This window comes from Rhipicephalus sanguineus, chromosome 7 (genome assembly GCF_013339695.2).
Source record: "Rhipicephalus sanguineus isolate Rsan-2018 chromosome 7, BIME_Rsan_1.4, whole genome shotgun sequence".
NCBI lineage: Eukaryota > Metazoa > Arthropoda > Arachnida > Ixodida > Ixodidae > Rhipicephalus > Rhipicephalus sanguineus.
The window spans coordinates 138308888-138540045 of record NC_051182.1 but is presented as its reverse complement, the minus strand read 5'-3'; the positions used below and the strand labels follow the sequence as shown (position 1 = coordinate 138540045).

General features: G+C 46.7%; 7 protein-coding genes across 11 annotated transcripts; 5 read left to right on the top strand and 2 right to left on the bottom strand.

Moving 5' to 3' along the window:
• The first annotated feature begins 9233 nt into the window (after nucleotides 1-9233).
• LOC119400075 (mitochondrial glycine transporter A) lies at nucleotides 9234-32473 on the top strand. Of its 2 annotated transcripts, XM_049417956.1 has the most exons (11): nucleotides 9234-9545; nucleotides 10246-10358; nucleotides 11372-11459; nucleotides 11914-11984; nucleotides 16201-16306; nucleotides 21426-21495; nucleotides 23217-23315; nucleotides 24942-25108; nucleotides 28407-28499; nucleotides 29947-30003; nucleotides 30478-32473. In XM_049417956.1, the coding sequence occupies exons 1-10, from the start codon at nucleotides 9483-9485 to the stop codon at nucleotides 29959-29961; spliced, it is 885 nt and encodes a 294-aa protein (XP_049273913.1). In that variant the 5' UTR covers nucleotides 9234-9482; the 3' UTR covers nucleotides 29962-30003; nucleotides 30478-32473. The 2 variants fall into 2 exon arrangements, with proteins under 2 accessions (XP_049273913.1, XP_037522930.1); XM_037667002.2 differs by lacking the exon at nucleotides 29947-30003.
• A 7367-nt stretch (nucleotides 32474-39840) lies between these two features.
• Nucleotides 39841-41273, top strand: LOC119400074 (ER membrane protein complex subunit 8). The gene has a single exon (XM_037666999.2). The coding sequence runs from the start codon at nucleotides 39947-39949 to the stop codon at nucleotides 40556-40558; it is 612 nt and encodes a 203-aa protein (XP_037522927.1). The 5' UTR covers nucleotides 39841-39946; the 3' UTR covers nucleotides 40559-41273.
• A 944-nt stretch (nucleotides 41274-42217) lies between these two features.
• LOC119400073 (ATP-sensitive inward rectifier potassium channel 12) lies at nucleotides 42218-169259 on the top strand. Of its 3 annotated transcripts, XM_037666997.2 has the most exons (10): nucleotides 42218-42630; nucleotides 112577-112662; nucleotides 152747-153088; nucleotides 154856-155108; nucleotides 155367-155621; nucleotides 156366-156560; nucleotides 156964-157248; nucleotides 159261-159608; nucleotides 162162-162418; nucleotides 164187-169259. In XM_037666997.2, coding segments are annotated over exons 4-10 (1467 nt in total). In that variant the 5' UTR covers nucleotides 42218-42630; nucleotides 112577-112662; nucleotides 152747-153088; nucleotides 154856-154982; the 3' UTR covers nucleotides 164188-169259. The 3 variants fall into 3 exon arrangements, with proteins under 3 accessions (XP_037522925.1, XP_037522924.1, XP_037522926.1); XM_037666996.2 differs by lacking the exons at nucleotides 42218-42630; nucleotides 112577-112662 and adding an exon at nucleotides 118910-119213; XM_037666998.2 differs by lacking the exons at nucleotides 42218-42630; nucleotides 112577-112662 and adding an exon at nucleotides 149385-149402.
• Nucleotides 169260-171531: 2272 nt separating this feature from the next.
• On the bottom strand, nucleotides 171532-179653 carry LOC119400072 (ATP synthase subunit d, mitochondrial). The gene is made up of 5 exons (XM_037666994.1): nucleotides 179452-179653; nucleotides 178427-178523; nucleotides 175559-175630; nucleotides 172689-172751; nucleotides 171532-171829 (listed from the first exon to the last, which is right to left on the bottom strand). The coding sequence occupies exons 1-5, from the start codon at nucleotides 179571-179573 to the stop codon at nucleotides 171659-171661; spliced, it is 525 nt and encodes a 174-aa protein (XP_037522922.1). The 5' UTR covers nucleotides 179574-179653; the 3' UTR covers nucleotides 171532-171658.
• An 828-nt stretch (nucleotides 179654-180481) lies between these two features.
• Nucleotides 180482-220067, top strand: LOC119400071 (BTB/POZ domain-containing protein KCTD5). 2 transcript variants are annotated; one of them, XM_037666993.2, is made up of 5 exons: nucleotides 180482-180733; nucleotides 203696-203804; nucleotides 206539-206729; nucleotides 208209-208343; nucleotides 212423-220067. In XM_037666993.2, the coding sequence occupies exons 1-5, from the start codon at nucleotides 180506-180508 to the stop codon at nucleotides 212450-212452; spliced, it is 693 nt and encodes a 230-aa protein (XP_037522921.1). In that variant the 5' UTR covers nucleotides 180482-180505; the 3' UTR covers nucleotides 212453-220067. The 2 variants fall into 2 exon arrangements, with proteins under 2 accessions (XP_037522921.1, XP_037522920.1); XM_037666992.2 differs by lacking the exon at nucleotides 212423-220067 and adding an exon at nucleotides 211324-211489.
• Nucleotides 196765-198486, top strand: LOC119400069 (uncharacterized). Its single transcript, XM_037666991.2, has 3 exons — nucleotides 196765-197350; nucleotides 197435-197642; nucleotides 198009-198486. Exons 1-3 carry the CDS (start codon nucleotides 196883-196885, stop codon nucleotides 198395-198397), a joined length of 1065 nt encoding a protein of 354 aa, XP_037522919.1. The 5' UTR covers nucleotides 196765-196882; the 3' UTR covers nucleotides 198398-198486.
• Nucleotides 198420-201594, bottom strand: LOC119400068 (adenylate cyclase, terminal-differentiation specific). The gene is made up of 4 exons (XM_037666990.2): nucleotides 201132-201594; nucleotides 200381-200571; nucleotides 199466-199753; nucleotides 198420-198773 (listed from the first exon to the last, which is right to left on the bottom strand). The coding sequence occupies exons 1-4, from the start codon at nucleotides 201533-201535 to the stop codon at nucleotides 198484-198486; spliced, it is 1173 nt and encodes a 390-aa protein (XP_037522918.1). The 5' UTR covers nucleotides 201536-201594; the 3' UTR covers nucleotides 198420-198483.
• Nucleotides 220068-231158: the final 11091 nt, after the last annotated feature.

Genomic DNA, 231158 nt, shown 5'->3' with positions numbered 1-231158 from the left:
GGTCGTGACGTCGACGAGACAGCAGTCGGCGTTTGTAGGATGAAACTGTTTATGTGGGCCGAACTTGTGGCCGGAAAATGAGAACTAGAACTACAGCAATGCACGCTGTACAATGATAGCGGCGAACAGGGCGTCGTCCGTCTGATCAACTGACAAGCGGTCACGCGCGTAGGCTTTTTATACAGGCGCTATCGAACTTTCCAGCAATATCGCTGGTGGCGGCGTAATCTCTAGACAAAGCTGGAACATTCGCGTGCGGGGGCGCAATCTTAACAAAACCGATCTACTACAATCGCGACGCTTCTAGAACACTACTTCGCGGACAGCGTCGAGCGTTGATAACCGTCCTCTGCCGGTCAAACCCGAATACATCAAACAAGACAAGAAGTGGGCGTGGCAATGCCCCCTCTGAAAAAGCATCGTCCCGATGCTTGTGAAAGAACATAGAAGAGAAAAAAACAAGTGTATCACCAAATAAATTACAATAACAACGGAAAAAAATAGAGTCCCCAGGCTCGCTAACGCGCGAAAAACGGCTTAAGGCGCACGACATGGACGACTTCAGGGCGCGCACGGCGCCGCTGGGAGTTCGTAATGCCGTCTGGGACAACCTCATAGTCGAGTGTGCCCAGGCGTCGAAGTACCCTGTACGGTCCGAAGTATCGTCGAAGAAGCTTCTCACTAAGTCCTCGTCGGCGTATTGGCGTCCATACCCATACACGGTCACCGGGTTGATATTCCATGTGGCGTCGTCGAAGGTTGTAGCGGCGGCTGTCAGTCGTCTGCTGGTTCTTGATCCGTAGGCGGGCGAGCTGTCGTGCTTCTTCGGCGCGCTGTAGGTAGGTGGTCACGTCGATGTTTTCCTCGTCGGTCACGTTTGGTAGCATGGCGTCGAGCGTCGTTGCCGGGCTCCGTCCGTAGACCAACTTGTATGGCGTCATCTGCGTCGTTTCCTGTACGGCCGTGTTGTACGCGAAGGTCACGTACGGAAGGATGGCGTCCCACGTCTTGTGTTCGACGTCGACGTACATGGCCAGCATGTCGGCGATGGTCTTATTTAGACGCTCGGTGAGGCCGTTGGTCTGTGGGTGGTACGCGGTGGTTCGGCGGTGGCTTGTGTGGCTGTATTCCAAGATCGCCTGAGTCAGGTCAGCCGTGAACGCCGTACCTCTGTCGGTGATGAGAACCTCTGGGGCGCCGTGTCGAAGGACGATGTTCTCAACGAAGAACTTGGCTACCTCAGCGGCACTGCCTTTGGGCAGGGCTTTTGTTTCGGCGTAGCGGGTGAGGTAGTCGGTAGCCACGACGATCCATTTATTTCCGCAAGTCGACGTTGGGAACGGCCCTAGGAGGTCCATCCCGATCTGCTGGAATGGTCGCCGAGGAGGCTCGATCGGCTGAAGGAAGCCTGCTGGTCTTGTGGGCGGTGTCTTCCGTCGCTGACAGTCTCGGCACGTCCTTACGTAGCGAGTGACGTCGGCGGCAAGGCGCGGCCAGTAGTACTTTTTCTTGTACTCGTGCGAGCGTTCGGGAAAGTCCGAGATGTCCAGCCGTTCGGGTCGTCGTGCAGGGCATGCAAAATTTCTGGTCGCAGTCCCGAAGGTACAACGATAAGGTAGCTGGCTCGGGCCGGAGTGAAGTTCTTCTTTACGAGGACGTTGTTTTTCAAGGAAAATGATGCCAATCCTCGCCTGAATACTTTTGGGACAACGACGGTCCTGCCCTCCAGGTATTCCACTAGATCCTTCAGTTCCGGGTCGGCTCGCTGTCGTTCGGCGAAGTCTTCGGTACTTATGGCTCCCAAGAAGCTGTCATCATCCTGGTCGTCGGGCGTTGGTGGGTCGACGGGGGCACGAGACAAGCAGTCGGCGTCGGAGTGTTTCCTTCCGGACTTGTAGACGACAATAATGTCAAATTCTTGAAGTCTTAGGCTCCACCGTGCGAGGCGACCTGAAGGGTCCTTCAAGTTAGCTAGCCAACACAAGGCGTGATGGTCGCTCACAACTTTGAAGGGCCTGCCGTACAGGTAGGGGCGAAACTTTGACGTAGCCCAGATGATGGCGAGGGCACTCCTTTTCTGTTGTGGAATAGTTGACCTCTGCTTTAGACAGCGACCGGCTAGCATAACTGATAACCCTTTCCAGTCCGCCCGTCCGCTGCACAAGGACGGCGCCGAGTCCTATGCTGCTTGCATCGGTGTGAATCTCCGTATCGGCGTATTCGTCGAAATGCGCAAGTATCGGAGGTGTCTGCAGGCGTCGTTTCAGTTCATGAAATGCTTCGACTTGCGCTGTTTGCCACCTGAATTCGACGTCAGTCTTCGTGAGCTGCGTTAGTGGCTCGGCGATCCGTGAAAAGTCTTTGACAAAGCGTCTGTATAATAGGCGCACAAGCCGAGAAATCTGCGCACGGCCTTCTTGTCGGTGGGTGGCGGGAAAGCGGCGATGGCAGCTGTTTTCTGCGGGTCTGGGAGCACTCCAGTCTTGCTGATCACGTGACCCAAAAACAAGAGCTCCTCGTACGCGAAACGGCATTTTTCTGGCTTCAGGGTGAGCCCGGAGTTCTTGATTGCTTGAAGTACGGATTGAAGTCGCTGGAGGTGTTCGTCGAAGTTCGAGGAATACACAACGACGTCGTCCAAGTAAACAAGGCAAGTCTGCCACTTCAAGCCAGCTAACACAGTATCCATGACTCGTTGGAAAGTCGCAGGCGCCGAGCAAAGACCGAAAGGCATGACCTTGAACTCGAACAGGCCGTCCGGTGTTATAAAGGCGGTCTTTTCTCGGTCCCTCTCGTCGACTTCAATTTGCCAGTAGCCGGTCTTGAGGTCCATCGACGAAAAGTAATTCGCGTTGTGGAGTCGATCCAGGGTGTCGTCTATCCGTGGGAGAGGGTACACGTCCTTCTTTGTGATTTTGTTCAGGCGACGATAATCGACGCAGAAACGTAGGGTCCCATCCTTCTTCTTCACTAACACCACGGGAGACGCCCACGGGCTGTTGGACGGCTGGATGATGTCGTCGCGTAGCATTTCATCGACTTGTTTCTTAACGGCCTCCCGTTCCCGCGTCGAAACCCGGTAGGGACTCTGACGGAGTGGTCGAGCATTTTCTTCTGTTATGATGCGGTGCTTAGCAAGGGCGTTTGTCGGACCCGCGATGACGACGAGAAACAGTCCCTGTATTCCTGCAGAAGGCGTCGGAGCTGTTGCTGTTGGCGAGCGGGAAGACTTGGGTTTACGTCGAAGGGTGGCTCAGGGATCGTCGTCGTAGCTTCGTCAGAATCTGAAAAGGCAAACGCATCGCTGACGGCCAAGATTTCTTCGATGTATGCAATCGTCGTGCCCCTGCTCAGGTGTCTGTATTCCTGGCTGAAGTTCGTTAGCATCACGCTTCCTTTTCCTTCATGCAACCGAGCAATGCCCCTTGCGACGCAAATGTCACGGTCTAGCAGCAAACGCTGATCGCTCTCGATGACACCTTCGATGTCTTCAGCTTTTTCGGTGCCGACGGAAATAATGACGCTGGAACGCGGCGGAATGGTCACCTGCTCTTCTATCACATTCAATGCATGGTTCCCTGGCGTCGCGCGGGGCGGGAGCGCTTTATCTGAGGTTAGTGTTATCGACTCGGACCTCAGGTCGATGACGGCGCCGTGTTCACTTAGGAAGTCCATTCCAAGTATTGCATCCCTGGAGCAGTTTTGTAGGATTACAAAGCTCGCAGGATAAGTCCGGTTATTGATGGTGACTCTCGCCGTGCAGACACCAATCGGCGTTATCAGATGGCCTCCAGCGGTGCGGATTTCGGGGCCTTCCCAAGCGGTCTTAACTTTCTTCAACTTCGTGGCGAAGGGCCCACTGATGACGCAATAGTCGGCTCCAGTATCGACGAGAGCGGTGACGTTGTGGCCGTCGATGAGAACGTCGAGGTCGCTAGTTCGTCGTCTTGCGTTGCGGTTGGGTCTCGGCGTCGGGTCACGGCTGCGTCGGTTTGTTCCGCTGCTTCCATGTTGCGTCGTCGGGTCTTCTTTGGTCCGCAAGGTCTCGTCGTCAGGGGTCTGTCTGGTTCGCGTTGTGTTCTGAAGGTTTCGTCGCGACGTCGTCGTCGTCGGCGGAGGATCTTCGGTAATTCGTCGTACAGCAACCGCACCTCCATCGGTTGCTGTCCTTAGTTTTCCGGACACGGGCTAGGCGACCGGTTTGGGCCAGTGTACGGCCGGCGGTGCGGTGACATGTAGCGGCCGGGCGACGGCGAGCGTGAAGGACGTCGTTCTTGCCACTGCGTTCCGGTTAGGTAGTCGTCGATGTCGCGAGGCCATTCGCCTGGCTGCGGTCGCGGCGCGTTGATGGCGAATCCTCGCAGTCCCATCTGTCGGTACTGGCAGCGGCGGTACGTGTGGCCGGCCTCCCCGCAATGGTAGCAGAGCGGGCGGTTGTCAGGGGCGCGCCAGACATCGGTTTTCCTCGGGGTGTAGCGCTGGCCGACAGGTGGGCGGTAGGGCGTCGGTGGCGGCGGCGGCGTACGGCCGACAGGTGGACGGTAGGGCATCGGTGGCGGCGGCGGAGTCTGGCGACGGTACTGCGGCGGTGTATCGTCTTGGCGTGGGCGTGGAGGAGGAGCATGACGGCGGGCTGCAGCAGCATAGCTCATAGCTTGCGGCTGCGGCTCTACTAGCTGAGGAGCACCGAGTGAATGCTGGATCTCCTGGCGCACGAGGTCGGCGATGGAATCTACTTGAGGTTGCGACGAAGGTAGAAGTTTTCGCAGCTCCTCTTGCACGATTGCTCGAATCGTCTCACGCAGGTCGGCGGATCCTAGCGCTTGAACGTCGGCGTAGCTTGTGGTCGAGAGGCTGCGGTTGTATTGGCGTGTTCGCATCTCAAGCGTTTTCTCGATTGTTGTTGCTTCGGAGACAAATTCTTGGACGGTGTTCGGCGGATTCCTCATAAGGCCAGCGAAGAGCTGTTCCTTTACTCCTCGCATGAGGAAACGAACCTTCTTTTCTTCAGGCATGTTGGGGTCAGCGTGGCGGAACAGCCGGGTCATTTCTTCCGCGAAGATGCTCACGTTTTCGTTCGGGAGCTGAACCCGTGTCTCCAGCAAGGATGCGGCCCTTTCCTTTCGAACGACGCTCGTGAACGTCTCCAAAAAAGCACTACGAAAGAGATCCCAGGTTCGAAGCGTGGACTCCCGGTTCTCGAGCCATGTCCTTGCTGCTTCTTCCAGGTAGAAGTACACGTGGCGCAGCTTGTCGTCGGCGTTCCAGTTGTTAAATGTTGCGACCCTTTCGAACGTCTCCAGCCAGGTTTCGGGGTCTTCACATGGCGAACCACGAAATGTCGGCGGCTCCCTGGGCGGCTGCATCACTATCGCGGCAGGGTTCGCTGCGGCCGTCATCGTGCCTGTTGTTCTTGTCGCCGTGGCTTTTGGCTTATCCGGTAGGAGTCCGTATTGGGAGGGTAGTCCTTTCTGCCGGCGGCTGGTTCGAGGATCCGGGTTGTCCTTAGAGTCGTCTTCTTCGCGGCTTGGGCTTGGGTCAGCGCTCCGCGGTGGCGTCCGGATCATGAAGCAGCACCTCCACCAGATGTCACGTGGTCGTGACGTCGACGAAGACAGCAGTCGGCGTTTGTAGGATGAAACTGTTTATTTGGGCCGAACTTGTGGCCGGAAAATGACAACTAGAACTACAGCAATGCACGCTGTACAATGATAGCGGCGAACAGGGCGTCGTCCGTCGATCAACTGACAAGCGGTCACGCGCGTAGGCTTTTATACAGGCGCTATCGAACTTTCCAGCAATATCGCTGGTGGCGGCGTAATCTCTAGACAAAGCTGGAACATTCGCGTGCGGGGCGCAATCTTAACAAACCAATCTACTACAATCGCGACGCTTCTAGAACACTACTTCGCGGACAGCGTCGAGCGTTGATAACCGTCTCTGCCGGTCAAACCCGAATACATCAAAACAAGACAAGAAGTGGGCGTGGCAATAGTATGGCAAGGGGAGGGAAAGGGAAGTGAGAGTGAGGAGGAGGGGAGAGGGCAAAGCACAGCATTCTTGTATAGTATGGCAAGGGGAGGGAAAGGGAAGTGAGAGTGAGGAGGAGGGGAGAGGGCAAAGCACAGCATTCTTGTATAGTATGGCAAGGGGAGGGAAAGGGAAGTGAGAGTGAGGAGGAGGGGAGAGGGCAAAGCACAGCATTCTTGTATAGTATGGCAAGGGGAGGGAAAGGGAAGTGAGAGGGAGGAGGAGGGGAGATGGCAAAGCACAGCATTCTTGTATAGTATGGCAAGGGGAGGGAAAGGGAAGTGAGAGGGAGAAGGGGAGAGGGCAAAGCACAGCATTCTTGTATAGTATGGCAAGGGGAGGGAAAAGGAAGTGAGAGGGAGGAGAAGGGGAGAGGGCATAGCACGGCATTCTTGTGTAGTATGGCAAGGGGAGGGAAAGGGAAGTGAGAGGGAGGAGAAGGGGAGAGGGCAAAGCACAGCATTCTTGTATAGTATGGCAAGGGGAGGGAAAGGGAAGTGAGAGGGAGGAGGAGGGGAGAGGGCAAAGCACAGCATTCTTGTATAGTATGGCAAGGGGAGGGAAAGGGAAGTGAGAGTGAGGAGGAGGGGAGAGGGCAAAGCACAGCATTCTTGTATAGTATGGCAAGGGGAGGGAAAGGGAAGTGAGAGGGAGGAGAAGGGGAGAGGGCAAAGCACAGCATTCTTGTATAGTATGGCAAGGGGAGGGAAAGGGAAGTGAGAGGGAGGAGGAGGGGAGAGGGCAAAGCACAGCATTCTTGTATAGTATGGCAAGGGGAGGGAAAGGGAAGTGAGAGTGAGGAGGAGGGGAGATGGCAGAGCACAGCATTCTTGTATAGTATGGCAAGGGGAGGGAAAGGGAAGTGAGAGGCAGGAGAAGGGGAGAGGGCAAAGCACAGCATTCTTGTATAGTATGGCAAGGGGAGGGAAAGGGAAGTGAGAGTGAGGAGGAGGGGAGAGGGCAAAGCACAGCATTCTTGTATAGTATGGCAAGGGGAGGGAAAGGGAAGTGAGAGTGAGGAGAAGGGGAGAGGGCAAAGCACAGCATTCTTGTATAGTATGGCAAGGGGAGGGAAAGGGAAGTGAGAGGGAGGAGAAGGGGAGAGGGCAAAGCACGGCATTCTTGTATAGTATGGCAAGGGGAGGGAAAGGGAAGTGAGAGGGAGGAGAAGGGGAGAGGGCAAAGCACAGCATTCTTGTATAGTATGGCAAGGGGAGGGAAAGGGAAGTGAGAGGGAGAAGGGGAGAGGGCAAAGCACAGCATTCTTGTATAGTATGGCAAGGGGAGGGAAAGGGAAGTGAGAGGGAGGAAGGAGAGGCAAGGGAGGGGAGAGGGCAAAGCACGGCATTCTTGTATAGTATGGCAAGGGGAGGGAAAGGGAAGTGAGAGTGAGGAGGAGGGGAGAGGGCAAAGCAAAGCATTCTTGTATAGTATGGCAAGGGGAGGGAAAGGGAAGTGAGAGTGAGGAGGAGGGGAGAAAGCAAAGCACAGCATTCCTGTATAGTATGGCAAGGGGAGGGAAAGGGAAGTGAGAGTGAGGAGGAGGGGAGATGGCAAAGCACAGCATTCTTGTATAGTATGGCAAGGGGAGGGAAAGGGAAGTGAGAGGGAGGAGAAGGAGAGAGGGCAAAGCACAGCATTCTTGTATAGTATGGCAAGGGGAGGGAAAGGGAAGTGAGAGTGAGGAGGAGGGGAGAGGGCAAAGCACAGCATTCTTGTATAGTATGGCAAGGGGAGGGAAAGGGAAGTGAGAGTGAGGAGAAGGAGAGAGGGCAAAGCACAGCATTCTTGTATAGTATGGCAAGGGGAGGGAAAGGGAAGTGAGAGTGAGGAGGAGGGGAGAGGGCAAAGCACAGCATTCTTGTATAGTATGGCAAGGGGAGGAAAAGGGAAGTGAGAGGGAGGAGAAGGAGAGAGGGCAAAGCACAGCATTCTTGTATAGTATGGCAAGGGGAGGTAAAGGGAAGTGAGAGTGAGGAGGAGGGGAGAGGGCAAAGCACAGCATTCTTGTATAGTATGGCAAGGGGAGGGAAAGGGAAGTGAGAGGGAGGAGGAGGGGAGAGGGCAAAGCACAGCATTCTTGTATAGTATGGCAAGGGGAGGGAAAGGGAAGTGAGAGTGAGGAGGAGGGGAGAGGGCAAAGCACAGCATTCTTGTATAGTATGGCAAGGGGAGGGAAAGGGAAGTGAGAGTGAGGAGAAGGAGAGAGGGCAAAGCACAGCATTCTTGTATAGTATGGCAAGGGGAGGGAAAGGGAAGTGAGAGTGAGGAGGAGGGGAGATGGCAAAGCACAGCATTCTTGTATAGTATAGTATAGTATAACAAGGGGTGGGAAAGGGAAGTAAGAGTGAGGAGGAGGGAAAGGAGTAGGGCAATGCCACTAACTCCGCTGCTTCCGCAGTCTTCGCACAACTAGCGCAACTAGTGCGTATATCTGCCCCATTTTTTTCGTACTGTCTAACTTATGCTGTTTGTTGTAAAATTTCTAATATGAGAAAAAAATCTCGGGGCTTCAGTTTGTTGGAGCCTTGAAACTAAAGGCATTCGGGTGGTCGTTTGAGTGCTCTCTGACCGTCCTTGAAAGTGGTGAATTCAACATATTTACAGCTCTACAGCGAGAACGATATAGAAGTCATGTCCCTCCTTGCTTATCAAGTATTTGTCCACTTATTTTAATAGTAATGCGCTCCTTGGTTGCTCTTTTAAATAAACTGTTCAGAGCCTCTGAGCGCCCTGTAACAACCCGAATGTGCCATAACGCTTCGCGCGCTTTTCAGCAGTTTCGATTATGTATTGACTTTTTGTAGGCGAAACAGTACAAGTTGACGCTTTTTTATTTAATGCATGCAACATCTTTCTTTCTTTTTATTGGATTGGGGGGGGGGGGGGGGACTCGAACACATGCCTCGCTATAATGCTGTAGTTTTTATATGTTTTCTGCATTTAAGTTAGATTTCTTCCTCAGATATGCCCACTGACTGAATGCAATGAACTGATAAATAAATAAAAATAAATAAAGCGAGTTTTATACCACGGCTAAAGTCCCTAGATTTTTTTCTGCTCTTGGAAAAATCTATAACTTTAACCGTGGCGTCTGCGGATTTCTACAATGTAGGATTCAAGTCAACACGAGCCAACAATAGCCCAGCCACACCCGAATCCGCTGCCCTGTTTGTGCGATTTCCTCGGACGTCGCACGTAAATGGTGTGCTGCGCTGTGCCTCGAACGTCGTCGTTGCCGTCCGACTCGACCTACCTATCCTTTCTGCGGACGTCGCGAGCCTCCCTCGACGTCTGGGCAGCCGTCTGGCGCGTCTTATCGCTAACGCTGCGGCGTCTCCCCCGGGGAGTCGACCAATGGGCGTGCGACTCGGACGATGACGACTCGCTACGCGCCGATAAGCGCTCTTATCTCGCCTTGAAAAAACGCTTTTGACGGCCGGCGCGCCTTCATGCGCCAGTCTGGCACCGAGGAGCGCAGCGAAAGCAAGTCAATGGCAGACTTCGTCATCAGCGTGAGCTTATCGCGTTTATTTTTATAGCTGTCTCTCGCCCGGGCGATATTCGTTTTTGATCGGCCGATGCGTTCTCCTCTAAACTGACTCCCCTTATCTGCATGGCATTACATTGACTGTACTACTACGTGAACCGCGTTGCGTAACAAACAGAGGCGGCTGACCTCCGAGCAACGCGGCGTTCGTGAGCACAGCGCCTTTGCGCGCGTCGTCTGCTAGGATTTGCATGCTCGAATTCGTCTGCTAAAATCTCGTCCGTGTTGCATCGTTCCACAGGTTCCATTTCTATGCATGCTGTCTATCATGGCTGACCCACGCATCGCTTGTTCTGTAGCTGCATATTTTCACTTCGTGATTGGTCATAACATTCGCCTTGATTCGGTACCAGCCGTAGCCCAATCTCTGCAAAGATCGCTGTGCCGAGGTACTGATCACAGATCTGTGGGCTGTTTGAATACAGAATGTTGCACTGTAAGTCCTTAAAGTGATGGCAACTCACCTAATGGGGGATGCCGAAGTGCCAGCACTTTGACAAGGGTACATGTTGTAGTCAGGCCTGACAACAACAAGTCCCTGAGTTGAAACGTGGTGTCCAATGACATTCCTAAACGATTTGTCATGACTTGAAGCTTCTGTGTTCCCCTATCTTACTGTCTTGCTCAAGTTGTCGTATCACAGGGGACGTGTTCTTCCATTGCAGTCACCACTCGTCAAGTCATTCCTTGCCGGCTCACTCAGTGGAACATGCTCCACACTACTGTTCCAGCCATTAGACTTGCTCAAGACCAGACTACAGCAACCACAAATTCCTGGGTATGTGCAAGAGTACAACAACTTGGCCAGTCAGTGGGTTCTGTATTTTGTTTCCTATTAATCTCTGACAACAAGAATTTTTATAGATATCATCAGTGGACGTATACTAATAATGTGTGTTTGTCATGCATAAGACCTTTGCCTGTTATGTAGTCACAGTACAGTGTTTCTTCAGGCTATCATACACTTGATGATTAATCATTAATCTCTTGCATCATCTTCATTATCCGTGCATATTAAAAGAAAGTTCATTGTTTCTTTTCTTCTGATGCGAATTCCCTCACAAAACTTAACTCAAAGCAGTGGTTAAGCATTGAATCATTGCATGAAGATGAAGGCCTTAACAAAGACATAAAGATAAAAAATTCTTGAACACGGGGTGTTGCTGGAGCCAACATTTCGACAGCTGGTCTTGTCTTCTTCAAGGCTCTCACAAATACATATAGTATCACGGATGTTACGGAGACAACAGATACACTGCAATTAGTTCATTGAGCCAACCCTTTCTTTTTTGAAAGCAAAAACACAGCATGGTCATTGTGACAGCTATGAATAACATGGTTACATCAAATGGCGGTGCTTGCATCTGGCTGCTTTGGTCTACATAGCATCAAACCTTCTAGGTGTATTTTAATTTTGAGTATTTCTTGGTAGCATGTAATTTCTATTGACGTTACTATAGACGTTACTCGGCATGCTTGTGAACTGAATGATGGTCCCCATCTTTTTGGTGGAATAAAATACTGACATTTGTGCTGTAGCACATTATGTGATGTAGTCGCATTCCTGTGCGTCAGCAGAAACGCGAGAACAAAAGCACGCAGCAAAAGTGAGTGGGCAAGACTGAATGAGACTCTCATAACAATAATGTTAATGATTACGATGTTTACAGTTATCTTTTAAGTCTCTGGAGATATTTCAGTAGGCTTGTGAACATCTCATTCTGCGCTACCTTTCATGAAAGCCACGTCAAGGTTTAACAAGCTCAATCTTTTTTTTTGCTTTGCATGCAGGGAAACTTCAAGAGTGGGTATGCTGAAACATGTCGCCTATGTCATCAAAAACGAGAGAGTCTTCGGTCTGTGGAAAGGCACAGTTCCTGTAAGTGAGTGAAAACTATTTGGTCTCTCAAAGTCTGTTGATGCTAAAGTATAAATTAGCAGCCGCAGGAAACAACAACGAAAAATTTGCTACAGTGTGTTGTGTGGGAATTAAATTTGACCATGAACAATGCTTCACTGCAGTGGATTTACTGTTTGTGTGTGTTTGTGTGTGTGTGTGTCTTCCTGATATCCTATTTATCAGTTATTTTGTTGGTTATGCAGTAGTGATGATGTGTTTTACACGTGTATTTGGCTCTGAACATGTGTCATCTTATCCATGCAGTATTGCAAAGCTGTGCGAAGGCTTTGTTTCTTTTTCTTTCTTTCTTTTAATTAATGCGGCTACCTGTGAACTGCAAAGAAATCTGAAAAAAAAAGTTGAGAGATGTCTTAGATGGACAAAAATGAGTGTAGAATGTTGTCTAGCATAAAACGAACTTTTCTATTTTCAGTCCATTGTTCGCTGCGTTCCTGGAGTTGGATTGTACTTCTGCACCCTTCATTTTCTCAAAACAAGCCTCCAGTAAGTTATGAAAAAAAGTAATTTTTCTTGCTTTTCTATATAAGTTCAGATTTCAAATATTTTGCAAGCAATAAAAATTCATAGTGTATTGAAATACAAAAAAGCTTATCATCCTCACTAAAAGTAGTTCTAAACAATGCAAATAATCTGCAAATTTTTTTGTCACTGAACTTTTGTGTTCAGATCTTAATAAAGATTGACAAAAAATGTCAAGTTTTGACAGAATATTCTGCACATGTTCAGGCCAAAAGTTTGCAATTGACGCTATTGGGTGTCCTGTGGATGTGTTTATTGATAAATGGCACACAGTGTTAGAAAAAAAAATTTTGACTACTGCAAAACCCCGAGCAAGCGCCCCCCTCCCTTTTTCGGGAGATTTGAAATATGCACCAATGACCTAACAAGCATACCCCCTGCCTCCCGCCATTTTCGCTGTTTCATTCATTGTTTTTATTCATCCGACGAGGGCGAATGACAGTGAATGCATGCGTATTCAATAAAGCATTTCACTGGAAGCACGTGTGGCTCTTCTGCTGCCATATTGAATTTTGATCCGTGACCGAGCAAGGGCTTCCCTCGAAATCTTGTTGGATTGTCTGTCACAGTATGAGGGACGCTTGCTTGGGATTTTACGGTATAGCTAACTTGAAACATGCGCATACCTTAAGCACGCTTAACGTGTCTTCTACATGTTGTTTTGTGTCATATTTGTAAACAGCAGAGAATTAGTACATAAATCTAGGCATTCATCTTTATTGTAAAGATTTGCATTCTTTTGAGACACTTTGCGCGCAAGTGTACATCTCAAGATACATCAAAAACAGAAACACTTATAAAAACAATGTTGCTTTGAAACAGGTCAAATACATCTTGATTTCAATCCTGCACTGCAAATCTGAACACTATATTAATGTGAGTGTTTGGGCGAGTTGGCAGTTCATCGTGAAGAAAATTTCAACAGCGCGGGAATAAACGCGAAGCACGAAAAGAGAGCTATGTGTAGACACTATGCGTAAACACTATGCATAAAGTGTTTTAATAGATTGAGTTCGAAAGCAGATAGCTGGGCGGACGGTCTTAATGCCAGTACATCGTCTTGTTGCAGGATTGCTCTGTTCTTATTTTTTTGCAGTGTATTACATGAGCTGTATTTTTCATGTGGCTGAATAAGTGCTTTCTAACTGGGCTGCCAATTAAATAGTTTATGTTCTTATGTTTGACATTCCCGTAGAATGTTTTCCCTTGAAGTCCACATTCTGAAGCTTGACAAAACATCCTGGGTAATTCATAGTTCATAATTCATTCTGTTGTATGATATTCTTTAAGAAATTTAGTGAAAATAAATTTTCAGTGGACACAACTAATTGGTGCCTGTCCACGAAACATGAAACCTCTATAAAACGTTTTATAGAGGTTTTAAACGTTTTAAAGACGTTTTATAGATGTTTTGTGTTTCATGGGTGGTGGGGGATAGGGTCAGATTTATTACTGAAATAGTACTTATAGATAAAATTCTTAAACGTATCTGCATCATTGATCCAGCTTCATTATTTTGTGACAGAAGATTTTGCACAAATTGTGAACAGTTGAAATAATCTCTTTCTCTTCTGTGTTCGGGTAAAATCACTTTCTGTTAATGCGTTATTACAAAGCACAAATGTTCACCGGTCATTAACGTAGCCCTTTCAGCGCTCTCTCTGGCTCGGCGTTTGCGACATCTTGTGTTGTTTCTTGCCTTGTCAGAGTACTCCGTCTCTCGTAAACGAAAGGATGTGCAAGTCACCTCATGAGCTGTTTTCGCAATAGTGTTTGGCATCTCGCTACACGACATATGCTGGCTATCAGTCGCAAGCCTTGAATGACGTGTTATCTACGGCCATGCCGCCTTTGCGGAGATAGGCGATGGTCTCAAGAGACACGCTTGTTTGAGAGATTGCTGTAGTCCCTGCAGATGTGCTTTTAGATGGTTTGTCATGGAGCCACGCAGTTTGTTGTTTGACTGGTGAATGTTATTGAGGAAGTGGTTCGTAATACCCAAGTAATATAATTTTTTCTTTGCCGTAGTGTTTAGTCTTGTGGTATGAACATAAATGTGTTAATTAATGAAATGCTGTAATTCATGGTTTACGTTCGAGTAGCGTAGGTTTGCTACTGCTTGCGACATACATTATTGTTGCTGGTGCTAAACGTTAGGTCAAGGGTTCAATTCACAGTCCCACAAGCTGTGTTTCAATGGGTCTGAGGAAAAAGACTTCTTGTAATACTGCAGGGCAAAAAATTTTAAAAATGCTGATTACCTACGTCTTTGGTGCATGTTCAAGAACCCTAAGGAGGTCAAAAATTGCTAGAAAAATAGCTTTTTCTTTTCAGATCTTGCGATCCTTGCTGTATTAATTGAAAGTTGCAGCTGGTGTGGCAAATGCGCCATGCTCTCGTCACCTGCCTTTCCAGCTTCATTCTGTTAACTTTCAAGCTAAAGGTTGCGGGTTCTATTCCTACAGCCGTGGTGGCAATTCAAAGGGGATGCAATGCAAGAGATGCTCATTCAGTCAGTCTTAGATGCGTGTCAAAGACAGACCGAAGCAATACAAATTAATCTGGGATCGCCCCACTCCGGCATGCCTCATAATCGTATCGTGGTAATGGCAGGTAAATGTACAGAATGTGCTTAAGTTTGTATTCTGCATTTCAAGGGTAGCTTCGTATTACAACTCGCGAGGTTGGCTCAAGCAGAAGCTCCCTCTGAAGTATATTTTTTCTTACACTAATTTACTGTTCTTGCTGTAAAGGGGAGCTGCTTAAACGTAAGGCTTCACCTTTTGTGGCAACATGTTGTTTTTTCTTTTTTCCTTCTCTGTCCAATTCTGTTGAAGCTGCTATTTGTACAACAGTCCATCTGTGCTTACGGACCTCCTCCGTATTGTCCTGTAATCACGAGCTATCTTGCGCACGCGGCGGTCGCACAGCTTTTCTGAAAATTTCTTTCACTCGTCAGCGGGACAAAGTGGCAAAGTGTTCTCGGGTCTCAAGAGTTATCTCCTCAAGTGCTTTTTGTTTTTGTCCTTCAGGCTTTTGCAGGTCTCCAATATGAAACTCTGTCGCGCTGTCTAGAAGCTACAACTTCTTGTTTTCCTTTGACTTTGTGTAACAAAGCTTTACCCTGTTTGCTACCAAAATTGCATAGCGTTCCTTTATCTCTTCCAATGTACATATTTCCTTGTTCTGCCTTCTGTAAAGTCCCTCGTTATACCTTACTTGTTGTGATGGTGCCGTAACTCACCCCCCCTACTCAATGCTCCTCCGCGGTCTGTTTATAAATAATAAATAGATAAGCAAATAAATAAATAAGTTCTAGTGAGCAAGGGATGGCAATGGTACTGTGGAAGACGCTTGAACATAGTTTTGCCAACATGTACTGTATATTTGCGCGTATAGCCAACCTTGCCTGAACGATACTTTCATATCAAACTGCAACACCGAGAAAAAAGTGCGAGAACAAAATGTACGAGTATAACTGGATTGCAATAACAGTGCACAGCAGCTCTAAAATAGTATATGAAGAAATTCTGATGCAATGGTAAGCGCAGGGTAAAACTTCAAGAGCAATTTTGTTTGCCTCATTCACGCAATTTTGCTTTCCTGGATGCTTTTAGATAGAAGCGTAATGTGACTTTTCGGTAAAGTGGACCACCCGAAGATTGTCTTTAGGTTCAGCTTCATGGCAATGCCAGTCACAATTGAACACATTTTTTTGCTCTGGTCAAGCTTCATGGCAGCTATCTATATCATCAGTGTTGCCATGAAGCCTTATGTGGGTGCAAAATTTTCATGGAAGTTGCATTCTTGTTTCGTTTATCATTTTTTGTGAAGCTCTCTTTGGAGCACAGATCTACGTGAATTTCGGATATTCTCTTCTGTAAACTGTACACAGGAAGATGCTGATAGTAGCTGCAAAGCTGCACACGAAGGAAAAATTTGCACGCTACTTGCAACTTTTCAAAACTTCCTTGTTTGGGTGTTATTTACTGTGATGGGGCAATATAACAAGAAATTAGGATGGTAGCGTCATCCCGTAGCGTCAGCCTAATGCAGTGATGGGCAAACTTGTAAAGCTGATTCTGTAGCTGGTTCACGTCTCAACGAGAATGGCCAGTGGACTTGCAGTCTGGCTTAGTTTTGGTAACGGCTGGAATAACGGATTGCCTCGACATCGCAGCCTTGACAACCCGAGCTCGAGTGAAGCCATGTTCCTCGGTGCCAGCGCCCGGGCTATATGTGGTGTCGTGCTGCTGCCGGTCACAGTTATCAAGACAAGATTTGAGGTTAGTTTTGTTTCCTTTTTTTTTTCTGCAGCAAAAGATGTTGAGACCACAACAACAGCCGACTTTGGTGGCGTAGTTGTCCGCCGCTACCCAGTATCCGTAACCGCTATCGCACACAATGAGAAAAAAAGTCTAGCAGCGAGCAGGATTTGAGCCCGGGCCCACTGCATGGCAGTTGAGTATTCCACCGCAGAGCCACGCTGGGGCTTGAAACTCCTTTGCAAAAATACCCTATACAGGCGTCATGTCGGGCAAGGAATGATGTTAACAGATGTAATATAGTCTGCTAGAAGAGTAAAATAACACCACGTGTCACACAATGCAAATTGTGTAACAAGAGGCTGGCTTAAAGCTTCCCGCCCATTACGAAAGGCTCAGCCATAGTTCTTCGTCATCAGCTACAGCATCAACAAACAGCACACATTGCCTTACAGATGTGTAGCAAGTACCTTGCTTCTCAGGAGAATGATGAATACATAATGGCATCGTGGGTACTTCCCTCTTTGCACCAGTTATGATGATTTATAGTGTAGTTGGTACCTTGGAACTGTAATTGTTGCAGTCGCCCCAAGAGAGTTTATAACTGGCTTTAGAAAGGCCGCTCCTCCGGCTTTCGCTGTGACTGTGCTGCATGTGCCATGCAGGCGTGGCATTTTTTAAAATTTTACATTGTCGTCTAACCTCCTGTCGACAAAGTTATGACACAAAAATAGCTTCATCATGTGTGACACTCATTTCAAATGTATATCTTCATTTCAAATGTATATTTCAAATGTATATCTGTTACATCGCGATGTGTGTTTTGGCAATGTTGCGTCTGGTTCGTTATATCCGATAATTCATTATATCGAGGTTTTAGTAATTTTGCTAATAAGAATGTCGAACTGAGCAAGTTTGCAGATTGACACTACATTTGCGTTTAATTCACGATGCATTTCATTGCGCTGTAAATTTGCTTTCATTATGTATTGCATGTAATCTTGCATTTACTCAGTGATATCCTGTTATTCGTTACTTCCATGTTAATATTAAGATTGGACCTAATCTTGCATTCACTTCATTGTATCTGATAATTTGTGAAAGCCACATTTAATTGTATCAAGGATTAGACATCACTGGGTTTGCACATCGCCGTAGTGGCACTTGTTTGGTGACGAGGGGGGGGGGGAATAGGGAGCGGTGAATAAACAATTTACGTAATGAACGTAGCACAGGTGTGGGCTGTTACCTAGTGCAACTCAGTGGCTGTACAACATGGAGGCAGGAAGTAACGATTTGGCATTCCATCTTTTACAAAGCCATTTGAAAACTTTGTAGCCTGCTGTTTAGACCACTTATTGCAAAAGGAAGGATGGCGAGGCAGAAGGCATGGAGATTAACTGGGAGTTGGTCTGGTTGGCTGCCCTACACTCGGGGAATGTGAAAGGAGAATGCTATTGTTGAGAAGGAAATTGTGTAGTAGGAAATGTTGGTGAATTCCCTCACACACACGGGACTGCACTGCTTACTCATAGGTGTTTGCACTGGTTCATCGCCCTGTAAAAGCATAACAGTGCCTTCTTTGCTTTGTGAGCCAACTGGCGATAGTGACAGTGTTCAATTGGCACCCGCACAGAAAGAAATGGCCAATTGTCCAGTTTTCGCAGTGCATGAGATAGCGTTTGGCTTTCAAAAGCATATCAGGGACAGTGGCAAAGTACTATAAATGGTCAATGTTTTCTTCAGCACCGTGGACCTCGCACCCAGGACTCTCACTACATTCCAAGCGATGTAGTGTGATTTTTTGTGCATGAACGAAATATTTTCGAGGGGGCTTGTTTATATGTTAGACACAGCCAAATGAATCGAACAGACAGTTAGGCCAGGGAAGTGATAGAGGTTGTTTATTGTTGCCTTTAACTGTAGAGTACTAATTGTGACTCAAGTTGAAATGAATTGGATAAAAAATATCTCCCTTTCTGTTGCTCGGATCTTAGGGACACTTAATGCAAAAGCTCTTCCGTGGCCTCTGATGTGGATAGCATGCCGTACTCTACACAAAATGCAGTGTAGCACCTTTGGCAGCAATCAAGGTACACTTCTGTCGGGACAGCTGATGACAGGAACGAAATCAAAGTTTTACTGCAATCCGTACCTCTCGTCGATTGTTCATTTTTTTATCTGCACAAGTCGAGTCTGCAATTCTCAGAGCCAGCAAGGTAGAGTAATCTGCCGCTGACAATGCGGCACTGATAAGGGCGTGGGTGTGCGAGTTGGGGTGAGCCTCCCGCTATCTCGGAGAGCAAACTGTGCAGAGTTGATGAAGCTGGTACGACTGTGGGATTTTTTTTTTCTTTTAATCTTCCGTTCGCGAGCTTATCGTGGCAGTCGCACGATCTTCCTGCCATCAACAACTGCACTCGCTTCGCGACTCCCTCGCCTCCCTCTTCTGCCTCCACCACTTCTCGTACGGCAGTTGAGTGCATCCACTTTGTCAGCTTGCCATAAGCAATGTAATGCGGTTAGGAAAACTAGATAGCTGTATACCTTCCATCAGGTTTGCAGGAGCTGAGCTATTCATTTTGCATAATGGAGAAAGCTGCCCTTCAATGCTTTATCAAGCTGATTGGCTCTCACTCGTTCAGTTTGCTCTTCGAAGATTGATCAAACTTTGGAGAGGAGATTGAACGAGTGTGAAAGCCAGCTGACACCTACAGATAAAGCACTGCGCAGGAATTTTAAGCTGGGTTTGTGGGGTTATGTTCGACGAGGTGCAGACAACGGGCACGTCCTTGCCGTTATGAACTGATTCTTATTTGGATTCGTATGATATTTATAAGGCAAAGGGCACGATGAAGGCTTGGCAGTGTCTCATGAGTCGCTTGTCCTGCAACAACAGACTTATTCCTGTTTGTAGTCATGCAATATATGAAGCACATGCCATGCTTGCTGTTATTTTATTCAATGATGAATTATCATAAACTGTTGATGCTTAGAGACTGCACTGAGAGCAAGTCAGAATGGTAGGGTGATATTGCATGCATCTCCCAGCGAGTTATTGTAAATGAATTTCCATTTACTTATAGTAGGTTATACTGAATTTTTAAAAGTAGCTCAAAGCCCACGTGCTAGATATTTAGCAGCTGCAAGCTTTACAAAATCAGAAAAATTACTGCATTGTCACAGCAGAGCAAACGTGGCCTCAAGTGCCCTAAGAAAAGTGGCTGTCTCAAATGATACGCCATTCTCATAATTGAAACGAAGTCTCGCAATGTTCAGAGAAACATCTCCGTGTTTTCATAAAGCAACAATATCAGAGGAGGTCAACCGTACACTCGTACCCTCTGCTGAGTGCTCCCTCGTGGCAAAACCATGAGCCTTTATCCACGTGGCTGTCGTCACCCGGAAGCCCGTGCGGTGTAGTCTGTTGCCCGCCACACTTCGAGCGTGTGTTCCCGGTGGTCGTTCACCTTTGGCTTTGAGAAAGCACGAGGGTGCAAGCGCGTGGGTTTTGTGTTTGCGCGGGGCAGTTAGAAGCAGCAGTACGCTTGGCGCCGATATCTCCCCTTGTCGCTTATCCCCCATCTCGTCTCTGATGGCAAGATGCATGATAAGGTTTGTTGCACCCCGTGAAGTGCCACCGCACATGCGTACTTGCTGGGCTTTGAAGTCGATGTATACATTCATGCTTTAAAGCATGTTGATCTAGATTTATAAAAAAAAAGTGTTGCTGCTGTGTTGTGTGTGCGTGTTTTATGTTCAAGCCAAGGGACTGAAAGAGAGTTGGCTGTATTGCAATCTACATTTTATGTTTCCTTATCAACGTACTTATCTTTGGAGGTGGTGTTGTGCACACTACTCACTTGAGAACTCTAAAAATTTTATTGTGTCACTGATAACCCGGGGTCCAACCTGATAGGCACCCACCATTGTAGTTTAGCAGGCAAGGTGTCGTGCTGCTTAGCTTGAGGGCGCGTTCTTTTCTTGTGTGTACGGTATTTTTTGAACGCACCTTTTTCTCCAGTGCTTCACTTATGAAGTATATTTTACCAGTTTACTTCATACTCAACATGAAGTACTTTACCTCGCAGTCCCAGGACTGGAAAGCAGGCACAAAGGAGGGCTGTTGATGTCTACAATGCAGCATTGTCTCTTGACACCGGCTTCACTCCAGCTTCCTGAATCATCGCTTTCGATAGAACAGTCGAAGATAACAGTGTCATTATCCTCTCCACTCAAAGAATAACTTCAGTGTAGTCACTTTCTTATAATTCTCGCTTTTGGAGTTGGAGGTGACCTTCCTCTGTACGAGCAACCCATGTGCAAAACTGCTGCTGAGACCAGGACACCATCTTTCAAAATCTCCTGCCTTAGAGGGGGCCCGAAGAGCTTTGTAAATGTGACTTCCGAGCATTGACACCGTGCTGCCATCTATGTAGTACAAAAGAAACTATGTCATTTCACTACCTTTCTCATTTGAACAGCTTTGAACGTAAAACATTGCAATGAAAGGAATAGCTCATTTGAAGCAGTTTACGGGTTAATTGAGCAAAATCTGGAGGTGACCTTTATACTTGACTTGATAGGTGTCTGGTGGGGGCACTCTCATGTGGGTGTTCGTGTGCCCTGGTGTATTCCTTGGGTTGTGTTTCGCGTGGATCTCAGAGGCCACGTAGAAAGGAAGACGTGGTTGAGATCTGCTCCACCAGGTGCCGCAATGATCCCAGCTGCTCACAAGAAAGCTCACAGTGAACGAACTCGTTCAGTTAATTTCCAATAATTATTCTGACAGTTAATTGACCCTTATGTTAAGTACATTTATGCTCCAATATCGTATATATCCGATACAAGTCTTGACTTGAACCAGGACCATCGATTTCATGCCAGTTTTATTTTTTTAAAACAAATTTTCTGAATATTCGAAAAACTGGAAGTAAGTGCTCGACCGGAAATGCTTAGAAGAGAAACAGGAGTGTCACTTGTTGCTCGTGCCACTAATAATCATCGTGGTGCTTGAAGGAATACTAGTCTTTAATATTAATTGCTTCTGTAAACATGTAAACGTTCTGTTGGCTTGGCTTCCAAATAGTTCCAAGACTTTAAACACCTCAGTTTGCTTTTCCTTATCTCCTAATTTCAGAGCGAGGTGTACCACTACAGGACCATGAGTGAGGCCACCAGAGACATCTACAGAACAAGCGGCTTGCGAGGTAGGTGCTGTAGGCACTTGGGTACCATTCATGAAAATGTCTAAATTGGTTATAAGCCGATAGTTTTGTACAGCCGGAGCAATCCTCACAAAGTTGCAGGGCTGACGATTATGCTTATTAGTTAACTTAATAATAGCCTTCAAGTCCCTTTGTCTATTGATGATGTGTATCATATTGTGTAGAAAATATAATTGACAACTAGCACAGTTGCTGCAAAGCAGCATTGTTAAACATCAAAGATACATTTTCTGTGGTCTTTGTCATTCCCTATGGCGTAGAAGGGGTTTAAGTAGCCCCTAAATAGGCAATGTGGGCGCCTGGCTGGATTTGACCTATATACCAAGTTGTGGCTTCCAAGATTCGTGACCGCAACAAAGGCCTCACCATATCTCTGAGGCCTCACCATATCCCCAAGCTCTTTGCTGTTGAGCGATGTGCTGTTTCTCAATGTTTTGAGTTCTCTAAGGCAACAGTGGTCACATTTTGTTCTTTTAACAATGAAGCTGTTTAAGCTAGCTGTAATTTGTGTGGCCTATCAGAAAACTATCATCATCATGAATGGGTATGTGTCATAGAAATTGTGCATATCCCACTGCTCACCACTGGTTCACTAAGAGAGAGAGAAAGTTACAGAAAGAAAGAGAGAGAGAAAAATTCAGAGAAACAGGTGGGAATAAAGACATAAAAAGATAGAAAGACTGAGACAGATATAGAAGGAGAGAGACAGAGAAACACAGAAAGAGAGAAAAAAAAGATCAAGAAACAAATAAAAAGAGGGAGAGAGAGAAAAAAAGCAGAGATAAAGAAAGTGTCGTTCTATAAGAGGTGCAAATGCTTTGGACATCCATGTCTTGACTAACCTAGCTAAAGCCTAGGAACAACCTAGAATCAACCAGATAAGACTTCAGAATCGTCCAGTTTCGCTGTTTCAAGCCTTGTGCGACTTATGTAAGCTTCACCAGTTTTTTAGTTTGGTATCAAAAAAATTTTTTTTCCAACTTATTTCAGTGTGTGTATTTGAATCCTTAGTGTTGAGCTTAGCATGAACACTGTTGTGCATCTACACTATCGGAAACTTGGATTCTGACATGGTTCAAAATTTTGTCGCAGTTTAAAAAGAAAAAAATGAGCTAGCACATATTGTCTGTGTGCTTTGTTGTCTGTGTGACATCTGCATCGTCTGTGTTATAACGTCGCGTAGTAATTAATAGGCCAGCTTCCACACAAATGACAATACTTTTATTTGATGCTCGCTCATACAGCCAGTATCCGTCATGAGGATCAAAGAAAAAAAGACAAGAAAAAGAGAGAAACAGAAAGTGCACACCTTGTGCCTACTAACGAGAATGCAGGACACAGTGGCACATATGTTACTGCATGGCATTACACCATGTACACTTGCAACCTTTCGATTGCCCATTTAGCACTGAACTTGTGATGCTGACTAAGTACTAAGGGGTGGTGTAGTGGTTATGGTGCTCGGCCGCTGACTCAAAAGTCGCGGGTTTGATTCCGGCTACGGTGGTTGCGTTTTGATGGAGGCGAAGTGCAGAGGCCTGTGTACTGTGCAATGTCAGTGCACGTTAAAAAATACCAGATGGTAAAAATTTCCGGCGCCCTCCACTACAGCGTGCTTCATAATCATATCATGGTTTTGGCACGTAAGAATCCGGATATTATTATGTTGTTCTGACTCTTTGCCATATTGTTCTACATTACAGGTCTTTACTCCGGTCTCGTTCCGACTTTGGTTCGGGACGCTCCGTACTCGGGTATCTACCTCGTCTTCTACGTCCAGGCAAAGCACTTCGTCCCTGAAAGTGAGCTTTTCCCATGTGCACGAATTGTTCGCAACTTCACGTCCTTTATATTCACTGAATGCTGGCTGTATTGTTTGCAGTCATCACCCTTTGAAGTTGAAATGACTGGCGCATATACTCGGACAGGGGCGAGGAGCACGGGATGCAGACGAGCGCACCTGCGTCCTGTTAGTATTTGCACCAGTCAGTTCAACTTCAGCTATGTATCAACTAGCCCGGCAGCAGACACTACTAAGTCATCACCATTATGTGCAGTCTTTTTTTTCATGTCAGCTGTGTGCAAACACCTGCAAAGGATCACAAACTTGAGAAGTCAGAAACTGTGCACTGAGTGATGGAACAAAAAAATTTAAAAAAAAATGGGTGAAAAATTTGAGCCCCTTTAAAACGTTGAAACTTTCTATAAGAGAACTCTGTTGTGCTATAGTTAAAGTATAATGATTAATTATTATATGCAGCAGTATTTTTAGGGGGCTGTTTAAATAGCTGTGGGGGCAATGTCTTCATGCAACATGTTATGGACAATTTGTATACAGGACCCTTTCTATTCGTAATGTTGCCTAGCAGTGTTTTCTTCATCCTGTGTGTCATGTAAGAGAATTTTGTGGAAAAAAAGAAACGATAACCACTTTTGTGTGGCTGCCTTTTGCATTGTGCAGTGCACACTCATAGTTGCACTTAATGCAAATGCATTAAGACAACATATCCATGTGACATTAAGTGCACTTGATGCAACACAGCATCAGGCATTAAGATTCCCCCATTTATGTTAAGGTCACATGTGGGGTCTTGTCTTATTGTAAGTCCATTAGACAAAACCACCAAAGACAAACAGGGAAACATTATTACAGGAACGGAGAGAGGTCAGCCTGAGCTAGTATGTATTGTTACTCTGCACCCGGAACAATGAAAAGGGGGCAAAAAGGAGTAGCGTTCCTTGTGAGACATCGCTGTACCAAGGATGAAGATCCGGTACATCAAAAAATTATACTACTCTGGCAGCTAGAAGCCACTAAAGACAGGTTGAAACTTAGAGCGACAAAGAGTTGATCTAATTGGTATGGATTCATGACAGAAGAAGGTAGGCGCGCAAACATGGACACAAGAGAAGAGACCAAGATAATGCAAACGCTGACTACCAACTAAAAAGGCACACTGCAGTGGAAAAGAAAGTAGACACAAATCTTATCTACGTATGCGCGGGCATGGAGCGCACCTGTCAATTCGGCCCCTATGAGGGTCTACGTGAGAGATAACGAGGCATTTCAATTCTTTAATCTAGTTAATTGATGGCTGGCTGACGCATGCACTACCATTACTATTGATATGCTAAGCATCGACCATGTGAGCTGGATTGACAGGTGCGCTCCATGCCTGCGCATGTGCAGACAAGTTTTTGTGTCTACTTTCTTTTCCACTGCAGTGCACCTTTTGAGTTGATCGTCAGCGTTTGTGTTGTGTTGACCCTTCTCATGTGTCCGTATTTCAACGCTTACCTTCTTTAGTCATGAGCAGATTGAAAGAGGCATCCTTTATGTGTTTCCGTAGAAACGTTGTATGTTGTTTGTTGCAGTAGCAGCTACATTCCGCTAAGAGGCCATGTGCTACTAATCTTGTCCTGTCTAGGAGTGAGGGAAGGGAGCCACCTGGTGGCCGCCAACTTCACGTGCGGCGTGGTTGCAGGCCTTCTCGCCTCGGTGGTCACGCAGCCGGCCGACGTGATCAAGACCCACATGCAGTTGCAGCCGGCCAAGTTCCGAAGCATCCTCACCTCCATCCTCCTAATTGCCAAGGTATATAATAATTACTTAATTAATTGAATTACTAGATGTGCTTCAGCCTCCCTTTAGGCGAGAGCGAAAGGGGGAAAAAATGTATAGTCTCCCAAATTTTAGTAAAACGAATGCGTGATTTACAAAAAAGACATTTTAAGAAGACACCAACCGAAACAGAAACTTTTGAAGTATTTGAAGCATATAACTGGAACCTCGTTATAACGAACTAAATACAGTAGAACCCCGCTGTTACGTTCCTCACTGCTGCGTTTTCCCGGCTGTTACGTCGTTTTCCGCCGGTCCCGGCATAGCTCCCATAGGATACAATGTATTGGGAACCCCGCTGTTACGTCGTAACTTTCGGACCGTTCCCGTATGATACGTCGCGAAGTGCGCCCGGAGCCGACCGAGTGACTACCAAAGAGAGCGGCCATGGTGCATTTTCACGCAGCTTGGCCTCGTTTGACCGTAATATTAGCCGCATGAGAGGCGCAAGCAACAGAATCTTTCAATTGATGCAAACAAAAGCATGGCCTTCGAGATTCAAATTGCAAAGATGGCGTCTATGACGTAACTGCTCGCGAAAGCAAGGCCTTCGAGATTGGCATTCACTTCTGCCATCGCGTTGGCGTAGACTCATCATCATCGTTATTTGTCGGAGAACGGGAGGAGTTCGAGCTGGTCGGAGCTAGAGTCACTGGAAAATTTCAGAGTACCGCAAAGGTAGGCTGCACGCGGGCAACATTGGGCGGCGGCGGCCATATCCCTTCCGGACCGTCCGGCGCGTTGGTAGCGTGTGTTGAGAAGTGACCGATCTTTTCGCCTCGATGCCGTGTTACGCTCGGTGTAACTGCAATATGTGTGTGTGTGTTTCTTCAAAAGGATATCAGAAGTGATTTCGAGTCATCGACAGTCATGAATCGACTGCGCGGTAAGCTGTGCGGCGAATGTTGCCATGTGCTCGCGAACTCTCTTCGTGGCTTCATCGGTCTCTTTTCGTTTCACGGCCGGGTGTGTTCGCAAGGTCCGGAGCTGTATAGTTGCATTAGCGTAATGACTGTACGAGATGCCCTTTATTTCGACACTTGGTGAACGTTGACTCTTTGCGCTAGCTTTGCATTCGGTGTTGAGATTCACTTCATAGCGCATTCGAGAACATTATCGAACATCGAGAACATTCAGTATTGCGTCCTTCGACTGATCGCTGACGCATACCTTACTTGCACACCATGCTTGCTGTTCAGCTGGGTGTTATCTGTAATAGAAGTGGTGTGTGTACGGTAAGTGGAAGTTGTGCGTGAAGTATTTGTCTCAGTTCGGAACGCCAGCAGCCGAACGCACGGGCGAATCGGCGTGCGGTAGGTAAGGTGCATTTTATTTTGCGAATACATTGTCATTTCCTAACAGATACATAGAAAACAGGCCATCAAAAATGATTGACGTCACTGCTCAGTTGTTTCATTTCCTATTTTTTGTCTCCTTAATATTTCCAACGTTACAGTGCATTTGCAAATATTTTGCTGTGTTCCGACAAAGTTTTTTTTTTTTTTGGCGTTGCCAGCGCGTAAACAGCTAGGTTTCGGTTGCTGCACTGCTTTTAATTTCAACTTTTTTTTTTCGTAATGCACTCTTGTTAAAACTTCCTCGGCGCAGTGCTTTATCTTATTTTGATCAGAAATAGCACATCCCGAAAATTTTTAACGCGCATGCTACTGCAACACAGTATGTGTATACGAGCTAGGGCTCGCATGAAATCGATTCCCTCAATGCGTGGAAGGATAAGCCGTTTTTTTTTTCTTTTTTGCTGTGACCATTTCTCACCCACTAAACAGTATTGTAAGGGTGCGCTCGGCGCAATGCAGCATTAGCAACATTTAAAAAAAAATAAAATACGCTGAATAACATTGCCTTATATCAAGTTTATCAACAGAGTTCCACGCTTCAGTTTTGCGCAGTCGCAAATGATCACGCGACAACAATTGCCTTCAAGGTATACAGGAAACAGTTATTATTTTAATAAGTCTTCGATTTCGCTCTCATGCGTGACACATAACTCGAAATGCACGCACAATCTGTTCAACAGATCGAGATATAAACAGCCGAGCAAATAGAAAGGTATGGATGATGCGAGTATGTAGTTTTCAATATCGCTGAACATAGCGAACCGTAAAGGTGAAGTATCCTGTTGCATGACATCTTTTCCAGCAAGGTTTGTGTAGTTCACTGCAGAAAGGAGTGTTCTTCGAGGGGTGCGAATTCATTCCGCGGCCAACTATGCAGCCACGTACGACGCTCTTTGAGGTTAATGTTTTCCACACGGAATTAAAAAAATATACGAAATTCCCGGAGTAGCTCAGCAACGTTCGGTTACTGGTGAGCTACTCTGTCATCTGCATGACGCCTTTAAAAAAGCGACGAAGTACTTCTAGGGACCGTGGTACTGCTAAATGTCCGGCCGCGCTCTGCATTCAACGCGCCTGCACCCAAAGCGCTTGGAAGGGATATGGCGGCGAGAGGTCTCGTGATGCGAGTAAGCCAATCGCGTCGGCGGCGGCGCGCGGAAAACAGATGCGATACTCTGAAATTTTTCTAGTGACTTTAGTTGGAGCTCGCATGGTCGTGCGTGCGGTTCGCGGTCGGACTCGCCGCGCCGGTCGTGATTGCGTGTGCTTAGTTCTTTCATGCCTACAGCTGTTGGTGTTAAAAAGATCACATACGTTGATTACATTTCTGTGGATAAGGCCGTCCTAAGCTCCGCGTTTCTATCCATCGACTAGATCGCGGCTGAGCGCGCCAATTTTCGTGCTGCTCGTAAGAATTGAAATAAAATTCTGTACCACTAAATATTTTGCCGTTTTTCCCGTTTTTCGGCTCTTACGTTTCCCGTCTATTACGTTTATTTCCTACGCGGTCCCTTCAAAAACGTATCAGCGGGGTTCTACTGTAGTAGGTTTGAAGCCAAGAATATTTCGTTTGTGTATCTAGGGTTCTCGTGCGAGCCAGATAGCCAATTTTTCTGTCTCTACTGTTACAACAAATGTAGGATACACTGAAACCTCATTATAACAAAGTCGCATCTGCCACGAAAATACCTTCGTTATATCCGAAAATTCGTTATAACGTTTATTTGTGATACTGTATCTATGACAACACTGTTCTTCATTTATATCGTTATAACTGATAATTCGTTATATCACTGTTCGTTATATCGAGGTTCGAGTGTATAACGAACTAAATTATGGTCCCCAGGCTACTCTGTTACAGCAAGGTTCGACTGTAGTTATAGTCATAGCTAAGTCGCACTGTCACTTTGCAGGAGGAAGGCATGGTGGGATATTTCCGTGGACTGGTACCGAGGATGCTGCGAAGGACACTGGTTACCGCCATGGCCTGGTCATTCTACGAACAGGCAAGTCGTGGCCTCTCTCGGGGTATTCTTGGCATGGCAATAATTAAGAACCACCGTCTGAACAAATTCAACACCAAAGGGTATCGAAGACACGAGTGCAAAGCTTTCTTCTTCCTCATCTCTTATTTAGTGCCTCTCATATTTGAAATCAAATACCAACTTGCCCAAACGATGTGAACAAAAGACGTGGACAAAATCAGTATAGGCCACCAGATAAGTTTTCTCTTACCTATAGCTGTTGTGGGTCTTTGGGGAGTTTCCCAGCCATTAATTGCATATGCTGTGCCATGAAATTGCCATAGCTGTATGTATTTACAAATACTGCAGGCTAACAGGGGGCGGCTGGTGTGTTGACAGACCATGTTCGAGCTTATCAGCTGTAATGCCTTACAGCAGCATTAAGCGTAGTTCAAATTTCCAATAGAAAGTTGGGGAAAAAAATGTTTGGAAGTACTACTAGTGTGTTGTCTTGGCAGTCATAAAGTGAAATAGAATGCTCTAATAAATGAGAGACACAGGAGTCAAATTTAAAAGCAAAAGGGAATGAAAACGCAAGATTACAGCTTTCTTAATCATTGGTGCAAAACAGACCCAAGTACCTATGTGAAAGTACTATACCGAATTCACGACATCAGGGTGACATCAGAGTCTAGGATTGGGCACGAAATTTGAAATAAGTTTGGCGTGCGATCATCCTCTCTGCTAACATTTGACTTTTGGGCTTACAAAATTACTGATATCTGCATACCGTATACTCCCGAGCAAGCACCCCCCTACGGTGAAGGATAATTCGACAAGATATAGAGGGGGGGCCTTTGCTCAGTCATGGATCAAAATTCAAGATGGCGGCGAAAGAGCCGCTAGGAATAAAGAATGCACACCCATGCGTCTTATAAAATGCTTTATTGAATACGCATGCATTCATTGTTTTCATTCGCCCTCATCGGGTGAATAAAAACGATACACTGAATGAAACGGTGAAAATGGTGGGAGGGGAGGACAGGCCGTATATTTGAAATCTCCGAAGAAAGGAGGGGCGTGCTTGCCCAGGATTTTACTGTCATCATCATCATCATCATCAGCCTGTCTACGCCCACTGCAGGGCAAAGGCCTCTCCCATGTTCCGCCAATCAACCCGGTCCTGTGCTTTCTGCTGCCACGTTATACCTGCAAACTTCTTAATCTCATCTACCCACCTAATTTTCTGTCTCCTCCTCACGCGTTTACCATCTCTTGGAATCCAGTCAGTTACCCTTAATGACCACCGGTTATCCTGCCGACGTGCTGTATATATATTTATATATATATATATAATTTTGAAAGGCTAAACTGTGTGAACTTATGTTGCTCAGTAGCATACATAAGTTATAGCTATAATCCATAGAAAGGATGCGTTGAAAGTGGTACAGTTCTCTCATGGTGCTTTCTTGCGTTGTTCGCTTTTCAGGCTGTGACTACGTGACACCTGCTTACGCCATGGCATTGTTCTTGTCTGTGTTGTGTGGCAAGTAGCGTCTTTTGTCTGCTTTCAGCCTCATTTGTCTGTTTCGTGATGTGACGCCGTGTTTTGCTGTGCCGTCCTTACTGTCACATAAATAAGTGCTCTGTGGTGACGCGAGTGGCACTCTTTGAACTGTGTCGCGACGTGCTAGCAAACATAGCTTACTGTTAGTATTCATCTGACAGATAGTGCGATTTGACTCTAGATCTTTCATTAAGGCTATTGCTATAAAATCTTCCTTACAAGCATAAACTAAATGATGCAAACCTGGGGGGACAATACAGTATGCACATTTGTAAAAGCTCATCAACTTTGAAGTTCAAGAACTGAGAATTATTAAGTCCCATCTTAGTTTCTTGCAAGCGTTAAAAGCCACGTGGAATCTCTGTGATTCTAGCTTTTGTGGATATCACACAAACACTGTGTATATGCGTGTACAGTGCTAACACAGGCGCATTTTTTCCGTCTCTTTTGCAGGTTACCAAAGGATTCATCAAGAAGTGAACCAAGAAACGAGTCTTTCAGTGCGCCGTAAACAAAAAGAAAGATGGTCGTCTCACGATCTTTCGTCCAAGCGATGACAATCCCGTGCGACACCGCGGTGTATAGAAGGCCAGATTAGATTCCCTGTGGAATCCCCAATACACACTCGAATACCTTGCTGTACATACATCTCCCACTGTTTGTTACTCAGTCTAGTCATTTGTGCTTTAAGTTTCAGTCTAAAAGCCGTCACTTCATCCAAGCAGTGTTGAGTAGCATCTGTGATTCAATTTAACACTCTAAAAATGGCTGCACAGTTTGGGATGTCATTCTGTCACACAACAAAAAACGTTGCTCGCGTTTTCCTTTCTTGAAAACCCAGTGGTCGCTACTTTCCTTCTAATAATTCTACATGGTTCGAAAATAGACGTGCTGTTCGTCAATTAGAGCTGTGGCGTGCGTGGCATTAAGGCAAGGAAAGACGCAACATAGATGATTGTCATTATGTGATAGAAATACGTCCTAGAGCGTGCAACTCTTTTTAGAATAAACGCGGTTCATGGCGAGATGGCTTGTTAGTTCCTGAAGTGGTTTTTGAGAGTTTTGGTGGCTTGTATTGACGTGTTTCATGTTTGTTCGAATGACCTTGCCTCGTGTGTAACGAGTCCCTTCGCTTCTTTGTTTTCATGGCTTTGCTATGAAGCGGCCGACTTAATTGCTTGGTCATATGCAAATCACAGTGATGAATCGTTTGCCAGCCGTGAAAATTGCTGTTCCTGAAGCTATGGTTTTTGTACCGCCGTAGTGGCCACAATTATGCTTACACGGGCTTGATGGGGAACATGAACTGAGCGTTTTGTAATGGTTCCTTCGTCTGCTGAACACGAACGTGTTCAAGCAATGCTTTCCTTTCTTGTTCTCTACAACTAAGCACACCTTGATGCACGGGGGTTGAATTAGTCGTTAAAGTGTGATCTGTGCCTGTACTTTTGCTGTTTAAAAATGCCTTACTGCAAGAGCTTTTGGAATGCGGTGAAGTAAGAACCCAAATTTTACGTCGAGCTGAATCAAGTTCAGTATGTGTTGTTCTACATTACAGTCACGATTGCATGAGACTATCGGTAACTGATGTGTTTCATGAACATTCGTGGCGCTTAAAAACATAATGCTGCCCCAGCCATGATTTGCCATTTCAGCTACTATATCGTGCGTCGGCCACGTTTAGTGCGAGTCACTAGAGCACTTTCTTTTTTTCAAATCCTAGCAGGTTGTTTGTGTTCAGAGCATCACTGCTGCCTTGTTCGGGCTGCACTTCATCTATGAGTTTAGCCCATCGTAGACTAAATGATTTCTAAAAAAAGTTCCTTGATTTAGGAATCAGCAGGTTGTACCACTCTATGAATTGAGCCGGAAGGCAGGTTAGTGAAATGCATTCAGAGGAAAATGCAACATTGTTTCGCTCTTCAATTTATCTAAAAAGAAAAGAACCAAACATGGGTCGTTTGTAAGGTGCAATATCATTTCAATTTCATGTGAAAGTGCAGTTGTGCAAGAGTGGCCTGTGACGCAGTTTTGCAGCTTGCGCACTGCAGCCGTTTCTGGCGTCCTCTATGCAGTTGTTTTCATTGCATGTACCTAACTATATCAACACTCTTTTCTTTGTACAAAGTTTATTTTTTCACATCTTTTCATAACATTTTGTACAGGTGGAAGTATGATCTTTTCATAACATCAACTGGCTCTGAAGAAGTGGACGTGTCCGATTTGTTGCCTGAGTGGCTTGTTGTTAACTCGATATAATCGGCGGAGGTCGCGGAACTAGCGCTAAACTTGCATGTAGCAGAGATTACATCAAGCGCTCATTTTCTCTGATTAGCGGCCTGTGCCTTTGGACACTATTATCGGAGCTATTTTATGTATTGTTAGTGATACTGTCAAACGCGAATGTATTTTGTAGATATGTGTCAAAATAAATAGTTTTTTAATCGTACGATGCTTTTGTCACTGTCTGAAGAATCTCAAAAATGTTTCCGTTGGCGTACCTTTTCACGATTCTTGAATATGTTCTTCGCCGACCAGACGGGTTACCGTTAAACTGCGAATTTCTTGTCATCATCTGTTGACATGACTTCTGCACAGAATATCACGTCTAAATTTTTGTTTTCTACTGATGCTACATATATTCAAATGTGGAATGTCTTGTTGCTTTGTTGCAGGAGCTTGTTTATTGAAAATTTCATTGCTCAACTGCATCACTTAGAGGACTGGTCTCAAACTACTCATTTTCTCTTGCCACCTAACTTCAACTGTAAGAGTTAACATAATTTTGTTAATCAGGCATGAAACTGCTCAGTGTACTCTGTCTACAGGCAGCCATTGTGGACTTTTGAATGGCAGTAATGACTTCAGTTTAAAAATTACCAAAACAAGAAATACCAGTACAGGTGGCGTGTGGCAGCTACTGGGGTCCCTGTATTTCCAAAGGTAGTGCAAACTCCTCCTCTCAGCCGCCACTATTGAGTGAGACTCGCAAGGTGCGCCCGGCCTGCATGCAGCTTGTCAACGCCCTTGCTTGAAAACATGACAATTGCGGGCATAGATTCAGAAAGCTGTTCGTGTACAAGATGTGTAGCAAAAATAGTTTGTGGTTGGTCGGTACCTTAGCTATCATCTTGCGTTTTGTGGGGAGCAAATCGTACACTGACGCTGGCATATATAGCAAATCCCATTGCGGTACCTTACACGTGAACAGAATTCGCATTAGGCGCAGTATCGCAATTGTCGGTGAAATTTTTTTAATGTCTACAATTTGGCATCAGTATCGAGCCTTAGCTTCATCTCAAGGACAAATATACACGAAAGGGTTTAGTAGTGATCGAGTTACCTCACAAAGCCTCCCGTGGGGGCAATAAAAGTTCTTTCTCCCGATACGATGGAGCCATATCGCTCACCGTTTGATGTTTTCCTTTCCACGAGGAACACAAAAAAGCTTGCCACCCTTGGCAACGCTGTTTGAGCAGCCAACAGTGCAGCAAGTTCGCATCTTGCTGCAGCCGATGACGTCTTGCAAAAGGTGGAAAAAGCCTGTGCTCACATACAACGCAGACGTGCGTCAGTGTTTGAAAGGGGTACTGACAGCTTTTTTCGAAGGCATGATTACTCTGCCATACAAATCTCCTGTATGCAGAGACGACTCTGAGCAAGTGTGAAGCTCAGCGAATGCTGACAAGATATTTTAATTTGACATTAAAGTCAATTTTTCCATGGCGCACCTACTGACATCGACACTAGGTTGACGTCAGGCTACAGTACAAATTCTGGTGACTTCACACAGCAGTCTTGCTAGTTGTGATGACGTTATGTACCAAAACTTCCAAGATGACCGCTTGTGCGTCATCAAAACTTCCAAAATGGCCGCTTGAGCGTCACCAACGGAGCCACGGTGCGGAGCAGCTGTGGAAACGTCACTATATATTGTGCGATCACGTGACGAGAAGCTCATACTATGTTGTGACGTCAGGGCACAGTAGGAACCGAAACTACGTTTTAAAAACATACTGTTTTACTTTTTCAGGGCACTACCTTTTCTAGGCTCTTGAGAGCTTGACCTTCCATTTGACACAAAAAAAACAACTCAAAATATTCGTGCCAGTACCCCTTTAACACTCACTAATGGCGTCGTTTTTCGTCGAAAGGGACGTTGGGTGAGGGAGGAGCGTCATTGGAGGTTGCTGATCACGTGTCGAGCGTGCTCCAATAGGGGAGCACAAATGGCCGAAGAAACGAGGAGTGACGTATGACTGAGGGCAGCAGCTGAAGCGCACTGCACCGCAAATTTATAGTTTAAAATAAATAACACGGCTGACAATTGCCCTTTGACAGCAATAAACATTAAGCTTGCCGTAGTAGAAACCTCAATGCCACGCTTACGCATGTACAGCCGATTTGTGCAGAACCAAAACCCAGAATCGCAAGGCAAGTGTGTTTCTGGGAAATTAACCCACTTTTATTTGATTGTGGGTTTGTGGCTATGCTAAGGAAACTGTACTGACAAAAACAAGACTACAGTGTACAAGAAAGGCTTCTAGTACATCTCTAACAGGACCTTGCTTGTCCATCAAAAAATAGCTGCAGAAAAACTTATGTGGAAAACGACGACGATGATTGTAGATTGGAGCCGCATGCTTCAATTTGTTGCATTGAGAGTATACTGTCCTACTTATGTTTGTTTTTGCATAGTGTAATTTTGTAGAAAACAGAGTTGCAAGCACTTCCGCCATAGAGTTCATATGACTTCTGCCGCAGAAGCATATGTGCGACCAAAACTGCAACACTTTGCGTTCGGCGGCGAAAGCGCTCAAACGTGTGCGTTAAGTCGTGCAACTGCCAAATATGTCGTACTGTCACCGGGTTGAGTTTTCTTTGTATGTTATAGCACCATAATGATGTCCAGCAAGCTGATTATGGAAGGTTACATCCCAGCATAGAGTTTCTATGCATCCCAGCAACCACATAGCCAGCGACATGAGTTACAGTTGCACGTCTCAAAGGCTATGCTTTTGCACGCGGCAAAGCCAACGTTTTTAGATTATTTCAGTTTGCAAACTAGCTTCGAGAGGCGGCCAGGTTTTGTTGCCGTCGCGAGAGGTGGCGCTGGCGTAGCGTTGAGATTAAAGTTTCAGGGACTTTAGTTGAGATCGGTTGAGATGCAGTACAAAGGGCGATGCTTGCTTCAGCCGCGTGCTTTTGCTGCGTTTGGTTTGTGCTCGCGTGTTAATCGCTCATATATTCTGAGGTTTCACGCGTTCCACCAAGGCATGAGCTCATTGCAGGGATCGTGCATACGTATTTGAATAGATACCGCGAAGTGTCAGCGCAGCGCGCCTCGAGCTGTTGTTTGGGGTATGCTTCGGCTGTGGCAGTTCCGTACCGCGACGTTTCTTTATGGGAGTTTTTGTGTATGTTTAGAGGCATTGAAACCACGTTTTCAGTTGAGCTGCAAAGGAACCGGGTCTGTTTCGACACTTTTTTAGCCCTTCTTGGCGCTCTTCGGGACTGTGATGTGACAACTGTCGGTTGTCCCGTTCACAATTAAGGACACCACTGCTGCAATAATATCTGGGGTATTTACGTGCCAAAACCACGATGGATATGATTATGAAGCACGCCGTTGTATTGCCTCCGAAAATTTAGACCATCGGGTGTTTAACGTGCACCGACATCGCACAGTACACTGTTCTCTAGCACATCCATCGAAATGCGACCGCCGCGGCTAGGATCGAACCCGCGACCTTCCTGTCAGCAGTCGAGCAACCACTGCACCACCGAGGCGGACCACGTACCACTACTGCAGAGGTTCACTCGTACATAGTGTTCAGGATGCATTTTACTGCCAAAGACGCTTGCAAAAGCCTATGTGCTAAACGTCGCATCAGCAAAAAATAAAGCTAATGTGAAGGCTTCCCGTACAGTTCCGTCATCATGAGCAGCTCTCCGATGGTATTAGGGATGTGCGAATAGTGATTTTTGAGGCCCAATCGAATAGTGACAGAAGCGAATAGAATTGAATATGGTATACTTTTTGAATAAGTCACGAATCTGAAACAGCCATTCTTAGAACGAATTAATTATACAAATTGATGTTCACGTCCTCGTATTCATATGTTTAGTATTTATTTATTATACTCAGAGGAATCAAAACGGGACATTAGATGAGAAGTAACCCCAAAAAGAAAGGTCGGTTAGGACGATGTCAGATAGAAGTGTATTCCATATTTATTTCTTTTTTTTTTAAATATACTGCAGGCCCTTCACGGCCCGTGCTAGTGGGTACATGAATACATGAAAATATATACATTGCCGAAAATTCATGTTGAACATTTAGGTTTCGCCCGTACTCATTTACACCTTTGCTGTAAAAAAAGATCGATACGTATTAGAATGGGCGCATATGCCATAGGTACACAGTATTTGTAGGCTTATGGCGGGAGGAACGCACTGGAATAGTGATTTGTTTTCCTTCTTTGGTCAGTGAATGAAGACAACTAAAAATATTTAAAAATTGTTGCCCTTTCACGGCGGGATAGTTGAGCGAGGAAAGCAACTGGAGGGATTAAGTATAGGCGTATCCACATAATTGTTCAGAAAGCGCGAATGCTCCTTGTTAAAAAAAACGTGCTCCTCAAGCGAGGTATCGTGCCTCTAATATGCCCTACAGGAATGTCAGTTATCGTGCTTTTGCGCCAATTTTTACCTTACGCCGTTGCAAATGACATTTTGAAATATTCGTAAAATATTCGGGCTTACAAATGACGTTAAGTAGGATGGAATACAGGGCGAGTTGGTGCAGATTCATTGTGGCTAACAGCACGAAAAACACAGACGAAGACGAAAAGTGGACATGGCACAGCGCTGTGATGTGGCCTATTACAAATGACGGTTATTCGATTCGATGATAGAATCGAGGAAGGCACTGTTTCATTTGAATATCGAAATTTTCAAATACTCGCACACACCCCGTAAATACGTCACTGCAAATAAATGTACGTGTTGCATTCTGTTTCACGAAATCGAATGAAAATGGCAAGACGTGTTTTTCTGGCTGGTTTTTGATTTGGTAGGGTTTTCAGCAGCTGGCGCAATACATGTTCAGGTGAGGTTGGATTATGATTGAGCATTACGGGAGCCTGAGATGATTTGCGCATATACAGGGGAAAAATTAAAGCCGATTACAACGGGAAACAGAATGAAGGTAAGCGCACTGTGCAGTGTTTGCCTTATCTTTAACTTACTATTCATGCCCTGTCTTACGTGCTGTTTCTTGTTATAATGCTGAGATACAACTAAAACGCGCATTTCACTCAAGCCAAGTGAAATGAGAGTGACTACCACATCGAGTTAACCCCTGTTGTAGTCGCTTGTCGGCCCCTTTGAATCAGCAGCGCAGTAGCAGACGACGCGCCGAGACCAATCCTAACGCGACCGCAGCGCCCCCGCCTGGTTGGCGATCGCGGCGAGCCGCCCCGCGCCACTGGAAGGCCGCGGTCTTTGCCAACTGAAGTAATCTAAAAACGTTGGGCAAAGCTACAGTGTTCTAGAAGTTTATAGTGCGCTCACTGAGCGGCGGAGCGTGACGCACTTCATGTCGCCGCCGACAGGCGGCGCGGCTCACAGCGTCACCTGAAACTTTCCGGCGGGTTGCAGGGCGCGGATAGCGCGCGTTGTTGTTTTGCGCGCAAGAAAAGTCAATCTTACGGTGCGCAACTCACGGAAGTTCTTTTGATGCAAGTTTTCTGTGTGTTGTGAAATAAATTACTGTCGTTGTGACTGATTTACGGAGGGCGAGCGATGTTTTAAGCGGCTATTGCATAAATGAATGCTCCTCCACGCAGCCGCTGCAATAGGTGTGTAATTGGGGGCGTTCGGTTTTTTTTTTTTTTTTTTGTCCGGCTGATCGATACGATTTTCAATGCACTTTCGCCACTGTAGCTGTCATAGCGACTTCACTCCCGCCTTTCGAGCCCCACTATGCCGAATATAAACAACGCCTCATTAAAAAATTTTTTTCGCGTATATATGATCTAGCTGGTCTGTGTAACTAACCCACTTAATGTTCTCTTTTTTTTTCGCGAATCAATAATGGGCGGAATCACTCGGCTTCGTAATAAATGTATCCGCACCGTACGCTTAAAAATTTTTTTATTTACAGACGTAGATCGTACAAGGTTACCAAAACTGCAGTTGGACTCGTATACCCAATAAAAAATATTTATACATAGTTAATATGAGTACATAACAAGTAACATGTATCACGTGCGTACACATTTTTATTGCACCTTGGAATTGCACCAGCGCGGATAAAACAGGACACGAAGAAACACTCGACAGTGTCACGCACTGACATACTGATTTTATATACACAAAACCCTGCCTATGTATGCGCAAATGTTTGCCATATCACAATATGAATTATCAATGCCGAAAATGTCACTCGTGGTCGAACAATAAACAGATGCAACAAACGTGTATGAACATCTGCTAGTCGACTACGAAAATGAAAAATAAAGGACAGCAAGAAACGCCGGCGATGTTTGCAGTCGACAGCCGACGACAACGTCGACCTACCAGCAACTGGGGCATCCCAAAGAGAGCCCAATCCCTTTGGACCTCCCCCGCTTCCTAATGAGAGCTACTTCAGCCCCCATCTACATCTCCTTTTTCTGTACGTCACTATCCAGCCCGTTTCATCCGTCAGTATAGTTCTGTGCTAAGGACTTCGATAGCGAAACAAGCAACGACGTACCAGCATTCTTTATTATTTTTTTAGAAGTACCCCTAACCCCCCCCCCTTTTTTTTTTTACTAAAGCACGAGTATGGTTTTGTTGTCACCACCCTCGCGCGTTTTCTTGCTTTTATTGCTTTCACACTTGACTCTGCGGTCACTCCTAGCTTCGTTGGGTCCAGCTGTTTTTTGTTGTCAAACGCAGCCCCAGAAATTTCTCTGCACGTACGCTGCATGCTCTATGTGCACGACCGCCTGAGGCTGTAAAAAAGCGCGTCCCTCCCGTCCAGATGCAGCGGCGGGCCGTCTTTGAGACAGTTGCGATTTGCGGATAGACACAGATGCCGATCCTTCAGAAAAACAAGCATATATAAGTGCAGTAAAGCGGCACGCGGGGTGCCGACAAAGGTCCTTCAAGCGAATGAACGGAGTGAACATGCGCTGCAGGGCACACACAAATGGAAACAGCAGCTTCAACTACTTGGATCAGTTTAAAAAAAAAAGAATAAAATGCTCGACTCCCTCCCCTCCTCATTTTTTTTTTTTTGTGATCTCTTTTTGTGTCATTGTGGTGGCCCTCTCCCCGCCACCAAGCCCGCGTTTGTTGATACCCCCGCAACTACAGCGTAACCAGCCTAACCCCCACCGACCAAGGGGACGCGCTCCACACCCCGCAAGAGTTTTCAGGAGAAACTGGCGGCAGCGCCCCTGGCGGGCGCTCAAGCTGTCGACGCGGAGAGGGCCGCGGCGGCGCGGCGCAGGGATACGGCAGTGAGCCCACTGCCCCATTCTAGTACACTGTAGGCAAAGCCTATGCAAGAACACGTCATGGGCGCCATGTTTTTTAACCATTCTGCTCAACGTGTTTAATAAGATGTTAATAAGTGACGGCTGAAAACGCGCAACAAAACATGAGCATTCGCACTGTCACATTTTTCTCCGTTGGACTTTCCTTTGTAGCGCTTTATTATTAGAACTTCGCACAATTTTGGAGCTTTCATGTTTCTACACAAGACGTCAGTACTATCGCGAACGACAGCGCCCGGTGCTGCCACTGTATTTTGTCGCGGCCGCCCGACGAACTAATCCAAAACGCCGGCGATTCTCGACGACTTCCTGCCCATCCCGCTAATCGAACTCACTTCCGTTTTCCTCCGGGAACCACCGACGACGCGAGGAACATGGCTGGCGGTAGCGCGGACGTACAGTTCGGCGTCCGCGCCTTCAGCAAGATGATCATGCACTGCCTCAAGTACCCACAGAACTCCGTCAACGGAGTCCTACTAGCCGACGAGCGGCGCAGGGCGGGAGACCAGGCATCGTCTCAGCTACACATCGTAGACAGCGTGCCGCTGTTTCACCAGTGCCTAGGACTGACGCCGATGCTAGAAGTGGCGCTCGTTCAAATCGACCAGCACTGCAAGAACGCCGGCCTCGTGATTGCGGGTTACTACCAGGCTAACGAGCACCTCAGGGACTCGGCGCCCGACCAGATCGCGCTACGGGTCGCGGACAAGGTGGCCGAAAACTTTGCCGACGCCTGCCTGGTCATGATCGACAACCAGTTGGTATCGCTCGACTGCGACAAGGCTCCTGTCGTCGTGTACGCGAACCAGGACGGCCGCTGGCGCGAGAGGCCCTTTGCGCTCGCCGAGAAGACGTTGGACGTGACGTCGTCCCTGTGTCGGGCCAAGGCGTACCGTGCGCTCGCCGACTTCGACAACCACTTGGACGACATCCGAAGGGACTGGTGCAATTTGGAGATTAACGAGGAGATCGCCAGGTGTCTCTAGTTTTCCTCCTCGCGGAGTTGACGAAACGACCACCAGATGTCCCTAGTTGCCTGTTGCGTTGCGACTGTGCGGGTTTCGTACGAACATTTTTTTTTCTTTATTTCGTTGGTGGTGTTAGTGCAAGAAGGGGTCAAAGCACGGTATGTGATACCCCACGTTGGGTGTACGGTTTTTTGTTTATTTTGGAAAGGTTGACAGCTTGTGAAGGCGTCGCGTTCAAGGCGTGGTACCGCATTTGCTCGTGCTCAACTGCGGCTACGGCGTGAGTTGCCTCCGAATGGTGGTTTTCGAATCCGTCTGCAACTTGAAACCGTAGTTCCTTTGTCATCATTTTGCTTTTGCACTGGCATGTAGCGTAGTGATGACGCCTGAGCACGTAGGTTGCAAAAAATAAAAGAGCTCTACTTAAATTACTGGTTTGAACGCATTAAGTCAAAGATAACTTACACCTATTGGCGAATTCCGGCACTGAATACTACAGGCTTGATTGCAAATTTCGTTGTAGTTAAGCCAGCGCCGGGCAAAAGTTGCGGGCGAATGCGCATCTCGGACAGAATCAAAAGGACAAAACATTGCATTTCTCCTAAAAAAAAGACACGCCTTGTGGAATTTCATCTGTGCTTATGTACGCGCCGCATTGTCAGGTTGATTGTCAGTTGGACTTGTTTCCCCAAATAACTTTTGTTCCCAGATATTAAAATGAAAGGCACTGCTACGTATTGTGTGCATGTGTTCCTTATTGTGTACTTGTGTTTTGTGATCGGTGTGAACGCCTTTAGGGTGATGTCTATTTAAGGAGACCAGAACACCAGAAAACGCAGCTTCGCCTAGCAATAACCTTGAACGTTGAGTGACGTTGAATCCATTAGCGCAGTTTAGCCTGCCTACCTTGGGAAGGGCCAAGGTTTTGCGTCTAAATCGAGGCTTCGATTTTGGATGACGCCTCGCGAAGCGAAGTGCTTTTCGACGGTAGTTTCGTAACGCGGTCCGTAGCTTTTACTGTCACCCACTCAGTTCACTTAATAGCGATTAAAAAAAAAAAGAAAGAAACGAAATGACTACAAAAACAAAAGAACGAAGCAGGGGCGAAGAGCCTTGAAAATCTTTTCACGGAGTGGTGACAGTGAGTACGTTATAAAAGCTAATCCTCGTTAGTGGCGGCCTTACGTACTCGAAAGAGCGCAGCAAACACCCGAAAACGCGCTCATTTAGAATATTTGTCCCAATGGTTACTATATATGAAGTCGAATGTTCTCAGCAACATGTTGCTAAGTGTACCTGCAAGAATAACTGATGGGCCGTGTCAATTTGAAATATATTTAGCCGCTGTACAAGACAGCTCCTTGCACCTTCTTTCGCGAAGGAATAAATCTGCAGCCCTTTCGACATTCGCGCTATCTCTCATAAGCACTCAACGAAAGAAAGAAAAAAGGTCATGCAACCAAGTTAGCTGCCTCATCGCTCGAGAAAAAAAAAAAAAAAACGCAACAATCCCTCACACCGGACGGACCGCGTTTTTGTCGTCTGCTATCACACTTGTTGCTCGCAGACGACGGCCGATTGCGAGGCGGCTATGACGTCATAACCACTCTCGACCAATCGCGCGTCGGGGCGGCTTCCCAGTGTTGCTGCCTCGTTGCGAGTTGTTGCTGCTGGTGTAGTTGGTGGTGTAGTGGGGGTGAAAAAAGTTTTATCGTGACCAGCGGGCCGGAAGATGAGGGGTGCATGCTAGCGGACGAAAGTTTTTGTTGACTCCGTGGTGTTTGCTGAAGTGCTGGCTCGTTCGATGGGGCCTCGGAACTTCGTCGCCGTAACTGTGAGTGTGTGTGGGGCTTGTCCGTAAGCGTCGCGGACGTAAGTACCATCCCGTATCGCGGCGTGGCCTAGGCGCAGCTGTTTCAGGCTGGGCGCGGGTGAAACCGTCGTACTCGTTCGGAGGAAGCCTACGACCTCGAAGCGCGCACGGTGTCGTTTCGACGAATCGCGAGTGCGCATGTACAAGAAAACGCAGAAATACGAAGCCGTCTCCCCAAGCGAAAGCAACAACTCGCCGCCGTTGGCAGCTGTGTGAGGTGAGTGAATTTTTATTTATTTTTTTTCTCACGCGGACTTTCGGTTACAGCGAGGTTGGCGTTGCGGTCTGAGTTTTGAAAGATGAAGCGCGCATCATCGTCTGGACACCGGCTGTGTGTAACTGGAACCCTTACATGTCATTTGCGAAGCGCATACAATTTCAAACTTGGAACGCTGTCTACGATTTGTGCATGGTCACGCCAGGCAGCCTACAAATCATTTCGTCTGCTCGCCCAAAACGCTTAATTTCGTCTGCACTCGCAGAATCTCCGTGTGTTTTTCGCGAGCACCAGACGAACGTTGTCTGTATCTGACGATACACCGTGTACTGTTGTGTTCGTACTTACAAAAGTGTCGTCTGCCAGACGAACATTCAAAAGCGGTCCACAACGCGTGCTAGCGACTCAGTAATTTGCCGATCGTCTGTTTCTCACGAGTACCATATATTTCGTCGTCTGTTTCCAACGATGCGCCGCAGTTTTGTTACTTCCAGAAGTGTCGTCTGCTACCGAGTATTCTAGAACAGTTCCTTGCAATGTCCTAGCACACCTCAAAATGGTCCTGCTGCAGGGGTTTGCGATTACGAACAAACCGTTTCCGACGTTTTACTCAACTAATTGAAAAAGTTACGTCACTCTTCGTACGATCGCGCATGTTGTGAGACGTTCATGCGTCGACAGTATCGCAATACATGCCTCGTACGCTGCGCCGTTATCGCGTTACACAGCGAGTTGACTTGAGAGCGGCGCCATACCTTCTTCTTCGGGCGTCCCGCTGCTTGAGGAGTTTCATATCGCTCTGAGTGATCTGTCCTTGACGCGAGCGAGCCACAATATATAATGGTCGCGCGCGCTAACTATATATCTCGGGCCTGCGCGGCGTGTTGATGGCTGCGGGTCGGGTCGGGAACGAGAGATTCTTGCGTCGTCTATCTAGGACGCCTGATGGCGACACTTTTTTTTTGTTTTCTTGGTGCAGACACCCGAACAGAAAAGAAAAGAGCTGGGACATTACCGCTGAGTGCCGTGCCTTCACCGCGAACGTGTTTTACGTGTCATGAAGCGCAGACCCATTTCCCACAACCTTACCATCAGCGGAAGGAATTTGGCAAGCATGATACGCTGTTTGATTTCCGCAGAAATCGAAACCCTTCCCTCACGCTCTTTAAAACAGTTTGTGTTCACACCGTTGCGCATCAAATGGTCCAGTGTGGCGGCCATCTTGTTGCTCATTTGCATGACTTTTCTGACTTGGCACTCCTATTCTGCGCCCTTCGGCCTCTCTTGACCGTACGTTGCAACTCCCCCACTATCATTATGACGCTCGTAGTGGCACCCCATTCTCAAAGAGATTAGGAGACCCCCTTGAAGGAAGCTGGCGCGAACACAGGTCTTCGCGTCGTCTGCTCCAAGTACAGCAGACGATTTTTTTTTTTTTTCGTCTGCCTTTGTCGCTGAGCGTAGCAGACGACCTTTTTTCTTCTTTAAGCAGACGATCAGTCGTTCGGGGTATTCCCACGCACGCGTGGTGCGCAGACGACTCACAAAAGGCTGCAGCTAGCAGAACACGCGACTTTTTTCCTGATGTGGAACGCGTGTTGCTATATATTTCGACCAAATTACGCGCCAGCACGACGTTGTGTCTATCTCGGCGCGCCGTTATTCTTGTCGCAGCCATCGGTGGGTGACCCCTTCGTACAGTTGTATACGCGTAGACGAGGAAGAAGTACCGGAAGCAGAAGTTCGTGCGCTTCCGTGCGAGATGCACATGCAGACGACACCTTCAGCTGCACTGCCTTATATATGCTGTAACAATGCTGGAGATAGGGGGAATTTCAGGGCTCGTTTTCTTTGTTAGACACGACATTAAGGACAACCGACAGACAATAAAGGCAAGGAAAGTACAGGGGACGTTATTTGTAGTGATTATGATATTTATGTGAATAAACGACAACTTGCCGCCGCCAGGGACCGGACCTGTAATTAAAGTGGACGAAGAGTTGTCTTTAATTTCTTCACAATAATCTCACTTTAATTTCTTCACTTTCATATCATAATTACTACAGAAAACGTTCCCTATACTTTCCTTGCCTTGATTGTCTCTTGGTTGTCTGTAACAATGTTGTTTCTTTTGTTCGGGTGGGCACGAGCAAAACATTGCGGTGGGAACAGCAATGAGATCAAGCAAAGAAAATCTGCTGTCGAGCAACTATAAATCGGTTACAACCTAATCATAAATGTAGGCACCGCCCACTGAGCCACGGCGCGCCTGTCATTCGCCCGTGAAATACAGTTGGGCTAGCAACCGTAAGTACCTTTTCTCGGCTAATGTAGATACTACTCACACTAATGGTTAAAGGTTCGTCGTTACTACCTGAAACATTACTTTAGGCCGAGCAGCGATTTCAGAATCCCGGTCGAAATTTACGGAGACGTTCGAGTTTCCGACCTAAAACCAGCGACCCAAACGTGTGTCTGTGTGGTCAAGTGTGCTATCTGAAACATTTGAGAACTGCTTGACGTCATGAAAATGAATGAGACTATTGGATGGGGCATTTATGCAAAAAAAAAAAAAAATAGAGATGGCTGCGGGCGGAGCTTAAACTTTTTATTAGGTTGTAACTAAGATTTTTCACTTATGTATATAAATAGGTCGCTTTTTTTGGGGGGGGGGGGGGTGCAGAACAATGCGACAGCAGTTAGACGAAGAAAGGGAAAAGACCTGTGGTCGAGCAATTAGTTCGTATAATTGTGCGAACAGTGAGTTGAAGACGTTATACAAGAAACGTGGCATGCGTTTCGACACGCTCCGTGTAACGGCTACTTTGCAGTCATTGCGATGCGGTGCACCTCAGTAGGTGGAGATAAGAGACCACTCGAGCGCCGACGATAAGAAGCTTGCGGATGCGTTTTTCCTGAACAGCTGAGAGCTGTCGGGCGTGTTTTCACGGACGATCCGCCTCTTAAAGGAACACTAAAGAGAAAGACGATTTTGAACAGCGAAGCCGTTTAGGCTCGCCGTAATTTGTCCGTCGAAAACAGAAACCTATCTTCATCATGAACCAGACTTTTAAAAGGGTATGGGACTGAACTTGTTGACAGGAGCGTAGCCAGAAATTTCTTTCTGGGGGGTGGGGGGGGGAAGGGTTCAAACATACTTTATGTATGTTCGTGCGGGTGTTTGTATGTGTGCGTGCATATATACACATCCAAAGTTGAAACATTTCGGGAGGAAGGTTGAAACCTCCCCCCCCCTGGTGGTGGCGTAGCCAGGCGGGGGGGGGGGGGGGGCGAAATTTGTTTTGCCATGGCATACACAGCTCAAAATGACACTCGATCACATCTGCCTGCCCGACCCCCACTTCAGATCAAGGAAGTGCCCCCCCCCCCTCCCGAAAAAAATTTCTGGCTACGCCCCTGCTTGTAGGTATGGCTTCATGACTGCAAAACAGCCCGAAAAACGAGGGCACAGAAAGAAACAGACAGGACAGCGCTTGGTCCTGTCTGTCTCTTTCTATGCCCTCGTTATTTTCGCGCTGTTTTGCAGTCATGAAATCATGAACCGGCACGCGTTCTCTTCGTCCTCTTCTTCATATTCTGCTTCGCTCCCAGAACACGTGCGCCGATTCATCCGGCGCGGGACGCAATAACTCTAATGGGCAGAAAGTAGAAAAATAAATATAAAGAGAAAGAGAGAAATCTTAGGGGAAAGAAATTCTTCGCGAGGCGAGATTCGAAACTGCGTATTCACGATCCGAAGGCGAGCATCTTAACCACTCGGCTATCCAGGCACGCTAGCAGAGCATAACATAGCCTTGTATAGTGTAGTATAGCAAAGGGGTGGGAAAGGGAAGTGAGTGTGGGGAGCAGGGGAGAGAGTTAAGCATAGCATAGAAAGAAAAAAAGAATCGAAGAAATATAGAGAGCGAGAGAAAGAAACCGAAAGAAAGGAAACTGAACAGAAAGAAAGATAGAAAGACCGAGAAAGAAATAGAGAGGAAAACAAAGAAAGAAATAGAAATAAACAGAAAAAAGGACACACGAAAACCACCAAAAAAATTGACCGCGTATCTGCGTGCTTCGCTGCAAATGTCGTCTAAAGACGATAGAAGAGGCGCTGCGTGAGATATGAACGCCATCTGGCAATACGTCGGGAAACGTGAATGCTGTGTTGCGGGCTCGTAGTCCCGGCGCAGCAGCAGGCGAAGACCGGCGGTGACCAACGCGACCGGCGGGGACGCCAGCCAGCCCGAACACGCGGTTTGGCGCGAAGCGCCGTAGCAGAAGAAACGTCCGCACTCAACGAGTACTGTCCACACACTCTTTTATATTCACGTCGCCTGGGTAAAGCAGGAATGCCAGAGCGGCGCCCCATGGCATTCGTACAGTGCAATACTGAACCGAAACCGAAACACAACAATGAGCTCGTGCAGAGGGCACGGAGGAACCAAGTTTCGGCGCAGTCGCATTTTCAGCGCAGCTTAAGAAACTCTCTAGAATAACGTATCTATGTATTTTTCTATTAAAGGAACACACCGCCTAATACTTACCTAGTGATGTTGCGCCTCAGATATGCGTAATGTGTGCTTTTTGATCAACAATGTACACAAGTATGAACCTAGTCAGCCGTTCACCATGGCTGGCCCTTGGGCAAGTGGTTCAACTTTGGCCGAGTGGCTGAATCGAGGGACGTGCCGACCAGGGTTGCCAGGTTTGGCTACTTTGCGCCAATTTGGCTACTTTTTTAGGACGGTGGCGGCAGGAAAAGTGTGTTGGCTACTTGGCTACTTTTTGGCTAGTTTCTTGTTGCCTCAATTTGAGCCAAATTATCAATAGCTTGTGACGTCGCAGCCGCTGGCGTTCGAGTATGCGGTGTCAAGACATGGTTATCAAGACGTGTTACAATTGAGCTCCCGAAATTGAATTTGGCGCTCGCATTATACAAAAGAAAGGTCTTATGCATAAGTGGCTCGGACTTCGGAGAAAACTGTTGCATGGCGTCTCATTTCGCAGACCACCTATTGCTGAACGCGACTTTAAAACTAATTGAAAGTGAACAGGACAACAGAAAGCGCTCCGCATCCAAGGTGCTATGCACTTGTCGACATTAGAAATCGGATATCTGACGAACTGCTTGTGTCGTTTCCAAGAATTAGGGGCGGACTGCGACTCGAGAATATTATTTACTCGAACTTCGTCATCACGCGAGAAACGATTGCCGAAGTGAGTAAAATTTATGCTTCAATTACGGAAACTGACTTTGTGAACACTTACGCAGCACTAATTTTTATTGTCGGTGGTACTTGTAGCCCTTTCAAGAAAAGTCACGCAAGGCGCGCGAAGAGGACGTCATTTCTGCAACAGCGTAAGAAACTTCATCATCCGGCACGAAATGATTGCTAAAGTCAACAATTTATGCTTTATTCTCAGAAATGATGATTTTTAATGGTTTCTGGTGTACTTCTTTACGTTTCCACCAAAAGGCTACTGAATTTAGTCATTTGAATAACAAGGTCGCAGTCATTTTCACACACGTGTGGCTACTTTTGGCTACTTTTAGTGTCCTTGGCTCAAATGGGCTACTTTCTGGCTAGTTTTTCCGATTTATTGGCTATTTTTTGTCTTTTCGACCTGGCAACCCTGGTGCCGACAAACAAAAAGACAGACAGACAGACCAAAATTTCTGTGTTTAAGTTCCCCTAGAAAGACTATCGTCTTTAAAATGAGTAAGAAGGAAAATTGGCAAAACTTAGCAAAACTGCAACAGCCACTCATTAGCATTCTGCCCCCAGTGCAAGCTACGCTATTTTTTCATCTATCTATCTATCTATCTATCTATCTATCTATCTATCTATCTATCTATCTATCTATCTATCTATCTATCTATCTATCTATCTATCTATCTATCTATCTATCTATCTATCTGTCTGTCTGTCTGTCTGTCTGTCTGTCTGTCTGTCTGTCTGTCTATCTATCTATCTATCTATCTATCTATCTATCTATCTATCTATCTATCTATCTATCTATCTATCTATCTATCTATCTATCTATCTATCTATCTATCTATCTATCTGTCTGTCTGTCTGTCTGTCTGTCTGTCTGTCTGTCTGTCTGTCTGTCTGTCTATCTATCTATCTATCTATCTATCTATCTATCTATCTATCTGTCTATCTGTCTGTCTGTCTGTCTGTCTGTCTGTCTGTCTGTCTGTCTGTCTCATTTTTTTAGCAAGGCGCAGTACTATAGTACACTATAGGCAGGACAGACATCTGTCGCTCGTTAGAGAGTTGCAACGAGCCACGAATACGGCAGTGGATACGTATCAAGTCACGTGGGCACGAAGGGTGTCATCGTTCGCGTTTATAGGGAACTTCAGTGAACCGTTACTCTGTAACTTAGGAGGGTACTTGTTTGGACTAGTTGGTATTTATTCACTGCTACGTTATTGCGCGCCGCTGTAAAATGGTGCGCAATAACCTAGCAATACTTTGGAGCGCTGGGTCGGTAACCTTGACATTGCAACGGGGTAGTAATGACCTGTTCCGGATACGGCGTCCTCTGAAGCCTTCCGTTATCTCTGTTTGGCGTCGTGGAGGTAAAAATAATGAAGAAAGAAAAGATCTCTCTGGCGTAGTGCGACCAGTAGTCCGAAGCAACGATCCTTACAGTCTTAATCTCGTCTGCGCATGAGCACCTACGCCTTCTCTGTGCAACACTATACTTGCTCTTGTGGCAGCGTGCGGCGAAACACTTACGCAAGAGCTGCGTGAGAACTTTAACCCTTTGCGGTCAGTTGTCGGGCAGCGCCCGACAACGCAACACGGCCGTAGCGGTCCGCTGTCGGGCCCCGCCCGACAAGGGTGTTCGTGGTTTAAATTTTGCTGTTTTCTCACCGCGAGTCGCGCGCATTTTTTGTATACATGAAGGGCCATCTCTTGAGGAATAAGTGAGCTTTGTTTGTTGAGGTTTTACTTTTTTGACACTAGGGTGCAGCACTATGATCAGCACGGGGCGACGGGGCCTAGAGCGTACCCACTCGCGCGCGCGGTTCGCTGAGAAGCATGGCCACGTTTTCACCGCGTGCGTTTTACGGCGGTGCTTTTAGCGAAAGCGAGGATGACTTTAGTGAGGAAGAGAATTACGTGCCTCCACCAGACAGTGATGACAGTGATTCGACAGAAGTGAGTGACGAAGACGACGACGGCGGCGGTGGAAACCTGCAGTAATAACCCTGGCCTGCACACAGGGGAATGCTTTGAGCGGTATCATACGTTGCCCAAATATCACTAAAAGAGTTGCCTGCAGAATGCAGGAGCAAAAATAAATATCCTGTGCGTTTCTCTTCCACAGCTTGTGTTTTTATTCGCGGCGCCAGAAACTGGCGAAATAGTTTCGGACCGCTAGAGCCGGAAAGTGGGTAAAGGTTTTGGACCGCAAAGGGTTAAACATTTGGGTCCACTCGTCACACCTGTGTCTTCTCAATTGTCCTTAGGTTGACGCCATAAATGTGTACAGCGTGACGTCAGCGTCCTCTTGCAACCTGCAAGTTACGTGTCAGTTTACTGATAGCACTGCGCATGCGATGTGGCATACGTTCTCATCCTATCTTACCCGATTCTTATCCTATTTTTCTACGTGTCTGTACGAGGCGCTGCTGCTCCTTCACTAACTCGTATTAATACGAGTTAGTGAAACCTGCAACCTTCGGATCCGAAGGTTGCAGATTCGGTCCCTGCCGGCGGCAAGTTGTCTTTTCATCTACTTGACTTTCTTCACATCTGTATCGCAATTACTACAATGCACCTAAAACAGTACAATTAACGGCCCCTATAGCTTCCTTGGCTTCATTATCAGCTGGTTTTCATTAAAAACAAAGAAACGAGCCCTCAACATTCCCTTCCTTTATTCATAAAACTCTCTAATGTATCGCAACCGTGAGAATGTCAGCTATTCTCGCATTGCGAGGCCGCGCGTGGTATGTAATGCACCGTGGTCACTTCTACGGCTGCTTCAGCGAACGGAAAGCCGGTGAGTGTCCACGAAGTGATAGCGACACACTATAAAACTCTCTGACATCTATATCACAACTGGGAAGTATTATTTTTCTGAGGTTCGCATATATTTACTTTATAGCTTGACTCTACGCTCAGATGGATGGCAGTTTTTTTTTTCTGCCTTCAGCTTGTGGGATTCAGTAGAACTGATCTGCCACTTCGATGTACCGTTTGTTGCCTTCGTTGCCGCAAAAGGAAACAAGGGCTACAGCTTTGCAAAGCCGTTTAGGGCATCTTTTCCCAGAGGTCCTCCGTCCTCGTGTTTGTTTTGGTGACGGAAATATTAAATATTATTTGGTGTCTGTCATTGCTAGCCTGCCCCCCCTCCCCTCCCCGGTGGTTTAGTGGTTATTAGTGCTCGACTGCTGACCCGAAGGTCGCGGGATCGAATCCCGGCCGCGGCGGGCCGCATTTTCGATGGAGGCGAAAATGCTTGAGGCCCGTGTTCTTAGATTTAGGTCCGCGTTAAAGAACACCAGATGGTCGAAATTTCCGGAGCCCTCCACTACGGCGTCCCTCATAATCATATCATGGTTTTGGGACGTAAAACCCCAATAATCATTATTAAACTATGCGAAAACAAAAATTGTTATGTCTATTATCTTGAGCATGCATGTACTTATTGCGAAGCCACGTGCAGTACCTCACAACACACGCGATCACCTCTACCCTTATGAAAATGAGTCTTGAGTGTCTAGTGTCGACTAAGTGCGCTCCTAATGAGTCACTAGACAGACATTAGACATGCAAAGCCTAATGTCGTTTAACATTAAGTGTACATCGGAGAGTCAAATGACCATGTGCACTTTAATTTCTGGTGACTGAAGTGTTCAGACTTTCAGTTGCCGTTCCTAATGTCAAAACGCGCATCACAACAAAGAAGTTAAATAGCCTTAATCGCCACCGTAAAATCAGTTTATCACAATAGACAAGTTCGTCTTTCAGAGACTACAAGCAATAAACAATTTGTGTTGCAATGTACACAAATATCGTGTTTCAGTAGAATGCGTAAATATTTTACATATATCGCCCATGCACCGGCGATCGAAGAATTGCTGACGACCCCAGCAAGGTTCATTATATTACCTGCCGCATATATAGAAGCAAGCATTTCCTTATTTTTAAAAGGCATGAGCCGATCACATATGCAAATATGAACAGATATGATCAAGTGACACTGCGAACACTCGCTCAGGGGCCCGTGTTGCCCATTTGTCCAGTAGAAATTAACGGAGGAGAGTGGGGATTACCCGCACGGCGTCGCGAAGGATTTTGGGGGGCGGAGAAGACCTGGAACTGTGGACAATGGGTGACGTACAGAAAAAAAGTTCGTTATTGTTGTGATAAAAATTAGGGACTGTTCTTATGCATGGTGCACTTACATATATGTCCAAAACAGAATGTTGTTGGTTGCAAAGATACGCGGACAAGCGTTTTTCCCAACCTCAAACTACTGTCTCTATCTCTCCTCGCTGTTGCAACGCTGGTCAGAAGCAGCCGACAACCAAAGTTCGATTTGGCCCAACGTCGCGTACATCCTTCTCCCGCCCCGCCTCCTCGTAATGTCGTCTCCACGCGACTCTCTTCCGTTCTCCACGGCGTCAACTCCTCTCTCCCTTCACTCCTTCCTTGTCCCATTCACCTCCTCTGTGTGCAACGTTGGGTGTCGCCTATCACGCCCTACCCATTCCCTCCTCCTATCATAATCCCTACCTCTTTCTATCCACGGGAGAGGGCAGTAACTTGAAACAAAAAAGCGTTTCTTTTGACAAAACAAAATGTATAGTTGTATAACAAAATCGAACAGCCATAACACATTCCCAACATGCACACACGGGTTAAAAAAAGCCATAAATACACTTTTTTTTTATGTACAGTGACAAATAAAAACAACAACATTGCTTTATTTTCTACGGAGCGCTGTTTGAAGAGAGGGTCAGCGCGCACCAAGGAGATATTTATATTTGTTTTGATTTATGCAGCGTCATTTCGCGTTTTTGCACTTGTGAAAACGTCGCACCTTTTACGTGCACCTCACAGTCACAATAGCGCCTTCGTCTTCAAGTGAGCGCTCGTCACCCTCCACCTTTCCCGACGACTCGCCTAGGGAGCTTCTGACGAATTTCACTAGCAAATGGCTGTATAAGCCTGAGACGGCCGCTCGAACAATGAAATGGCCGTGACATGAGGTACGGAAGGTTCACAAACCAAAACTAAATTCGAAACGCGCGCCGAACCGGACTATTTCGCGGAGCAGTACATGTGCAGTAGCTCCGCCCCCGTAGCCTTCCCTTCATTGCCAAGAAAAGTTGTCCTTGGGGGCGCTTTAGTTGTTTGACGGGTGCCCGGTGCGCGCGGTTTGTGTGTGTGTGTGTGCCATGCTGTGTTCTGCAATGCTTCGTTACCACGTTTATCGATTATGCACGTTGGTTACTTGATTCAATGTCAAGTGTACCTTCCAAGACGATCTAGGTCCTAGTCTCGTGACTGAAGGCGAGTGCGGACGTACAGCAGCCTTTTGACAAGACTGTCGCCGAGTGTACGGTACATTGTGGACTGTAAAGCTGAAGAGTGCACAGTGGATGCCTGATTTTGGTAAGTTCTAGAATATTTCTGAATTACACAGCTAGGTTACTTCATTACATGACGTCTTTTACGCAGGAACCGAGTGTGATCGTCTGGGCGGTGTGTTCACTCTGCGGGGATGATGGCCAGAGGAAGGATGATAGACAGGTATGTTTTACGCTATGCTCATTGCTTTCTGTGCACTTTATACGGTTGTATGAAGCACTCACCATGTGCGTTCACTACCTACAACTGCAACGGGTGGATGAAGGCGCGTTGCTTTGCGCGATACTCCGCTCGCTTCTGTAACGCAAGCGTTTCTTGTCATGGCGCTCTTCTTCCTTGGCTGTTTTTCGATTCCAAGAATGCCTGTCGCTCGGCCCGCCCGCTTCCCGCTGCTGCTTCTCTACTCGGGAACTGGTTGACCTTGGGGACGCCTGCGCGATCTATGTGTCGCAGGGAGGGCAACACTCGCCCTTTTGGGCGTAGGGGACCGGAGGGGGGAGGTGAGGTAGGAGGGAAGGACTGAGAGCATGGCTCTTTCCCGGAGAGGGGACGGGTCGCGACCGAGGAGAGAGAGAAAGTGGCCCGCTCTTGGCATTCCGCCGCTCAGAAGCGATCGTAAACCGAAGGAAGAATAATTTGCAAGATTTTTTGTATCTGAGTTGTGATTCTGTAAATAAACTTCTTAGCGTCGTCGAAAGTTTTTGAAATCGACTACAGCTGTATACTGCACGAGATCATCGCCTGAAGCTACTTGTACGATGGCTTATCACTTCGAAAATAGAACTGCTTTAAACATAACGTTCATCGCCTAGCCTTCTCATGATGCAGGTACAAATGAAGTAACTTTTCAGGAAACTCAGTAATAATTGGCATGTAGTACGCGGGGAGGAAGATATAAAAACACGCTGCGGCTGCACATGCGCGCGCGGTGCTCTTCAGTGGCGTGTGTTTGTGGCTTTCTCCGCGACTACTGCACCGCGCTTGTTTTTGTTAGAAGTTAGTTGCACTATGGTTAGGATTTTAATCTGACTGTGCAAGGTCGTTGCTACGAGAAACGAACTTGCGTTGGGTGAACCCACTTGAAGATAATACAAGTCAGTGAATTACGTTATATTCTGGTACACACCATGTGTACAGTAATTTGAAAGAGCACAAGATGTATATAATTATCAATTCTAGACAAATATGCCAGTTGCGTTTGGCAAGGTGCCCTTTGTTGCAATATTTGTGTTTGAGAAAAATGATGTGAAATATTTTTCCCGTTGTTATATTGTTTCCTGAAGCATACTGGTTTATATTAACAGAAGTTGTTGTAATGGTTAAGCAGCACTGTTCCAAGAGCTTTTTATCCACTGTGCTGGGGTGGCAAAAGCACACCTCAATTATGTGCTTATCTAAAGTTCATGTTTCTTTTGTGAGCTTTTCTTAAGGCAGCATCAAACTGAAAAAGCGCTCTTATTTGCAGGTTGTGTGACTAAGACGTAGCATTCATTGTGAGAGTGCTACTTTAATTTTATGAAGTAATTATTATGGGAAACAAATCTAAATTCTCATATGTAACTATGTGTGCAGAAGTTTAGAGAAGGCTGACAATAGTGGTTAACGGTTTTTTTTTTATGGCTTGCAGCACTACAGATTCAAACCGATATTCCAGGCATTGATTGGCTTTAACACGACTAGAATTACTTTCCTAAACGGCTCAAATTCATCATATAATACAATATGTAAAGCTCGGCATTATGGAGTGTGCACATGGGCCACACATACTCTTACTTTATCAATTTATGCATTTTATATTGTGTAGCAGAGCTGATGTAATTTTCGTCATTTAAATGACCTATATCGTAATCTGCGTTCTCCAACCACGTAGTGTTTACTAAGTACATAAGTTTCTGAAAGTTCGGCTTGCAATGGCACCATTACAGTTGTCTGCCATGAGCCGTTGCTCAGGTTATACTTGTTCTTATAGCGCAATCTGAGTCCATCATTCAAGGCCCTTGCTGGTATATAAACATAGACTTGCCTGAATACATTGTATGTATTGTGTGTGAGCTGTAAGGTCTGTGTGGTGCGCCAACTCATGAATGTTTTCTGGTATCCTTAACATATGTACCCGGTGATCTCACCTGTTCGTGGAACTGAAGCAGACGACAGCTTGCAGACGAAGATGGTATCGTTCTACCTGTGAGCCTGGTCGAGCTTATATTTTATGGTAGGCATTTGTTTCAATCTTTACAAAAAGCTTCGACATGTTGCGCCTGCTCATGAACCTATTGCAACTTTTTTGAGGGAATTCTAAGATCAAAGAAACAAGACCCTAGACGTAACTCCATTAATGTATACTTGATGCTGGACTTGACCTTCTGTGTTGTTTTCCAGTTTTCTTACAGGATTTGCTGAAAGTTTCTATTGGAAATGCGATATAAGATGCAATTTTGACGAACTCTAACTTCACAAAAGTGCTTTTTGTCAACTACCTGCACGGGGCCTTGGCAGTACATCTAAGTGCTCTAAGGTGCACGACGTGTTGGATAAAGTTTTCTTTGCAACTCTTATATATTTACTGCGATCTTTCGTGCAGGATACACATGCATGGATACACATACATGGAATTCCTACAAGGACCCTGCGCATCAAAAGCAATCTGTCATCAATGTTAAGTAGACAGATTAAACGAAGCGAAGATATGACAGGTGTACACCATATTTTTCTTTCATTTAACCTCTGCATGTTTCCCAGTCAATAAATGTTTTTATCCATTTTCTTTTGTTGAGAAATGTCTTTGTACAGCACAAGTGTCGTAGAAGGTGCATACATGCACTTTTGTATGATGCTTGGCTGCATGTGTATCAACCAGCAAACACATTGTCAGGCACAACTAATATGTGATTCCGTACTATCATCCGGACATATCATAAATCTTATCATGCACTGTAATAGTTCTGTTTCAGGAATGTTATGAATGTCATTGGCCACGAAGCACAAGCTTGGCCGAGGGTCATTGCAAACAGGATGTTTCATACTCACAAGAAAGTCACTCATAAGGACACATTAGAATGACGGTGGCCAATATGTTTTTGAATGACATTATGAGTACATTAAAACAATTCTGAAGAAATACATTAGAGAATCAAATGAGTGTTGATGTCAAAGGTCGTTTCATGCTCATTAGACTATCACATGTTAATACGCATCGGACTATCACATGTTAATCCGCATCAGACTATCACATGTTAATACGCATCAGAATGATCGGCCAATATGTTTTTGAATGGCATTTCAAATACATTACAAAATTCTAAAGGGACACATTAGAGCGTCAAATGACTGAAATGTCAGAAGTCATTAGACTTTCTTTTTGAACTCGTCTCACATTTTCATAAGGGTACACCCTCCCTCCATAATGCTCCTCCAACGAAAGCCTGTGCAGCACTCATTTCCCCCACTTTCATTATTATTATTATATTATTTTTTTTCCTCATTGGCGAGCCCGCACGCACCTGTGTAATTGGCACGTTCAGCGAATTCCTCGTCTGAACGATGTAGCGCGCGTGCGCAGTCTTTTTTTTTTCCTCCGTCACTGAGCTATACACTTTCGCACCTGGGACGATAGTGTAAACACTTCGGGCGTTTTTATTTTTTTTTCTTCTCTTTCGTTTCCTCCGTTACTTACGTTCCCTGCGTTTTATTTCTCTCGCATTTGTGATTTGGAAAGTTTCAATCGCACATAATCGTGAGCGCACACGTTTGGCGAGATGCCAATGGATTCGCACTTTTGAAAGAAGATCTATGCTTAGAGACGTGTTTCGAAAACAAATAAAAGAAAAGGAAAGACTGCTCTCGCGAAGTAGCGAAAGTGAGGAGGGGGATAGCGGAATCGCCAGTGTGAACAGAATATGTGGACTGAGTGTGAAGGAGGAACGGTGGATTCCGTTGTCGATGTTTTTTTTTTCCCTCGAAACACGTACACATATACGTTAACGCATGACCGGCGATGTTGGAGAGGGGGTCGGGGGGGGGGGGGGGGGGGGCGATATAATGAGGTGTGAAGACAAATTGGTCCGGAAAGTGCGCGCGCGTGGTTGAGATAAACGACTTGTTTTTCGCGCGCTTTTTCCTTTTTCTTTTTACGCGAATATTGTATACGTACGGATTGTGTCAAGTTGCGGGTGCGTTGCACTTTCAAGCAGCAATAACTCTTCTTTTTCTTTGAGGTTGTGTTCCTTTGTTTTTCTTTCTTTTTTTTTTTTGTTGGGTGTAGAAACATGGCTTGTTTGGAGGAAGTACCGATGACCTCTGCCTCAGAGTTTTTCTTTGCAATGGAAATTACATAGGGGTGATACTCGAGCCGGGGCAGTCGTGACGTCGGCGTCACGTGGTCAGTACGGCGAAAGCAAACGGGAACTGGCCGTTTGATCCGCGCACGCCAAAAATGTTTGTCGATATTACACTACAGTGGCGTAGCCAGAAATTCTTTTCGTAGGAGAGGGGGGGCGGGGGGGAATGTCCAACCATACTTTTTGTGTTCCTGCGTGTTTGTATGTGTGCGTGCATATATTGTCACGCGGTCATGACGGGAAAGAAGGGAGTTGTCAGGCTATTAAAGGGGTACTGACACGAAAATTTTCAGTTGTCGTTTTTTGCGTCCGAAGAAAGGCCAAGTACTTAAGAGCCTAGAAAGAGTAGTGCTAAGCATGAGTGCACCTTGAAAAAGTAATTACAGCATGTTTTTTTTAAAAACTAGTTTCGGTTCCTACTGTACCCTGATGTCACAACACTGTATGAGCTTCTCGTCCCGCGCTCGCACAATATATAGTGACGTTTCCACGGCCGCTCCGCACCGTGACTCCGTCGGTGACGCACAAGCAGCCATTTTGGATGTTTTGGTGACGCACAAGCGGCCATCTTGGAAGTTCTGGTACCTGACGTCATCACAACTAGCCAGACTTCTGCGTGATGTCACCAGAATTAGTACTGTAGCCTGATTTCAAGCTAGTGTCGATGTCGTTAGGTGCGCCATGGAAATATTTACTTTAATATCAAGTTAAAATAAAATACCCTATCAGCATCTGCTGAGCTTCACACTTGCTCACAACCGTATCTGTACGCAGCAGATTTGTATGGCAGGGAATACCCGCCTTCGAAAAAAGGTGTCAGTGCTCCTTTAAAGGGGCCATGACACTCAGTTTTAGGTCATATTCTGTGTTATGCGGGTTAATCCTGATGTGTTAATAAATAAGCAGGAGGGGTTGGTGTAGCATACTGAATGAAAAAAAAAAAAAAACGATGCGACGAGAATGGTCCTTGTGTTTCTTGCGCATAGTTTTTTCATTCAGTTAGCAAATACACTGGCGTAATTTCAGCGCATTTAGTCGAGTACTTAATGTATAGCTGCATGTTTTTATAAACACTGCCTGCGAGTCGGGCAACGCTGGCGACCTCTCGAACCGTGACGTAACAAGCTGCTTGTTGAGCGAGCTTCTGCATTCCGTCGAATGATTGTGTTCTGTGGTCAGCTGCGCGTGCCATCGAGCCATTTCACCTTTGTTCAGCTTGACATTGAAATTGAGCTATTTGCAGCGGCTGAAACTTTGGTATAGAAGACGACGGCTCCGCTCCATGCAGCACATGACGTCACACACGACATGGCAAAATGGCGGTCGCTTGCGGTGGGCGGGATTTATAGCCGGCGACTTCTAGGGCTCATTTCGCACTTAAATATTATTTTGCAGTCCATTTATCATATGTGTATAGACACTATAGGCCCTCTACTTGTATTTTTCGCTGAAAATCGCAAATGTTTTTAAAGACGAAACTCTTTACTGGGCGAATTTGTGCCGAGGAAATGGATGACACTCAATGTGCAACGATATCGGCGCGCACAATCGTCGGTCGTCGAATAATCTGATGAGCAGTAAAGCGCGTGCATTTTATATACCTGTGGCATCGAAGACTCCAACGTTATCGTTGGTGGCCTGGTTAAATCCAGAATAAACTCTATTGTTCGCGTTGGGCACACAATCTTATCGGAAGATTCTGAAATAATCGGGAAGGTTTCCAGGCGTTCGGGCGTGCTTTGCGCGAGGTAATGGTCACGCGTGTGACGGGCCGCTTACTTAAAATAGAAACAATGCAAAATTTTCAAATGTTCGGGAGCGGGGGGATTGTACCCCTCGAACCCCCCCCCCCCCTTCTGGCTACGCCAGTGATACACTACGCAGTAGTACGTACGCTACAGATGTGCTTATTACACATAATCCTAGGTGCATACAGAGCGGAGGTTCGATGAGGAAAAGACAGGATACAAGTGTAGCTCAATCAGCCAGCCATTTAACGAACCACAACCAGACAATCAGCCCACTCAGCCGTCCTGATTGGCCACTGGCGTGCCATGTGAACTGGCTGTCGCTTGGCATTTAAAGCGTCTTCGGAAAAACTCACAGGGTCCCTTAGGCATTCGCCTGATATGACTCGAAGGCGAAAGCCATCGCCTTTTTCTTTTCATTCGATTGCATATAATGAGAAGCCCCCGATATCTTTCTGCACCTAGCGTGGTTTTGCACTGCCTCTGGGATCGGCCCTCCTATAACCAAGCGACGGTGTCATCATGTGACGTCAGGGTGACGTCACCATAACGTCACAAATTTTTGCAATCTATGGCATCATCCCATGATGATTTTTTTCATCGCTCGTGTTGACGCCGACAGCCACTTTTCGTGTTTAATAAGGCATCTAATGCTTTCTCCTTAATAACCAAATGTAATGAGACATGTGCCCTACTCGCAAGGGCATCGCGTAAACAGGCCTCGCCTGCCGAAACCGTCTGAAAGTGTTAACTATTACTTGTCAGCACCCGAAGCTTCTTCGTACCCTGCAAGCTGTGTTGCGACATTCGGTTGGCAACGAACAATGACTTGGCCAGCATCTAACTCATTCCCCTGTGACCTGTTAACCACAGTGTACAGCGTCAGTCACCACCTCACGTCAAGCGATCGCTCATCGTCAAACCTAGTCAACATTGCAAGCTGTTAACTATAAGGTGGATTGTGACGTACAACTAATAACCTAAACAATAGTAAGCTTGTTGTAGGCAGCTTTTCCGCGCGCGCGCGGAAAAGTGTGTCTGTGTGTGTGTGTGTGCGCGCGCGCGCACGCACGCACGCACGCACGCACACGCACACGCGCGCACACACACACACACACACACACACACACACACACACACACACACACACACACACACACACACACACACACACACACACACACACACACACACACACACACACACACACACACACACACACACACACACACACACACACACACACACACACACACACACACACACACACACACACACACACACACCAGGCCCGTAGCCAGGAATTTTTTTCGGGGGGGGGGGGACTACTTGCTGAAAACCTTGACTATTTGAGAAAAGCACCTATGTTTATTATTTTTGTTTTTGGTAAAAACACGTACTTCACCAAAATTTCGGCGGGAGGGGTGGCAGAGCACCCCCCCCCCCCTGGCTACATGCCTGACACACGCATACAGACGCAGACACACGCTCGCTCGCTCGCTCGCTCACTCACTCACTCACTCACTCACTCACTCACTCACTCACTCACTCACTCACTCACTCACTCACTCACTCACTCACTCACTCACTCACTCACTCACTCACTCACTCAGTTATATACCCTCATTAATTCACTCACTATTAATCACTCACGTACTTACTTTTTTGTTCCTCTGGCTGCGATGTTAATTCAATTTTTTTTTGTACAACTGACCAAAATGCGAAACTAAACGAACAGGTCGAGGTTCTGGGTACAGGGACTCAAGCCTCCCCCCCACCTTAAATTTTTAAATTTTGTATTTGCATATACACACACACATCGACACACACAAAGGGTACGAAGGCGTTGGACTGCGCTACTTGTTACGTTGTCAAAATGGATAAAAACCAGAGGGACACACAATACGCAGTAAAAAGAAAACGAAGGGACAGGCTGGCGTTTACAACTGAACAATACGCATACTTGAAAGGCTAACATATACCCGGCGGCAACCACCTAGCGCATGCGTGAACAACCATGCGTCGCAATACACAAAATCTTAGCTTGCTACCATGGCGTTTAGAAAACTCATCTCGTTAACAGACAGGTGCAACGACGTCGGCTTGTAATTTTTGTAAATTTGTAATTTAGATTTTTTTCTGGGTGAAGGGGCCAGTCAAGCTGTGAAATGCAGCTTTTTCCCCTTCGCACCAAACCACGTATACAGTGTATTTTCATGTACTTATCACGTGGTTGAATAAACTCAAACTCAAACGTGTCGCTGATGCAGTTGCTGCCCCGTTTCTTTATGTAGAACGCTTCCAAATTTTCCCTTTGAGTCTTCGCCCCACCCCCCCCCCCCTTCAGCGATCTAAAATACTAGTGTTGTCAAACACAGGAGTGCACCCGCGCTGCCTGCAATGGCTTGGCAGACGAGCACCGTCATTCGCGCGAAGGGAGGCCTTGTGTTCCCTGAAGCGATCATTAAAACACCGCCCAATTTAGCCGATGTATGCTTTGCCACACGATAAAGGGATGTGGTAAATCGCATGTGGTAGTTGAGATTAAGGTTACCTGACCCCAGCTTTATTTTTCGAAAAAAAAAAAAAACAAACAAACAAACAAACAAACAAAAAAACAATGGAGGTCCACTACTGTGAAACTTGAGGAAGTACGTATAGCACGGTCACCCAGCGATTCCCGTTCGTAGAGTCACCCACTGCTCCGTTTACCAAACTGTCGATGACGTCAATGTTTGAGGTAAGCATGTAGGGTTTCCCCGGCCCGAGTAGAATCTTATTAGGGAGATTGGCAAACTCGGTGTGCGACATGTGCGCTACTTTTTGCTACGCTTTAACGACTTCCAGCTTGTACCGGCAGTTGAGATACGTGTCGTCTGCAGCGAGTTCCGTCGGGTTGCACGACTGATGCAGCGCTAAAAGACGAAGTACGTAAAGAACAGAGTGCACAGGACGAGCGCTCGTCCTGTGCACTCTGTTATTTACGTCTTCGTGTTTTAGCGCTACATCATTCGTGCAAGTATTCCAACTGGCCCAACTTTCCATTCTGTCAGGTTGTTTGCCCCTTCAGATGTAGCGCCGTAGAGACCCGATGAGAGGAAGAGTCGCGTGTTGTGCGCGCCGGTGGCGCCCTCCCTTGCGCGGCGCGGGAGTCAGCCTCATGTTTCCGAAACGTTTTTAGCGATTTTAAGTTAATTATTGCGATTGCTTCTTGGTTATTTCTGTTAATTATATTATTTTAGACCTTGTATGTTCGTTCATTTTAACCCGGTTTTGAGCATTGCTAGCCTTTTTGTGGCCTGTAATGAGCGCTTAACTGTGCGCGTGACCACGCCACATGAGATCCATGAATGGACGCCAAGCCGGGTCACTAAAGTGCGATGCACTTTAAATTTCGGGCTACGCCCCTGGTAGGGCACAAGTGTTTTTGCACTGAAAGAATCCTTCCTCTGTTATATCCGTTCTTCGCCCCGCCTGACTCTACAAGCACTGCAGCGATCCTGTTGGAAGCACAGCAGCGGCTCTGACCACACCACGGGCGAGTGTACAACCAGATAACGGATGCGATAACGCCGAAAGCCTTATTATCTTGGAAATGACACCTTCTTGGCTGTCGTTTCTCCGCAATTAGCTGACGGCAGCCCTAACGATGGCGTTCTGCATGCTCGGCGGAGTGTCTCGATGGGGCTTTTGCAGTAGCCCTAAGAAGACGAGACAAGTAACAAAAGAAGGATGGAAGTGATAGAGGAAGCCGAGAGATGGTCAATGCAAACTGCTAATGGAGTTAGATAACGTCTCTTTAGGTGACATGCACGCTTCGTCAGCCGACCAGGTTGAGCGTCTGGTTTTTGCATGAGCATAGCATTTAACCATTTTTTTTCTCTTTTCCGTGTCCAATTTCAACGTGCCCTATATTTTGTCGCCCAGAGAGTGTAAGAACCGTCGTAACAGCTTTTCTAGCTTACCGTGAACTCCGTTATCCGTCGTTGACCTTATCAATCGTTTATCGGGTGATGTACGAATAGTGCTACGTAGCACGGAAAAAAAAGAGTTACTATCACTGAAAGCACCCGTTGTGTGGGTGTTTTTTTTTTTTGCGAAAATGCCCTTTGTCTGTGGACGTCAATCATAGAAAAGTAAGAAACACCCCTGAGGTAGTAGATTGCTCGAGAGCCCGAGGTTAATATGTTACCTCTCAAAATAGCTCTCTCAACCGATTTACTCCCTCAGGGGTGTTTCTTACTTTTCCTCGGACAAAGGGCATTTTCGCAAAACAAGACGGTCACACAACGGGTGTTTTCAGTGATGGTAACACCCTTTCCAGAAGGACTTATGCCATTGCTCCCCATTGTATATGAACGTTTTGTGCACGTGATGTTCATCGCTGCGCCTTGCTGTTTCAAAGAACGCAAGGTCACCTCACGCACACGCACATAACAAAGCAACACAGAGTACATACCACTGATCATTAATTAAGGATCAAACATACGCTGGCCGTACTTGTCCAGTGATATCACATCACCAATTCAAATAGAAAAGAATATTTACCCTCAGCTCTTTAAGGGGCCGCTGAAGATGCTGACGAACACTACAATAGAGAAGGACAAAATGCTGAAGCCGCCCGAAAACAGTTTTTCAGAGAAGGCTGTAATTTACAATAACACTCTACGCTTACGCAACGCTTAGATTATACTCCCATAGGAGAATTTCGCGCCCATCAGCTCCGCTGGTCACCCGCCTTCACCTAGTGGAATGGTCTATAATTTTTTTCTTAGAAGTATTGAAAGACATTGACCAATTACTGCTAGCTTCTCCGTAAAGCTAACGTATGGAATGGTTCTGTTACTTTTGTGTTCGCCTCCTGCAGTAGATCGCTGACCGTGGCGTACTCGGAGGCAACTATCGATACCACGATTGCGGAAAACACAATAAGACAAAGAAGAAAGAAAAAAAAAAGGCTGTAGAGCGATAAACAAATCGCTGGAACGCACCGCAAGAACCGGCGCGAACCGGTTTGCCCTGCGTTCAACGAAGCGAGCAGCCTGCATTGGGAAAGGCCCCCGCATTCAATGCAACTGCGTTATCTCTACGCCCCGCATCGGCTTGTGCGCCAGTGGATCAGCTGAGCTGCGTACACTGCTGCCGACTGGATCGCTGGCGCAGGTGTCTTCGTGCGCCTCATGTCGTTTGCGCGTGCGTGTGCGCGCATGCGTAAGCACGTGCACGTGTGCATGCACGCGTAGTGTCTACACGTGCGCGTCTGTACTTGCGTGCGCGTGTGTCTGTACATGCGCGTACGTGTTTCTTCAGGCAGCGTTCTCGCAGATTGTTGCGGGATCGAATCCCGGCTGCGGCGGCCGCATTTCGATGGCGGCAAAATGCTATAGGCCCGTGTGCATAGATTTAGGTGCACGTTAAAGAACCCCAGGTGGTCGAAATCCCCGGTGTCCCTCACTAAGGCGTGCCATTATAATCATATCGTCGTTTTGGCGCATAAAACGTGAGTAACACCCATCCTTAGATGCCTAATGAAACGTGAAAATTGACCGTGGGCGTCGGCGTCAACTAGAGCGATGCAGAAAATGGGCACCGCGTCATGACGTCACATTAACAAAATTGTGACGTCATTATGACGTCACACACCGTGACATCATCACATGAAATCGTCGTTTGATCAAAGATGGTCCGATCACGGAGGCCGTGCAAAACCACGTTAGGTGCAGAAAGCTTTCAGAGGGGAGCGGAGAGGATGAATACATGCACCGAGAAGAAAAAGATGGCTTTCGCCTTCGAGCCGTCTTGGGGGAATGCGTAAGGGACCCTGCGAGTTTTATTATATTAGAAGTCCGCTATAGGTAAGATCACGACCGAACTGGAGAAGCGCGCTGGCGTTAAGCGTCTGCTACAGTTCTAGTAACGGAAGTCCACTGTTGGACATCTACTAGTGGTCTACTAAGATTCAACAGAAGTCTGCTACGGTTCTACTAACAGAGTTATACTGCCAGAGATAGTGAACGGGATATAACAGCGTGGGAATCCGAAGGCGTTGCTTCTCACGATCGCTGCTGTTGCCCACGTCTCCCATGTCTTTATCTCGCTTCACTGCCAGCCAGAAAAAAAAAAAAATGCGCCACTCCCGTTCAGCATTTGCATTTAGAAGGGGCGCGCCCTGCGATAAGACTATCGCGCGACGGGTCCAAGAGACAACGCGCGCGACATAGGCTTCGACGTTATGAGATTAGAGTGTGCGTAATCGGCGCGCCGCTTGCATGCGGTTAAATATATACGCATGGCGCGCGCGTCGACGGTCAGCGAAGGGATCCGCGACCGCGTATACCTTATGAAGCCTTCAGCGATGTTTGTTCGTCCTGTTTTTGTCATGTTATTTGATACAAGTGAGTTCCTTCAGGGGGTGCAGGAAAACTGATAACTAATGCGTTATGTTTTGAATATGTTGGGAGTTGTAGCGGTTACGATGCTCGGCTGCTGACCAGAAGGTCGCAGTTTCGATCCCCGACGCGGCGGTCGCATTTCGACGGGGGCGAAATGCTAGAGGCACGTGTACTGTGCGATGTCAGTGCACGTTAAAAAAAAACACCAGGTGGTAAAAGTTTCCGGAGCCCTCCACTACGGCGTTTCTCATAATCATATCCTGGTTTTGGGACGTTAAACCCCGGATAGTATTTTCCGGCTCAGCAGCCGAGAACCTTAACCAGCTCCCACACAGGCGCTGTCTGACGTTATAACAGCCACCTGTCTCATTCATGGCTGCCCCTTTGCGTTGTTCAGTAAGAGCAAGTACCAACTACTATATGGTCTGGTGGCGTGGCCCTTCTGAGACTGTGCAACGTTTGGCTGCTCGTTCCGCAAGTTCGCGGTAAAGCCCGGCCAACGACACACGTATCTTTCGGACACTGCCGTTATAGAAGAGGCCTTCTTCCTTATTAACACAGCCGCAAGATGGCGCAGCGCTCAAGAGGCCCCTCGCGATTGATTGCTGTGTGTGTGGCACGAACGAAGATGATCGAGAACCAGTTCTAGCTAAGAGAGGGAGTATAGTGCAACGTCTCCGTACCCATGGACACTTCGTCTAGCTGTAATAAAGCAGCGGAGTCGCGTAGCAAAGAAACAACACTCGGTGCGAGCTCCGTACCAAGAACGCAGCCGTACTTGAGACGAAGGACGTCGGTATCACGACGTCGATCCAGGACTGGGGCGCATGCGCGTTCAGATTGAGAAAGAGAGACCATGCGGTTTCGGCCGGGCTAACAGAGCTCTAGCTGTGGCCGGCGTCGTCCGTTCACTGTATAGTTTGGTTGCTGCTGAGTGGCAGGCACTGTCACTCAAGCCCAATTCGGCAGTTGGCAGGCAACATGGTTCTCGTGCCGTTTTCATCAGATATGTGCAATAATTTTCGTACGCTTCGCGCATGTGCCTGCGTCTCGTGCCATTTACATGTGAACACGCGCCCATTATTTGATTGTTTGAATGACACATACATACATACATACATACATACATACATACATACATACATACATACATACATACCCGTAGATGGATGGACACATACGATAGATAGATAGATAGATAGATAGATAGATAGATAGATAGATAGATAGATAGATAGATAGATAGATAGATAGATAGATAGATAGATAGATAGATAGATAGATAGATAGATAGATAGATAGATAGATAGATAGATAGATAGATAGATAGATAGATAGATAGATAGATAGATAGATAGATAGATAGATAGATAGATAGCTGGGACAGCGTGGATGTTTGTAATAGCTGGACAAGTCCATGTGCAGCAAGTTGTGTACTTTTCTATAGGGGTGTGCGAATATTCGAAAATTTCGAATAACGAATCGAATAGCATTCTATTCGATTCGGTACTCGAATCGAATAGTACATACTCGAAATACCGAATATTTTTCGAATAGTTTTCGAATAATTAGCGCCGACGGGAGAACCCCAAAACAATGAAACTTTGGAATAGTTAAAGGCCATTTTTCTTCTTTTAGTCACTAAATTACCAGTATGCATGCAGCCCAAGCTTTTACGAAACTACCGACGCTATATTGATTACCGGATGAAGGCGTTTTTTTCATGAAAGCTCCATACTCGCTCAGTTTTTACTATGCTGCAGCTGCATCGTATTAATCAGTTCCTGACTTCATCTTGTAATAACTGAAGGTGCACCTGCATTCAGCTTCATGAATAGCAACAGATGCAAGGGTTGTGTTTGCGTAAATTGTTCTTGCAGATACAGCTTTCAACACCGATGTCTACATGCCTTCAGTGCCGAGGACCATGTTGCGATGGCAGGCTTATGTGTTTCATTACCGCCTTAGCTGTATGCATAGTCTTCGGTTCAAAATTGTTTAGATTTTATGTCTCAGTTTTATTTAAAAGCAGGCGACAAAGTATCTGCAGTCACTGTTGTATGTCAACCTACAGGTACAAAATATATCGACGGCCCTGGTCGTTGCTGTATACGAGCTTACCTCAGATTTCATAGCTGTGGTATTTTGAGTCAGTTAAAAGTAAGCGCGACGCTCTTTGGTGAAAGTTCGTGAATATTTGGTTCAAACAAAGAAAAAAAAAACGCTGCGGAGTTCTAGGACCGTTTTGAGAATGGTTGTCTTACTATTCGAAAACTATTCGAAAAGTATTCGATTAGTATTCGTATTCGATTCGGTGTCGTCACTATTCGATTCGTATTCGATTCGGTTCCAAAATTCACTATTCGCACACCCCTACAAGTTTTCTAGTATACCATCCGCCGTGGTGGTTTAGTGGTGATGGCGCTCGACTGCTTACCCGAAGGTCGCGGGATCGAATCCCGGCCGCGTCGGCCGCATTTTCGATGGAGGTGATGGTGCATGTTGCATGGTGCAACCCGGGTGGTCGAAATTTCCGGAGCCCTCGATCCACTGGCGGCCTTCATTATCATATCGTGGTTTTAGGACGTAAAACCCTAATACTAATTAATAATTTTCTAGTACATTGTATAGCCTGCGCTTAGTGTTAGTGAGAAGTTAACTAGGCCCGAGCCAGCCAGCACTGAATCGATTGTCGATAATGGTCAACCGATAACTATATCGATCGGCACTGGACAGCCGATAAGCGTGTGGTCCATATGTAGAGAGATAAGTGTATGCGTCCTTTTATGATACACTAGTCCATCTTAGTCGATAACAGAAAGTTGACTACGCCCGCATTAGAGTAATTATAACGTCACTGACATCGTGGCAAGTTGTGGCAGATAGAAGTTTGAACTGACAGCAACCTTTCGCTGTTACACCTTCTCAGGCTTCCCGTATGTGTCAGTGGTAAGAATGACCACTAACCACTTTTAAAGACGACAGTCTTTCTTGGGGAACTAAAACGCAGAAATTTTGGTTTGTCTGTCTGTCTTTCTGTCTGTCCGTCTGTCTGTCTGTCACACGATTCAGCCACCCGGCCAAAGTTTAAGCACGTGCTGAACGCCCAGCCATCTTGGACTGGTAGCTGCGTTCATACTTGCGAACATTGTCTATCAAAAAGCAGATATTACGAATATCTGAGGCGCAACATCAATACGTAAGTATCAAGTGGCGTGTTCCTTTACTAGAAAATACAGAGATACGTAATTCTAAAGACCCTAGTGTATCTTAGGCTGCGCCAAAAATGCTAGTGTTTCTTAGGCTGCGCTGAAAATGCGACGCTATGAGCCAAATGCGGCGATTCAATATAGAGGAGGACTCATGTAGTACGGCTGGCAGAAGACTATCGTCTTTCGACGACATTTGCAGCGGAGCACGCAGATACGCGGCCAATTTTTTGTGCTGCGCATGTGAAAGAGAGAGAGAGAAAGACAAGGAAGGGCAGGGAAGTTAGATGCACGTCTGGTTTGCTACCCTACACTGGGGGAAGAGATAAAGAAGTGGAAAAACAAGATAGGATGTAATAGAGAGAAAGATAGAGAGAGATAACACTAGTCACGTGTGCACTTGAAGGCGCGGGCCAAGACTACAAGCGATCGAAGTGGCCAGTCGACTTTAGTCTTTCCAGGAACAAATTGTGTTCAATGTACGTAACTGGTTTTTACAATTTGAGACACGCACGACCATCACGATCACTGTAGTTAAAAAAAGTGAAAAAAAGAAAATCTGTGCTCGCACTTTTCATTCAAGATTAATTAGCCATTGAATTAATTAATAATTAATTCAACTAATTAACGATTACTTATTAATATATCTAATATGTTTTATTAATTTATTACTTAATTTTTACGCGGTACAGAACACTATCCAATAGCCAAAATTCACGTTTTCTATGCAAAACTAAAAAAAAAAAACTTTGCAGGGTGAACGGAGGAGCTGCGTTAGCAAATGTGCGGGAACCGTGCGACCGCTTCTATAATTTCTTCGTTCACACGGAACCTCACTTTCTTGAGTCCACCAGGTTGGCAGCATATCCACAGCAGATGCTAAATATAAGTTGCAGCTGAATAACAACCTTTATTTTCTACCAGTTGGTTGCTGAATAACCTACAAAATTATGGATACAGCATTGACATCATGATTGGAAATGCTAATTATGCGCTGACGCACTCATGAGCCGACTCACTCGGGCTCAGATCAAGCCGTCGGTCTCAGTCTGAGTGAGTCCGCCAGTGTAATATTTTGGTGAGCTTGAGCCCGAGTGGGTCCGGTTAATAAAAATTTTGGTGAGTCAGAGTCCGAGTGAGCCATAAGCGCAATTTATTATTTCTTTTTTTGAGTAAGTCTGAGTGAGTTCCGCTTTTTTTTTTTTTGCCGACCTAAATGGTCAAGGGTACGTTGTTCTTAATAGTTCTCAGCTCTTCCGAGTCTCCACAATCCGTCACTCAAGTGGACACCATTAGAGCGTTTTACAAGGATCACGTTATCGGCAAGTGCCGAGAATTGCGCTGATCTTAACAGCTTCGCAGCTCTGCAAACGCATTGTCCTCGATCCATCAATTAATGACGCACCGATAAAACGTTTTACGAAGGATTACGCTATCGACGATGCCGTGAATGCGTTATTCTTAACAGCTCGCAGCTATTGTATGGTACACGCTGTGTCCTCAATCCGTCAACCAACGACTCACCAGTCGCGCGATTATTAAAGGCCACGCTGAAGTTGCCTTTTATGATCAAACATTCGTATCTGCACTTATCTGTGACCCGGTTAATGACTCGGAGCGAACGGATTCCAGCTGTCCGGGCAATGTTAAGGGAGTTCTGACACGAAATTTAAATATTTTCGGGTTGTTGCTCTAAATAAAAACACGGGTGTCAAGAACCCTAAAAAGAGTGCTTTAGTGCTTGAGAATCCATTAAATATATTTAATACCGCTACCTTAAAACAGCAATTTCGGTTTTGGTATCGAGGGGGTGGCTTCGCAGTGACGTGTCAACACGAGTCTGACGTCACGGGAAGACTGCAACACGCGACATATCAACAGGTGTCAGTTTGATATCAATCGCACGTGGTTCACGTAAATAACGACCAGTGAATTGTCGTCCAGAGGCTTTGACAGCGATTTCTGCGATTTAGGCTGCATGCAGGACGCAGATTTCGCAAACCCAGTGGACTGTGTTGACTTGTCGCGATAATGCCCATTGCAGTGGGGCTGGCTTGCAGATGCTCGGCGACAAAAAACTTTAAAATAGAAGTAAAATAATTTATATGTGTTATCTGGCTCCGGTGTGGGGAGAGCGTTGATAGTGCGCACCACGGAAACGAAAAATGTCCATTTTGGGGTGCCTTAAAATTGTGTCAGTACTCCTTTAAAGGACCAAGCATTCAGCAAGCACGCGTAAGCAAAATATGGTGCACAAAAATTCGCAGTAAAAATTCCTAACCTCCTCGACGACTACCCCTTAGCTACATATCTTCTAAATTCTGGAATTTCTAAGCAAGTTTTTAAGAAAACGTTAAGCGAATTAGTACTATCAGAAGACTAAAACTGATGTTAAACGACCAGGGATATTACTCCGCATCCATGTGTTTGTTTTTTTGTTTTGTTTTTTGCTTCAAGTGGTTTGCGAGCTTTATAAGGTTGCTTCTGGTTGCGTTTCATTTTTTTTTCGTGAACTATGTGTAATCTTTTTATATGTTTGTGCTTCAACTTTTGTCGTGCTTAGAAAACCGTATTACGTTGTTGTCTTTGTTTTCTTTTGTTGCCTTCGATTTTCATGAATAGTACATTCCATCCGCCTAAAATAAGTGCACTGGTCGATTTTTCACGTGTACTTTTATGTTTTGTAAATATTGTCGTTCTGCTGCTGCGGATGCATTGGCGGCACGGCCCTATCAGGCAATGTTTGCCTTTAGCGGTGTTTCCTAGGATAATTTCAATATTGTCCTACGTAAACCAATAAATAAAGAAATGTACCAACTAGCCCAGCGACAAGTTTTACGATGTTAAAGAACCCCGTTAGAACCTCCTTAAAGGGGCCATTGCGGTTTCACAACAATTCGCGGTTTTCAGGGAAAAATAGAAGTAGACTGGTCCCTTATGCCTCTGCATATGTAAAAAAAAAAGGAGTGCAAAAGAGTATTCCAGTACAAAATAAGCCCTAGCAGTCGCCGTCTATAAACCCCGCCCACCGCCGGCGATCGCCATTTTTCCATGGCGTGCGTGACGTCATGTGCTGCATGGATCGGATCCGTCGTCTGCTAACAAATCAGCCATCTTACCACACGCAGTTGGTATATTGCCGTTTTTTTTTTTTCATTTCGACAGAGATTAGCCCTTAAGCCAACCCGGCACGGTGGTCTAGTGGTTATGGTGCTCGAATGCTGACTCCGAGGGGGGCACTGTTTCAGCCGCTGTTGCGCCCGAGGTGGCATTGTTTCAGCCGCTGCAAATCGATCACTTCGAATAACAAGCCGAACAAAGCTTAAATAGCTCGATCTCACGCTCATCTTACCACGGAACAAAATCGTTCGCCGGAATGCAGGCGCTCCCACAGCAAGCAGCTTGTTACGTCACGCCTCGTGCCAATGTTGCCCGACTGACTTTCGGGCTGCCCGCGTGTTTTTAAAGATGTTCATAAGTTTTTCCCCAGCTTGCTTGTGAACGCACAAGAACTAAAGACACAACACAGATTATGTTCGAAAATTGGGTGTCATGGCGCCTTGAAAGAGCATGTGAAAGGCTATAGGCGGTTAAAAATTAATTCGGAATTCCCCACGACGGCATGACCCATAACCATATCGTGCTTTTTTATTTTTGCTTGTAAAACCACAGAATTTTTCGGGATAATTATAATAATATTATGCGCAATGCCTCGATCATTGATATATCAATCGGTCATGGGAACCTGTCTCTTAAATTGCCTCTCTTCAGGACCTCAATGAGGTTTTTTGTCTGTCTGTCAGTGTTGCTCGTAGCTTTGACGGAACATCGCTAAAAAAAACGTAGTACCTATATATTCTGCAGCCGCTTTTTCAGCGAAGGTCATTCGTATGTGTGATATGCGTGTGTCCTTTCTTTGCTATGGAAATCACCCTGTTTGCGCACCTGCGCGATAACCGCGCACTTCGGTACTTCACCTTTGAGCCTTTATATCTCGCTATATTTATGTACCTTCGAGCAACTTACCGCACACAGTATCTCGTGTAGATAACTGAAGGCCACGAGGTTTGCTGTTTACTGAAGCGTCGCCCATAGAAAGGCTTGCAATTACTTTTATTGAAAACCGTGCTTAGAATGAAGGATGGTTGAGCTTCTTGGTGCAAAAGCTGTGTAACAGTATTAACTGCCTTCCCATGTGACGTATCGCTTAAAAGTATAAATGTACTCCTTTGGTAATAAGGATAAAATATTGGCATAATAAAAGCGCGCTCTACTTATATTACGCGCGTACCCTTCACGAACTTCGCATAAAGCGGCCGGGGAACATATGAACGAACTTTTATGCGAACTAACTCACGCTGCTTGGATAACACGAATTATTACTCTTACACGTGTAAATGTGCGATATATACGCCTAATAGTTCACGCACAGGCCTTTCGTATTTCGAGAGAAACGTGCCGTAAGGTACATTCATTTACACGCCACGCAGTATAACGCATATGTGCACACATGCAAGCACGTGCACGCAATAACTCAGGCTGGCTAAGGCGGATTGTTACGCTTACAGATTGAAGTGCATACACTGAGCCCGGCTTAAATGTACGTGACCCTTTCGTCATCCGAGACAAAATGAAGGTGCACTAAAGTGCGCTGTAACTGATACTTGTGCGTGCCACGAATGCACCATGATGTTTGGGCGCACGTATATAGGAGTCTGTTAAAATGTACGAAGGAAAACACTTATCGTCACGCTTACGAAAACACGCTCACAGGTACGCAATATAAGGCACGTAATTAACACATGTACTATGCATGTATATGCATACGCACAAAACTTGGATCCTACGCACAAACCAAATCTATGGATCTACTACCCACCATTACCATGGAGGCTGAGTGGCTGAATGATCGCAGCGCCACAGTTCTCTCTATTGAATATTGTAGAAAACTCTTTGGGGTTTAAACATGGCCTCTGAGATTGCGCGCCGGCGTGTTTTTCTGCCCGCGCAATCTCGGAGGCCATGTTTTGAAGGCCTGCCGGTTCAAATTACTGCAGACTGCGTGCAAAGGGGTGTTTGTTGCTGCGGGAAATTTTGGTTATCGTCTCGCGCGCCGCCACCTTCGGTGTATAATCTGTCTTCCCTTGTCCGAGGAGTGGTCTATTATATATATCCGATACATACACCACGATAAACTGCAGCCTCGTCGAGTGCTTGCGTGTTGAGATGCGCTGTCGAGCCCCCCTGTTTTGTTTCTACGCGAATGTGCCCCCTTAGTATAGATATATACACTCTGCTATCGGTGGGAAAGGTGCAAAAGGGCAGCGAGTTTTGTTTTTCTTTCTTGCTTCTTTTTTGTAAAACGGGCACGTGTCATTCTGTGGCCTGGAGGTCCGCGCTCTGGCGAGGGATGCATTGTTTTTTTTTTCTTTAAGGCAGAGGCCTTAGATGCCTCATCAAACGCGAAAGGTGACCATCAGCGTCGGCGTCAGCTCGAGTGTTCCAAAAGGGTATCACGTGCTTGACATCACCCTATGATGCCATTATGACGTCACAACGTAGCGTCACGTGATGACTCCATCACATGACATCGTCGATTCTTGAGTGGTGGGCCGATCACGGTGGCATTGCAAAACCATGTGAGGTGAAGAAAGCTTGCAATGCCTCCGATCCTAGAGGCAGTGCAAAGCAATGTTAGGTGCAGAAAGCTTTTAGAGAGGCCCTGAGTTGCATAGCGTATGAAATTGAATCTCCCGAGCACTTCTTTGTAAGACCATTTGGGGTTCGAAAGCTGCTTTCACTTTCGGTGCGAGGTCATTGACGTGACGTATCTGTGGAATACGAAGTCATTTCCTTTGTCCGCTGTATGACCGCGGTGCCTTATGCTCGCCTTCTTAAAAGGGCCACGCAGAGGTCGAGAGAGTTTCGCACGTGTACCCATTCTGTCGAACGCTTCGTCCGCACTGCGCGTATATGAATGGCACTCTCCGTTCTCCCAAGCGGTCGACGATCGCGGGCGCCTCGAAATGTGCCTCAATAGAGTTGGTTGTTTACAGTGCGATACATTGCTAAAGAGAACGATCCCACGTGTAGCTATCTCCTTTCTTTAAAAAAATAAATGTGTTTTATGAGAGGTTAGTGCCTTCGTTTGGCGTCCACTGTGCTCCTATTCTCTGACGTGAGAGTCTGTCCTCGGCTACATAGAGGGATCTCCTGTTCCCTACCAACAGCCAGGTCTTCAAGGCTGTCCTTCGCTTCCTTGGAGACACTGGACTGGACAATGGGGCTGTAGAGGCCACACTACACGTTGTGGGTTACGGACGCCGTTATCCCCTCCTTATCCCCTCTTCTCCACTTGCCATCTATTTTGTCAACAGTCTGCTTCACCCATCCATATCCTATAGACCAGGGGACTCAAACTCCCCTCTGCTAGCGGGCTGCACTCACGAAATTTAGTTCCACAAGGGCCAAGACAGTGATGAAGGTTGGAGCGGAGGGGGGAGATGTGGGGGGAGATGTGGGGGGGGGGGGTATAGTTTGAACAAAATATCAGTTAACGTTGCCTTTTGTAAGAAGGCCTCCTCCATATCTCTTATATGGGTCATTTTTTTATATGCGTCGAGATTCGATAAAGATATCAATAGCGGGCGTTCTCATCTCGCCACTTCAGCCACTTCTCTCCTTTCTTTCTCCCGAAACCGGAGGGAGGTCAATCTGGCATTTCGGAGGGGGAGGCTTTGGGCCACTACGTAATCAACTCTTGAGCCCCCCCCCCCCCCAAAAAAAAAAAAAAAAACATTCGAACAGACCTTGCCTACGAAGTTCCTTCAGGGTGTGAAGAATGGGAATTACGAGGACCGCCATGTACGCGCCTGGTTACTAACGATAGTTCTGAAGGCCGCGTGTTTTAGACTAGTGATAGCTAGCACGTGAGGTCACGATTCACGAACTCGGGTTCTTCACGTACCAGTAATCCAACATGGCGGCTTTGATGAAGTAAAGGCTGCATACTCACATCACTATTAAGCTGGTTCAATGTGACAGCGACACCACTGAAATGTTTTTTTTGCCTCTGTGCATGCATAACAAAAAACCTGCATGCCGCGTACTGTTAGTATTAACACGACATCGCAAACCTCGCGTCCCGCCATGTTGGTGCTCCAACATGACGGATTCAGTGACGTCAGTGCAAGCCATCTGTAGACGCTGAGCCGTGCTCCCAACTTGGGCTGCGGCATAGGGTTTCCTAATATTAACTAGAGGGAACTGTGGCGCTGCGATCGTTCAGCCACCGTAGGAATGATGGGTATACCTATCATTTGCCTAATCTTCGTGCTTGCGGCTTCGAACGCACTTGTGGATTTGTTTATTGTTGTGTTTTGGCATTTGTTTCGGATAAAACAATGGATCGTTGTGAACTTCGTGAGCCGATTCGAATTGGTGAACCTAAAAAGGTTAAGGTGGTGAAGTGGAACTGCTGAACATTTGCTGAACTTCGTCTTGTGATAAAGCGGATGCAGGCCACACGGAGCCAAACATAGCCGAAAGAACGGAGTTTAGACAAAATCCGTGTACTACCCATCATTCCCATGCTGGCTGAAGCGCCATGCTTTGCTGCTTCCATAGACACTAGCGCCAGAGTTCCCTCTAGTGTATTTATAGGAAACTCTATGGGCCGCAGATGAAAAAGCATCTTCTGACCTCCAGTGGCGTACCAAGGGGGTAGTTTGGGATGTCTACGACTACCCGCAACTGTGGTGTAGCCACAAATTTTTTTTTCGGATGGGGTGGGGTGGGGGTTCAGTAATTTTCGATAAATTTAGGTACTGTTTCTTGGCGCGCTATCAGTCATGCATTTCCGTTGTGTACAGCTTCCGCAGCACTGTCTAGAAAATTTGTCCCCGAATATACCTATGTACAAAAAATTTCATTCCGACTGTATGCGCGTGGTACACTTCTTGGGGGGCAAGCATGCTGCTCCGTGACATCTCTCGAGTTCCTCTTAACAGCGGATGGAACTCTGCGCACGTTGTCGGGCAGTGCCTTACCACTGGCCACCACGCCGCTTTGTACGCTGCCGCCAACGTTGGCCTGTTATCAAAACCCCACATTGGAGACGCCGCGCCACCAACCACATAGCCACTGAGTGTAGTGTAACCGCCATGCGATGTCTGTGTGTCCTGCCAGTCGTCGCGTGTGCCAAAAAAAAAAAAAACTGAGAAGTGACCCGCGCTCGGTCTCATGATTCGCACAATCACAAATCGTCGCCGGTTTGTCTGTAGAGATGGCGGGGAAAATGGCCAACAACGGGCCTTCAGTAAAAAGCACTTGTCGCCTTCAAGAAGTTTCTCGAAGAGTCAAATAATTTATGGAGATATTAACATACACTTCATACTGAAAGCAAATACGTAACATTAATACTGACAGAATTTCGAGGCATCGCAAAAGGGGCATTTTTTGTTGCCTGGCATGTAGCGCTAACGCTCTGCAGACACCGGAGCCAGAAAACACATATAACATATTTTAGTTTGAGTTTAAAGTTTTCATCGCGCAGCATTTGCAAGAAAATCCCACCGCAATGGACATAATTATGACGAGTCAACAGAGTTCGCTGGATTTGCGAACTCTGCGTCCAGGATGCGGTCGAAATTCCTGTCGGAGCCCCGGGATGTCAATTCACCCTTCGTTGTTTACGTGCAACACATACAACAGCAAGCTACACAATGCTACGAGAACGTCAAGAGTTGCTGCCCCACGTGGCTGAGACCTACGTCACACTGTGTTTACACGTCACTGTAATACTACCCCCTACTACTACTAATAATAATAGTACCCCCACTGTAATACTACCCCCACTGTAATACTACCTCGACATCGAAACCGAAAGTGGTTTTTTAATGTCGTGGTATTAAAAAAATATATTGAATGTGATACACTTTTTAGTGTTCTTGACACCAGTACTTTTATTGCGAGCAACAATACTAAAATTTCTAAAATTTGGGTCAGTACTCCTTTAATCTTGGTATATGTTCAGAACTGTGTAATGTTGTGATCGCGTGTTTCGTATTATGTGTAATTATTTCTCTTTTGTGTGTTTTCCTGTGCATGTCAAGCCATAGAGAATATTTGAGTTTGGGAGTGTACATGTGAACTTTTTTTTTACCTACCTGAAAAATGTGCTCGACTACTCGAGACTCATGTGGGGTTCAACTGTACTGTATTCGAACGTCTTGTGTTCTACTGTGTAACAATTCGTGCCCTTGTTCTTCTTATTCTTTTATTGCGTATTTCATCTGCCAAGCGAGAATGAGTAGACGATGCCACCATGAAGGCATCAATCTCTCCTATTCATTATTTCAATAAAAAAAGGAGATGTTGAATATACGAAAATGTCGTCGGTCTCTCCGCGGCCATGATTCGGAGAAAAGTTGACCGTATCATGTCGGGGATCCTTTCGGTTCTAAAAGCCAAACCGAAACCGAACCGAAAAGATAACGGCACCTCGATCTCTATGATCTCGACTTCGTGGTGCGCTACTTAATATAGCCCGCGCGCACGTGCGCGTGCGACCATTTTGATGATGAACTGAGACGATTTTGATGATGGAGACGGGGAGCTAATTGGTCAAAGGAGGGGGTGCGAAAATTGGGGGCGGGGGGGAACGCACCCCTTCCCCCTTGCCCCCTCCTGGCGCCGCCCCTGTCCAAACTATGTAGCGCCAGGCAGGGGCTCGCTGTTCTCATTCGAAAACCAGGTGGATGCCCAGCGGTACTTAGGGTCGAACCCGCTCTTCCGTGAACACGTGTTTTCTCGCACGGCCGCCGCGGAGGTACAGTGGTTACCGTGCTCGTCTGCTGACCCGAAAGTCGCCGGTTCGATTCCGGCTGCGGCGGTCGCATTTCGATGAAGGCGAAAATGTCAGAGGCCCGTCTGCTTAGGTGCACGTTAATGAACCCCGGGTGGTCGAAATTTCCGGAGCCCTCTACGCCTCTACCACGGTGTCCCTCATAATTGTATCGTGGTACTGGCCCGTAAAACACGAGTTGTTATTAAGGCGAAAGCTTTAGACGCCTCATCAAACACGAAAATTGACCGTCGGCGTCCCGCGTTGACGGCGTCAACACGAGTGACGCAAGAAGTCATCACCACGTGATGACGTCACCATGACGTCACATATCACCAAAATTCGTGATGCCATCATGGTATCACATAACGTGACGTCACATGACGCCGTCATCAGGTGACATCATCGCTTAGTCAGAGGTGGGCTGATCACGGAGGCAGGTATAAAACCAGGTGACGTGCAGAAAGCTGGCAGTGCCTCCGATCCTGGAGGCAGTGCGAAACCACGTTAGGTGCAGACAGCCTTCGCAGGTGGGGTGATCAATACAATCGACTGAGAAGTAAAAGAAGATGGCTTTCGCATTCGAGTCGTCTTAGGCGAATGCATAAGGGACTCTGAGTTTCTTTCTTGATTTTTTTTAACATTTTTTTCGCAGTATGGTGCACTCATCTGCAGCCCAACTATTACACTTCGTCCACGCTCTGTCCACTTTCAAAAGCGAAAGCGACGACGACGACGACTTGATTGCAGCTGCAGTAGCAGCTGCTCCTGCCGCTGCTACCGGACACCCAGTCTCCGCCCGGCATGGCGCAACGCATATCGCCATCGCGTGGCCTTGCCACCTATGCGGACTGTCTCTCTTTCCCTCCTCCTCCTCCCCGTCGTCGTCTGTGTCACGTCGCGTCGTCCGTCGTCATAACCCGACCGAGCAAAAGCTTTGGCGGTGGAAGCCGTTGACTCTGTCGTGACCTGAGGCGTCGAGCCGGCGACTGATTAGCCTTATCTCATTAGCTGATGCCGTGGAACAGGCTTCGATACCAAGACAAGCTTGGCGAGGGTCTTGTTGTAATAGGAGCGCGGGACGGCTGCCCCTGGCAGCAGCTGACGGTAGCCGTTTTTCTTTCTTTTCTGGCTTGGCTCTTCGGGTCACGTCGGAGTGAATGCAGAGGCGACGGTGCGGAAGAAGGTTCTTTAGATGCGAAGCATCTTATGGCGGAGTTCAATCCGGTGGTGGTGGTGTGCGGCGTGACCATCCTTACTGCGCATGCGCAAACCCTCCCCACACTCCCCCTCGCCCTCTCCACTCCTCCTCTGAAACGCGGGCTCGACATGCCGAAACGCTGCTTCGCATCGCCTCATGGTCCCCTTTGGCGGGAGATGGATGGATGGATGAAAGAACTTTATTGAGGTCCAATAGGTCGTGCTAGTTTCCTAGCCCGAAGCGGGCCGCTCCCACGTTGGGACCGAAAGACCTAGCCTTTCGGCCGCTTCGCGGGCCCGTTGGACTGCCCATAATTGTCCCTCTAATGTCGGACTGCGCAGAGCTGCGTCCCACCGCTCTTCAGTGTTTTCCTTGTCGCTGCGTAACGCGGAGCAACGCCAGAGCATATGAGTGAGATCTATGGTTTCGTGGCATATTTGGCATGTTGTAGTAGTAGAGAACTCCGGTTAAATCTTGGTAATTAACAGCGGGTTCGGATAGGTTCTTGTTTGTAAGAGCCTTAGCGTAATGGCCTGTGCTCTATTTAGTTTACTGTGCGGAGGGGGGAAGACCCTGCGTCCTAGGTAAAAGTGTTTTGTTAGCGGGAGATGGTGTAATTTTTTTCCCTTTTCTTGCGTAAGTAGTGTAAGATGTCTTTTCTTCGTACGTCACTCCACTTTCGGTAGTGATGAGAAATCGTTCAACCGGCAATGACTGTTACTTAGATTAAGGTGCGCGTTAAAGAACCCTATCGGTGGACAAAATTTCCGGAGCCCTCCATTACGGCATCCCTCATAATCATATCGTGGTTTTGGGGGCATAAAACTTAATACCGGTGTCACACGGGAACTTTTGATCGCGATCAGGGCCGATCCGGATTAGGCTCAATCCGGATCAGGTGCAGCTACACGGTCACATTTAATCGGGATCAAGACGATCGCGATATGGCTTCGTGATCGCGGTCTGGATCGTCTGCGCCAAACTCTATCCGGGTTAGGTTGTACTGTGTAGCAGCAACAAACTTGTTGATCGCAATCAAGTCAAGAAGTCTGATCCGGATCGACGCTGATCGCTACCAAAAGTGCTCGTATGACACCGGTATAAGTAATTATTATTATTATTATTATTATTATTATTATTATTATTATTATTATTATTATTATTATTATTATTATTATTATTATTATTATTCCTACATCCGACAGAATTTTTATTGAGCAACGAGTAACACCCTTGTTTCTCTTCCAAGCACTTCCGGTCTAGCGCTTACTTCCGGTTCTCTCGATATTCAGGAAAAGTATTCTAAAACTTTAAAACTGTTATTAAAGCGGCGGTTCCGGTTCAAGTTAAGATTTATATTAGATGCATGTAATATCCGCACTGGCGTAGCCAAGGGGCGGGGGGGTTCAAACCCACGAAGTTAGTTTTTCAATTTTGCATGTGCATTTATACACTTATGTAGACATGTGCACGCACGCACGAACATACATAAATTATGGTTGTACCTCCCCCGAAAAAAATATTCTGGCTACGCCCCTGTTATCAAAGCATAATTTTTCTTGACATAAGGACCAATTAATTGTCCAGATAATTACCGAAAATTAATTGAATGAATTCATTGAAAGGGCAGACGCTTTTTCTGTGAGCAGATGAGATCCTTGCGGTACCTGCTCTGAGATACCCTTCCGCAAGCGGATCTCAAAGCGGTTCTCAAGCGGGTCTCAAGTAGAGTCAAGTGGGTCTCAAGCGGTTCTCAAGTGGTTCTCAAGCGGTTCTAAAGCGTTTCTCAAACAAGGTTAACCCAAGGAATACACACAGGGGCACACGAACGCCGAGATGCGAATGCCACTACCTGAACTGAGCAGGCCACCCACCTTCGGGCTCAAGCCTGGTCGCACAATAATGTTTATTTCTCTCTCTCTCTCTGCAACAGAGACCGTGTTTTCCGGCTACAATACACACGTCACGAGAACAAACGTTCGAAGGTCAATACACCGCATACCGTAATGAAAAAAACAAAACAAATGTCCCTCTCTGTTCCCGCGCAGCGGGGCCGGTCCTGCATGCGTGCGTGCAGTTTCGCGCGCCTCAGGTTTGCATAGCAGGTTGTTGAGCTGCCGTTGTGTTCTCGTACGCGCCGCGCGGGTGCGTTTGACAACCCGTATGCGTGGGAGAACGACAACCCAGGCTCTTTTTGTGTGTGAACTCCGGGGCGCGAACACCGCCGCGTCTAATGTTCCTGGCCTCGCTCGCTCGATCGCTCGTTTGGGCGTCCTTGACTGGACAGTTGAACAATTGGCATGAGCGCTCGCGTCCGCATTGGACATTGAGTCTCTGAAAAAAATACCCCGCACGGGGCAATTAGCGCTTCTATACGGCTTGACCTTCGCTGCTTGTCAGTGCGCGCGGGTTACGCAGTGTCACGCCGGCGGTGTGGGCCTCGAAATGTGCAGAAAAGTCATCCGTTGTATACACTCGGTTTAATGCATACAGCGTGCTATGCCGTGGGCAGGTACAGGAGAAGTTCACGGTCGTAGAAACGTGCATCCCGCCGCTTTCCGTTGTTCTGCAGCGTATAAGAAATAGGCCGAGGATCATGATAGTGATGATGTATACGTAATACGTAATTAGCTCAATCAGGCTAGGCTAGCTCTTGTGACCGTCCCGTTTCGAAGGTGGCACCCGGTGCGGATGCATACTTTTATGATTCTTTACGTGGCTCCAAGGAGTATCCGGTGCCGCCACAAAGGCACAAACCTCCCTGTATATCATTTCGATAATAATAATAATAATAATAATAATAATAATAATAATAATAATAATAATAATAATAATAATAATAATAATAATAATCAATCAATCAATCAGTGATTTATTTAACGTGCCCAGGAACAACCGTAAGGTCTTTGTGCTGGCGCACGCAAAAAAAAACAATAAAAATAAACAATACAATACAGACAGTTTTCAGAAATAAAAAGAGCAAAAACTCGTAGACAAAGAGAAATGAACACAAAAGGGGAGGAGTAAAATAAGACAACACGAGAAATATTGACGGGGCATAAAAAATTAGATTGCATATATACAACTATGTGGAAAGACTGAGAAGGGAAGACTTTGTACATTGTGCCACACTATGTCACAACAGTGCAAAGCTCGGATAAAAACAATGATTGTGGGCTATGAAAAACGTCAAGATCAAGAAAATTAACATTATAGAGACTTTGTATTCTGTGAACGGTAGAGTGTTGGAAGAAGCAGGCGGGTACATGAAACGGTCTGTTCTTTCTGGTTAACTTACGAGGAATTCGAAAATTTACACAATTGAGAAGTACAGGGCAGGATATGATACCGTGGACTAGCTTGTAAAGAAATAAGAGATCAGAGCGATTTCGTCGGCAGTGAAGTGATGGCAGTGATAATAATTCAGCAGTATTTGAACGAGATCCAGAGTCATTTTTAGCAAAGCGATGGTTATATATGCTGAGGAATTTTTTCTGGACTCGTTCAATGGTGTTACCGCTGGATTGAGCAATGCCATTCCATATCACGGACGCATACTCAAGTTGCGGAAGACTATAATAATAATAATAATAATAATAATAATAATAATAATAATAATAATAATAATAATAATAATAATAATAATAATAATAATAATAATAATAATAATAATGAGACAGACACTCTCATGAAGACGGAGATATAGCTTGAACATGAAAACTTACCTGGCAATGTCTTCTTGTCCAAACCGCATGGACAGAACCACTGACGCAGTTTGGGTGGGTGGGATGCGGGGTGGGAGGTTGGAGGGTGCAACACACCTCGACCTCCCTCCCCCCAATTTTTGAAGTTTGCATGTGCATATATACACGCACACATACAGACAAACGCTCGAACATCCATCAACTACAGTCGAGCCCCTAAGTAACGAAATCGCGGGGAATCGATCTTTGTTCGTTACTGTGAGAATTTCGTTTCATGAAGTTTCCGGAGCCCTCCACTACGGCGTCCCTCATAATCATATCGTTCTTGTGGTACGTAAAACCCCAATTATTATTATTATTATTATTATTATTATTATTATTATATTATTATTATTATTATTATTATTATTATTATTATTATTATTATTATTGTTGCTGTTTTTGTTGTTGTTGTTGTTGTTGTTGTTGTTGTTGTTGTTGTTATCCCTGTCTTCATGAAGCGCGTCCAAAAACACAGTATGCTATTCCAACTAGCCCAAGGAACAGCACTCCTCAAGGGAGGCGTTTCGTTCAAAAATCTCCATATGGGGTGTAAACGTGAGGTCGTTCAGCCGCTGCGGCAACGTGCCGGCCAGGCCGGTAGCGTGGCCAGGTGAAGGACAAGCGCCTGTCGATGGAAACAAAGGGCGCATAGTTAGTACAGTGTTGTCTATGTCAGCGGGACAAAGATAACGCAATCCGAGCCGCGCACCTCTGCTCCTCTTAACATTCTGACGGCCTCCATGGCTTGCAGAACTAGGCCGTAAAGGAGTTGTACATTTGCTGATGCTGTCCGTTTTCTTTTTTTCGCACCTCGATATCTAGTTGCTTAGGACGTATACGTCAATCAAGTTTAGTGAAGTGCGAAGAAAATTATTTCGGTCACTGACACAATTAAGAGAAGTCGTAAAACGCGGTACGAAAATTACCCAGAACTCCGCGCACGCTCCCCGGATATCAGTGCAGCTGAGCGGCGAGGATTGTTTTTTTTTTTTTTTTTCACGGACGCACGCAATTTGACTAGAACAGGTGGGCCAAAGGAGGTTTATGCCTGTACTATTAAACTATTAAGCTAGCCTGACTTACCTCTCTTACCATCAGCTTTGACTAGCATGATTTTTTTTTTCGCAATGTTAGCCAGGGGGGGGGGGGAGGGATTAGGGCCCCACCTATTCTGAAATTTTTGTGCAATCGGTGTTTTACTAATGAAAATAGGTACTTTTCTCAAATATAGTCAAGGTTTTCAGTAAGTGCCCCTCCCACCCGAAAAAAATTCCTGGCTACGGGCCTGGCCGACACCAATTTTCGGAGCTGAGTTTACCCCGTCACACTAATATCTTCTATACAGAGACGGCTCTGAGCAAGTGTGAAGCAAGTGTGAAGTACTTTCATTCATCGGCTCCGTGAGCAATCGTCTCAAGATAACAGGTACCCTTACTATGATGGAACTTAAAAACACAAGTATGGCTCCAATCCTCGCTGCGAAGGTGGTTGGACAGCACAAGTGAAAACGACACCCACAACGATTACCCATTGAGACAGCGCTTGAATGGTCTTCCGCATTGAAATCGTGCAAAAGTGCGATCGGCGTGTGACCTTCACCGGGAGCGATGGCCAAGAAGTGCGTCTGATTTTGCAGACCGGCCATGCATGTTTCATCGTACTCAGCCGTCTGACTCGACGCGTTCATAACTACGACGCATTGTTTCCGGTCGTCTGAGTCGCCGACGTCCGTCAGCCTCTCGACCTTGTCTTCGACTATCTCCCCTTCGTTCGGGAGACGTTCGAAAGTCGGTGGGTTGAAGCGAATGTTGTCGAACTTGTAGAGCGGACTCGGGAGAAGAACGTCAATTAAATCTAGAATCTGCACCGTTGAAACGGTTGATAGCGTTTTACCTTCGTCGCTTAAGGGGTATTCAGACGGGGGAGAAATGCTCGGGGGAGATGGGGGGATTGCGGATCACGTGACCGCGACGTCACGGATTAGCAAGTGGGCGTGATCCCCCCGCGCCTCCTCGGAGGAGACGGGGACCTTTTCCCCGAAAGGACAAACGATCCCCCGGCGTGGGGGATATGGCGGAATTTCGGGCTCTTGTTTGGCCACATTGTTGCACTTGCTCCTGCAGAGAGCGGCAGCGGGTGTACAGTCCGCAGCCGCATGGTCGTCTGCAGCTCGTCGTCAGCAGCTCATCAAACGGGTGGTGCAAGCCACCAGAGTAGTCCAGTAACACTGGTCTCCCCCTCCGTTCGCCTCGTCCGTGTGAGTGGGGGACATTTGTGGAGACTTCTCCTCGCGAGCTGACGTCACAGGCTCCGCCTTTATCCCCCGAGCATTTCTCCCTCGTCTGAATACCCCTTTACGCTGAGCGCATACGAGGAGCAGCGTTGAGAACGTCTATTAAATTTACAATCCGCACCCTTGAAACGGAGCGTCCGAGCACGACGCCGCTACTTTTTTTTTTTTTTTTTGCCCACGGAGACAAAACCTTTGCGTGCTAAAAGTATATAGCTTTGATGTAAAAAAGGACAGCGCACAGCTCTCTTATAGTGGAGTATGTAGTGATCTACATACTCTACTTATAGTAGAGTGTACTTAACTACTTGACGACATTATTAAGTTCCTTGCGGAGCACACCAGATTTGGGAGTTGTCCTTAAGTGCCGAGAAACCTCAAAGATAAAAACCTCAAAAATAAAACAATAAAAAATCCTGCAGATCCCACGCATTGTGGGAAATACTTTTAAGTGAATCAGTCAACAAATGGCAGTCTATGCCGTATTTTTTTTTTAGCACCGGAGCTGTTAGACCGTTAGTCCGTGCAGACCGAACGGAAAACTATCATCATCGTGAACCGGAACGCGCCCTGTTCGAAGACGATGTCTTCCGCTTCGCTCCCAGAACAGGTGCTCCGAATTGTCCGGCGTGGGATGCAATAACTCTAATGGGCGAGAGAACGAGTACGCACAGAGAGAGAGATAGAAAGAAAGGGAAGAAAGACGGAAAAAGATAGAGACACAGAAAGAAATAAAGAGAGGGAGAAAGATATAGAAACAGACACAAAAAATAGACAGAAAAAAGAGAGAACAAGACAGAAAGAGAAAGAGAATTAAAAAAAGAGAGAGAGAGACTGAGTGTGTGTGTGTGTGTGTGTGTGTGTGTGTGTGTGTGTGTGTGTGTGTGTGTGTGTGTGTGTGTGTGTGTGTGTGTGTGTGTGTGTGTGTGTGTGTGTGTGTGTGTGTGTGTGTGTGTGAGTGAGTGAGTGAGTGAGTGAGTGAGAGAGAGATATAGAGAAAGAAAGAAAGATAGAAAGAACGAGAAAGAGAGAGAAATAGAGAAAAACAGAAAAAAAAACAAACTGAGACAAAAAAAGTGATAAAAAAACACAGAGAAAGAGAGAAATAAAGAGAAACAAGGTAGTCCTTGCAGCTCTGCAGTTCCTTCACGCTTTGCATCACTAGTACGAAGCTGTCTTAATTTTTTTTTCTTTGAGCCAAGCGTTACGAAGTGGTTCGAGGTCTTCATGCAAATTGAGTGCGTATATCGCGGGCTTACCAGACACGACGACTACACTGGCGTGTAAAGGGTAGCTCATGGCTCGACGTAACGTATGGGCACTCACGTTAGAGCAGAGACGTCGGTTTTATCGCAACGAAGTGCACGCTACGGTGCGATGATATGCATATGATAAGTAGCAGTCGTGGGCGTATTCGAGCAAAGCTTGACTGTACCTTTTAGAGTCGTAGATATGGAATGTTTCTTATATATTGACATCAAAGCGGATAGCCGACACTGCCACCTCGATTGGTGTTGTCCTAACATGACACTTTTTAAGGGCCCTTTTCCGAAGCGGTTTGAAGCACTGGTGTGTCTCTGTGGTAGAATACTTGGCTGCCATGCAGAATGCCTGAGTTCGATTCCGGTTCGCACCGTTGCTTTTATTCTGTGCTTCCATCGGGATTTTTCACCCAATGACAACACCGCCAACGCCGGCCCCAGGCTTTCTGCGTGGCAGTCAGGTATTCTACCACACAGCCACGCCACGTTTTGAAACTGCTTTGGAAAGAGGCCCTATGCAGGCGTAATATCGGTGCAACGTCAATTGTGGTCGCAGTGCTGAGTATATAATTTCACAGCAAAGCAATAAACATTAAATATGTTATCCTATGATACTGGCTTCATGCCAGGTTAACATCAATTGTTGCCCCAGTGTTGGCTCCGTTGTTATAGGAGTCTAATAAATATTACATGCGTATTCCTATGATTCAGCAAGCTGTATTAAAGCGTTGCTCCACCCCGGATGCATACGCTAACCAAAGTTACGTATGATATTCGCATCATCGCACCGTGAAGTGCACTTCGTTTCGATAATACTGACGTCTGTGCTCTAAAGTGAATGCTGACGTTACGTCAGACCTTAAGTTACCCTTTAAACGCCAGTGTATAGTCGACGTGCCTGGTAAAGCCGCGATGTGTACACAACTACTACGCTTACAAAAACACGTCGATCCACCTCGTAACGATTGGCTCAAAGCCAAAAAATGCAGCATAGACGACTACTCGCTGACTGCTTCTCATGAAACCGATTCCCACAAGGCGTGGGATCCGCCGAATTTTTTATGCCTCCCCTGCCTGAGGAAACAGCACGCGCGGTCGCACACGTAATCACAATGAACACAGCTTCCTAAATAGGCTTCGCGCGCATTAGAAATAAATAACTGACAATGAAGCAAAAGTTTTTCTCCAATCCTACCGCCCTCCAAATTTTTCTGAAGCTGGCGTCCTTGTTTACATTCAATCAGCTTGCGCCATAACGAAACAACTTTTTTCGTTATACATAGCGTATGCTCGGAAAAGACACTTTGTGAAATAAATACCGCCATCGCCATACCCGGAAATAAATTGCATCCTGTCTTTGAACTCTGCTTGTTACCGCATTTGTGAGGAACGCAACTCGATATGCATAATGCAGGCACGAAGCTGGGTCCAAGGCGTGAAGACTTCACGCTTTTATTTAACGCCTGTAGGCTTTAAACATTGTTTGGCTTGAAACAACTGTCTCTTCCGGTCTGGCCAATTGAATCTTCCCGATACATGAGCCCAAGGCGCTTCCGTGTGCCGACCGTGAAGGGGTTCATCAAGGAGCGCCAGTCAATGGCGCCTGACTGTGTAAATCGACGATTCGATGTAAAGTAGATAAGGTGCAGTGAAATAAACTGCTGAAATAACGCGCAGTGCGGCAACAATGCCGTTTTTCGAACCATACATGTAGTAGAGAGAGAGAGAGAGAAATAATGCAGTCGTGTGAGGGCGCTGCTTGCACTTCAATTTTAGCAACATTCGGAGGTGCGGCTAGTTCAAAAGCAGCAGATGCTATCGACGAACAGCCTATTCTTGATACTGTCTCTTGCAACGCTTAGGACGACCTTGCGTTGTTCGGCTCGTAGAATACAGTAGATCCTATAAACTCTGGCACACACCCACGCTGGGGGATTGGCCAAGAACCGGATAGTTTTTCAAATATAATTCTTAAAGTAAAGCGTAAATTTTTCTATTTAAGAGGAAAGAAGTAAAAATAATTTTTTTTTTGTTAAAGGGGTCATGAAGCACCCCTTGGGCTTGTTGAAAAAACACATCCTGCGGAAAGCTGACACGCTATGAACTGCTCTGCCAAATATTACAGTCGTGCGCGCCGCGTAAAGGCCACAAGCGGAGCGCGAAGTTGCCGTTTCCCCAGGCACCCTCTTTTCAAACAGAGGCCGGTTCTCACTCTCGTCGGTGGGCGGGGCGTCTGTCCGCTGTACGTCGCAAGAGACATAGCATGCTTATTGGCCGATAGCCGACGTAAATCGAGAGCGGAGTTCGAATCAGATGCGCTTCTTGCCACGGGGTGCCGCCACTTGCCGGCGCCGCGCACTCCTCAGTACACGGTAGCCGCACTCGCGCACGCGAATCACAGCGGGAAAGCGATCGCGTTTAATGACGCGCGCTGACGTAACGTCTTTCCCCCGTGCCATCCCTCCCTGTCTAGCTTCCAGTGCGCTCGTCGGCACGGGAAAAGAGAGAAAGCGCTGAGAGCGTGCGCCAAACCCCCGTAACTCCGCTCATTCTTGACGGATTCGAGAAATTTTTGCGGCAATCGATGCGGGAGGCAGTAAACTCCGATACCGAGGTCATTAGATCATTACTTGGGAAAGTGGTTCATGACCCCTTTAAGAATAGAAAAATAGAATATAATATAAGCAAGGAAGCTCGTTGTTGTTGTTGTTTTCCTCCGAGCATGGCTCATACCCAACGTAGGCGATTGGCCGAGTAGGGGGTGAATTTTGCCAATATTTTTTTGAGGGTGTCATTCGTAGAAGCTATAATTAACTAATATAATGAATTGATGTATCAATTATTGGCAATGAAATATTTGAAGCAGGCAGAATTTAACTAGATATTCTTTTAGACTCTCTGATCAATTCCTCAATGGCGAAGAAAGCATCCCTGTGGCTGTATCCCAGAGTGGTGGCCCCAAAGGAAAGTATAACTAACTCTGATTCTTCCAGACCGATTGCTTAGCCAAAAAGCGACTCATTCCAATCTTCTTTGTTTTCTTTCACGCGCGGTTATCGGACACGAAGACCACGCGGTAATAGGTGGTAGTGGTTTGAAGAGGAAAAGGCGCCTAATTTCTGCAGCCCGGTCGGGAGCACGCTGCCTCGTCGATCCGTCTCTCCCCGCAGTTTCGTTATTCACTCGAGCGGCTTGGTCCACCTCTTGCTCGGTGCGCACGCACATTGGAAATCTAAACCGGACGCGCTGCTTCCATGCCGAGGCGTATCATACGTACTTCTCCGATATAGGCGCCGCAATATTAGTGGCTTACGTCCGCGTGACGTAATGCGAAGTCAAACACGTGCTGCTGCTTCTCTCTTCAGTGGGTTTTTCCAGAGAACCCCCAACGCGAGTGTCATTGCGTTCGGACCGAAAAAAAAGTTGCCCCGCCGCTGGTGTGGTTTCAAGAAGTTTACGCTGGTGCCCAGGCGTAGCAGTCTCACTCACCAAGAGTCGGGGTGGGAGACAGCTAGGCGATCTCCTTGATAGCGCCGAAAAAGAAACGTAACGAATATTTCTATATTAAAACCGCGTATTGTGTGATGTGTATTTTGTTCTAAATGGACAGGACCGCATACGTGCAATCTGCTGAAGCAAGTAATTTTTTTTTCCTCTTCAGAGTCTTAACAGATCGACCGACAGTATAAGAAGCGACTTCGGTAGGTGGTGTTCTCAGTACGATGTTGTGCAGTCTGAGGAGGCTATTATTATTATTATTATTATTATTATTATTATAATTATTATTATTATTATTAGTATTATTATTATTATTATTATTATTATTATTATTATTATTATTATTATTATTAAGTGATATGCGTACACAAATACACAAGGACACTGAGGAAAATAGGGAGATGTGCATGTGTCGTCCATGCATGGACACCTCTGACAAGGGCTCCCTGAGCGCCGTATGCATGTTTAACAGCCTAAGAATAAATGCAAGTCCTGCCCTGAGTCGCCATTGTCCCTTCAACGGATAATTTGCATAGATGTTTCAGGTAGTTCACCTTTTCCATCCAGAAACGCGTTCGTGTCACTGGCTATAGATCGAAAACTGAAAGGTCGTGGTAAATTTCACGAGGTGCTCTAACACTACTCCTCAGCGAAGCATAACACCCTATGTAGGAACGACGAACCTTTAGTTCGCTATATGTGTAGTGTTTACATTAGCGGAGAAAAAGTACTTATTGTTCGAACAGAAACAAGCTAGTACAACTGTCTCACGCAGTTGGATGGCAGGCGCGCGCCGTACAGTTCTGTGGGCGGAGGCCATATTTTTTTTCTTAGCTTGCAACCGATTATAGTCCATTGTGAATATGCGTCACCCCCAAGAAGTTCACTGCCGAGGCAGCAACGCCAGTCTTTGTACTCCCGAGCAAAACTCCAGAAAGCAGGTTCCGATGGAATGGTCTATAGACGATCGTGATTTCTTAGCGCTTCGCGTATACTGCGAGACGGGAAGGAGACAGGGTCAACAAGACAGGCGGTGCGCAATCTGTCTCGTTCCCGTCTCGTAGTTCGAAGCGCTAGAAGAAATCACGGATAATCAACAACTAAACCAATTCATCGCTCTGCTAAACTATAGGCGATCGCCTACAGATGAATCTATAAAACATGCCAGCGTATGAAGGAACCATAAGCACATAAAGCAGGCGTCTCAAACTCACCTCCTCTGGCGGGCCGCAGTCATGAAATTTAATGCCGTAAGGGCCTGGAGCGTGTAGGTTACAGCAAAAGGGGGGATCAGCAGAACGTTGCCACTTGAAAGAAGGCATTTATCTTCTCTCATATGCGGGTCAATTTCTGAGAGTGATTTGACGTCAGGATTTGAGATTCATAGCGATCTCCAGAATAACTCAAATCCGGACGCCGATTCAGAAATATAGAGCTTTTGTTCCACGGAAATGTTTCAACATGTGATGACCGTACGGGGGGTGCTTCACGAAGAAAATGCTTGAGATCATTCACGTCATGTAGCTTATATGAACAAAGCGTTATTATTCGCAATATGGGAGAAAATAATGCGACTACCAGTTAGCAAACTTGGATGCTCACGAACGCACTTATTAAGAAGGTTAAAAAGTATGGGACGAAGACACTCGCGTGCGGGCCGGGCCGCTAGCGAAAGGTTCGCGGGCCGCATGCTGCCAGCGTGTTTGAGATCCCTGACATAAAGGAACCGGAGAAGCATAGAGGAGCAGGATATGTATTTGAATGAACAAGAGGTTCATACAAAGGAGCAGAAAAAGCGTATAAACGAAAAATGTGCACATAGAGAAGCGGGAGTGATGTGTTTCTATATTCTTCAAAATGGACAATGTTTCGGTGTGGGCCGCCGCATGCCATCATGAGAATCGCTCTCGGTGTCGCAATTGCGGAAGTCCAGTGAAGGCGGTACGCTTCGGCGCGTGCCGCGCGCGTTGCAACCGGCCCATGCTGTTCGTTCGACCACGAGGAAAAAACGTGCAATCATTAGGCGGCCAGCGCTAGCAGGTTCTAGCTGTGCAGAAAAAAATAATCGTTAACAGAGCTTGCGCTAGGCAAGTACACGGGCCTTGCGCTAACAGGTACAACGTGATGACGGAACGGGGCTTCCCTGCTACTGGTATTGCCGCGTGCAAAGCGTAGGCGTTCGCAGGGTCCTGCTCAACGCAGCCTTGTGAGCAGCGTACTTATCTTGAAAACGGCTTAATGATTGGCGCTAGTCCGCCGTGGTGGTAGACGGAATCACACTTGTCTAGAGCGCCCAGCCGGCCGCTTCAGCTGCCGTTTTCTGCAGAAACATGCAAAGACCGACGCCGTCATGATACCTAATATAGTCAAACTGCATGCTATAGGTCCTTGTGCTATAATTCAAGCATATGCACGGAAGCTTGTAGCTAACGTGAGGTAGCATCTGCGGATAATAACAGCGTCCACAGCCACGCGCCACACAGCTCCAGACAAGTGATTCCGTCAGTACAGCACAGTTACGGTGCTCGTGCTGACCCGAAGATCGTTCAAGTCTGGTCTTGTGGAGCCATATGCTGGTGTACGCGCTGACGCCGTGCGGATGCTATAGATGTAGCAGAGAGGCCTCTGCCTCGGTTAGCCCTTTTCACACATGGCTGGTTAGGTGCGAAACATAGAAAAAAAAGTGACCTATTTGTAAGACTTATGGCGATATTGGAAATTATTTGCTGAAGTGCAATGAACTTGATAAAGATCGACAATGCTTCTCCGAAGCACTCCAAAGTTCAGGCTCGCCACACGATAGAGTGAATGATATGCATGGTGTTTCCGCGTGGACACTGGACATTCGGGAAGAAGGTGTCGCGACTACTCTTGAAGTTTTTCAACGTTAGAGACTCCGCATGTGGCTGGTGATGAGTGACGCCCATATTGGGGTGGGGTGTGGTGATATGATGATTCTTCTTCTTCTTCTTCTTCTTCTTCTTCTTATTATTATTATTATTATTATTATTATTATTATTGTTATTATTAATGCGAAGTCTTAAGATATGCCTCATCAGGCCGTCGGCGTCAGCAAGAGCGATGCAAAAAGATCTGTGACGTCATCATGGCGTCTCAGATCGCCGGAACTTGTGGGACGTCAACACATTACATCTTCGCTTGGTTATAGGTGGGCCGATCTCGGAGGCACGTGAGGTGAAGAAAGCTTGAAATGCCTCCGATCTCGGAGCCAGTGCAAAACCACGCTAGGTGCAGAAAGCTTTCGGGGGCGGGAGGATCAATCCAATCGAATAAAATGAAAAGGACGATTGGCTTTCGCCTTCGAGTCATCTTAGGCAAATGCATACGGAACCCTGTGAGTTCTTATGATTGGCGCTATGCCGCGATCGTTCTGTTTATTGAGTGAGCCGCTGAAGGCTACGCCACGACAGTGACGCGCAATAACACGGCCAGTGACCGAACGTGACGTCATTGGTTCCGCATGACTACCGTACATGCCCACGCCCGTCGTATAAGGCCCCCATACCCATCAATCCATCCGTCCGTGACATCACTGACTCCTCGGAGAGACGAGCCGCCGAACTTTCGTCAGTCTTCTCGACTTTCGAAAACAAAAGACCGAAGCCATGTTTTCTCGTATAGTCACGCTTTCCATCTCTGCCAGGCGCGCGGGTTCTTTTCCACTGCGAGTGTCGTTCACCTCCTCTCGGCGATTCTTATATTGGTAGTCGCGTCCTTACAGAGCTAACGAATGTTGTTTTAACCCGAGTCATTATTGGCCACCTGCCGCGCGTTTCGTTCGTAACCCATTGGGATTGTTAACGAGGCATCTTGACCCCCTTTAGAGTCATGTTTGTACCGGCGACGATGTCACAATTTTCGCATCGCCCAGTTCATACACGACTTAAGTCATTTGAGCGCAGGGAAGGAGAGAGAAGAACTGCGGGGAAGGAAGATATCGTGAAGCTTAATATAAGTATTCAACTGAACAGAAGTTAGTGAAAAAATAATTTTTTGGGTTTCACGTGCCAAAGCCACGATATGGTTCTTTGAGACACACCGTACAACAGCATAAATTTCGGTTACTTGGCTTTCTATAGTTATTTTTTTTTATACATATGGTGTTTAACGTCCCAAAACCACGATATGATTATGAGAGACGCCGTAGTGGAGGGCTCCGGAAATTTCGACCACCTGGGATTCTTTAACGTGCACATAAATCTATAAGTACACGGGCTTCAAACATTTTCGCCTCCACCGAAAATGCAGCCGCCGCGGCCGGGATTCGATCCCGCGACCTTCGGGTCAGCAGTCGAGCGCCATAACCACTAGACCACCATGGCGGGGAACTTTGTTTTCTGAACGGGCATCTAAGTTTAAAGGGACACTAAATTGAAACGGGCAAGTTGGTTAAGAACAATAAATTATTGTTTGGTAACTCCACTGTTTTTTAATTTCGTCGTCGTAAGTACGTTATTATGAGAGAAAAAGAATTTTGTGGTGCTGACCTGAAGGTCACGGGTTCGATTCCGGCCACGGCGGTCGCATTTCGATGGGCGCGAAATGCTATAGAGGCCCGTGTACTGCGCGATGTGAGTGCACGCGTTAAAGGACACCAGGTGGTCAAAATTTCCGGAGCCCTCCGCTATGACGTGCCTCGTAATGACATTGCGGTTTTGGCGCGTAAAACCTCAGATGTTATTATTGGGAGAGAAAAAAGAAGGTGAAATAATCGTTTTAAAGCGCTAGCGTTAGAGAGCTCGTTTCGCAGAAATTCTGGTGTCGGTGTCGGCGTCGGTGTGGGCGGCGTGGTCGTTGGTGGCGAGCGAAAAATCGATGTTGTCCATGCGCGAAAATTCGAGATAGATACAAATAAAAAAATAATACAAAATCTTCGGTCCGAGTGAGAATCCAACCCGGGCCTGTCGGCGTCGGTGTGGGCGGCGTGGCCGTTGGTGGCGAGCGAAAAATCGATGTTGTCCATGCGCTAAAATTCGAGATAGATACAAATAAAAAAATAATACAAAATCTTCGGTCCGAGTGAGAATCCAACCCGGGCCTTCTGGCGTTGCGAGCAGGTGTTCTACCACGGAGCCATGCCAGTGCTTGAAAACTGCTTCGCAAAAAAAACGCAAGGATGTCATGTTGTGAGAGGAATATCCTTAACGCATGTAATATTGCGTAGCAGAGGCGTAGAATCGCGCCAGGTGTCAAAGCATGTGATGTGCGAAACGAGTCGCTGCTTTAAAGGCCTACCCATTACAAAGCGCTCAGACATATTTAATCATCATCGGCTGCGAAAGCATCAACAAAGTGAGCAGCTGCGTATATAGGTTCGCGTGTTCCCTTACGGACGCGTAGTGGCCCTTCGCTTCTTCGCAAAAGGAAGAATTATGGCGTAGTGGGCACTTCGCAACTGTACTTTCAATAGGCATTCTAAGATAGTTTGAAACGGCCAATGTTACGCGCACAAACGTTCCTTTCCGTGCGGCTCGGTTGAAGGCGATGCGATGCGCACGGGGCCCGATTACGCTATCGCGTTCTGCTCTCGAAGGCGAAGCTCAAGTGTCCTCCAAGTTTCCTTTAATTTCGCGCCGGGAGTGTTGCATCTGAATGGCAGTAAACGCCGTCGAAATCAGTGACGTCATGGCGAGTTGCTGCGGGTACTCCAAGGCTGTGTTCGTGGTCATTTAAAGGGATTGTCGCACTGCCAGTAATGACCAGCTTCTCATGCATTCAGCAGGGGCGACGCTGACATTTTTACATGGGGAAGGGGTGGTGGTAGAATTATTGCTCTGTGTTTTGACTATGTTTGTTCTAGAACAAACATAGTCGAAACGCAAGCAAATATAGTCAAAACATAGTTTGTGCGTGCGTGTGAGTGTGTGTGTGTGTGGGGGGGGGGGGGGGGGTGTTGCGTGGAAAGGTTGGCTGGCTGGCGTGGTGACACGCAAAACGAGTTTTCTGTTTTCTCCGCGCTCGGGAAGCGCGTTTTGCTTTTCACGGTCCGAGGCGCGGCGCGGCCCGTGCATCAAGGACATCGTGATTTGTTTCCACAACCGGCATTGGGCAATTCGAACCACGGTGTAGGTAGGTTTAGCGCATTCACTGGCTCGTTGTTTTCTTTTTTTTTTTTCGTCCTTATTTCGACATCTCACCCGCAGTGAGAATACGTGACTGGCGCACTTGTTTACCGAGAGTGTTCGGTGGCATGTGAGATCCTTGGTTCCACGATGCGATCAGAACGGCGTGCGAGAAGTCTACAGGATACGAGTGCGGAATGTGACACTGAATATTTATTCCTTTATATTTATATTCCTCTATATATCTGTCTCTTTTGAAGCACATGAGAAGGAGGACGAGGTAAAACTTTGACCGAGAGATTCGGGCCCGTACGTCCCAGGGTCGCCACACGACCCCACCGCGCTATGCGTACATGAGTACGTGTAGTTCCACTGAAAAGAAAGGAATTGTAGCGTAGAGCTGTCGTCGAGACCCTTCAATTTTTTTTCTATGATTGCAGAGTGGAATCATGTATAGGCGTGCACACGGGGGGGGGGGGGGGGGGGCAAGGGGAGGCAGGCTGCCTCCCTAATCAGATGACGGGGGGAGCGGGGGGGGCGCAAAGTTTGCCTCCTACTTTCACTCACTCGGACCCCTGCCCCGTCATTGTTCAAAAAGCAGGGTTACGGCCACGCAGGTTTTTGACGATAATGGCGGCCGAAGACCCCTGATGTTGAATGAATGAATGAATGAATGAATCTTTATTTCCACTGAACAGTTGCACAATGGAGGAGGGTTAGAAAAAAAAAAGCCGTAGACGGCTTGAGAAGCCTCAATCCCCTTATGTACAAACAGCATTCTAAGAACGGTTTACTTTTCATCTTTGCTCCCCGATAGCCAGGGACCAAAGGCCGCGGCCATTGTTAGAAGCGCTTCATCTCTTCATTCTCATGTGTTCTTTTTTTCATCAATTGTGAAGCATGTCGCGTTTTGGACTCGACCAACGGGGGAGGGGGGTGGCGCTGCGATGCAACTTTGCCCCCCCCCCCCCTCACCCTTAATGGGGCACCCTGCGCACGCCTATTGCATGTAACCTATCTTAACCAATTTTGTCGACATTGGAGCTTCGACGCGTACAGTTAATTTGCATTATTCTGCAATTTACGCGAATAATTATTTCACATTGTTGTCTTTCTAGTTCTGTGCGCATTTGCGTCTTGTCTTTAGGTGGCTGTCCTGCTTGGCTCAATCTGGAGTCTGCAATAGTGTAATAAATAAATAAATAAATAAATAAATAAATAAATTGCTTGAGAGAAAGGGAGAGAGGAGAGAGAGAGAAACTCTTTACTGAAAGGCAGATATGATAGGGGGTGGGGGTAACCTTTATTATTTTACAAGCAGCACACGGAAGCTCATATGTCTCAGTTGAAGTTTTACCGAAAAGCCTTGGAAAAAGTAAAAAAGAAAAGCGCTCTCAATAATTGTACCAAAATGGCAAGTTGGGCTAGTTGGTGCGCATTCGTATTCTGAAGAAAATGAACGTCCTAAATAGAAATGCGCGAGCGGTACCGCAAGCGGGTAGACGTACTGCACATGTTGGTTGCTTTCGGGCAAACGATTCGACTGCGTGTTCAGCTGCATTACACACCAGCTGCGCTCGCTCGTAGTTCCTGTGTAGAGCGTTTGCGACTGCAGGTAAAATATGCGAGTTGAAATCCCTCTAAGCGCACACGCCACAATCGAGTCCCATCGGAGGGGCAGAGAGGTGGATAACTTATGCGTTGTGATTTGAAGACGGGAACAGCGCTGGACACATGACGTTGAAAGAACGACAGACGAGGGCGCTGACAGGAAATTTTTGACATATTTCAGTGTGAAATGAAACCACTAATCGTAACGCGTTGAGCATCCCTCCGACAAAAAGATAAGATTTTAGACCTAGACCAATCTTTTGACACTGACCATGTGTGCTGGCAATATAAACCCCCGCTCGAAAAAAAGCTGTCCTACCCTTCTCGTCTGCGCACTCTAAATTTGTTACGAGAGGTATTGCAGTCTCCCACCTAAAAGCGTCTCTGACCCGCTCGTGCCACCGCCAGCTAGCTGGTAGCTTCAAGCACCAGTTGCAATGGCTCAGCCATGCTGGTTATCCCAGCGCCTTTCTTCTGGTGTCGGTTTCGGAAAGGCTTTTGGTGAGCTCGGCAAGAGGGGGCGGCACGCGACAAAGAGGATAAAAGGCCTCATGCAAGCACAGCCGTTATACCTTATATCCATGCGGTTCGCGCAGATTGAAAAAGGTTGCTGGTAAGATTGGAGTATGCGTTTTCTTCCGAAGGGAGGGGGGGGGGGGGGGGAGGTTATGCGGTCGCCCCCGTCACACCACGGCCGCTGCTCCTGGCAAGAAAATCTGAATCGGATCGACTCTCAGCTGTTATATACCATCAGTGGCGTAGGCGGAACATTTTTTTTTTGGGGAGGGGGGGGGGGGGGCACCTCCTTGATCCGACGTGGGGTCTGGCTTCGGGTCGAGTGTCATATTGTGCTCTGTATCCCATGGGAAAAAAAATTCGAGGGGGGGGGGGGCACAGGCCCGGTGTACCACCCCCTAGCTACGCCACTGTATACCATAACCTTTCTCTCTTACGTATTACTGCCCCCCCCCTTTCCCCTCTTTGTTTTTGTTTCTGCTGGCTATCACGTCTCACTTGCTTTCATATACAGTCGGAAGTGTCCTCAAGGACTTGACTTGCGTACAACCTTCTGCCTTCAGAAATAAAGAAAAGGACAACTTAAGCATCAACAGCAGTAAGCAGTGGCTGGAGCCAGCACCAAAGAAAAAAAAAGCACTAGGTCGACACGTTTCGTTTTTCCCTTCTTCGACGACTCCGACTCAGAAAGAGGAATTCCTCCTCTTCTTCTTTTTTCCTTCCGTCTATGGAATGGTGGTGGTACCCTTCCGTGGAATAAAACCGCGGCAAGATCTGTAAAACATACACTGGCGTGCCGAGGAATTCGGGGTGTCAAAAAGGAGGGAGGGGAGGGGAGGGGGGGAGAGTTAAGTTGTTTTGCTGCATACGTAATTCAGCTGCGAGATAAGTTGGAGAAAAACAAACACGCTGCGCTTGCGCATACATTGGCAAATGCGCTGCCGAAGCCTATAGTTGGCAGTGCGACCCGTTTTCCAAATTGATGAGCCGCGTTTCTTTGAAGAAGTCGAAGCAATACGTCAATTTCAGTGATGTATATAATTATGTGCGACTTTTGGAGGACATATGCATTTCTGTTAGTTTTGCTGCGGTCTCTCGCGAGCCGTAAATAAATGCTCGCATAAGCGGAAAATGCCACAAAAACGGGGTCACCAACGGCATGCGGGACTGTTAGATGGAATTATTCATGCCTAAAGGAAAGCGTCTCTTTGTGAAGCAAGTATTACTGGCGTTCTTGAAGTCAGTGCCTTACAGGGTGTTAAAAGCAGCAGGATGGTATGTAATGCCATAGGCGTGCGCGGGGTTGTCGGTTCGAAGAGAGAGAGAGGGGATGGGGGCATGTTTCGCAGCAGGAACCCTCGTATTGTTCAAGACGGAAAGAAAATAGGCTTCACAGTGGATGCAAAAAAAAAAAAAATTCCACCGCCATATTCACGAAGTGAATGATGTTAGAGGAGCTTGCTCGGAGATGATCGGGTAACCCGCGAATGCTCCGTGCACATTCTTCTACCGTCATATATAGACGTGACAACGTTGTATACATACATTACATCCCAATGTTATTAATTTATGCTTGGGTGCACTATATACATTTGATGAAGTATATTACATTTGGATTAACTATAACGTTATATATACGCAAAGATGTTGTTTACCAGGTTCAAACACATTCCTCTACCATCGTATATAAAGTGACAACGTTGTTATATATGCATTACATACACAATGTTTATTAATGTAAGGCTGGATGCTCTATAGACATTTGATGAAGTATATATACATTTCGATGAACTATAAACATTATATATACACAATGAGATGTTGTTTTACCAAGTTCAAGAAGGGCGTCCCTCGATGAGTTCGGGGACTGGTTTCCCTTTAAAGATGAGTTCTTTATGATGGATGAACTATATGCATTACATATACACAAGAGATGTTCTTTTACAAAGTACAAGAAGGGGGCGTCCCTCGATGAGCTTGGGGACTCGTTTCCCTTTACAGATGATTGCTTTATGATCAGTAAAGTATGTTGCCAAGGATCATCGATGATGGGACGCAATGGAAAGTTCGAGAAGGCAACATCGATACAGGTGCCCCTGATGGTGGTGGGACGTTTGCAGTCGTACGATACGCATCGGAGAGCTTAACGTGACATCATGTGTTGGCTGGTTATTGGCAAGGCGAGATCTTCCCGAGCTGCTGCTGCGTTGCGAGCCCGTCGCGCTGCTGCCGTTCATGCTGCGGAGCGGCAACGAAGAGTGTTCACTTAGTGAGCTCCCGGCGAAGAGAAAGGAAGCGAGCCAAACGAGAGGTGCGGCCCTCGAGCAGTCACCTAACTAGCGCTTGCGCCGAGCGTGGTGTGTGCCGCCTTGAGCGGCGGCGCCATCTAGTGAGCATTCTTGAAATCACCGGAGAGAGCGCAGCTGCGCCGAGCGTGGTGTGTGCCGCCGACGGTCACGCAGGTGAGGACAAAGGCGCGAGCATAAGAAGCTTGGCGAGCAAGCTCCTAAAAGTCCACCGACGATTGCGATACTGCTTAATGCTAATTCTGAGCGCGGCATCGTTTTGGGGCAACGCCAAGTGCGTTTGAAGTTTTGGCTATCCGCAGTCGTAGCAGTGTAACATTCGTTACATATTGCCACAGGAACCGCCAGCGCTCGAGTGCTACGCACACCATTCTGTGCATTGCAGGCGTCGCGAACCAAGCGAAATGCCGACAGCCCCGTTACGACAAGCCAAGCCAACCTCAGTGCACGTGCCAGCCCTGCATGCGCACGAGCTCCGACCGAGGTGCCAGGGCGCGTCACGGAAGAAGAAAGCGAGGTTAGAGGCCAGTGGCTCGTGATATCGACAGACTCCGCGTTCGCTCTCTTTCGTCCTCGTTCGCTCTATCGGTTACGCCGCCGCCAGGCAACAACGGCGGCGCCGCTCAACGCAGGAACGGGCGCACAAGAGCTGCGCTCTAAAATGAAGATTAAGCGATGACGTACTCCTCACAAAGGCCTGCCTTTGGTCCCCGGCTTTCCGGGGGTATGGGTGGCAAGTTAACAGTTCTTGGAGTGTACAGGCGCGCCCAACATGAGTTGTAACTTGCTGCCTGTGGTCAAATCGGCGCTACATAGAATGTCGGCGCCTATGTCGGCGCCACATGTGGCGCCGACATAGAAAACAATGAGTGACGTAAACACTGCTTCGACTACTCGTATTTGCAAAGCCAATTTCACATTTGCCAGTGTTACACTGTAGGCTTTAGGCTCTTTCAACTATGACGACCATGTTGCGACTGATATTGAGCGTCACTGTACCATCAGGGGGTCCCCTGCTGCCATCGCCGCCGAAAACCTGTTTAGCCTTAACTCTGCACTTTAACCGATGACGGAACAGGTCCGACTGATTAATAATTGTTGGGGTTTAATGTCCCCAAACCACCACGATTGTGAGGGACGCCGTAGTGGAGGGCTCCAGAACGTTCCACCACCTGGGTTTTTAGCGTGCACCTAAATTGAAGTACACGGGCCTCAAGCAATTTCGCCTCTATCGAAAATGCGGCCGCCGCAGCCAGGATTCGATCCCGAGAGTTGCGGGTCATCAGTAGACCACCATAACCACTATACCACCGATGCGGGCACAGATCCGACTCATTACAGGTATGGGGCAAACATGGCGCCCCCCTTAGATAATGGGGGGAGGTCTCGCTCCCCTGCTCCCTCTGTCAGAACACCTATGCGTCGAGCTACAAGCGTTTGGTTGTCAGTTTTCCGACTTCGCAGCCGAGGTGTGTACACACAGTATACACCCCGGTGCATGCCAGCTGGCTCTGGTTTGTCATCGATGCCGGCGTCTGGATGGGGGACTCCTACAAGTGGACCCCGTCCAAGCAATTGGCAGTCCGATTGCGCCCAATCGTCGCATCCGCTTGCTTTTGGGAAGACCTTATAGGGCGCTCGACACTACGACGCCGCCAGTCGATACTCGATGCCGGCGGCAAAGGTGTGCGAGCTGTTTTCTCTCGACATAACGAAACTCGCCGCGTCGAGCTGGTCGATATAACGAAATGAGCATTTCTTCCATGTACCTAGCCGGACACAGGGATGTGTGAGAAGGCTGTGTGTACCCTTGTTACAGTTACAATCGCGACCATTCTGGCCACAAGGTGTGCGAAGTGTCTCCCGCTTTATAACGAACATTGAGTAGGTCGAGTTGATCGATGTAACGAAAATTAGCTATTCTGCGTGTCCTGCGTTTCAGGCAACAAGGATATCTATCCCTGTTACAATATAACCGCGGTCATTTGGCTGCAACGTGTGCGAACTGTTTCTCGCGTTAGAACGGATGTAAGTTATAACGAACCGATGGGTGCAACGGAATGAGTGTTGTCGCATGCCCCTACTCTGTCCCATGGATGTTTGGTTTGTGATACGTGTTCCCGGAGGGGTCATGACCAGTCGGTTTTGATGCCAGCTACAAGGTGCGCGGTGTATTCACTGAAACCGTTGCTGCGCGCAGTGTCACGTACCGTAGCGACAGCCGCTGATCTTCAAGCATGTAACGCATAGCCGTGCGCACGAAGGGGGCAAGGGGAAACTCCATAAGGTTGCCGTTAGTCCACAGGCAGGGCAGTCCGCACTGGGATACTTATCTCTATATTTCTCAAGTCATGTCTTGTTTGCGCTAAGATGTAACCATCTCTCCCAGCGAAAAGTGCTACTGGTCTACGATTGCAATGCGCTCGAGGGATTCTCGTAAGCCTATTTCAGGTCATTGTTCAGGTCGTTGTTCAGATCTTCAGGTCATTGTTAGAGGGGTACTGACACCAATTTTCGAAGCGGAGTTTATTCCACCATACAAATCCCCTGAGCACAAAGACGGCTCTGACCAAGCGTGAAGCTCGGTAAATGCTGTGTATTTTATTTTCACCTTAATGTCGTTTATCACACGGCGACCTACTGACATCAACAGTAGCGTGACGTCAGACTACAGTATAAATTCTGGTGACTTCAAGTACCAGTTGTGATGACGTCAGGTACCAAAAACATGTAAAATGGCCGCTCGTCCGCTTGTGCGTTACCAACGGAGCGTAGCAGCCCTGGAAACGTCACGATATATTGCACGAGCACGTGACGAGAAGCTCATACCGTGTCCTGACGTCAGGGAACCGAAACTAGCTCTTAAAAACATGTTGTAATTAATTTTTCAGGACGCACTAACGCCTATACCAGTAGATATTCCGTGCTCTTGAGGACTTGGCATTTCATTTGACGCAAAAAATAACTGGAAATTTTTGGGTCAGTACCTTTTAATTATGTGTAGAAGCCGTTCGTTCAACTTGGAAGTTGTGAGCGGCGCGTCTTGATGTTTCAAATAGCTACTGGTGACGTCGAGGTTCGCTGGCGTGTTTCGTAGAGCTCCTCTGGGGGAGTGACCCAGCAGGACACCCTTGTAGGCTTTTTGATAAGTGCAGCAGCCCTACTTCATGAATGTCTAATTCAAGGAGATTCTGATATGGCGTGCTGTATGACCTTGCTCTGACGACCTGGCCACGCACCAATCACAAGAGTTGCAAACAATGGAAGAGGGGAAAAGTACGAAATATGTGCCGAGAAGCTAAGGTATTTGCTCATTAATTCAAGGAGGAAGGATATTAATTCAGGAGTAAACGGTAGGCGCTGCATCAGAATACCTCAGCGAGTCACAACTTTCTTTCTTCCTTTCTTTCTTTCTTTAGTTTAAATCCTAGTGTGGGAGGTTGATCTACATTCAGGAATCTTAACGAAGTCGCCATAGTTCATGACTTTTTATTTTTACTTTCGATGCTACGATTCTTAAAACGCATCCGAGCTATTCCCGAATCGTCAGTGAATACATAACTCTCGTCGTAACGCCATAATCGAATAAATTTCCCGGAAAGACCGCGTGAGGATGATCAGATACGCGATTGATAAGCGTTATCGGTCTTGTGCGGAATGCGGATAGATATCTTTTCGATCGTTCCGTCTCTTATCCTCTTATCTCAGCTTTCATCGCTATTTATTTTATACGGAACGTGTTGATATCAAAGGGTATGACAAACCTGATTGGCATTCGAGCGACGGTCACGTTTCTAGCGCAATTTGTGCGATCGGCGATGCTATGTAGTAGGTGTGGTTGGCTTAGTGGTTAGTGACCTACGGTCCCAAATATAGTATATTCGGTTGCAACCTAATAACGGAGCAAGCGGCGATTGCTTTGGCCTTGCTGGACAACAGGAGGTCCGCGATTTACAGCGACTCCAGATCGGCGATCAGAGTATTTGCCAAGGGCACCATCTCGGAACCGGCCTTGCGGATCCTCCGGGACAAGAACATTGAGCCACACACGCTCGTCTGGTTCCCAGCTCACATGGGACAGATCGAGGGAGCCCGGCCAAATCTAAACGAGTCGGCCCACATAGCTGCGCGAGGACTAGTAGGCCGCGTACCGGAGGGCGCGGCGCTGAGTTTTTGGAGAATCGGGACCCTCCCACCTCGTATAACGAACTCGCCAAACATTTTTACCTGGGGCGGAGACAATACCCTCCACCACACAGATAATTGAGCAGACCACAGGCTCTGCTACTCAGGCTACTTCAGGTCGGGGCGTATCCTAACCCCGCGCTATTGCACAAGAAATACAGCCAACTAATGCATGCTCATTATGCGCTGATATAGCGAATCTAGAACATATGCTTTGGTGGTGCCCCGCGTTACGCGGCGGCGAAGTTATCACGCCGTCAAAATGGGTGGCTGCTATTACCAGCTCCGGGCTCGAAGAACATCTATGGGCAGTGCAACGGGCCCGCGACGCAGCAGCGAGACTTGGTGTTTCTGTTCCGACGTGGGAGCGGCCCGTAACGTGCTAGGGCGCGTTCCGAGGGACCAAAATAAAGTTTGTTCATCCATCCATCCGCCCACAGCCATCACTGTGCCTCCCACAGAGAACTGTGGAGGGACTGTGGAGAGAACTGTGGAGGGGCCCGTTGTATACGGGTATGTGCCGCACGTGTCTGGAGGAAAGGGTTTGACGACGTACGCGAAAGGATTTTCACGTTGTTCACGTCATGACCAGACAGTCATATTCGTCAGACCCTCTTTGTCTCCGATGCCAATTTTGGTCTACACCAAGTTAAGGGGGCTATCACGAGAGCACCCAGACGTAGGCGGATAGATAGATAGATAGATAGATAGATAGATAGATAGATAGATAGATAGATAGATAGATAGATAGATAGATAGATAGATAGATAGATAGATAGATAGATAGATAGATAGATAGATAGATAGATAGATAGATAGATGGATAGATAGATAGATGGATAGATAGATAGATAGATAGATAGATAGATAGATAGATAGATAGATAGATAGATAGATAGATAGATAGATAGATAGATAGATAGATAGATAGATAGATAGATAGATAGATAGATAGATAGATAGATAGATAGATAGATAGATAGATAGATAGATAGATAGATAGATAGATAGATAGATAGATAGATAGATAGGAACGCTCCAGATGCCTGGGGTCGCTAAGAAATGCTTCGCATTTAAAAGTGCTTCACGTCACGGAAATGAGCAAGTGGGATTGCATGGAACGTCTGCGTAGATTTTCTCTGGGTAGGTCAGTGATGGCTGAGGGTGTATCTTGTATTTATTCTTATGTTGTAACCGACAATAGGCCATGGGCATGGCCTTTGGTTATGTTGAAGGGAAACAAATGAGCTAAATTGCAGAGGATAGCAGCGCAGAGAAAGCAATTCGAACGACAAAGGGTTGAGCGAGTTGGAAGACTCACTACGGACGATAATAATAATAATAATAATAATAATAATAATAATAATAATAATAATAATAATAATAATAATAATAATAATAATAATAATAAATTATTGGCATTTAACGTTCCAAAACCGCGACATGGTTATGAGGGACGCCGTAGTGGAGGGTTTCGGAAATTTCGACCTATATCTAAACACACGGACCTCAAGCATTTCGCCTACATTGAAATATTCGACCGCCGCGGCCGGGATCGTACCCGCGACCTTCGGGTTCAGCAGTCGAGCACCATAGCCATCAGCACGAAGGAGGGCAAGGCGCACAGACGCGGACGCGTGAGAGGAGAACCACGGAACACAAACGCCGACTTCTCTCTCTCTCTTTCTTTATCTATCTATCTATCTATCTATCTATCTATCTATCTATCTATCTATCTATCTATCTATCTATCTATCTATCTATCTATCTATCTATCTATCTATCTATCTATCTATCTATCTATCTATCTATCTATCTATCTACAGTAAAACCTCGGTGATACGATCACGGCTCGTACGAATTTCGGGGTGATACGAAATTTTCTGTGGTCCCGGCCAAGGCCCATTAGCCTGCAATGTATTGGAGTACGGTTGTTGCGAACCGAGTTGCACCCCGCGACGTTTGATACGAACGTACGCTAGCGCGCAGGTACGAACAGGTGCTGCCCGCGCTGTCGCGGAAGACCCGGCAATCACGCGCGGGCGCGGGCATGCGCGCTGCGCGACCATCAGCGGTGCGTCGTTGCCTACGAGATAGTGCGCGCGAATTTTGGAGGCCTTTAGGCGCCTTCGCTTTTAGATTACAGATGACGTTGACGTCGCGCTTTTTTTTTTCCGACGCGTTGCACGCGTGCTCCTGTGCTCGATGCAGCAGCGTCTTTGTACTGTGTTAACACGTGCCTGCCACGTCGATGCAAGTCATGTACCCGCAATCAGACATTCTATGAAACAAGACTGAAACTTGGGCTGCGGGTCCGTCCTGAAGTCGCATTAAAGGCGGACGAAGACCCCAAGAGACGAAGCGGACGGTCTTGGCGAAGGAGCTTGACCTCTGTCGTGTGCAAAGCGCTTCTTAAGTCACTTTGGCCGCAATATCCTGTTGTCATGCAGAAAAGCGTGGTAAGATTAGGAAGGGGCTACTAGCCGTCACGGGGCACAACACATCTCGTTCATTAATTACACACGCGCGCATGCACCGTATATTTACGAGTACAAGTATGATCGCTGACGTCTAAAAACTTTACCGGCAATCATTCAGAGCTGTTCATGACGTCGCTGCGGCCCTGAGGAACACTAAATCAAAACGTATGCCAACTTTCTTTTGTCGTATACTACTTTTCCATGTTTTCTGGTGATACTAATTTCGGATGATACGAATATTTTTGGTAAACCCGTGAGATTCGTATCACCGAGGTTTTACTGTATCTATCTATCTATCTATCTATCTATCTATCTATCTATCTATCTATCTATCTATCTATCTATCTATCTATCTATCTATCTATCTATCTATCTATCTATCTATCTATCTATCTATCTATCTATCTATCTATCTATCTATCTATCTATCTATCTATCTATCTATCTATCTATCTATCTATCTATCTATCTATCTTTCTTTCTTTCTTTCTTTCTTTCTTTCTTTCTGTCGCATTGCGCAATGGTCCCTCCTAACTGTTTCATTCTTCCATGCCGAGAATTGAGCCTCCATCCACGTGCTTAGCAGCACAACACTGCAGTTGCTACCGGCAACAACGACGGTTATGCGTTCACTTCCCGGCAACAACGAAATGTGGCAACATGAAATGACAAGTCACTTCGATAAAGGATCACATTTCCACATCAGAAACTTCTGCACGGTGGTATAGTGGTTATGGCACTCGACTGCTGACCCGAAGGTCGCGGGATCGAATCCCGGCCGCGGCGGCTGCATTTTCGATGAAGGCGAAAATGTTTGAGGCCCGTGTGCTTAGATTTAGGTGCACGTTAAAGAACCCCAGGTGGTCGAAATTTCCGGAGCCCTCCACTACGGCGTCTCTCATAATCATATCGTGGTTTTGGGACGTTAAACCCCAGATATTATTATTATTATCAGAAACTTCTGATCGCCGACAGGCCCACGATCGAGAGAGCGTCAATTATTGGTAAATCGAGCACACGATGACGCATGTCACCGGGGCAACTTCGATGGGCGCGTTTCTGCACGCTCGCCGACTCCGGGTCTTTCGCCCGCGACGCCGCCACTAGACTGTGAGTTATAAAAGCTTCGCTTAATAATCGAGAGAGAGAATAAACGCCGAAGCGCACATTGCGTCACAACCCGCGAGCTCGCAGCATTTTTATTCCCCTCTCCCCTCTTTCATCAGCGCATTGTCTCGACGTAAACAGAAGCAAGTAACAAGGTGGGCGAATTCTCATCCCTCCCAGTGCCCCCCCCCCTCCCTCTTCCTTCCCCGAAACCCTCGGCCGTCTAAGACGTCCGCGAACTGTAGAGGAGACGCATTCTTTTTAGTCAGAGAAAGAATCTTCTTAAAAGGCTGGCGTTAAAGCAAGAAATAAAGCCTCGAGCCGTCGGCAACCGTCGCCGGTTGTCTTCCGTTCCGCGTGAGTGGAGATGAACTGTTGCCCGGCCTGGCCCATCCCGGGTCGCCCTGCCGCAGCGGATGACAAGAGGCAGCAGCAGGCGACGTTGGTGGCGCCGTCTACATTGAGTGATGGATTACCCATTCGTTAGCGCACTGCCCGACGCGCTTCCCTTTTAAGTGACGGGGCAATTTGCGCTGCGTAAACAGACGGCTCAATCTCGCCGACTCGCTCTTTCACTTCGCTTGCCTTTTTGTGCCTGTGTATTCCGTCCCGGTTAAAAAATGTCTACGTAACCTGTCAATGGGCGTTACAATTTCAAATGCGAGAGCATTACATTGGCTTCCGCTACTGAGTGTGGCCTGACTTGGGTGTCTGGCCTCGGCATGACACCACTTTGATCTATCTATCTATCTATCTATCTATCTATCTATCTATCTATCTATCTATCTATCTATCTATCTATCTATCTATCTATCTATCTATCTATCTATCTATCTATCTATCTATCTATCTATCTATCTATCTATCTATCTATCTATCTATCTATCTATCTATCTATCTATCTATCTATCTATCTATCTATCTATCTATCTATCTATCTATCTATGTGTATGTATACGTTTATCTTTGTCGGTATCTGCCAATCTGTGTGTCTGTATGTCTGTCTTGAATTGGTGGTAAGCAACCTAATAATTGTTCTGGGTTTGAATAAAGAGTATGCTGCCGTTATAAAAGTACACAGCAATTAGCCAACGCAATCCGTCATTCAGCCATCGTCAGCCAAATCTGGTTGCATATTCGTCAGCATGGTACCTGGCTAAGGAAGATATCTCACTCGAGCCATGAAGTTTGGTCAGAAATTGCCTTTTTACTAAGTTATCGCTGAGTTCGCGAACATGTGTGTCCATTGTTCATGTGTCCGTCCACCATGTGTTTTTCGATGTCTGATGCAACCAATCAAGCCACGTGGTGTCACGTGGTAGTTACAGGGCAGTCACGTATAGCCTTTGGACAGTGACGTCACGCTTTCGGTTAGTCTTATTGTCTTCATGTAGTTGATGGGGGAGTGATGCGACAGGACAAGGACTCGTTGACGATTTAGCGGTTAAGGGCAAGCATGTGTGTGTTAGCATAACCCTTAATCGCATCTAGTTACCTACACTTAGCTCGATAGGCAACAACGCGAATCAACAGCAAATAGCCAACATCGGGCCAATACTGGCGAACCTAAGCCAGCACTAGCCGACGGTAGTCTGCTATGCTAACGCTGTGCGAGTAAGTACACAAGATCAGCCACAAAAAAATCCGGTCGAATCCACACAAACTCTGACACCCCTTCTCTCCGACCCGCCCCCTCCCCCAATTTCAAATGATATGATATTAAGTCGAAAGCCTTAAGTGCCTCATTGAACACGAAAAGCGACCGCCTTCGTCCACGCGCAGGGATGCAAAAAAAAATCGTCACGTGATGACGTCGTCATGTGACGTCATCGTGATGTCACTTTATGATACAATCCACTGAGAAAAAAGCAGATGGCGTTCGCCTTACAGTCACCTTAGGCGACTTAAGGAATGCTTAAGGAACCGTGTGACCTTGTTTAAGAGATCTAACTCTGAGCAACACCTAGGTGTCCAGATTCAGATTCGGAACCACGCTAGATTTAGGTGTCCGCGTCACGGAAAGCCTGCCACTGAGTGGACGGGCAGATCACGAGTTCGAGGTCATCTGGTGACGTACTCGCAGTGTCGTCGTCTGTGGGGTTAGAAGCTCGCCGTTGATGTCACTGTTTTTGTTGACCGTGTTTTGGCAACGTCGCAAATTGGCTCGGTTGCTCGCTTTTGGCATCGCGAGCGGCCTTTTTTAACGAAGGCCGACTATTACGTATATGCAATGCTGTCGGTATATCCGATTGGGCTCATTAATGTCCGACATGGCGTTAACGTCAGGGAACGCTTTTTTGTTTGCATCTCGCATAAAATAATTCGCCGACATCGCTCGCTCCGCAGGTGTATTCGCGCTCATGTTTGGAATTCGCTGACGGAAGTACGATTCCTGAAGAGATCGTGAAGACAGTTCAGTATCATTTGCTGCAGATGATAAGACTTCTGAAATGACCAAGGAGACATCGAAACAACAACAAATGTCTTCAAATGGTATTCCAGAACGTGGCTTACCTGACTTTGAAAAGACATCTATTTCTTCGTGTAAACTTCATTGTTGATATTACCATACTCTTGTATATATTACGGCAACTCAATATGCAACTTGTGTTTGCTTTTTCTTCATTTGCATAAGAGTCACTGCAAATTTTTGTACAAAATTTTCTACAAATGCATATTTAATCATGTTTGTTAGTCTACTTGTATTCCAGTAATAATGCTTACTATAATTTGTTGTGTAACTTGTTCAATTTAATTCGCTACGTTCCTCATTCTTCTTTGCCCCTCTTAGTCTTCAAAGGGCAGCATATACTAAATAAAAAATACTAAATAAATCGCGGAAAACAAGTCATTCGGGAGCGAGAAATTTGTTATTTGCATCGATGAATATGAGGGAATCAACAGAAAAAAAAAAACAGAGTCCACGAAGTCACTAAACGTGAATCTATACATTGCCAGCCTGTAACCGTCACAGTGATTGATGTTCATTGTGTCGTGGGACGCTCAGTTCTACCGTCTATAGTTTCTGTTTCTGTTACGGACACGCACCGTGAAAACCGGTCTTACATAAACCGTGAAAACCGGCCTTGCAATACTGGTCCTGCAAGGCTATGATATACAGAATATATAGAGTATAAATAAGGTACTAAAGGTAACGTTAGCCAACCTGTTGTTCGTTATATTTTCGAACTTTTTCTCCCCTACGCGAAAATATATGGTGTTGTTAGTAGAAGGTCTCAGAGCCGCACATTGCACAAGTGGTTTTCTTCTTTAATTTTGGCTCACGCTAGTTTGGGCGCCTTTTATATCTAAACAACATAACCACATATTAGGCGATATTTTTTTCCCGAAAAAGTCGTTCTGTTTTCCAAAGATGGCACAAAATACTTGCAGAAAATCTCCACTTGCGTAAAGAATGTTAATCAAGTTAGACTAAATCCGTAATGTACGTATCTACAGAGTGTGTCAATAAAAAGCATTTGTTTTCTTTTATTTTTTTTCTTTAGGCACGACCACCTGTTTCCCCTGCTTGTTCCACAGAAAGGACCGCAGCCTTGGATTGAACACCGCCGTTCACAGACCGCGCAAACAGGTACGACTCAGAATAGAACATGCATGGAAGTGTAACATGCTACTACATATCCGCTACGTGGAACAGCCGTGTACCGTGCACTGGCGCCGAAAAAAACAACGTGATCATTCACCTCTGTGTGCCAGGAAGCGGGCCAAAAATGTACCATCTGCTACCGCTCTATCTCTAGCGGCTGACTGTTCGTGGTACTAAAAAAATTCGCGTTGTTTACCCTGCGTCGACTTTGTGGTCGAATCGGACTTGACTGCTTGTTAAATATGGGTAAGCATTTTAGGGCTACTTCCGCCAGAAAATCATGCATCCGTTCATAACGTAACGCGTTGCGCCAACGGCCCCTTCCTTTGCGCTCTAGCCACTATGCCAACAAATCTTCATATACAACGATTAGTTGTATAGTGGCTATTTTACGGGTGGGTTTCGGTGCCGCCATATTGGGCTGTTAACCTCGCCGATTTGTATCGTTTAACAACTATACGAACAGTGAAACGATCATAAGTCGGCAAAAAGCGTGGAGCTCACTCAGACTCCCTCGTGAAATATATCTTGCCCTTAGGGCTGACTCGGACTCAGACTCACCAAAGTTTTTATTAACCGGACTCACTCAAACTCAGACTCAGTAATTTTTTTTTTCATCGGGACTCATTCCGACTCAAACTTATCAAATCTTACTCACTCATACTCACCGGTCGAACTGAGTCTGAGTGAGCCTGAGTGAGTCGACTCATGAGTGAGTTTGCCGACCTATGGAAACGATAGACGCATACACATGAAAGCACCTGGGTTGCTGCATTCGATGTTTCATGATCTTCTTAATTTACGTTATGACATAAAAAAATAGCGCTTATTTGGAGTGATCTGTACTCTTCTCAGGGAGAGTTATGTGCAGGTGTCCAGGTGTACCCTACACCAATTCAACGAGATCACAACTGTCCTGTTCGGAGCCGAAAGGAATTTAGCAAGGCGGCGTAATTCCTGCCATCCAGCCCTTAAATGTCGTCCTAATTATGGCGGCAGCTTTTGTGCGGTACTTAGCATATAGGTAGCAATAAGGGAAATTGCTTTCGCCGAAAATAAAAGGCCTTCACATTAGTCCAGTGTCCCTTATTCTGGCCTATCTGTGGCGGAAGAGGAAACGGCAGTTTGCCACATATTGTATCACCAAGTTTATGTCACACTTGTGCGATGGTTACGCCGAACGCTATTCGCGTAGGAGAGCCCAGCGAAGGTGCGCACTGGCTATGACGGAAAGGTACGTTAGGAACGAGGATTTAAAAAAATCACAGCATATCCACGGAGTGAATGATAATGAGTGGGCGAAGCTGCGGAGGTTCATCGGTAAACCGTGAATCTTCCGTGAATTCTGCCCAGTACATCATCACCGACGTGAGATCGGGCGCGTTTATACTAAAGGTTCGATGAGTTATGACCACTTGCAGCTCACTTTAATTTTACATGTACGCTGTGAATTTTCATTGTTTAGAAAACCATTGCTTTAGAAAACATCTGGCGTCTTTCGTTAAGCAGCTGGCGTCTTTTCGTTTTGCTTTAGAAACATCTGGCGTTCTTTCGTTTTGCTTTTAGAAAACATCTGGCGTCTTTCGTTGGTTTATTTCATCAATCAACGGCGTTTTGAACAAAATTTTTATTGTTTAATCACGCACAGGAGAAATCTCACCAGGCACTACCTTGGAGGTAAACAATGGCTGCTAATGGGAATGAGAGACAGAAGAAGTCGGCTTTTAGCTAACACTTACACTTCTACTTCTACTAACGTTTCCTACTGGAACATGCCAATGGCTGCTAATGGGGAATGAGAGACAGAAGAATTCGGCTTTTAGTTAACGCGCACGCTGCGAATTTTTTATTGTTCAACAACGCACAGGAAAAATGTCCCACCGGCACCACCTTGGAGGTCAAGATCTGGTACTAGCGTTACGACTGGTTACGCACTACGACTACGACAACTACGAGGGGCGAACGGGTGCCGCTTTAAGGAGCTTCGCCCCTAAAAATTACACTATCTCCCGCTAAAGGGGACCATGAGGCGATGCGAAGCAGCGTTTCGGCATGTCGATCCCGCGTTTCATCCGTATAGCAGTTTCCCGCCGACGTTGCCGTTTGCGCTGGACTTCCCTAGCTCGGGGCCCGCTTGCCGACGTTTACGTTGCGCTTCGGCGCTTCGAGTCTTCCGCTGCTCCTTGCTCTTGGAAGGCGTTAAGGTATTACTGTAACTGGCGCCGACATTGACGTTGGAACTCATGACACCGGCGCAGCCGGCGCAGTGACTGAGCGTGTGTACGACCTAACGCGAGCCTTTCATCTAAACGAGGAGGGGGGGGGGATAGGAGAGGAGGTGTGTGGAGAGAGTTTGTGCATGCGCAGTAAGGGTGGTCACGCCGCACACCGGATTGAACTCCGCCATAAGATGCTTCGCATCTAAAAGCTGCTTCTTGCGTAGCGATTGGTCCATATAATTCTAAAAGCTGCGCTAAATGCAGCTTCTCTACTGTGAAGCCTGAGGAAATGCGTAGCACTGGCAGCCAGCGATTCCCGTTCGTAGAATAGTCAATTGTCCGTTTACCGAACCGTCGATGACGTCAATGTTTGAGTTAAGCATGTACGGTTTCCCCGGCACGAGTAGAATCTTCTTAGGGAGATTCGCAAACTCGGTGTTCGACATGCGCGCTGTTTTTTGCTGCGCTTTATCGAGTTTCTGCTTGTTACGGCATTTGAGATGCGTGTAGTCCGCAGTGATTTCCGTCAGATTGTTTCCCCCTTCAGATGTAGCCGGAGAAGCGCCGGTGAGAGGAGCCATCGCGCGCTTGGCGGGGCGGTGGCGCCCTCTATTGCTCGGCTGAGGTGTCAACCGCATGTTTCCGAAGTGTTGTTAGCCTCTAATTATCGACGGAATAAAATTGTCTGTGGTTTCGGTGCTACACAGTGTTGACAGCGCTTCTGACGGCCAATGCAGTCGTCGAGGCCGCGGCGATAAACGAGGACGGGAACTGCAAGGCAGGCACGTCACTGGCGCCGCGCATGCTCAGATTTGGCCCGTTTCGAACTGTAGGCGTCGCTCGCGCTGTTCCGAGCGCGACGCTCCGTCGTTCTAGAGATAAGTGTAGACCACTGTACGCCCTGCTGTATTCCTTGGGTTAAACTTGTGTTCCGTCGTGCTGCCGAAGCGACCGGATCTCAGAGGCCATGTACAAGAATGAAATCTGCTGCGCCGGGTGCCGCAACGATCCAACCTGCTCACAAGAAACTCGTCTACTCTTTCAATGAACTCATTCAATTAATTTTTATTAACTACGCTGCCAGTGAGTTGGCCCTCATCTTAAGTGAGCTTATACTCCGATATCACATGTATCTAATATAATTTAACTTGAAGCAGAACGATCGATTTCGTACAAGTTTTATTGGTTAGAAGACTTTTTCTGAATGTTCGGAAAAGCGGAAGTGAGTGCTGTACCGGAAGTGCTTGGAAGAGACAAGAGCGTCACTCGGTGTTCGTGCTGTCTACTGCTAGTAAAGTTCACGATCGAGAGAGGGGTCAGGCAAAGGAATACGATCTATCCAATGGTGTTCACTGAAATGCCTAGAAGTACTGAGCAAGTAAAGGAACATCAATGTACCTAAGGCTCGATTTGAACTCGGGTCCCCCATGTCTTCAATCTCCATGACTGGGTTGTCCGCAGACTTCTTGTTTTATTTTTCCATAAACACAGACAAGAAGTCTTTCGGAGCATCAGTATGCAATCTTTAGAAGAATGTGTATAGAGATTCTAGAGAACGGTGTGCCTCGGTCGTCACCGACTTTCTATCGGCATAGCGTGAGACTCGCCGCTGTCTGAAGCAATTAAGCGCGTCACCCTGTGCGCCGCTCCTCCGCTGCGCACCGACAGCGTCAGAGTTCACGTCGACGCGCGCGCGGTGGAAACGTAAATGCGTCTTACGTCATGAGTGTTACGTCATGATGATGTTCCTTTAGTGCTGTCGCTACGCGGCGAGTCTCTAAACTCTTGGCCATATTTCTTTAAATTTAAAGTGCCATTCTCCGAATTATCAGACAATTAAAAGACAGTGCCTTCTTGGGCTTCCAGCCATTTTATACAGTACAATTTTCTTTAAAGACAATTTCTAATCGAACTCTATTGCTGTCAATAATTGCATACAACCAGCACTGGCTGGCATTGGCTACTCTTGGCATAATGTGTCGGATGATGTCTGCTAACCACCCGATTTTTTTTTCCTGAACTGTCGCTCGTTTTTAACTCGGTGAGCTCCCATCGTCCATCGCTGAACACCGGCTCCTCTTCTGACGCCACAGTATAGTTAGTGACGTCACCTGGCTACAAGAGAAGTTTGAGCTGTACGCATCGAGGAAGAGTGCAAGGCTATGGGCTTTGAAGTTTAGCCGGTGTCTGGCAGCCGAGAACTGCTCAAGACGTAATTTGACGATGATGATTATGATGACTGCTCTACTGCACGCTGACCGTGTTATAGGGTCGTTCTTTAGAATAAGCCCTGGTCGATCATGACAACAGAATGATTGGCTACGGCAGCCAACCAGTCAAAAACTTCTTACGAAGCAAAAGCTTCGTAAGAAGACACTTTAATTGTAGTTGTACCTTTTAAAACGGAGCGCTTCCTTTGTATGAGTCCAACGGATAGATGTGTGGTTTGCCATGGCCTTTATCACATTGTATGCGTGGTGATCTGTGTAGGCTAGTCAGTTGCAGATTATGTGGAATGGTCGCGTCGGTGGGATGTGCTCTATGTTGGAGTAAGGGCTTAGCCAGAATTTCTTTCTTTCTTGTGGGGTGGGGGGGGGGGGTCAGGTGAACCACCCAACGCAGACCCCTGGCTACGCCAGTGGCTGGCGTGTAACTTAATTGTTCGTTCACCTCGACCTGAAGGTGCTGTATGGACAGTATTACCTCTGCAGGCTTGCCATGGTCACTGTGTCTTTACAGGCCAAATATGGTGACGTCACTGTATACCGAGCCATCTTGTCTTACCTACATGAAAAGCACCTGTGGGCATCGCAACGTCGAGTCTCACTCATGGTCTCTTTACCATTGTAGGCCTATCGGCATGACGACACTGTTTCGTGAACTACAGCCCTGTCTCTTCTGCGTTGTACCTCTGTACGCTTCGTTCGTTAATCCGCATGCCTAAATGCGTGACGTATATCACTGTTCCGTGCATTACTGACTTGCCTATCCTAGGCTGTAACTGGTCGTGGCCGTTCCTGGCGAGCTTTCGAAGCTACTTTAATACACTACGTATCCATTCATTCTTTGGCACAAATCTCGTTGCTTTTTTTTTCGCACTCAGCGAGATCTGAGGAGAAGGTCGGTAAACAGATTGAGATAAGAGCCGTAAGCGGATGCCCTTTCCAGCTCTTAATATATTCTTTCATTCAGCCGGTCGCAGATAAGCGGGAAGACGTTTGCGAGAAGCAAGCCTCGCCCTTCCTTGCTTTCATTCAGACCAGACAGATGGATAGGTACGTGAAGTATTACCGCGCGAGTAACAGCGTCGACCGATGCTTTGTCTAGTGTAGCAGACAACTACTAGCCGACGACTACGAGAGGACTGCTAGCAGATGTCTGCATGAAGATGACTTTTAGCAGACGTACTTCAAGCGTGAAAATGAAGATACAACTATTACTCGTCTACACGAAGACGACTATATTAGCAGCCGCACATTAAACGTGAAAAAAACGAGATACAGTTACTAGCAGACGGCCACAAGAAGACTACTAGCGGACGTCTACAAGAAGACTATTCGTAGACGTACTTGAACTGTGGAAAAAAAGGGGGGATTGGTGAAGCGAGTTGCAGACGACGCATGTCTGTCGTCTGGCTGGCAACTGAGTTTCAGAAGACAGCAGGGCTCGTCGTCCTTTTGTTGCTTCGTTTGATTTTTTTTCTTTTGTCGTCTGGCTGTCAAGTTACTTACAGAAAGACACCGCTAGTCTTTACGTTTGATCCTTTCTTTTTTGCTGTTGTAGATGGTCGTTTGTTTTTGTTGAACCGCGGCCACAAAGGCGTCAACTCTTGCTTCCTGAGGCCAAGTGGAAAGCAAACACCGATTGGTTGTGGCGAAAGGTGGCGGGAGAGGAGGTTCGGTGGGAGAGGAGGGATAAGACGTGACGCGGGCACGTGTACAGGAGTCACGTGACCTTGTTGTAGGGTAGTGAGGGCATGCGTCGTGCTCCTATGCACACACAGTCGTCGATGTGCCGCTGACGTGCGCGCGCAACCGTTGCAGCCGGAGCTGCTCCTCCTGTGCTGTGATTGGCTGAGCTGCTGCCGGCCCTAGTGTAACCGGTATACCAGCTTCGCTGTTGTGCGTTGGTGGAGTACGCCTGTGTTCGCCGTCGGCGTGGTCGCGCTTACTCAATCCTGGGACATGGTCACTGCTGCGGTTTCCTCGAGCTAAACCTACGAGATACATATTTAGGAAAACGTACAGCCTGCCATCTTTTCTTCTTTTTTTGAAGACTGGAAAGTTAAGAGCCTGAGCTCCATCGCCTGCCATTTGGGTGAGTGAGTCTTTTCCGAAAGGTGTAGTATGGTGCTTGTGTTTCACTTTCGGTTCGGTACTTGCGCCGCGCTGCTTGTATACCTGCATCCGTACAATAAACCCCTAACGACTTTCTCAACTTGAAATCGATTTAAAGTGGGGCGTCCGTGTTTGTGTGCTGGCTTCCTTCTGGAGACTATAACCTCACCATCATCATCATTTTCAGCCAATATTATGACCACTGTCAGATGAAGCCCTCTTTTAATGATCTCCACTTTATCCTATCTTGTGCGAGCTGTTTCCATTTTTTGTGCCTGTGAACTCTTCAGTTTCGTCACTCCCTATAATCCCCTGCCGTTCACTGACAGGGATGTTCCATCCCTTGTATCTATTCCGTCGCCCTAACCAACCATCGGTTACCTGTCCTTCGCGTTACGTGACGTACCCAGGACCACCTCTTCTTCTTAATGTCACCTAGGATGTCGGCTACCCCTGGTTGTCCTATAATGTCGGTGATTTGGTTGGCGCTATAGTTTAACACCAGCCAAAGCTTAAGGTAGTGCCGAAGTTTCAGGTCCGATTCCGACTCTTCCTCAAGGAGCTGAAACTTTTTCTGGAGAAGTTTAGCTCGAGGATATTCTATAGCCAGCCAGACAGACTTCTATCGAAGATGTTTACAATTAAGTGCTGGTTTATTGGTTGCAGCCGAAGTTGAGGCAGTATTAAATCCACAAGTTTGTGTAAACCAGAGGTCTCAGACTTACCTCAGCTAGCGGGCCGCAGTCACGAAATTTAGTCCCACAAGGGTCGGGACAGTGAAGATGGTAAGAGCAGGGGGAAGGGTGGGAAAAGAGAACTAGAACGAAATGAAGCCTAACGGTGCCATTTCGAAGAACGCCTTTCCTATATCCTCTATGTGGGTCATTTCTGAAGGGTATTCGATGTCAGCTTTCGAAATACATATAGATACTGATTTTCACTATGATTAAAATCTGGACGCCGATTCTGAATATATAGAGTTTTCGTTCCACGGTGATGTTTCAACATGACAGCATGGGGTGCCTCACGAAAAAAAAAAAGATGATGTGCCGTCTCTGTATATAGCATACCGAAACAAAGCGTTATTAATTGCAACAGGCGAGAAAGTAATCGGAGTAAAGTCACAAAACTTTATTCCGTGAAGCCGCGGGCCGCGTCTTTTAGACTCCTGGTGTAAACGCTGTTTATTTTGTGAGATAGCGGAAAGCTGTAATCAGCAGCAGACCTCGGCCAGTCACTCAGTAAGCTACTTTCTTACGAAAGTACCTACTGTAAAAGTCTATTCAGCTTTATATTAAGTTCTTCCGTTTTTCATAGATTTTCCGTGAAGGCGCGATTGTGTTACGGTCGATTCTTGTCTGACTCCAGCTGACAACCTATACATCTACCGCGATTTCTATTACTAATATTGATTGGTCCGATGTTTAAGCAGTCGCCCGACTCCTCGATTGTGCTGTGGTCCTCGGTTGTACACGCTACCTTCGCGTCGTTCTATGCAGAAGAACGTTATATCCAGTACAGCAGGGCGTGCGTTGAAGGACCAGCAGCTGATATAGAGACTCTTTTACGTATGGGTTTCGTTGCCTCCATATTAGGCTTTAGCCTCATGTTTTGGTATCTTTAACAATTAAGCTAACAGTGCTATACGGTCGACGCACATGCGCGGAAACGGTTGGGTTGGTGCATTCGACGTTTCGTGACCTTGTTAATTTCAGGTCGCGATGTACAGAAGTAAGAAAACATTCGCTTAACAGTCCAATTATGTGACCGCATCCATGCGTCTTAAGTAAAATCGTCTATAGAGACTGTCTTTGACGCTCTTTTTTTTATTTTCGAAAGTCTGCCCTTAGGCATAATAATTATCGATTCAAAAATACACATACAAATTTGCTTCTCCCGCTGGAAGGCTGTGATCCCCCATACTTCGGCATGCAATCTTCAGGTGCTGAGTCGAGCCCGATTATAACAATCAAGCGGCTGAGCTAAGCATGGTTCGATGTATCTCACCCGAATTCTTCTACATTCGCTGTCCTTTGGTGGGCTGTTCGCCGAGATAACACCAGCCGAGCTTATCAAAATGCCGACAGGGCTCACGAAACGAGCTTCGCTTTAAAATAATTGTGCCGGGCTCGTGGACATTCCTGAAAGCAGAACGACCTATACAGTCATCACGGAATTCATGTCGCAGATAAAGCATCGGTATACATTTGACCTTGCGCTTGAAGTGGTCATTGCCATTCGCATTTGTTTCGATGGTTTACGTAATTTGTCGTTGTTTAAATGGCGCTATCTCTTATCTCGCTACGCATGCCTTGTTCAGTCGCACGCATTTTTTCACGCATTCCGGCTAGCACCGTTATCGCGTTGTACCCTGACCTCTGGTCAGGTCGTCCTCTCCTAGGTCAGGGGTTACCTGTAAACATGACCTTTCCGCGACTGGCCGCCGCACTTTGAATGGCTCGGAGCCGATAATAAGTGCCGTTTTACCTTATCTCCACCCTAGCTACTATCTCTACTGATCGCCATCGCCCCTCCAAAACTGTTGTAGCTTAAACACTCGGTCGTCTTGCGGCACTCGAAAAGATATACAAACGACCGTTGTGTGTGGTATTTTTCACTAACACTGATTACGCAGCGGAGAGGGTCACGGCGAGTCTTTCATTTACGCTGTCGTCGTCACGATGTTTTGATGAAGCGTTCGTGGTATTTAAAACTTAATTGCCGCGACCATTGCGGCGAAAGGTCCTGGGCGGCCGGTTGATTGGTGGTGGGTGTAATGACGGTCGTAAAAAATGGAAAAGTGACTTCCGCTTATGTTACGTTATTGCAGCGACGTTTTCGGGCCGTTGATGAATGTTATATCATCGGTGAATGTGCCACCTGTGACAGAGAGAGAGAAAGGCAACAGAAGGAAATTACCGCCAGTGAGATTGGCGCAGCCACATCTACAATAGGTGGTAACAGAGCCCATTCTTTCACAAATTCTTAGACAGGTATTATGGAGACATTGTAACTCTTATAACACCAGGTTGACAACATTAGCCAACACCAGACATCACTAGCCAATATTTGCCTATAATCAGCCAACAGTGGGTAACATTTAGATAATTTAAAAGCACCAGCCAAAATTCGTTTGGTCTTTCAAACATGCACTCGGCAATATTAGCAGTATTCAGCTATTTTCAGCTATAGCAGGGGCCAACGCTGGCTAGCAGTAGCTAAGGCTTCTTAGGGCTGGCATTGTGTCACTAAATGCATTAGTTGATTTCGTTCAGAAATAATCGCCGTAACCTATTAGAGGCTGTAGATGGTAGAGACTCACGAAGGCATCTTGTTTCCAAAGTGTGTATCAGCTGCACGTCTTTCTTTTCTTTCTTCCGGGGCCTTCTCTGTGGATCACAGTGTGAGGTGTGAGCTCTATTATGTATTTATCCTTAATGCATATATTTAGCCTATATTTAACGAGCTATTTGAAGGGAGTAGGGCAAGGGCAACCTGTCTTTCGAAGCCACCTGCGGACCAAGTCAATCCATGATTGATATGATGCCTGCCTTGGTTCTGACCTCTATGCTGATTTGTCGTACTCATTCTCACGTGCTTCGAGTTATCGACTAATTCGACCTCTTGCTGAGTCATCTGCTTGCCTGCTGACTAGCTCAAATGGTAGAGCGACCATTTCGGAAAGGCGTTAATCCCGGGTTCGAGTCCCGGACTAGGGCGAACTTCTCGCCAACTGGGAAGCCTTATTCTTGAGAAATCATCACGCGTTTCGTTTGTAGTTTCATGCTGCAAAACGAATGCACGACAATCTTTCCCTCTCCTGAGTTTAAACATTAGTTCCCGGATGGCGCATGGTGACGTCACACGCGCACGACGACCGGATGTTACGATGTCCTCTTAGTTTGACCAAGGCTTCCGCTCTACCGTTGACCCTCTTGGTTGCGATTTCTCGGAGACGTCGATCTTGTTTCTGTTTTCATCTCGAGCCGATATCCGGCCCGCGGAGATAACAGCCGCTGACGCGGTGAAGGCGGCGTAATCGAGAAAGCGTGTTCGACAACAATCGGAAGCTGATATCGGCGCAGGGCACGGTCACTATACACTGCGGGATAAGAGGAAATAGGTGGTCGTGTGGCGTCGCTTCGTATACAATCAAAACACAACCGTACGTATGACCGGGTTAAGTCCACTTGTCCTCTTTCTCTGTCTCTCTGTCTCTCTCTCATATATATATATATATATATATATATATATATATATATATATATATATATATATATATATATATATATATATAACAGAACGAAGTTGCAGCGTGAGATATATAACGCAGCAAAGCGTACGGTTGTACCTGGGACGAACCTCACGTATATCTGAACGTGTCTTTTGGTATCTCTTGAGCACAAGTCTGTATACTCAGGAGGATTTTCGATGTTACATTAGGGTTTCACCTCCCTCCCCCCCTGACACACACATGCATGCACACATTAATGTGAGCACGAATGTCTGTAGGCGGACGTTATATCATAAGTCCGAATGTAATTGTGATCGATTGTCGGTTAGTTAGGTTAGGGAGTTTAACGCGCCAAAGCGATTCAGGCTATAAGATTTTGGGGAAGATTAGAGCGCAAAACCAGACATTCAAAAGAGCGAGAGACACAGGCTATGAAAGACGCCGTAGGGGAAGAATCCAGATAATGTCGACCCCGTGCTCTTCAACGTGCATTGACATCGCACTGTACGTGGGCTTCTAGCGTTTCGCCTCTATCGAAATGCGACCGCCCGGGCCAGAATCGAACCCGCGTCTTTCGTGTCAGCCGAGCACCGTATACGTAACATACTGGGCCACCGTGGCTGCCCGGGGATCAGATTGTGAACGATACTGAATGATGATACGAATGCGAGCGATCGTCGGTGAGCGTGAGTGGACGCGTGTATAGTGGTGAGCGTGAGCGTAAATCTAAAGGTGAGTGAGAACGGAATAGATTGTGAACGAAAGCGAATGGTTCGTTGTCAGTGGAACTGAGCGGCGAGTACACAATGCCCGGAAAAGAAACCAAATTTCTTTGTCTGAGCGAGTTTCCTGTTTATCTGCCAATCGTGTGAAGTGTCTAGCGTCCCTCTTAAGTGCAAGCACATATATCACACAGGAAACAACTCTCGTACCTAACGCGTTTGCGCCGGCACACCAAACACCCAAACGCAGGGTACTGTTCCGACATTGCTTCAGCGTCGAACATTGAGCACATTTCACAAAGCAGAGCTCATCCTCGGCTGGTTAGATGCAGCACTACGTGAAGCCATATTGACAGTGTTGTCAACCGTACGCTCATTCGACGCGCTATTTTAGTGGCGTGCATGAATCAAGGCCCAGCTACACTGAAGCCATAGATTGATTTAGTAACTCACGGCCACAGAGCTTCCTACAATATTTACTAGAGGGAACTGTGGCGCGACGATCGTTCACCCGCCGTGAGAATGATGGGTAGCACATGGATTTGCCTAGTCTTCGTGCTTGCGGCTTCCAACGCACTTGTGTTTATCGCTGCGTTTTCGTTTTTGTTTCGGATAAAAGAATGGCTCGTTGTAAAACATCGCGAGCTGATTTGAAATGGTGAGCCTAAAAGGGTCATCAAGGTGGTGAAGGGGGACTGGCGAGCTTTGTCTTGCAACAAAGCGGCTTCAGGCCACACGGGGCCACAAATCCGTGTACTACCCATCATTCCCACGCTGGCTGACGCGTCATGCGTTGCAGCTCCCATAGACACTAGCGCCAGACTTCCCTCTATATAGTCTACTGCTGTTAAACTCTACGCTCACGACTACATTCACTCGTATTCATCACTTCAAACTATGGAGCCTCACTGAGTGACGAAAGGCGCTGACGTCAATTTAGAAAGTGAGCGAGTGCCAGTGAGCGTACTGGATGCATTTGCACATAACGGTGTAACTGCGCTGCACGCAACTATAACGAGACATGAATCCACAAACCTTCACGTGTCATCCACGCGAGAACGCATCTTCTTGAACGGCCTGTCGATAACCGCGCCGTCTTATCGCGAAGAGCTACAGAGCGTTTCTCTCACAGCCCACCACTTAGGCTAATGGATTTGCTCTTTTTGCCGTCTCGTGCGGGGCTTGTCTGCGACAGACGAGTTTCCGGCTGCACACGTCTTCGAGGACGTCATTTCAGCTCGTGTTTATTTGTAACTTTTATTTTTTCACTCTGAAGGCGTTTGTTTTGGTATCCGAGAAAACCCTGTTCTTATCTTTTGTGTACGCACAGCAAACGCGAGCTCCTATCGTCGCTTAACGGCGGAAGCTGGCGAAAATTGCGGTGTGAGTACCTCGCGTCCTGTTATGAAAACGTGGGAACTTAAGAAGGTTGTGGAAAGCAGCTTTGGCCGCTGGCAGGGGTGGTTTGAACTTGTGACATCTTTTGGACAAGTCCTCTCGCGGACGCATTCGTGTTTGCTGTACAGTAGGGGTCTCAAACTCACCTCAGCTAGCAGGCAGCAGTCACGAAATTCAATCCAACAAAGTTGAAGGGGGGGGGGTAGTTTCACAAATGGAACAAAATGTAATTTGGTCGGTGTACTTCGTTCCCTTCATCAAAATGCCAGCTATAACGTCGCCACTTCGAAATGAGCCTTTGCCATATCGTAGATATGGGTCATTTCTGAAGGGAATTTTGTCCTGAGGATTCCAGAAGCATATCGATACCGATGTCCAGAATGACTAAACTTTTGGACGCCGATTCTGAAATATACGAGTTCCTGTTCCACAGTTATGTTTCAGTGCATGGCGACCGTATAGGGTGCTTCTTGAAAAAAGTGCTGGAGTCCAGGCACCTCTTGTAGCTTACCCGAGCTCTCCAGGCTCCAAGAACGTATACCTATTAAGAAAAAAAAATGTATGGCACGAAGACAGCCATGTGCGGGCCGTGTGTTTGAGAACCCTGTTATATAGGGTGTGCTGTCTTTTCTGACCGCTAACTGAATTTCTGAAAATTACCGGTGACAGCAGAATCCTGCTTCACGAGGCAGTTACTGTCCGAAGTGCACGTTATCTTCACGAGAAACAAAAATGAACGTGTGATTAACTAACGAAGTTTTGCTCATTATTATTTGTACTGATTGCTCTGGCACATATGTCGCTTTGAAGGAACGTTGCCACTAAACTGGTAATCTTCTTGATCCGTCGTTTACTTTCAGGCAAAAATTTCAAGCAGCCCCTCAAACATACACACGCACATACAAACACACACAGACGCGTGCACAGGTGCGCACAAATACAGATGCACTGGAACTCAAACACGTGCGAACATAAGCACATACGAACCAGTCCACAAGCACGCACACAAACTCCGACAGGCGCGCGCACAGTCACGCGATAAACACACCTACAAGTGCACACGAACTTATCGATATTACAAACACAAACAGATTCACGTATAATCACGCGAACACAAACGCACACAGGCAAGCAAACACACGTACACAAACAAGCACATGTAAGCACATCAACGAATACGCACAAGCAGGTACAAGTACAACAGAGATGGCAAAATTACTCCCAAAAAGTAAAAACATTACAAAATACACCTGGCTGAAAGTAATAACATTACATTACTATTACTTTTAAAAAGTACTTAGATCACTTTAGCAATAATTCATCATTCATGAACTAAATCGTACGCTTTATTTACAGCACATATACATTTAAATCTCAGCGAATTTTTTCAAATTCCTACGCTTGAGGTGTGGCGCTCAGATTAACTTGTCTTTTCTGGTGAATTTTTTCTGCTTTAAGAGAAGCGGACATGCTATATTTTAGTTAAAAGCAATTGTGAAGGTATTGAATAATTTTCAGGAAAATTACTCGCTTCAAGTAATTTATTACATTACTGAATTACCAGCCCACAAAAGTGATTCATTACGTTGCTCATTAGAGCAAAATGTAATTTATTTACTGTAATTACATTGCTGCCAAATCTGAAATACACACGAACAAAAGAGCGGCAAACACACACGTAGGCACACAAATAAATACCTATGTTCCGTTACAACCTAATCATAAATACAAGCTACGCCCACAAAACCTCTTACGACTCTCTCACAGAATCACTTCCGTAAGAGAGTCGTGCAAGCTGGTTTCCTTTCTAATGGCAAGCAATTCTTCTGTGCTAATGTAAATACCACGCATATCGAAAATAACAGTTCGTTATTCCAACCTGAAATATTTAAACGAGATGGCTAACGCAGCTGCACGAGGACTTACAATCCGTGCTCTACGCGACCAGGATACCAATAATATGCAGGAGGAGAACAGGGACCGACTACTGACATATAATGAAGTCACGAAGCATTGCTGCATAAACAGGAGGGAATTCTCGGTGCCACGCGCTAAGCTCAATAGAGCTCTAGCGGTGACTCTCAGATTTTTACAGACAACTTCCCCGAGTCCAAACTTTACTGCCAAGATATATCCAGAAGGAGAGGTACGAATCAATTCAATTGCGAGAAGTGTAATGACATCATTACTATGGATCATATATGATTTGGCAGTCTCCTGTGGCTTTCACAGACTGTGACAAGGAAAGGGAGTGGTGGCGACGGGTCCTTCGCAGTGGAACTCTTTTAGATCACGTAGAGGCTTTCCAGAAGGCTCACGTTACGGCGGTAAGGTTAAACGTTACTGTGCCGACGTGGGAGCTGCCTGCGTTAACCTAAGGGTTGATGTTCAGGACCTGAATAAAGTTCATCATACCATATGATCGATGGCTAAACAATTATGTCAGAATCTCTGTTGAAGTCTGCCACGACGTTCAAGTTTTCGATTTATAGCCAGCGACGCGAAAATGTGTCTTTATAGGTAGGCCAACTGTCTGAATCATGCAAAAGTGTTTGACGTCACGGAAATGATCAAACGAGATTGGAAAGGATGCCTATGCAAATTCTCTCTGGGTGGGCCAATGATGGCTGTGGGTGAAGCTTGTAATTATTCTGAAGTTGTAACCGGCTCTAGAGAGAAATGAACCCAGAGGAAGCTAAGGACGTCGTATCCAGCCATACCGTAAAAGCCCGTTCACTTAGCGGGGGTTCATCGAACAAGCGCACCAATTAGCCGACCCAGATGCATACATATGCACCCTGCGGTGCTTCCTACGCATAATCGCACGATGCTCGTGCGATTGTGCGCACGTCCTGTCACACTCAGAGCGTCCGACGGACGTGCGAAGATGAAAAGCGGTCGTATAGCGAGCAAGCAAGCTGCTTTCGTGCAGGTCGATTGCGGAAGTCGAACTCCCTCCATGCGGCAGCACGGCGACAAAAAAAAAAAAAAAAAGGAAGCGCGGGGCACATCACGCTAACCTTCACACACATACGGCAGTGGTGGATGCACCATCGGCTGTTAAGCGATCCACACGGCCGGGTGCAGTCCTTCAAACCGGCAAGTTCGAGGGTCTTAGTGGCCCGAATAAATGCCGATAAACAGAGAAGGTTTCGCGTCTACGTTGTCCCAACGTTTTCAAATACCGAACGCAATGACACTCCCCGCAGCTTGCAAACTTCCTCCCCGGTTTGAGCCATACTCCCACCTCCGCCCCCCCCCCCCCCCCTTAGAAAAGCTGTTCTTCAATACATCTATCCATAGGCGAGCGCACAGGACAGAGCAGGGGGTGGGGCACTTTCCCTGATCATGTAACGGGGGCGTCAAGTCAGCCCCATATCTTTACCCAGACGGACCTGTCGCATTATTGCTTAATGTACAGAGTTCTGCCTATGTAGGTTCTTGACCATAATGGCGGTTGAGGACCCTGATATGTTGCTTTACAAGAATGGTTCACTTCTCAACTTTACCCCAGTGAATCCGGGGACCAAAGGCAGGATGTTGTGAACAGCATGCGTCATCGGTGCATTTTCATTTTTGCATCCGTTGCGAAGCTTGTGTTCCTCCGGACTCGATCAAAGGGAGATGGGGATACGCTTCGGTGACACTTCAAACCCCCTCCCCCCCCCCCCCCCCCCCCCCCCCCCACACACACACGCGCATACACTCTTCTATTGTAGAACCCTGTCCACGCCTATGCATCTGATTCTCCATCCCCGACGATCCTGAGTCGTCCGTGTAATTCCACTGAGTCGGGCTCGCGCTGTTTTCTAAACTGTCGAAGTAGATGGTGTGCGATGCTGCACAGAACTGGGACAGACACACGGTGCCTTACTAGAGGGCCAGGGAAGCCGTGCTTAGGAGGCTTCGAGCAGGAGTGGCCCTTACACGGGCTGTCATCACATCGTGGAATTGGTGGCATTTACCACTGGGCGCTACGTGTCCGTACAGCTCTATTCCAGTGATGCAAGCAGATGCGTACCATCTTATATGGAGATTCCAAGGGTTATTTATTTATTTACTTATTCAATTATCTACTTATTTTCAGTATAGTGTCAACCCCAAATGGGGTTTTTACACGGGTTATTCCCGGAACGCTCCCGTCACCTCCTGCAAGCCGTCCTTCACTGCATTGACACGACCAGTTATGACCGCTGGATACACGATAACAAATTCCACAAGACACTTCATTTCATCACCGGCCGAACGGTGCACATCTAAAACACATATACACACAAAATATTATTCCTTAAGGGCAAGTCTAGATCTACGTCGCAATAAAAAAAGAACTGGAACATAGCCATAGTCACCTGCCCCCTGCCTGCCTTAGCCAATAAGGCTTCACTTGATGTTGTCTGGAATTTTGCCTAAACGAAGTTGTCTCCCTCTCTTTTGATGTTTGAAGCATAAGCTTATAACAAAATAATCTTAAATTTTCCTAGGTATTGTTTGCCGCCCGCTACGAAACACAGACTGTTATCATGAATCATGAACCGCTGTTCATCATGTCATTATGTCATCATGGATCGTCATGTCATCATGAACCGCTGGTTACATGTTTGCGTTGTTATCGCATTCGCCCGCATTTACGTCATTGAAGAGACTAATTATTTAAGCACCTTATTTGGAAATTGCTCATCACATAACTGTTGCGTCACTCTTGTTATTGTCAGTTATGTCATTATTTTTTTAATTGCTGCTCTCTCATCGCATTTATTAGCATTGTTCATGCACCCCTCAGTAATGCTATGGGGCATTTGTGGGAAAATTCAGTAATTTTTTGTCCGAGCATATTTCGATATAGATGTGCGTTTACTCATGTAAAAATTTCCAAATTGCGAAAAAATTGTGATATAGATCTGCGCCTCAGGCAGAGTTGCCAGTTCCGCTTATAACAAGCGGATTTGGGCTCTTTTTTTTTTTTTTTTTTTGCTGAGTCGCTTGTAGAATATTCCAGTCGCTTGTCGCGCTTTTGGGTTTATTTGCATTTTTCCAGCAAATATAGTTATTTTAGCTATCATCACGTTCACCAATACCGCATTTGTTGATGACTTTTAGTAGTTAAGTGTTGAAGTCAAACATACGTTGGGGGAATCAGAGAGTAACGTTAATCATGCACTGGCAAACGTGCATTCAACCGAATGGTGACTACCCTGGAGACAATGTTAAAAAGTAAATATGTGCTTTCGTTCATGGCTGCGCATGTTTTCGCTGTACAAAATAATAAAAGTGATTTTTTCAACTCCCCTTCGTATTTGAGTGGCATTTTTTATTATAATTAAAAATAGTTTCAAAATTGGGAAAATTAATTAAATTTCCGCTTCTTTTAGGCTTCTTCGCGAAGGTCACGCCGCTTTTTTTGGGCTTCTTTTTTGTATAATTATTTGCTTGTTAGCTCAGTAGCATCCAACAACTCAGGTAAAGAAAAATAAATGCAGTGGTGTAGAAATTCAAAAATGCACGCTTTTGTGGGAGCTTCCACTTGAGTTCGTACGTTTTGTTTGATTTTCTGAATAAGTGTTCAGACGAGAACGCACGGAGCGACGCTAGAACGTGGGCCATTACTTAATAATTTGGCGTTACGAAACGTATAAACCGGGATTTCGTGTTAAGCCAACTTGGCACACGAAGGGGAGGGCCCCGGGCGGCTTCCGTTTAATCCGACAGCGCTTGCGAAACCGCGCGACGCGCCCTTGGTACAGGGCGAGGACGCGTACATAAGTTGAAAACGTGCGATCGCTTGAACGTGCCTTTTCAAGGCTTCTAAGAAGGCTTTCTTTCTTTTAGGTCTACGAACGCGTTACATGTTGACGTCTCCACGTCGGGTTCTTCCTTTTGTGTATGCCGCCACCCTTTAAAGTGACGTTATTTTAAATGCGGAGCATTTCTTAGTCGCACCTGCGGCGTCGGCGGCGCCGTCCACACCCCCACTGCGCATGCTCGGCTCGTCTCGTGCCGGCAGCAGGCCTCTCCTCTCCCTCCCTCTCCTCCTCCCCTGCCGGTTCATTGCCTGCCGGTTCAGATGCCGGTTCATTGCACAGCCTATGTATTCACCTACAGTGCTGCCAAGTCATTTTCTTATCGTGCGGTGGGAACAGCAGTTATGACTGCTAACGTGATGGGCATATTTGGCGCGAAATTCGTAATTAAATCTTAATTAGTTTCAATTTTAGAGCGCAGCTCTTGGGCGCTGGTTCCTGCGTTGAGCGGCGTCGCCGTTGGCGTCGGTGGCGTAACCGATGGAGCGAACGAAGACGAAAGAGAGCGAACGCGGAGTCTGTCGATATCACGAGCCACTGGCCTCTAGCCTCGCTTTGTTCCTCCGTCACACGCGCTGGCCCCTCGGTAGGAGCTCGTGCGCATGCAGGGCTGGCACGTGCACTGCAGCTGGCTTGAAGCATAGCGCGGAAACAAACGAGGACAAAGAAGAAGCACAGGACGAATACAAGCGCTAGTTCAGGACGAACACAAGTGGCTGGCTTCGCTTGTCGTAACGGGGTTGTCGGTGTTTCGCTTGGTTCGCGACGCCTGCAATGTACGTACAGAGTGGTGTGCGTGGCACTCCAGCGCAAGCAGTTTCTGAGGCAATATGTAACGAATGTTGCATTGCTACAACTGCGAATAGCCAAAACTTCGAGCACAGTTGGCGTTACCCCAGCATGAAGCTGCACTCAGAATTCACATTAGGCTGTATCGTAATCGTCGGTGCATTTTGTTCTCTACATAACACACTTAAAGCTTATTTTGAAACAGCCCTTCCGAAGGAAGACACAAAGCAATCTACTTAGGATAACACCATGTAAAAAAAAGATTTCTAAAGAGGTGGCGACATACCTTTAAGGCACTTTGATCTCTCTCGGTTTCTCCGTCTCGTCATCACGTTTCGTCGTCATCTATATTAAGCAAAAAAAAAAAAAAAATCACAGCATATCCACGGAGTGAATGATGATGAGTGGGCGAAGCTGCGGAGGTTCATCGGTAAACCGTGAATCTTCCATGAATTCTGCCCAAATCATCATCACCGACGTGAGATCGGGCGCGTTTATACTAAAGGTTCGATGAGAGTTATGACGACTTGCAGCTCACTTTAATTTTACATGTACGCTGTGAATTTTCATTGTTTAGAAAACCATTGCTTTAGAAAACATCTGGCGTCTTTTCGTCTTGCTTTAGAAACATCTGGCGTTCTTTCGTTTTGCTTTTAGAAAACATCTGGCGCCTTTCGTTGGTTTATTTCATCAATCAACGGCGTTTTGAACAAAATTTTTATTGTTTAATCACGCACAGGAGAAATCTCACCAGGCACTACCTTGGAGGTAAACAATGGCTGCTAATGGGAATGAGAGACAGAAGAATTCGGCTTTTAGTTAACGCGCACGCTGCGAATTTTTTATTGTTCAACAACGCACAGGAGAAATCTCCCACCGGCACCACCTTAGAGGTCAAGATCTGGTACTAGCGTTACGACTGGTTTCGCACTACGAGGGACGAACGGGTGCCGCTTTAAGGAGCTTCGCCCCTAAAAAAAAGAAAGCCCGGCGCCGGCGAGCGTACAGAAAAGCGGCCCTCGAAGATGCGCCGGTCACAAGACTATTTGTATACGCGCCGTTTACGAATAACTTGTGCTCTCTCGATCGCGGGCTTGTCGCCGATCAGCCGTTTATGATGTGGCGATCTGATATTTTATCGAGGTCACTTGCCATTTCACATTGCCACATTTCATTGTTGCCTGGATATCAACGCGTGACCGTCGTTGTTGCCCGTAACAACTGAAGCGTTGCGGTGCTAAGCACGTGGATGAAATTCCGATTCGCAGCGTGGAGAAAGAAAACCGTTAGGAGGGAGCAATGTGATATATATATAATATATATATAGATATATATATATATATATATATATATATATATATATATATATATATAGGGTTTACAGTCCCAAAACCACGATAAGATTATGAGAGATACCGTAGTGGAGGGCTTTCGACAACCTGGGGTTCTTTAACGTGCACCTAAATCTAAGTACACGGGCCTCAAACATTTTCTCTTCCATCGAAAATGCAGCCGCCGCCGGGATTCGATCCCGCGACGTTCGGTTCAGCAATCGAGCGCCATAACCACTAGACCACCGTGATATAAATATATATATACATACATATATATTCTCGTTTATTTTGTTTGTCGAATTTTTTCAAATGCGGACGGCGCGCCGGAATGAGCAGCTTTTGAGTTCGTATACCGCTCGCATGTGTCATGCGTCCGGGAAGTAGAACACATGTGTCTTACGGGATGAATACAACATAAAAATGAGATAAATATAATTAACAACGGTTAAAAAAAGAAAGCAGGACACTTGGAAGCGCCGTTCATCCTCGCCGCCCCCGACGCGCCATGTTGGCTGTGTACCTATGTTCTTCGCATGGGCACCTCTATTCGAAGTGAGTTTTGTCTGTTTTTTTCTTTTGTTCTCTATTTTACAGTTGATTCTTTTGGTCCCTGTTATGTCCACCTGAGGGATGTATCAGAATTATGACGTTTGGCTCGAGGGGAGGGGGCTCTTCTGAAAGTTAAATAAAACATTGCGGCGAATTTGCGTAAGATAAGGTGTCACGATCTGCGAAGCACTTCATCGAGCCTGTCGTAGCTTGCGAAAACATTAAAATCCAGTTTCATGATGTTGTTATAAGAGTGGATAGCCAACACTGTCTGTCAGTATGCCAACATTGGTCATTGCTGGGACTACGCGAGTGCATACGGCAGGCTTCACAAAGCACGTTTCAAACTCATGTATGGGCTTTTCTTCTCCCAGTGTATGTTACTTCTTGAGCCTATAGTTGTATATGAATATGTCGGTCCCGATACGATGTTGAGTCATGCAGTAGTGGGCGATTCCACTTTAATTGTAACCGCCGGGGATTCATTCAGCGTGAAACTCTAAACTTATGTATACGGGTGCTCTTGGATGTCGTTTTCGTCGAAATGCGACTTTCGCGGCCGGGAATCGAACCCGCTTCCGCAAGAGTGGCAGCGCGATTCCTCGGCCCCGCTAGCTACGTAGGCAGATAGGTAAGTGAACCTACATATACCAAGGAAAAAGTTGAATTCACTATGAATAAATATCGCTCTTTCCTCGCCGTCGCTGGTCTGCAAATAACAAAAAAAAAAGAACTGCGTGCCCAAATTTGAACACTGCGCCTGATGAATGTTATTCTCCTACTTCACTGCAGTTTTTTCTCATCGCTTAATGTTCTCGATTGCCAGCTTGCCTAACCGCCGCAATCTAGCACCATCTGTAATTTTTTTTTCCTAACGCAATATTATCAGGAGTGTCGATGTGAAAAATAAGGTATACGAGTTTGCGCGAACCCTACCGTTTGTGTGAATCCAACATGCCGCCTTTACGCTCCTAATACCGGCATTGTTGGTTAGTGCTGGCTGTCAAGGTAATCGAGGGCAATTACAGATAACGCGAGGTAACGCCAACACATTTATTTCGCATTTGCCACCAAATCACCAGTGAATTTTTGTTCTTTTTTATTTTTTTATCTTTTTCATGCAGAACATTATCTTTCGTTTAGCAATTGTCACTTCATTTACAAGACACCCCGCTCCCTTTTACGCAATGCGACGTCCGACCATGCATTAAGAATAAACTAAATAACAACAATTGCTTCATGCAAGCTTTACAGCTAGGGCTATTCATAAGGTTACTACTATGGTGCTGACACCTTTAGCATTTAGAATTCACGTGCAGCACACGATCTGGTCACGTGAAAGCACCTGGTGATGACACGCTTGTGACATGGGTGCGGCTGGTGTGCGTTTTTTCTTCGTTTTGTTTTTCTGGCACGACTGGACGTAGGTGTTAAGCGGTGTCTGTCGTCATTGGTCTGTCGTGTAGTTGCCTCGGCCATTATAATATAGTTTGGTCCCGAAAAATTGACGCTCGCGAAATATGCGCGGCCGCGTAGCGCCCTGCATAAGCTGTACCGAGCTGGCCTTGCGAAAGTGTTGAGTGTACGCGACGCGTTTGCAATGGACGTCCTCATACCTAAAGCACGCGGAACAACGCCGCACCTACGTTTGATGTGCCGGCTGCGTTTTAATTTTCGCAGGAAACGCGTGCCAGAAACTCGATAGCAGACGGCGTATACCGTCCCCTTGTACGCGCTATAGGCCTACAGATTGCACAAAACTTGTTCAGACAGTCTACAGAAACTACAAAGTTGAATGTATAGACGATGTCCAGTTTCGGCACATGGGCGCCGCGAATCTTGGACTTTTAAACGAACGTTTCCTTAATTTCAGGTCACGACGTACGAAAAATAACAAGGTCATGAAACGTCGGATGTACAAACCCAACCTTATTATTTTTTTTTTTCGTGCGTATGCTTCCACCGTATCACCGTTCGTTTAGTTGTTATACACACAAAAACGGCAAAGTTAACCACTCAATATGGCGGCACTGAAACCCATGCCGAAATCCACCCGTAAATCAGCCTACGAATGTTTACTTCAGCAACAGTGATAATATCCTTAGACAGACCGTGGTGCATGGAGCTACGATTATGCGTAACGTCATAGAACAGATTTATTTTGTTCTACGACTGCTACAAGTGCAAGACTTAGAGCTATAGAGGCCTGCCTGAAGACGGAAATTTAGTAACAACTTTGCAAATTTTTTCCAAGCAGAAACAGTTCAACGCATGTGCTTATGTTGCTGGTTTTCTTAAAGAGCCTCAAAGTCTTGGCCAATTTTATTGGAGGTCAAGTCATCGATACTCATCTCAATATGTTAATTTCGTCGCGAACAACGATATTTTATTTTACCTTTGCCCTGAGCTTACATTAACAGAGCCAAACCAATTTATCCCTAAGCGGGGCACCACCCGAAAAGAGCATGTTTCAGAGATAAGTGGGATGGCAAACGCTGTCTTTTAAGGCGTTGCGAGAGCTTCCGCTCCAGAACGTTTTAGCCATGGAGGAATATGGTTTTAGTGGAACGCTTGTTTCTCCTTCAAGCACTTCCTCTTGACCACTTACTTCCGGTTTTCCGAATATTCAGAAAACGTGCTTTAAAAAATTAGTGGTAGGAAATCGATCGATGGTTCCGGTTCACGTTAAGGTTTATATTGGATACGTGTGATATGGGAGCGTAAGTTTACCTAACATAAGGACCAATTAACTATCTGGACATTTAATAAAAATTAATTGAAGGAGTTCGTTGAAAGAGCAGACGCTTTTCTTGTAAGTCGGCTGGAATTGTTGCGGCACCTGCCGGAGCAGAACTCAATCACGAGCTTCTTTGTACGTGGCCTCTGAGATCTGTTTCGGCAGTGCGACGAAACACAAACTTAACCCAAGGAATACGCCAGGGCATGCACGAACGCCGAGGTGCGAGTGCAACTACTAGACACCTAAGTAAAAGAATGGGGTCGCCTCCAATTTTTTTTGAACCTTCATGTGCCGGACGATGTCGTATAAACTGCGGAGGCAGACGGCGTATTTATATGTCGTCTGTTGCAAGCTGCGCCGACACACCTTGACCGCAGTGGGCCATGCATAAGACCTTGACCGCATAAAATATATCCAAACAATCCATAGAAAGTGCGTAGAGCTCGAACGTTGAATTTTCACTCCAAGCGTAGTGATCATCACCTTGTATCGACTGAACTATATATATATATATATAGACGGAGTGACCATGTTGCATAACGTGCTAGGTGACCTTGATTGCGCTCGACGGCTGTCGTAATCGCAAGACTTAAAATGAAAAAAAAATAGTATGACGGGGATGGTATAACCGGCTATAATGAGCAGCCAGACTACTACACCGGCCGACGAAAACGTTTAAGAAGGTTGTCGCTACATACGGTGACGTCGACAAGACGTCACTCATTGTGACAGGCGGGCTTTTTATTGTTCAGCGACATATCGACGTCCTTGTGTACGTGCAAGAGAATATGCGCGTCTGATTGCGATCTCTGTGGGCTGTAACAAGAGATAGGAAAACGTCTGGCATACGACACCTGTCACCGCAGCAGACGACGCGATGTACGCATATAAAAGCGGACGACGCATGTCACTGTGTCACCAGGACAGCACGTAAAGTCATGACGTTGCGTATAGTTGAGTGTTGGAACAGGCGACGCTTACTGACATGCCTATATTTCCTAATGTGTTAGTGAATTTCGAATAGCTGTGCAACTTTCGTTGCGCACAGTTCTTCGATCTTGCAAAGCCGAAGGCTGTAAAACGAAACCTGCCCTTCAAAAGTCAAACGTATACGCAGAACGAAAACAAGTGTACTTACTAGGAAGAGAATGCGTTAACCTTAGCAGAATGATGTATTGCTGTACGAGAATTAAAGTAAAGGGTGCGCTGCGCGCTACAGCGCGGTTACAGGTCGCTTTCTGTGAACGTTCAACTGGACGCTTCTATTGCAAAATCTTTCAATGTGTGTGTTACTTTATTGATTCAGCGAGACTTGTGGTTATTACGTTAGTGACAGCTACGAGAAAGGGGAAGAACGATTTCAAATTTGCGTACGTGCCAACGTTTCCCCAACGAGCTCAAATCGGTTAGCAGGCGATCCGCGTAGCTGCGGACACCTATGTACCCACGTGACTGCAAATATCGCGGTGACATCGTGCTTTGCCTGGTAACGTCTAGTTACTTTGCAGCCACACAAAACTCACCATTTAAAGAGTTTTTCTCATTTTCTCAAAGCCACATATTTTTTGCTTTATTTTTATTTGTCTCGAAATGTCCGGGTTTGTTCAGACAGAGCAATTCTTAGTTGCGCATCAGATAAAAAAGTGGTAGACAACACATTTATTCGACTGAGATTGAACGAAGACCGTGCTGCTCTTATAACATCGGGCAGCCAACATTAGCCAACACTAAACATAATTTAGCCAACACTTCCAGACTAGCGTCTGCAAGAGCCAACAGACAGCCACCATTAGGCGTCACTTAGCCATCATCAGACAACACTTGAAAAAACTACCCTACAAGATCCGGCAGTTAGCCATCATTTGGCCAACATTGGGTAACATTATCAAACGCTGAACATAATTTAGCGAACATCAGCCAACATTTGCAAACACCAGCCTACAAGATCCACGAGACGGCCAATATTAGGCACTACTTAACTAACACTGGGAAGCATTAGCCAACACTGAACATCACTAAGCCAATATCAGTCAGCACTTACAAACAATAAGCTACAGGAGCCAATCGACAAGCAGCATTAGGCATCACTTAGGACAACACTTGCAAACACTAGCCTACACGGTCCAGCAGTTAGTCATCATTTAGCCAACACTGGGCAACGTTATCCAACGCTGACCATAATTCAGCCAACATCAATCAATTGCACTTGCAAACACTAGCCTACAAGAGCCAACAGACAGCCAATATTAGGCACCACCTAACCAACACTGGGCAACGTTAACCTACACTGAACATCATTTAGCACACACCAGGCGACACTTGCAAACACTAGCCTACAAGAGCCAACAGACAGCCAATATTAGACACCACTTAGCCAACACTGAACATTATTTGGCTAACATAAGCCAATACTTGAAAACACCAGCCTTCAAGAGCCAACAGCATGCCAGCATTAGGCATGATAGTCAACACTGGGCAACTTTCAGGCAACATCAGGCAAGAGTTTTAACTGCTAGCCAACAAGAGCCACCAGTTATAGCAATCATTTAGCGAGCACTGGGCAACATTTGCCAACACTGAACATCATTTAGCAAACATCAGGTAACACTTGCAAACACTAGCCTACATGGGCCAACAGTGTTCCAGCATTAGGCATCATTTGACCAACACTGGGCAACACTTGCGAAGCTACGAGAGCTACCAGTTGGCCATCAATTTAGCAAACATTTGACAACGTTGGCCAGAACTAAATATTATTTAACCAAAATCAAGCAACACTTGCAGACACCCGAGTACCTCAATACAAAAGCTAGGTCGCGAACCTCGGGCAACATATTGCCTTCAACATTTTGTTTGAATGAAATACGTCCTCATCACGTGCGTACCTGTATATTGTACTTCCGAGGTAAGATAAACCACCCTGACGCTGAGAGAAGGAAGGCCACTAAATTGGAATGGATTAACTTTGGAAATATGTCTTGTTAAGCGAGTACGCGCCAATTAAATGGATGGATGTATTCGAATCCAAAGCAGCGGGTACGTGAGGTAGCCTATAAACGCCACGGCACGCGAGCATTCCATTAACATCGTTCGGAAGAGCATTCTAAGCGCGCCACCAACCGCATCGCAAAAAAAAGAAGATCATTCGTACGGCATTTGTTAGCAAGACATGCGCCAGTGTACCTCGATGAGCTGTCCGTCCGTCTTGCGCATACCTTTTTCAGTGTTCTCCAGTTTGCTGGTAAGCTCGACCACGTGACAGCGTTTCGTTAGCACTCTTTTATGTTAGTGTACCGTGGTGAGTATGTAAACGTATTCAAGCATAATTGCTGCCGCTAACTGCCGTTCTTACGCCTTACGGCACACTGTAGGAAGGACCCTTTACACCCTTAAGGTTGAAGGGCCTCACAAGACTTCCCTTGACACAGCGCCCTCATTTCTGGTAGTTTTCGGGAATTGGGTGTAACGCTGACGAAAACACCCATGGGATTACATTCACCGAAATCTCGAGTTTATAAAGGTGCACTTTGGAAAAGGTGTTTCTGCAAGCAAAACGACTATATAGAAGGGTGTTAGTTATAGAAACACCCTAAGCTCATAGGTGTAAAATGGTTGGAAGCGCGCAAATTACACCCTTCGAAATATTGGGTCGGTAAGGGTGTAATGCTGCAAATTTCACCAATTTTATACAGCGTATGGGCGCCAGTTATAGAGAGAGGTATAAATTCTATAGAGAGAGGTATAAAATCCTGAGAGGTATAAAATTGTTTTCTGCGTGTATATTTATACTGTCTCAGAAAATATGTCGTACTGGTTAATAATGGCTGAAGTACATGAGTACTTCCGAAACGTCTGTAATTAATGCAGCCTAGTGCTGCGTTGTTCGGCTTCACAAGTACGTGACGTCGCATCTTGGGTCCTGTACTTAAAACGATTTTACGCACCTTTTGTACACGTAGGACCGTCTAAAGGCAAGTTTTTTGGGGCTTAATTTCACTCTTTATTTACGCATGCCACCACTGCTTCCCCGAGAAAGATGGCAGACCGAAACCACTGCTACAATAGAGTTTCATAATAGTGCACTAGAGGGAAATCTGGCCCTAGTGTCTATGGGAACTGCAACGCATGGCGCTTCAGCTAGCATGAGAATGATGCGTAGTACACGAATCTGCCTAGGCTTCGTTCTTTCGGCTCCGTGTGCATGACTGCGTGTGGCCTACAGCCGTTTTGTCGCAAGACGAAGTTTAGCAAAAGTTCAGCAATCCCACTTCACCGCCCTGATCCTTTTAGGCTGACCAATTCAAACCAGCTCATTCGAAACGAAAGCCCAAACACAACAATAAACAAAGCCATAAGTACGTTCGAGGCCGCAAGCACGAAGACAATGCAAATCCGTGTACTACCCATCATTCCTATGGTGGCCGCACGATCGCAGCGCCACGTACCCTCTAGCAGATGTTGTAGGAAACTTTATGGCTTCCTGGCGGCATTCCGTGCGCACACGCCGCTGTGTCCCGTCTTGGCAGTTTTTCGAAACCGCGTGAATGCCACGTACTGTACAACCGCGCCTGCGAACCGTAGCACTGTAGTTCAATGTCAACACCCTGCATGCATTCAAGGCTGCGTCCTTTCTCGACCGCCCCTGAGATTTCCGCGACCTTTATGGAGGCTAAGTGAAAAGGCTCCGCGATGGATAGAGAGATTGGCACAGAGAAGTGAAAGCCCGATGGATAGATGGATGCGAATGGACTCAGTCGGGTGTTGCAGAACTCTCCAAGCCTCCTCGAGATATCGCTCGAAGAGTGTGTTGTTATTGTGCAGCCTTACGTTGGGCCTTCACAAAAAGGACGCGCGAGATTTCGTGTAGTCGGTCGAGTCAAGCGTGTAAATACGCAAGAACGAACAGAAAGAAACAAAACACGAATCAAATGCGTTGAACTTTCTTTCGCTTTCACTCTTGGGAGATAGCAGACGAAAAATGAAGTGGCTAGCAGACGGCTCGCGACGGTACAACCAGACGGGACGTTTTGACGGTCGTAGCAGACGACGCGCCTTTTATACTGCTATTTTGGTTGTTGTGTATATCTGCCGTCTTCGTCTTGTGTTACAGCATGCACGGCAGCAGGCGACGGCGGCTCTGAAGTATAGAGTTACCCGTCTGTGTTTTTCCACACCCCGTATATATTTCTGCCACAAGCGCGCCTGTGTTTGTGGAGTCGCGTTTTAAGTTATGCCTTCTCGCTGTCAACGTCGCGTACGAGCTCACAGACGCAAGAAAGTGAATGGGCGCCGGTTGTCAGAAGAGTTCCTGTATCCCAGTGAATGAGCTGCGTATCGCAAGCATCGTCTTTCAACTGTGAGTTTATGCATCGTACTGTTTTAAAACTACAGCAGCTGTATAGCTTTGGCTCATGGCTTTGGCTACAGACTATTTCACGGATGGGTTTCGGTGCCGCCATATTGGACTGTAGCCTTGCCGTTTTGTGTATTTAACAACTAAATTAACAGTGCTACAGTAGACGCATACGCATAAAAACGGTTGGGTTGGTACATTCGACGTTTCATGGCCTTATTAATTCACTTCGCGATATACAAAAAAATACGAAAACATTCGTTTAACAGAACAGTGTGGCGGAACCCATGTGTCTTAATAAAATTGCCTATAGATAGTGTTTAGAAAACATGGCGGCTATGATGTGTTTCCGGCTCTTGCAACTGAACACCAGGCGTTCGCAGTGCTCCAAAGGATAGCTTTTGAGATGTGTGGCGCTTAACGCTGTCCTGATTTTGCTCAGATTTTCGCAGAAAGGTTGCATATACTCGTCCTCATCCATCAGTGTAACACTTTAATTGGCACTATTAGTTGAGCAGTTCCTTTTTTCAAGAATTAGGTGAGTGACAGTGCAAACTGTTACATTGACCGATCAGGACCATAAAATGAAATGTTTCTGCGAAACTTCACCGATGGCAAGGCATTGGTATACTTGACAGCTCTTTTCGATAACTGTTAGCGAAACACATGCACGTCGTGTGTATGGAAACTCGATCGTTAGAGTGTGTACTTACCACTACTAAGTTTGTTGTTGCTAAGTTCAAATTTCCGGGTATATAGTTACAACCTCTTCTTGCCCCTGTGATCTATGATAGCGTAACGCCAACACGGCTTGCATGGATACCCGAAACTTTTGTTTGCGATCACGAAGGTGCATGCACGAACCAAAGATGTTGCCCGGGCTATGTGCTGTTGTCAGCGGAAATCCGAAGCATGCACGCTATTCTGGAAGCTCGAGTACTGGCCTTAACAGCAAAAGCCGCAAAAAAATGCAAGCCAGAAGCGTTTCCAATATGTGCAGGGTTAGCGATACGCCTATAAAAACACGTCACATATTTTACCCGGGTACTTAATTAGGTTAAGTAATTTACCACCGTATTTACCACAGGTCGGCAAGGAAGTGTGGAGATCACTCAGACTCACTCAAGGAATATATTTTGCGCTTAGAGCTCACTCGGACTCAGGCTCACCAAAACTTCCCTCTACCGGACTCACTCTGAACTCAACTCACTAAAATTTTTCTCAACCGGACTCACTCGGACTCAAGCTCACCAAAATATTACTCACCTGGACTCACTCAGACTCAGACTCACGGCTCGATCTGAGTCTGAGTGAGTCGATTCATGAGTGAGTTTGCCGACCTATGGTATTTATTGACATACTGCCATACTGATAAATGCTAGCTGGCACTGGATAATGTTGACTCATTGATGGCTAATCATCGCTATTGTTGGCTATTGTTGGTGGATTTTTCTAAGCGTTAGTAAATGATGACATGGTGTTTGTTAATGTCGACAAATGCTAGCCTACCCCCCCCCCCCTTTGGTCGAGTCCAAAGGACAGCATGCTTCACAATGGGTGAAAAAAAATGAAGAAGTTCTTCTCACAATGGCCTGCCCTTGGTCCATGGCTTCCGTTAAGTAAAGATGGGAAGTAAACAGTTCTCGGAATGCAACATCAGGGCCTTAAGCCGCCATTATCGTCAGAAACCTGCGTGGCCATAACTCTGTTCTTTAAAGAATAACGGTACAGGTACTGAGTAAACGTATGCGGCAGATGTGACCCCCCCCCCCTTTAGGTGATTAGGGGTGCGCACGCCTATGCCATCACCAGAACTGAAATTAGCGCACCCTGGGGTGGTATGTAGTCGTCACCTTCCACATGGCGCTAACAGTTAAACCCTGGCCCTCACCACGAAAGAAATGGATGTCCTGGAAATCGTTGGGGCAGGCCTTCGTCCCGGGGTGGTGATGTTGACTGATGATGACAATATGCGACGATTTATTCTACAATAAGAATTTAGGCCGTATATGCACGTCATATCACGGTAACCGCATTGCAGTCTCCATCTCCAGCACCTACCGCGAACCTGATTGCGAAACTATGTCTACCGCAAAGTGCCACGCCGTCTGAGCCGACCTGCATCGGCTGACTCACAGCCGGACGTGTCTCCTGAGCGACGCATGAACGGGGCAACCTTCGAAAACTTGCTCGTGTTGTGCGCGCGTTGCGTTATTGTGAGTTGCGCCAAGGCCTTCCGGCGAAGTTGCTGCCTTTCTCGGACAGCAAGAGCTCGGGGGAGTACCCGCGGTGTAGCTGACGTCACCTGACGTGCGTGCACGATTTACCGTGTTTCTGCAGTACAGCTGTGTTGCAGGTTGGGCGTTCATTTTTTTTTTCGTTTTTTTTTATCGTTGCGCAGCTTGGTCGTGTGTCTGTCGACGACTCGATCATTCGTGCACAAGTTCTTGCTGCCAGAAAAAACACTGTAACGCTATTGTAACATGACACACCATTCGAACTGCCTAAAGAGGTCAACCAATCGCAGGGCGAGGTCGAATAGTAATCGACGGCAGCGAACATATCGCGAACGCTCGTCATGGCAAATCAGCGCGGAAATGATTTGCTGCATTCAGTCTCAACCCTGCCTCGAGTTGTAGATTAGCCAATTAACTCCCGCACCGCAATCTGCTATGGCCAGATATGTATGACCCGTCTTATACCTTAACCAGACCCGTCTTATATTTGCATACTATGTGCCTCTTTTAATCGTGGAGCTCTTCTAGGGCTAGGCCTGACGACAGATGAGTGTCCGCGTCGCATGTCACGCTCCGGATCCCAAATACATCCGCAGATGGCGTAACTGCCTCGGTCGCGGTATAGTTACTGTTCCCCTTGGAGCATATACAGTAACTCTAGGTCGCGGACGAAACTGTAGCCGCACAGTGAAACGGGGAAGGGCGGCTCAAGCGTGAATAAGGCCTAAAATCACAGTAGCAGGGGCTGGTGTGGCAGGGGATGACACACGTCCGTTCCCGTGCATCTCTACTTTACAAAGAATGTAATCACAGACACACCCACAAAATCACAAAACATCACAGAACATCACTAGGGAAACAAGAGAACCGCAGCCCCGCTGTTCGTGCAGATTTCACGCTGGTTGAACCTGGGCTGTTTTCCCCCCAATATCTTAACTGTTCCACGTGAGGCGGATAGAGGATAGCATGTGAGTTACGTCTGACCCGCTTAGTGATGGTGCGGTTGGTGCAGTTTTGGAAAGAGAGAGAATGAACCTTTACTGAGAAAGGGCAAAGAAATGAATTGTGATCGGGGCCCCTTGTCCAGGTTCTCGATATGCTTGAGCGGCTGGGTGGGCTTGATCCAGGAGACCTCGCTGCATCTGTGCTGTTCCTCGTCCGCAAGCCATATGCCTCCTTCCACTGCCTCAGAAAGTCTTGTTTGTTAGAAAGTCTGGCCGCATGTGTTGTGTGATAGTGTATTGTCTTACTGCATGCATATATGCCACCTTATACAGTAATTGTAATAGTGTTGACCTTCGACCACCCAGTGTGAGCTTCGCAGTGTACTTGTCTTGGCTTGCGTCTATAAGGATAAGCTCTGAAGGACCGTCAGCACTTTCCAGAAGCCGAATGAGAAGCCGCAGCTCCGATATCGATCGAGAACGAGTCACATGTGCATACTTATGCGTGAAAATTTTGGTATGGCAGGATTATCAGAATTGTGGAAGTGATCTTGTTTGCGTTCCTGCCCGCTGCATTAGTGCTCGCGCTGCTCGGTGTCTCGTTCACCGCTGATACGTAGCTCGAAAGTTCATCCTAAAAGACAGGGCTTGCAAACACGGACACAAGAAAGACAGGCCACCACAAACACCGATTAACGACTGAAGAGGCGCACAGCGGCGCAAAAGAAAGAAGTTACAAAACGTTATCTACGCATGTCCAGTCCCTGTCTTTTAGAATGATTGCTTACCAACTAGCTCAGCTCTCTGTTATTCAAGGTTTGAAAATTGTAGCGACGAAAAACGTCTCTTAGCAACACCCCTCCTTTCCTTCCTCACTCACCCCTGCTGCGAGAAGGAGGCATTGTTACGTGCGGCTCTAAGCTCTAATGAGCTCCTGCCGTGGACATCTGCAGTCAGAAAGGAATTCGCTTGCCAGGGTTAGCACGCATGCGCCGTAGAGCGTTTTCTTTTTCTTCAACTACGCGTTTCGGCGTCCTTGCAGCGTGCCCTAAACCGCACTTATTGTTTTCTGTTGTTGTTTCTTTAGTCCGTCGGCATGCGGCGCTGATTCGCGGAAACCCTGATGTTAGGCCATGTTTTGTTTTCTTTCGGTTAGTTCTTTAAACCGCAGTGCGTGGTGACAGGTTGGCGTATCGGAGCGTACGTTACGTAAGATGCATTATTCGCGAGCTTGAGGTATACTATAGACACTGGCTGTGGGAAAAAGAAAGCTCTGTCTTCGCTTACTTTAAAGGATTTGAAAGGTTTGACAGGGACAGTGATGCATCAAGGGCACGCCTGACAGCCAAGGCAGAGAGTGCTTGAAAGATCAGCAGTACCGAAAAAAAAGCACTCCAAAAACACACATGTACACACACAAAGCTGGCGTAATCCCTTGAAAGCTACGGGCAGAACCAACCGCGGAGCATGGGGCAATCCTGTCGCCTGCTGTTGCTGTGCTATGCTTCTGCGATGCTCGGGTCTTCTAGCTTCCGACGCTTAAAGGGTCCGAAACCACTTCGAGTTCAAAGACGAGAGAGAGGGTTTCTTTCTCGCCCTCACTACCCTTTCTCCTGACTCTATCTCCTCCTCGCCACTTATTTCTTCATAAAATATGTGGAAAATGGCGGTACTAAGCGTTGAACCTATCAGGATTTCACGTTTTTTGGCTACACGTTGTTATCTCTGCTTGCGCTGTCGAAAACGCACAAGGCGGAGTGAAATCGGTTGATCGGGCGCGACAGTCATGCGAGACAAAACAGAACCAGGCGCACGACTGCACGACAAAGCAGGGTAGGAGACGATTCACAACTGATATCCCTCGTATATGAACCAATCGAGAGCTCATTTCCTCATGACGTCACGCGAACAGACTGCTGGCTTCACGAATTGTGCCGAAAAGACGAGAGACGACTGGAGAGAATAACGCGCTCGTATTTTCAGATGTCGTTTAGGGGCCCTTTAAAGATTTGTCTGTTTTATGCACGAAACGTATGCGCAGACGATGCGTCGACCCTGAATCGCTCGCGATGGCAAATCGAGGAGGCATCCAACGAAAGTTCACGCGCGTGGCAGACGAGAAATCGGGCGCGGGTCGAGTCGGCGATTGGCACGTCGCCTTGAGCACGTGACCTTCCCGGACCAGTCAGCGCGAGGCGAGCAAACTGCGAAATCAGCAGTGGCGCAAGGCTGTCGACACGTGCGCTATGCGTATCGCACATCAGCTGGCCTTTATAATAAACGGTCCTCCTTAATCAAGGCGCGTGTATCGGTTAGGCCATGTCTTTATTTCATTTTGCGCCAGAACACGTGTGCCGTTCTCTGAGTGGCTATCTAAATGCGGCTAAATTATTAGAATGGCTATCGCAATATGAACAGCGACTTCGTTTTGAATAATTGAAGAAAGTACACCAAAAGCCAAAAGTGAGTAACTCCTCTGAAGGAGTAACTGAGTTGCCACAACCATTGCTCCCTTTGGGAAACAGCGGCAATAGGACGAGCTGTTAGTCCCCTAGAAGTTGCTCTCTTGGAGGATGAAATGTTGTCGCCCCACCGCCCGTTGCTCCCCAAGGATTAAATGTTTTAGGACCAAGTGTTAGTCTTTGCAGTTACCCTCTGAGGAGGAACTGCTTATGGATCTATACTGCCGCTCTTTATTTTTCAAAATAAATGATAAATCAATGTTTACGGCGGATTTCCTCAAAGGGAGCTGTACTTGCGTTAGCTGCTCTTGAGGTTGTGCTTCTAGAGTCCCCGCACTTCTCACTCAAATCTGTGTAACGGCTTTCTTATACGAAGTTTTCTGTCAAAGTTAATTCATTTTTACGTTAGATTTCTTTCTTTCTTTCTTTCCTTCTTTCTTTCTTTCTTTCTTTCTTTCTTTCTTTCTTTCTTTCTTTCTTTTTTTCTTTCTTTCTTTCTTTCTCACTGTCCAATGTCCCCTCCTATCTGTCTCCTTCCTCCATGCCGGTAACTGAACCTTCATCCACGTCCTTAGCAGCGCGACACTTCAGTGGCTACAGGAAACAACGACGGTCATGCGTTCATATCTAGGCAACAATGAAACGCGGCAACGTCAAATGATGAGTTACCTCGGTAAAAGATCAGACTGCCGTATCAGAAAGGGTTGATCGCCTACAAAACCCACGTTCGAGAGAGCATCAATTATTGGAAAAACTGCGCGTACAAATACGCACACGACAGGCGCACCGGTCGTGTGCGGATGCAATTGACCGAATCGCGGCTGCGTCGATCCAATAACTCGTCGACGACCTTCACTGGCATAGCCAGGGGGAGGGGGGGTTTGAACGCTCCCTCGCCCGAAATGTTTTCAATTTGAGCGCGTGCTACATATAAACGCACACCTACAAACGCACGCACGAACATACATAAAGTATGGTTGAACCCTCCGCCCCCTCCTGTAAAAAATTTCTGGCTGCGCTTCTGACGACCTTCCATATGAAACGCGCCTCGCTCACGTATACAGGGCGATCGGAAACTGCACCCCGCTGTCGCCGCGTCCTTTGTGGCGTGCTAACGAACCGAAGCTGTCGGTTGGTGCGTCCTTGCACTTTCGGTCCAGATCCGGTCCGGTGCGGTTTCAACCGGAACCGCTGCGTGGTGGCGGTGGCGGGAGCCTGCAGAGAGACGTTGTGATCCGCACGCGACTGCGCGGCGAGCTTCTTATTCCAATGACCCCGTTGCGTACGGAGAGGATCCGAAAGGAAGGAATAAGAAAAAAAAAGGACGTAGGCTCGGTGCACGACCTCGAAATGCAATCTCGAAATACGCATTGCCAAGTACAGAGGGCGCTAGACGACCTCGGAATGCGCGATGCGAAGCACAGAGGGCGCTACCGAGCGCGCGTTTACAAACTTTCTTTTTTTTCCCCTCGCCAATGGTTTGAGAGAGGGAGCAAAAACAACGCGTGTTTCACAAGAAGCGGAAGCCAAATGCAGTCAGTGTGTGTGTGTGGGCCCGGGATATTCACATTTTTGCTTCGCTCTCATCAGAAAACACGCTTCAAGCCAGGTAAGTTGGCCGAGATTCATATGCGGTGATAATACCAACGTAACTTCCGTTTTCCTTGTTGTCGACAACTGGCCAGAAGGTGTGATTAGGTCCAGGCTGAAATGAAAAGAGCGTCAATTATAGTGACAGATTCGAGCTCCCTTTTCGTGATTTGTGTAGGGTTATATTTTTAAATTGAGTTTAGAAGGACACTAAAGAGAAAAAAAACGATTTTTCTCGTATTGGTAAATTACTTCTTCACCGCACCAAAGTCAGCACGCTTGCCGCTAGAAGACGCTTGGTAAGCGAGAAAACGCACAAAAAGAAAATGCGGATGGCGACGCCACAATGAAGTTCCCGCACGAATCCCCACTAAGTGTCATACATTTTGATGGCGTCTACTGGGACCTGCGTCGTTCCTAATTGGTGAAAATGAAGTACATTGTCCTCTGAAGGTACCAGAGACTCAACATAACGAGTTTCTGGAAATTTCGTTGGGCTAATGTCGGCAAAATATGAGAAATTCACTTTGCCATCACGCGAAGAGATTTCGGCGCCAAATCTAAAAATGAGACTTTGACCATGATTTTCTCCTCTATTATAAAAGCTATATGATGATGAAATTAACGACATTAGAGTTTTCGGAGTAAAATTTGTCAATCTAAACGGATTCATTGTTTCACTTTAGTGTCCCAAGGCGTTTGTATGGTGTACACATGTTCTAAGCGACTGTTACCCCCCCCCCCCTCGTCCCCGCTTTCTTTCCTTCGTCCGAAATCTTTTCTTTGAGTAACTGATTTATATCTTGCGTATCTTCAGCGGGAAAGAACACCGGAAGAAATTCGCAGGAGGCTTTTATTAAACGTGTAAACAATTCTATACCTATTTAAGGAGAAAATTGTGTCCCACAGAGGAATCGCACTATGAAGATGTCGCGTACAATTTCTCTGCGATGCTGGACTTCGAACCTAGGGCGCCACATGTATAGACGATCTTACTTTCGGCACCGGGACACCGCCATCTTGGACTGTTAAACGAATGTTTTCTCATTCTTGTATGTCGTGACGGAAATTAACAAGGTCATCAAACCTCTAATGCACCAACCATACCGTTTTTCAAGTGTATGCCTCTACCCTAGCACTGTCCGTTTAGTTGTTAAAGATACAAAACGGCAAATTTAACAGCCCAATATGGCGGCGCCGGAACCCATCCGTAAAATAGTCTATAGAATGTTTACTGCAACGGCAGTGACAACAGCCTTAGACAGACCGGACTACATGGAGCTACGATTATGCACAGCGTCATTGCTTCATTGAACACAAATTTATTCCACCAACTGAAAGTTCTAACAAACCAAGGAGATTTAACAGAGGCTCGCTTCACTCTTGCCGGTAAGGCGTTTCGAGAGCTTCCACTCCAGAATATTTTAGTGGCATGGGCAACGAGTGACACTTAAATTTTAATATAATAATATCTGGGGTTTAACGTCCCAAAACCACGATATGATTATGAGAGACGCCGTAGTGGAGGGCTCCGGAAATTTCGACCACCTGGGGTTCTTTAACGTGCACCTAAATCTAAGTACACGGGCCTCAGACATTTTCGCCTCCATCGAAAATGCAGCCGCCGCGGCCGGGATTCGATCCCGCGACCTTCGGGTCAGCAGTCGAGCGCCATAACCACTAGACCACCGTGGCGGGGCACTTAAATTTTGTTTCGCCTCCAAGAACTTCCTTTTTTTCCGAATTGTCGGAAAATGTGTTTTAGTAAAACTGGTACGAAATCGATGGAAGTTGAGAGTTTTCTTGGATACACGCGATGTAAGGATAATTAATGAAAAGTGATTGATTGTGTTCATTGGAAAATTGTGAGCAGCTGAGATCGTTGCGGCACCTGGCGGAGTATAGCTCAACCACGCGCTTCTTTCTACATGGCCTCCGAGATTCGCTCCGGCGGCGCGCGAAACAAAGTTAACGCAGGGAATACAGCAGGGCAACCCGCCACGGTGGTCTACGGTAGTTATGGTAGTGCTCGACTGCTGACCCGCAGGTCGCGGGATCGAATCCCGACCGCGGCGGCCGCATTTTCGATAGAGGCGAAAATGCTTGAGGCCCGTGTACTTAGATTTAGGTGCACGTTAAAGAACACCACATGGTCGAAATTTCCGGAGCCCTCCACTACGGCGTCTTTCAATCAAATCGTGGTTTTGTTACGTTAAACCCTAAGAATTATTATTAATACACCAATGCATACGAACGCCGACCTGCGAGTGCCACTACCAGGCACATAAGTCAAGGATTAGCGTCGCCTTCAGAATTTTTATATCCTAGATATATGTTAGCGTAAGTGACCTTGGGCTAAGTGACGCTGGACACTTTCTTGGCTCGAGATGGATTATACCCTTGTTGTAAGCAACATCTCGGGGACGGGCACAAATCTCCCTTCGTAACTTGGACTACAAAGATGGTGACGATAACGGGTATCACGCCGCATCAGGGGCGTAGCCAAGGGGGGGGGGGGGGTTGGGGGGGTTCAAACCCCCCCCCGAAATTTTTCAGTTTTGCTTGCGTATATAGGCACGCACACATACAAACGCACAACGAACATACATAAAGTATGGTTGAACCCCCCCCCCCCGAAAAAAATTTCTGGCTACGCCCCTGCGCCGCATTGCTTCTTTCATGCTGGCACCAAAGAGCGATCATGTAGCACCGGTGCGACCCAGCGCCCCTACAGCAGAGCGCGTAGAATCTATTCGCCTAAGCCCTTCGTACTCAAGATCTTAATAGGCTTGTTATGAGTTACAGATTACGGGGCCTGCGGCATCGTACACGAAAAACCCGGCATTGGCGATTGCGCAGAAATGCGACCCTCGCACAGGTGCGCCTGTCAAATGTGTATTTGTAAGCCTCGTTTTCGAATAACTGATGTGTTCTCTCGATCGGGGGAATCTCGGCGATGAGCCGTTTCTGGTATGGCAGTCTTATCTTTTATCGAAGTGGATTGTCATTTCACGTTGCTGCATTTTCTTGTTGCCTGGACGTGAAACCACGACCGCCCCTTGTAGCAACTGAGGTGTTGCGCTACTAAATTTGTGGATGACGGTCCACTTCCCGGCATGCAGGAAGGAAACAGTTAGGAGGGAGCATTGCGCAATGTGATGGAGAGAAGGACAGGAAGGGAAGTAGTGCGTCAGGCACGTGCACGCCAAGCTTCCCTGCCCCCATTTTCCCGATAGGGCGAGGGCTCCCGATTTTCGAAACGCGTATGCCAACTCGCCCAGAAAACTCTCCGTCCGTCTGCTCCTCTGTCACGTAAGATGATCATCGCAAAGAAATTAATGCATAAAACCAAATATTTTGCAGAACGCTACCAGCGGCCTGGAAGTTGCCCGGATCCTGCTGCTCCGTGTAGCCGTCGCATCGGAATCGGGCAGCGCAGGCTTGCAAAGTCCCGACTGATCCGTGAGAAGTCCTGTTCGACCTGCGACCTCGTGACCCAGTCGGGAGACAGCTGTACCGTCAAAAGGTTGCAAAGAAGGTGGAGGCACGCTTACCGAGGCAGCAGACTGAGACAGAAGGCACCGGCAAGTTTTCCTGCGCCGGTCGTACGACAAACCTCGGACGCCGTCACCTGCGCGGCATGTCCTTGAGCCGCTCGCCTTCTACCAGCTCCTGACCGCGGCTCCTGGGGGTTAAGGACAAAAGGTATGCGAATCGAGAATTTTCATATCCTAGATATGTGTTAGCGTAAGGGACGATGGGCTAAGACAGAAATACATTTTCTTGGCTATTATACCACTTTTGTAAGCTACATCTCGGGGACGCGCATAAAGCTCACTTCGTAACCTACAAAGATGGTTACGATAACAGGGATCACGCCACGTTGCTTCTTTCATGCTGGCACCAAAGAGCGATCATGTAGCACCGGTGCGACATGCCGGGTCAGCTTTCTTTACTGACCCCATGGTCCGCCTGGTGATATAGGTATGCGTAGGGTTCCCCATCAAGGGGGGGGGGGGGGGGTTGCAAAGTTTCGTCGCAGCCTTCCCCCCATTGGTCGAGTCCAAAGAACAACATGCCTCACGAATGTATGAACAAAAACAAATGAAAATGAAGCGATGACCAGTGCTTCTCACAGTGACCTGCCTTGTGTCCCTGGCTTTCCTGAAGTAAAGATTGGAAATGAACAGTTCTTGGGATGCGACATGAGGGGACATCGGCCGCCATTATCGTCAAAAACCTGCGTGGCCATAACCCTGCTCTTTTAAACAATGACAGGACAGCTAGGTCAGACTGAGTAAACGTATGGGGCAGGCTATGCGCCCCTCTTAGGTGATAGCGGGGGGGGGCGACCCCCCCCCCCCTCGTGCGCACGCCTATGCGCCTCGTGTTAGCTTTTTTACACCCTTTACGGCAAGTTTCGTCTTACAGCTCTCTCTACACCTTTTACAGTAAGCCTCGTCCTATAACTCTCTCTCTCTTTACACCTTTTACGATGCCTCCCGTTAGCTTTTTTTACACCCTTTACGATAAGCCTCATCTTAAAGCTCTCTTTACGCCTTTAAGAGTTATCCATCGGGTTAGCTGTCTTTACACCCTTTATGGTAAGCCTCTTCCTGTAGCTCTCTTTCGCCCTTTTAGAGTTAGCGGGTTAGTTTTCTTCACACTCACTGCGGTAAGCCTCGTGTCAGTTTTGATTACACCACGGCCAGCCTCGGTCGAGCTTTCTTTACATCTCTTACCGTTAGCCTCGTCCTATCATTCTTTACACCCTCCACGGTAAGCCTTGTCCTGTAGCGTCCTTAACTCTTTTACGGTAAGCCTCGTGTTAGTTTTCTTCACACCCATTACGGTAAGCCTTATGCTGCAGCTTTCTTTGCGCCTTTTACGGCCAGCTTCTGGTGAGCTTTCGTTACACCCCTTACCGTTTGCCTCGTGTTAAATTTCTTTTCACGTTCAATAAGGCATCGACTTTGGCTTACTGGCATGGCAACATTCTGTCTACTGTGACACACTTTTACACAAAGGGCATATGTGTATTGTCCTTTGTGTAACAGCGCGCGCAATAAAGTGAATGGCTTTTTCACCCTTTATGGTGAGCAAGCTTGTATAGCTCTCTTTTCACCCTTTACGGTTAGCCTCGTGTTCGCTTTCTTTACACAATTTACGTTACACTCTAAGAAAAACTCGAGTATTTAGGGTACATTTCTGCCACACAGCTATCGTCATCTACCTCGAGTAATTTCCTTGCGTTATCACCGCGGTCCCGGCACTTCCCGGTCACGAACGGCGTGCGCGCTATCAGCGTGACATACGCATTCTTGATAGGAAAGTGGCCAGAGCCGGGTTTTCAAGAAAAGGAAACGCGAGCATTCCTGATGACGAATATAGTTGTGGGTCAGAAATACTCCCCAAATCTTTTAAGGTGTAGCCTCAGGTCTGCTTTCTTGACACCCTTTGCGGTGCACGCAGGGCTGGCGACGAAGACGTGGGACCCTAAGGAGGTGACCTCAGCGACGAGCAACACGACGGTCGTGCTGGCAGGTGGGGAAGTTCGCGCGGGCCGTGCTGCTTGCGGCGGCAGCGGCGGCGGCCGACCATGAAGTTCGTCGAGATGGAGAACGGCCAGGCTTGGCAGCAGCTCATCTCTCGAGGCCATGGCGTCCACTCAGCCGGCGGAGTGGGCGTCGCCGGCGACTCGGACTACGAGACGCCCAGCAACCAGGTACGTGCGTGTCCCCCAGTAGCGCGCGGGGAGGGGGGGTGGAGGCAAGGGGGGCACGGGAACACGGGGATGCCACCGTCCTCCCCCCCCCCCCCCCTCCGAAGTTCTCGCATGTACCCCTCGGCTCTAGAAAGTGCGGACAACAGATCCCCAGGGATTTTCGTCTACTCTAAACAGCTCCGCTGTTAAGTGCTCAGCAGACGCCCTTGAGTGTGCACGTGATGACACGTGTGCAACAATGTTCACCTTCTCCCGCAGGGCGAGACGAGCACGAGCAGCCGGCGCATCTTGACCAAGCACCTCTCGCTGAACGGTTTCCCGCGATGCGCCGATGCGGCCGGCAACGGGGGCAACGGTGCGGAGGACTCACCCGTGGTCCGCTACCAGAAGGCCAAGATCATCCCGAGCAGGGTGCGCAAGAGGGTCATCTTCAAGAACGGCAGCGTCAACCTTTCCAAAGAGCACGTCTACAAGCGCTCGCAGCGATACCTGCAGGACATCTTCACCACGCTGGTAAGTTGAAGGTATATGCTTCACCGAATGCAAACCAGGACTGTGGACGCAGTTAACAACGAATGTCTATTAGATATCCATGCAATGCTTGCTATATCCATTAGACATCCATAGAACGCTATGGACATCTACTGGATATTAGATGTCCTGCAGGACATCTTCACCATGCTGGTGAGTTGCAGGCATGCTTCACAGACTGCGAGCCAGAACTGTGGACAGAGACATGCGCATGCAGGGTTCTCCATGAGAGGGGACAAAGCTTCAGGTTTTGTCAGAGAGGGGGCAAAAGTACAGGTGTTGCTACAAGGCACGCAAGGTCATTGAGTGTACACAGGCTACATGGCCGTATCTTGATGGGTAGGGATCAAGAAAAACAATAAAAGTACTGCTCTTATTGCATTGGCTGTTGGCTCAGCCTTAGCTTGATGGTTGTTGGAATGCTGACGTGTCTTTCAGGAGGAGAGTAATGAAGAGCACATCTCACTCACCCATAGTGTGAGGCATGATGTGCTCCTCTCCCAGTTCTGGGTGGCTGTGCATAATGATTATACGAGCTCCTTGTGTTGTACACCTGAGCAGATGCACACAGGTATATATCTAGCTCATACGGCCTGCTCCTATGGCCTACTTTAATCAAACGCCACCGCAACGATGGTGAATGGAGGTTGTGCATAACCGAGAATTTCCGATAAAGAATTCCGTCCCCTCACTCCTGTTCCTTCCTTCCTTCTTGCTCCCTCTCAGGTTGACATTCAGTGGAGGTGGAACCTAATGGTCTTCTCTATGGGCTTCATCCTGAGCTGGCTCGTGTTTGCCATTATCTGGTGGCTCATCATGTTTGCACACGGCGACTTTGACCCGCACGAGGGCGAATGGACACCCTGCATTGTCGAAGTCACCTCCTTCACGTCCGCATTTCTGTTCTCGCTAGAGACGCAGGTAAGCATGCGTTATTCCTGTCGACTGGGCGGGTATGCGCCACTGAAAACGGGTATGAGCCAAGCAGCTCGTAGGATGGCATAGGCATGCATTATAGTATAGTATAGCAAAAGGGTGGGAAAGGAAAGTGAGGTTGAGGAGGAGGGAATGGAGGAGGGGAGAGGGTAAAGCATTTTATAGCGTTGTATAGTATAGTTTATCAAAGAGGTGGGAAAGGGAAGTGATGGTGAGGAGGAGAAAAAAAGAAGGGTAAGGTCACTAGCTCCGCTATTTCCTCACTCTTCCAACTATAGTTGCCATCATTATACCTTTCCTTCGTTCCTTTCCTCCTCCTCCTCGGCTTCCTAAAAAATCAAAGAACTAATCAAACTACGCGTCTCATTTTTGACTTTTCACTACGCAGCACACCATCGGTTACGGCAGTCGCGCCATCACGCCCGAGTGCCCGGAGGCCGTGTTCATCCTGTGCATGCAGTCCATCACGGGCGTCATGATCCAGTGCTTCATGGCGGGCATCGTGTTCGCCAAGCTCTCGCGTCCCAAGAAGCGTTCGCAGACGCTGCTCTTCTCTCGCAATGCCGTGGTGTGCCTGCGCGACGGCAAGCTCTGCCTGCTGTTCCGAGTGGGCGACATGCGCAAGTCGCACATCATCGGCACCTCCATCTCGGCGCAGATCATCCGCAGGAAGGTAGGTGGCCAATTCTCACAACCCGCCTCCCCCTCCCCCCAATTGAATATTCTAATTTAGACTTCAATAGCCAGTTAAAGGGCCACTAAACGGAGCCTACTTTTTTTTAACACCTAGGTGTTAAAAAAGCTTGTTTGGGAGCTCCCAAACAATTAAGCTTGCTCATCCATTCAGAAGGCTGCAGTCATAGGCGTGCGCACAGGGGGGGGGGGGGGGGCGCCCCCCCCCTAATCACCTAAGAGGGGGCCGCAAAATCTGCCCCGTACATTGACCCTTCTAGTCACCTGAGAGGGGGGAGGGGCGCAAAATCTGCCCCATACATTGACTTAGTAGGGTGGGGGGGAGGGGGCGCTGCGATGAACCTTTGCTCCCCCTGATGGGGAACCCTGCGCACGCCTATGGCTGCAGTGCAGGCTTGGTCTTGCGTTTTGGGGCGCCGACGCTCGAAATTGCTAGCCGCTGCTACCGCTGCTCCGAGCGGTCGCTGCACGGTGAGCTTGAGTACGCTGCCGTAGCGTGAATTGCCCATCCGAAGTTCCGAGGAGCCAGTGGGCGAGGCGATTCGTTGCTTGCGACGGAGCACATTAATTGCGGCTTCTTCGCTTTCCCATGTCCCCTAGCGTGATGTGATTGCCCGCAAAGTTTGGATTCGTCTCGGACGTGGGCGCCGTGAGTGTAGTTAGGCCTATAGCCACGACTTCGAGCAGAAAGCTCGGTTGCGAGCTTTCTGCTCGATGCCCGATGTTTCAAAGTAGGTCATGCTCGATCGCGAGTACAAATGGTTGTCCCCGGATGGTCTTCGTCACGAGGTCCGAAGTGCTGACGAGCAGAACCTCCAAACGCGGGTTCGACGAGTCAACGCTATTACCCGAGACGCGCGAGTCTGCGATGTAATCAGGGGCGTAGCCAAGGGGGGGGGGGGGGTTGGGGGGTTCAAACCCGCCCCGAAATTTTTCAATTTTGCTTGCGTATATATATACACACACAAACAAACGCACGCACGAACATACATAAAGTATGGTTGAACACCCCCCGAAAAAAATTTCTGGCTACGCCCCTGGCGATGTTCGTGACAAGTGCGGCGCGATATCGTAATCTGACGATTGAGCTTCCGCTTGAAGCTGCCAAAGTAAAGCGTAATTATATACTAAATGATCGTCGACGCGCGAACGTAGAAAGCGCGTCACTAAGTAGCGCGATTTTTGACAGCCGTGAACTCGCGACGCACAAGCAGCAGACGACGCTCTCACGGAGCGAGCATCGGTCCAATGGCGATACGTGCTGGAGCAACATGGCAGAAGCAGCCAATCGGAGCCCTCGAAACGAACGTCGAACGTTTGCTTTTTGTACACTTGTTTCTGAATGGAGGAGCAAACTGAAGCTGGGAATTTGAATACGGAGAATTGCTCTTTCCGACGAGCCAATGGCGGAGCCCGCGGGTGCGCCGTTGCGGAACTATAATTTTTTTTTGAAAACCATGTTTTTTTTTTGCGATTTCTGCATTAATTTTCGCCACCTCGGCAGGCGCAGCAATTTTTTGACAGCACTTCTGTGTAGTTTTCAGTGAAGGTATTTCGGAATCAAATAGAAAAAGGGCTACGGAAACTGAAAATGTGACTTTCAGAAAATCGATTTTTTTTTGTTATTTTCTGCGGTCAGAAAACAGCGTCGTCCCCCATTAAGAATAAATCTGTTCTTTGACCGCGTTTGTGACTCGTAATTCTCTCTGGTTATAACCAACCCATTGAGACCCAGTCAGTCTGTTGTAACAGTTTCTGGATTTTAGATACTCCCTTTACAACACACCAAAATCCTCTTCACATAAAAGTCAGTTGTCATGAGGTTATGCTGTATGTGTGTGTGTGTGTGTGTGTGTGTGTGTGTGTGTGTGTGTGTGTGTGTGTGTGTGTGTGTGTGTGTGTGTGTGTGTGTGTGTGTGTGTGTGTGTGTGCATGTGTGTGTACGTACATGAACACAATGTACACATTGTAACACATAAGAATTCTATCCAGGTGACCGCAGAGGGTGAGGTGATCCCCTACTACCACACACAGCTGGACGTGCGCTTTGATGCGGGCACGGACAGCATCCTGTTCATCTGGCCTGCCACCATCGTGCACGAGATCAACGAGACGAGCCCTTTCTACAACATGTCGGCCGAGGACGTGCTGCGTGAGAAGTTTGAAATCGTGGTCATCCTCGAGGGCACGATTGAGTCGACGGGACAGTCCATCCAGGCCCGGTCGTCCTACCTGCCATCCGAGCTCTTGTGGGGACACCGCTTTGAGCAGCTGGTGCGCTTCCAGAAGGATTCGTCCGAGTACCTCGTGGACTACAGCAAATTCAACAACACCTACGAGGTGCGTGCATGGTGATGATTTATTCAAGCAGAGCTTGTACTTACTGACCCGTTAAGCTGGTGATGGTGTTCCAAAAACCCTCCTCACCCACAGCTGGCACACACCAGGGAAGTAATAAGCAAATCTAAATAAATTTTCTTTCAGGGGCTGGGATTAGCACTTGGATCCCCCCGTTCCGAAAGCAAACGCCTTGACCACTTGGCCATGCACCCATGCTTGCCCAATGTGAACTGAACTGAAGCATATGAATGTGTTCTACTGATGATGCAAATAACAATTGGGAATCAGCACACTTGCTATGGGCACTTCATTGAAATATTTCCTGTTGGTGGACTAAAAGTGACCTGCTGGACAACGCGTGAGCTTGTTATTGAGAATTGCACATTTCGGGAGAATTCCGACTTCGAAAAAATTGAATTCCTAACCCACGCTTCTATGCTCGCATGCATGATGGTCCTTTTCGTGGGCTGTTCTACAGGTTGACGAACACTGGAAAGAACATGACACCACACCGATTTCGCCCAAAAACAACGTTCCGGAGACAGCTGCTACCTATAATAAAACTCAACGCTTACGTTAGGAGGGAGCATTGCTTTATGCGAAAGAAAGAAATAAAAGCAGTAGGTCAGGCACACTCATGCCAAGCTTCGCTTGCCTCATTTCCCCCAGAGGAAAAGGGCCCCTGAATTTTTATTTATTTATGTATTTAAATATTTATTCAAAAATATCATAGTCTAAGTTAGACCATAGCAGAGTGGTACATCTACATAAGAAAGGTACATTTGGGCAGCAAAAGAAAACCAAACGAGAGCAAGGCAGTTTGAATTGTATACAGAACACTTAAGATGGAATGCTCTTTAAAGGATACCAAAGATTTTTGGGTTACAGCTTCGTTAGACAGTTTATTCAAATTGTTTATTGTGCGAGGAAAGAATGAATATGTAAAGGAATTGACTCTTTGGATTAAAGGCATAATTATTTGTGAATGTCTGTGTCTAGTTGCGTAACCTGTAGATGGAATCAATATGTAATGTGTTAGTTTTGTAATGATCCATTTACCAACTGATAAAAGCACCTAAGTCTACAAATATGGTTTCTGTTAGTAACTGGCGGAGAATTGTCTTTTTTTATTAATTCGCTAATAGAGCTGTGGCCACATGAGTTGTAAATGGATCTTAGAGCCCTTTTTCTGTACTCTTTCAAATTTTTACTTTGAAGTGGTCACAGATGATGATATAGTCAACCACCTTCATGGCGTGCATGTATACTATGCTGTGGGGAATCTTCAATACTCTCGCGTCTTAGTAGAAACTGAGGAGCTAGCGGCATTCAAGCATATACAATGCACACACCTGCTGGTAAATTCGCAAATATGACAAAAATCCCAGAAAGTGTCCTCCAAGATTCTCGGCCTGTTGCTGGCACCACTTAATCTCAGAGGCCATGCCCAAGCATTGTGCTGCTCAAGTTTTTGGGTTCTACATCATTCCCAGCAAGCAGATATCGTACCTTATTTTCTAGTTTTTGGTATAAAAAATGCCTGAATTTGTGAGTTCCTAACGCGTCCAAGTGAACACAGATAAAAACAATTATTGAATATAACAAACTAAATGGAAAATTTATTGCCACATTGCAATAAATATATATTTATAACGAATATGCAATATAACAAAGCTATTTTTGTGTCAGCTGCAACTATGTTACAACTTGATGTTCGAATGTATTTGAAACACAAAATATTACATCATGTCATTTAATTTCTTCTCTGCTTGGCTGTGACTAAAATGCTCGATCAAAATGTTTGCCAAATTACCCATAAACAGGCAAAGAAGTCTCTAATGACATCAACTGCTGATAACCATCGCCTCAAAGAATGATTTGTTTGCCGGAATGTTGCAGTAGTAATGTCACTTCAAGATAAACTGTAGTCGCTTACAACCTAAAAAAAAATGTCAGGCTCCGCCCACAGCCATCGCTCTCCCCCCCACAGAGAATTTGCATAAATGCTCTATCCAATAGCGTTTGCTCATTTTCATGACATCAAGCACTTCACTAGGTTTTCAGATAGTTGACTTTCCCATACGGATGCACGCCTGTGTCACGGGTTTTTAGGTTGGAAACTTGAATGTCCTGGTAAGTTTCATCAGGGATTTCGACATCGCTGCTCAGCCAAATGTAATATCTTCGGTAATGGTGACAAACCTTCAACTTTTAATACGTGTAGCATCTACATTAGCCGAGAAAGAGTACTCGCGGTTTGAGCAAAAACCAGCTGCACAAGTGCTTTTCAAAGGTGAAGGGCAGGCGCAAGCACCACGGTTGTGTGGGGGGAGCCCACATCTACACTCAGACCTCATTATAACAGTCACATCTGCCACGAAAATAACTTCGTTATATCCGAAAATTCGTTATAAACGTTTATTTGTAACACATTCTATTACAAGACTATTCCTCATTTACTTCGTTATAACCGATAATTCGTTATATCCATGTTCGTTATATCGAGGTTTGAGTGTACTCTCAGGTTGTAACCGAGTGTCTATTTGTTTGCAGGTGGAGACACCTCTGTGTAGCGCGCGAGACTTCTACGAGTACCAGCGGATGCTGCGCAGTGCACCGCGGATGGTTACACTGGGCACGCCCCTACAGGCGATGACCATCGACGACCGTACCCAGTCCGGTCTGACGCAGCAGCAGCAACAACAACAGCAACAGCAGCAACAACATCCTGCTTTCAAGAGGGTGACGCCAGAGAAGTTCCTCAACACCGCGGGGCACCTCATACCTTTGCAACTGCCCAAGGAGCTTTGGTGAGTTGTGTGCAGTGTGATTGCTGCAGTGGGGAGTATGGGTGAACCTGCACTAATGCTTTCTGTACAGACGTTATACGGGGTCTGTCCACGAGATCTGTTATACGGGGTCTGTCCATTGTACGGGGTCTGTCCATTATACGAGGTCTGTCCGCAAAGTAATGAGACTGGGTCTGGTAAAAATAATTTATTGATCCGATAGATAGATATTTTTTAAATTCTTCAAAATAGTTTTCTTGGGCGTCAATAAGTCGAGTAGAATGCGATTCCCATGCTGCGAATGCTGCCTGAAAGTCAGCTGCCATGACATCTATCAGAGACACTGTGACAGCCCGTTGGATATGGCGAAAACACCGTCAAAACGGTGACCTTTTAGGCTTCTCTTGAGCTTTGGGAACAGGAAGAAGTCTGCCAGACTCGCATCAGGGCTGCATGAGGACTGCATCAGCCAAGATACGAGCCTGGCAGACGTCTTCCTGTTCCCAAAGTTCAAGAGAAGACAGAAAGGTCACCGTTTTGACGGTGTTCCCGCCATCCAACGGGCTGTCACAGAGTCTCTGAGAGAGGTCACGGCAGTCGACTTTCAGGAAGCCTTTGCAGCGTCGGAATCGCGTTGTACTCGGTTTATTGACACCCACGGAAACTATTTTGAAGAACTTAAATAATATGTACCAATCGGATCAATAAATTATTTTTACCACACCCTGTCTTATTACTTTACGAACAGACCCTGTAACGTTGAGCCCAAGGAGCTTTGGCAAGAGGTGCCATGTGATTATCCTATAATCGCAGACAAACTTTTCTTGGCAATGAAAGGAAAACTATGGGGTGGAGTTTCTACTCCTAAACAAAGTAGTCCGTTCTGGCGCCCATTTTTTACCGCCGCGGAAAGTTATGGCTGGGCGGCATCAGGATTGCATGGCATTTGATTTGTCTGCTTAGACGACCATTTGTGGGTAGTGTTCGTCGCAAGTTTCTCAGGTGACTAGACGAAAGAGCTAGAATGAGATAGACGTGCAGTTGAAGACGCAGAAGCCATTGAGTGTTTGAGGTAACACGTGAAAGACGGCACTTTCTCACGCATGCAAGAACGCAAAATGACGTGTAAATTAAAACAAATAAAACATATCTGACTGGTGTGTGTTGCGTCCTGCCTCAAATTGCTTCCTGTAAAAACGGAAGCAGTTTTTTTTTATTCTTGCGTAGAAACCATAGATACAATTGTGGGACTGCAATCATCAGCGGTAGTATTCTCACAGTTTGGCTCTGAAGCCTCTGCTTCGTCGTCAAGAAAAGTTGCCCATGAATATTGTGAATGGTCCCAAGAAGCCGCGCTAATATTTTCTGCATGGAGGTCGTTGTAAGGCTGAACCTAGCAGGTCTAAGAAATATTGCCGTTTGAAACACTCTTACGTTTGTTCCTTTAGAAAAGGCGCACTAATAGCCGTGACGGTCTAGTGGTTATGGTACTCAACTGCTGACCTGAAGGTCATGGGATCGAATTCCAGCTGAGGCGGCTGCATTTTCGATGGAGGCGAAATGCTAGAGGCCCATGTACTTATATTTAGGTGCACGTCAAAGAACCCCAGGTGGTCGAAATTTCCGGAGCCCTCCACAACGACGCCCCTCATAATTATATCGTGGTTTTGGGACATTAAACCCCAATATAAACAAATAAAAAAGGGGGCACTAGTGCACATTTGAACTTTACGTCCTGCATGTATACTTGTAATACAACATCCGCTTTTCTCTTTCTGTTCTATTCTAGATATACCGTCTGGAGGCTCCACGCCGGAGTCTTACAACTGATGAACGACTTTGAGGAGCACATCTTTCGGCAAGATGTGATGTGACAAGATGCACACGTCGCCGGTGGTCAACTCCGATTCGACAGTTGAGTCGAACAGCTGTGACGGTTCCGCACCGGCCCTCGCAGGCGAATGAAGCGAACGTATTGTCCCGCCAAAAGTGCCTTGACAAGCTGATGCAAAGATGATCGCCGGCTTGATGCTGCCGACGAGCTCTGACCGATAGCAGCCGTGATGGTTTTCTTCGAAGTACAGAGTCCCAGGCGAGTTGGTAGTCTATACCGACTCTTCTTTGTCTGTATAGTTTCCATTTTTTAAAAACATATTCTGCTCTCCAGTGACATGGTGAGGACCGAACACGACTCCGTCACTTCTACCGCAATGGACACACCCCGCTTCCCTGTTTACTTGGTGCGAAGCAACGTGATGTCCAACCAGTGCTTCGGAAAAAGTGCATTTGTTTAGACGCTAGAATGGACATTTTTTTTTTTTATCGTCGCACGCCCGCTGTCAGCGAGACGTCGCGTGACCAGACTTTCCGATCAAGACGCATTGATCAAGACAATCAAGACCCGGTGAAATGCGCACATTGTGTGCGTGCGGTGTGTTGTTGCTGGCACCATGGCGTTGTGACACACAGTGACTGAGATGTGAGAAAAACATTGTGACGGACACATTGTCACAAAAGTGTTGTGACAGAAGCGCCATGACTGAAGTGTCTTTCAGCGCAAGAGGAATGGTTTACAGTGGAAAGTGTTGGAAACGCAACCCACAGGCTTTATTCCAACAGTCGACATGTGTCTTTGTACTGTTTTCATGTGTGCGGCTGATAATGCCTCCTCGTGGTGTTGCATTTGACTGCAATTACCCTGTGAACTTTTGCGGCAATGCTGCCGCAACTGCAAAGTGCGGTAGGCTTGTTATAGTTAAGTTGCGTAGGCTAATTGTGGTTAGTTCTTTACATTCTTTAAATTGAGTTTTAAGCCTTTTTGTTCTTCTTCCTCTACTTAATAGTGCGAACGAAGTGAGACAGAAAGATTCTGTAGCAATCAGTTACGTACCGTTATGTCAGGCGATGCGACGCGAGAGATGTGGCCACCTCGGAAGAGGAACGTATTTAAATAAGGCCACTAACGGCGCAGATTGTCCAGGTGCAGCGCTCTTAAGCGGACTCAACCGAAAACGGCACCGTCTGCATGGTGCAAGAGCAAACGCCACTTTAGCGCTGTGGGAGATCCTTATGAACATAAGCACACAGCAGTCGTGCATATCCTGAATTTGCCGCGAGTACGGTGAAAGGCGAACAAAGACACACAGCGTCTGGCCTTCTAAGCATAGATGGACTATCTATTGCCATTGCTGTGTGCTATGCAAAGGATGCGATAGAGCATGATCCTGCAGCATTAGCTGAAGAAATACTTGCTCGCTCCTTATATAAGCATTGCTCATGTAAATACGTAGCTCAACTCGGATGCATTTCACCGTAGCTTTTTAAATATATTACTGTTTCTTTTTTGCTTACCTATACGCATGCGTGAGACAACCACAGTGCATGGGCTGCTACTATGTTAAACAGGCAAGTGCTGACAAGGGCATAACAGGTTGTATCACAGCTTTCGAGAGCATTCAATCAGTGTAGGTAAATGCGTCTAATCGTGCAATTTCTGCGGATAAACGCGAACCCTAATGCATCTCAAAAGTTGCCTTTGGCTAATACCTTGCACTTGAAGGTCCTCCACTTCTTGCAAAGTGTTGATGAAGGCATTTCAACCTCTTTGTTTTGAAAGGTTAATGAAGTTTCCATATTGTCCAGAAAACAGGTTTCGCATTTTGCATTCATATACATGCGTGCAGAATTGGCATACTTAATATTTCCTACAACGGCTTGTCAGAATGAAAAGGCACATTCCATGTGTCCAGTAATGCTTTCTGGACACGCTGTGCGTCCAGAAATGCAGGCATGTCCGAGCAAGCCTGCATTTCTGTGATGCTGTAACTGGCACGCATTGCTTCTCGGACCAATGAAAAATGCAACTGGGGACCAATGTTGAATGATTGTGTGTGTAAACCAGAGTTCTTGTGGCAGGTACAGTTGGAGTGTGCCACATGATTATCGCAAGTGTAGGCTGCTTTCGCAAGATTCTCAGCCTGTGACGAAGGCTCACAACGGCGCTTATTTTCACGGTAACGCTGTACAAAGATGTGGTACTTTGCATTATTCACATCAGTTGTGCTTATCACTCATACACTATCAGAACACTGCAGCCTCATTCTTCGACTGTACCAATCTGTTTAGATGCTGTTTCCTCTTGTGTGACAGAAGAGGAGATTCGTAGCAAAATTAGAAAAAACAAATCGGCGATACTGCCTTGGTAATCTTACGATGTTACATGTCACAACGCGCCGTCTAGAGTGATATTCTGAGGGCTAGCTGTGCTATCCATAGTTAGTATCAAGCAACACAGTTCCCTTTTCCCAGCTTGAAGGTTGACTGTAGGCTCACGTTCAGTGTAGCTAAGGATCAACTCCGCAATTTCTTCACCTCTACTAAACAAAATCTGCTTGCGATGCTTAGGTTTTGTCTGTGTGATAGCATCGAATATGTAATATAAGGCTGTGGAAATTTTCGTCGTTTGTGCAAATGGTTTGTATATCTGGGCACCACTTTATGCAGCCTAAAGCGAGCTTCCAACAGAAACTAAATGAAAGAAACAAATGAGGCTATTTTTAGAAATATTTTCTTGTGGCTCAAGTCAGAGTGACAGTCCAGTTAATTTTGTCATGTTCTTGGCATGCAAATGTCCTCGCTATACGCATAATTCATTGTAAGCATATATGTTACACAATACTGGTACAACTTCTAAATTACTGTAGTACATCCTCTAACTCACTATACTTAAGTTCTTTATATTGAGGTTTGAAAATTTCCATCTGCATCTGCAGTAGCTGGCGATGGAAAGACAAAGTTGTCTGTGATAGAAATTTTGAGTAAGGCAATAATTTAGAGTTTTCCTATACCACCTAATAATGTGTTTCCTTACAGCGGCGAGACGACTCCATAATGTGCAAATATAAAAAACCAGTGAAAAACTTCTAGCTATATGCCTCCACTGTTGCACAGAGAAATTGCTTTGCAAGCAATACTTATCATTCGGCTCTTTGGACATATCGCTTGGGACATATGCTGAACACATCTCATTCTAGGTAACCTGCTTTTGAAATAACTCTTGTCCAGGCGTAGATACAAGAAGTTTCATCACTCCGCATAACTGACTGTCCTGACAATCCTTTGAAATTGCATAATTCTCCAGTGTGATGTTTGTTTAGGTAACTCGCAAGCCTCTGTGTGGTCCAGTAATGAAAATGTGTATATACAAGTAAGAAATTCCGAACTGCAGTCAGTGTTCAGCTTTATCAAACTGCTGCATTCAAAAGCAGGCTGTAAATTGCTTTACTGAATTCAACGCTTTGGAGAAACTGAAGGTTCTAGCTGTATTGTGGCACCTACTAATCATATCAGGAGGAATAATTCAGAATATGAAATTTTTGTGGAATCATGATATTGCCGTACAGCACCTCTTGCTGTACGGGCACAAGGTAGGTTTACGCGAGTCTTACAACCGTTCGCAAATCTTCCACGTGAAATGTCGCATCTGCAGCGAACGATGTTAATTCTTTCCAGCTGTGCTTGTCAAACAGTGCAGAAAATCCATTGTACACCCAGTGACAACGCTACTTTGGATAACTTTGAGTCAACACAAGACACATGTTGTTTCACGTGCACATAAATTAATCTAGAATGTTACAAATAATGCACAGATAAGTCTACAGACTACACATAGTGTGTTTTAAGTCTGAGGCATGCATTCGGTGATGAAGTTTGAAAACCTGACATGTGAAGAGAGCCTCATTTTTAGTTGACGTAGTACCCATACTACAAACAAGCTTTCATGTGTCGACTGTTCTGTATGGCTGTCGAAAGATGGCACTTGTGTCATTTGTTCCATGCTTGCTAGTGTTTCCCACATTGTAGAACAAGTACATCAAAGATCTATCAAAACTGTGAATATCTGCATGCAACCGTATGACAATCCAACTATGACTAAGTACAATTAGATGCGCTGCTAAGTGTCTTGGCATTAAATAGCATCATAGGGCATTGATAAAAAAATAAATAAACGTGACAGATGCAAATAAACGTAACACTAAAAGAAATATCGCTTGTTTTTTTTTGCTTCTTTGCACCGTCCTGAAGTTGACAGCTATGATCATCTATATGAAGTTTTCCCATTCTATCACTTTTTAACATCGTTTGAGAGCGTATGAAAAAGAGAGAATCTTGAAGGGGCAGAGGCGTTTTTTTTCTATACTTTTGAATTAACCTCTCGCATTTCATGATACACGTGAGACCGGTGACTTGTCCATATAGTGTGGAGTGGCTAGGATCATTTTGCATTGCAGCGAAAAGGAAAAAAAAGAGTGTTCTGCGCAGTGTCATTCGGCCATGTGCATCTCGTAGTTTTTTTATCGTGTTAGGACGATTGCTTTCAGAGAGAACTTTTGGGGACCACAGGAAAAAGTGTTGCGACCAAGCGTTTGTGGCGCGAGCGTATTTTATACCGTCAAACGTGAAACTGTATCGCACATGGATGTACAGTGACAGACATCTTTGACGTTCTAGCGCCTTTCGTAAAAAAAAAAAAAAGTTTTCCAAGCAACGAATGGACAGCTAGGAGAGAACAAAACATATACTGTTTTGTTACGGAAAAACAGTATTGAAGGCACGAGTCAAATATATAAATATACATATATACATAGTTCTATTACGTATTTTTTTGACAACGAATGGCTGCAACAGCTTGGGAAGCTATACAAATGTCGTTTTGTTGCCTTTGTTTATTCATTTTTTAAAACTGATGTTTGAAAAACACCAGTTGCCAAAGTTGTTTCGTTGTTGCAATGTTTTTTAGAAGTTTGTCCCTTTCCGTTTTTCTTAATGTACATAGAGATAATAAAATATTCCTTTAAGTATACCCCCCATTTTGTCGTCATTGTTCATGTGCTGATATACGCGCTTATATCTCACTGCACCCTTTCCAGTTGGCAAGCTCTTAAAGGGGCCCTGCAACACTTTTACAAGTAGCCACGGAATGGCTTCACTAAAGGAACTTGTTGCCTCACGAATTGACTGCCGCAAAAATTTTTAGAATCCGTCCAGTACGAACGGAGTTACAAAGATTTGTCGCACGCTGTAACTGCTTTCTCTCTTCTCTCGCCCCGACTAAAGCGCTGGAAGCTAAGCAGGGGGGGGATGGTACGGGGGAAGAAGGTACGTCACGCGCGCCTCCTGACCCTGACCACATTTTCTTTTTTATTTTTGAACGCGTGGCGTACTTTCAGTGTGCGCGCGCAGTCGAGTGGCGGCCTCTTGCGGCGGCCGCAGTAACTACCGAGCGCGCAATGTTCAAATCAGCCAATGGCGTGGAAACTGCCTGTGTTGCCATAAGCATCATTTTTTGTAGAGAGAAGAGGAAGCGCTTTTTAGCTGACTTTGCAAATTTATTGTAAATCCCAGGCCGCGTGTTGCGCTATAATGTTTGGCTCGCGTGTTCTCGGGAGCCTCGACTACTGATCGGCAGCCTTTTCTGACCATGATGAAAAAGTGTTGCAGGGCCCCTTTAACATGATGGAGTTAAAGAGCTCGTTTTGCAGAAATTCCAGTGACAGTGTTATTGGTTGCGGATGAAAAAGCAGCGTTGTCCTTGAGTGAAAAATTGCAATGGATGCAATCAATAACAATCATGGGTCCGAAACGGAATCGAACACAAGCCATCTGTGTGGCATGCAGGTGTTGAACAACAGAGCCATGCCAGTGCTTGAAATTGTTTCGAAAAAAAAATTTAATGTTTGCGCTAGGTCACACAAAGCAAACCATGGGCCGGTTGCCGCTCGTACTCCTCGTCGACCGTCACATCTAGCCTCGAGATGCGCAGCTTCCTCCTCGGGAGTTCGCACTTTTTTAGGGCACCCCACGACTCTCTAGGTCCGCTTGCATGCCCTGCTAGTGTGCTTGGATAGCCGAGTGGTTAGGACACTCGCCTTCAAATCGAGGGTACGCAGGTTCGAATCCTGCCTCGTGAATTTTTTTTCCGGTAAAAATTTTTCTTTCGTTCTATCTTTTCTTGTGTTTTGGTTTTCGTTTTGGATAAAAGGAATGGCTCTTTGTGAACCTCGCGAGCCGATTTAAATAGGCCCTTTTCATAATTGTAAAGCTAGCTTTCCTGTGGTCCACTTAGCCCAACGAAAGGCGACTAGTCTGTTCTGCAAACGGCGTGTTCAAGCGCAGTTTGCTCGCACTACGACGTGGTAAATGTATATTCAGCTCTCTTGATGTAAACATGCATAATAGACCAGCCCCAGCCCGCCAAACTAGGACCTCCTCTCCACTTGAAGCACAACAAGTGCCGCCACTAGTCGAGCGAATGTGCAGCGCAGGGAAGCGCACCTGCGGATTACGAAAAGGGTCTACGAGCCTAAAAGGGCCGATGTGGTGAAGTGGGAATGCTGAACTTTTGCATCACTTTGTCTTTCGACATAGCGGTTGCAGGCCACACGGAGCCGACAGAATGAAGCTTAGGCAAATCCATGTACTACCTATCGTTCCCATGCTGGCTGAAGCGATGTGCATTACAGTTTCCATAGACACCAGCGCCAGATTTCCCTTCAGTCCCTTCATGATCTCCCTTCATGAAACCATGCAAAACACAAGTTTTAAGCTTACATACACACCACACTGTACCCACAGCTTGCATTTGGAACTGAATGGGCCACGAGGAAAAAGACCGGAGCAAGAAGTACTTTTTCTGGAAGCATCGAGTAGTGAGAGCTTCTATCAGCCCCGTCGCTTTTGAAGCATGGATGCTTGGTCAAGCAGTCCCAGCAACCCTTGGCGAAAAAGTGGTGCCACATCCACCACACTCTCTCCTAACACAGTGGCATCGGTAGAGGCATTGAGCCTAATTAAGTGGTTGTCGTTAATCGACTTCTAAATAGTTACAAGAGTGAGTGTCAGTAAACAACTAAGCCTTCGTGATAAAATCTCAATCCGGCTTTTCGTTTCTTCACATGGGTACAATAAAATATCTTCAAAGCCTGAAATAAAGCATGCGGAACAACACAAAACAGTACCACTTGATAGGCCTCTCCGCCAATCGCACTTGTCTACAACTCCGGCTTCGGGGTCTACGCTCACGCGTTCAATCCAGAACTGTTTTGTGTTCTGGCTAACAATCACCACCCGCAGACTGCTACTAATGTAAACCTCTTTACTTCGATCTCTCTCGCATGCTTGGCTCATAGTTGCTAAGCATGACGAAGCCACACTAAGCGAAGCGCGCGTCTGTGAAGACTGCGGCGTGCACGGTGTAGTGGTCTAATGGTCGTCGCCCTGGTCTGCGTAGTCCAGACTGTCGTCGTAGTCGGTGCTGCCGTCGTGCGGCCAGTACGTCGGGTTGTCGACGTCGATCTTCTCGTGGGGGAAGTAGTCCGCAAAGTCCTCCATGGTCATGTGCAACGCTGGGATCATGGCCTCAAACCTTGCCAGCTGTGTAAAAAGGAGCAGCGACAGAAATGGTTGGCTTTAAAATACAATTCTAACACTCTTGCTACCAAGCCTCGGAATTAGCTCGCACTCGCTGCACGATTAAAAACGGCAAGAAACGTTCGACATTTGCTTTCTTTGCATCAGATAATTAATTAGGTAGACTTTGCCCCATATTCATAAACCAACCTTATCCTGATCTGGCGTTTTCTTCATCCGTATTGTGCCTTTAGTGTGTTTTTTTTAAACGAAGTAGGTCAGTGTTTCCAAATATTTTAGTTATCTTTTATCCTGTTACAATTGTTATGCCTTACATGGGGTGTACAGAAACTTAAGGAAAACATAAGATAAGGATATGGTTGCTTTGTGAATACGGGCCTTTGAGTAATCGAAGGTCCTTTAAACGGAACAGTTTCTCACACAATCGGTTTTGTAACTTGAATCCTGCACCACTGTTGATCTCTTGGTAAATGGAACTCCTGTTAAATGTAACATATTTTTCTGGTCCCTTCAGGTTCCGTTTAACAAGAGCCTACACTGTAGTTTAAGCTTGTGGGAGCAAAGTTTAAAATTACGAGGGGACAATAAAACCAGCATACATCTCTGCACTGCCTAACTATTCCCCGACAACTGTCGCTGTGTTTTTTCTAGCTGGAGAACCAGGCAAGCACACAAGGCAAGTGTAGTGCTGCGTGGCTTGGACCTAAAAATATGATATTACTAGGAGATCAGGTCAAAAATGGAGCCGTGCTGAGCCCCAAAATCCTGCGTTTTTTTTTTATAAAGTACCGGAAGAAAGCAAAGGCCCACATAACGTACATTTCACTGCAAATAGAAAAAAAAAAAAACAACTGCCGTGTACCTCTTTCTTGTACTCTTCAATGCGGTCTTTCGACTCCAAGATGAAAGCTGCCATCTCTTCTTTCTGCACAGAAAATAAACCCTCGTGTTTAAAATGAGCCAACCAAAATAAAGAAGTGCAAGCAACAAAGCAATAGTTGTTTAATGGGATACTGAACAAAATTTTTACCGCCGAGATTTTCAGCCATACTGAAAGATTGGGCGCTGAAATCAGTAGACGCAACCTTTTTTTTTTAGTTTAGCAATGTGGACTGCAACAAGGCCATGCAAGTGCACGAACAGGGTCAGGTACTGCAGAAGCATGAAAGAAATGCCAGACTTCCTTATGACCTTTTTAAAGGGGTACTGACCCCTTTTTTCGAAGGTGAGTTTACTCCGCCATACAAATCTCCTGTATGCAGAGACAGCTCTGAGCAAGTGTGAATCTCAGCAAATGCTGATATTTTATTTTGATATTAAAGTCAATTTTTCCACAGTGCACCTACAGACATCGACACTAGCTTGACGTCAGGCTACAGTACCACTTCTGGTGACTTCACGCAGCTGTCTGGCTAGTTGTGATTATTTTAGGTACCAAAACTTCCAAGGTGGCCGCTTGCGCGGCACCAAAACATTCAAAATGGCCGCTTGTGCGTCACCAACGGAGCCAAGGTGCGGAGTGGCCGTGGAAACGTCACTGTATATTGTGCGAGCACGTGACGAGAAACTCGTACCATGCTGTGACGTCAGGGTACAGTACGAGTCGAAACTAGTTTTTAAGCACTCGCGCTCAGCACTACCTTTTCTAGGCTCTTGAGGGCTTGACCTTTCATTTGACGCAAAAAAAGACACCTGAAAATTTTCCTGTCAGTACACCTTTAAGCCTTGACCTTCCAAATAAATTATTTTGAGGCAGAGCCGTGTCCAATGCGTCTGTTTTATTATATAGCAGCACCCTTTCCCAACTTTTAACCGCATGTTCATGCGATACGTTTCCCAGCTACTGCATTGCTTTTTCATGGTGCGGTGAAAAGTGTATTAAAGGGTTTCTACTGCACCAGCTAGTCTAATGTCACACAGGCCAACTTAAGGGCACTTCAAGGTAGTGCACTTGGCTGCAAATGTCATTCGCACACTGTCACACGAGAATGCTTGGTGACACTCACTGCAATGTTCGCCAAACTCACTTCACTGTGACGGAGTGTCTAGCCTCGGTAGCAGTGGCTCGAGAATAAAGAAGTTATTATCTGAAGCCGAGTTCAGGGTATTCTTTAAACTACTGTTTTCGTTATTAGAATATTGTTATGCACTAAAACACAATACAGTCGACGTCCGATTTCCCGGACGCCTGAAATTCCGGACATGCCTGATTTCCCGGACTCATCTGTGGCACCGTCAAGTTCCCCGTAGAGTCAATGTATTAAAAAGTCCGAAATTCCGGACGCTTATAGCCTTCGCCATCCGATTTCCCGGACTTTTTACTGTTAACCGCCAACCCAAAGTCACCACCGACGCCGCCATTTTGATTGTTTTCATTTTCATATCCTTGAACCCGCGCATCAGCAGCAACGCCGCACCGCGCCGCGGCTGCCGTCCGTAACCTCGAAACCGCACGTGTCAATCCGTTGCCAGCCGTAGCTTAGCCAAGCCAAACCTCACTGTGTTCGTTCACGTGTTGTTTCGTCAGCTGTGCCAGCTCCGCGGTCGTGTCTGTGGTTGATCGTTTGCTGCTGCGCGCTACCTTCAGTGATCACGTTTCCCGACCTTCAGCATCCACCGAGTTCCTAGCTGTTTCGTGCTGCGCTTTTCGTCGAGCGGATTCGCCGTTTACAGCAATGGCACCGACTGCTCCTTCGTCTTTGTCCGCGCCTTCGAAGCGCACAAAGCCACCTCGTAGGCTCACGATGACGAACTGCCATCCGCGGACGTTGCCTTCGACGATCTGCGCGCTGGCGGCGTGTTGATTCCAGCCGAGATAACCCTTGAGGGCTTCGCCGACGCTGACAAAGACCTCGAGCTATGTGCGGAGTTGACCGATGACGAAATCATTCATCAAGTTACGGAGGATTCCGATGCCGACACCGAGAACGAAGAGCCAGCTCCTACACAGCCAACGAACACGGAGCTGACGCGAGCACTGATGACACTGTCATTGGTGTACAGCGCAACATGACGTTGACTGAAATTGAGGCAGACATAATCGCGGGCAAGTGGACCGTGCAAAAGAAATAAGCGACTTCTTTGCGCCCAAGTGCTGACCTATGAGGTAGTGCCGGCCACGTCGTATTTTTTTTTTATAAACGGCTCTTTTCAGAGCCACCTAAACAATGCATTGGCTGAATTGCTATGGGAATATTGTACTCCGGCTGTGACCCTCTCCGTCAGCGAAAATACCTACCAAAAATGTGCGTTTTCACGTGCATTCGTTTTTCCGGACTGCCCGATTTTCCGGACGTTTTCGCGGTCCCTTGAGGGTCCGGGAAATCGGACGTCGACTGTAGACCACAAAAAAAAAATGCTTCTCTGTTCTTGTTCTCAGGCAGTTTACAGCCACGGCCACCAGGGCCATGCCCAGTACACGCCGTGCAATGGCCGCATCTGCTGCGTTTGTGCCTAAAGTTTATTTTAAGGGCTGTTTATAGCTATAACACATTATCACCCAACAAACATTGCCTGAAACAACAAATACTTGTTGTGCTGCTTAAGTACCCATTGCCGTTAGCATCACTTCCAAAGTGCACTTTCCTTTCTTATCTAGCAGCGCACCACCAAAGTGACATTCTGGGGGCTTAAGTGCACTTGCTCTAAATGATACGAAATTTGCCAGTGACCGGAGCATAATGTGCTGCATTTCAAAACCGGCAAATAAAGTAGAGAAGGTGCAATGCTCACCGCAGCCTGCTCCTCAGCATCGATCTTGGGCGTCAGGTGCTCCTTCGGGAAAGGCACGCTGAAGGCCTTGTACTGAAAGGCAACAAAGGAAAGGGAAAGTCAATAAGAACCCACACTCTGGAGGAGTTCGTACTTATTTTACAGATACTGCCTGCCCTTGCACAAGGCTATCACAGGAGTAGAAAAGAAGTACACAGAAATGATTCCTGAAACGAAAAATAATTATCTTGTGCTATAAACTCTAACAGATAAACAGCCAAAATTAATAGCGTCAAGAGACATATAAGCAGATAATACAATTAAATGCACCAGATCACTCAGAGGCAAAGAAATATATGTTAGTTACAAATCAGAATATGAGCTATGTGTTTAAAGGGCCAGTACACAACCCCGCAGGTCAAAACTGTGCGATGAAGCGATAACTGCGCACTTGTACGATGTGAACATGCTGCTGCGAGAGTTCTGAGAATAAGCACTGTAATAAGGAAGTTACAGGGTATAGAACAACCTGATTCGGCTGCTTTCGGTTTCTCACTCGGCCTTCCCAGACTTTTCGGCAGCAAAGACGAGTAAGCGTAGCCTGCTGTTGTGACAACACCCACTTTAGCGCGGCCAAAACCGCATCACCGCCGGGCCAAGGTGCCGTTTCATAGCGTACAGGACCAATCGACGAAGTCGGTGCTACGTAAAGTTGCCCAGGGGCAAGTTTACATCATTTCGCATACGAATAGGATTGGACAGGCACTGGAGAGGGGCATGGGAATCATTTTTCAAAATGGAGCGTCTGTGCGGTGCGAAGCGCTGTGACATTCATAAAATGTGATTGCCGCAGCTCTGTGCACGAATTGGCGAGCTTGTTTGGGAAACGTAAAAGAAAAGTCGGAGCCTACTTACTGGCTCTTTAAGAATAAATCAGTGGATGAGCATGAAATGGCTTTTTCAGATAAACAATCCCATTTGCTCATACTTCTTGGAAAGAAGCTATATTTCAAACGATCTGCACAGACGAAGCTTTAGTGAGCTGGCAAGATGAAAATGCACATCACAATAAGAAACGTGTAGCAGTCATTAGCGACGAATAAGTGTGTCGCGTAACGGTCGAAAGCTGCGAAGCACATCTTCTGCTCATCTACTGCTTAGCTGACATGCTTAGGGTGGCTGCCTTCGGAAAGCCCTTTGGTACCAATGCTCTTTGATATATATATTTCTTTCAGTTTGAAAACTACAGTGCATGGAGTGTCCTCTGGTTTGACACATTATTAGCCCAACAAGCTCACTCATTACCGTCATCTTTGTGCAGTCGCAGCCATTTTGTTTCCCTAATGTACAACAAAATTTGCACAGCATGACATGAGCGTATGATGATCATAAATGACTGTTCATAACATAAAAATTGTGAAACGCGTGTCTTGTAAATCCTGATCTAGCCGCCTGCGTCTTTGTGCTCTCATGGCCATTTGCTTAGCTTCATATATACCACAATTTGCATAGCCCGACAAGAGTGTATGAGTTACATGAATGGAATGTCATGACCAGAATATTTTTACCTGAGTGTGATGTACACTGCCTGCTTCGCATAACATCAATTCCCACAGTGCATGGAAGCCAGCATCTCGGAGGCGCTGTGTTAACGTTACGCGTGTGGAACGTTCCATGTTTTCTTCCATGCGGTTGTGTTCGACATGTTTTTTGCCTGGCGTTCCAGATCGTAAGTGGAAGCAGAAAAAGGCCACTTTTCTGTGCATTCTCGGGGGTAGTTTCCAAACTGAAAGGAACTCTAAGAGCATCGTTTGGTACTGGGCTCAATTTGGGGGACTAGAGTGAAGTTCTCTGCCAACTGCGACGCCACCTTTCTAATGAAAAACCTACTTCCTCTGTAGCTTCGTGCTACATTCGGACCACCTTCTGGCTCCGACGGGCGACGATCTCCATTTCCTGAGACTATTTCCATCTTGGGTATTTGCTCCCAACTTTGTCTACATGCCATTGCATTGTCGTGCACATATTTTTATTCGCACACAACACATTTCATCGCACGTGTAATAGTGTTTTTGGTGCACAGTGACGCATGACGTCGTGCAATAAAGTGTCAACAAAGAGCGAAGCTTGGCCCCACTTCACCTCAACAAAGGAAGTTCAATTAAGCGCGGTTTACATGCCTCAAAAGCACGACTTGGTTATAGGGCACATCGTAGTGGGTGGTAGGCTCTGTGTCGATTTTGACCACCTGGAGCGCTTTAATGAGCATCTAAACCTTAGCAGACAAGGGTGTTACTTACAACGAAGCTATATATGTCTAGGAGGTGAAAGGAGGTGGTGGTCCACGAGCACGTTTCCGAAACTATAAGAAGCAATGCTAGCATACGCTCCCTTGATGGGCCTCCGCACTTGCACTAGTTTTCTCTTCAGGTTTTGTCAGCATATACAGCTAGGGAGGATGCCTGCAGCAGCATGAATCATTGCCGACAAAGTCCTTTCAGTGTGCTTAATGTCCTTTCAGTTAACGTTATCGAATGCAAAGTTTGAAGTACGTGTCGCTTAAATGTGGTGACAGAAATGAAAAGCTACAACAGAAGACAATTCGATAGATTACAGCTCGTAAGAAACACTAGGGGCTCATGTTTCAGTTAGCTTCACTTGTTAAGCATCTGCACTGAGTGTTGGGCGGTATTTTGTTTTTGCCGTAGTGCGCTCCCCGTCACGATAGGGATTCCCGGTTCTCGGCTTCAGCCAGGGAACCGGGAATCAAGCCCTTACCCTGGAGCTCAGTAGCACGACACCTTTGCTGCTGAGCCTTGGTGCCCTCCATGTGTGTTCATTATGTATTGCATTGCACTGGACTACGACTACTGTATGTATACCACTCACCGACTTTTCGAACTTCTCTACAAGAGCAGGATTCGCCAACCGGGAACGGTACATGGCGAAGTCGATCGGAGGCGGGTTTTCCGGCAAGCTCAGGACCCTGGGAAAGGAAAAGAAAAATTGAAGCCAGTTCTACGACACAAGAGGAGAAATTCGGCCTTGTTGGTAAGACATGAAACCATATTTAGCGCAAAGCAACACAAGGACGAATAGGGAGGACACAAGACATGCGATTTCGTTGAAAGTTGGTGCACGTGTTGTGTCCTCCTTGTGTTGCTTTGCGCTAAATATCATTTCAGTTGTACGAATGTGAAATTTGAGTAAACAACAGAGCTGGCAAGCAAGCGCCACCACCTGGCAAATGAAGGTTGAGTTCTTTCTTCGTCTTCTTTCTATATTGCTCTCTCCTTTCCCTCCTCCTAACCGTCACATCACCACTTCTCACCCTCACTTCTCTTTTGCTATGCTATACTGTACATGACTATGCTATGGTTTACTCTCTCACCTCATTTTCCTCCTCAGCCTCACTATCCTTTCCCATCCCCTTGCTATACTATACTATAATTTACTATAATATACTATGCATGACTATAGAATGTTCTGTGCTTAACTATACTATGCAATGGTATGTCATGGTTTTACCCTCTCCCCTCCTTCCTCCTCATCCTCACATCTCTTCTCCACACCCTAACTTCCCTTTCCCACCCCCATGCTATACTATACTGTGCATAGCGGATACTCGCTATCTGTAGCGTACACCCGCCGAGTTTTCTGAAACGACGGCCGGCACAACCTCAAGCTTAAACAGCTCCAGGGTTACCGAAACAAGGGTCACCGAAACCATTGCCCACAAATTCGTTTGCGCAGCTGCGTGGCTACGCTGAGAGAAGCCGACACGCTAAAGAGGATAATAAAAAATAAACGAAAGCGCAATGAAAAAAAGTTTTGACCCCCACGAGTCGGCAAACGGGCGAAGCACCGACATGGGCGAGTCGAGATTGGGAACAGATGCGCTCCCGGCGACGAACCTGCGAAGGTAGCCATCGGACTTCGACTTGAGGGCCTGGAAGGACTGCTTCTGGTTCGATGGGACGCGTTCGGCGAAGGCGGCCCAGTCGACGGAGGACTTAGCGATCCTTCGAGCAGCCATGTTTCACGCAAGGAAGGTGACCGATCGACCGAAGATGGCTCACTGTGGCTGGACTCGATGTGATCTGCGACGTAGCCAGAAATCGAGCCACCATAGGGGTCGTCGAGGTCGTGACGCGTTTTTAATGTTTTTAACTTGAGAAGCATAGCATGAGAGATTAGCAACTATTACTTGACGTGCACTTCGTAACTAATCACGAAAGCAGTAAGCTCGTACTATTAGTATCACCAGAGTTTATGCATTTATCATATAGAAAAAGGAAAGATGCAAATGAAATCAAGGGTCGGTAAAAACGAAACAGGAACCGCGTTTTTGACGCTGAAAATCGCGATGTTCTCATACGCGCTCTTGTGTATTACTCTTCAGTAGCGTAATATTTTTTTCTCACTGTACTAAAATAAATCCTAAAAGTACGCACACTGTCCTTGCATGGCGTTGCTACCGCGCTAACGGAGAAAAAGAAAGCAAAAAAAAAAAGCGAAAACGAAACAGCATGGTTTAATCTAAAATTGGGATTCATTAACCATTCATTAAAGATAACTCTTCTTTCTAATTTACACAATAACCTCACACAATATTAGCACCAAGTACGTGTTACTGTAGCGTGAAACTCAGCGCATTGACCTCCACTATCCCCTAGTAGATGTCAGTAAAATTGAGCGTACTGCGGATGGTGCTGAGGAAACAGCAACGCTACATACACCGATTATACGCTGCGCGATACCATGCTTGTACACGACAGACCCTTACAGATTTGCAATCATATAGTAGCACTTGAAAATTTAAGATTGTTGGCCGATACCCCTGAGTGGTAGATGCCAATCATTCCAAAAGCATCATCATCATGAACAACAAACATCGCTGTCGAGCTCGGCGACGTCTGGCGTCGCCGCTGCATTTCGATCGCACATCGGAGAGAGGGGTTCTTCAAGATGGCGGGCCGGGACCTCAACTCCACGGCCGACAACGCCGACGATAACCCATCGGCGACCGAAAACGCGAAGTCCGGCGCATCGGCGAAGCAGTCAAAGAACACACAGTGGGTCAAACTGAACGTCGGCGGCACCTGCTTCCTGACGACGCGCACCACGCTCTGTCGCGATCCCAAATCGTTCCTCTACCGACTCTGCCAAGAGGATCCCGAACTCGATTCTGACAAGGTACTGTGCTCCGTCTTCTTTTAATTACTGTTACATCCTCACATTTTCTCTCTCTTCTTCTAAGTTCTCCCTTTATATATGCACTCCACCAACTTCTCGCCCCTCTAAATTCGGCGCTGTTATTTCGACGTCGAAGTTTAACAAATCGAAACGTGCGTCGCAGCATTAGTTTTTTCGACTAGCTCGCGGTTTTCCCTTCCGAGTTCGTCGGGTTTTCAGACTCTGCAAAACTCGCCTACCTCGTTAACTATTAGACGTCATTAAACTGCGCCAAAAGAAGAGGACGCTGAGTAAGAAACGTACAGAACACCACGATGTTTCTTACTAGTCGTCGTCTTTTCGCGCAGTTTAATAACGTCTGAAAGCGGTGAACTAACTAGCTCGCCAGAACATCGTACTTTGTTAACTAGATTGTCGTTAACGGCGGCGAAACCGACACTAACGCAACGAACGATTTTTTTGTTTCTCGGGATCTCGTGTACTACGAAGTTACGGTGATGCGACTCGCAGTCCTGCCCAACGGCGGTACAGCGCCAATCGAAGCTGCGTGCCTTTAAAAAGCCCACCGTCGATGAGTCGTACCTTCCGGTGGTTTTGTTTATTCTCTGTTCGATTGTTCCCTTGACGATGTATCTCTCTCTCTCTCTTTCTGGTCGCGCCGGAAACGAAAAACAAAAACAAAAAAAAACTCCTTTTCTTCGTGTAGCCGCTCGCTGTATAACGTCGCTTATCGTGCGTCGAAAGCACTCCCGTCGAAAGAGTTTCTAGAAGCGAAACCATCGAAAATTTTGATTTTTCGTAAGCTCTTTTAATGCCCCGCGGAATCACATTCAAGCGTTCCTGTAACGCCAACATTTTCGACGTTACAAAACGTCTGCACTTGCCACACAACTACTAAACACGTTACGCGCACAACGTTCGGGTAACCGTGTAACGATAGTTTCGTCGGTGTTCCCCAACATCACGGGCTTCAATTTCGCAGTGTTCTTGCTAGCTTGCTAGCGTGGGGCCACACGCAGCGGTGGTTTAGTGGTTACGGTGCTCGACTGCTGACCCGAAGGTCGCGGGATCGAATCCCGACCACATAGAGGCGAAATGCTGGAGGCCCGTGCGCTTAGATTAAGGTGCACGTTAAAGCACACCCGATTATCAAAATTTCCGTAGCCCTTCACTACGGCGTCCCTCATAACCATATCGTGGTTTTGGGACGTGAAACCCCCACAATTATATTATTGCAAGTGTGGGGCGGCGCCTTTAGGAACGTACCTGCCTGAGACCCTGCTTTTTTCTTTATTCGTTCATTGTTTTCGCGTATCACGGAATGGGATTTTCGCTATAACGTAGTTATACGGATGCGGGTATATGTATCGAAGCCCCGTATTTACGGTATTGGACAAACGAGATTTGGGTTACGTTTTTCTTAGTGTTTTTACACTCTTTTTCTTATTCCATTTGGCGTTTGCGCCGATCTCCTTGACAGATCGAAAGTGACGGTGACATATTGAACAACAAAAACAAGGATACAAAAAGACATCGCGCGAAGGTCCTTGGAAGATCAGTGCACGCTTTGCAAAAAAAAAAAAAAAGACAAAAAAACGTCGGACTTCTAATGTGTCGCGTTTGATGGACAGTGTCACTAGGATAGTTCGGTGTAATAAGCTCAGAAGCAAAGAGAGAGAGATAGTAAATATGTTCTCGACGAAACAAAAAGCAGACAAACGAAGTGAACAAAACAAAAAGATGTTAAAAGCTGTTAGTACGGGTGTACTAAGTCTTGAGGTGATGCGAATAACCGTTAGTTATAAAAAAAAAAAGTATTCCAAGTTCAAAGACGAGAGAGTGGTTTCTTTTTCGCCTTCACTACCCTTCCTACAGGGGCTGTGACCTCCTCACCACTTATTACTTCACAGAACATATGGACAGGGTCAGCAATAAGCGTCGAGCCTATCACGATGTCGCGCTTTTCCGGCAACACGTGGTTATCTCCGCTTGCAAAGTCTAAAACGCGCAAAAAGAGGTGAAATCAGTTGATCGCGTGCACGATAGTCATGCGAGACGAGGCAGAACGGGCGTGCCGACTGCGTGGCATAGTAGGGTCGGTGGGAGACAATTCGAAACTGATAACCCTCGTATAGGGACCAATAGGGAGCTTACTTCCTCGTGACGTCACGTTAACAGACTGCTGGCGTCACGAATTGCGCAGAAAAGACAGGGAAACGCCTGGAGAGAATAACGCGCTGGTTCATTGTATTTTCAGATTTCGTTTGCGGGCCCATTAAACGCGATGACCGTCCGAAAGTGCGTAGACAAGGGGGTGTAATAATTTTTTTATGTAATCCCTGAAAAATTACACGGGCAAAAAAAAAAAAAATAACTCTAGAACAAGAATGTAGCATTCTGCGAGGGACGGCATGACAAAAAAAAATATGATGGGATCTCGTCTTGTCACAGCGGGCGTGACATCTAGGCGGGAACGTTTGCGACGAGTGTCGCGAAAGCTAGAACAGCAAGAAGAAAACAAAAAAATCCACGGTCTTCATCATGTTACAGTGATTTGAGAGAGCCTGAAAGATGCTTTGTAAGCGCCTTTGAAGCGAGAAAACTTAGTTTTTGTGTCTGTCTAGTCAAGAGAACAATTCAAAGAAATGTGCATACATATCGGAGAATTGCCGCAAATGCTAGATGTCCGTGTACTGTGCGATGTCAGCGCGCGTTAAATAACACCAGCAGATGGTCGAAATTTCCGGAGCCCTCCACTATACGGTGTTGTGCCTCGTGACCATATCCGGGGTTTTTGGCAGGTAAAACTCCAGATATTAGTTTTATTATTGTCGTACAATTGCCGTGTGCTTTGGTAATTGTAATGTAAATGCACAATCTAAGACAATTACCTGTTGGGCTAGTTGGTCGTGCATAACTGGCTGAGACATATTAGCGCTAGGAATAAAACTACAAACCCGAGAAAGAAGGCGCAGACAAGCGCTAACATTTTTCAACAGCACGCATTCGAGGACACCGGTAGTCGTATACAACTTAAGTCTGGAGAGGCTCCGCCCAGATGACATAAGCGCAGTAGCCGATCGCCTCCGCCACAAAAGAAATAGTCCCGCCTATGCACTCGGCTATGTTCTCCGAAGGCGGAGTCGCCGGTTGTCCGGCCGATGACGTCAGTCTCGAGTGCGCGCCCATTAGGTGCAGGCTTGTGTTAATCCGCCTTTGAGGAGGAAATGCCAGCAGACTTCTGAAGTTGTATCCGACTATAGAGATTATGCTTGTCTTCGTCTTCTTGCTTGTGTTTGTCGTCTTATTCCTTGCGCTAATATGTCTCAGCTGGAAATACATAAAGGGAAAAATGTAAAAAAAAAATTACCGTACCTTGCACTGGAGGCGCAATGCTGAAGAGACGGATGAGCTGATGGCCACCTATAGGTAGCCCTAGCTGTTGCTGTTTTGCTAATTCTGGCTATGCCAGGGGCATAGCCAGAATTTTTTTTCTTTCTTCTTTCTTTCTTTCTCTATCTCTCTACTTCGTTCTTTCATTAATTCTCACTCTTTCTCTCCTTTTTCTTTAGTTATCTCTATCTACTGCGCGATCGACTTCTTTCACTTCGTTTTGTGTGTAGCCCACAAGCGCCAAATCATTGTAGGCTCAACGCTTAGTGATGGCATTGTACGCGTGTTTTATGGAGAAATAAGTGGCGAGCAGGAGATGGCGCCTGTAGGAAGGGTGGTCAAGGCGAGAAGGAAACCACTCTCTCGTCTTTGAACTCTGAGTGGTTTAGGGGCCCTTTAAAGGGCCCCTAAACCACTCAGAGTTCAGTTGATCGCGCACGATAGTCATGCAAGACAAGGAAGAACTAAAGTCCCTAGTTTTTTTTTACCTTTTAACAAAGAAGTGAAAAAATCTAGGGACTTTAGGAAGAACGGGTGGGCGACTGCATGACAAAGCAGGATAAGAGACAATTCACAACAGATATGTCTCGTATATGGATCAATCGAGAGTACGTACCCTAATGACGTCACGTGAGCAGTCTGCTTTCGTCACGATTTGTGCAGTAAATGCGGGAAGATGGAATAGCGCGCACGTTCTGTGTATTTTTCATGGGTTGTTTAAGGGCCCTTTAAAACTGTCTACTGTATCGAGGACGGTCGAAAAAAACACGTTATCGGTGGTTAGTGTGATTCATACTTCATACAAAGGCAGCGTTAGACGCTGGATGTTGGAAGTTTGAGAGCAGCGTGAGAGTCGGTCTCATGCGGCGCGTGCGTCATGGTTTCGGAATGTCTCGGATCGTGGCGCCACACTTTCCGACGTCAGTGACGTCACGCAAGTTATCGTCGGTCGCTGGCGGTTAGCGCCTGCCTAGCTTATAGGGTATATTTATATTAGTCAGCAATTTGACATTGAAATATGCTGGTTTAAAAGGTGCGCCGAGGACAATGCCTTATTCGCTTCATTCATTCATTTAAAACGCCCGCCGTTCTAAACTTGCTAACTTGGCGGCTACGGTGTCGCACTGGTAAGCTCGAGGACGGAGGTTCGATTCCCCCGCGGCGGCGACCGCATTTCGATGGAGGTGAAATGGATAAAACGCCCGTGCACTTTGATTTAGCTACATGTTTTGTAGCGTGTTTTTGGAACGAAAGAACACTGAAAACATCTATCTATCTATCTATCTATCTATCTATCTATCTATCTATCTATCTATCTATCTATCTATCTATCTATCTATCTATCTATCTATCTATCTATCTATCTATCTATCTATGTGTGTTAGTGCTTGTGTGACCATATAGTCATGGTCACACAGGCATTTCTCTGATAACGTCACATTCGCTGCCTTTTAGAGCGCAGCTCTTAAGCGTTCGTTCCTGCGGTGAGCGGCGTTACCGTCACCGTCGCCGTCGGTGGCGTAACCGATAGACATGAAAAAATAAAATGAGAAAAAAAAAGCCAGGATCGAAAGGGATTTGCACCCGACCCTTCAGCGTGGCGGTTGAGTATTCTACCAGAGCTACGCTGGTGCTCGAAACTCATTTGCGAATCGCGTTAACCTATGTAATATAGCTCGGCAGAAGAGTAAAATAACAACCAGTCATCACACAATGCTAATTGCGCAACGAGTGTGTGGTTCAATGCTTCCCACCCACTGCAAGTGCTCAGCAATAAATAATTCTTCATCGTCATCAGCCACATGCAGCATCAAAAATGTGCACATACCACCTCACAGATTTGTAGCGGGTACCTCGTTTTTCCGCAGAAAGACGAATAATGGCGTAGTGGATGCTGTTCTACGTCACAAAAATTATGATTTATGGCGTAGTAGATACCTTGCTGAAAGCCAAAACTGCAGACATTTTGGCCTTGCCCCAACACGAAGCTGCGCTCAGAAATCGCATTACGCAGTATCGTAATCGTCGGTGAAATTTTTTTTCTTTTATTTCTTTTCTTAAGCGTGGCGTAAAATAGCATCCTGCCAGGTCGGATGCGTGTATGGCGAACGGAATTCGCCGTCGGTGTCCTCACATTTCCTGTGCGGCCGCGTGGTGTAGGCTTCGCGTTTCGTCGGGAGAACGCGACGAGTCGTCTAGCGCATGCGCGACAGACCGGCCGACTTCCGATTGAAACAGTATGAGAGATGCATTGGAACGTGTAAGGGAAAGCGTTGGCAAATCGGTGACCTGCCATACTCAGTCATCCTGTCTTCGAGCTGTCGATTAACTTACCCAGTAGGGGCGTATACCTAAACTTCTTTTATATATGGGGGGGGGGGGGGGGGTGGAGTTGAATCAACCTTTCTTACGGATGTTCGGCCGTGTATTTTGTATGTATGTATATTGCACATCAAGCCCGTAACCAGGAATACTTTTCGGGGGGGGGGGGGGGGGCACTTGCTGAAAACCATGACTATTTGAGAAGATTACATATTTTCGTTATATACTTCGCCAAAATTTCGGGGGGAAGGGGCTAGCCCCCCCCCCCCCCCCCACTGGCTACGGGCCTGATGCACATGTATATTGGAAAATTTTCGGGGCGGAGGTTGAACCCCCCTGGCTGCGCTATTGGATTCACACTCGATCGTGCCGTGGTCCGGCCGCTACACCGTATGTGGCCTTGTGGTTAACTCACATGGCATGGAGTTATCGCCCCGCAAAGTCTTTGATCCCTGGTTCTAGTCCTTGACCGTGACGATTTTCGCTTCAACCGAGAGTCCTTTTGTCTGAAAAGGCAGTGTGGATTTTTGTTTGGGGCTTTGTCTTCCTTCCTGCGTGGCGGCCAATAACCGGCCTTTTCTTTCTGAAGAGGCCGGGTGGATTTTTGTTTGTGGCTCTGGCCCTTTTCCCGCATGGCGGCCTGTAACCGGCCCGCATGAGGTGAAACGCCTCAACCGCCGGTTATTGGCAGTGGGCACAGCGGTAGTTGTCGCACGCATCCGCTTGCATATGAGTTCATGTGCATATGACTGCAATGATAACCTGCAGTGTTCAGAAATTGCGCTGCCCTCTGCCTCCGTACCGAAACGGCAGAGGGCAGCGCAGGAAAATGTAAAAGGCGGATTGAAACGCAACCACCACCAGCATGGCGGCCGATAACCGGCCCGCACGAGGGGAAACGCCGAAAGTACCGGTTATCGGCCGCTGTGCGGGTGGTTGTTGAGTTCCGATTCGGTGAACACTTCGGGTTGTATTATATGCACAGGAACTCATATGCAAGCGGATGCGTGCGACAACTTCCGCTGCGCTTCCTCCTGCCGGAGCGAGCTTATATTTTTCGCTGGTCGGGGGGGGGGGGGGGATCTGGATCGGGCCGCTCCGTGCCGGATCTTGTTCCTGCCTCGTGGATTCGGCGCATTGCTCGAGATCTGCCAGTGGAATTCATCGTTTTACGGCGGACCGGTTTAGCTTTTCGTTATGCCGGTTTGCGTCACCGAAAACCTTATTAGAGAAAACTTGAAAAGCGCGAAACGACGAAGACGAAACGCATACAACAGGACTGGCGCTTGAACCAAGGTATTGTTGCAGAAAACTTATCAGGAACGGGTATTGAGCCACAGGAAGCGGGCAATCCAAGGCTAATTCCCGATGAGGCTAGTGAGGCGAAGCTCAGGAGAATACTAATTACTACTGACCGAGTCGACCGAATTAAATCTAATTAGCGGTAATTAAGATTAAATTTAATTAAGACTGTCTGATCGAACCAAGCCCATCCGAGATACTTGAGCTTCACGCGACCTAATTGTGCTAATTAAGCCTCCTTGAGATTGAGCCAAGCCGGGACTAGGAGACCAGCAGTTCCGCTGTGACTCAGCCTTGCGCCTCGTTTTTCGCTGCCCACATTTTTCGGACGTCCGCGAGCTGCAATGCTATCATCTCTTGGTATACATACTTTTCACGTGACGTCACAGACTGGTTCTCTGCGCTGGGTACCCCAACGTGGCGGCCACCGTGACCTTTTATCTCATGAAAGTGTGTCAATGTGGGGGAGGACACACAGTGGTTTGGTCCCCGCCTCCTTTTGTGCTCTCCCCGTTCTTCTGTTCGCCAACCGCGCCAAGTGGGAACACAAAAGGAACGCGAGGGGGCACCGGCACTAATCTGATGTCACCGTTTCTTTCTCCGCGCATTAGAGCAAGAGTTTACGCAGCATCTCAACCAGCTAGTACTCCAAGATGGCAACCACGGTGACGTCAATGAAAACTATGTATAGTTGCATAGCCTCAAGTATACACTCTAAGAAAAAAGAGAGTATGCGTGACTCTTTTCGGAGAGTTCTGACTTGCCACGTATACGACTCTCTTTAAATAGTCACGGTGACTCTCTTGGTGGGTCAGGGTCGGCTCGCTCTAGGAGAGTCCCCTGACCCTCTAGGAAGAGTGCAAAGACTCTCATCGGGAGGATCACGTTATCACTCATAGGGAGTCAGACGACTCTTGCCGGTAACGCTCCTAGGGGGGTCAAGGGACCCACACCAAAGCATCAAGCGACTCCACAAGTATTTTAAGCTACTCATTTGATCCTTGCTCTATTTTTGCGCGACTACTGTTGAAAATAGTGGAGTATTCATTTTAAGCAAGTCCAATAATACTTGCCGTTCTGCCCAGCGACTGTAAAAAAAGAATAGTTCAGTTTTATAATTATTTTTAAAAAACTCGTCAAAACAACACATATTTCCAACAAAGTTATATAGAAAGCGCGAAAAGATGGTCTGTGATTTCCAATTAAGAAGTTTGGGTATTCCTCATTTACATGCTTCTATGAGTATAGCCAAATAAATGTGTGACTGTGATGTGCACAGTGTCATATGGTGCTAAATGAACAGCAGAAATCGCCATCATGTTTCCATATTTATTCCTTGTGATTAAGAATAAATCAAAAAGTGGTGACGGCTGGAAGCATCAGACTTGTGGCTTGCTAGGTTGTCGCTCCTGTCCAGCGTGAGCACCATGAAAAACGGTATCTGAAAAGCAGAACGTGATATTATGATGAGAAAATGAAATTGCAGTAAACGTTTGCACAACCTACACAATATAAGTGGTTCACACAGACATAATAAAGGCTAACAACAAAACAACAAAGCACATCCTCCGGCAGCCAGAGGCATGCCGTGAGCGGTTATTGACCGCACGTTTTACAAACGTAACCCATCCTTAAATACTCAGATAAACAGATGCGAGTACTAGGGCCCGAACGACACCCAGCGCGTGCGTACGCCGTCTACGTCGAGATCAGACATGTCATATGCTAGAATTAGCGCACATAACTCCCACAATCACGTACACTCACTCGATTCTGTTATAGCGCCCAACGTCATCGCACTGTATGCAAACCACGAAAACAGCAAACAGAAACGAGGGAAAAGAGTGCACGCCGGCGGCCCGCAACAACGCGCGCCGTCGAAAGTCTAGAGCTTTTTCACTTTCACCGGCGAGGCGTGTCCAACTTTAATGACTACCGCATACTTTCTGGAAGCCACCGTACTATATCTGCACCTCAAACTACCGTCTTTAAGCCAACAAAAACCATTACATATAGTGCGTCTAAGGGTTCTGTACACAGGCTCTTTTTTTTCACGTTCCCACGCGTGGAAGCACGCTGCACACTCAAGGTAGATAGAAATGTTATGATGAAGTAGACTTAAGTGCTTCTCAAAACGACATCTTGCACCTTCAGTAGTGCAGACACGACGTGCGATCAGCAAGAAATGACTCTCGATTATTGTTTGCATCGCTCACTTTATGGGAGCTTGTACAGCAACGCGCATAACGGTGGGAACTCGTTAACTGACAGCTATAGTTGGCCATCCGCAACAGCCCCGCGGGCACAGGCTGCTGTTGGAAATGGCTGGCAGATAACTTCCGCAGAGCTGCTGCAGACGCCCAGCTAAAGCTGTATAATTAGTGCTACGAAAGCAGTACACTCACCGTTAACTGGCGCCCGTTGTCCGTATCCACAGCTCCATGAATATTCCGCCCTCCAAGCGTCACTTCGTGCACGGAGCCGGCGTCAATACCACCGAAGACGCGCAACCAACTCATCCACGCAACGCATTCCAATAGACCAGGAGACTGAGACGACTGAGAGAGGAGAGCGGCGCGCCACCCCGGCGCCAACCCCGTCTGCGTCGCCGAGCAATGCGCCACAACGGCGCCAAAGGGCGAGCGTGCGATATGTATGGCGTATACGGCGGCTCTTCCGTATACCGAAGCCAATCGAAACGCGCTTCAGGAGGGTCCAGTGACTCCTTCCCAAATGCGAACTCTTTTTTTCTGCCTGTACCTTCCAAAAGGGGTCAGATGGACACCCGAGGAGAGTCACGGTTCCATGACCCTCTTTTGACTCTCTTTTTTCTTAGAGTGTAGAGGAGGCTATGATAGTTGTCATTCCGGATGCCTATAGGAGGAGGAACTCATCTTGAGACTCGCGGCGTCCTTGCTGTCCGCTGTGCGTCGCTTCGCGTTCGTGCCATCAAAGCGAAGAAAAAAGGAAAAAAGGATAACGACGCACTTAACTACATGTAACGCCCTAAGTGTCCCGCACGTCGTCGCCACCCGTTTGCAACGCAATGTCGAAGCTGTATAACTATATACGCGCTGACGCGCAGGTGCGAAAAGCAAGAAATGAAAATAACGTACTCTCTTCTCTTTTTCCGGGACTTTCGCTATACGCGTGCACGCTTCGCATAAAGCGGGGAGCACGAGAGGGAGTGATCGCTCAAGCGTGAACACGCTTGCACATCGCAACGCGAGGCGTTCGTTCCGAGTGACTGAGTCGCAGTCAGCCCTGGCGAGCGAGGCTTGGCGACGTGCAGAGTGCCAAGTGTCCGAGACGCGTGCCGGCCGGTTTGTGGCTTGTTTCTCGCGGGTGTACTACGCGATTTTTCTTACGCGCGCAATAAGTTGAGTTGTTCTTTAGCCGGCTGTGCTTCGACCAAGCCCTGCCGGTGAGCCGCAAATGCCGGTGGAGTCCTGGACTGTGGTTACTCCGTCCACTTGCTGCCCAGAAACCTTATGGTCAATAAAGTTTTACTTTCTTCCGTCCTCAGCCGGCATTAAAGCGGTTTGCACGTTGTTTACTGGCGTATACAGGGGTAAGTTGGGGGTTTTCACCCCCACCCCCCCCACCCCCGCCTCCGAAAAAAACTTCTGGCTACGCTACTGCGCTGGATGGTCTTACCGAATGCCTCGGCAACAAAAGCGGGGAGAGGCGTGGTGGCTGTAGTCTAGATACAAGTAGGATGATGATGTGTGCCAGAAACTGTGATGATGATCAGGAAAGACGCCATCAAGTTAAAGGGACACTAAAGAGCAACACGATTTTTCTCATATTAGTAAACTACTCTTTCAGATACCAAAAACACCACCCTCTGCCTGTTGGCGTGTTCCACACTCGCCGCCATGGCTGCGATCGGCGCTGACTAACACTCCTAGGTTTAAATGCGCGTATCCCATAAAGTGGATGGGAGGATGACCGCCGCCGTAGCTCAGTGGTAGAGCATCGGACGCATTATTCAAAGGTCGCAGGTTCGGTCCCTGCCTGCAGCAAGTTATCTTTTCGTCCACTTTACTTTCTTCACACTTGTATCCTAATTACTACAAATAACATCCCCTATACTTTCCTTGGCATTATTATCTGTTAGTTCTCATTAATATTTATTCTGAACCCAGTCATGCTCTGTTTTTGCATACATAGAATGAAATCTCAGGCTAGAAATATACCGCAAATTCGTTTTCTGTTATGTCTGTGTTGAGCAAAGAAAATTATACTTTTGACGTGGGTCGCGGGAAGCGGCACGTCGAACGACTCGTCGAACCTGGTAGTACTTCAGCAAAGTGATCATATGCAACAGTGCGTTGCAAAATGAATTGAAGACATATTTATCATGCAGGAGGTTCAATTCATCCAAAGCGCAACGTATCTTGCTCTTTCTTAACCCCTAGTCGATACAAATAGCAAGAACAAGTGGTGCACACAATTGTGTACGTAGCGTCTCTGAGGGTCAAAACCGCGCGGTACGAGTCGCCGTGCCACGTGAAACCTCTTAACACAGAAGCAAACACTCACCGATGGCGCCTGTAGCGTGTGACACACCGTTGATCGCTGTAACCCGAGCTCGATGGTCAAGTCTTCGACGTCCGTTATTTATATATACGTGACTCATCGTGCATTCCATGTCTATCGCAAGTGGTGCTCGCTAACGTGCGAGACTTGTGGAAGAGCACTCGCGTCGCGCATGCGCCGTTCGATTAGACGAGATATAGGACAACATTGCCGGCATTTTTCAGAGCGGTATAGACGCGTCTCGCGCCGAAGGATGACTTGATTTAAAACAGCGATAATCTGGGTGAAAAAAAAAAAAAAAAAACAGTCATCGGCAAAGCGCCAAATGATTTGTGTGTGACAACACTGCTGTTGTAGTGGTGACGCTCTGCTCAATCGAAGTAGTCTGTATGCTAGATCCACACACTGTCGATGTGACAGAGTATTCTTGAAAACATTGCTGGGTCCCAGTAGACGCCCGTGAAAATCAGTGACGTCATGGCGAGTTCTGACGGGAACCTTTTGGCCAACGTTTATATAGAACTTGTTCTAGAAAGTGGTTCTAGGAACGTTGCTCAAGGCGAAGCCGACCGTAGCTTCTTCCTTGCGCGTCTTCTTGCGGGCGGAGCAGTTCTTTTGGCATTGTGAAAGGCTGATCTACTAATACACATCAGATATCTTTTTTTTTTCTTTAGTGTCTTATGCAAAGAACTAAAAGCACTTTTGGCCGCAATCCGAGATTGGCGTACCGACGACTCGTCGCGTCTGTGCTGTATGGGCCGCCTCGGCATCGCCTCTATGTAGCCCGAGGAGGGGTGGAGAGGGGAGGGGGGGGAAGGTGGTTGGTAGTTGCTGCATAGATGGGCGTGGAAATGCGAGGTCTTTTTAATCAGCATCCGCTTCCCGTGGCTCGCGCGTGTCTGAGCGGCGGCTCTTTTTTTGCAGCTGATCACGTGGTGCGTCGTTTTTTTTTTTTGCTTCGCTGCACATAGACGTGAAGTCACGCCACTCACATAGTGTATTTCCTCTTGGTAGGTGCCGTTGGGCAATGCCGTCCATCCTACATAAAAAAATTTTTGGTAAGGGTGGCGACATCTGGAACATTTTGTCCGCCATTCGTCGCCATATTTCCGGCCGCCATTTTGTTTCCCAAGTAGACTATGATTTGCTGCCTATTACTACACATTGGCATGTCCCAATGTTAATTATTCAATTCCCTTATGATGGACTACATTTATCACTCATTGATAGCCTTCTTAGTGCTTGTAACATAAAGTTTCTAGGGAAAAAAATGTCGGCAGTGTGCACTAGTGGTGCAAGGCCAAACTAACAGTGCGGCTTGTGGCCGACCTAGATTATTAGCAAGGTCTTAATTAGCACGGTCTTGATTATGAAGGTCCTAATTAGCAAGGTCTTAATTAACACGATCCTAATTACCATATTCTTAATTAGCAAGACCCTCCCTCCCTGTATTTCTGTCTGTTTCTTTCTATTTCTTCCTCCTCCATTCTCTCTCCTGTTTTGTTTCTCTCCTTTCTCTTTCGTTTATCTGTTCTGTGCTTCTCTATTGTTTTCAAAACGCACGCACATTGAAGAAATGCCTACATTGCACATCCATTGTGTCAACCTCAATGAATGTGCTGGCCACAGGCCTTAATATGCGCCAGATTACTAGGCGATACAGAAAAATGTACTGTAATTATCCTCATTTCTCGAATTTACATCGCTGAATATACATCATTGTTGATGATTAGGATGATGAATTATAGCTCAGCCCTTTCTAATGGGCTGACAGCTTTCACTTACCCCCTTGTTACACAACTCATATGGTGTGAAGCCTGGTGTGATTTTACACGATTTTACACGCCACTCAGTATAACATCTGTTAGTGCGACCCCTTTCCCTACGTGACTCCGTTACAGAGCTTTTCTGAACTAGTTTCAAGCACTGGCACGGCTGTTTGGTAGGATACTTGACTGGCACACAGACTACCTCGTTTTGATTCTGGCCCAAACCCTCATTTTTATTCTTTGCATTTATTGGGATTTCTCGCGCGCGGACAACGCTACCGACGCCACATTTCCTGCAAGGTGGGCTGTTTAACGCTATTGCGTTAATGTGTGATGTCCGAATCCCTGCACAAGTGACAGCACTCAATGGTCAACAGAACCATGTCTCGAAAACGGTGATTTTTCCTTATTATCATTCATGAATCTGAAAGCAGTTGCAGAGCTGGAATGATAGACACGGAGTTATTATTGCTGAAAGTTGAAACATTCGTTAATTACTTATACTTTCTGAGTTTTGTAATTCAGATGTTGCAGACGTGAAATTGTTTTGTAGCGTCCTTGTCATATTATTTCCATAAGGTGAAAGCTAGTCTTGTGCGCCGGTCGTATGTTCACCCTTGCATTGTTTGCTATATTATGGTTGATCACATTTACGTCATGTGCAAGCAGGTTGTGTAAATTCGGTCAATTCAAGTGAATTTTTGTTTTATATAGCTTTCAATGTAGATATGTATGAAATTATATATTTATAATTTTGTATACTTTGTTCATACGCACGTTTATGGTGATATGCACGTTTATGGTTACTTGATTTTCCTTATTGGAGTGACTGCATGATGACGTCACAGATTTTGATGATCTATGGCGTCATGAAGACATCATCACATGATGATGATTTTTTGCTTCACTCGTGTTGATGCCAATGCCAGCGGACGGTTCCAACGGTCAGTTTTCGCGTTTGATGAGGCATCTAAGGCTTTTGCCTTAAGGGGGGACGCGCCTTTCGTATCGCGAAAAATGGCATAAAATCGGTTTTTTTGAAAATCGCATTTTCAGTTTCTGTAGACCCTTTTCTATCAGATTCCAAAATATCTTCACCAAAAACCACGTAGAAGTGCTTTAAAAAATTTGTTACGCCTGCCACGGTGGCGAAAGTTATTGCGGAAATCGCAAAAAAACACTGATTTTCAAAAAATAATAGCTCCGCAACGGCGCCACCGTTCGCCGATATTTTGGTCTTGTCGGAACGAGCATTCCTCCGTCTTCGAATTCCCCGCCTCAGCTGGCTCCTCCCTTCGAAAACAAGCGCACAAAAAGCAAATGTCCGAAGGTCGTTTCGAGGCCTCCGATTGGCCGCGTCCGCCATGTTGCCCCAGCGCGCCTCGCCATTGGTCCGATGCGCGCTTCGGGGGATCGTCGGCTGCTGCCATGGCTGCTGCTTGCGCTTCGCGAGGTCACGGCTGTCGAAAGTCGCGGTCTTTATGACGCGTTCGCACTCGTTATGTGTTCACGGCTCGAAGTCAACGATCACGTAGAACTTAACTACGTTTTAGTTAGGAGCTGCAAGCGGAAGCCCGATCAGATTACGATGGCACGCCGCGCTCGTAGCGAACGTCGTAAGCGCGCGTCTCGGTCCGACCCTTTAGTTTACTCGTCGGATCAGCGGTTGGAGGTTCTGCTATCAACACTTCGTACGTAGTGACGAAGATAATCGCGGGACGACTCCTTGTACTCGCGACCACGCATTACGTACTTTGAAACAAACATCGGGCACCGCGGCCGGCGCGTCTACTGCTCGGAGTCGTCGCTAGGCCTAACTCCGCTCACGGCGCCGGCGTGCGAGGCGAACCTCGAACTTTGCGGGCAAGAACAACGCGTTAGAGGAACCGCGGCAGTGTGCTTCTTCGTAAGCAACGCAGCGCATCGCCCGCCGGCTCTTCGGAACCACGGATGGTAATTTTACGCATCGGCAGCGGACCCCACAGCCAAGCTCGTCGCGCAGCGGCCGCGCGTCGGCGTCCCGAAATGCGAGACCAAACACGTTGCGCGCCGATTTTTCGTCGCCGCACCTAGGGATATTGCGCATCGTCATCGAATGCCGCGACCCAGAACATCGCGTGCAGATTTCCCGGACTCCGCGGTCGAGCACTTCGAGGTGAAATAAAGCACTGTTGATGCAATTTAGGTGCGCTTGGAGCCGTGCGTGGTATCGCCGCAAGCTCTCATGAATCATCTGAAAAAAAAAATAAAAGCCTCGCAGATAACCGTGTTCGCCGCAACCGGGTGAATTGTGAAGTGCATTACAAGCGAGTAATAGCTACGCGGCTCAGCGGACCGGCGTGCCAGCGGACGAAGGGAGAGGGCAGCGGAGCGCAAGACGAAAAGAAGAGTAATAGCTAAGCGTCGCCTCTCTCGTTTCAGCGGATTGCATTGCTGCGCCATCTGTTGAACAAGGTTGAAGTTACTCCCGATCGAGCAGAGTAGAGTGCCTCGATGCGCTCGTGCGCGCATCGAGGCACTCTAGAGCAGAGCCTTTGCTGCGTCACCTGCCGAATAAAATTGAAGTTACTGCGAAAAGAATATTACGAAAGGGATTTTTTATAACATCGCATGTGTTAAGTAGAAACACATTTTCGTTTTTGTTACATAGCTTGATGTTTGCAGTGGTTAGAATGCATGACGGACTGTTCTACGTTCGAATAAAACAGTCGGCGCTGAAAGGTTGCAGGTGAAGCCAAGCCAAGCAATCAAGTGTGTGTTTTTAGTGGCATCGTTGTTGCAGTGTGTTTTGCTAGTTTTGCTCTTCGTTGCCGTTAGCGCTATGCCGCGAAGCATACTGCAAGACCATTTGCTTCTCTCTGAGCTAAAATGGTCAGAGATAGAAGATCTCTTAGCACTAGAGGTGTTAGGCGAGACTCGCCGTGACCCACTCTCCTTCCGTGGCCTGCTAAACATCGACGCCATGGACAACGGCATGTTCAGGACATGTTTTCGTTTTGAGAAAGAGGACGTACCGAAGCTGCGAGTAGCCTTGCGCATTCCGGAAACGGTTATGACTGCTCAAAGAGTGCCGATCCCTGGAGACGAAGCCCTCTGCATTACGCTTCGGCGGCTGGCATACCCAAACCGACTAAAGGACCTTGAGAACTTCTTCGGCCGACATAGTTCGACGATATCGTCCTTGACGATAGAGGTGCTGAGGCACATTGATGAGAAATTCTTCCACCTGCTGGACGATGTGAATAACCACAGCTGGCTGACCATCGACATGCTGGAGAATTTCTCGAAGGTAAGAAGCAATGACAGCGGAATGGAAGCTGTGCAAATTGGAGATTGTGGTATACCTGTTGACATTTCTTTGTTTGTTTTTCAGGCCATTTACGCTAAAGGAGCCCCACTTACCAACTGCTGGGGCTTCATTGATGGCACTGCGCGTGCTATATGCCGACCAACCAGGCAGCAGCAGCTGTACTTTAGCGGGCACAAAAGATTTCATGCCCTGAAGTATCAGTCAATAATGTGCCCGAATGGCATCATTTGCCAATTGGATGGATGTTATCCAGGCAGCAAGCACGATGCTGGTGAGTAAAGGGTAGTTCATATACCTGGAAGTTACATTTCCCTCCAAGTAGCCATGGGACTGTCATGTACACCAAGTATCAAACAAAATAGGTCAAATTCCTAGTATTCTGTATTCTTTGGTGTTCCCTTTGCGGACTTCTCTGTTTTAAATTCTATATATAGCTTTACTGCTTCCTCCCTGCTGAGCATCCATCATGTAAGATGAAAAAAATTAAATTTAGTTAAATAAGGAGACGCATTGAAAGCCTGCTAGGGCATCTCGCCTATTCTGTTGCTACTTTTATATTCTGTAGCACACCTGCACCCAATGTTTGATCAGCAGGCGCAGTGGTGCTAACGCAGTATCTCATTTCAATTTTTTTCAGGCAACTTTGGCAACAGCCAGGCATACACAAAGCTGGAAAAGCTCGTGCAGGGACACCACTACTGCCTCTACGGGGACCCTGCTTACCCAATGCGGCCACTACTGTTGAAACCTTACGGCGGTGCATCTTTGACACCGGAGCAATGCGCGTTTAACAAGGCAATGAGCAGCGTGAGGCAGGCCGTGGAATGGGGCTTCGGAAAAATTTCTGGACTCTTTGCCTTTGTAGATTTCAAAAAAAACCAGAAGATCTTCCGCCAGAATGTTGCAAGGATGTACAAAGCGAGTGCATTGCTGGCAAACTGCCATACTTGCCTGTATGGTGCACAGGTCTCGCAATACTTTGACCTGCAACCACCATCCTTGGAAGTGTACCTGAATGCCCGTTAACTTTAGTGACAGCTTGCAATGTGGCACTGGTGAATACCTTTGCTTATTAAAAGAATAAAGTGTGCAACAAACCACTTTTTTATTATTCACCTATTTCCAGACATTCTTGTTGATAGGTCTGTCACCTCTTGGCTGAGTTTGTCAAACATCTGTTCCACACGCTTAATAAAGTCCAGCTGTTCCTGCTGGCGACTTGTCACCTCATGTTCGTGCTTTCTTTCGGCAAGCGCCAGCTTGCGCTCCTCCAGAGCTAGCCGTCTCTCTTCAATGTCCAATTTTCTGGCTTCGACTTGAAGTTCCTTTTGTCGGAGCTCGAATTCATGCGTTTGACGCATAGTCAACAACTGTAAGCCCATGCTTTGGAGGCCTCTGATTCCTGGAAATTTTGGGAAATCAGGCCATTCAGTTAGTCGGTTCACATACGCATATCACGTGTCATAGAAAGCTCACTTGATGAACTCGTAACACAAACACAAGCCTTCAACTCTATGCTATCACACATCATTTAGTGATGACCTATTTTATGCTTCAGCAGGGTGATCCTCGAAGACTGATAACATCGCAGCCGTTGCTTGGATCCTGACATTTAGTGTAATAACAAAATAAGAACTGTTCTGGTACTGCTATTTACAAGTGTTCAATGTAAAGAGAGGTTCAAAATTTCCAAGTTGTCGTATGCTAACCTTATCCAAAACTCCCACTTATTCGTGGTAAAGAAAGCAATCATTCTTTTCACCTTCCTTGTACATACATATGGTAAAGCATGGCCATGACTCGCATCACAGTCTTGTCCTAAGTTACTTTTGAGAGGTGTGACACTTGTCCACAGCTCGGCAAACTCACTCAGACTCAGATCGGCCCGCGAGTGTGAGTGAGTCCGGGTGAGTAATATTTTAGTGAGTCTGAGTGAGTCCAGTTGAAGAAAATATTGGTGAGTGAGTCCGAGTAAGCCCAAAGCAGCCCAATGTACTAGACTCTACAGGGACATCACGTTGCCCATTTGTACTGCTCCTTGTGGCAATATTGCACCATGTTCCAACGTGGCATAAAGAGTCCTTCAAGATTTACCTCTACTCGCCGTCACAGGAACTCGTTGCCTAGCTGCAGGCGGCGGTTGTGGCTGCCGCTGCAGCTGCAGCTGCTCTTGTTGCTGCTGCTGCTGCTGTTGTTGTTGCTGCTGTTGTTGTTGCTGCTGCTGTTGTTGTTGCTGCTGCTGCTGTTGTTGTTGTCGTTGCTGATGCTGCTGCTGGTGTTGCTGTTCTTCCTCCTCCTCGTGGCACTGCTCTCCAGTGAGTTCAACAGCAGCGGGACTGCACGGCGCGGTCATTGAGAGCAGGAGTTGTGTAGCTTGTTGTCCTGATTGTAATGCATAATGGAAAACAGGGAGATGTCAGATAATAGCACACTAGCACATTCCATTACAACTCTGGCACATTGGGAACCCACCAGTAGAGAATAACTTTCTTGTATTACAATGTTACAAAGCCATCAAAAAATGCTAACTGATGTAATGAAATAATATTGTGAGCTCACATGTTAATCACACTTTGATAGTTTACTTTGCATGTTATTGGTAATGTGAAATAGTAAAACAAATTTGTTGACTTTTACTCAAAACCACAAATGAACTTTTCGCACTGTTGTTGTAATGCAACTTCATGCATTGACAACATCATTAATGAGTTACCTCGATACATGATAATGCACCTGCTGCTCGGGATCACTGCAAATTATTGCTTTTCATTGCTATCACTATAGGAACCAATAGAGTCGGCAGGCAGGGCAGAAAGAGTGCTTCATTTCCTTTTCGGCTGTTGCAGATGTGCAAGCACGTTAACACAATGCGAGATACTTCAAGTGTCGTTTTTATTCCCGCATGCCACATTTAAAATCACAGGCGCAAGAAATTGCATACACATGACTATGATCGTAGAACCAATTTATCAATTTCAGAGAGATGTGAGGCTTTACTGCTGCACTCACCTTGATCTTCATCTGCACGAACTTGTTCTGGCGGCGTCGCCAGACAGGACGCAGCAGCGTGACTTCTTTTGCGGCCACAGCTGTTTGAACTTCTAGGTGCTACTCTGGGCACGTAATTTATCGACCTTATATAATCAGAGAGGTCCTGTAATATTTGCTCCTTCTCTGCATATTGTTCCTCCGTTCCCGACCTGCAAAGAGAAATGCGTGCATGTTACAGCAGGCTTGCTGCTCTCTAAAACACGTCTCTAACCCCCGTATTCAGAAACGCTCCTTCACTTGAACTTCACTTGCCACCGCCTTCAACGCGTTTCGAACGCGCTGCCTTTAGGCTGTGCCAAGGCAGCACGAACGCGCTTCGAACGCGCTGCCCAAGGCGGTGGCAAGTCAAGTTCAAGTCGAGGAGCGTTTCTGAATACAGGGTAAATACCCGCTCACTCTAGCGGCACGGCGATGGCTCTCAAAAACGATGCCGAATCGGGACGAATACATTGCTGTAGAAGCTTAAGGACATGAATCTAAAGCAAGTGGAAGCATCGATTCGGAGCTTACAAGCTACAGAGCGCACGGCGGCCACTTGATAGATTCGAGGTGGACGACAACAGTTTGCTTTTCACAGTGCGACTATGTTTGTCGGAGACGCGAACGGCTTAAAGCGTCGCCGGCGAAGCTTAACGCGCACCGCGTTGGACAGCTCTCGCGCGGAATTAAATGCTATCTGCGCGGACAATACATAAAAAGTGGTACTTACTTTCTTAAGTTTTTTGTATCTTCTTGCCTCCAGTAACCGATTAAAAGATCGACACGGTCCTTCAGGCTTCTTAGCGTGAGCTCCCGGCCAAGCACACCTTTCAAGTTTTCGATCACATGAATCCACTGCAAGTCGTCGTTAAATGGCTTGCTCGCTGCCACTTCTCTTAAAATGGCTAGGTCTTCTTCGGTAGTGAAACAGCGCCGGGGCCTTTTCGCCTGCAGCCGAACCTGCGCCGCGCTTGGAGGTGCCGCCGAAGACATGCCGCCGCCGCTTGTGTTGGGGGCTGCCATCTTGAAAACGCTCGTCCGCTCGTCCGCTGGGCGCACTTCGCTGAGGAGACGAAATGAGCGGGTGAGCGACTCTCTCCGTAAAAACGCTCGCTGCCCCGGCGTGCCGCGCATGCGCAGTTGGCATCTCCGCTCGTGCGCTGGGCCCGCTGGCCCGCTGAGGCGCTTAGCTATTACTCTCTACAGTCGAGGTTTACAAGTGAGCTTGAGTGAAGCAGGGAGATGAATTTACATCTGCCCAATTCGCGTCTTGAATAAACAGCTAAGGAATTTCTATTCCCCCAATGTTTTGGCCGTAATTGCCTGTTATTTAGGAGGAAGGGATAGGCTGTCATGATGAGAGCCACTCTTAGTATCCTATAAAAATTATTCAATGATCAATTGCAATAAAGACTTAGTGATAGCACGAATACAAGAAAGCTGGCAAAGCACCACAGCATATGGCCTAATCACATTACAATATAACGGGCAGCCGAGAAAAATTCTCTGCGCTTGAAAAAGGCTAAGAATCGATCACTAGAGAAGATGGAAAGGCGGCAAAGAAAGATAGTGCCAAAGGACACCTCCAGTTATGCTGCAGGATCATTTTAGAACTACGTATTTGGGGGGACTTTTTGGCACACAACAATAATCGTTGCCTATCTCGCATGCTTTCATTGCATTTTCGCCACACACCCTGAACTTCCTGCCAGGTGCAGCGTGCAGCTGTTCGTGATCATGAAATAGCACTCTTGATGGGACAGCAGCAACACCAAAGTTTTTGAGTACGATAACGCAAACTGGATAGATGATAATTACTATAGAGGGCAGATAGGCTCCCTAAATATGCCCATTTGGCTTAGAGTGTAGACACTGGTGCCAGAGTTCTTTTATGAGACAATTGTAGGAAACTTTTCTTGTACGCATTTGGAGTGTAGATTAAAAGGGGTCCTGAACCATCCCACGCGTTTGGTGAAAAAATAACCTGCATACTACGGAAAACAGACATTGCTGTGAAGAGCTCAGGCATATCTTGCAGTTTTGCACGGCAAGGAGAGCTTACAAGAGGAGCGCGAAGTTGCCACTTTCTCAAGTGCCCTCTCTTCATACAGAAGCCCGTACTCGCGCTCTTCGGATAGCTGGTGCCAGCTCTATTTCGTCATAAGGCATATATCGTATTTCAGCACGGGGTGTCGCCACGTGCCAGCGCCGTGCTCTGCAGCATGTGAAAATTACACAGTAGCAACGCTAGAACACAGCAGAATCACACCTGGAGAGAGCAGTCGTGTTTCATGATGTGCGCTCAAGGTGCGCTCAAGTGTGGGGCGTAGCTTCCAGCATGCTCCTTGGGTCGAAAGTGAAGGAGCACTCAAAGCATGCCACAATTCCTGTAACTCCTCTCGCACATGATAGATTAACAATTTTTTCGTGTTAATTGATTTTGAAAGGGATAATCAACAACCACCTGTTTGTAGCAGGTTGTTGTCCGTTATCCCTTTAACAACACTTCCGCCACCTTGCGAGGCTGCACAGAACTGATTTGCCATTTGATTGTTGAGGCAATAAACTCTGTACAGAGGTTATTTGATGATTATACTTGAAAAAATTGTTTCAGGACCCCGTTAAGCATGTGTAAACCGTGCAGCTGTGCTTCCTCATTTTACCTTTTGTAGCGTTAGCTCCACTGGCCTAGCCGAGCCAGTTTCGCGTGGATCCTCAAGAGCCGTGCTGCGCATGCGCAAGGATCAGTGATGTCGCGCACCGGAGCCGGCAACTCCCGCGCACTCCGCCGCCGCCGGTCTGCGCTTTCCAGAGGAGTGACATCATAGCCTTGGAAGACGTAGCCTTGGAAGCCGGCGCGAGCGCAGCTATTCGCCTTCGCTGTGCAGTCGCCGTCTGACACTGCGCAGGAGCCGCTTGATAGCGCCTCTGACTAGCGTTTTCCAGTGTGGTTTAGCCATGGAGAAAGAGAGCGCAAATGCTGCTCAACGGCGCAGAAGAGCGGAGAAGCTTAACTCATCGGATCCCGAAGTAGTGGCCTGGCAAAGTGAATATACATGTGCCACATAATACGTATACAGTGTGTGTGTGTCATTGGAGCAGCAGTAAGCATGATAATCGAGCTAATCCTGGACAATCAGGAAAGCTAAGAATAATTAGCTGAACCATTGCTAACACTACGTTATCCTGGCATACCCGAGCTAAGCCACTGCAATATTTTTTTTTCTTTCATTTAGGCTTTCATTTTTTATTTGTCTTTTATTCATGAACTTTTCTTTGTTTCTTGTTGTGCAGGACGAGACGGGAGCCTACTTAATAGACCGCGACCCAACCTACTTCGGCCCCATTCTTAACTACCTGCGGCATGGGAAGCTGGTCATTAACAAGGACCTCGCAGAAGAAGGTAAGCTTGCAAGACAAACGTCTGTGTTCTGCAGCTTCGCCTGCCCTGCCTGTTCCGATTGAAAATTGGCAGTTTGAGCACGTCTTGTACCTTTATGCCATTGCGAGGTTTTCAAGCTATGTGTGAGACCGGGGGTCCAAGGCAGTGCCTAGTCCGTGCCACTCGTTTTGTGTTCTGCGTGTCTCTGTCTTGCACTCGTCATATCAAAGTGCGGTTTTAGACAATGGACGAAGGGCATATATTACGAGGGGCGCCTCCAAGAGAACTCCTTGCGAAAGAGAACAAAAGTTCATTTATTCAAGGACTAAGGAAACTTGGTTCCTTTCAGGCTTACTTCCATCGCAATCACTGCACTCGTGCAGTAGCAACTCAGGAGCTACACAAGCTTATTGCTGTTTAATAGTCCCTGTTGAGTTTTCTTCACTTTGCGCCTAGGCATTTAACAATGACTGGCAAGCAATACTCAAACCTCGATATAACGAACACGGATATAACGAATTACCGGTTATAACAAAGTAAATGAAGAATAGTCTTGTCATAGATGCAGTGTTAAAAATAAACGTTTATAACGAATTTTCGGATATAACAAAGTTATTTTCGTGGCAGATGTGACTGCTATATTGAGGTCTGAGTGTAGATGTATTTTGTTACACTCATAACATAACACACTATTCATTAATGTGAATTGATCTCGAAATTTGCACTATCCCGGACCCTTCTTCGGTTCTTGGAAGGGTGTGGCCGTTCCGTTCTCTGTATGTACATACCCAGCAGAGGTGTGGGAATATCGGGAATTGGATTGAATAACCCGCATGTAATTATTTCATTCAAGAATTCTCTTTTTGTGGTTGCTCCTTTCTCTCGAACATAGAAGCGGTGAAAGCGCGTATTGGAGCACAATGGCTGGGATGACTGCTCTGAACGATTCTTCAGCAGAGAGGCTGCGGTTGTTGTTCGGGAGCAAAGTTTTTGAACAAACTCTTGGGGGCATGTCACCACCACTTCGCAATTTCCAGTCACTCAATAAGTATAGCTTTCAGCTGTATACTACCGTATATACTCGCGTAATAAACCCACATTTTTTTTCAGAAATGTTGATGCAAATTCGGGGGGAGGGTTCATTACGCGGAAAAAAAAATTGCGGTAGGTATAAAAGCTGAAATTTCGCATGACGGTGTTCAGAAATTCTATAAGTATACCTCAGTCTTTAAAAAGTAAGCGTTTGCACGTAATGTATGCGGAAAAAAAAAGCTTTATTGATGACACCAACCAGCCACTTTTTGGCGCGCCTACTCGCTTCCATCGCCGTCAGTGTCTTCCTCGCTTATGTCGCTTGCTGTTGCCGCCTCGTCATCGCCACACCACAGTGCATCGTCTTCTGTACCGTCCAAGCTATTGGAGGTCCCAGTCTTCTTGAAGCTCCGGACGATCATATCGCTCGGAATCTGGCTCCACGCCTCCAGAAGTCCGGTGGCACAGCATCTCGATGGACGGCCTCCTTATTTTACCGGCAGGAGTCCTTATTTTACCGACAGCCCGTTCAAGAACAACGGCGCATGTGCGGGCGCAAGAATGAAAGTTCCTTGTCAGTTAAAGGCTTACTGACAGAACTTACTTGATAATTATACCTCAGTCTTGAAGGCTTACTGACAGAACTGACACCACATTGCGAATGCTCGGTGCGCCGTTGCTGCTTTGTTTGTATGCCGCTGTGCCTGCGTGGCGCTATAAGCAGTATGGTTTCTTGTGCGTTCAACAGATGGCGCTCGGCCGCAAAAAAAGGCAGCGACTTTCAAATTCTGACTCTTGTCTGCGTTCGCTCTGCTTGCAACTTGTTGTTAAGCGATGTTTTTAACTTTTGTAGCGTCGTCGTTTTGAGATATAATGGCGTGATTTCACGTTGTTTTGATTTTCAATGACATTATCAATCAAACCAAAATCAAATCAGCATGTACACATAATAAAAAAACATTTTTCTTTTTTCCGAGCACCAAAGTGGGGGTGGGTTCATTATGCGAGTGGGCTCATTATGCGAGTAAATACAGTAGATAGCCAAAAGATTTACAAATTTGTTGCAATTTATTCATTCACAGGTCTCACCATGTTTTCGTGCGTTACACCGCAGTGTGTGATGCTGCAGGACTGTAGAACCTGCTACGCTTTACTCCTCTAGTGAACACAACACTCTGTGTACACCTGGCATGATGTTTTGGAAATATTGTTGCCAAGTTGCCCCTGTTTTGTGTATGCAACTACCTTAGTTATTCGGGGGTCGAATTGGGCACAGTACTTTACGTATACATCTTCGTGTTATACATGTTTGCATTACACATGTACATATGCCAAAAGGACTGTGATCAAGCTTTGTAGAACTCTTTATTGGGTGATCTTGCATCCAGAAAAACAGAATGCACGCTTTTAGTACAACAGCGGCAGGCACTGTCGATGGTTGTCGAAAATCTAGTCCACAAGTAAAACGCGTCGCGTCTCATACATGCGTCATCGTTCATACTAGTGTAATTGGCGGTGCTTGCATAAGTTCTTGAATGTACACCATTTCTCCTATCCTGCTTGCAATCTGATTTGAATCAGTGATAACAGTCAAGAAGCTTCATATACATAAAGGTCCTCTTGGCCATGATTAACTAAACTTGGTCACTGGAAAACGTGCAAAAAAGTATGCGTGTCAATATCTACCTGTAGATAATGTGTACCTGTTCGGGTGGCAAAACAGGGGTGCTGGAAGAGGCCGAGTTTTACAACATAGCGGAGCTGGTGAAGATGGTCAAGCGGCTGATCCAGGAGCGCCAGCAGCACCACAAGTCGCGTGACGCGCGCAAGCACGTCTACCGCGTCCTCCAGTGCCACGAGGACGAACTCACGCAGATGGTGTCCACCATGTCCGACGGCTGGCGCTTCGAGCAGGTGAGCAGCGCAAGTAACGATGTTACGAATAGGCGGTACAGCTGCAGCCGGCTACGTTTATTGGATGTCCCTTGTCGGGCCATCGAACATCGTTGCAGATGTTCGATGGCTCTAATTTCTGTGTGTTCCTTATATGTAGATACAGTCAACCACAAAAGTTTACAGACCATGCAAGCATACGTTGAACTGCCTGTCCGCGCCGCTAGCGGTGCGCCACCTACCGTCGACCGCAGCGCTGGGCGGGAAGTGGGTCTTGTTATTCACTGACATATCAATTTTGTTCTGCAGCGCAGCACATTGTTAGTTCACTGTATTCATGCAAAGCACTTATCTGCAGTATGACCGTCACACTTCTAATTTGATAGCAGAATCGCAGCTATCACGGCACGCCTCGATCTGTGTGCCACTGGGTAGATATCACTTTGTGAGACAGAGTGTGACTGATAACAGTTATGCTGATTGGCTGCTCTCGAGACAGGAGCACATAGCCACGGCTGCCAAGCGCATTGCGTCAAAAACAGAAAGATAGGAAATGTTCGTGCCTTGTGAGAAAATGGACAGATCATTGATTAAGGAGGGGATGTGTCTTGGGCATAGCACTGCTGTCGGTAGCCGCTGACGTAGCAGGAATGCTGCGAAGAAGCTCTTGGCCACTCGCTCGTGTGGTGCATAAACTTTTGTGGCCTACTGTATATTGAGCATTCTTGAACATTTTGAACGCAGCGCAAATATAACACAGACAACAGAAGACTGCAGGACACACCACAGCACTGATTCGAAACTTTATATTTAATTGAAACTACATGCACAGTTGAATACTAGCATCCCTGTGATCACTAAACTTTGATTCCAGAAAGTCACGTGTACAGCAGAAGAAACGAATTGTTATGGTATGTTTATGTTATGTTATGAATCAAGAACCATTACCAACTAGCCTGGCTATCGATTCTTCATGGACCATTGCTGACATAAAGGATGTTTTGTTTGTGACAAAGGGATTACTTAAAGGAAACATTGTACACGCATGCACACAGACACACACACTCACTATAATAATAATAATATCTGGGGTTTAACATCCCAAAACCACGATATGATTATGAGAGATGCCATAGTGGAGGGCTCCGGAAATTTTAACGTGCACCTAAATCTAAGTGCAAGGGCTTCAAACATTTCCGCCTCCATCAAAAATGCAGCCGAATATATATATAATATAACAATTACACAAATATAGCAAATTTCAGATATACTGAATTACATAATATAGCAAAGCAAGGGAAAATTTCAGAGAAAGTTAAAGGCATGTAAGAATGCTGTGAAACAGGTATTTCTTTACAAAACTGTCAAATATAACCCAGTTTTTCTGCGTCAGTTGTGACTTTGTTATAGTGAGGTTCAACCATATTGCAGGCTTTAGTCGTGTGCACCAACACTTGGCATTCATACGCCCATGTGGGCTCACCACTTCATCCCTTGCAGTTGATCAACATCGGTTCGTCGTACAACTACGGCAATGACGACCATGCCGAATTCCTCTGCGTTGTGTCGAGGGAGTACCCCAGCTCCTCGTCGCACACGACAGACCGTGAGTTTGAGCCAACTGACCGGGCGCAGGTAATTTTGTCACCATGATCTCATTTTGTGTGCTGCAGGAGTGTTTCTTGGTTGATGAACAGATGGGTGGGCTTTTATGGTGCAAAGGGGCAGGTAACAGACAAAGAGGGCCAATCAAAGTCAATAGGACATGATTTCCAGATGTAATATGGCCCTAAAAGGCCTTAGGACATTGGCTATGGAGCACATCGAGATATGTATCTTGCAGAAAGAACAGGACACAAGACCGCAGTGCAACAAAGAAACACGAGCTCTTTATTCATCGTAAATTTTAGCACGACAAAAAGACAGCAGGACACAGCGCTGTGTCCTGTCATCTTTCCTGTGTCGTTTCGTTGCGTTATAGGGCCCCTAAATCACCCAGAGGTCGAAATCTACTTGTGATGTTGCAGTTGTGCTTGAGTCTTCAACAAACATGTAGTTGCGAAGAATTTTCGAAACGGTGCCGTAATAGCGGAGTTGCACGCGTTTGATGATCGCTTCGCTCTCTCCTTCGCCATGCTGCGTTCATCGGCTCGTCTGTCCCCCTGGATGAGCGCTCCTCCTCGCACTGTGAGGAGGAAGAGCAGCAACCATGCGTACCGGCGAGCAGACAAACTGGTTCGTTTTGTGGATGACATGACCAGACGCGAGTGGTGACATCACGGCCAACGCTGGGGATACCGAAAGGCCCGGAGAGGACCGGGGATTGTTTGATCGAACTTGTGGCGCACCTGCAGCTCGTAGCGCTGCCACGTTCGGCATTGTTGATCGGGACGGAATTCTGAACCCGGATGTGTGAATTGCTTGATAGGTTAAATTATCGAAGGTGGTTTAGGGGCCCTTTAAAAGTTAATATGGATAAGCACCAACTAGCCTGTCAATGCATTGTGTTAGGGCTCTGTATTCTCTGATTAGCAGATGCACCAACCTTGTCTTCCTTACTGCTGCTTGTGTTCTTCACTTTGTTCTTTTCTATTGCTTTGTCAGCTTTCAGTCATGCCATTAGCCTCACTTAGTGCCATTAGCCTCACTTGCAAGAAAGCATCGTGCTGAAGCTTTATATAGCTGTGGAAGCAGGATTTGTACCCACTGACAGTGCAGAGAGTTTGTTCGGACAAATAGAGCTTCATTCGGACCACGTGCACAACCTTCGGTGCACACCGTCGACAATTTGAGCAATGCGGACTCGTAAAACAACCTCATTCAGTAAAACCTCCTTTGTACATCTTTGAAAAAAAAAAATGCATGCTGGGAAAATATTTACTATTCAAGAAAATGTACAACCCAAATTCACTAAAACATTGTGCAGTTTCGCTTGATAGCAATATCGCGAACGTTGACAGCGAGAAATTGTGCAAAACGTGAATGTATCAACAAAGTTCTTCTGTAGTTAACATCTATGCGACGTCACGGAACTTCATATAGGGCGAAGCACCGCCGTAACATCTTCTCTGAAAGGCCACAGGTGCAAATTAGAGTCCACACACAAACTCTCCCGGCTCGTAGGAAACTGGTTGGTGACGAAAGTTGTAGCAGCCTGCGTCGTAATGACCCCTTTGACAAAGCTACGAACAACTGTGAGCTGTCTCTATATCCCCTACTCGATAACTGCAGCTTCTTTAAAATTAAATAGGAAATCTTTCATCAGCTGTTACTATTTAAAGTCAATGCATAAAATTCACCAGGCATAATTTGGTTTTACGTAGTCGTGTCATTGCAGGTGACGTTTTCATGCCACTTTATTTTCAGTGGTCATTGATCACAAAAGGCAAGTTATTTTCAGTTGGGTTAATCTCAGCAAGATTACCTTGTGGACAAACCAAACAATTAAGGAGTTTGTTTTATGTCACGTAGGTGCCGATATAGACAACATTTCTAACAACCTTTTTATTGTCAGATGATCTTTTGTACGTAAGGGGGCATGCTACGTTTACTTACAATATAGTCGATCAGCACAGAACAGTACTCTAAAACAAACCATGTCACTCTTAGGCGTAATCAAGAAGTTTTAAAAAGAATAGTAGCTGGAGTGGAAAATATGCTTCACGAGCACAGCCGCACCCGCACTAAGACCACAGATGCAGCCGCCATCTTAGTAGGGGCAGGATAAAATATCAGCATGGGGGATGAAGGTACGTCACGCGCGCCGTACTTTCAGTGCAATCGTGCGCTCACGCGGGCAAGTGATAGCCTCCCGCAGTGGCCACAGTAACTACAAAGCGCGCCATGTTCAAATCAGCCAATGGCGTGGCCAGTGGCAGTGACACCATAAGCATCATTTTTGTCGAGAGAAGAGGAAGCGCGTTTTAGCTGACATTGAGAATTTATTGTAAATCTCAGGCCGCGTGCTGCGCTATAATGTTTGGCTCGCATGTTCTCGGGAGCCTCGACTACCAATTGGCAGCATTTTCAGGCGATACTGAAAAATTGTGGCAGGGCACATTTAATGTGACAAATTTTGTCGAACAGATACTGCTGAATGTGTCGGTGTTACTGGTTTCAATGAGAAGCACCACAGTCTTGGCAAATTTTATTGGGGATCAAGTCATGAATACTCATCCTCGATATGTTAGCTTCGTCGGGAACATTGATCCCTTATTTTACAAATAACCTAGCGTTTACCTGAACAGAGCAAAACAACTTGATCTTTAAGCAAGCACCATCTGAAAAGAGCACGATTCCAAGATGAAGCGTGGGCAAGCGCTGGCTCCACTTTTGCCAGTAAGGCGTTGCAAGAGCTTCTACTCCGGCAACTTTTTTTGAAACCTTCTTGGGCATAACATTTGCTCGTGATGTCTATTTAAAGTAGAGTTTGGAATGTTATTTCACCATTTGACATAGAGTCAGCATTGAGGCCGACAGTTGTGCCGATGGAATATGACACACCTTGAGAGTTAGGTTACAGTGACTTGTTTTAGATTGGAACATACAAGACGCCTCAGTTTTCACACACTTTACCTGGTCACGCAAGCTGACATTTCACATCTCCCCTTTACAGTGGGCTGTCGCTTCTCACTCCCTGACCCTCTGGATGGTCTGGCAAAATGAAGACGAAGTAATTGCTAGCAGCCAAGTGCTATTAACGACCTATTTATTTTGGTGAAGGGGACCACATTCATTTAGTCTGCACTCCTTTTTTTTCAATAAAGTTTGAACAAAAGCTTTTTCTTGTTAGTTTACATTGAGGGCCTGTAGCGATAACTGTACAGTGCTCGGTGATTGAACCGCGATGCTCAAAGCCCATGGCTGCATTAGGCATACTGTAGTCTACGAGACATAATGCAGTGCTAAAACACAATCACTAAGAAGAGGAACACAAGACGACGGGACTGTAGTCCCGTCTTACTGTCGTCTGTTTTTCGAACTGTAGTCTGTTCTTGGAAAGCACTGCTTTCACTGCTGACCTGTCGTGAAGCATGGCTGTACCTTTCTATCATGAAATCTTCACTCATTGACATGGCTTCGTTGCAAGGTTTGCCACTTTACCGTTTAGCCGTGTATTTCCGCAAAATTTTTGCGTAATCATTTGATGCTAGAATACCGACAGATCTTCGTTATGTGTTGTACTCACAAAGCTGTGGCATTCCATCCAAAGAAACGTTATTCGAAAGTGTCATATACAGTAACAGCGGGTTTCTGACATCACTTTAACATCCTATTTAATAGTGAACACTAGCATGGCCAATATGCTTCACTAGAGAGCTTTAGTTTGTCCGCAAACATCTTTACATTAGCGTCATACCGGATTACCGTAGCCGTAAACGTGAAAGGCTAGATGGAGACTGCCATCTGCCGGGGCCAAGGTGAACCAGGCAATCACAAAATTGTTATTGTAGAAACCATCTGTGCTGGTGTAAATTTCTTGCAGTGGCATAATTCTGAATGAGTTGCCATTTTTATCTTTTTCCCCCTCAAGGACACCAGGCAGAAACGAACATGTATATAATTGTGGTTGCACGAAGCATCACAAGATGTCGATACTATTGTCCGGTAAACCGGTATTCTGTGAACCCCTTTGTATATACCAGAATACTGTACACGCCAGAAACCTCAACTGCCTTGCATTGTTCAGAGCGCGTTTGTCCCTCCCGTTTCAGCTCATTCAGCAGAAGGCTGCCCGCATGTGAAGATTCCGGCAAGGAAAAGAGCGACGACCGCTTCGGCCTTTTTTCCATCGTCCCTTCCTTCCCCACCTATCGTCGAAGTCGTGATTATCGTCGGCGCCGTCTGGTAACACATTTTTTCACTCTGGGCCATCCGCGCCGCTAGAGGGGTCATGTTGCCACAGCTGCGGTGACGAGGAAGAAAGTGCTGGACGGTGTTGAGACGCCGACGGGCATCGCGCCACATTTGTGCCGCCGAGCAAGAAAACACAAAAAGGCTCGTCGTCTGTGACACTCGTTTTTTGTACAAAGATGCGCCCCTCCCCCCCCTCCCCAATCCCTTCTTGTGCACGTGTTCTCTCTCGTCGGCCTGGTGGCATTGAATCCCCCTGCGGACTTAAGCAGAGCGTGCATGGTGTGCTGCGGCTTTCGTGCGCGTTCGTGACTCGCTGCCAGCCCAACGTACTTAAAAGAGAAAAATGAAGTTTGCCATTCCGGCTTTGGGGCACCATCCTGATGCGGCGGACGAACAATTTGTGGTGACTGGAGTGTGTTGTTATAGGTGTGGGTGAGGGGCACCGTGGAAAGCGTTTCGATTGGTCGGTGAGAGGTCGTGATTTTAGTGGAGTGTTTCGAGCCCCGACGTCTGTGGGTTTCACTTGTAGTAGAAGTGCTGATGTTGATCGGAGGGAAGGGAGGTGAGTTCCTCGTGGAGTGTAGTGTTGCGACGATTTTCCTGGTGTTCTGCTTCGTCATGTGGCTTTTGTTTTCACATGACTCCGTTTTGTTTCGTAAGTCGAGGGTCTGACCGACTCTCATCTGGTCGGGATGACTCATTGGTAAAAACATTGAAGGACGCCGACCGAGGCGAAAAATATTTGCTGACGTTTTGTCAACAAGGCACCCGCGTGGGAACCGATACGTTGGTAAATATTTTTCGGCCTGATCGGCGTCCTTCTGTTTTGTTTGTAAAGCAAATGTGGTGATGTGATTAAGTAAGCTGGGTGCAATCTGTGTATTGAGTATATTGTTTACGATATTCCTCACTCCCTTAAAGTTCAAAGGATGAGCGTGAAACGGTTTTGTAATGTTTAGCATATTTACTTCGGTGCTTACTGCGGTAGACACCACAAAAGATTTTGTTTGCATTCGGCGCCTCCCCCCATTCAACACACATGTGCTTCAACACCATTTCGTGTTTTTCGGACGGGTGGAAGAAAGCGTGCCGATTTCCACACAAAACCGATTTGCTGCATTTCCACTGTTCTCAAGCGGCCATTCGCTTTCGGTAACGAGTGGAATGTGATTTGAGAGATTCCTTATGAATGCTGCCATATTGTTTTAATTTGCATTGAGATTTTTGTAAAATGTGCAGCGTTCCTCAACGACTTTGTTGGCGTTTGTCGTAAGTGTGTTGGTAGGGTTAGGCAGTTGAAGCGACGCGTCTGCCTGTGATTGGAACCAGTGCCCAAGGCCTACGGAGAAAGCTCTTTTGGATGTTGACCGCACGCTCGTTTGGAGTGGAGAAAGTTGCAAGCAGCTGGATATCACTTCGGTGAGAGTAGTGACCAGTAGCAAAGATGGGAGACTAGCGGACCAATACCGTACCATGTAATACGGAACACCGTACCATGGAATACGGAATACCATTTCGTTTTGTGTGTGTCATCATGCTTCATGTCACATCTGTGTAGGCGCCAACATATTTCAATATGGCCAATTAAAAGCGCTCTACAGTTGAAAACTGCTCTATGCTTTTCATTGGCCATTTCGAAAAATTTCGGGGGCCCGCCTAGTTTGTGGCGCAAAGCGTGACGCCACAGAGCTAATGGAATGGTATTCCGTATTCTGTGTTACGGTAGTGGCCCCTAGTGTTAAGCTTGCACGCGGCACCGGACATAACATTTCCAGTTTGAAGCGCTGGTTAGGGGAAACACTCTCATTACTCTAGCCTTCAGCGCAGAGGCAGGCATAGGTAGCAGTGTAGAAGGTAATGTTGCCGTCTAGTCTGCGCTCTCCACAGTCCCAAATTCCCTTACTTTCCTGCGTCTCCCGTTAGCCACGGGGTCAACACGATGAATAAGTGGTTTCAACGATCACCAACTGTTTTGCCTGCACACGTGGCCCACAGTTTGTAACGCTTGCATTCTCCGTTTTTTCTACATGATGTCTCGGCACGCAGCGTCTGAGACAGAGCGCGTACATGCGCTGCTGCCGTCTTTTCACACTGAGAATGTTTCTAACTAGTGTGTTTACTACATTGTGTGCGTGTGTTTGTGGTGCGTGGTCATAGTGGTTACCTATAGCATCGTGCACATTGTTTCCCTTGCTGATGTCTGGCTGCCTTCATGTGACTTGTCAGCACTTTCGCTACCCAGTTACGTGCTCTGGCGCTGTGTGCAGCGATTGCGGAGCCAGGTGGGCTCGGAAGGCCTGTCAGTGGAAGGTGTGAACGAACTACCTTTCTTAATGCCTGGAAGAATCGGCACTGTCCGTTTTGATGTATCTATTGTTTTTATGTCGCCATTGACAGAGCCTTTTTTTCGCATCTGAAGGGCTGATGTCGTCACTAACGGCTAGCTCACTTCAGTTCTCCTTCTGGTAATAGGATGTTTTAGCAGTGCTGGTTTACCGTACGGAAAGTACGGTAATACTATACCAGCTGCAGCATGCATATGTGCAAATGTTACCATATGGAAACTCTTTTTGTAATGTATACTGGGTCTATCCATGATGTTCAGTAAGCTAGGCATTGTGAAAAAGGCATTACTTGCCTTGTAATAAATTTCATCTCTTCTATCGCTGAGACGCTAAGCTCTACTATCCATAATCTTATTAATTTTTCCAATAACAATATCAGAGAGTTTACTTTATCTGTAAACTTCTTAGTGATAGCATTTTTCCTCCTTATGATAGCCACAAACTTGATGGCACCGCCTGTCCAGCCTGACAGGTATTCTGCTTCATTGTTGGTGTACGTTTTCGGCAGCGGCATGATTCCAGATGCGTTGGCTTTAAAAGTTTTTAACAAGGACACTAGGTGAAACGATTATTCCGTGATCGGCATGAAGCAGTCTACAATTCCTGTAGTAAGGCTCTGTTATACTCTGACTTTCCCGACCCGCACGCATGAGGACGCATGTTGTCACGTCAAGCTGGCGATGCTACGCCAGGCGCAAATCGGTCTCCGCTATAGTTTAGCCGGTTCCAACGTGCTGGCGCGATCGCAGCTCGAGCAGCGCATGCACAGGAAAGCGAAGAATGCGCTGCACCACCTGTCGGGAACCAGTGAAACAGCCCGCGAAGCAGGTTCCTGTACATCCGAGTCCGGCGCGGCCGGCACGAAATGCAGCAGGAGCTATTCGGAGCCAAGCGACACCCGAGCGCACCAGGAGCCGTCGGCTGCATCAGCGGTCAGCCGACGCCAGACTATAGAGGGCTGTGTTTGGCTAACGTAACGTTGCTGTAATGCACGCGTGGGTGCGGACGTTACGCTGGAATATATCAGCCCCTTTAGCCACTGCCATCATCATTTACCGTACTCGTAGAGAAACTCACGGAGCTAAATTGTTTTCGGGACTGTGGCATGCAACTATGGAATGGTAATACCGTAGCGTATGCGGTACAGTATTACCATCACTGCTAAAGTGCCCTATTACCAGTTCGTATGGTTACGTGAACACTCACCAGGCTTGATGATGATGATGAACAACTTTTCCTGGTTTTCGTGATTGTTTACGAAGCTTTGTGGGGTGACTCTGCAGCATGGAATTACGGATGCTCTGTGTGATCCCCTTGGCAGTGACAGGCTCTGGCACTGACCCAGATACTGCCAGCTTTCCTAGCCTCACGCTTGTTTATTAGGCTTTGTAATAATTAATGATCAAGATATTTTTTTCCCTTTCATTCTTTTTTCATATCATCTTTATGGCATTGAACTGGCCAATACTGCTACAGGGCTGCTGACATCTTTTTTTTTTAAGACTCATCATTTTCCCTAGTAAATGAAGGTTCGGGAATTCAAAAGCACAGGAAAAGTACTACCATGCCTCAGAGCACCATCAGTTTTAATAGATTTTCTACAGCCACAGAAACGGTTATAGTAAATCATTTATGGCGCTCTGAGCAGTGGGCGTATTGCTTTCCATGGGTTTGAAGTCCCACACCGTGACTTGACGAAAAGAAACAGAAAAGTAAAAAAAAAATTGTCATGCCAGTACTCCTTTGAGAAGTCTTTACGTGTGACTGGCGTATTGGTGTCGCAAAGCCAGCTACTTGATGAACAACGTGCGTGTTCGCTTGAACTACCAGTGCAGATGCCGAGAAAGTTTTCCAAGAGCTTGCAACCTCCTCTTGGCTGTTGTGTTGAACTTTTGTTCAGCTTTGTGCTTTTCACTTCTTACGGTACTGGTAAAGTTTCATTTTTGTTTGTGCAATTACCTATGTATAAATTGTGCTGTCCTAAAATTGTTTGTCTCTTGTGAGGTGGATTAGTTTGTTTCGTCGAGGTTGCATTGCAGAGTCAATACAAGTTTTTTCTACGTGCACATGTTGGTGGGATGTGCTTTTTTTTGTGTCTCCCCACATTGCCGGTCTGGCTGTATTTTTAGGTGTACCATACTGAAGCAAACAACGTGTCTGAAGTTGTAGCCATTTCAAGGGTCGCAAGCATATTCGAAGCTTAATATAATATAAAGCAGCATGTTTTACTTTAACACTTTTTCATATGCTTCAGGGTAACTTGTGTGGAAACAGTGCAACAAAATAAGGATTAAGAAAGGGAGAAAATGTGGCACCAGTTTCTTGCGAAGTCGTAAATTTTTTGTGCCATTTTCCTGTAAATTTTTTACTGATTAGCCCAAGCTTGTACTTTGTTCGTTGAAGTTGACACCTGAGATGCTTCCATGCTTGCTTAGTAACTCATAAGCCTAAAAGTGTGACCACTTCTGCTTCATAATGATTAAGTAAATGTGCCTCTCATCACATGTGATTAGGTTAAAAAAAAAAAATGAAAGTGCTAGCTGATGTGGGCGGGAGCTCACTCATTTCAGAGTGGTCACACAAAAGCGACTTCCTTTGCACATGGTCAAGGTGAGAACAGAGTAGCTAGTTAACAAGCGAGATAACCACTGCGATTGTTTCAAAAAGCTAGAAGTGTAAATGTAGCTGTGAATGTTCCCATATTACCAAACCGTCTGGTTTCATTGATATTTTCCAACTGCCGCTATGTCCGAGTGGTCGGTTTGTGTCTTACTTAAAGCATCCCTCCTATGCTTTTATGTTGAGGTGGGTAAGGAAGGCAGCATGGAAGCATCTGATGTTCAAGGTTTGAGAGCGTCCATAAACTCGACCCATTAGACAGATGTGCTCACTACTGTCGTGAGCACATGGTCTCTTAAGAAGGCTTATTCAGTTGAGAGTCGACTGCCCTTAGAAACTTCCCAAGCAACCTTCATAATGTGAACGTGCATAATGTTATCATTACTGTTCATGTGTACGAGTTTGCCACTCGCGATTTCTAAGCCGACACCCGACACTTTCTTTGTGCACTGCCTTTGACTATTCCACTGTGCGTGTGTCGAAGGCATACTGTTTGAATGAAAACGTAGCTCCCCACTTTGCTAGGAGGAGCAATGCACAATAGGGACTGAACTCGGTCTGCATGTGTTCCTAGACGAGAACATGCAGGTTTCTAAAGGTAAGGTTTGTTGTGTGTAATTGTACAGTGCAGTACGCTGTTAAACGAAACGCCATAAATGTGCGGCTATCACTTTGCCAGTGCGCGAGCTGCAAGTATCAACTGAAGTTGTGTCCAGACATTGCGTATGTGTGTAAGGTTGCTAGCACCATTACCCATCAGTCGCTTGTGCCGATACCACGCAGTTGTACATTTAACGGAAAGTAAAATTCAAAACGACTTCGCACCCATTCCTTTAACAATGTCCCTTGAACAATGACTCTTACTGTATGTCCCGAAAGCACCCAAACACACTTGTTTTAGAGAACCTTTTCGGCACGCCATTTATTGCAAAAAACAAGGTTGAACTAATTCTTTTTTACTATCCCTTGTTGACTCAGAACAATGGTAAAATGGCAGTTTGTGATTGTGTGCTCCGTGATGCTTACGATTACTGCTTACTGGAAATGACGTTCCTTGTTTCTTTGTCACTGTAGCAGTATGTGTTTTGTGTACTTTGTGCGTCATCTTCAGTTCACTGCCTTTGTAACGAGACTTGAGTACTACAGAAGTCTATGTTCAGTACTGTTTTGTTGTCCTTTAAGGTTTATGTCGTTAGTGGTCATTAGTAAAGGTACACTTGCCAGCCAAATTGCTGATCTGCTTTTATACCTCATGTCATTTTCCACCAATCCCCCAGGAGACATAACTTCACAAAATGAAATCGAGTACGCTTAACAATGACGCTGCGGATAACTTAGCATAGCTGGGATATGCCAGCTGTGCTATTGGAAAACCAGGCAGGCACATATGCGGGAGCACAGGCACTAGCTATTCGAGGCATGCTGTGATGCCGTCTTGTCGTAATCGGTGCATAAACCATTTCAACTGAAAGTTCTGAGCACCAGTGGCCTGAACTAAAAGGCCAGAAACCTTATGCGAAACACCACATGGAATGGGCCGGCTGCACTTGCAAGCTAATGCTTCCAAATAGCTCCGGTGTGACTGATCTGCTTTTATGGCATCCCTGAATACGTTAAGAAATCATTAAATGTGTTGTCTCCATCACAACCTCAAGGGCTCTCACCATCTGTCCAGCAAATCCTGAAGACCATTGCATAACAACCTCCGGGTGTTATGACTAAACTTAGTGTCGTGACATGTCAGCACTAGGGCTCCTGCTTGCCCTCTGGTCTTCTGATGCTACAGTGAAACAAAGTTGTAACACTGTTGTGCACGAAATGAAACAAATTCATTGTATTCACTAGTTCTTATATAACTGCAATTTCATCACATACTGATATCGGCAGAAACGTTCGGTTTGCTATATTACGCCCAATAATTTGTTTTATTTGTTCTTATTATACAGTCAAACCCGGGCATATCAAATCTGAAGGGGATCACAAAAAGTTTTATATATAGGTAGTTCGATATATAAAATATTTTGTGTATTGAAAACATTTCAAAGGGATTTTACGATTGTTTGACATACACAGTAATTAGTTATATGTGGGTTCGATATATGCGGGTTTGACTCTATGTCTACGAAAGTGTGTATCTGCTTCTGTAATGTGTGCCGTCGTCCTGTTCTCTGTGCTGAGGGTTAATTTGTAAGTGTAGTCGATGAAATTTATATAGCGTGAACAGAGCTGTCGAACACAGTGTCTCATCGCTGATTGTAGAGTCTGGATATTGAAGTTTTCTTACAGGATTCCAAGTTTCCTCCCACTTCGTGCAGTGCCCCGTTGAGTTTGTCGCAAGAGTTAGAAGAGGAGGTGGTGGAAACCCTATGCAGTGTTGGAGCGTATCAGCGTGATGATACTGTGCTGTCTCTTTCTACGTGGTCACCTAGGCTAAGCGCAAGGACAGTTTTGCCACGAACTTCATTTTTTGCTAAGCACTTTGATCACTGACTGGGACTGTGTATTAAAAAAGATGACCGCAAGGTTTTCTTCAGTAAAACTTACGACTCTGTGCTCATTTCCGAAGGCGTGCGAGTTTATTCGCAACGTCCTCGGCATGACTGGAGATAATGGTCCCGCCGATCTGCGCATGCGCGACGGTGGTGACGAGACGCGCCATGTTTTTTGCAACGAACCGATTGACACCTGGTGTCACAATCTTGCTAACCTTCCCTCTGAAAAAAATGCGAGTGCATGCCTCCAAAGTTATCTACCGGCGCGCGGAGGACAAATTCGGAGGACGAGCCACAAGTTTCGATTTCGGCTATCTCCACTGGAGGCGCTGCTTGGACTCTGAAAGATCCATTACGCGTGGTGAAGAGATTCGATGAAGTGGAAGGACCAAACACATTGTAGAGTTGTGGTAAGGTCACAGTGTTCTGTGTACTGAAGCGAGATGTGAAGTTAGTCATACACTCTTGCGTAATCTGTGCTTGCCGCCAAACCAAATAGCCATTCTTGAAATAATGGTGGTGGCGCCATCGATGCGTCGCCTCAGCCTGGACTCTTTTTTTTTTTTTACGTTTCTGGTATTCACTGCTGACGAAAGAATATTCTAGACATGAATAAAAGAGCGGAAAGCAATATTTTGCTTCGTTTACTGTGAGCAGAAAAGAAATAGTTTTTCTACTGTACAGTCAGATTTTGTTCATGGTCGCCATTGATGCGGGATAGAGGAGATGGATTGGTCTGTTGCTGACCTAAGTGACGCCTGCATAGACAATTTTTTTGGTGATCCAGCAAGCACAAGTATGTCGTGTAGAAAGCCATGAATGAACATTAGCCTAAAGGCAAAAGGAAGAGGACTTATGCGAAACTTTTCATAGTTGAGTTTTATCATTCGCAATGGAACAATCTTGATAAAGCCGCGGTTATCTATTTGGCGAGCAGTTTCGACCGGTGGGCCAGCCCTCATCGGGGTTTGCATGGATATATAGACCTTTTCGCGGGAGAGAAAAAATAAATCTCTATTCTGGGCTGGGGCACGGGAATACAAAGGCTGACGTCGCTGCCTTGGCAGTGCATTTTGGGGGGTCACGCCTATTCACCCAGCCCAGAGAAGATTATGGCGGCACCAAGGGAGCCTTCTGTGCAAAGGTCTATATACAGAGAGAGAGTAAGATTTTTCAGCATTTGGAATATGTATTACTTCAAGTCAGCTGTTTTTTTTTTTGGGGGGGGGGGTAATTATGAAATAAAATAACCTTATTTAGGCCCTTCGAGGCGTGAGGATCGAATTTAATTCTTTTAACCGTGAAAATGCTGCAAATCTCCCTAAAGTCAAGTGGTACAGGACATAGGTAGGCAAAAAATGTGGAGCTCACTCAGACTCGCTCAAGAAATGTATCTTGCGCTTAGGCCTCACTCGGACACAGACTCGCCAAAATTTTCCTCAGCCAGACTCACTCGGACTCGTATTCACTAAAATATTTCTCAACTGGGCTCACTCAGACTCGAACTCGCCTAATTATCACTCACTCGGACTCGCTCAGACTCGCGGCTCGATCTGAGTCCGAACGAGTCTGAGTGAGTCGACACATATGAGTTTGTTAGCCTAGAATTAGCATTATTTACCACGGTGTCAATGCTCTTTAACAAAATATCTCACTAAATCGGTGCTCTTCTTGGCGCCTTTTGATATTGTACCTTCCAATGCGAGTTTATCAGTGGTTGCAATCCAGTAAGGACATTTGTATTGAACGGAATGGCTCACGCAAGAACTTTCCGTGGAAGAGTTTGCGGGGGGGGGGGGGGGAGTCAAGGCACCCCCCCCCCCCCATTCATGCCTCTGATCAATAACTATTGAGACGACATAGGAATACTATTGCTTTGGAATATTTGTGAGTAGACGTGAGTATAAACGTGAGCCCAGATAAGGCTGAGAGTAATGCTGAAGATGAGTAAATAGGACCGTAGGTCCGCAGAGATAAGTGGAGCTCACTCAGACTCACTCAAGAAATGTATCTTGCGCTTAAGGCTCACTCGGGCTCATCAAAATTTCCCTGAACCGGACTCACTCAGACTCACACTCACCAAATTTTTTTCAACCCGACTCGCTCAGACTCATGGCTCGATCTGAGTCCGAGTGAGTCGACTCATGAGTGAGTTTGCCGACCTATGGTGCAGGATGAAGTGGACACGAATGATGCGTGTGCGTTGCATTATGCTGTACCGCTTTTGTCATGCATCGCGAACTAAACGATTTGTGAAGTGCCGCCGTCGCGTATGCATAACATTCGATGGAGCGACGGAGATGCACGGGGGTACATTTGCGATATTTGTGCATTTTAAGAGCGATAACTCTACTCCCGTTACAAACCCAGACACTTTGTGCATATCCGTTTGACCTTGAAGGTCAGACGTCAATTCCCTCTTCGTACGTGCGTCGCCATAGCAACGGACATGCGCAATGTCGGTTTGTTCTTTCCCGCGCAATCCGGCTGGCGCGCGCGCTTTGAGACCTCACCTCTTGTCACGTGACTCTCGCCTGCCAATACGAAGAGAAATATGGACGGTGTGTCGCTGCTTGCCGCGCGTTGTAAGAACGAATGCAAAGAGAAACTTTATTTTTTAAATTGGCTGCCATCCTTTTAATATTATTTTAGAGTAATGGTAGTGATAATCGCTTTGCGGTCGCTACGGTAGACCGTGATTGGTTCCGCGACCCTGTTCCACTCATCGAGCATTGTATTGACGCTAGCTGTTCTTCTGGTGTCTTTAATCTTTAAGTGATAACCGACCAAGCACTCCGTACAGACAGTGGCGTAAATCCAGAAAAATGGCGGCCATTTTGTTTTTACAGAAGTGTTTTATTTTTATATCAAAATTAAAATATACTTTCAAATGAAATTTAAAAAAGAACGTTAGTTAAATTTCCTCTCTTTCTATCTTTGGAGCTCCTTTTCCCCAGTGTAGGATGGTATAGCGCAGTTTTTCTAGGCTGGTTAACATCCCTGCTTTTCTTCCCTCTACTGTTCCTTTCTTCCTTCCAGCGATTTCATTCGGTTTAAACCATGAAAGACAAATGCTAGCAATTCTTTTTTTGTGTGTGTGATAACGCATATAGCTACAGCTTTTTTTTTTCTTCCTTCTCCATTCCCCATCGTGTAAACCTCTTAGAAAAGGCCTCCCACGATTTTCCCCAGGAAACTTTATTGTAAAGCAGTTTTGTGTTCACCGGCAATTTTTATTAAAATCATAGTCTAGCATTCACAATTATGCTTCATTGCGAATGGCTCCCAACAAATCGTCGACGTAAATAAAGCATCGGGGATCCTTTATTATCCATTTCAAACTTCAGCGTAATAAACATTTGAGGCAGGTCTGAAGTAACCGTAGCATTCCAGAAAGCTCATGATGTACAGTACCTTATGAAACGACAAGCAGCTTTCTACTTCGTTTCTCTTTATTCGAAGGGTTTCAGATTCCAGAGTTAGTTTTACGGAAAGTGTGTTGTCCTTAATTAAAATTCAAATACGACGTTCAAGAAATTCAAATATGACGTCTGAAAGATAAATCTCAAGGGGGGACACTTGGAAGGGGTGTCCCCCCCCCCCCCAGCCCGAACATATGGAGGTCCGGACCCCCCTGAACCCCCCATGATTTGCACCACTGCGTACGGATGGTTAACCAGCGGAGCCGAAACGGGCCGTCCCGGTGTTTGTCACTGGGGTAATCCTGACTTCAACACTTGGTACAGATGGTTAACAGAAGCTGCAACGTGCGGCCCCTAATCGGTGTTCACCGCCCGTGTGTTCCTTTGTTAATCTTTTTCACATTGTGTATATATACATATTTCACATTGTGTATGTATGTCTGAAATAAACAAATTAATTGATTTATTGATAGTGGACCAGTGGGGGGACTATAGTTGGATTTGCCCAATTTCTGTGGTACTATGCGCGCTATAGGAGTTTTGTGTTTACGCAACGAAATTTTCCGACCAACGAGAGGCATACATCTTCGCTGTAATAAGGTTTGCTTGGTTAAAGCAGGTAGAACATTGTGACACCAGCGAACATCACCGGACAGTTGGCCGGTGCCAGCTACACGCTTGTAGATACGGTAGGCCAGTTGACCGGTCTTTGCGCGCTGGGTTTTCGTGTTACACTGACCCACACACTCTATCCCCCACCAACAAGCGCTGTTTTTACCGCGTAACCTATTATGACCTCACAACAGCAGCCGATTTCGGTGGCGATGTTGTCCGCCGCCGGTGTCCGGCACAGCTATCGAATGAGAAAAAAAAGAAGAAAAACAGGGTTCGAGCAGGAATCGAACTCAGGCACTTCTGCGGGGTAATCAAGTATTCTACCACAGTGCTTGAAACACTTTCGAAAAAACTCTATAGATGGCTTTCACCGACGCCACTTAAACAGTGACATATTTTTGTCACGTTAGTGTTTTCAGTACATCGCATGCTAGTTCCTTCGTTATTCATACACATAGGCCCAATAACGTTCTAGCGACATTGTTATCACACTGAAGCAGGTTAATAATCCGCCATGTTGGTCATCGATGACGTCACGTGCAAGCTACCAATACAGACGTCACGTTGGGCGAAGAATATGCGTTAGCAGATGTAATATTGCGGGGCAGAAGAGTGGAATCGCATCAGGCGTCATACCACTGCAAAATTAATTATGGCGTAGTGGACTTCGCTACTTCGCAAGATGATTTATGGCATAGTGGACACATATCGCAACTCTTCTTGCAGTAAGCCCCCTGAGAGTTTACAGCTAGCGGGCCACTCCTCCAACTTACGCCGCGACTGTTCTGCGTGTTTCGCGCTAACCTGGCGTGTTTTTTTTTTTCTGTTTTAAGCGAAGCGTGTAAACCTACATTTTAGCGTCATACGTAAAAAAAAAAAAAGAAAACGGCGTCTGCGAGCGCTAAGAAATGCGGCTCTCGATCGAAGATGCGCCGGTTTCAAATAATTGATGCTCTCTTGGTCGTCCGCTTGCCGGCGAACAGCCGTTTCTGATGTGGCGACGTGATCTTTTATCGAGGTCATTTCACGTCCACATTTCATTGTTGCCTGAATATGAACACATAACGGTCGTTGTTGCCTGTAGCAACTGAATTGTTGCGCTGCTAGGATGAATGCCCGATTCCCGGCATGGATGAAGGAAAAAAAGGAGGGAGCATTGCGCAATTGGATGGAAAGGGAGAAAGTTGCACGTCAGGCCTATACACGCGCTTGCCATTTTCCCCGACAGGGCAAGGACTCCTGAATCTTTAAGGCAGCACCGGACGCGCGACCAAGTTATAGTCGCAAAGCGACCGGTTGCAAATGGCCGCTTTGGCTCGGTTGCTCGCTGCTCGATTTTTCAGTCGCAAACCAATCGCAAACTTGCAGTTGCAAACCTCTAAACCTATCACATGCGCAGGAACAGGACGTCAGCTTATTTTGCGGGGTAATGGCAATGCGAGCCATATGCTAGCAGATGTGAATTCCGCATGGCGACGGGAATCAGTCGCGCGCTGGTGTGAACATCGGTCGCCTTGAGTCGCTTTTGGTTGCCGGTCGCAAACGGTCGCGCGACCGGTGCTAGTCGCAGGTGTGAACGAGTCCTTATGCCTCATCAAAGGCGACGATTGGCCGTCGGTGGCGTCGGCGGCGTGAACACGAGTGATGCCAAAACTCATCCCGTGGTGACGTCATACTGACTTCACAGATCACCAAAATTTGCGAAGTCATCATGAAGTCGCAACGTCACGCCATACTATGACGTCTTCACACGATATCGTCGCTTGGTCAAAGGTGGTCCAATACGGAGGGAATGCAAAACCAGGCGAGGTGCAGAAAGTCTGCAATGCCTCCGATCCTGAAGCTAGTTCAAAAACCACGTTAGTTGCAAAAAGCTTGGGGGGCGAAGGATCAATACATCGACAGAGAAGAAAAATAAGATGGATATCGCCTTCGAGTCGCCTCATAAAGGACCCTATGAGTTTATTTTTTTCTTCACATCTACCTCGCCAAAGAACATGGTACATACTAGGCTATAGACGTATGTACATGAGGTAGTGCACTTTATTAGCGTGCAGCAGTGCAGCGGCATTGTTGCCCCATATCAAGTCACTCCATTGGTCCACCAAATGTATCGCGCCGCTCTTGTGCGGCGACTCAAACGCCCCCCCTCCGGCCAGGTGTCGATCTTGCGGAAGTCTTCGAGCGACACGAAGTCTGGTTCAACCTTCATGCAGCCGGGCAGGTCATCCGGTCTGTAGAACGAGCCGCGCAGGTAGTCGTTCAGCTTGTACAGCAAGCGCAGCCGGCTGTACGGTCCGTACGGGCTGAGCGCCGGGCACTCGTAGTTCCAGTCGTCGTAGTCGATCGAGTACACCATCAGGCCGTACAGGAACGTCAGGTTAGACCGGGTGAAGCAGATCTGCGTTCGCGTTGTGCAACAGCGCATATACGTGGAACGTCAATGAAGGTGACCACATTCAGGAAAGCATACAGTATATATGTACTATCGCGATGGAAAGAAATGCGAGGAGCGGAAAGCGTGGCTTTCGGCCCAATCGAACTCTTACATGCCTTGACTGCTGCTAAGCGAATACGCGTGATTTCAGCCGGCATCACCGTAGCGCTAGAACCTTGCTCCGGCTAGAGTTACTGTGTATGCCTCCTTTAGGAATAAAGGTAACACATGCAGTAACTCTAGCTCTGACTGGTGTCAATGCACCGCATGCGCTTATCTGTCAGTCATGCCTGACAGCCGGAACACGCAGTGCGATAGCGCCAGCGAGAGCAAGATTCTAGCGCTAAGGTGACGCCGGCTGAAAGCACCGATTCGCCTAGCGACCAGTCAAGGCACTTAAAAGTTCGATTGGGCCGAAAGGCACGCTTTCCGCTGTTCGTGTTTCTTTCCAACGCGATAGTGCATCATTCGTCCATCAATCATTTTAATAGCAGTAGAATCACAGTATCTATAGTCGTGTACAACTTTAGAAGAACGCGGCATTTCCTCCTCAAAGGAGGATGCACACAAGCCTGCACCAATGGGCGCGCACTCCGGACTGACGTCATGAGCCGGACGGCCGGTGGCTCCGCCTTCAGAGAACATCGGCGCGTGCATGAGCAGGACTATTTCTTTAGTCGCAGAGGCAATCGGCTGCCGCGCTTCGGTCGTCTGGGCGGGGCCTCTCCGGACTTTTTAAGTTGTATCCGACTATAGACAAGCAAACGCGTCAATTGCATGTGAATATTTATTTTATGTGAATTGTGTGTGAAACTGTGTCACGAGAAGGATTTTTGGCTGACTGGACAAACTTTTCTATCTTTTACGGTGATAACGTTTAAGTTGCGTACATGTGCATGCACCTTTCGAAAAGAGGCCAAATAATGCAGCGCTTGTGTTTGTGAACTTGTCTATGTCTGCGTTTCAAGACTGCACTTTTTTTTTCGTCAGGTAACCGCACCGACTCGCAGAAATGTTTCCTTTCATAAAAGGTACAAATACAGACCGACTTTGCTTATACCTAAACGCCGGATACCGCGAAAATCGAGCTTTCAGCCATTGCGCGTCAGCGCTGTCGAACCACGACGCATTAGAAAGCGCATTTTTACGTTATTTACACAGTACTGAGGCCATCGTGTGGTCCAGGCAAGAGTGCATGCATTATTTCTCATGCACACTGGCAATATAAACAGAGAAAGCGCATGAAAATTGTACTTAAGTGACACATACACATATATACAGGGAGTTGTGCAACTGCCACATATACATACGGAGTACATACATTAGAATGAACAAAAATGCACTAGCTAGACACAGACATAAATATATATAACGCGTCCTGTACAAAGGGTTAGCGGTTAAAGACCGCATTTTAAAATATTTTGGCTGAGTGCCCGGATATCTCGTTTGAGGGCCCGGACGACCTCGTCTGTGTACCCGGATGCTTCGTTTGAGTGCCCGAATAACAGTGCTTCGCTTTTGGCTCAGTGTCACTTTAAGGTCGTGGACAACGGGAGCTAAAACTATTTCATGCTTAAAAATGCGTACGACAGATGCACAGGCGCCTGTGCGTATGAGTTTAACTGTACGTAATAAAAAACAGGACTTCAGGGCTGGGAAAAGCTTGGAAGAGAGAATTGCTGAAACATGTAATATCTCTGAAGGCAAAGTTTTGAGAGGAGGACTTGTCGCAGTGTTATATCTCCCACGAGTTTCCCTATTCAACGACTTCAGTTGTATGTGTCTTGTTTACTTCTGTGTCCACTTCGTGCTTTCTTTAATCGTTCTGGGTTATCAGCTTACCCGAACAGATCACGTCGGTGAATTCGACACGTAATTGTGTCCGGGCATTTATGCATATGCCCCTAACCACCCCCCCCTCCCCCCGCCTTGCTCAAGACGGTTAATTCAACATGTAGTTGTGTCCAGGCATTTATACACCCCTCCCCCCAACACCCCTCTTAAAGGGGTACTGACACAAAATTTCGCGGCCGAGATAGCCTGCTTGATCGATTCCCGTGTACGTGCGTTTACCATCTGCAAAATATCGACAGCGAATAAAGCTTGGGAGGTATTTTATATGAATTTTGAAGTTCGCGAGCACGATCCAGCATTATAGGCCGCACCTAGTGCATTGTCACCCTCGGAGGTGACCCGAGGTGACCCCCCTACTTCCCCTACGTAATCGTTGCAGCCGCTACAAGTTATGATGACGTCGTAGCCGCCATTTCTTTTTTGACGCGCTTCCCGACGAATCGCTCCTCGCCAGCGGGTCAAACCTGAAGTGATTCGCCTCGTCGAAAATTCCTTCCATACCCGCCGCAAGAAAATCGTCGCCATCAGACGACGATGAGCCCGACGACGACAGACCGCGCGGAAATGCGTCACTGTTCTGTGTGCTCACGTGACCGAGCGTTTCACTCGCTAGGTGATGATAGTTGCACCCGGCGGCTTGTCGTTTTTGGAGCTCTGTCAAACCAAAACTGAGGCTGTGTCGGTAATGAGGAGCTTGTAATTAATTATCTGTCGCGCGCTGCAGCAAACAATGTGCCGTGTTATGACTAACAGGCCCCCATCAACACATTGCAGCAAAAAAAAACGCGGGGCGAAAATTTTTGTGTCAGGACTCCTTTAACACACACCCCAGGATGATCCCCCAACCAAAAAAAAATTATTTCATACCAATCGCCCTTCCCCCCTAACATACAGGCACTTATCTGCCACCCCCCTCCCCCTTCTAAATCGAAATTCTGCGTAAACCCCTGGTTGTGTCGAAAGTGCTAGCGAATAACCACGAACACAATGCACGAGCGTATACGTGCACACAAATATACAGAGAAAAAAAAAAACATGACATGAGCTTGTCATATCACACCTCCCTTGTGTTTGCTGGTATACCTTGCATTCACCTCTGATGAAGCAACTTGACCAGCAAGCGACGTCTATGGGCTTGCTACGTAGCATGGATGTGCGACTCACTTTGCGAGTATTGTCCGGATGTGAGCGCTCGCATGCAATACATACCTTTGTCCTAGTGGTGTTTGCGTTGTCCCACACCACGACCAATTCCCGCTGCTTGTTGTACGTGATGCAGCCGTCCTCGGGTTCCTTGGGATTGCAGTCGATGTTTTGGAAGTACACCGGATCCCTGCATATCTGCGCCAACAAGCACGCGATTCATTATCACTCCAGAAAATGCAGGAAATATTAGGGGGTACTAAGCCCGTCATAATCGCTCCCTGAAAATGCAGGGAGTATTAAGGGAGCACTGAACCCGTCATCACTCCCGAAAAATGCAGAGAGTATTAAGGTAGCACTAACAGAATTTTTCGGATATTCATTTTCAGCATGCTAGAGGGGTACTGACACGAAATTTTGAAGCTGAGTTTCCTCTGACATACAAATCTCCTGTATGCATGAGACGGCTCCGAGCAAGTGTGAAGCTCCGTAAGTGCTGATATTTTATTTTAACATTAATCGGGTACTGACACAAAATTTCGCGGCTAAGATAGCCTGCGGGATCGATTCTCGTGAACATGTGTATATCATCTACCAAAGCTGAACAGCGATACAGCTTGGAACGTGATTTATATGAATTTTGAAGTTCGCGTGCCCGATCCAGCGCTATACGCCGCACCTCGCGGCATTGACATCATGCAAAGTGACCTGAAGGGGACTCGAAAACTTCCGCGACGTCACCACTGCGGCCGAGCTCCGAGATGCCCAACTAAATCATGACGTCACAGTCGCCATGGCACTTTTGCCGCGCTTGCGCCAGCAGGCGCACGCGTGGCGGCTGTTCGGCGGCTGCACGCGAGTCCGTGCCCGCGGCGAACGTGTGAAAGCCTCAAGAAAGTCTTTGCCACTAGGTGACGATGAAGGCAACGACATCGGGCTGCACATGCCGCGTGCGAAAGAGCATGCAGGCAGCGCGGAAGTACGTCACAGTTCTCTGTGCCGTTTCACACGCTGGATGGCGTTAGCTGCACACGGCGGCTTGTTCTCGTAGCTCTCCCAAACCTAAACTGAGACTTTTCTATAATAAACAGACTGTAATTAATTATCTTTTGCGCGCTAAAGCGAACGATGTGCCGTGTTATGACTAAGAGGCCTCCAGCAGCATACTGCAGGAAAAAAAAAAAAAACGCCACACCGATATTTTTTGTCAGTACCATAGTCTTGCGCATGGGGGGGGGGGGGGGCGCCCACTCCCTAGTCACCCGAGAGGGGGGGCGCGCTGGATGAACATTCCCCCCCCCCCCCCGATGAGGGAACTCTGCGCACGCCTACGGTGAGTACCCATCAATTTTCGCATGGGCACCTAGTGAAACCAACGCTAGCGTGACCGGCTACAGTGTCACTTCTGGTGACTTCACGGACCAGTATATGATGAGTTGTGATGATGTCACGTACCAAAACACACAAAATAGGTGCATCACCGAAGAAACATTCAAAATGACCGCTTGTGCATCACTAACGGAGCCACGCAGCGGAGGAGAGGCCGTGGAAATGTATCGATATCTTGCGCGAGCACGTGACGAGAAGCTCAACCTTCGTGAAATCAGGGTGCAGCAGGAACCGTAACTAGCTTTCAAAAAAATGTTGTAATTAATTTTTCAGAGTGC

Coding starts and splice junctions, on each gene's coding strand:
- LOC119400069 (XM_037666991.2), top strand. CDS start 196,883: ATGCCGCGAAGCATACTGCAAGACCATTTGCTTCTCTCTGAGCTAAAA. Junction 197,351..197,434: donor TGCTGGAGAATTTCTCGAAG/GTAAGAAGCAAT, acceptor TTTGTTTTTCAG/GCCATTTACGCTAAAGGAGC. Junction 197,643..198,008: donor AGGCAGCAAGCACGATGCTG/GTGAGTAAAGGG, acceptor AATTTTTTTCAG/GCAACTTTGGCAACAGCCAG.
- LOC119400071 (XM_037666992.2), top strand. CDS start 180,506: ATGGCGGGCCGGGACCTCAACTCCACGGCCGACAACGCCGACGATAAC. Junction 180,734..203,695: donor CCGAACTCGATTCTGACAAG/GTACTGTGCTCC, acceptor CTTGTTGTGCAG/GACGAGACGGGAGCCTACTT. Junction 206,730..208,208: donor ACGGCTGGCGCTTCGAGCAG/GTGAGCAGCGCA, acceptor CATCCCTTGCAG/TTGATCAACATCGGTTCGTC.
- LOC119400073 (XM_037666997.2), top strand. CDS start 154,983: ATGAAGTTCGTCGAGATGGAGAACGGCCAGGCTTGGCAGCAGCTCATC. Junction 156,561..156,963: donor TGTTCTCGCTAGAGACGCAG/GTAAGCATGCGT, acceptor TTCACTACGCAG/CACACCATCGGTTACGGCAG. Junction 157,249..159,260: donor CGCAGATCATCCGCAGGAAG/GTAGGTGGCCAA, acceptor AATTCTATCCAG/GTGACCGCAGAGGGTGAGGT.
- LOC119400068 (XM_037666990.2), bottom strand. CDS start 201,535: ATGCGCGGCACGCCGGGGCAGCGAGCGTTTTTACGGAGAGAGTCGCTC. Junction 200,572..201,131: donor GATACAAAAAACTTAAGAAA/GTAAGTACCACT, acceptor TTCTCTTTGCAG/GTCGGGAACGGAGGAACAAT. Junction 198,774..199,465: donor TCCTGTGACGGCGAGTAGAG/GTAAATCTTGAA, acceptor CAAAATTTCCAG/GAATCAGAGGCCTCCAAAGC.
- LOC119400074 (XM_037666999.2), top strand. CDS start 39,947: ATGGCTGGCGGTAGCGCGGACGTACAGTTCGGCGTCCGCGCCTTCAGC.
- LOC119400072 (XM_037666994.1), bottom strand. CDS start 179,573: ATGGCTGCTCGAAGGATCGCTAAGTCCTCCGTCGACTGGGCCGCCTTC. Junction 178,524..179,451: donor TCCGATGGCTACCTTCGCAG/GTTCGTCGCCGG, acceptor TTCCTTTCCCAG/GGTCCTGAGCTTGCCGGAAA. Junction 175,631..178,426: donor TAGAGAAGTTCGAAAAGTCG/GTGAGTGGTATA, acceptor GTTGCCTTTCAG/TACAAGGCCTTCAGCGTGCC.
- LOC119400075 (XM_037667002.2), top strand. CDS start 9,483: ATGCGCCAGTCTGGCACCGAGGAGCGCAGCGAAAGCAAGTCAATGGCA. Junction 9,546..10,245: donor TGGCAGACTTCGTCATCAGC/GTGAGCTTATCG, acceptor CTTCCATTGCAG/TCACCACTCGTCAAGTCATT. Junction 21,496..23,216: donor CAGAACAAGCGGCTTGCGAG/GTAGGTGCTGTA, acceptor TCTACATTACAG/GTCTTTACTCCGGTCTCGTT.